We start from the raw sequence: 243,793 nt of genomic DNA, 5'->3' as shown, positions 1-243,793 counted from the left end.
TATTAAAAACGTGGCAACTACAGCACTTGCTTACACTGAACATTTGGAAATGTAACATGTGGAAAGTACGTGCATATAGATGGGTTTTAGGCAGTATTTGGTCTGTTTTGAAAAAAGTGACGTATACGAACTACATTCTTTTTTCATGCAGGGCCTGATCCAAATCCTGATCAAGCTACTAGAAAGACTTCCCCTAACTTCAGTGGGAAATGGTGTAGGCCCTTAATTTACTCCTTCCATCAGTTCTGTTTCTCTCAATTGAAAGTAGGGAGCACTAGCATCCTCTGACCCTCTAGCTTAGGGTGGACCACCCGCAGGTGCTCTGCAAACCTCCACTGCGCATAGTTAGAGAACGTGTTACACTGCATCTAGGGGGCACCTACTCAGCGACACCTGGTAAACGTACTGTACCGATCGGTGTAGGGTGGGCTACACTGGGGGTGTGCACCATGGGGGGTAGTAATGAGCCCCCAAATGCCTTACTAATTAAGGGTGCATCGCTAACTGCATTTCCAGGAGGAACGAAATCTCGACGCTGTGGCTGTGGCGCGTAGGCAGGGCGGGCACGCTACAAGCCGCACCCTATGGAGCCGTACACCGGCCGCGTGCGCACTGCCCCCACCCGGCACATACACCGGGGCGCCCCCAGCGGCCGGCCGGCGCGGCGATCTGCCGGTACAGCAGGCCCAGCATCCCCGTGACCGAGGAGCCAATCAGGGAGCGTGGCAGCTGCCCGCCCGGCCGCCTTTCCCCACTTCCCTCAGTCGCTGCCGCCGCCCGGAGAGGGAGAGCGTGGAGGGGGGGCAGTTCCCGGTCGCCGCCGCGCTCCATGGCGATCCAGGGCTTGTGCAGCGAGGGTGGCTCGGAGCCCTTCTGGGTAAGAGCGGCGCGGGGTCTGCGGCCGCGTGCTCCGGGGCCGGACCCAGCGCCCGGGGCTCTCGCACGCCGCCTGGCGGGGGTCCCCCACAGGGGGGCAGGGTTCGCGCCCTCATGGAAGGGGTGCAGCCTTTCCCCCGGGTCAGGCCCTCTCTGGGAGGGTGCAGCCCCCTCTTCCCTTACAGGAAGGGGGTGCATGGCGGGGTTGCAGGGCCCTTGGTCCAAGAAAGGGGAGAGTCTCCCCCCACCCATCCAGCGGAAGCACAGGGTATCAAGAGCTTGGCCGATGCCTTTTGTTCCCTCGCCCTGTCAAAAGTTATGTAAAGGATTGGGGGGGGGGTAAATGGGGTTGTGTCTGATTAGTGTGGGCGCTGTGCTTTTCTTGACGACATAGGACTGTCTGCTAAACGTATTAACTCATTGCAAGATCTTGATAATTTCACCCAGGCTAAGCCTACTTTCAGTTTAGGTAGCTCCTAGGTGGCTAAGGGCAGCTCTGGCCGCATGAGGTGGTGGTGACTGCCCTTGAATGGTACAGAGCTGCCTGTTCTGTGCTACTGTAATTGTGATATCAGTTAAGAGACAAAAGTGCTATTAATTATTTCCTGTCTCATCGAGATTAGATTGTGTGTGTTAAGTAAGTATATTAGAATGGGTGACTCTTGGTGATATCTCAAAAGTTAGGTAGCAAAGGTTCCTCTATCTTTATTGCTGTTGTTTTCATGCCGCACACTCTGATTCTCCTTCCACATTTCTCTATACTACTGTTTTATGTTGAAATGCACTTTCAGTCTGGATATTTGAGTAATTAGGACATGGGCTACATTCCGGTTCTCCAAATCATTACAGTATGGTTGGTTACATCGTTCTCTGCTATGTATTTTTTTAAATATTAATATTCTGGTAGCAAGTTAGAATCGGGGCTCCATTGTGCTAAATGTACAAACACTTATATGTACATGGTCCCTGCCCTTAAAGCTGCTGTTAATGAATTTTTCTCTGGTTTTGCTTTCATGTGGTTTCTTGATCTAATCAGACATGTACCGTTCACTTGCCTGATGTCACTTTGAATGTAATGTAAACAAAGCAACTTTGGGTGTGAATAGAAGTTTATGGGAATGTTCTCCTTTATACCAGAGATAATAAAGAAAACACTTGCTTTGTGGGTCAAGTGAAGCCCTAATCCTGAACGGGGCTTTCAATTGCTACTGCAAATATAGAATCCTAGGCCATGTCTACATCTAAAATTTTGCAGCGCTGGTTGTTACAGCTGTATTAGTACAGCTGTATAGGGCCAGCGCTGCAGAGTGGCCACACTTACAGCAACCAGCGCTGCAAGTGGTGTTAGATGTGGCCACACTGCAGCGCTGTTGGGCGGCTTCAAGGGAGGTTCCGGGAACGCGAGAGCAAACCGCGGCGAAGCTGGTCTCCTTTCCCGGGTTTGCTCTCTCATTCCCCGAACCCCCGAACAAGCAGGTCTCCTTCCCTGCGGTTTGCTGGGTGGTTCGGGGAACGCGAGAGCAAACCCGGGAAAGGAGACCAGCTTCGCCACGGTTTGCTCTCGCGTTCCCCGAACAAGCAGGTCTCCTTCCCTGCGGTTTGCAGGGTGGTTCCGGGAAACGCGAGAGCAAACCGCGGCGAAGCTGGTCTCCTTTCCTGGTTTGCTCTCGCGTTCCCGGAACCACCCAGCAAACCTCAGGGAAGGAGACCTGCTTGCTCGGGGTTCGGGGAACGCGAGAGCAAACCGCGGCGAAGCTGGTCTCCTTTCCCGGTTTGCTCTCGCGTTCCCGGAACCACCCAGCAAACCTCAGGGAAGGAGACCTGCTTGCTCGGGGTTCGGGGAACGCGAGAGCAAACCGGGGAAGGAGACCAGCTTGATTACCAGAGGCTTCCTCAGGTATGCTGGGATACCTGCTTATTCCACGGAGGTCAAGAAAAGCGCTGGTAAGTGTCTATATTTGATTACCAGCGCTGGATCACCAGCACTGGATCCTCTACACCCGAGACAAAACGGGAGTACGGCCAGCGCTGCAAACAGGGAGTTGCAGCGCTGGTGGTGCCCTGCAGATGTGTACACCTCCTAAGTTGCAGCGCTGTAACTCCCTCACCAGCGCTGCAACTTTCTGATGTAGACAAGCCCCTAGATACTAGTGCAGGGTTTCTCAAACAGGGGTCTCTGCTTGTGTAGGGAAAGCCCCTGACAGGCTCCCACTGGCCCTGGATCGCTGCTCTGGGCCAATGGTAGCAGCTGGAAGCGGGATGGGCTAAGGGACTTACTTGTCGCCATTTTCAGCAGCCCGCATTGGCCCGGAGTGGCGATCTGCGGCCAGTGGGAGCCTTGATCGGCTGGACCTGCGGACCTGGCAGGTAAACAAACTGGCCTGGCCTGCCGGGGGCTTTCCCTTACATAAGCGGTGACCCCTGTTTGAGAAACCCTGTTCTAGTGGCACTTCAATCTATCTTTCTATAATTCCAATTTATGTGGTATGTTGTAAACTCGATAAGTATTCAGGGTACTAGCCACAAAATAGAGTGGTGTGTACATGTTGTCATTGTAATAACTGTTTCCTGCTTTGATCAGATAAATCACAGCTTTGAATTCTCACATGTGATATTCTTCTTACTTCAGTCATATAAATAGATATCTGACATGCTTTTTGTTGAAGGTTTGTAAATAGTTAAGGGTTTACTAGTGTTGGAACTTGTAGTTCATTGGGAGTTTGCAAGTTGGGAACTTGTCTTGCTTACTGAAAAACAGTTCTTGTGCAAGCTGGAGCAGTTGCTAGACCAGCCTGCTTGAAGTGAGAGAGTTCCTGGGAAGATACACCCTTCTGAGGTAGTAATCTGTGTTACTCATCAGGTTATAATGGTAACATTAATAATTGCTGAAAATGTTACCAGTTTGCATTAAGTGCATTAGATTGTTTGTAGATCAGAGAACTTTCTTTGGGCTGACTTGTAGTAGCTATTGAGCGCTTGCTTTATTTCTACTTTTCCTGAAATTTTCAAGAGGTATTAAAATTGTGAGTGGAGCTTAAAAAATCCATTCTCCCATGGCAAATAGGAAGCTTTTCCTGGTGTGTGCCATCAACTTCTGCAGAACATAGGTTTTCATTTAAAAAAAAGTCTCTAGTCTTTATGGTTGTGAAGGTAACTTCCCACATGTGAGCCACTTGTGTACAATGCAGTGTGTAGGTATGGGGCATATCTTGATATATCTGCAGACATACCACTTCAGTGCCTTTTCTGCAGCTTGTAAATTTCCATTGCAGCAGAGAGGGAGCAGTGAGAGGGGTTGAGAAGCAGAGACTCAACACCCATGCCCTTGCAGTAGCTAGGAATCTACCTTTCATATTGGCCTTTGGCTGTTGCCATGCTCTGTTATTGCTATTGCTCTGGCTATTGGGTATCTGGTAAAATTTCCAAGCCCAATGCATGGATTTGGTCAGAAAGGGTGGCAAAGATACTGAAGGGTATAAATTAGAGAAGTGAAGTACAATATATAGAGAATGTGGAAAGGTGGTGCTAGAATGGACAATGTAAGAAAATAAAGAAAGAGAGAAGTGGGAATGCAGGGAGAGAATAGGGAAAGAGGAAAACTGTGAAAGAAATGAAGGAAAATATATTGACTACTAAAGCAAAGAGAAGAAGAGAAATATAACAAAAGCAAGATACATTAGTAAGTAGGGCTAAGTGACTAGAACTAAAATAAAAATCCATTAATTTCATGTATTTGTCAGCTCATGTATCAGCCAAATAGTATTTGAACAGATAATAAGCTGATTGGATACTTCAGGAGAGAATTTTTAAGATAAACTTCATCAGTATTGTTGAATTATTTGTTTGTTCTCTAGTGATGTTTGTCTAGCTCAATAGCTGTTCAAAAACTATTCAGCAAATACATTATCTATCAATATTGGTGATATTCAACAAATATCTTGTTTTGTTGCTCAGCTATCCAAACATTGTTACATTAGAAAAAGTTTGACATTTTTACAGTTAACAATATACATAATAAACAGCACACAACTGTTTTAATTAAATAGCAGGAGATGTTGTTTGGTGGCACAGGAAGGGAGTAGCTTTGGGGGGATATTTATCCCCCCCCATTGTATTTGAGCAAATGGGTACATTTTAGAGTCTGTTGCCTGATTCGGTTAGAAATAGGCACATGCATACAGTGCGTGAACTTTTTCTTTTTCAGGTTTCTAACTACCTGTTGACTTTTCTCATAACTTAAAATATCACAAATGCAAAATGAAAAATTCAGTTATAATGCTTATTTTCAGGATTGACGGGTATGCCTTTGTATCACTTTTTACTAATTAGTTGGGTAACATGAAATCACTTGGAGGATTTCAGACTCCCATGGTTCTTGGATTTGTTCCAAAGCATAAGTACTAGGACAAATTCTTTTTCTGCTTGGTCTTCTAAGCTGTGATCTGGTGGCCTTAATTAAAAAGGTAAAGGTTGCTTGTGATCATATCCTTTTTAGAGTTAATTTGCAGTCCTTTTAAAATTGATTGATTTAATGAATAATAAATTATGAATAGTTAAATATTTTTTCTTTTAGTGAATAAAGGCAGATTTCTTTATTGGTAAACTCTACTGTTGGTATGTTTCTTTGGTGAGAATTCTGTCCATATTGTGAAATCCTTGACTTGAAAAAAATGTGCAGTCATTTCAGTATTTTTCAAAAAATACAATTGCCAATGTGGAAAGGTTGATCGTTAGGGCTGACCATTAAAAAGAATCTTACTGGAATAGAATTTGTGGATCAGATAATTATTAGGGAACCCCCCCCAAAAAGATTATAGGTTACATCCTTTCTGTTTGAAAGCTGTGGTAAAACATGAGCCCTATCTGTGCGCTTGTCTGTTGTGAAACAGTCTGTCACATTTTTTTTCTTCAATTACTTCAGGGGGTGAAAACTGAAATCAACAGGTTAGGTAGCAAAGTGAGTCATGCCCCTTTTTATAAATACATTGCATCACCAAGAAACAAAAGATGTGTAATATATTTTTAAATAACATCTTTGTTCCATGGCTTTATATAAAAAGAAGTATTTTAAAATGTAATCTCTTTCATACAAACAATTAGTGATAGCGATTCTGATTCTAAAGTATTTCAAACTGTATATGGAAGGCCATACAACTTCTCTGAAACATAGCCACTTCTTGGGAAGAAGAGGTTGTAAGTCACTAGTGGGTGCCGCAAGGTACTGGAGGGAAATTTTTGTCCAAGCTGACAGATGCTCTAGAAACTTGAATATAGGTAGCTCATTACTATCTCTTCTTCCTGAGAATTAGAAATCCCTTGCAGTCTTCCTAACTTTGCACCATCCATTTCTGTGCTGCGGTTACCTGCTTTTTGGATTCTTCTCATATAGAAGAACCTAATCATGCAAAGGACTATGTGCCCCCAGCTTCAGTTGACTTCAGTGGCTACTGTGATGGGGTGTCCTCTCCACGCATGCACTGAAAGAATTAAGGCAGGCCAGAGGGGCCAATTAGCCTATTAAGCGGCAAGCTTGGGGGAATTAAGACTCAGAGAAACCTTCGTTAGAAGTAGCTCACATCTGCAGGAGCAGGAAACTGACAACAGAAGGAGCTGCTGGGACAGACTGCAGTCCCTCTCTGGGAAGAGGGAGGAGTATTTGGAGGCTGCACAGACATGTAGCTTGTAGTTGCTCCCTGGGAGGAGGGGGTGCTGAAGCTGGGAGACCCAGAGAAGGAAGGGAGAGCCAAAAGGTTAGGAAAGGGTCAGGGAAATGCAGAAAGGTTCAGGGTGGAACAGACTTGCAGTGGTTCTCAGCCAGAGATCCGGGGGCCATGAACATGTTTCAGAGTGTCCTACAATTGTGGCCAACCTTAGACTCACTGGGGCCCAGGGCAAAAAGCCAAAGCCCCACTGCGCAAGACTGCAGCCCAGGGCCTTGAGGACCAGCACCCAAAGCTGAGTCTGAAGCCTGAGCAACCTAGTTTTGCAATGCCCCCTGTGATGTAGGGCCCTGGGCAATTGCACTGCTTGCTGCCACTTAACACTGGCTGTGGCTTTTGTATGCAGAAAAACAGTTGTTGTGGCACAAGTTTTTGTAGCAGGTTGGGGGCAGTGGGAGAGGAGGGACTCTGAGAAAGAAAAAGGTTGAGACCCTTGTAACCAGAAATAGAGTGCAGGCCTGGGTTCCCCAACCAGGGACTGGGGAAGTGGCACTGGTGGGGCAGTGCATAGGAAGACTGCCTGAGCCTGTTTGGGAGAAGAGACCTCTTCCTCCCTCCGCTCAACTGAAGGGGAAACCATGATAGTGACCTAGCCTGTGGGCTTCGTAATGAAGAGTCCGAAGCAGCTCCTGAAGTGAGAGAGGGCTGCAAACAGAAAGACAGAGATGTAGGGATGGCTTTGACCTGGTGAGCTGTTCCCCAGAATGACCAGAAGGAGGTACCATAACGTGATGAATAGAGCACCAGTCACAGGGAAATTCAGTACCCTTTGCAATAAAGCATATAGAATTTCATTTCATCTCCCTTTTGCACTTATCTTCAGTAGCTATTTTCAGAAAATCTCTCCTCATTGCTACCCACTGACAATAGGGTAGTCACTTGATGGGTATTTTCACTGCTCTGTTTTACTTCATGGTAAAAATGTCTGGACTCTGAATACACTAGTGTTGTCACCCATGAAGCTGAAATGGTGGTACAGTAGTGCAACTCTGGGAAACATCCCAAAAACACTAGTGCAGAGGATTTGTAAGTAACGGTCTCAGTTATTGAGTAAACTGCACCTCTGATCCCTCTTGCTTTCATTGAATACGTCCCTCGTAGGTCTCTCTTCTTTATGATTACATGTGCACAGCATGCATCAGCCTGTGTCAGTGAGTCTCATAGCATGGGTCTACAGGCTCGTGCTTGTGTTGCAGCAATAAAAATAACTGTGTAGACAAGACTCTGAAGCCTACAAAGGGAGGCTGAGCTTTAGATCACAAGCCTTGAACGTCTACACAGCTCCTGAGGACAGCAAGCCTGAATCTATAGACCCAGGCTCCAAGACTTGCTGTCGGGCACATGCTTGCTGGTTAGACGTATCTTAACTGTCACCTGGCTCCAGATGAAATTACAGTTTCTTGCACTCTGACTGTGCCCTGAGTTGCAGTCCCCTGGTACTAACTGTGATTACATCAGCAGGTCAGATTTAGGCTAACACCCGGCAGTTCTGTTCCTTCACAGAGCAATCACAGTGTTAATACAGTCATCAGACAGACTCCTTAAAGAAAGATGTTGTTTATTTATAACAAAAACACTTAACAGACAAGCAGATCTTAAAACAATAAAACATAATGTATTTATATCTAGCTTTTTCCTTAAGGCTGGCCCTGTGCTGGAAATGGGAAGGTCCTACTTGTTTAGACTCACTCTGTCAGTCTCCCTACATAGCGTTTGACAAGAGACCCCTTCTTCTTCTGAGAAGCACTTTTTAAATCTTTAATGTTTGTTTGATCTCCAGGTTGCTAGTTTGACAAACCAAACTTGCATCTTCCTTGGAGACAAGATCCTTGAAGCTAACAGCTTGTCCTGTTGTCTTTCAAGTGTATTGCTGGGGAATCCTTAGCTAGATCCGTTGTGTTGCTTTTCTCTCTCTCCTTCCCAGAGCCCCCTATTAAGTCAGATCAGTAGTCATACAGGAAACTCTAATAACCCACCATTGTTAGACAGTAACTTTACCTCACTGACCAAAGTCATTAAAAAAATACATATCGATATTCATATATTAATACATAGCAATTCACAGCAACCATATTGGGAATATGCATATAACATTTTGTAAATATTCAAATACTGACACTTTAAACTCTAAATTCTAGTTGTTTTTCATTGCTTGACTATACATACTCTCAGCCTGTTCTTAGTTAGAAAATTGGCTTTCTTGCATTTCCGTTGGTAAACTGGGGCCATGTCTACGCTAGCACTTGTGTTGGCAAAGCATTTGTCACTCAGGAGTGTGAAAAAACACCCGCTGAGCGACACAAGTTTTGCCGGCATAAGTGCTCTTGTGCATAGTGCTTTGTCGGCGGGAGATGCTCTCCTTCCGACATAGCTACTGCTGCTCGTTGAGCTGGTTTTATTATGTCAACAGGAGAGCCCTCTTCCATTGGCATAATGCAGCTACATATTGATATAGCTATGCTGCTGTAACCTTGTAAGTTTAGAGGTGGCCTCCCTAAATGGCATAACTAAAGTTCTCCCTAACCGTTGTTTAATTGCAGCTTAAATGGTATTAACATATCCTTTTATCTTAATCAAGTTTATATTTCTGGCTCCTGGGAACCTGAAATCTGACTGTCCTAAGTGAGGTTTGTGGTTCAGTTGTTAGTAAATAACAAGAACTTGAGGGATGATATTACAGAAAATATTATGCATTAATAAATTGTAACTGCATTATTTTCCATGAAAGCCTGAATTGAGTCTATCGGGTTTTTCATCTTATCAGGCAGCCTACATATTCCTTGAAAATGAAATAATAGAATTGCAAAGCTAAAATTTAAAAAATGAACATGGAAAGACAGATAATGGTGTATTGAAAAGATAGCCAGAGTCGCAAGGGTGAAGGATTACTAGAGGGATTTTAAGGTCAGTGCTAGTTGGAAGAAGAATATAGAAATATACTTTTATATGTGGTTGTATCTCCACGCTTGTAACTCTGAAAACACTCTTGAAAATTGCTTTGAATACATTGGATATCTTAATGTTAAACAGTTCAGATAACTTTTTTTTACCAACAAAAAGACAGCAGATCAAGAATCTTTCCCTCTTAAAGACCCTATTTAAGGATCACGTTAACTAACCTGAAGGAATTTTTTTGTTATGTTGGTTTGTCACAACTTTGTCTACTCTCCATTTAAATAGGATTAATGTGTGTGTTACAGGCAGAGCTGGTAGTACTGGATAATAAGGTTATACAACACTTATCATTATGAAGCCATGTGTTTGATTGCTTTGCCAAACTTAAAATGTATGTTGAAATTTTGTACGCTGGATGTCTGCCTCAGGCTGTAGTGTGGTGTGTGTTTTTTGTTTTTGTTTTTGTTTTTTTTTTAATTTTGTGTAGGTCCCAACATTTGCTTTCAGTTTGATCTGAGCAGTCTCTGAAGGCCTTTCAGGTTACAGCAGTCTCTGTAGGGTATGCCTCAATAGTAAAGATGAGAGCAGCTGCAAACAGCTTTATTTTGTGGAAAATTAGTAGCCTGAGAGGAGTACTGTCAAGTTGCTGATGCAGGCTTTATTTCAGCAGTGTTTGCTTCTTTGTTAATAGACGAATTCTGATCTAAATATCTTGGAATTTCTGCACTTTTAAGTAAGCAAGTGTCCTCCTTAATTTGCATGCTAATAATCCTTCTAAATCTTGCCAGATATTTTTCTGTACATTCAAGTAGTGTTTTAAAACAGGATCAGTTTTCAGTTCATGTTCCATCTTTGAAACTTCTCCAGATCATACCTGCTCTTTATCTTCCTGTTTACTCTTTGCCTTTTTGTTGTTTAACTCTTCTTTGTTCAACTACTCAGCATCTTAATTTTGTACTTGTATCTAACTTGGTTTGCAGAACTCAATGTTTTTCTCTCACTTCCCCTCAAACCAAATTCCCTTTTCATAAGGGCACTGTTTCTTCCTCACTCTCTCCTTTAGTCAGCGTTTCAGAGCTCGCAATGAATAATATAAGAAGGCAAGACAACGTTTGCAACAGATAATTTTGCTTCTCATTTTATATAATTCTACACTGGAGTAAAAGGGTTACAGTACATTAAGAACTTAAAACATGTTTGGAGTGTGAATTTAATCTAGTTTCAGCTCAGTGTCATTTTTTGAAGGGTCGTGTTAAACTGAAAATACCATTTGTGATTTGAGATGGTTTTTTCTATAGTGTCATTAATTTATGAATGCAGTTTAATTTTTACTTCATAATGCAAAACAGCAGCTTCCCTTTGCCTTTAGATGTTTAATACCAGCAGTATTATCAAAGCAGATCTAGAAGTTACTGTGCACTGTGTAGCTGCTGACCTAGCTCTGTGTGTATGGTAAGTGGGAGTTGACACAATTGAGACAGCCTCAGTACACTTACATTTTTAAGTAACTACGACACCTCTACCTCATTATAAAGCTGTCCTCAGGAGCAAAAAAATCTTACTGCATTGTAGGTGAAACTGCGTTATATCGCACTTGCTTTGATCCATCGGAATGCGTGGCCTGCTCTCCCCCAGAGCACTCCTTTACCACATTATATTCGAATTCGTGTTGTATCGGGTCGCGTTATATTGAGGTAGAGGTGTATGTTTAATTGCCTCCAACATTGTCTCCAATTTTAGTTTAACACAGTTTAATTTTTCTATACATATTTGTAATCTATCAAATATCATTTGTCAAACTATTTATATTTTAAATCGTCTTGCATTTGGTCTGTGTGTATTGGAAGGGAAGGGTAAAAAAAAAAAATTACCTCTGGCCTTCTCATGCCTGCCTCACGTTAATATTGTTTGAAAAATTATATGGTGGATAAACTGACTGCTAACCTGAGCCTTTCCCCAATATCTCCTCTTCTGCTTTTGCCAGGAACAATGCTGGAGTCTCAACTTATCCATCCTGAGAAGCTTTTCTGTTGGGAGGTAGAATCTGCTAATCTGCTGATTTCCTAGTTGAGTTTAGGAGAGGAAAAAGGAAGCATTGCTTATTTTATGTAAGGACTTCTTAGGTTATTCACAGCCAAAAGTATTGTCTCTCTTTTTTGATTAAAGACAGTAATTATTTCTAATTCTTCTTACTTTGGTGGGAACTTCCTGGAAATACAATATCTTTGAATATAGTGGGTCCTCCACCACAGTTTGTATTTTGAGAACTCAGTCCTGTGCTGAGGACATCAGAAGCATGAAGCCTGCTAAACAGTCATTGGTGCCACTGAATGATCAATGATCAAAGTGCTAAAGAAGCACTAAAAAGACAGCACCATTGTGAAGAAGCTAAGAGAATTCTTTGCATCCATCTTGATGGCAGAGGATGTGAGGGAGATTCCCACACTTGAACTACTCTTATTAGGAAACAGATCTGAGGAACTGTCTCAGATTGAGGTGTCAGTAGAGGAGGTTTTGGAACAAATTGATAAATTAAACAGTGATAAGTCACCAGGATCAGATGGTATTCACCCAAGCATTCTGAAGAAAATCAAATATGAAATTGCAGAACTACTAACTGCTATGTAACCTATTGCTTAAATCAGCTTCTGTATCAGATGACTGGAGGATAGCTAATGGAAAACCAATATTTAAAAAGACTCCAGAGGTGATCCTGGCCATTACAGGCTGATAAACTTAACTTCAGTACCAGGCAAATTGCTTGAAACTATAGCAAAGAACAGAATGATCAGACACCTAGATGAACATGATATGTTGGGGAAGAGTCAAAACACGGCTTTTGTAAAGGGAAATTATGCCTCAGCAATCTACTAGGGGTTCAACAAACATGCGGACAAGGGTGATCCAGTCCATATAAAATACTTGGACTTCCAGAAAGCCTTTGACAGGGCCCCATACCGAAGGCTTATAAACAAAATAAGTATTCCTGGGATAAAAGGGAAGGTCCTCTCATGGATCAGTAACTGGTTAAAAGACAGGAAAAAGGATTGGAGTAAATGATCGGTTTTCAGAATGAAGAGAGGTGAATAGTGGTCTCCCCTGGGTAACTGCTGGGACCATAGTGCTATTCAACATATTCATAAATGATCTGGGAAAAGGGGGTAAATAGTGAGGTGGCAAAGTTTGCAGATCATACAAAGTTAGTCAAGATAGATAATGTCATAGCAGACTGTGAAGAGATACAAAGAAACTCACTAAGTGCGGCACTGGGCAACAAAATGGTCAATAAAATTCAAGGTTGATTAATGCCAAGTAATTCTTATTATAAAACATAATCCCAATTGTATATATAAAATGATTGGGATCTAAATAGGATCTATTGGGATCTATTACCTATCTATTATCTATTACCACTCAAGAAAGGGATCTTGGAGTCATTGTGGTTAGTTGACTGGATGTTTTCCAAGAATATGCAGTGGCAGTCAAAAAAGCTAACAGTGTTAAGAACCATTAGGAAAGGGTTAGGTAATAAGGAAGAAAATATAATGCCATACGAATGGCCATACTTGGTCTGACCAAAGATCCATCTAGCCCAGTATCCTCTCTTCCAACACTGGCCAATGCCAGGTGCCCCAGAGGGAAGTGATCCATCCTCTGTCGTCCATTCTCAGCTTCTGGCAAACAGAGGTGCTATCCCTGTCCATCCTAATAGCTATTGATGGATCTATCCTCCCTGAACTTATCTAATTTTTTTTAACCTTGTTATAGTTTTGGCCTTCACAACATCCTCTGGCAAAGAGTTCCACAGGCTGATTGTGCGTTGTATGAAGAAATACTTACGTTTGTTTGTTTAAACCTACTGCCTATTAATTTCATTTGGTGATCCCTAGCTCTTGTGTTAGGAGGAGTAAATAACACTTCCTTATTTAATTTCTCCACACCAGTCATGATTTTATAGATCTTTATTATATCACCCCTTTGTTGTCTCTTTTCCAAGCTGAGAAGTCCTAGTTTTATTAATTTCTCCACATATGGCAGCTGTTCCATACCCCAGTCACTTTTGTTGCTCTTTTCCAATTCCAGTACATCTTTTTTGAGGTGGGGCAACCACATCTGCACATAGTATTCAAGTTGTGCGCGTACCATGGATTTAAATCAAAGGAATATGATATTTTCTGTCTTATTATCTGTCCCTTTCTTAATGATTCCCAACAGTCTGTTCACTTTTTTTTTGACTGCCGCTGCACATTGTGTGGATGTTTTCAGAGAACTATCCACAATGACTCCAAGATCTTTCTTGGGTGATAACAGCCAATTTAGAGTATGGAATGGGTTTCATGTGAGGATAGGCTAAAAAGTCCAGGACTGTTCATCCTGGAAAAGAGAGGACTAAAGGGAGATATGATAGTCTATAAACTTGACGGGTGTGAAGAAAGTGAATAAGGAAGAGTTATTTACACCTCACATAACATAAGAACCAAGGGTTAGCCAATGAAATTAAGAGGCAGCAAGTTTAAAACAAGCAAAAGGAAGTATTTTTTTAACACAATAGTCAACCTGTGGAACTTATTGCCAGGGAATGTTGTGAAGACCAAAAGTATAACTGGGTTAAAAAAATATTTAGATAAATTTAGTAGCGGATAGGTCCATCAGTGGTTATTAGATAAGATGGTCAGAGTTGGAGCCCCATGCTCTAGGTGTCCCTTAGCCTCTGATTGCCAGAAGCTGGGAGAGGATGACAGGAGTTGGGTGATGTGACAATTTCCCTGTTCTTTTACTTCCTGCTGAAGCACCTGGTATTGGCCAGGTGCTTCAGCAGAGTACTGATCTAGATGTACCACTGGTCTGACTCAGTTTGGCTTCTCTTATGAGTGGGGGCTCTGAGGCCTTGGCTACACTGGCGCTTTACAGCGCTGCAACTTTCTCGCTCGGGGGTGTGAAAAAAACACCCCCTGAGCGCTGCAAGATACAGCACTGTAAAGTGCCAGTGTAAACAGTGCCGCAGCGCTGGGAGCGGCAAGCTAATCCCCACGGGGAGGTGGAGTACGTGCAGCGCTGGGAGAGTTCTCTCCCAGCGCTGGCGCTGCGACCACGCGCTTTGAAGTTTCGAGTGTAGCCAAGCCCTAAGAGTGATTAGTTGAAGTTTGCAAAGCTTCATAATAACTCTGTGAGGTAGATGGATATTGTTCCCATTCTTCATGTAGAGACCACTGGATAAGAGAGGGAAGAAGTTTCCTGATAAATATTGCTGTAAAGGAAAAATGAATATCTTCGGTTTTTGTCGTCTTTAATCAGATTTCATGGTGGATATAAATTGAAAATATTTGTTGTATTTTGTAATCGCTCATTAAACTAAAATATTTATTATGTTCAACACTAGGGTTCCAAGATAAGTGAGCTGCTCTTGGTGCATAGCAATAACCTTGTGTTACTTATAGCAATAGATAATTATCTGCCATATCAGATGATGATGTTTGTATAAGCAGCTATTGCACAGTGAAGCGTGTGGATGCACTCACGATAGTAGGCTGCCAATGTTAGACTTTCAGGCACAAAAACCCCTGTAGTTTAAAACAGCCACAGCAAATGCTGAATTTAAAATAAATAACTAAATGTCCAAAGCAAATGTTTGCACAGTACGTGAAGTACATTTGGCTTTAGTCTTCTAGGAAAAATCAATGTTTATTGTGGAATGGGCCACCCTAGTTCTGTGAGAGAACCTGCTTCAATATGGGGTGGAAGGGGGAAGGGACTGACTGCACACCCCTAGCTGTTACCTACCCACCCTATATGGGAACCTGTATGGGGTATTATCAAAGAATTACAACCTGATGGGGGAGACTTAGTCAATGTGGAGTACATCCTGAAAGAAATCTTATACAAACTTATTCTTTTGACCTTCAGACATCTCCCCAACCTCACCAAGCTCATAGTCAGAAGCAGACTCCCCGGAGACCATTTACACACCAATGCAAAGTGGCACCAGACACTTCCATGACAGATGCAAAACCTGCAGCCGTATCTCCTCTGCTATGATGATCAATACCATCCACAACAGTTCTTTCAAGATCCATTGGTGTTACACATGCCTATCACAACATGTGGTGTACCTCATCCAGTGCATCAAATGCCCCAACAGCTGCTGTGTGGGTGAAACTAGACAATCACTTTGCTCTCAAGTGAACTTTCACAGAAAAATGACAAAAACGCCCTGTTACCTGTGTGAACGTTTTTCACAACATGCTCACTCCATATCTTACCTCTCAGTCCTCGCCTTCCAAGGAAACCTGCACAACACCTTCCAAAGGCGAGCCTGGGAACTTAAATTAATAATTTTGCTAGATACCAAAAATTATGGGCTCAGTATAGATACTGGTTTTGTTTCATTTCAACAATCTGTAACCCATCCAACAATCTTTAAATTCTTTGTCCTATGGCTGCAGGGGTGTTAATTGCCCACTTCATTTTGAATGCAACATGTGTCAACTCCTCATGCCTAAAAATCTCTTCCACCTTGTGTTTAGCTATGATACTGATTACCTTTCCCAGACCTGGTCATCTGGTCCAGTTCCCTGAGGCAGGACTAAATATTGTTTAGACCATCCCTGACAGGTGTTTGTCTAACTTGCTCTTAAAAACCTCCAATAATGGAGATTCCGTAACATCCCTAGGTAATTTGGTCCACTGCTTAACTGCCCTTATTGTTAGGAAGCTTTTCTTAATGTCTAACCTAAATATCCCTCACTGCAGTTTAAGCCCATTACTTATTGTCCTATCTTCAGTGGTTAAAGAGAACAATTTATCACCCTCCTCTTCATAACAATCTTTTATGTACTTGAAGAAATGTCATGTCCCCGTTCAGTCTTCTTTTCTCCAGACTAAACAAACCCAATTTTTTCAATCTTTCCTCATAGGTCATGTTTTCTAGACCTTGAATAATTTTGTTGATCTTCTCTGGGCATATTCCAGTTTGTTCACATTTTTCCCAAAGTGTGGTGCCAAGAATTGGACACACGATTCCACTTGAGGCCTTACAATTGCTGAGTGGAGTAGAAGACTTACATTACATTGTTGACTTAAGTTTAGTTTGTGATCCACTATAACCGCAGATCCTTTTTCCTTGATGTTCTTTCCTAGGCACTAGGCAATGATTTCACATTTTGTATTTGTGCAATTGATTATTCCTTTCTAAGTATAGTACTTTGCATTTGTCCTTATTTGAATTTGAGTCTATTTATTTCAGACCATTTCTCTAGTTTGTCAAGATCATTTTGAATTCTAATCCTGTCCTCCAGAGCTTTAGCAACCGCTCCCAGCTTAGTATTGTTAACAAACTTGACAAGTGTACTCTCTGTGATTATCCAAATCATTTATGAAGATATTGAATAGAAATGGGCCCAGGAGAGATGCCTATGAGACCACACTCAATATGCCCTTCCAGCTTGACTCTGAACCATTGATAATTACTGAGTACAGTTTTCCAACTAGTTGCACACCCACCTTATACTAGTTTCATCTAGGGTGGATATATTTTCTTGGTTTGCTTGAGAAGGTCATGTGAGACAGTATCAGAAGGCTTAATAAAGTTGAGATATACCACATCTACTACTACTACTCCCACCCCCCCCCATCCACAAGGCTTGTTACCCTGTTAAAGAAGATTAAGTGGCTTTGACATGTAGAGTCCTGCAGATCTGCAGATATCCATGGACCGTGTTTGCTGATTGTGAATGGATGCGGATCCAAATATTATATCTAGAGTTCTCAGATTTGCAGGACAGCTGCTTTATACCTGTAGATCATGTTTGTAGATCGGATGTGGATACAAATTTTGTATCCACGCAGGGTCTATTGACATGATTAGTTCTTGACTGTTGACTTCCATGTTGACAGTTACTTATCACCTTATTTTTTTCCAGGTGCTTTCAAATTAATTATTGGTTCCATTATCTTTTGGGGTACCAAGGTTAAGCTGACGGGTCTATAATTCCCTGGGTTGTCTTCATTCCCCTTTTTGTAGATAGGTACTATACGTGTCCTTTTCCAGTCCTCTGGGGTCTCTCCTTGTCTTCCATCAGTTCTCAAAGATAATTGCTAATAGCTCAGAGATCTCTTCAGCTGGCTCCTTAAGTATTCTAGGATGTATTTTGTCAGGCCCTGCTGACTGGAAGACGTCTAACTTGTTAAAAATTACGGTACTTGTTCTTTCCCTATTTTAGCCTCAGATCCTACCCCATTTACCCTGATGTTCCCTATGTTAGTCATCTGACCACTGCTAACCTTTTTGGTTGAAAACTGAACCAAAAAAGGCATTTATCATTCTGGCCATTGCTCTGTTGTTGTCTTTTCCTTAACAATGAATAATAGGCCTATCCTGTCCTTGATGTTCCTTTTCTTGCAATGTATTTGTAAAATGTTTGTCTGTTACCTTTTATGTCCCTAGCTAGTTTAATCTTGTTTTATGCCTTGGCCTTCCTAATTTTGTCGCGGCATGCTTGTGTTAGTTTTTCTTTCTTTTTTTTTCTTTTTTACGTATAACCTGACCCAATTTCTACTTTTCCGGTATGACTCTTGAGTTTCATGCGGTTGAAGATCTCCTGTGTAAGCCTAAGTGGTCTCTAACCATACTTGCTGTCTTTCCTGCTCATTGAGCGCTCTGTGGAGTTTGAAAGTTGGTCTCTTCCACCAATAGAAGTTGGTCCAGTACCTCATCTCTCATATACTGGGACCAACAAAGCTACAACAACTCTACAATAAACTTGTTCAACATACTGGAATGATAAAAGGAGTCCTAAGCAAAAATACTTGTAGATAGTAATCATACCTAGCTCAGTTCATCAGAATCATCTGTGTGCTTTATGCAGAATGTCAGAATCATTATCCTCATTTTATAAATGGAGAAACTGAGGCATAGGTATTGACATTTGACTTGCCAAAGGTAACCCAAGAGGCCATTGGCAGAACTGGGAATAAAACCTACGTATCCAGAGTGCTGGGCTACTTGTGTGTTGTTGTATTGTGGGTTATGAAGGTAGACAAGTATCAAGGCAGAGGAAGAATTAGAGAGTAAAAGAGATGCATAAAGATATGTGAATGGAGAGGTACATGTACCTTTTTATAGACTAATATGTGATAGCTGTAGAGAACTGAAAGTGGAAAAACAATTCACACTGATGTTTTCTTGACAGAATAATTGTATCAACTCATGGAGAAACTTCTTACTCTTATTCACTTGCTTTTTTTTTTTTCTCCCCCTTGCCTACATAAAATTGGATTACAACCTACAGTCTTCAACCAGAAAATTTAGTAACTTGATTTTATTAAACCCTGGCTAATGTAAACAACACTGCAGATCTAGATACCACTAGTTAGTTATTGGAAACAAGAAATCATTTTATGGAATGAATGGAAATGGCTGCTAAAATTTCTTGAGTATGCTAATTTATGCTGGTTTCTTTTGTAATGTTCGATGTAAGAGGACGTAAAGTAATGAGAGCACTTAGAGATTGAGTTGATGTCTCTTGTTTTTATTTGTTTTCACTTGTCTCAGTGATTTTTTTTTTTTGTGTCATTTGGGTTCACACTTGTTTTCAAATGTCAGGGTTCCCTCCCCACTCTAAACTCTAGGGTACAGATGTGGGATCCCGCATGAAAGACCCCCTACGCTTATTTCTACCAGCTTAGGTTAAAAATTTCGCCAGTGCACAAATTCTTCCTTGCCCTTGAACGGTATGCTGCCACCACCAAGTGAGTTAGACAAAGATTCAGGAAAAGGATCACTTGGAGTTCCTGTTTCCCCAAAATATTCCCCCAAGCCCCTTTATCTCCTTTCCTGGGAAGGCTTGAGAGTAACTAAGGTGAGTAGAGACCAGACCCTTGGGTTTTTAGGACACTGAAAACCCCAATCAGATTATTAAAAAACAGTACTTTACTATAAAGAAAAGTAAAAGAAGCACCTCTATAAAATCAGGATGGAAAGTAATTTACAGGGTAATCAGATTCAAAACACAGAGGATTTCACCTCTAGGCAAAACTTTACAGTTAGAAAAACAAGGATAAACCTCCCTCTTAGCACAGGGAAAATTCACAAGCTAAATCAGAAGATAATCTAAAGCATTTCCTTGCTATTATTTACTATTTCTGTAATATTAGATGCTTAGTTCAGATATGGCTTAGGGAGATGTATTTTCCCTGCCCTGGTTCCTTGCTGACCTGGAGAGAACAAAGGAACACAAAAACAAAAACCTTCACCCCCACAGATTTGAAAGTATCTTCTTCCCCTTATTGGTCCTTTTGGTCAGGTGCCAACCAGGTTATCTGATCTTCTTAATCCTTTACAGCTAAAAGAGGGATTAACCCTTTACAAGTAAAGGATGGATTTTATGCTACCCTTAGCTGTATGTTTATGACATGCCCCCCAAATCACAGATGGTGCTGGACAGCCTGCTCCACACTGGCTGTGATTTCTTCCAGGAGCTCTAGGAGGAAACAGAATTAATAAGATACATGCACGTCTAGATATACTACTGAGTATATAAAACCTAACAATATTTTCCACATTTCAAGGACGATTTTAACCAGTTGGTTCTGGGAAACTTTCATGGGAGAGTGCATCAGCCACTTTGTTTGAAGCTCCTGAAATGTGTTGTATTTCAAAATCAAAATCTTGGAGAGCTAAACTCCACCGAAGAAGTTTTTGTTATTGACGGTATGAAGCCACTTCAGCACAGCATGGTCGGTTTGCAGGTGGAAACACCATCCCCAAACATATGGGAGTAGCTTCTCCAGCGCGTATACCATGGTGTAACATTCCTTTTAGTTGATTGACCAGTGACTTTCCCCCTCAGACAGTTTTTTTTGCTGAGAAACACGACAAGATGGAATTCTTGATCCAGTCCTTCCTGCATAAAAACTGCTCCTACACCATACTCGGACGCATCTGTAGTTACTAGGAAAGGTTTGTCAAAGTCTGGGCCCCTTAGCACAGGGTCAGACATGAGTGTTGCTTTAAGTTGGTTAAAGGCCTTCTGACGCTCTTAGGTCCACTGAACTGCATTTGGCTGTTTTTTTGATTAGGTCTGTCAGTGGGGCAGCAATTTGGCTGTAGTGTACTGCTTGCTATGCCCTAACATGGGCCCTGGCTTTTAATCTACTGGATATGCAGAAAAACAGTTGCTGTGGCACAGATGGGTTGTGGAATTTTTATAGTGGGGGCAAGAGCACAGAAAAAAAGGTTGGGAACTCTGCTGTTACACCATTTACTTCAGCTGACCATGGAGGATCAGTTGTGTCCATAACTTGGGACCAAGAACAAATACAGGAAATTTAAAAAAAAAAAAAAGAGAGAGAGAGAAAGGAGACTGGAAGCTTTAAACAGTGTGGGGCTACCTTTAGCATAAATAAGTTTTTATAACTCCATTCTCATGACTCAGTTATTGTTTTTTTTACAGTAATGAAAGCCAGAAGCAGGATAAAATTAGTGTATGAAGGAAACAAATTCAGGTTTAAATGAGGGAAAAGTTGAGAGCTAATCATCACCACACCCGTCTGAACAGCCTCAGCAGAGAAACCAAATATTTGAGTGTGCAAATATCTCTGTCAATCTAGAGGTAGATTACTACCGGACAGAAGTGGGGAAAGTGTAGCTTGATGCCCTTCCTCCATCTGTACTGTTTTAAGTAGAGGAGATCAGTCTTTATGGCCTTCGATTCAAGTGAGCACTTTTAAGCTCACTCCAAAAATGTATAAGGAAAAAACTTGTCCTGGCGCGCATGTGTGGGTTCTCTCTCTCTCTCTCTCTTGCCTGCCCCCCCCACCCCCCCCCCCCCCCCCCCGTGCTGTGTGTGTTTAAAAAGCCTTGCTAATTCTGGCTTGTGTGAAGGTTAATCTAGGTTGCAGTGACGTTGTTCTGGGCCATGTCTCAAAAAAGCTTGCAACAAGGCCTGACCTTTTGCTTACTTTTGATGGGCTTATATTAACATCTGTTGGAAAGAGGAGGGGAAGATAACACTGGTCTGGTAATAGATCATTTTGTCACAAGAAGCTGCAGAAACTTGAAGCCCTTGGTATAGTCTGACCTGAAGACTTGGTATCTTCGCTGTCACTTTAGTTACAACATAGGGAGGCTAACACAAGAGGCTGTCTTAGATGCAAAGTAATGAAGGCACAACTTATTTCCATATATCTTTAATCATCGTTTTAAAATCAAAGAGAGTTTCCCAGAATAATTAAAAGAAAGTCCTTTTGCTTCTAAAAATATGGGTCTTAAATGACACATGAATGACATGTGGCTAAGTGTCTCATCTAGCTGTACCATCAGACAGCAGGATGTGGGGCTGTTAAACTGTCCATAGATGGAGGATAAATATTTATATTTTGAAAGTTTGTCTTTTTTTGTCACAATTTCCCTGAAATTAAAAGCACACAATAAACTGGAGGCTTTTTGATTCTTGGATTACAATGGCTAATTTTAGTGGCATGTAAAATCATGGAAATTTTGCTCTTTCTGGAACTTTTTAGTCATCTACTTCTCATTTTTTTTTCAGTTTGGCTTGTTGCTCTGTTTACATTTAATTATTAGTTACTATTTCAGTGGATGCAATATTTTCTGTCACGGGAACTTTTAAATCCTTATTTCTTTGGCCCTACATCAGGATCAAAGCAGAGTATGAGGAGACCTTAATGTTTGGGATCTTCATGAAAGGAAATATGATCTAGTGGTCAAAGCACAAGACTGGGAGTCAGGAGATGTGTGTTCTATTCTTGGCTGTGCTGCATACTTGCTGTGTTAGCATTATGCAAGTCTGTGCTTTAGAGATCCTTTTGCTGAAAGGAGTTCTAGAAATGTAAACTTACATCTTCATTTATAATCCTCAAAATGCAAGAAGGGAACCCATAAATGTAGAGTCTGTTATAAATCTCCTGTTCCTTGGAGCACTTGTAGTGAAAGTAAACTGTAATAATAGACCAGATGGATTATTTTTTCTATCTCTTGCCAAAACCCATTTTATATTTCTGTTGGAGCATGGCTGATATTTATCTGTTTTCCTTAAGCATTTTAGTTTTATTTTCAAAGATATTAATGATGAGTCTTGTTTCTGTGTTTAGAAACGCTCTGTAGTCATGTCACAATATTCAAAAAGAGTGAAAATAAGCAATAGAAGTCTCTAGACTTTGAGTTCAGAGTAACTCAGGAATGTGGAGGTGGATGGGATGAAGCTCATCTCTCAACAGCTTCCTTCTGTCTGAGGCTACATCTTCACTACCGGCCGTATCGGCGGGCAGCAATCGATTACTCGGGGATCGATATATCGCGTCTAGATGAGACGTGATATATATCGATCCCCGAACACACTTATATCGATTCCGGAACTCCTCCAACCCGAATGGAGTTGCGGAGTCGACATGGGGAGCTGCGGACATCGATCCCGCTCCGTAAAGATGGTGAGTAATTCGATCTTTGATGCTTCGACTTCGGCTACGTTATTCACGTAGCTGAAGTTGCGTATCTGAGATAGATTTTTTTCCCCCATAGTGTAGACCATCCCTGAGGCTCCTGAACAATCGCACCCAACACGCCTCTCAGTGACTTTAAAGAGAATCAGCTGGAGGGCTTGCTCATGAGTAACACAGGCCTTGTTCGCTGACACAAAGTTGGTTTTTGTTTTTGACGGTGAGAAAACTATCACAGATTAGTTGCCTTATTAGTATAAAACACTAAATGGTGACTTAGGTACTTGTCCTGTTTACTACAGGGTAGCTAGGTAAGGCCAACACTGTACCTCCAACCATGGTTGACCTTACCTAGTTTTTCCTCTGGGTAGAACTACAGTGCCTTGTCTCCACTATGTTTTCAGCATGAGATGGCCAAAGTGCATTAGTTATCATGTGGTAAAAACACATCTATTTTTATTTTATTTTTTGGTCTGTGAAGACATGGTCTGAAACTCTCATGGAGGCCTAAACTTGAAACCCCATGTGCCATTAGAGCATCACCCTATTTTTAATTACTTAAAATGAGAAACATTCATGGCAATCTCACTTGTTGGAAGCTGGGGAGTGAACAGGGAGAAGGAAGTTCATCTAGGCAGGCTGTTACCAGCCTGATGGGCTGTTTGATAATTTGGTGGTAGTGTGGCACTCTGCGGGTGAGTGAGCATATGTGCAAGAAGAAACCTGCATATTTAATAAAGAAAGGGGAGCCCTACAAAAAGTCTCTCACCATCAAATCAGCAGCTAATCGGATGGAGTGTTGGTCCACAAGTTTACTGTATGTGATCAGTACTACTGTTCTACATAATTGAACATTAGTAATAGAGTAAACAATACAGACTCTTTTGAAGATCTGGGAGCAAACTAGTGTTTGGGTGAATAGATTTAAACATTACATTGTTCTAATGATTGTTTCTGATATTAACTTGGCAAAGATTTGTAAACCAGTTAAGTCTTTCTTAAATAGTTTTTTAAAAGGCTTTTAAATGTTTACAAAAGCTAGTCATCTGTCATGTTTAGATTGCACATTTTTCCGAGCACCAGATTCTACATCTGGAAAACACAAGCTCATTTTGATTGCTACAATATTCTAGGTACCGTAATAATAAAATAACAGCTCCATAGTTAATTTTTATATACCAGATTTTTACATTCCTCCTTCAGCATTTTCAAGCATTCCCTTAATTCTGATGGTGGTGATTTTTTCTCACTCTGTAAGTCTTTTTAAAATTAAAAATCATGTGTTCAGGTAAGATGAAATGAGACACCAGGTTGCCTTAATTCAAGCTATTGTCTTTAGAAATTTGAACTTCTGTCTGGCATTTTAAGTAAAGCATGCAACAAGATTTTGCATGCATGGCATGATCTAAAAATGGCATCCTCCATGCAGTGTGACCTTGCACACACACTGTGGAAGAAGCAGTTTTGTTGTACATGTGTGTTTGGGGGCTTGATGGAATCAAATCCAGTTGGGCAACACACAGCCAGTGGGGCATCTGTTGTCAAGGGCTTTCCAGCTGCAAGACTGAGACATCCAGATCATGTTTGTTATGGCATTGAGGTCACTGCATTATAAGGTAATGGGAATTTTTGAAAGATCCTAACCGTTAGGTGCCCAACTGACTTGGAATGAGGAACTTGTCTTCATGTGTTAGTACCATGCCTAGCACTGATTCTGGTGCTGGTGGAGGGAACTAGTATAATTGCTTAATACACTTGAAAGATAATAAATCACTTTAAATTTCGTTGTAGTTTTTGTTGAATGTGAGCATTTTTAAGTGTCTGTAATGACAACTGTACAAGAAAACTTGAAGGGGAGGGTGTGGTGGAGAGGGAAGAGCCATGGTAGTCTGTAGTGTGACATGCAGAGATTTGTGCTGCTTATGGGATGAGCGTCTGTTTCTTACACATGAGTACTAGTAATGAAACAGCAGGGCCTTTGTAGGCAGCAGATACGGGTTAGCAAATTTTATGGAGTTTTTTCTCTTCTGTGTCTGGAGTCTTTTCTGTGAAAACATGATTAAATTTAATATCTATCCACCTGTAGCCTCTTATAGTTAACCTAAATAAATAAGCACTTTAGGACAAGAACTTTACTCTAGTTTCTAGCATCTTGCATGATGGGATCCTGATCCCTAAGTGGGACCACTAGGTGATATTGTAATAGAAAGCCAATATTAAACCTCACGTGAATGTTCCAGCACATGGGATGGAAGCTCATGTCTTGGCCTTTCAGTCTCCCTGCTCACTTCCTCTTCTCTCCATTGCTGCTGCTTCCCCTTGAATGCTCATGCTTCCCTGTCCAGTTTACTTATGACCTGTAAGCTCACGTTTTAAACACTTGTGTATAATTTTTGAAAGCGTAAATCATACATCCAAAACAATAGAACACTTAGGCTTAGAGCTAACAAGAAGAAAACTGAATGGGGGATTGAGTAATGAGGGTGCTGAAAACACCTGCCTGAGGCCTGGTCTACACAACAATTACATTGACCTACCTGTATCACTCAGAAATGGGGAGAAATTTTGTGCCCTGCGCATGATGTCGTTAGGTCTGTCTAACCCCCACTATAGACACAACTAGACTGCTGGAAGAATTCTTCCAGTATCGACCTAGCTAGTATGTGTCAGATAGGAAGATTACCTACATCAATGGAAAAACCCCTTCCGTCAACATAGGAAGCATCTGAACTGCAGTGGTACAGCTGCAGCATCGAAGCTGAGCTGCTGTAGCCATGGGTGAAGACTAACCATGGGTGTGTAAAGAAATGGATAATGAACTTAGATAAATGTATATTAAATCTTGAAGTATTCTATATTTAATAATATATGAAAATGTACAAGGAACTTTTCTTGTTGATGCAGATTTCAAAGGTTGTGTTTAAAAAAAAAAACAAAACAAAACCAAAAACTTAAAATTAGTTGGAGTCTTATCTACTGTGGATTCTTGATCTGTGTAGAAAGCCGGGCAAAACAAACAAGACAATATGATTTACTAGCCAGCCGTATATGTCCCTAGAACAGCAGACTAGGGAGGATGGATACTGACTGAACAGAGCTAGCCAACTTGTAACTCCAAGGCCACAAAAAGCAGATAAGTTATAATAAGACAATTGTAAGAAATAATGGAAAAATAGGAAAGCAATGAAAAGACAGCTGGATTGAATGAGGAGGAGGATAGTGAGGGTTAATAAAAGATAGATAAAGAGGTACCAATTAGAGTTTTAGAAGGTATCAGTTAAAGGAGTTTTGGATTAGAGGATGTGTGAGTATATTTAAAATAGAATGTTTTAATAATCTGTGCCTGTAGAGACAAAGTATAAGGGATTTGTGTTTAACAAAGGGAAGGTGAAGCAATGCAGGAACCCCCATCAGATCAGGATAGATTTGTTGCTAGAAACAGCCTACCTGCCCCCCAAGACAGAATCCTTGATCCTGCTCTTTGTTTACTTATGCTTGATGCTTAATTAAGGTGATAAGAAAATTTTAGGACAATATGTTGTTAAAGCTTTAAACTAGTTAAGCTTAGTAGTTGGCGCAGACTCTGAGCTTTACCCGACAGATGTCTGGAGTGGAGTTGTTCAGGAAGCGGGACTAAGGGAAGCTGTACCAACAGTGCCAATATTCTTCAGGCAAAGAGAGCTTTCTCCAGTGTTCAAATTTATGTCTAGCTCTCAAAGCTTTCAGGCTGCAGTGTTCCAGATCTTTGATACTCACTTTCAGTTCAACAATACTATCATCTTCTGTGCATGTGTGGCAGAGTGGAGTACAATGATGGTAGAGGTCTAATGCTTAAATTGGCATGGTGTTGCATAGGAATGTTGCCTTAGTTTAAATGCCCTTTGTTTTTATTGCTCAGAATTAAACTTGAGGTATCAGAACTCATATTTAACAAGTGTGTGTGTGTGTGTGTGTGTGTGTGTGTGTGTGTGTGTGTGTGTGTAAATGTTTGTTTACAAGACACTGCATGTCCAGTTTAAACTGACTTTAAACAGTGGTGGCTTTAGATATTTAAATCTCTATCTGTGTTCATCACAAAGATTTATCCAACATGGAATTTCAGTAGTTTTAAAATGTTTTTTCCATTTAAGGTAGCTCATGAAACACCGCATTGATAATGTACCTTGCAGCCTGCACCTCCAGAGCACTAGCTCACTTTCCAGCCTGCTGTGTGCAAGTTTAATTTTTTCCCCTCTGACAATGAAAATCTTGAACCACAGCGTAGTTTTAAAAGGATTATTGTCATGAGAACAGTAGGCATATGGCTGCTCCTTTAACAGCAGCTATTGCATGCCAGGGATGAAGTCAGCCAGCTACAAAGTCAGACATAGTTTTGAATGTTTGTTCCCAAAATTAGATATTTAGGACGCAACTTTCCTTAATTTTTTTCTCCCATCTGTGGAGGCAGATTAACATTTCATAGGGCTTATCTACACGGGCAAGTTTCTGCGCAGTAAAGGAGCTTTTTGCGCTCACGCTGCAGAAGTGTACACACGGCCAAGCCATTTAGTGCACAGAAACTCCTCTGTTGCAGCGCTGCAAAACAACCACCCTGACAAGAGTAAGGCTTTTTGCACAGAGGCTCCAGCGCTCTCTTGCCAGTGTTGACACTTGATTGCTTTTTGCCCTGTAATTGGCCTCTGGAGCTGTCCAATAATGCCTCAAATGACCGCTCTGCTCATTGTTTTGAACTTGGCTGCCCTGGAGACACACACTCCTCCCCTTTCAAAGCACCATTTTTTATAGCCATTGAGTGCTGTGCTGATCTACTCCGGGACACACATACAGGACACAAACCATTAGTGTGGAATGTTCATGCTGTTGAAAACAGGCAGGTAGGGGTGTGTGTGTGTGAGTGCTCAGGGAAGGAGGCAGGGCTGATGTTGGGGTTTCCCCCACTCCTTCTGCCTCAGGACCGGTTGCTTCCTGCCTCTGTCTGAACTTACAAGATGGCATGCTGACATACTATCCCTCAAAACACAGTCTTGCTTCCCCTCCTCCATGCGCGCGCGCGCACACACACACACACACACACACACACACACACACACCCCTCCCCCCTTCGGTTGAAAAGCAGCTGGCAATGTAGTAGGATGCCCATGGAACAATAGGATTGGGAAATGCTGTGCATGCCCCATGAGGCTTTGCAAACCCTTCCCAAAGCACCCTGCAGGCAGTTGCACAGTGGGATAGCTACCACAATGCACTGCCGTCTTTGCTGTTGCAAGAGCTGCTAATGTAGAAACCGTCACAAGGAGCACAGTGTGGACACGCATCAGCAGTTTAATTCCAACGTTTTAATAAGTGGTATAACTTGTGGCGCAGAAACTTGCTAGAGTAGACATACCCTTAGGGCTTGGCTACACTTGTGAGTTAGTGCTCATTAAAGCAGCCCCAAGCCCACTAGCTCACTCACCGTCCACTCTGGCAAGGCATGTAGAGTGCTCTGACTCCGCAGCTAGAGCGCTCCTGGTACTCCACCTTGGCGAATGGGATAACATTTGCTGTGCCTTGGCTACAACGCCTGGGTGTCAGTGTGGATGAGGGGTTGCATTACTGCGCTCTGATCAGCTTCCAGAAATGTCCTATAATCCCCTTAAGTCAAGTGGCCACTCTTCTTGTTGTTTTGAATCACTGAAGGAATGTGGATATGCCCTTTGAAAGCTCCGCCTGCATATTGTGCTTGGTAACCATAGAACTAAAAATGTAACCTGTTTTAAAACAAATTAAAGCTGAGATTCTGGAGAAATTGGTGGTAGACTTACTAAAAATCGATATATAAGAAATATTTATCTGCTGCTTTGCTGGGACATTGACATTTTATTAAAATAATACAATAAAAACAAAACCAGCAGCCATCTCCAGAAAAACTGCTGCAAAATTCAGTGCCCAGTGCAACCTAAAAAGTGAAGTTCCACACTAGACTTTCTTCTCCTGTGGAAATAGGTCCCTTCCGCTCCAAATTTTTTCCATGGGACAATCATTTCAATTTGCAAACCACTTGCCAACAGCTTCTGTGAGATCACTGCAATCTACGAAGTTGCTGTTTTTATGAAGTAGTAATTCAACATGCATGTGGAGCTCTTTATTTGTTATGCTAACAAGAAATTTTTTTTCACTTGAAAAATAGATGCATCAAGTATCATTAGATGGGGTGGAAAAATAAGAGCTGTTAATCATTGGTGGTACCCGCTTGTGACTTGTTTTTGAGTAGCTACTGCCTCATTGCTTTTCTGAATCCAGCAGTAGAAATGCCATTTTGTCATATTTCACCGTGATTACTAACTTCATTTGTCTTTAACTTCAGTTTATACCACTAAGTTTTCTTTTTCTGCTACACTTTTCCTGACTTCCTTAGAGTCTTGATTTGCACTAAGGATGTGAAACTATGAAACTGACATGGACTGCAGGAGGTATAGATATTTTTTTATTGCCCAACTAACCTAAATGTGTTGATTTAAAAATCAGCTGCTTGCTTCCTTTTCATCCTCTTCCCCACAGTATTAAATTCTCATGCTGTATTGCTCCCGTCCTCACACCCAAGCCTTTAGCTGGCAGTATTGCAGCACTCATTCACACTCAAACCACAGTGATGATCTAGTATTAGTGAGGAAACAGACTAGACTTACTGTCCCAGTTGAACCTCCCAGGGACCAGATGTCCCCAGTGACATTGTGGAGCTTTCCTTTTGCTCAGCTTTTTAAAACTGGCTTCTGTATTAAGGGCTTTCCTGATTTTTGTGTCTGGGAAAAGCCTTCAGGAGTGAAGAAGAAACAAATTGGAGTTTCCTTATTTCACAAATGTAAAGTTTTAAGATTTTCCCATAATCCAGTATTTTCCTATAATCCAGTACGCTTAGTTACACTTGTCTGCTTAGTTCCTCTTTTTCCTGACTTTTCTGTGCCTTTTGCCCTATTTTTTTTCTAAATCTTTTATTTTGCCTGTCTTATATTTTTCTTTCTCAACCAAACTGATTACAAGGGTCTTTTAATAGCCATATCACTGTTGGATAATTCTCTGAAAATACTTTAATTTTCTCCCTCACTGTGGGCATGATGTCAGTGGGAGTCTACAGGCTTTGAATCCAGCCTTGGAAAATGCATTGCTCTTGCAGCTGATAACTTCTAGTAGCAGTCTAGCTTTTTTCTGAACCATCTTGCCTTGTTTACGCCTTTGCTTGACTCTCACTGTATTTATTGTTAAAGTGGTGTTTCCTTGTGAGATGTTCTGGGGATCACCCAACCAGTAAGGGGTTCTGTGTCTGTCTGCCATGTAACTGTAGGTGCCTTTTACTCTGCAGCTTTAGTTCAGAGTCCTGACACCAGTAGCCTGTCAACAAATGCAAATTCTCACGCTGGCTTCCACCAGCTCAGTGACTCCTTGCAGGGTGACACCAACAGTCCCTCCGTTCAGAGTCTCCCCAAATCCGTCTCCCCAGGTTGTTAATTACCAGACAGTTTGAACATTTTCCCGTCTGGTTGTCATCCCCGAAAGCATGAAACCAGCCCCACAGACACCAGCTTACTTTGGCATGCGCACTCTGCTCAGTTTGCACACCAGAGACTGCTTAGGTTATAAATATACAAAAGGTTTATTTAATAGCAAAATCCAATTCAAAGGTAGAATAGTAAGGAAAACAAACATAAAGATGCAACCTTAGGCTTTACATCTCTATACTGGAGAAAATCTCTTTTCTAACTTTTCTACAAGTTACCGATTGCCGTGGAACAGTATTCCAGCATAACCCTCTATCTTACAGGAGATTGAGCGCTTCAGAAGCAGCTCCCACCAAGTGAGTATCTTCAATTTCTGGATGAAGACCTCGGTTTCAAGCTCACTTTTTTTTTTTTTGAAGGGGCTTTTTCCTTTTTTCCCTTTTCTCTCGGGTGGTGATTCGTGCTTATTCAGAGTGGGATATTTTAGCTATCCTGTCTCTCTTTCCACTAACTCTAGCGGCCCATTATTTGTCTACTCCTGGTTTGTAGGATGCTAGGTGCTTCTCGTCTGGCTGGGGAGACAGCCTGCCCTGCTTGACTGCACCACAAGTTTTGAGCACAGTTTTCTGTATACACAAACATATACATTAATAACCAGTGTGTATACATCTCATAATGACATCAAGTTCAGACCATTACAATTTAATAAAAGATCTTACTTGATATATGTTTATAGTAGAATAATGCAGTACACAATCAGTTGGTGTAGTTCAGGGGTTCTCTAATGGGGGTTGGAACCCCGCAGGGGGTCGCAAGGTTATTACATGGGAGGTTTGGGAGCTGTCAGCCTCCACCCCAAACCCTGCTTTGCCGCCAGCATTTATAATGGTGTTAAATATATAAAATAGTGTGTTTTTAATTTATAAGGGGGGTTGCACTCAGAGGCTTGCTATGTGAAAGGGATCACCAGTACAAAAGTTTGAGAACTACTGGTTTAGCTGCTTGCTTTTTGGCAAGTGCACCTCCTGTTCTCCCCTTGGAGTCTCTGGGCTCTGATTGTCATACCTTGTTTCCTTCTGCAAGGTATTTTGAGGTACAGCTATATGAAAGACAAATGAAAATATAAAGGTCAGTTGAATTGAAAATACCCTGAAATCATACATGTAAACCTCCTGCCAGTTTATACAGCAATAATGCGTAGAGCATTTCTCTGTCTGTTCAGTGACATGGCAACAGTGCAATGATTGGCTGCTAAGACACCACTTTCCCGGTATGTTTTGTGGCAGGAGAAAGGTCAGATTTGTACAGATTATACGTTCCTCCTTTTTTTGTCCCTACACGTCATATATTTGAGTATTGGTTTCAGAAATTGTGTTACTGAGGCATGAAGTAGATGTCAATGCCAGTTTTACATACGTAATCCTTAATTATGTAATTCATGTAAATGTAATTTACATACTTAATCCTTAATTAAACATATCCTTAATTAAAGTACATGCACAGAGAGCCCTTCTAGAATTGAAGGGGTTTTCAGTAGAACGTCTGTTTTACTGACTAATTGGGAACTGAAGAGTTCATAAAATGGAACATCTCAGAATTCTTCGAGTGCTGTCCCTGTGGGTGCTCCACTCTAGGTGACGGTGCGTCCCGGCTGTCGATCGGAGATTTTCGGTAGCAGTGCCTGGTTAGGGCGCACGCACCCAGATGGTATCTTCTGTCTAGTTGGAATCTTCCTGAGTGTGTGCGCCCCACACCCTCCTCATTCCTTCTCAAGCGTCCTCGGCTGAAGACGGGACTTGGGGCAGTGCTGCCTTCTCTTCCCTGATCTCTATAGGGAACAGTAACAAAGAACATAGGAATAATTATTAATTACTTTCCAGGTGTTTCCCTTCCTTTAGTATAGTTACATAGTTAGTTACTTAGTTTAAAAAAAAAACCAATGAGACACTCTCCTCGGCCATCTCTAATTCATAATGCCAGGAGTTTCAGGATTCAAAAGACGCATCTCCTGCCAGGACTCCATGCAACGGTCAGATGGGTACTCGCACTGTGTGAAGTGCCTCGGGGACACCCACATCCCCGCGAAGTGCCTCCATTGTGTTAGCCTCAAGTCAAGAGCTCGTTGTGACGGGGATCTGCTGCTCAAAATCATCATGATGGAAAAATCCCTGCAGCCGCTGTTGGAGACGGGAAAGGTTGAACCCGCTCCCACACGCTCCGCCCCCAGATCGGAACTGGTGAGGAGCGTTGCTTCACCCTCCCTGGAGCAGAGGTAAGAAGCTCAACGTTTCACATACGAGACTCTAACAAGGGCAGGGGGTCTCCAGCGAGACCCCTATCCCCTGTGCTGAAAGCAGGAAAGACAGTTGCCTCAGCCTCAGCCTCAGCAATGGCTCTGACAGAGTTCAGAGGCAGGGACCAGACCTCCCGCGCGGGGAAGGCACCTGTTGATTCGGTCCCCTCAGCGCTGCAAAAGACCACGGCGCGGACACCTTACTCCTCTTCGGCACCGCGAACGGCTACAGCATCAGCACCACGTTCCTCCTCGGCACCAGCAACGGCTGCGGTGCCGGCAGCACGTTCGGCACCAACACCGAAAAACAGCTGCGGTACTTACAGCGTGGTCAGCTTCAGCGCCAAAAGCAGCCGCGATCCGCCACCACGCTTTGTCTCAGCAGCGAAAATAGCTGCTGTGCCGACAGCGCAATCGGCCTCGGCATCGAGAAGAGCGTCGGCACCCAGCCACTCTTCTACCCACACACCAGCAGCAGACCCCCTGCAGGGCACCTCTAAGCTCAGTACAGCAGGACACTCTCTGTCACGGTCTCCTACTAATGACCTGGAGCAGAGAGCAGGCTTAGCTCAGCCTAGGGAGCAGGAGCAACAGCTTCTCACTCAGTGACCTTCTAGTGCCACCCGAGCCTCACTCTCCGCTCCTAGGTACAGAGGACTCTTTTCTTGAACCGCCACTTTCTCCACCTGACCTGGCTTTCACTGACGGTGACCTTGAGCTACAGCAGCAAGCGGAGTTCTGCCCTCCTGCTTCTCCTCCACAGGCACCTTTACCACCTCAGGTCATGGCTCAAGCCCAGCAGCCTCAGTTTCCCTACTTTGCCCCCCCATGGGCAGCACCTGGGTTCTCCTACCCTATGCCTTGGCCTCAGTGGTACCCGTGTAAGCATCCTCCTACCAATCATCTTCCCTCAGTGCCTCAGTCTCCTGCTCCATCCACTTCCAGGGGGCCTGAGCTCCCTCCTGAGCCTGGGAGCTACACACCATATCCTGACTCGCCTAACCCTAACTCTCCATTAGCCTCAGATGAAGCCATCCTCCCTCCACCTCCACAGTCCGTGGACGACTGCAAACAATTTCAAGAACTTTTTAGGAGGGTTGCACTCAGTCAGGATATCCCCTTAGAAAGAGGTTCAGGAGATGCAACACAAACTCCTCAAAATCCTTCAACCGTCTGTGCTCTTGAAAATCGCTCTCCCTATAAACGAAGCACTCATGGAGCCAGCCGACACTCTGGCAAACCCCAGCTTCTCTAGTACCAACTTGCAAGAAGGTGGAACGTAAGTACTACATTCCTGCAAAGGACGCAGACTTCCTGTTTTCTCACCCACCACCGAACTCTCTTGTCATCGATGCAGTTGCACAGAGGGCCAAACAGTCACAATATCGACCCACTCCACAAGACAAAGACCTTAGACGCCTTGATGTCCTGGGCCGCAAGGTTTATACTTCCTCTACACTACAATTCAGGATTGCAAACTATTCTGCTCTCCTCCCCAGCTATGATTTTGATAATTACAATAAGCTTTTCGAATTTGCCTCATACATCCCAGAGGACAGAAGAGCAGACTTCAAATCAATCCTGTCTGAGGGACAACTGATCTCCAGAACGGCCCTACAGGTGTCCTTAGACACGTCGGACACAGCAGCCCGTACCACTGCAACTGCTGTGGTTATGCGCAGATCCTCATGGCTCTCTGCGTCAGGCATTCCTAAAGAACTCCAGACCGAAGTGGAGGATCTCCCCTTTGATAAGGACAAACTCTTTTCGGAAAAAACTGATGAACTCCTCCACACCATGAAAGATTTGAGAGCGACGCTGCGCACCCTGGGCATTCAGGAGACAACGATACCAACCCTAGCAAAGGCCACGCACACATCAGTACTATCGCCCTCAATCCAGACCATACGACACAACTAGGAATCGTACTAGACCTCTCAAACGCAGACAAAATCAAAATCAAGCCACCACCTTCTGTCCACCGGGCAATAAACAACAGTTTTGAAACGTTGGTCGAGGGTCTGCACGACCACCGCTTGATTCCACCACTTACTGGAGGCGGTGGCCAAATGGACAAGTATTTCCAACGTGCCTGGCAGTGGGTTACACAGGACCGCTGGGTCCTCGAAATAGTTCAGACCGGTTACTCCATCCCTTTTTATATCCTACTCTGCTACCCTTCCCCGTCCCTCTTCAGAGACCCTTCTCACAAGCAATGACTTCGCACAGAAGTGGCACACCTTCTGCAACTAGGCGCAGTGAAACCTGTGCTGACACAACATCAAGGGACAAGGTTCTACTCCCATTACTTTCTACGCAGAAGAAAACCGGGGGATGGAGGCCTATACTAGATCTACGCTGACTGAACAAATTTGTGAGGACGCAAAGATTCAAGATGGTCACACTGGGCACAATAATACCTGCATTGGATCAAGGGGACTGGTTCACAGCTCTTGACCTACAAGATGCTTACTTCCATATATCAATTCATCCAGCTCACAGACGCTTCCTACGATTCACAATCGGCGGGATCATTTCCAATACAGACTTCTCCCTTTCAGACTTTCCACAGCTCCAAGAGTTTGTTTTTTTTCCCAAGATCCTAGCTGTGGTTGTGGCTCACCTATGCGAACACGTGGTCACACCTTTCCCCTACCTGGACGATTGCCTCATCAGGGGCGACTCCTATGGCGAAACACTTCAAGCCACACTTTTCGCCATATCCCTTTTTCACAGCCTACGCCTCCAAATAAACATCCAGAAATCCACCCTGATACCCACGCAACAGATCGAGTTCATCGGAGTTCATCTCGACTCAACCCAGAGCAGAGCCTCACTCTCATACAACAGATTCCTCGCTATCATGCAGCTCATACGCACGCTCTCTATTCGTCCCAGGAGGCAAGCAAGAATCTGCCTACAGCTCCTTGGTCACATGGCAGCTACCACCTTCGTAGTTCAGCACGCCAGGCTACATATGAGATGCCTCCAGGGCTGGCTCAACTCCAGTTTCAAACCCAGCAGACATCCCTTCGGGATGCTGCTAACTCCTCCATCCACTGTTATAACTTCCCTACAATGGTGGACAAATCCAGAAAACCTCTGCACAGGGGTTTCCTTCCAGCAACGATTCCCAACGCTTATGCTCACCACGGACGCTTCCCTGATTGGTTGGGGAGCGCATCTAGGGGAACATAGGGCACAAGGCCGGTGGTCTGCATCAGAGACACATCTACACATAAATCTCTTAGAGCTCGGAGCAGTGAGGAAAGCATGCCTTCACTTTCTTCCCCTCATAAAGAACGAATACCTGCGAGTCTTAACAGACAACATAGCATGTATGTATTACATAAACAGACAAGGCGGAGCCCGATCACATTCCCTCTGCATGGAAGCCATTCAATATGGAATTTGGTGCATATGACACCAAATACAGATCATCGCTTCCTACCTACCAGGCTGTCACAACACTACTGCTGATGCACTCAGACACTTCTCAACAGAACACGAATGGGAATTGCACCCCGCAATACTCCAACAGCTTTTCTCCCACAGGGACACGCCATCAATAGATCTCTTCACCATGACCCGAAAACAAAAATGCCCCCTGTTTTGCTCCAGGGTGGGACTCGGGACTGCATCCCTAGGGAATGCATTCCTCATCCCATGGAACAACTACCTCCTGTACGCCTTCCCACCTATCCCTCTACTACACAGGGTTCTTTGGAAGATTGTGGACGACAAGGCCCAGATAATCCTTATTGCCCCGGCTTGGCCAAGACAGACGTGGTACCCCTGCCTTCTCCGCATGTCCTCCCGTCACCCATGGGCTCTCCCCAACAGGGCAGACCTCCTTTACCAGGGCAACAGACGAATCCTTCACCCCCAGCTCCAAAAGCTCCACCTCACAGCTTGGTTCCTTCATGAACTAGCCTGTTCCGACCAAGTCCAACATGTCGTCTTGCACAGTAGGAGAGACTCCACTCATAAAACCTACCTTCAGAAGTGGAGGTGTTTCGCTGTTTGGTGTTCACATATACATTTAGCACCCTCCCTGACATTCTAGACTACCTCCTGAAACTAAAACAGGATGAACTTTCGCTCAGCTCCATCAAAGTGCACCTGGTGGTGCTTACCACCTTCCATGAGCTATTGGATGGGTACTCACCTTTTACACACACCACCGTTAAACACTTTCTTTCTGGCCTGCAAAATCTTTACCCTGAAATTCATCCAACAGTGGCTACATGGAATCTTAACCTCTTTCTTCATGCTCTCATGAAACCTCCATTTGAGCTGTTGGCTACCTCCACTCATCTCCACATGTCCATGAAGGTGGCTTTCCTAGTCGCCATAACATCAGCAAGGAGAGTGGGTGAAATGAGTGCCCTCATGGCCCACCCTCCCTACACAATCTTCTCCAAAGATAAAGTCACTTTGAGACCACATCCTAAATTTCTTCCTAAGGTGGTGTCGACCTTCGACCTCAACCAACCTATATACTTACCGACTTTCTATCTCAAACCTCACAAAACTCCGCAGGACGCAACCCTGCATACTCTCGACGTCAGACAAGCAATTGCCTTTTATTTAGAATGGACTAAACCTTTTTGCAAGTCTCCACGACTCTGTTTCCATTGCTCAAAGGGCACGGCTATCTCTAAACGTCTATCCAAGTGGATCTCTGACTGCATCAGATCCTGTTACCATGTGAAGAAACTTCAACCGCCCGACAACATTAGAACTCCGTTCCACTAGAGCCATGTCGACATCCATTGCCTTCTTACACAACATTCCCATTCCTGATATCTGCAAGGTGGCGATATGGTCATCTGAATACACGTTTGCAAAACACTATGCTCTCACGCAAGACACTATGGCAGACGCAATGGTAAGCCATACAGTACTATCTTCAGTACTCCTTACCGCATCTCCAAAGTCCCACCAACCATAGTGGGTATTGCTACACATTCACCTAGAGTGGAGCACCCACAGGGACAGCACTCGAAGAAGAAGTGAAAGTTACTCACCTTGCAGTAACTGAGGTTCTTTGAGATGTGTGTCCCTGTGGGTGCTCCACTCCCCGCCCTCCTGCCCTCTACTTTGGAGTACAGAGATGACTCTCCACGGTAGAGAAGGAACTGAGGAGGGTGTGGGGCGCACGCATTCAGGAAGATTCCAGCTACACGGGAGATACCATCTGGGTGCGTGTGCCCCAACCAGGCACTGCTACCGAAAATCTCCAATCGACAGCGCCGGGACGCACCGTCACCTAGAGTGGAGCACCCACAAGGACACACATCTCGAAGAACCTCAGTTACTGCAAGGTGAGTAACTTTCTCTTACAGAATGCGTAATGTGCAAGTGGTAGTCTTGTGCACTGCATCACTTTATTCTTGTCCTTTGAGCCACTGCAAAGCGACTTCCAATACACAGAAGGCTTGAGAATGTGAAGGGATGTTGACTTGTCGTTCATCGGCATCACGTAATGAAAGTGGTAGGTTTTATTTTTCCCCACTGGGAAGATGATTTGCATAACTGATCACGTGTGAGGCTGATCATAAAATCAGGTATTGCTGTAACTGTATCAGCTGTTATAAGGTTTCTAAATTGCTATCCAGTTTAATGAGAGATATTCTCTTGACTATTGTATGGGGAGCAGCGAAATTGAAATCTTTAAAGCAGGAAACAATTGTGTAGTGATGAAATGTAAGCATGACTAAGCTGAAAATCTTAATGGTCTGTAGTGTAGTTGTAACCATGTCAGTCCCAAGATATCAAAAAGGCAAGACAGGTGAGGTAATACCTCTTACTGGACCAGTCTCTGTTTGTGAGAGAGAAACTTTTTAAGCCACATAGACCTGAAGAGCTCTGTGTGGTTTGAAAGCTTGTCTCTCTCTCACCAACACACATTGTCCAATAAAAGATATAATCCAGATGGGGTCCTTCAGTGATAAGGGAATGTGTAAGCATGCTAGCCCAATGACTTTCACGTATAGCAACTGCATTCTCATTGTAGCTTCTGCAGAATCAGCAAAGGAGATGTTTGACTCGGCGGTGCAGGAAGATTTCTTAACACACATACATACACTGGAAATTATAATTAGGGATTCAGGTTTTCCAGTGTTGAGATTTTACTTATTGTCAAAACAATGAGGAGTCCTTGTGGCACCTTAGAGACTAAAGGTGCCACAAGGACTCCTCGTTGTTTATCTGATACAGACTAACACGGCTACCATTCTGATACTTACTGTCAGTGCCTGTTCTTTTCACTACTTCCTAGGAAAGTCTTTGTTTTGTTTATGTATTTGATCAGAAACTTTTTATTTCACTGCTTACAGGATATAATTTTTTTTTTAAAACTTGTTACTTTTATCCTATAGTCCTGCAGTGTGACAGCCAAACCTATCACTTACTATGTATAACCAAGAACTGAACTCTGGAAAAAAAACAAAATCTTGAAGGCTCTGACTTACAGCAAACAGCATGAAAAGGGTACAAATCTTGTTGAATGTCTTTCTGCCTTCTGCTCGCTCTCTCTCTCCAGCTACATGTTTGTTTTGTTTGTTTTAAACACTAGTTCCTGAAGAATTAGGATAATTGTTCTTGGTTTAAATCGGAATACCTCTATGCTTCATAGGTTGTTTTTTTTTTTCTTTTTCTCTCCCCCCCCCCCCCCCCCCCCCCCGTAGAACACTTCCTGGAGGAGTTGGAAAGTTCATAAAACAGCAATATAATATATGACACGACACTTAAAACGATAGAGACTAGAACACTGTCAACCTGATATCTAGCTAGTCTAAAAAAATTAACTAAAAATATTTCCACGGTTACATCAGCCTCTGTTTTCCTTCTGCCAACTTTTGTGACTGTGCAGCCACGTTTTCTTATCTTTCAGAATGTATTTATAAATTCCTGTCTGTCTGCAAGACACCTGTGTGGATAGGGAAGAATTTCAAGGTGGTAGTATGGGCTGTTGGATAGAGGCCTGGGATTCAGGAGGGCTGAATTCTGTTCCCAGCTTTGCCAGTAGATTGCTTGGTGGCCTTGGGCAGATCACTTCACCTTCCTGTGCCTCAGTTTTTCCATATTTTAGGAAGGAGGTAAAGTGCTTTGAAATCTACAGATCAAATGCTATGTGTTATTGAATGAGACTATAGTTACTTACTTTCTACACAATGCTGTAAAATGTGAAGTCAACAGAAAAAAAGTGTTTTTTCTCTACACTTTAGTTGTAATAATCTTAAGTGTTTAAGTTTATTTCACACATCTGATTTTTTTTTTTTTAAATTGACTGTGGTCCTTATAACTCTGGAGGGCAAGTGTCTTTTACTGTAGCATACTCTGCTTTACTTTTGGTATAAGCATTTTTATCCTGCTGTATCATTCTGTATATGAAAAAAATCAATTTTCTAAACAGGAAGTAACTGATCTCTTCAAATATTTGAAGAGAAACTATTTGCTGCTGAATTACATCCTGTTTTCAGTTTTATAATGCTAATGTAGCTATTTACTATCCCAATACTTGATTTTGATTAAAATTATATTCTTATCTCGGTAGTGATAATCATGTATGATTTCCTGCATTGTAGTCTCTGTTTTCCTTAATTCAAACTAATGAGTTCTCCTGGGATAGGATTTCCTTTGGTAGTGAATGTGTGTCACTGTATATAGCTTTGTGGCCAGTAATGGAAATGGTGACTATACTTCAATTACCATGATGGTCGATATTCTTTTGGCTTCTGTACGTGATAGCTTTAGATTAGACTCGGTTTATGCACTATGTTCAGAGCATAGGAAAAGTAACCTCAAACTGCACAACAGAACTTTTAGCGCACTGTATAGCAGCCACATAGTGTCCACCTGAGACATTACTATGTGGCAAGCTAGCACACTGTCGATTAACTCTCTGGCTTGTGTCCCATGTGGGCAAACTCTTAGGGTACGTCTGCACTACGAAATTAGGCTGGATTTATAGAAGTCAGTTTTTTAGAAATCGTTTTTATACAGTCGATTGTGTGTCCCCACCCAAAATGCTCTAAGTGAATTAAGTCTTCGGACTGCGTCCACAGTACTGAGGCTAGCGTCGACTTCTGGAGTGTTGCACTGTGGGTAGCTATCCCACAGTTCCCACAGTCTCCGCTGCCCATTGGAATTCTAGGTTGAGATCCCAATCCCCAATGGGGCAAAAAAAGTGTCGCGGGTGGTTCTAGGTACATGTTGTCAGGCCCCCTGCTCCCTCCCTCTGTGAAAGCGATGACAGACAATCGTTTCGTGCCTTTTTTCCTGGGTTACCTGAGCAGACACCATACTGTGGCAAGAATGGTTCCCGCTCAGCTCACCATCACCGTACGTCTCCTAGGTGCTGGCAGACGTGGGACTGCATTGCTACACAGCAGCAGCTTATTACCTTTTGGCAGCAGACGATGCATTACGATTGGTAGCCACCGTTGTCGTATTCCTGGATGCTCTTTTACTCGATCTTGGTGAGGTTGGTCAGGGGTGCCTGGGCAGACATGGAGTGACTCAGCCAGGTCGTTCCCATCTTCTGTCGAATACCCAGGAGATGACAATGGCCAGCAATTGTACTGCACCGTCTGCTGCCGGTTTAAGATGTAAAAGATAGATGGAGTGGATCAAAACAAGAAATTGACCCGGCAATGTGCACATCATGCTGTTGAGCTCTGCATGGTCACCTGTGCTGATCAGCTCATCACGCTGTCCAAACAGGAAATGAAATGCAAAAGTTTGCAGGCCTTTTCCTGTCTACCTGACCAGTGCATCTGAGCTGAACGCTGTCCAGAGTAGTCACAATGAAGCACTCTCAGATAGCTCCTGAAGGCCAAAAGCATCGAATTGCATCCTCACTACCCCAAATTTGACCTGGCAAGACTCATTTCAGTGCTAATCCCCTCATCAGAGGTGGAGTAAAGAAATCGATTTAAAGAGCCCTTTAAGTCGAAAAAAGGGCTTCGTTTTGTGGACGGGTCCAGGCTTAAATCAGATTTGCTGCTAAATTTGACCTAAAATCATAGTGTAGACCAGGCATCAGATACATAAAGTTTGATCCTCCTTCTGTTTAGAAGTTGTCAGCTTCATAGCGGGAGCAGGAATCACGCCAAAAGGGAAAGGCTCTTCCGCCTTAGTTGTACAGATCATCTTGGTGAATTCTCAAGGATTGAGAGAATTTTCATGCTATTTAATGATGCCTTGTGAAGCTGGCTTTACAACAGCACTTCCAAGATTTCTTCTTTAATCTTGGATTTTTAATCTTTACATATCTTTTTCACACTAAATATTAAGTAACGTTTCTGAAACAGGTGTAATGGGGACAGGAAACTGCAGCATTTTTCTGCAGAGATACTTTTAAAAATAACTAGTTAGTGAAGTTAAAGATCTCAGTATGCCAGCTGAGTTAGAAGATGGCTGCGGTAGTTGTTGTGAAACCAGCACAGAGAACAATGACTTGGGTTTTTTTTTGTTTTTTTGGTTTGGTTTTGTTTTGTTTTGTTAGGTGGTAAATTTTGCTTTTTCATTCATTACTTATCCATTTTGTTTCCTCAGGATTGGAACCTGACCTGGCACACAGAAAATCCAGATTTCACTAAGTGCTTTCAGAACACCATCCTTGTCTGGGTGCCTTGCATTTACCTGTGGGTTTGCTTCCCAATATACTTCCTGTACCTCCGTCATCATGACAGGGGCTATATCCAAATGTCACATCTCAACAAAACCAAAACAGTAAGTGACTTTTACTTCAGAGTCTGTGCCATGTATTTGGATTTTTTGGTTTTATTTTCAAATACACCTCTACCTTGATATAACGCAACCGGATATAACACTAATTCAGATATAATGTGGTAAAGCAGCGCTTCAGGGGGGCAGGGCTGCACACTCCGGTGAATCAAAGCAAGGTTGATAGAACACGGTTTCACCTATAACACGATAAGATTTTTTGACTCCTGAGGACAGCGGTATATCAAGGTAGAAGTGTATATACTGAACTGACTTTTTGTTTTTAAATAGTTTAACTTCATGAAATGTTTGTATCGGGATGGGGTCCATGCATACCATTCACCTGAATTTAATTTCCAAGTCTTATGCTGTCATGTCAACGGGCTGCCTGAGAATAAGTTTGTCAAGTGTAAAAAAGCACGTATCCTTCAAGGTCCTTGCGTGTGTGCTGATACATGTTACTGGCCCTTTGATACAGCCCCCACAGCGTGCCCTGAAGTTAGGAAGTACAACTTTGTTGGCCAACTTGATCCTGAAGCTTCAACCCTAGAAATGAAAGGATTTTATTAAACTAATCAGGTTTTTGAACATCTCGTAAAGTGTATAAAATAGTCTGTCTTTCTTTTTAGAGTAATTGTATTAATCCTGTTCCATTTCTCTTGAGCAACTGGCATTTAACAATCTTTTAACAGAGTTTATTCCTCTGTAAAACAAGCAAGAGCCTTTGAGAGGAGTTGTGGTACATTAATGTATATTTTTGAGGATTTCTGCCTAGTTTATAAACTTTCAATTTAAGAGTTTCTTCCAGCCTAAGTTGAGATATACGCCAGTCTTTCCTTCATAAAATGTTAGTGTGGGATATGATATTTAGAATAAATCTGAACTACGTAACACAGTAATCTTAAAATTCTCTCTTAATCGGGAACCTAGAGAGAGATTATTTTTTTACCTCATGTACTAGGTATGTTGTATACAGTTGGACTAATTTTAATTGCCTAATAGGACCACACACATAGGGCAATTGCATTGGACTGTGTATGTATTAATTTGTTGTACCAAAAGACATTTTGTTACACGCAGTAAGAGTTCACTTTCAATATTTATTCATACTTCTATATTCCAGGCCTTGGGCTTACTGTTGTGGATAATCTGCTGGGCAGATCTTTTCTACTCTTTCTGGGAAAGAAGTCAAAATGTTTTCCGACCTCCAGTTTTTGTCATTAGCCCTACAGTTTTGGGCATAACAATGGTAAGTATAAATCATTCTACTCAGAGTCCTTCTGTGATGCAAAAACCCGACCACTAATCTACTTTCCGCAACTGTACATATTGCCTCTTTTTGTTTGCTTAGCATTTTCATTCCATTAGGTACAATCATCATTTTACAGATTTCCCTTGCTGCTGAACTGAAAAGCTGATTTTTTTTGATTAATATAAAGCGAACTTTGTGCTGAAAGCTGCATATCAGCATGTTGAGAAGCATACAGGCTAGTTCTAAGACATCTACATTTCTTTGGAGGTTAGAGGTTCCATTTACTCATGCACATGCTTGAGAACTTGATTTTATTCTGTGGACCAGTAACTCTTAATAGAAGCTCTTAAAACCATAAAATAAGTCGAGCGTTGCCAACATTACTGAATTTTAAAAATAAAAATTCAAATTGTTATGTGTATTTGTAAAGACCCTTGAGTTCTCTGGGTCTGAATGAACGACATGTGGTGTTTATGCTCAAACTCTAGACACTGTGATGGAAAGTGTTAAAAGTTAGTTTTCTAGGTGCTAGATGTCCCAGACTGCCTGCCTGCTGGGAAGTGCAGGTACTATCCTGTTAGCTTTTTTAAAAAGCTGAGTACATTGTGCTTCTTCAGGAAAACCTCTCTTCAGTAATCAGCAAGTTGATTTTTTTTTTCCTTCAGCCCAGATTAGAAGTAATACAAACTTAAAACCCAGTTAAAACAACACACTTGAAAAGAATAACCCAGACCCATACCTGACCATAATTTCATGCAAGGTTAATGATATGACTAAAATGGGAACCCCTGGACCCATTGTAAACGTGCTTTATGCCACATGAGGGCTACATGAGTTTCCTAAAGTGTATGAAAGTTCCTCTAAATAGAGGTGGAAATGGAAAAGACAGACAGACATCACATCTGTTAGTGTCACTTTATTTTAACCAGTATGAAAGAGATGATGATTTAAAGATAAACTCTTGCTAAGTCAGCTTTCAAGTGCTTAGCCCTGGGAAATCTCTTGGAAAGGTTAAAAATCTTCATGATTAGACATGGCTGTTTATGTTGATTTGTGACACCCCCCAGCCCCCAGAGGCTTTGAACATATTTTGTCTGGTGCTCTGCTTTTCCCCTCTCCGTATTGTTTTTTTAAACTGATGCCCTTTGGATTAGGAACTAGCTTCCAGTTATTTTTGCACAGGACCGAAGACGTTGAGACATAGTTGGAACTTCTGGGTGATACTGGAATAGAAACACTAAAATATGGTTTGGGATAGACATGGTTGTGCTTCGTATATTGCGCTTGCTTTGCATATCATTTAATTTTTTAACCTTCTATGAACATAACCTGCTTATGCTATCTTTTTATCTGTCTAGTTGCTCGCCACATTTTTAATACAATTTGAGCGAATGAAAGGAGTCCAGTCTTCAGGCGTAATGTTGATTTTCTGGTTCACTGCACTGTTGTGTGCCACAATAATTTTCAGGTCCAAAATACTGCACGCCTTAAAGCTGGTAAGTGATTACTTTTCAACTGAGGTGAGTTAAGTGCTGCAATAGCAGTGGCTACTTGTTTAATGGTTTAATCTGTAGTGCCCATCAGTGCTGCTTAAGACACTGAGCGAGTTGATGATCCATTAAGTGTACCTTCATTCCTGAGCTTTTAAGGGCTATTAAGTCATGCTTGGTTTATTTTTTATTTAGTTTTCCATGTTTGAAACTAATCAAAGGTTTGATGGTCTTATAAATATTAGCAAGGAAGTTTAAAAGCAAAACAGTTTTACTGGAACGTCTAGAAACATTCAAAATGTATTGAATAGAATGAAGGAGTGTACGGTTACATCTGAAACAATGCAGGCTAAAGTTTAGTTCTTTTTCCTGTTGATTATACAGAGGATTTCCTTAAGCACTTGCTTTGATGGTAGCTCTGTTTCATACACCCATTTGGTCAAAGTGTTCCCTTGTATAGTTAGACTATTTTAGATCTCACTGGGGTTGGGTTTTTAATAAAGAAGTTACCCTTGGCTAATTCATTAAATTGTAGCGCTGGCTGAAAATAGAATGTGACTTTCTTGGAAAAAGTTCCTCAACTTTGTGAGGTTTTTGGAATACTTTTGACTGGCTCCTATTAAATTCGTATTGGGTTTAGCAGTGGCCCTGTGCTTTCTTCAGCGTAAATTGTCTCTACTTTCTTTGGGATTGTTGGATTGAGCTGTGCACAAGCATAGGAAGAGGAGGCTGTGGTGTCTGAACACAACATCGTGTGGTGGACTAATTTTTAATCCGGGCTCTGTTACTTTCTTCCTCTGCGGGCATGGCCAAATCACTTACTGCTATGCCATGAAACCCCTTGTGATTTGATCCTAGCTTTAAACTGGAGTGAATTGCACAGGTGCAGGTCATGGCTTAAATACTACATGCGTACTAGGGAATTGTACATGTGGCTACACCCGTGGCTGAAAACTCCAGTGTAGACAAGGCCTTGGAAGAAAAAGAGTGAGAAGCTCAGGAACTCTGTGGTGTCCTCAGATGAACCTGGTGCCAAAAAGCTCCCCTCTTCTCCTCTCTCCTCCACAAAGATGAAACTGTTTCTCCTGTAATGTTTTGCATAGAGGTGGAGAGACAAGGTGGATGAGGTAATATCTTTTATTGGCCCACCTTCTGCTGGGGAGAGAGAGGCAAGCTTTTGAGCTTTACACAGGTCACCTGAAGAAGAGCTCTTTATAAGCTTGAAAGGGTGTGTGTGTGTGTGTGTGTGTGTGTGTGTGTGTGTGTGTGTCTCTCTCTCTCTCTCTCTCTCTCTCTCTCTCTCTCTCTCTCTCTCTCTCTCGCCACCCCCTCTCCCCCCAATCTCCCAACAAAAGTTGGGCCTGTAAAAGATGTTACCTCACCCACCGTGTCCCTCTAATATCCTGGGACCGACATGGCTATAACAAGAAAGCATTGCATAGAGATGGCCAGACATTCTGTTTTATCCATGTGAGTCCTAGAATGTTGTCAGCAATGCATTTAGGCTAGAATGCCCAGTACTCTCCTGAGGAATGCTTGCTGCACAGAACCCACCTTTTGCTTGGTTTATAAGAATATTTACTTCCTCTGATGCTTGGATACTTATTTCCGAATAAAGGCATTTGGTACATGGTCACTTGTTGTACATTAAGCAGTTGCTTTACATCTTCTAACCAGAATATCAAATCTTTTTTTAGGGTCCTGAAGTTGATGTATTTCGTTACGTTACCTTCTACAGCTACTTCGTCTTGGTGCTAATACAGCTTATACTGTCCTGCTTCCCAGAACGACCGCCTCTGTTTTCTGAAACTGTTAATGACTCTGTAAGTGTTCAGTAATGTTTTTACCCAAGAGGAATAGACTGGAATATAAAGTGTCCTACCTGTAATACTGTTTACAGTGAGTCATTGGGCCTGATTTTGGAGGATGTTTAATTCAGTTCCCATTGAATTTAAACTGCAGTAGAAGGCACTTGCTGTTCACTATCGAGTTGATTTGTGAGTGAGGACGTTTGACACCATGCAGGATTAGGTCCACAGCATGCAGAGATTAGATGGATTTTGTAAACAATGTCAACAGTTTGAGACAGGCTGGTGGTGGTGATGGCTAAATGGGAGGAGACTGCTTTAGCTATCCTGGAACATGGATGGTAGAGGTAAAATATTTTTCTGGTAGGCACTGGGTTTGATTCTAAGAAATACTGCATTGACACAGCTGCTGTGGTGTAAAGGTTTATTTACTTTTTATCTTTTGTATGATAAGCCTGCATTCTGCCTACAAGGGATAAATATCCTACAACGATGTGTAAAATGAGGTTGGTGACTATAGGCGATGAATGTATTTGCATCTGTTGCAGCACATAAATTGAAAGATTCCTCAGTTTAAAATGTCACACCTCCATGGAAAGAGTAGATAAATATAGTTGGGGTGGTCTGTACTTTTTTTTAACTCTACCCAGCGCTTGCCTTTTGTTACTTGAACAACAGTTTCACGTATGTTTAACTCTGAGTCTAACGCTACATGTCAGCTCCCCAAAATGGATTTTCAATGATAAAAGAGCATTTTCTTCCTTTTGCTGCCCTGGTTTTGGCAGCACTTTGTGATTACTCTGAAAATATAGGCCTACTTGAGAGAGGGAGGAGGTAGGTTAACAGTGTGGCTCCAGCTACTGGAGACTGTTATGTGTTTGTAAAGTGGAAATACTATGGGCCTCTTCTGTGAATGGAAGTGCTGCAGTCCTTGAGCTGGTAATGGCTGATGTAGTACGTCTGAAATTGGTGAAAGAAGGAGTTGATATCACAGCTTACTGTTTTAGCTGCAAACTACAGCAGTTGCCATCTACCAGGTTACCACAATTACTTTTTATTTTAAATGCAGAGTGTAACTGGTATCTCAGGTACCACCCTTGGCAAGTGCTGACTTCATATGTCTTGATGGGGGACATGCTGCTGATCTTTTGAGGTCTCCTAAGCAGACCAGCTATCCACGTCTTTTAGGCACTGTGACCACTTCAGAAAAAGAAATCAGGGTAGAGTAATACAGGTGGATTAAATGTCTGTTGCCATTAGGCTTTGTAAAAGGATGAAATTGTAGCACTAGATGGTGAGCATGAATTGTGTCTAACTGAAGGACTAAATGTCATAATTTTGTTCTCTTGTCAACTTGAATATCTGACAGACTGTGCCCTGGAATTGTGGAAATGTTGTTTTCTTCTCTGCTTTGGTCACAGTTGTTGTGTATAATGCTTTCAAAATCTTTTCTCATAATCCAAGCTCTTTAAGAATGTACAAGGTAATTAGTGTGCAATAGGTGTTAAACAAAACGTAAGCCTATTTTTAAAGGCGATTCTCTTTTTGAAATACCATAGTGCATTGTGCGTATAAGTAAATCACTTTTATCTTTATACAGTATTTATTTCTAACTGTCCAGCATTCATTGAAGGGAAAGGCTTGTATGTCCATTGAATAATTGACAATTCTGAAATTGGAAGATATCTGTAAGCATGTGTAGTGGTCCCTTGCTCTCAGATGGGGGAGGGAGACCACTCTCCTTCACTACAAGCAGACAGTAAGTCACAGTTTGTAGGGGAAACACAGCCACTCTGGGAGAGGCAGAGCCACCAGCACCCCTTCTGGCTGGTACCAACAGTAATTAACAGTGTCTAAGGGAGCTTCAGCTCCCTGGGCCGGGCACACACTAGACAAAGCAGTCTGAGGTCTGGTGTTCTGGCTCCAGTGGACAGCAGATGAACACACGCCTCTTGAGTCTCAGGTGGGGAGGATGCCACTCCAGGGGTGGCAACGGGTAGGGGGACATGGGCCCACCCAACTCCACCATGTCCCAGCCCAGGACCCTAACAGTGGCAGAGTGTTCCGCCCCGAGTCAGCCTGGATCCACCTGCAACACACTGACTCTCACTCCTCTAGCAGCAGAACCATACCAGATTATGGTCTGCAGTCCAAAGGTCCTCTGTCTCCTTAGGGGTACTCGGCCACCGGCAGTCTCCACAGCTCCTAGGGGCATTTGTCTGACAATGGTCCTGGTAGCTTCTCAGGGCACTCTTCTGTCTCCTCTGGCTGCAGGGCACAATTCCACTCGGGGCCTAGTTCAGGATCCTGTTTGAGCTGTCTGCTCCCTCCGATGCTTCAGCTCCGACCTGAGTGCCGGGACTCTCCTTTTATACTTCCTGTCCTACCTTGTGACTTCCGGTGAGGGGGCAGGGTGGAGTGGATTTAGTTCCGTCTACCAGGGGGAGTGTAGTGGTCCCTCACGCTCCTGCTCGGAGGGAGGCCACTGTGCCTCATTACAGCATGGAGAGCAAAGTTTCTTATAAAATATTTAGCTGGTGAAACATTGGAGTTGATTTTGCTATGTTTGGTCTTACAGAAAAGTCACTCTGCTCACAATTCTGTGTTCGTATAAATATTTGTCATTTGGAAATTATATAAACAGACCTGAAGCTAGCTTTGTTTGGTTTTTTTGTTGGGGTGAGGTGCATATTTATTAGAAAAACTCAGTTAACTACTGAGCATTTTTATATACCTTGTTCTTATCATTGATTTATACCTGTTCGTTCTGTCTGGCGGCAGAAGGCTAATTTTTAAAATTGGATATAATTTAAGACTTCAGAGACACATGTGGCTTTCTCCAGTAGTCTGTGACTAGTTTAGTTTCCTCTCTGCATGTAAATAGTATACAACAGAGCCTTGAGAGTGTGGGCCCATCCTGCAAATTGCTGAGTGTATTAGCTCCCATTGGCCTCAGTGAGAGCAGAGAGCACTGAGCAGTCTGAGGTCCTGGTACTTCATGCACAGAATTGAGCTCTGTGAACAAGCTTGGAATTTGGAGGTGGGGGCGGGGGGGAGGCAAGGGTAGCACATCCAATCACAAATGAACTGTGTGAATCCATTTAACAATTGAAATTTGGTTGTCATGGTGTTTGTATATTATGTAGTACAGTGGCTCTCAAAAGTTGGCAGCCTGAGGACCACCTTTTTGATTGAAAATTTTGCATGGATCCCCAAGAACCCCACTCCACCTCTTCCTGCCCCTGCTCTTCCCTGACTCTTTCTGCCCCCTCCCTCCCAGTGCCTCCTGCATGTCACAGAACAGCTCTTCTGCAGCGTTCAGGAGGCACTGGGAGGCAGGGGGAGAAGTTGATCATCGGGGCTGACAGACACCCTGGAGTAGTTTTGAGAGACCCTGATACAGTAGCACGTTATCCACCCATTGTAACAGTCCCTGGGTTCTATGATTCATAATGCATCATCTGCTCTCATAGCCTAGAATGGTTTTGAATTTAATACTAAATCTGAAAAAATGTTTTAGGGCTACTAATTTCATCAATACTCGAATATTTATGTTGTGTTCTAGATTTCTCTCTACATATCAAGTTCAGCACTTGATAGCAGGAGATCTTGTTAGCTGCCTAATGCAGAACTTCCACTTATAAGTTAGGCTAAGATTTTATCGTGGACATTTTAGTAGAAGTCACAGGTCACGGGCAATAAAGAAAAATTCACAGAAGCTGTGACCTGTCTGTGACTTTTATTAAAAATATCCATGAGAAAATGGGAAGGGACTGGGCATCAGCAGAGTGGCTGGGATGTCTGGAGTCCCCACAACCCCATGTGGGCTCAGAGCTCTGGAGTTCCCCTGCCAGCAGCAGCGAACGGGAGCTGCAGAGTCCCTTTCCCCAGCAGTGGGGGCACTGCTGGAATCCCTCTTGCCTGTGCTCTTCCACCCCCTCCATGCAGCGTCTGGGGGCTGCAGCGGTCCTCCTGAGCACCCTGCGGCCCACTGCCTCAGGTGGTGGGGGAGTCTTACAGCTCCCTGTCACTGTGGGAGGCAGCAGGACCCTGCAGCTGCCAGAGCTGAAGTCACGGTGACTTCTGCGACCTCCATGACAAAACCGTGGTCTGTCTTATAAGTAGACTGCAGAGATACCACAGAAAATCTAATATACTTTCCATATGCTTCCTTGAGTCAGTTTAAAACTGCCCTTTTTCCAGGAAGGCAAAGTGCTACAACTGCTTGCAAGTAGCATTGTTTTTGATCTGGCAAAGTGCTAGAAGTGTTTAATACTTGGGAACTGTCGAGTTCCTTATCCCTCCCCCAAATGCTGTCTGTTTCATACATAAATATGCTATTTGATATTTTTCTGTCTGTGTGCTTCTTAACAGTATTAATTTTTCCTGTGTTAACTTCAATAGATCAACCCCACCACCACCATCGCAAAGGTTAGATGCTCAGTCATTTGAAAGGGAGAAGAAATGCAGTTCTGTTTCATGCTACTTTGTTGTAACATTTTTAGAATTCAGTTTAATGGAAAAGTTAGTGAAACGAACATGAGACAAATATTAATCCTGAAAAAATTCAACTTCCATATTTTTTACATCATCTCTGTAATGGTGACAGATGACTTCGTAGGTGAAAGTGCATGAGCTGCTCTAATTTTATAATACACATAACCATAATTATAAAATTATATTATATTAGTTACGTGTGCCAGAGGAGTGGTTGACTGTGCATTCTTGATATGCTGATGATTATGTGTGTAGAGGAGGAATAGAGGGAGGGGAGTGTATAATCTCCTCTTGAATCTTGCACTGAATCCACAGTATTGCCTTTGAAATTCTTCCAAGATTCCTTTTTAACTTAATCCAATCACTGATTTTTTTATTTTTTTTTTAAACTAGCGAGGGTTAACGTTACACTTAATAGAAACTGATAGAAAACCCAAACTAAGAATCTGGTGCTGACTTTGTGATGAGTCAGAGGGTGGAGACCAGCATAACTCCAATTGTGATATTTCTATTTGAAATTTGCATATGTGGTGTACAAGAAAATGTTCTTCATGGGTAACTTAATTTTCTCTGACCAATTGCCCTCTTTCATTCCTCAGCCTTGGGCTTTTGGGGGGCACAAAACCATGTTCTAATGTGGTTCTCATTCTAAGAAACCAGCTCTTTTTGTTTTCACAGACTTAATGAAAGTCTGCTAGCTACTGGAGGGCCGTGTGTGTATGCAAGTCAGAATAGTTGATTTTAAAATGGCCATCCTCCAGTGGTTGCCTTAGTTTGGAAGGATTTGATGGCTTTCAGACCACATCACCTAAATCACCATCACAAGCTGGATTGAGCAATAATACCCTTGTGGATAGTCTTAGAGACTGAACTCTCAGCCCTCTAAAGGCAAGTGGCTAGATGTCAGGATTCTGTGCTGCTGGCCAGTGCTGTATGTCTTGTTAATAAAGGTCTACAGTCTCTAGGGCAATCAGTTTTGGCACCTTTTGCAAACGCTGCAACTGCTTAAACATACCCTTTCTCCTTGTTTCAATTAAATTTGCCTAATTTTTAAAATGTTGTTTTTTAAAAATGGAATTGTGGTGCTTAAATGCTTCAATCATTCCATTGTAGGTTTCCCCTGCCGCTCCACCCCATAACCAGACAGGCTGCCTAATGCTTAGACAATCTTCTAGTTACTGAGAAATAAAATGTAAGGTTCTGCTTGGTTATCTACAGCAGGGGTTCTCAGCCTTTCTTTCTGAGACCCCCCCCCAACATGCTGTACAAATTCCATGGCCCACTTGTGCTACATTCACTATTTTTCTTCATATAAAAGCCAAGGTTAGCATTAGTGGGTAGCAAGCAGGGCAATTGCCTGGGATCCCATGCCACAGGGGGCCTCGCGAAGCTAAGTTGCTCAGGCTTCAGCTTCAGCATCCGGTCTTGTGCTTCAGCCCCATGTGGTGGGGCTTTGGTTTTCTGCCTTGGGCCCAAGCAAGTCTAATGCCAGCCCTGCTTGGCAGACCCCTAAAATATGCATGCGGCACCCCTGCCAGGGAGCCCCGGATTCCTGGTTGAGAACCACTCGTCTAGAGGTGTGTATTGTGAAGTTCATGTAACTTCTTGATATTGTGCGAGTGTATTTTGCATTTGTCTGCATCACTGAAATAAGGTAATGCTATTGTGCTCCATTCCAGTAAACCATTGGCATCCTTGATGATGTGCTGTACCCTGTGAAAAATAACTTGCTTTAGGAAGGATGTTTAGGTTAAGAAAGAAAGATATAGTGGTGCTGAGGAATTCTTATAATAAAATTGTAAATTTTCATAAGGATAAAAGTAGTATTTTTGTTTAATTGTTTCAATAGGTTTTATTTATATGACTGACATCTTTCTCTCTCCTTTCCTTTAGAATCCCTGCCCAGAGTCTAGTGCTTCCTTCCTTTCCAAAATTACATTCTGGTGGATTACAGGGTAAGAGAATAAGTCATTGTATAATGCAGCTATCAAGTGTCAACCTGTTATGCTTTCAGAAGATACTCAAGGCTCTCCTGACCTGTGGAGAGTTTTACGATTGTTCAGTAGACACTTAACTACAGGAAACTGATAGGTGGATAATTAATTTTATTTTCTAATGACAGGTCTCTTCAATTTCTTGAATTCTGCTGATATTGCACATCTAGCCTCATAAACATGTGTCATTAAATGATGCGTTTTAATGTTTGATGCATATGAGTGGTGGAATGGAAACATACTTATAGTATCTGTGCCATTTGACTGTTGGAATATTATAGACTAATCTTTTAAAAAATTTCTCCTGGTTACACTGCTCTACAGCGAAAATGCTTCTGAAATAAATGTAGTCCAACTTTACTAATTCTGGATCACTGAGAACGAAAATGCTGCTTAAAATTGTTGATTGGCTCTAGTTTTCAAGATATGCTATTGGGTCAGTATATACGACCCTTGACTTGGGAATGGCGGAGGATAAGTGAGTTATAAAGGGAAGGGATCTCAGTTTAAACCAGAAATGACTAAAATACATCTTTGACTGGATCTATGAATAAATCTATGATTGGGTTTGGACAGTACTTGCTTTTGAGGCAAAACAATGAATGATGCAATCTGAAGCTGGTATTGCATCATACATGATATGAATTGCATCATGTTATTCCTAGAAGTCATGGATGATGCAATCATAATGAAGCTTACATCACTCTGCCGAAGAAATTGCCCTATATCAGCTCTAGAAATCATACAGTGTCATGCTCTTATTTGTCAGTGTTTGATTTTGCAAAGGGACACATTTCTGTTTAGCCAAAGTGAGCAGAGATGCCTCATACTTGTGTGAACAGTGCAGATAACTTCTGCTATGTTTGTGGTGAAGTGACTTTTGCATCACAAAAGCGCAGTCTAACCACTATGGTTAAGAAAGCCTATCACCTTTCTTTTGGCTGCAAAATTGGAGATCAGGACAAGAGGTGGGCCCCACACATATGCTACAACACTTGTGCAACAAATCTTCGCTAGTAGTTGAATAGGAAAAGGAAATCTATGCCTTTTGCAGTGCCAATGATTTGGAGAGAGCCAACAGATCGTACCAGCAATTGTTACTTCTGCATGGTGCCTCCAGTTGGGAAAGGTGTGTCAAAGAAGAAAAAGTGGACTGTGCATTATCCAAACATTCCATCAGCTGTACGCCCAGTACCCTACGGAGAAGGACTGCTGGTTCCTGATGCACCAGAATCATTCTCACTTGAATCAGACGAGGAAGAGGATGAAACTTCTGGTCCTGAACCATCAATGTCACAGGACCTACATTTTCTCCCATCCTCCTCCTCTGAACCACACCTCATAACACAAGGTGAACTGAATGATCTTGTCAGGGATTTGGAACTACCCAAGAGTAAGGCAGAGCTGTTGGGCTCCAGACTACAGCAGTGGAATCTCCTGGCAGGCTGTTTGGGCAAATGGAGCCTATCAGTGCTTGCAGACTATTGCTGGACGGTGATAAGAGATGCTCCATTTAATGAATACAAGAGACAAGCCAAGAAGCGCCGAGTAGACACTGAATAGGACTAAACTATATACATAATAGTTTTTTGCCTTTTTGTTTCATAATAAATTTTATTTATAGAACCCTTTTGCTGATTTTTAAAGTGTTACATAAACAGGACAGGTGAGCTATTATCATGTAAAGCAACCATAAACACAGGAAAAGACCTAGGTTTACAATTTATGATTAAACCTCTACTATCTACACAATATACGTAGACATAAAATGTAAAAACTTAAATATCTTAGAAACAGTAGCCAATCAGTTGTTTTAATTGTCATATTTGAATTCAGCACATCAAAATACATAATAAATATCACATTTTATCTCTGAAGCAGATGACTTCTCAAAAATTGTAGACCAGTGTTATCTGTAGTTGCTTCATGTTATCTATCTTCAACTGTGCTTCCTTGTATTGTGATCAAATCTGCTTTCTCAAGCTACATGGTATCACTATTTGGATGGGAGAGCACTAAAAGCATTATAGATGATTAAGCAGGTGGTAACTTCTTTCTTAATCAGGACTTGGCCAGTGTCTCAGCATGGTCTTTAGGTAAAAGTATTGCCCTTCAGGTAAGAGTAAAATGAACTCTATTGCTCAGTTTGAATTTTAATTGCATTGCTAAATTCCAAGTGGGATAATTTCATTCTGCTTCTTAACTTCTCCCTGCAGTCTCACTTAAGCATTATATTGCTATTTATCCTAATTTTTCGTGCATTGTTAAATAAATTACTGCATCTCACTTCACAGCTGACTGCATTTTGGGGATGGATAAACAGTTCTCTGTGTTATGAAATTAAATATACAGGGTATAACTTGCTTTGACACTCTCTAAAGGATGCTGATGGTGATTCTTTCCAATACAGGTTGATGATTCAGGGATATCGGCGACCATTGGAAGCTAAAGACTTGTGGTCATTAAACAAAGATGACACATCTAAGGAGGTAGTGCAAGGTTTGGCTAAGTACTGGGAGAAGGAGTGTGCAGATACAAATAAGTAAGTTCAGTTATGCTAACAGTTATTAATACAAAGTGGTAGCTAATAGAATATAGGAAACTAGGATGGCATTGGTCAAGATCCATTTTAGTCAGGAAACTTTTCTTGAAATTTCATTTATGTCAAAACTGAATATAAAGGGGAAACTGTTTTTTAATTTTATTTGTATGTAAAATAATACATGAGTGAAAATAAAATCATTAACACTGAGAAATAGTAGTGAAGTACAACTAATTGATTACACATTATGCTAGTGTGCTTTTATCCAGTTGGTTAATTCCACTTGTTATGCATATTATTATGAACACGTTCCAGAAGTCCTTGACAATCAAAGTATCATAAAGGACCTAATGAATCCACTTGTCCATTAATGCCTCAAGGATACCAGTGGCTAAAATATGAGATTATTTGGTTCTTACCTAGGCAAATTTCCATAAGCTCATTAGATGCTTTTATTGAATAAGGATCGAGTATGGACCTCAGGATTTGCCCGTAGGTGCGTAGACACCTGAGGAGCAACCTTGTGAGTGTATGTGTGAGAGAAGAGGGTTTTTTGTTTGTGTTTTTGTTTATTTCTCAGCTTGCAAATGGACTACAACCTTTGCAGTATTCTATTTTGAATAATTTTCAACCAATGTTCATTTTGTCTACAAATTTTTCTCATGCCTACATCATCACGGCATACTGAAGTGACTGGCCAGTGAAGGAAAAAACTCTAAATTCATATGGTATTCTCAGTTTAGTTAGGTGTATAACAGGGGTGCTGGAACAGTTTGTATAGTGGTGGTGCTGAGAGCAATTGAACCGAACTGTAAACAGTGGAAACCACTTCAAGCCAGGGGGTGCGACAGCAGCCCTGTTTCCAGCACCCATGGTAGATAGTATACACAGAAACATAGTTTTGCATACAGCCTGTTTTCAAATACTGGGAAACATGGTTTGGCATACACCAGATGCATCAACTTAACCATGGTTTCGTTCTACTCATTAGGGATGATTTAACATAATTATTTCTTAGGTTGTAAACCCTTAAGAACAGGGACTGTGTCTGCTAACTCTGTTTGTACATTGTCTAGCACAGTGGGACCTTAATCTTGACTAGGATCTAGGGCTGCTACAGTAATATAGATAATAAACTCGTGTTTAACTTGGCAACTCACATATAATTTTACACCTGAGTATTCCATAGCTATAGGATGTGGTTTTTAGGAACATTTGTCCCAAGAAAAAAAAAACTAGGCTTCTGAAGTGCTGCTCAGTTAACCAGAGGCTAGTAGCTTCTGATAAACAGATCCCTCCATAACGTTGTGAAACACTGAGTTACCAGTCTCAAAAGTGGCTGGTAAACTACCATCTCTGATGCAGGGACACTTGAAGCTACTGAAAGGAATGATGGCAAATATCATGATGACTGCAAATCCCTGTGGTGGTGAGTATGTAAGGGCTTGTCTGCATTACCCACTGGATCGATGGGCAGTGATCGATTCAGCGAGGGTTGATTTATCTCGTCTAGTTTAGACACGATAAATCGACTGCCAAGCGCTCTCCCGTCGACTCTGATACTCTCCCAGGGTGTAGGCGGAGTCGAGGGGAGATCGTCAGCCATCATCCAACCGCTGAGAAAACACCGCAGTAAGTAGGTCTAAGCACGTCGACCTCAGCTACATTATTCACGTAGCTGAAGTTGTGTAACTTAGATCAGTTCCTCCCTCCCTTCCGCCCTACCCCCACAGTCTGCGCTCATTGTGACATGTAGAGTACATGCACAGTTACATGCTGCAATGGAAAGACTCCAGCTGTGGGGAGCTGCCGGAGCATTTCCCTGCTTACCTTCCTGCCGATGGAGCCTTTCTCTGCTGTCTCCCCTGCTAGAGCCTTTCCCCATTGTTGTTCACTGCGGTGGGAAAGGCTCCAGCAACAGGACATTGCACTGCTAAAAAATAAAATGTTAGACATGGGAGGCATGGCTTGGGCAAATAGATAGTCTGTGTAGGGTATATACCCTGGGATTCAGCTGTGTGGGGCACTGTACTCTTCTGTACCCATTTAAGTTACACCTCACTTAGCACACTGCTATTTAAACCTGCGATAGCTGGGCATGCAGTGTTTGTACTCTGGATGTCGCAGTAAGTGTAGACGTATCCTAAGCTACTTTTTCTTAGCAACTGGAGTAGATTTCTCATTTTAAGACTGCATTCTTATGTTCAATTTTACAGAAGAGTCACCATTGTTAATTTTAAATAGTTGTCAGTGCGATTCAGTAGAATGTCCTAACGATTTAAAGAAATGTTTCTTAATTATTATTGTAGGCAAGCCATAAAAATGGTGTATTCACCCAAAAAGCAAACGAAATCAAGCAACTCAAATGGCGATGTGACAGAAGAAGTTGAAGCTTTGATTGTAAAACCATCTCAAAGGAACTCTGCCCCTTCTCTGTTGAAAGTGTTATATAAAACGTTTGGACCGTACTTCCTCATGAGCTTCCTGTTTAAAGCCTGTCATGATCTTATGATGTTTTCTGGCCCGGAAATCTTAAAGTAAGACTTCCTTTAATGCCTTCTTCTGTTTCTCTGTTTATACAAAATACCTGGGTAGATCTTTGATTCCTTCTCGCTATTATTATCAGGCTACTCTTCCTTTAGCTGCGACAGCTGACAAGTTGCTTCCTTTTGCACTAGTGTTTCCATGCAAATGACTTTGCTTCACTGGTTCCAATTGGGAATCTAGCATTCCAATTCCCTTCTGATGCTCTGAGAGTCACCTTTCTAACACTAGGAAGGTCGGGCAGTGGAAGTTCAGATGCAGCAAGAAACTTGATTCATCTAAGCTAATGTTAATCTGTAACAGTTCATGGGATCACAGAGAAGGTCTAAAGGCTCCTGAAGCAAAAAGTAATCCTTGAAATCAGTAGCTGAAGCAATGGAAGGGTGAGGGGAAAAGGGGTGCTCGTATAACATAAGGGAAGAAGCGGAACACTAAGTGGAAATGATGTACCTTTAGTTTCAATGGTGATGGAAACAATTCTGAGGCAGTAGTTCTGAGTCAGTGCTGTATTCTGCTCATTCTCTTTTTAGATAGCCATGTGCCTTACTAGTGATCACTTCTAATATAGGTCTTCTTGGATGTACTGACAGAAGTTTCTGAGAAAGTTTGGTAATTCAATATTCCAGATTATAGCTAGGGACACTCGGGAATGAGGTCCCCCATCCTGGTGGGATAGGGAGGCGGTGTGAGGTGGGGGAGTTCGGGGGACCTCTCCAGTTACAAAGTCTGGGTAAAAATCTTGTGACTTGACTGAGGCCACACCCTAGTGTTCCTGTGTGTTTGCTATTACCAGTTTGTTGCGTTTTGTTGGGATATCATGTGACCAATATGTCTGGAATAATCTAGTCATTGTTTGGAAATTTGATCAGCTCTGACAGTGTGCATTAACCTTGCTAAATCCTCTCTTTGCAGGTTGTTAATTAACTTTGTGAATGATAAAGATGCCCCAAATTGGCAAGGCTATCTGTACACAGGGCTTCTGTTTGCATGTGCCTGTCTGCAGACTCTGATTCTCCACCAGTACTTCCATATTTGCTTTGTTACTGGAATGAGGCTTAAGACAGCTGTCATTGGTGCAGTGTATCGCAAGGTATGCATGTTTGAAATGTTATATCATCACCAGAGTAACGGTACCTCTGAAAATTGGGGCAGGGGAGCTGCAATAAAATCTTAGTGATGAACTTGAGTAAATTACATAATTTTAACTAGTTGGTACGCTTTGTCCAGGCTGGTATCTAATGCTAAACAGAATGTCAGAGACCTCCTTCTTCAGCCCACGGCTGTAAATTAAAGATACTTTCAGTTAAGAAGCTGCTTTTTATAAACAACAAAATCCCAATCCATTTCACACCTTATCTTGGAATGGGAACTAAACTTCCGTCTGCACAGAAGTGGGACAGACGTCAGTAAAATGAGAGGATTATTAGCAACCAAGCAGGCACCAGTCTGCACAACCTCAGCCTGAAACAACCTAGAACTATTTAAAAAAGCTTTAGACTAGCTGCTCTGCAGGAGGTGAGGCCGGAAAACATATGACAAGAAGCCAGCACTCAACCCCTGGCACTAAAACCAAACAAACCCCAAACAAAAACAACTTGCTCATGTTTTTAACTCTGATTAAAACTGTGTATTCAGTATACAGTGCTTTTTAGGCATGCAGGGGAAAAAAAACCAGTACTGTACATAAGAGAAGCATTGCCTGTGACCACAAATTAAACTCCAGAAAAAGCTGTTCGTGCTGCAGTACGAAATAAAGGCAAATTGTGAAGCTGTTTTGCCTACTATAGTCCAGTATCTTCCTTTTTATCTACACACAGGCATTGGTTATCACAAATTCTGCAAGAAAGACGTCTACTGTTGGGGAGATTGTAAATCTAATGTCTGTGGATGCTCAGAGGTTCATGGACTTGGCTACGTATATAAACATGATTTGGTCTGCACCTCTGCAAGTTATATTAGCATTGTATTTATTATGGCAGGTAATTATGTCATGCTGCTTGTTTTCCTGTTTAATTATGGTAGGTGATTGCAACTAGTGACCACATGTTTTCCTCTGAAGATCAAGGCTATAAATAGCTAATGTCAAACCATTGGAGAGTATAGAACAGGGGAGAGTGAGAGTGCGCTGCTGCATGGAGAACCGGTTAGGGCAGTATGCTGCCACTGTGTTGGAAGAGAGGAAGGCAGAGGGCTCTCAATTGCAAATCTAGCCCAAACCGCCTCAAGTACCATGCTGGGACAAAGGCTTCTCTTACCCATTCCCTGTGTAGAAAGTTGGTGTCCTGTCAACAGCCCTTCCTTCACTCAGCAGTCTTGGCCAGCCAAGCAACCCCATGTGAATTTGGGCAACCTGTGCTTCCAGAGCACCTAGTTAACTGTTGGGATTCTGCTTACCCTGTGTCACTTGGTGGAGAAGTGGGTAGATGAAGGACCTCTTTGTTTGATTCATCATCCCAGCACGCATCATGCTGGGATAATGCCTGCTGTTTCTAGTCCAGGCACTTATCAGAAGGGCAGCCCTGGTTCTGCTTACAACCAGGAAGCTAAGGCAGAATCTTAGAAACTCATCCCCCTATATTCTACTTTGAAAGAATAGCACCAGCAGAAAGTTGAGATGCATATGGGGAAGGACTTTGCATTTTAGCTTTGAAGAAGCAAAGATCATAATTATCTGCTTATGTCCTTAGTCAAAAAAGGAGGGGCGAAAGGGATAGAAAAATTATATATATACATGGGGTTTACGCTACATAGAATGCTTTGATATAAGATCTTTAAAGGTGTATGCTAACATTTTCTAAATAACAAGTGTGTGTTTTTATAAATGGTGGTGGTGGTGTGTTTTTTTTTTTTTTCCTCTTTAGAATTTAGGTCCTTCTGTCCTAGCAGGTGTGGCAGTCATGATCCTTTTGGTTCCAGTAAATGCTGTGATAGCAATGAAGACAAAAACATATCAGGTATGACACTTCATGTTCGTTTGTATGTGTATACGCTTTAAGACATGTTACTATTTTTCTGTTCTGTGTGACCCATTCAATTCATGGAAGTTTATGCTTACTATTCAAATTCTTGTCCTTTGTGCCAGGGTGTTTTTTATAATGGGCATGTGCTGCCTGACAGTAGCCTTCCCATCAGTGACTAGCAAAGCTAATGCACAAAACTCTTCCAAAATAAAAATGCACCAGTGTCCTGCAATGTTGTGTTGCAGTGTGGGTTTTTTAAGTCACATCTATGCCTGAGATAATGGATAAAATGCGTGCTGTTAAGTGTTTAAACTGGCTTTTAGCTGACTCTTCTAAGAAATGTGTACACCAGAGCATTTGGATCAAGTGTATTACTGAATTTGGGACACTTACAAGCATCCCAAAGTTAAGCTTAACAGGATTGCAGTAGACTACTCTTCTTATGTTAATGTCAGTCTGTTAACAAACCTCTTAGAATACCCACAAAACTCCTTGACTCTCTGTTTTGATTTTCAAACTAATCAGGTCAAAGAATACAAATCCATTTGATTATGTATGTTTTGTTTTTTCTGTGAACTGTAGTTTGAAAATTTAAGCCCAGAATACGAAATAGCTGAGATTTCCCAAGTATCAGTCTGGTTACTGTGGGCAAATGTTGACCCTTAATAGGGACCATTGCATTGAATCATATGACCCTTCTATCACCCAAATAAAGTGAAACGCCTTTGAATTTTGCACTTTCATAGTGCCTTCATCCAAGCCTCTTCAAGTGCCCCATTCCACTGATGAAGCTTCCCCACGTTCCTTTGAGGAATAATATCTAGGTATTTTCCCCATTTTATAAAGGTCCTTTGTAATGAAGGTAATACCTGTATAATGTACGTATAAATAAGGCACAGGTGTGATATGTGACTAGCCCAAGGTGACATAGTATGAGTCAGTGGCAGAGCTGAGATTAGAACTCAGAATTCCTGACTGTTTTTTATACTGAATCACACTCCATGCATGCCTAGAACTGTATATCTTTTCAAAGGTTCTTTCCCTTAATTTGGAAAGGCCTCAAGGAGTAAGGAGCCTTCTGGAGTGAACATATAAATGTAGCCTCATGGTGTAGTTGGGAGGAAAATGCTCGGAAGTTTAAGTAACTAGAAGGGAAGGTAGGTTTGTTCCTGCCACTGACTGGAAGACATGAGCTATGAGCCAACAGGAGTCTGAACAGAATAAAAAGTGTGTGGGGTGGCCAAGGGCTAGATACAAATCGTATATCATTGGTGCTCAAGGGTATAATGGGGTTACTTTTTTAAACTGCATTTTGTACATAAACGCATAGACTTTTTAAGGCCAGTAGGGACCATCGAGTCCCTAAATTCTACGAAGATGTCTCCCTTTATTTGTGCGAAATTGTTTTTTGCCTTTCCTCAAAACCACCCCTAATTAATTAGAATGTTTAATTCTGCAGTTCCGTATTTGTTGGTAAGGCAGCACTTTTGTTGTTCGCTTGCATTTGTAAGTGGTCTTTCCCCATAATAATTCACCAACACAAAATATACAGTTAAGAAATTTGTATGGGCTAAATCGGTTTATTCAAACGCTTTTGTAGACATGCCAAATATTGTGCTATGCTAATGACCTGTTTCTTTGTAATGGGATTTTAGGTAGCCCATATGAAGAGCAAAGACAACAGAATTAAGCTGATGAATGAAATTCTCAATGGGATTAAAGTGCTGAAACTTTATGCTTGGGAATTAGCCTTCAAAGAGAAAGTATTGGGGATCAGACAGGAAGAGCTGAAAGTGCTTAAAAAGTCTGCTTACCTTGCAGCAGTGTCTACGTTCACTTGGGTGTGCGCTCCTTTTCTGGTAAGTAAAACAGGTTTGAAGTAGTGCTTTGCTGGGTAGTAGAAGCCCAAAGAAACAGTGAGAGCGAAGTCCTGCTTTCCTTTTAGTTACTGTATTGGTCTTCCACTGTTCAGAGAACTCAGTCTTGTAAACAGAACTGTATCCACAGCAACATGTAGTTTAACTGTCAACTTTTCAGCACTTTTAGAAAAACTATCAGAGGGGTAGCCGTGTTAGTCTGGATCTGTAAAAGCAGCAAAGAATCCTGTGGCACCTTATAGACTAACAGACGTTTTGGAGCATGAGCTTTCGTGGGTGAATACCCACTTCTTCAGATGCATGTGGTGGAAATATCCAGGGGCAGGTATATATATGCTAGCAAGCAAGCTAGAGATAACGAGGTCAGTTCAATCAGGGAGGATGAGGCCCTGTTCTAGGAGCACACCTCAACTGCTAGAACAGGGCCTCATCCTCCCTGATTGAACTGACCTCGTTATCTCTAGCTTGCTTGCTAGCATATATATACCTGCCCCTGGATATTTCCACCACATGCATCTGAAGAAGTGGGTATTCACCCACGAAAGCTCATGCTCCAAAACGTCTGTTAGTCTATAAGGTGCCACAGGATTCTTTGCTGCTTTTAGAAAAACTGTTTCTCTACACTTCTGTCTTTATTTATTTTTTTTAAATATTAACAACCTCCTCCAAGTTAAACATTTCCTGACTTTAAGGTAGTGACTTTGTTAGTTCTTAGGCTTTCATTTTCACCAGTATTACAAATGTTGTTGGAACTTAAAAGGAGTAAATAGTAATTTGGTCACAAACTGGAACAAAATGCCCTCCAGGAGATCATTATTATATAAAGATTACCTAGGAAGCACCTCTTAGGACTTCCCTTTACATTAACATTTATACTTTTGTAATTTTTCTGGGAAAAAAATTACATTTATAGAAGTGCATGCTACACAAATTCTCAAGTGAGAGCATTGATCAAAATGAATATTATGCATTTCCACGCACACCACATACTAGTCCTACATAGTTGTGTGTGGATGCCTCTTTTCTCCCACCCACACTGGTAAAGCTGATTTGGTGGAAGAGAGCAGTTCTGTAGCTTGGGATCATTCTAACTTTTTAAAAGATTTTGTTCCTCATTTAAATATTGTCTCTGACTATTTGTGGCTGGTTTGAATTTGCACGGAAGAGAGGAGACAAATTGTATTAAAATTGCTTGTGGCCCTAATAGAACAAAGCGCAGTTGTTATCGTCATCTGGGAGAAGCAAACAAACCTTGCCTACATTAGGGTAAAATATGTATGTTCCGTTTGAAGGTATTTTTGTTCTTTCCATTCATGGATTCCTTCCCTCCAAGTGCTGTTCATGTTTACATGACATTATAGGTATGAGAAAAGGCAGAAGAAGCAGGATCCTGTGTAGGAAATGTCAGAAGCATTCTTTACTGAATCTTTTTTCTAAAAAAAGGATGAGATGGCTTTTTAAAAAGTTGATTTACTAGATTCCTAAATACAGCTCCTCAGAGGGATTTTCCTTATTTCAGTTTAGCTCTGTTGAAGCCAAGAAGATTAATTTCCGTAGCTAACTCCCTGAACGCCCGTGTGTTATGAATGTTTGTCAGTGGGCCTGCTCGCTTACAAGCTAAAGGGAGAGGCATCTCCAAGCTTCTACAAGAGCAAGATTTGACTCTGAGGGAGGGGATATTTTATAACTTTCTCTTTCCCCAATTTTTATCAGTCAGGATAACTTACAAAACTATAGCAAGCACAAAGGATTTTCAATTTGATTCATTTCTTTCCCATGCACCCTCTTCCTTTTTGCCCGGCTTTGTATTTCTTCTGGCCAGAGCTCCTTATAAAATTGTTCAGTATCTGTTTCATGAAACTGCTCACTTCATTGTACCTTTTTGTGACCGAGTGTGCTGATAGTGTATTTTAGTATAGATTCCAGTAACATAGGAATGTGCAAACTTTCTGCCTTAAAGTTATTGTTTGAACCCTTCTTTGTTTTTCATTCTCCCTACAGGAGGGCTTTTTTCACTGTAGTAATCTATGTGAATAAATGAACATATAAACAAGCTACCTTACCATGCACAGTTGAGTCAGCAAGCGTAAGAAAAACAGTGCATGCCTTCATAGCAGTTAAATAGGCTTTTACATAAGTTTTTAAATAGACCTCATGCAGAACTAAGAACCAATCCATTCACTGTGCGTTAGGTAAATAAAGTGGGGTTTAGTCTTGCCAATAATCTTACATTTAGTTAGAACATTCATGCCTCAAACTGGATAACAGGTGGTGATTTTGCTGGGAAAGCATTATTGGGTCCTGCTGATATACTGAGGCGCATGATTTATTATACCGCCTTGGTACAAGGCATGTGGGAGTGGCTGTTAGGGAGAAGAGGTGCTAAAAGGTGAGCTGAGCCATCTTAAAGGAGGAATTTTAGTAGCAGCCATGCCTGGCTTTGTGCTAGTTTTTATCTCATTGTTTTCTTTGTCGGTACATAATGCCTTAACCACACTGTTTAAATGTAGTTATTGATGACCTAGTCAAGCATATCGTTTCTTTAAGTATGCACACGGGTGCTGGAACAACTGGTATAGTGGGGTGCTGAGAAATGGCAAAACCTGTATATGATGGAAACCGCTTCAAGCCGGAGGGTGCGGCAGCACCCTTAGCACCCCTCGTTCCAGCACCTATGTTTGCACAGTGATTCTTCTCCTGAACTGGGTGGGGTTCTCATAGACTTTTTAAGGTCAGAAGGGACCATTATGAGCATCTGGTCTGACCTCCTGCACAACTCAGGCCACAGAATCTCACCCACCCACTCCTGTAACAAACCCCTAACCTATTTCTGAGTTATTGACGTCCTCAAATCATGGTTTAAAGATCTCAAGATGCAGAGAATCCTCCAGCAAGTGACTTGTGCCCCACGCTGTAGAGGAAAGCGAAAAACCTCCAGGGCCTCTGCCAATCTGCCCTGGAGGAAAATTCCTTCCTGACCCCAAATATGGCGATCAGTTAAACCCTGAGCATGCGGTCAAGACTCACCAGCCAGCACCCAGGAAAGAATTCTCTGTAGTAACTCAGATCCCACCCCATCTGACTGTAGAGTTTTATTTTCTAGTATGCTTAAGAACACATTTCTTGAATGATTCCTCTACCCCCAGTTATGGAAGCTATGCTTGTGAAAACCAGGCTTGTTGGTAGCCTTCTACAAAATGTAATGTGGGCAAGATCTAAGTCGTCTTAGTTACATTAGCTGTGTGCCCACCTTCAGAGCTGTTCAGAAGTGTGGTACAGTGCAGTGGTTGTAACTAGCAGAAGGAAAAGGGATGATTAGAAGGCAGAGGAAGCAAAAAATAAACATGCAAGCTGGTACGCCTGAGTTAATCAGCATATTTGCTTTTTCTGCTTTGCCATGTCTCATCTTTGTTCTGTAAAGAGAGTGAGACACTTTCTCAAAGTTTTCCAGGAGAAGCCAGCAGCTGTTGAGTAACAAAACAGTTAAGACCCAGTATTTGTTTTGCAAAGATTATTTTCTTGTTCTTAAGAATAAGTTTGTTTTTTTTAATTGCCTTTCAGTGTGTAAATGTGGCTCTAGTTATTAGAGAAGACATTGTCTTTGAATTGAAAAGTGTAAGAGTAAAGAATACAGACCATGATAATTCCCTCTTTGTTTTTAGGTTGCTTTATCGACCTTTGCTGTTTATGTACTGGTAGATAAGAACAATGTCTTGGATGCTCAGAAAGCTTTTGTTTCCTTAGCCTTATTCAACATCCTCAGGTTCCCACTGAATATTCTTCCTATGGTCATCAGCAGCATGGTACAGGTAAGATGATAATATAAGTGACTGATTTAACTCCAAGTGATTATTTCTATATATAGTGGCTTTTTTGAGATCTGTGAATGGTTTAAAGCCTTACAGTCCTGTGTGCACATAGAAGTCTCTTTTCTCTACTCACCACTGAAATGCAGTCACCTTAGAAGGTAAAGTTTTTGGGTCTCTTATTTTCCTGTGTGTTTTGGCTTGGTCTACACTTGAAAGTTACATTGACATAGCTAAGTTGGTCAAGGGAGCTGTGCCAACATAATCCCCAGTAGAAGTGTAGCTATGTCGAGGGAAGTGCTTCCATCGAGGTAGCCAATGTTGTTCAAAGAGGGGGTATTACTACACTGACAGAAAACCATCTTCCTAGGTGTAGGATGCATTTTCACTGGAGGCAATGCCAGCGTAGGCATGCTGGTATAACCTCTGTAGCATAGATATACCCTTTGTACAGCACCTAGCACCATCAGACCCCAATCCTAGTTGTGCCCTCTGCATGTTACTGCACTATAAATAAATGTCTGTCTGTTTTTTCCACTCTGAGGAGGGGGTGGGTGAAGTGGCCTGTGGTTGCTATATTGGGAAGAATATACTGGAATTAACATCTAGTTAACAAAGCAAAATGAAACAGTATTTTTTATAAGCTGTGTGTAAAATAGTTTTTCAATTGTTTCATATTTAGGCAAGTGTTTCCTTAAAGCGTCTCAAGTTATTTCTCTCGCATGAAGAGTTAGATCCAGATAGCATAATCAGAGGTTCTATCAAAGATGGTAAGTCCTTATTTTTGCATAGTTTTTTTTATTTGCTTCTAGTTTGTTGTTAATTTCCAGTGCTACAAACTACAAGTATTGGAGCCCAATAGAGCATTTTTTGGGTGAGTTCTAAAGTGTGTCTGTGGGCCTTTGTAATAAATTTTTGCAATTTGTGGCAGTTTATGTATCTGGCAAGAGAAATCTGGGTTTTTCAACTCAATTTTTGTGCAATTTCTAAGATCTTTTTTCCCCCTTTCCTTTTGTCCATAATATAAAATGCTCATATCCAGTGTCAATAAGAAACAAGGAAGATTATTGTAATTTAAATTAATCAGCTTTAAATGGACACAGTGAACACCTTGCAGAAAAGTAATTTTCATGTAGCAGTCAGTGTAGGTCAGAGGATGGCAAAAGCACTCCCATACAGAAAACCCGTAATCGCTTTTGTGGAGAGCATCTAAACCCCACTTCTGAGGCCCAGAAAAAGTCAGGATCTCCCCATCACAGTGACGTATACCTCTCTTCATTTATAGAATTGCATGTAGTCATCCAACTCTGCTTAAATACAAATAATACTACTCCAGTCCCCCATTCTACACAAGGAATGTCATTCATTACATTTGTGCAGTATCTAGCACAGCAGGGCCCTACCTGGTAGTGACCTTTAGGTGCTGCTGCATTATAAATTTATGTCTCTGTGAATTTATCACAGAACTGTAGGGTTTTGTAGAATCTTAATGCCCCATGTTGTAAAATGTGCTGCTCTTACAGCTGGTTTAAACCCTGATAAGTGATTCCCTAGTCATCCTTTTTATAAAGGCAATACAATATCCTCGCTTTCATGCATTTAGGTGGGCTCTCCATTACTAGATCTATTTGGTTTTCCTATCAGCAGAGTTTCTTGCTATGACCATTGTCTGCCACCTTCCTTTTTTTTTTTTTCAATTGAATTGCATGTCCGAATAAAGTCCAGCTTCCTTAACTGGATTCTTTGTTGGCTTTACAGTGGTAAAAGGAGTAAATAGTAAAATCTTCTCCCCCTCCCCCCCCCTCACTCCGCTGGGATCGATAGATATGAAAGTGTGTGCCTCTGAAGCAGTGGTCTCCAACCTTTTTACAACCAGGATCACTTCTTGAATTTAAGAGCAACCCAGGATCGAGCCCCTGCCCGCCCACGTTGGCTTGCTTTCCCCCACTCTTACTCACTTTCACCAGGCTGGGGTAGGAGGGTGGGGCTTGGGAGGGGTTGTGGGCTCTGGGCTGGGGCAAAGGGGTTTGCAGTGTGGCAGGCCGTGCTGGCCACTTCCAGGAGTGGGGCTGGGGCAGACAGGGAGCCTACCTTAGTGGCCCCCAGTGGCACCGCGATAGAGAGTCCTCAGGATCGATCAGTCGATCGTGATTGGCCGGCTGCTGACCACTGCTCTAAAGTCTGAAAATTGAATGTGCAATGTGGCATTGTAGGAAAAGTACCTCTTGTTGATTTTCAGATCAGAATTGCTCTGTTTACAAGTTAGGGCTACTTTTTCTAATATCAGTTTTGTTAACTCAGCCTTCAGTACTTCCTTTGAATCGTAAGTCCGAATAGAATCCAGCTTCCTCAGCTGGATTTTTTGTTGGCTTTACGATGGTAAAATGAGTAAACAGTAAAACCTAATTTGTTGGGAAAGGAAGCAGGTTGACTCCCTGTGTATATTCAAAGTCCTGTCAGTTGCGTATCAAGGTAATATTTTGATACACTTGTTGTTCTTGCCATACCTGTGCCATGGCCAGCAAATGATTGTAACTTGAGAATCCCAGCCCTGTTCGTAGAATCAGTCAAAATGGAGTATGAGCTATTAACGAAAGCAGTGTGCTGGAGTTCCGATACTAAAATAGCATTGGACCTTCCTCTGTGTGTGTGCCTGGATTTACTTCCCATGGCACAGTGCAGTGTGCATCATATCACTCTTTTTTCTTACTGGTCTGCGTCTTAACATAATTTTTCTTCCTTTATTTGCTAGCTGAAGGAAGCATTATTGTGAAGAATGCAACATTTAGTTGGTCAAGAAATGATCCTCCCTCACTGAATGAGTAAGAATTGGTATTCTAATTAGTTCTGGCCTATAATTGCACTAAATCTTTATCACTTTTTTAATTGTTTCTGTGGAGCTTGAAGTGAGTACATCACTGCACAATAAATAAGCTCTGCTAAAATGGTATGTCTGTGCTCCAAAGAGCTAACAACCTTAAAGGAACAGCGATACAAACACATTTCACTTAGTCACAGATAGGATGTTGCATGCTTTATAAGGTGTGTGGGTTTTGTTTTGGCAAGAAGTCGGGGAGAGACTATTGAATGGGAAGGGAGCTTTTGCATCCTCTAATTAGGAGTCTCACTCTTTCAAGCATACAGGTTGGTATGAAAGAAGACAAAGTTATTAGTGGGGTAAGGAGTCAAAAGGAATAGCCAGGAGAAAATCTGATGTAGAGCATATGCAGTGGGCTAGGGTAGAGGAAGAGAATAAGGGAAGATGGAGGTAGGAGCAGAGTTCTCCGGAGGCTCAAAGTGATGAGAATAGCTTGTAGTTAGTAGAAGCTGTGAGCTACACAACTAACCAGCCCCTTTGTTGTTTTATAACTTCGTCCATGGGGTTTCTTACACTTTTGTCCCCTTCCCTGCCATCCTTCCACCCTATTGTCCAAGTCTCCCCCTTAAACATCTTATCTATAGCTCTCTTCGTTCCAGTACTGGGCATGGGTAGAAGAGGAACCTTACAAAATCCTCGGGATGCACACAGTGCTAACCAATCCACCTGCAGGATGTTGCTGCTGAAAGCCTTCCATTCTCCCTATCCTCTCCCTTGTTTTTTATCATATGTTTTCTGGGACACAGACATTGCTTGGTGTTTGTAAAACACCGTGCATATTTATAGTGCTGCATAGACAATACGAGGTAAAGTTGGTGCAAAGAGTTTCAGGAAAGAGTGAGAGTATCAGACTGGTGGGCAAGAAGGATGGTCTTGGCAGCTGCTTTTTGGAGGCCTGATCACATACTGAGACTATATGATTGTTTACGTATAGGCAGAGCTGAGCACGTTCCACATATAGAAGTTTGAATTCTCAAACTCATGTTCTTGTTACAGATGCAATGGACTGTATTGCAATTGTCAGCAGCTATAGAGTGGGTGTTTGGTGTTTCTTTGTATTTGATACTGTAATAAAATGCTCACCATTATTTGTGTGTGGTATTGTATCAAGCAAGGCTGAACTGTATGTGATTTATTTCAGCATTAATTTCACTGTCCCTGAAGGCTCCCTGATTGCCATTGTTGGACAGGTTGGCTGTGGAAAGTCTTCATTGTTGTCTGCCCTTCTAGGAGAGATGGACAAGAGGGAAGGATATGTGGCTGTCAAGGTAGGAAATGTCTGGATAACAGTTCTGTTTGTGGATACGTCTGAGGTAATAACACTTCCATAGCATGGGGGGGGGGGGAGGAGAAGCCTCTCAAATAACAAGTATTTTTTTTTAAATGGGTGAGAATGGGGGTGTAATTGTGCTTGTGGTGCATTATGATGTATATAGAGGCCTTTAAGTGTGCATGGTGTATTAAAATTTTGTTTTTTATCATAAAAATATCAGGAATATAAAACCTTGTTCCTATTTTTGCAGGATTTGTGGAGGACCTAGACAAATGATTTGGAAGCTCGCTCAGCTCTAAATTGAAAGGGAGAGGGCAGGGTTGAATTTCTTATAAAGATTTCTTTTCCAGCTATACATTTGTTCTTAATACAGATTTCAGTCAAAAAATCCAGTGTTCTAAAATTATCTGAAAAGAATCACTTCCCTTCTAAGGAAAAAAAAAAAAAATTGACTTGCATTTTCTTTGTACCTATGATGGAGTTTTATTAATTCTGTCATCCTTGAATCTTCCTGGAAAAACAATGGGCAAGACATGAATTCTCATGTTGCAACCCCCATTCTCCTCTTCTCCCTCCCCCCCCCGCTTTTGTTTTTTAAACAGAAAAAATGTTCAACACAAGCCATCTTTTTCCTTACACCCTGTTGTATGTGACGGGAAATGGGGGAGAAATACTCCAATCTTTCATTTAATCATTCAGCAGTGACACAGGCATTTCTGAAGCATTCTTAGTCAAGATATATGAGTCTGAATGTCTTTTTAGTAGGGCTATTGATTAATCGCAGTTAACTCCTGCCATTAACTCAAAAAAAATTAATTGCGATGAAAAAAATGAAGCGCAGTTAATCATAGTTTTAATCACACTGTAAAACAATAGAATACCAATTGAAATTTGTTAAATATTTTAGATTTTCTACATCTTCATATATATTGTATTCTGTGTTGTAATTGAAATCAAAGTCTATCTTATTTCTTATTACACATTTGCACTGTAAAAATTATGAACAAAAGAAATTGTATTTTTCAGTTCATAGACTCAGAAGATTAAGGTTGAAAGAAACCTTAGGAAGTCATTGAATCTAACTGTCTGCTCAAAGCAGGACCAACCCCAACTAAATCAAAATTCACCTTGGACAAGTACTGTAGTGCAATCTCTGTCATGAAAGTGCAATTTACAAATGTAGATTTTTGTTACATAAACTGCACTCAAAACCAAAACAATGTACACTTCTACCCTGATATAACGCCACCTGATATAACACAAATTTGGCTATAACGCAGTAAAGCAGTGCTCCTGGGGGGCGGGGCTGCGCGCTCTGGCTGATCAAATCAAGTTCACTATAATGCGGTTTCACCTATAACACAATAAGATTTTTTGGCTCCTGAGAACAGCGTTACCTCGAAGTAGAAGTGTAATACTTCAGAGCTACAAACCCCTCCAGTGCTGCTGCTTGTTCAGCCAATCGCTAAGACAGACAAGTTTGTTTACATTTACAGGAGAGAATTCTGCCCTCTTCTTATTTACAGTGGCACCAGAAAGTGAAAACAGGTGTTTGCAAGGCACTTTTTTGGCTGGCATTGCAACATATTTATATGCCAAATATGCTAAACATTCCTATATCCCTTCATGCTTCAGCCACCATTTCAGAGGAAATGCTTCCATGCTGATGACGTTCATTAAAAAAATAATGTGTAAATTAAATTTGTGACTAAACTCCTTGTGGAGAATTGTATGTCCTATGTTTTACCCGCATTCTGCCATATATTTCATCTTATCGCAGACTCGGATGATGACCCAGCACATGTTCTTTGTTAAGAACACTTTCACTGCAGATTTGACAAATGCAATGAAGGTATCAATGTGAGATTTTTAAAGATAGCTACGGCATTTGACCCAAGATTTAAGAATCTGAAGTGCCTTCCAAAATCTGATCGGGACGGGGTGTGGAGCATACTTCCAGAAGTCTTAAAAGAGCAACACTCCGATGTGAAAACTACAGAACCTGAACCACCAAAAAAGAAGATCAGTCTTCTCCTGGTGGCATCTCACTCAGATAATGAAAATGAAAACGCGTCGGTCTGTACTGCTTTGGATTGTCATAGAGCAGAAACCATCAGCAGCACAGACACATGTCCTCTGAAATGCTAGTTGAAGCATGAAGGGACACATGAATCTTTAGAGCATCTGGCACATAAATATCTGGTGACATCGGCTACAACAGTGCCATTAGAATGCCTGTTGTCACTTTCAGGTGACTTTGTAAACAAGAAGTCGGCAGCATTATGTAAACGAACTTGTTTGAGCAATTGGTGGAACAAGAAGTAGGAATGAGTGGACTTGTAGGCTCTAAAATTTTACATTGTTTTATTTTTGAATGCCATTATTTTTATACATAATTCTACATTTTTGTAAGTTCAATTTTCACAAGAGAGATTGCACTACAGCACTTGTACTAGGTGAACTGAAAAGCTATTTTTTATTTTTACAGTGCAAATATTTGTATTAAAATATAAAGTGAGCACTGTATACTTGGTGTTTTGTGTGTAATTGAAATCAATATATATATTTGAAAATGGGGAAAATATCAAAATATTTAAATAAATGGTATTGTTTAACTGATTTTTTTAAGTTAATTTTTTAATTTTTAATTATTTTATCATGCGATGGATTTTTTTGAATCGCATGACAGCCCTACTTTTTAGCATTCACTACTTCTATAGAGCATGTGTGTTTGCATGGAGAATTCAGCAAGCTCGATGTTGGGAGAAGCATGTTCCATTTGAAACCCATTCCCCAAAACATACTTGCAACATGATTGCTGTAGAAGAGAGGGCATGGCTAACCTGAGCTGCCCCAGACACGTGCTGTTTTAGCATGAGAACTAGTGCATCTGTCTGCCTGCACTGGGAACCACGCTCTCAGCTGCACTGTAAAACACACTAGCACTGTTTCCCCAGTTGTATGATGGGCATCGTACATATCTTACAAGGATGTTGAATGTGATTATTGTTTGCATGGTGCTTTGAGGATGTCTGTGAGATGTTATTTAGATAGAGTGAAATACTGAATAGCTAATTTTTGTTTCTTATAGGGCTCAGTTGCCTATGTTCCTCAACAAGCCTGGATACAGAATGCAGCTCTGAAGGACAATATTATCTTTGGGAGGGAGATGAAAGAGAGCCAGTATAAACGTGTGATTGAGGCTTGTGCACTTCTACCTGATATAGAGATTCTTCCTAGTGGAGACAGAACAGAAATAGGAGAAAAGGTATTGAGATACATCCCGTATCATAATGGATGTAGTCATTGGAGTTAAAGATACATACTTTCCATTTTAACTCCCTTTTTAGAATTGTACAGAACTTGAAAATCTTTTGGGTAAAAATCTGTCAGACCAGGTCTCCACCTGAAGGTGAATTTTCTCTTTTTTCTTTTAAATATATATAGTTGAGCAAAAGTGGTGCTTTTTGAATGCTAGGAAAGCTGGGGAAGACAGCCTGTCCCCATTAGTAGATTGATGTAATTAAAAGGATTTTCATTATTATCGTTAAGCAGTCCAAGACCTGAACCTTGATGAGCAGTATAGAAATCACCCTCGTTGCTGAATGTTTAATTTAACTAAGTACTGAAAAATGTGAAGACTTATGAACAGGGACTGAGGTCACTGATGCAATTGGCCTGAACTGACCATAGCTGTGGACTTGCTAAGGAAGACGACTTGATGCTTCACTGGGCAGACTCTTTCCAGCAGCTGCCTCGTTGGCCCCAAAGGCCCCCAGTGCCCGTACAAATCCACTTTCCAACCAAACTAAGTTAAGCTCTCATCCAAGTACAGCCACCCCTCACCTGAAAGGAGCAGGCAGCTAGGTGAATTGGGGAATGGGGAAAACAGGAGGAGAGCCCTTGAAAAGCCATTACCTAAGCCCCTGCACAACATGCAGAGCATACAGGGGTGGAGGGAAGGCGCCTGCATGCTTTGTAAGGTGCACAGAAGGAGCTCCTACACTGGTGCATCCTGGGAGTGTGCAGCGTCTAGGGAGAGTGCCTAGGGCTCACAGTTCTGGTGGGTGCTCTAACCAAATAGTTCCAAATTGTGCAAGATAGCAGAGCCAGACTGCCAGACCACAGAGGAGGAAAGGATTTTTAAACAGGAGTTCTGCACTTCTGTCTCAGAATAAGGCCCTTGCAAAACGTGCTCTGTCTTGGCTTGCTCTCATGATAACTACAGACATGACTTTGCAAATGGGTTATTTTTCAGAGTATATTTATTAAGCATGCAATTTTTCACTCATAATATGAAATAGTTCCTATACATTCAAGAACTCCTCTTTTCACCATGGAAACTAAATGCTTGTTTATCAGTACAACACTGAAGTGGCTTCCCAGCTTAGTAAGAAAACTAAATACAATCATGTTTAAGATGCTTTCCTTACAGTGGGCAAAATGTAGGAGGTGCATTCCATTCACAAAACTCCGACTTTTAATTCATGGAAATCCTGTGAATGTAACGAGTTACAGAACATGCAGTAGAGATTATTGTATTACAGTGGTGCCAAAAGTCCCAATCTGGAACTTCCTCTCCTCTTTCTTGTGGGAGGTACTATAGAAACAAATAGATAGATATGGGACCTGCTCTCTCTCTAGTGTTTCATTAATGTCTAGATTTTTTCCATACATATCAGAAAAGGAGGCATTGGCCCATGATTTTTAGCACTATTAAGATACTGAAATAATGTCTGTTATTTGGTATGTTTATCATGAAGCTGCATCTCCTCTAATGCCTTCACAGAAGCCTCCTATGACTTTTACCCTCCTTCACAAACTGAAACAGCTTATTTTACTGTAAAACCCAGCAGCACTTTATTTTGTCCTTCTCCAGGGTGTGAATCTCTCTGGAGGACAGAAGCAGAGAGTCAGCCTTGCTCGGGCAGTTTACTGTAATACTGATGTCTATTTATTTGATGATCCTTTATCTGCTGTTGATGCCCATGTTGGGAAGCATATTTTTGACAAAGTTATTGGACCAAAGGGAATCCTGAAAAACAAAGTAGGTATTTTTAAATGATACTTCAGATCGGGGTGACTTTTCCATGGAATGATCCTTTCTGTGATTTTTAGCTTGGTTCACAAGGGTCCAAGAACTAGAAAGCTCCTTTGAAACAACTTCATCCATTTTACTTTCCAGTTATCATCATTTTTATTTCTCAATTCTATTTTCAATTGGCTCTGACTTCTTGCATGATCTTGTGAAAGCCACATGAAACATCTGGACCTGACTTTACTCATTTGTAAAATGGAGAAGTGATGTGAAGATGTAGGCCCAAATATTTAAAAGTATTTATTTAAGCGCTACTCGACTCAGCATTGCAATGCCTGTCTTATTTTCACAAGTGACTGAGGTGTGTATGTGCCTAAGTCCCAAGGACTTTCATTGAAACTTAGGTACCTAAGTCACTTTTGAAAATGAGAGACATGCTCCTAAGTCAGTCAGATGTTACGAAGTTGAGCAGAGCCAGAGCTTTAAAAATCTGGACTTAGTGTTTATAAAGTGCTTTGATCACCTCTGATGAAAGGTACAATAGCATCAGGGCACACAGTATTATGAGAGAGTTCAATGACTCCAAAGGCCTAAGATGCAGGTCAGCTGAAGGAAACGACAATTAAAAAACAAGAACTAACTTTTTCTAACAATTACCATGTGCCTGTTGTGTGTGGTGTTATGTACATAATTAAAATCTGGTGTGCGACACTTACTGCAAGTATTTAACACTTAGTTACTGTTCAGAGAGCGCTTTGTACTCAATATATATCTATTTATATTTTTTAACATCTAGACTCGGGTTTTGGTAACCCATGGGGTCAGTTATCTGCCTCTGATGGATAGAATTATAGTGATGACTGATGGTAAAATATCTGAGATGGGCTCTTACCAAGAGCTGCTAAAGCAAGACGGGGCCTTTGCCGAGTTTCTTCGTACATATGCTAATACTGATCAAGATGTGGAGAATGGAGGTAAGCTTACAAAGAAACTCCACTGAGTTAAGATGATGTGCTGCTTGCTAGTGGGTTTGTGGTAGCATGCTTCGAATGCCTTTCCTTCTCCAGGGTAGATCAAAATAGGCAGGGATCCTTGTTTCATGAAGGTATCCGTGATTGGCTAGTAGAATTGAAAACCAGGTATTCAATATTCAGGATAAGAGTGAGGTCTGTTGAGCTGTAGAATAATCTCCTGTGGAAGCACAATCATTAATCCTTTCAGATTGTCCAGTACAGCTCTGCAGTCAGTCTAAGGCTGGGCATCTGTTTATTCTAAAGATTTCTAAAAGTCATGTAATCTCTGACTTCTTATCCACAGGGCTGGTGAGTCTCTCACATAATTGGGACCTTACTTAATCTGAGAGCAGCTGTTCTTTTCCCAGGTCTTCCTGTTACAACACAGTTGCTTCCACACTTAGAGAATGCAGGGAATCTTTGTAACTTTCTAGTCTTCCATGATTTGCAGACAAGATGCAATAAGGTCCAATGCCTCCCAGTCTGATTTTCTTACAAGACCTACTCAAATTGTTTTCTGGTTCTGTTCCCTGCATTAATGCTCAAATACAAGTAGTGTTTTTAGTGTGCTTGGCTGGTGTTATGCTGATATTCCCTCTGTGTGCACATAGGATGTGTTCTTTGGCATGCACCCTCTGCTAATGCACACAAATGGCAGGTTTTGCAGGAAATGGATTACTCCTGCTGATTTTTGCATAATTCACACGTGTCACCTGGAGTGCTGCATGGGTGTTTGGTGCTCGACATTCCATCCTGCCTGAACGTTACCGGTACAACATGAGCAGTGCACTGAACCACAGAATATGAACGAAGCTGTCAGAGGAGCCATAGAGCTGTACTGAATTGCTGTCTGACCTCTCAGCCAGGAGAGAAGTGAGAATAGTATTCTGCCGTCTACCCCAGGCCAGGAGAGGGAAGTGCAGTGCTTGCATCCCCCTTCTAGCAATGGGAGAGGTGAGTGGGAAGGGAATGACAGGTGGAGAGAGGCTGATAAAGAGAGTGACTAGGGAACAGGGTGGAGAGTGAGGCCAGGTGAGAGGGTCTTTAAGGTAGGAAGCAGAGTTGCCCTGTTTAGGCCCTGTCCTTCCCAGGCCATAGAAAGCTATGAGAGTCCTCCTCTGATTATTGGAGAAAGCAGAGCAGAATGTGCCTCCTTGGTGAGAGCATGTATTAATGTGTGTTGTAGAAGAGCTGAGCTTGTCTTCTGAATGTGCTTGTTGAATCTGCTCCACTTAGGTTTGCCAGGTGTCGGTTTTCAACTGGAATGTCCAGTCAAAAAGGGACCCTGGCGGCTCCAGTCAGTTGCTGACCGGGCCATGAAGTCCGGTTGGCGGGGCTGTCAGGCTTCTTACCTGGCTCTGTGTGCCTCCCAGGACTGGCAACATGTCCTTCTGGTTCCCAGGCAGAGGAGCAGCCTGTGGAGCTCTGCACACTGCCCCCACCCTGCATGCCAGCTCCGCAGCTCCCATTGGCTGGGAACCGCAGCCAATGGCAGCTGCGTGGGCGGTGCCTGTGGGCAGAGGCAGTACATACTGTGTGTAGCCACCTGGCCACCCCTAGGCCTAGTAGCTGAGGGACTTGTCACTGCTTCCAGGGAGCTCCCCAAGTTAAACATCGGCCGGAGCCTGCACCCCACTACCCTCCCACACCCCAACCTCTTGCCCTAGCCCTGAGTCCCCTCCTACATCCTGAACCCCTCATTTCTTGCCCAAACCCAGAACCTGCATCTCCAGCCCAGAGCCTGTACCTCATCCCGCACCCCAACTGCATGCCTGAACCCCTTGGGTCCATACCCCAGCCTGGAGCTCCTTCCTGCACCCCAAACCCCTCATCCCCAACCCCCCTGTGCCAGCCCAGAGCACCCTCCTGCATCCTGAACCCCTCTGGCCCCACCCTAGAGCCCACAGCCCCAGCTGGAGCCCTGTCCCAGCCCACTGAAAATGAATGAGTGAGTGAGAGTGGGGGAGAGCGAGCGACAGAAGGAAGGGGGGGATGGAGTGAGTGGGGAAGATGCCTCTGAGAAGGGGTGGGACCTTGAAGAAGGAGTGGGGCAGGGGTGTGGCAAGGGTGTTCACTTTTGTGCTTATTAGAAAGTTGGCAACCCTAGTGCCACTGGACCTTTTGTAGGCACAAGCATTCTGGGAAAGGTATGGTCCTCTGGTTAACTCGCTGAGCTGAGACCCTGAAGATCTGTCTCCTGTCCCTGTCTTAGGCTTCTTTGTATAATCTTGGGCATGTCACTTTAATCTGTCTCAATTCTCATTCTGCAAAATGGAAATATTTTCATATTTCACTGGGAGAGCTGTGGGGCAAAGTAAGGATTGTGAGGTTCTCACCTACCACTGGGACAAGTGCCACAGAAAAGCTGTTACAATAGAAGAAATATGATTAACTTGCACACTGTATGCAATTAAAGAAATAATACTTTGGGTTTGGAAGCAGCTAGGTGTACTCTTATTTGAAGGATATCTGATACAGACTTCGATGTATGAGCAGACTTCAGAGATGTTGAAGAAAAACGGAGTTCTAACTCTCAGGTTGGGTGCAGCAAGTCAGATACTTTATTTTCTCTAGCAATTGCGTGGCGGGAAAGAGCAGAACAGGTCTCTCCCCAGGTAAACACAGCAAGCATTTATACCTTTTGTTACATACAATAATGGTCGACAACTGCATTTTGTTTATACATATGTCCTCCTGATATCTAACACAAGGTCACAACAACTTCTCATACAGTTCTTTCCCACTCGCCTCACACAATCTCCGCTTCTACAAATCTCGCGTTATTAGGGTTACAGCTAGCCTGACTCTTGCTCACACTAAGGGACGTTTGAATATGAAATCCCCTTCAAATCCGTGTCAGTTCTTTCTCTACTTCCACAGAGAGAGGGATTAATCTGCCTTTTTCTTTTATAATCTCAATTAAATTTAATACTTTGCATTTTGAACAGGTATTTATTTCCTGTAAGTTGCCTAGTTCTAGCCTTTGTCAGCTCATCTATGCAGTTTTGTTGGCTTTTTGAAGGCTTTGTACATGTAAACATGCTTGACAAGTATGCCATTGCTTATGTTTGAAAGTCTTTTTTCCCATTGGTGTGCTGGGTATCTTGTTTTGGAAAGAAATCCAGAGTTTTGAGTATGCTGCACTTATTTGCCATGATTGCATATAATTCTTCTTAACTACTGTGACCCAGATGAACACTGGGCACCTTTGTTGTTTACTTATGCAATGTGTTATCCTAGTGTTTGACTACTATTTGCCCTTTAGTTTTGGGCAAATCTCTTTACCTCTGCTTTTATTTTTCCCTAGCCGTAAAATGGGGGTATTTCTCTCTCTACCTAGTTCACATGGACTAATTTAATTTAAAGGGACCATATAAATGAGAAGTCTTGGCTTCTAAAGTCAAATTACTGTGTGTGTCTATATCTATAGTCTCATAAGCAGACTGTATAGTCTATGGAAACTAACAAAAAGGAGTCACCACTATACTAAACAAATGTCCTAAACTCCCCCAGCCTCTGTATGCATCTCATACCTCCAAAGCTCAGTTTGGCTGCCTGTCCTCCCATGTCATCTTAATGCTGTCTCGACCATACGCAGCTTTCTGTCCACCCTCCCACAGCTTTTTTCCAATTTACCTATTTCCTGCTCCTCTGTTGGTGCCGTAATTGGGCTATCCATTAGTCTAACCTCCTCACTTGTTTCTTCCTCCCAACTTGATTTAGAATAGCAGAAAAATCTTGCACTTTCAGCTGAACATATTTATGAAGGGCTCCAGCATTAACTTCTAATTTTTCTTTCTAAGTCTGGAACTACTTTTGGCAGGGGCAGGGGGATGGGGGGCAGTGGTCATAGTAAACTTTTTCATAGCACGTAATCTTTTGATGTATTTTTTTATCCCACACGTTACCATTCTCTTCTTGCTTCCATTAATATACAGCTGCAAAGAAGGGAGAAGGAGGTTTGTCGCACTCTTAACTGATAGTCCTTTTTCATTTGAATTCAATTTTTGTTTCTTTAAACTGTTTCATCACCTTCTTCCCCCTTTCTCTCTCCCTCCGCCACTGCCCCCCTGAATCCTGAACACAGATCCAAAGACAGGAGAAGACAAGGAAGGTTTGTGTTGGTTTGCTCAGGTGCTTTTCTGCATGCAGATAGTGGAAATAGTTGACTGTGATATAAAAGATGTGCATAGTTTTGGAAAAGTCAATGTATACATTTAAACTCAAAATATTCATAACAATTTACCATTCCTCCTTCACTGGCCACAGGTAACTCCTTCTTTTTTGCCACATTGTTTTATACTCTTCGTATTAGGGCAATAGACATGACTGCGTTTTGTTCTCTCATGTGGCTTCATCATTGACAGCTGAAGTTTCACACTACATGAAGAATAGTGTTGGTTAGCTTCTTACTTCATAACAGCAGGGAGAGAGCACATTGCTTTTTAGTACAGTGTGTGAAAATAGTGGCTTAAACTTCAGCATTTGGTAAGCTGGCTTGTCAATAATAGAATTTATGACGACAAATCTTCATCTATAATAATTTTAAGGTTGGACAAAATGTCCAAAAAAGCTGAACACTTTCTCTGTAGCTGCTCAAAATGTAGAGTTTTTATACAATGTAGAAACTTTTTTTTTTTCCTTGTGAAACTAATATTGCTCAGTTACTAAAGTTACTTGTAGAAATTGGAAGCCACAAAAGCAATGTTCATTTTGACACCGAGAGAGGTTTTATTTTCTTAAATATTTTATTTAAAATAACTTTTTATGGCAACTGAAAACTTGCAGAACAGTTGGCTACATTCTATTGTGCAGTAGATTTTTCACAAGATGTGATATTCCATCTCAAACGGGACTGACTGAATTGAGATCTGCCGGTGTGAGATTCAAATTAGTGTTTATTGAGAAACTTGCCAAAAAAAATGTAATGCAAGGAAAAAAAAATTCTGAAAAATTCTCCTGACTAAACCAATTGTCCTGCAGTTTTGGGTCTTCAGTCTTCACCCTTCCAGATGTTAACAGCCCTTCTTGGTCCATTTCACAGTGAGAAAGATTGGTATGTTTCTAGATTTGGTGAGAGTAAACACTAAAGAGTTCTGAAAACTTTTACTGATAGGTTTTTAAGTTTAGTTCAATGCAGCCTAATTTTTTGGCAGGGTGGGAGAATAAATATGAAAGATGGAAATCCTTAATGAATATCCCATTGACAGGGTGAGATGGGTCTTGTCTCTTAAACTTTAAACCTGTCAGAAAGACGACAAATTGAGGGCCCAATCTTGCAGATGCTTATGCATGTGAGTAGTCGCATTGAATTAAACGAGACTACTAACATGCATGAGAGTTTGAAGAGTTGGTGCATTCATGATTCCTTCATTTTCTTTCTCTAATACTTGTTTAGTGTTATAACTGTATGACCTTATGATTTGAAAAGGAATTCTTCAGTGGTGATACTAAGACATGAAATAAGGATAATTTTTAGTGAGTTTGCATCCTCACTGGTATGGTGCCAGGTTAATTATACTTCTGAGAGCTTTCCTTGTTTCTCGAATACTGTATTCAACATGTGCAGAAAGATTTATCACATACAAAATTAAATCTGACTTTGAAGAGCCGTTTGGGAGCTGTGGACTTTTTTTAATGTGGAAAAAGGGTTGCCATTAAATTCGGTGTTTGCAATTGAAGGGAATATTGAATGCTTGAAGTTCTTCATCTGGAAGTTTTCCTAAAGAAATATTATCTGGGTAAAAACCTAAATATAGTTTCTCACTTATTTGTAAATTTCTTAGTTTTAATAGTGTGATGTTTTCATTTATGCTGTTTTATTCATTGTTTGTACTTCACTCATCATGGACAATGAAACGGCACCGATCAGTTTAGCTTTCTGACTCTGCAGCATTAGCATGATGCGTCAGTGTTTCATTTGCAAACGCAGCAGAGAATGCCTTAAGTCAAACAGCTGCAGTTCAGTGGAGTTTGTTGGTGGTGGTTCAGAAAAATAGTTCATGGAAACATTGAACATCTTTATTTTTAACAAACGTTTTTAGGTCTAAACAAATAATTGTCTCCCTGTTAAATGCTATTTTTTTAAAAGATATAAACTGACTATTTTTGGCTGTATTCAGCCTCCTTAAGAATGTTTGTGTGCAGAATTCCTTCTAGGTTAAACACTGAAGAGCTCTGCATACATGGAAACATTATTGCCCAGACTAAGAGAAGGTACTTCTTTAAGGGAAAAAAGTCATTTGTTTTGTGTGTGGAAAACTATGAAATATAAATGTGTCAGGATCTGATAGCGACATTAGACACTGTTTCATAGAGTTTCATTTAAAGTGCCTGGAGAAAAACAAGAAGAATTAAATTCAAAGCTATCTTTACTGTTTCACAAGCTACATAAACTTCAAAGTTTGATTTGGTTTTCTAAGCATTTCAGGTTGACTTGCCTAAATGCAATACTACCTCTTGTTAATCGAATGGATTTATATAGATGTATTAAGAGGGAACGTAACGCCTATTTTTTGCTTAGTTAGATTTATAGAAAGGCCTTTCTAGTTACTCAGCCTCAGTAGCATGTACTTGATTAATCCTTTTGGAAAGTTTGTTGTTGCCTGCTGTGTAGTGTGTGTTTTAGGGTGCTGAAGGAAAGCCAGCATTCTCCAAGTTATTCTGAACGTATCTTCTACCTCTGCACTAAAAATCCAGAAAAGGCTTTTGTGTGGTTTCTGGTTTGCTCTAAAATAAAAATAACTTTTTGCCTTTTTAATGAATAGTCAAGGCATGAATTTTTGAAGAGTAGAAAAAGCTTAGAGCATCCTCTGAATTAGCCATAGCATGTTCTGTGCTGTGGAGTTGATGTGTGCTTCAGTGTCAAACAGTTCTCATAACTCTATTTCAAACTACTAAAATTAGTGTGCATTGAGTAGGGAAAGGAGCATAATATTCTATTGTCTTTGCATTTGCTCAGTAAGATTAAGATTCAAACTAGTGCTAAAAAGTATGGTGGTTGTTGTTGTTGTTGTTAGTAGCTACCAGTGTGGTGCTTTACTTTTATTTGATGGTGATGATAACAGTCGGCTGCGTGTGTGTTCCCTCTTTGTGCTGCCCCAGTTCTGTGCAGATAGCTGACACAGCAGACCCCGAGAGAACCCCAAAGACCACAGACTTTAGTAAGATATGAAGGAACCTGAGCCAGGTTTATTATCAAACAAGGAACAGTAATAGTGTCCCATAGACTTTACAAGACATACTACGAATTTGTGCCCCCTGGCAATGGATTGGCTCAGTCAGTGGCAGGACTTTAAATTGCCCCCTGTGCCAGACAAAGATGTGCACTTCAGGACCTACTTTTATACAGTTATAGGACAGATTACTTATTCCTACTGACATATTGAAGTACAGCCCCTTGGCTTATTAGGGTGCTGTCTCCTCTTTGATCATGTCGGTTCAAAGAAATCTATCCATCATGTTGTTGTCCGTTTGACTTAGTCTTTAATATGCACCTGCCTGTTCCTTGTTATCTCTGTGATGTGTTCTGATGCTATTTGTCACAAGTTCCTCTTATTAGCACTTACGTGTGGATGCACCTGCTTGTAGCAGCCCTCTTCTTGCCAGCTTTTGTGAGTGAGGCCTGCCTCTGGCTCACAGCCCTGCTTTTGCTTAGCAATGCCTGGAAGTACTTTGGTTCAGGCTTCAGGCCTCAGACTGGGCCTCTGACACAAGAGTTTGTTTCAGGGCCCAGAGCCGGCGCTTCCATTAGGTGACCTTAGGCGGTCGCCTAGGGTGCCAGGATTCGAGGGACAGCATTTTGTGCGCTCTCCATGGGGCGCGCGGGAGCTTCCGGTTCTGCTCCTGTCACACTGCCGAAGGACCTTCTGCCGATGTGCCACAGAAAACAGCAGCAGGCAATTGAGCAGCTCAATGACTGCCGTTGTCACCTGTGGCATTTCAGCGGAGGGTCCTTCAGCGGCGCAATGGGAGTGGAACCGGAAGGTCCCGTGCACCCCTGGAGAGTGCACAAAATACCGTTCCCCCGAATTCTGCCTAGGGCGCTAGAAGCTCTGGTGCCGCTCCTGTAAGAGCCTCATCTTACTACAATTGTTAAAACCTATCAGAAGTAATTACCATATAGAGTATTAATTGCTTCATTGTGTTCTCTCCTTTGGGTGCAATTTTAATGTGCGAATATTTGACTGGATTTTGACTATGACTTCTCTAGCTGTGGCCATCTTTGTTCATTTTTGCTTTTCCTGCAGATGCAAACAGCCCAACTGTGAAAGAAGGCAAGCCAATGGAAAATGGTGTTCTCGCGAATGAAACAGGAAAACCGATACTTAGGTGTGTAGTTGTTTCAAAGCAGAGTAGATCAAAGTGCACTAGGGAACTGTTAGTGCACGGTAGTGGGGTCTACACGGGCAGTTACTGCGCAGCACACTAGTATGCTATACATTTACAGCCCAGTGTTCTCTGCACTTTCTCTTCACCTAGACAAGCCCTTAGTCTTTTCCTTGTGCTTTATGCTGGACAGTTTTCAGCCTACTCTTACCATTCAAAGTACAGTATTTCTGCTCCTCATGAGAATGAGTTTCCTTAAATGATTAGAAGTCTTAAATGTCTTTTGACCTGAGCAAAGACTTGGAAAATAGTCTCTCTCCTTCATGCTTCCCAAAGAGAACATCTAAGGCTGTTTTGTAGTTCCATAGTGTAAGCCTTGTGCTAAGGAAGTTCACATGCCAGCAAAAATTGAATATCCCATGAAAATCTGAGCCTGTTCCACTGCATGAGTTTGCATTTTTTGGGGAGGCTTCAGTTCACGATACCCACAAGTCAGTCCATTCCTTCTTTAAACATCATAGAGGTGAATATGCCCATTTCTGGAAGGAAGTTGACTGCAAATTTTGAAGGCTGATGAGCCATGTATTAAATGTATTTGATCTTCCAATCCTGCTGCTGATGGGAATACTCTTGAGTCCCTGCATCTGCTCAATACAAGGGCAGGTTCCCAAAAGGCAGATTTTTATTTATTTATTTTTTTTTTACAAAGGAATCGTTCTTCCTTGAGTTTGATTATTCAATCAAGAACTCCTCTCTGTCTTGGCAGTCCTTTGTTTTCTTACTCTGAAGCATTTGTCTTCAGGTGCTAAGGAAGTGCACTCGGGCAGAGAAGAACGGGTCGTTGGTGAATGCTCACATGCATTCTCCTGTTAGGGAGGTTTCTGTCTAGCTCAGCGAAGCACAGAGTAAAATTGTGTCCAGACTTGTAGATCTGGGTCACAGAAATCCATTTGCCAAGTAAACAACTGGTCCCTGTTCTGATGGCTTGCTTAAAAATGTTTTTTCAGACAACTCAGTAACTCGTCAACTTACAGTGGAGAAACAGGGAAGTCTTTGAACCAGACTAGTACAACAGAGCTTCAGAAGGCACCAGCAGAAAAGAATGCTTGGAAACTCACGGAGGCTGACACAGCAAAGACTGGGAGGGTGAGATTTAATTATTTCATTTCCAAATTTTAGTTCATCAAAATCCCTGTGATTCAGGAGAAAATGGCATTCAAACGTGGGAGCAAAGTGATGTAGTTGCCGGAACTAGCAGTGCTGGGGTGCTGCAGCACCCTCTGGCTTGAGGAGCTTTCCATCATATCCAGGGTTTACAGTTTTTGTTCAGTGGCTCACAGCACCCCTACTATACAAATTGTTCCAGCACCCCTGCAAAGAGCAAGTAACTAATTTGGGGAAGGAAGTGAACACATTTTTGAGTTGACAGACCATGTGTAATTTCATTAATTGATTGTTTCTGGACTCTGTGCTAGTAAACCTGCGTCCCAGGTTTGTTTGTTAGGCGCAGGAAGGGCAGAGAAGGATGAAATGAGAGCTTCGCTTACACTGGTGTGGCTGGCACTATTACCTAGGAAGCTGGAAAAAGAGGTGAAAATTTCAGCTGCTAATTATAGCTCTATTGCGGTCACTTCTTGGAAAAAGGCTACAAGGTTGTGACAAGCTCTGTGACCTGAGCCGCACTCTAGAGGGATTGGAATTGACAACTGGATTAAAACCAAGTTTCCGCTGTCAGCTCCAAGTGCTGAATCCCAGCACACCCAGGGGGGTTTGTAAGAGATCTGTGAGCTAGTACTTGGAGGGGAAAATATTTCTCTGCTGCAGTATAGATGTCAACTATTTCACTTGAATCTTTCTCCAAATGTAACTTATAACTTGAAGTCCCATCCATACATATTGGGCAGTAACCTTGGGCTCAATTTTTCCTTTGGTTGTAGTACCCCCATCTGCCTGTGGGTGGATCCTCCTGTTAAAAGGTGGGAGGATCTTATTTCTAAAGCTCAGAAACAGAAATTCTATTCCTGGCTCTGCCATAAATCTCCTGTGAGCTTGTGAAAGTCGCTTAATCTGTCTCACTTTCTCCATGCGTGTAAAGGCAGCAATGCCTGCCAGCATCCCAGGGCAGTGGAGGGTCACTGAGCTAACCTTTGCAAGGCATTCTGTTAAAATGTGGCACTGGTGCTGCCAGGCATTATCTTTCTGGGACAGGACTAGTAGGCATTTTTTGTGGCCCGCCATAAAGATGTAAACTGTGTAACTGGTATGTTGACTTCACCATCCTGTAGGTGGTGTTTACATATATCAGTGTTCTAGGCCTTACACTTCTGGTGTAAAATGACTGGGTTTTTTTTTTCCTCTTGCATCTTTAGGTAAAGGCGATTGTGTACTGGGAATATATGAAATCCATTGGACTCTTGATCTCTTTTCTGAGCATCTTCCTTTTTATGTGTAACCATATAGCCGCCCTGGCTTCCAACTACTGGCTAAGTTTATGGACAGACGATCCCGTTATTAACGGGACTCAGCAGCACACACACGTCCGGCTAGGAGTGTATGGAGCACTGGGAATGTCTCAAGGTTTGCCTGAAATTATCTGCTAAACTAGTTTAAAACTAACTGACCGGTTCAAAATATTAAGCCAAATGTTAGAAAGATCAGTGACTTGGTGTGTCTGGCACTGTACAAAGGCTTCCTCAGGAGTCTTTTATTGCCATAAATTTTATTTTGCTTTTTATGCGAAGGTTTAAATAATGGCAGTAAACTATTCAGTTAGTGAATTTGGTTTTCTTTTAATGTAAGAAACAAAGCTATGGTGTTTGAATGCATATGGTTATGGGATCTGGAATCTTTAGCCTCTGGGTGTCTGGTTCAGATCCATCCCAGGTCTGTGATGACTGAAAGTTACCGCCATCTGATGGCTCTTTGACCTGTATGAAATGAATTGAGTCTCAATCCAGTTCCCAGTGGTCAGGAGCTGCCACCACATCTTTTGATCTTTTTTGCAGCCTTACTGGCAGTTCTAGAGCAGCAGCCAAGGATTGCCTGAGCCATGTGGCCTACTAAGCTATCCTCTCACTGCTACATGGGTCCTGCCACCTCAGGATTCAGACATGCTGACAGAGTGTCCAGGAGAAGCTTGCACAATTGCTGCCTGTTAGGTCTGTTGTGTGTATAATTAGGGTTTGTCTGACCTGAAATTAAACACACAATATCCCGCTTCTCTTCAGAATTGACACGTCCAGTCTTGCACCAAGAAATAAACAGCTTTTTAAAGTGGAGCAGTGTGTAAGTAGGCCATGTGTGCCAAATACCCTGAAATCACATGTTGAAAGGCTAACACTTCCTTCAGATGAGCGTACCTTTTTCATTGAAGACACTTTTACCACTCAGTCAGACTAGTTCAGATCACCATCTGCCTTCTTCAGTGAGGACTGATTGACTTTGAATTTGTGTTGACTAAATTTACTATGGTTACATTTCATTGTTTGTTCTTTGTTTGTAATCGTAATTAGGAAAAATGTTTCTGCTCAGGGAGGAAAAATTTTGTCAACTCTGTTTTCTCTTTCAGGTATTGCTGTGTTTGGCTACTCAATGGCTGTGTCAATAGGGGGAATATTTGCCTCACGACACCTACACATTGACCTGCTTCACAATGTCCTTAGGTCTCCAATGAGTTTTTTTGAACGAACACCCAGTGGGAACTTAGTGAACCGGTTCTCTAAAGAGATAGACACTATAGACTCTGTGATTCCTCAGATAATCAAAATGTTCATGGGCTCACTGTTTAACGTCATTGGGGCCTGCATCGTCATTCTCTTGGCCACGCCAATAGCTGCCATCGTCATTCCACCGCTGGGACTTGTCTACTTCTTTGTGCAGGTAGGGAATGTTGGCCATTGAGCTCTCACACCAAACTCTCTCTCTCTCTTCTCTCTTTTTGTTACTTCGGTTTTAGATTTTAATGTGATTGTGACTTGAGTCCATGTTTGACTGACCATTTTTGGATACTATATGAAGTGCACTGTGCCTGGCACGCCCGTCAGCTTGCTGGATTTCCAGTAGCTGAGCATTCTCTACTTTGACTATCTGAATAGGACACTGTGTCAAACCATGAATAATTTTTGCTATCATGGATCATTTAATTGTAACTACTACACAGAAGATAATGAGAATATTTTAATATAACTGAACTTAAAGAAAACCTCCTTAGGAATCTAAGGTACATTACACAGAGTATTTTTCATTCAGAGCTCAAATATTGGGGAAAGAAACTCTTATAATTCAAACAATGAGTGTGCTTCGGAGAGGCACAGATGTTGAAAGTGCAGGTGTAGTCAGAAAAGTGATCCTAAAACAGAGAGAGAATAGGATTGACAGCAACCTTTTTATGCTACAGTCCAGCTCCGTGTGTGTATTGTTATGTCTGCTTACTTTAGTGGCTAAAAAAGACTTCACTGCTTTACTCTGGTGATCCCTGCAGAGCCAATACAGCTCTGGGAAAGGGAATTGGCTTCTCTTTTTTGGCTCCTGTATCAATGCGTTCGTTCACCAAGTTCTGGTTGTGGGATCTTTTTTTCCCGGTGGTGGTTCCTGAGCCAAAGAGAACTCAGCTTGACTCTAAGATCTCAGACTGAGCTTTCAGGACCGGCATCTGAGGGGAAAATACATCTTCCTGATGGGAGGAAATGTGATCTTCAGCCTTTTGGAGATCATAAACAGGAGCACCCACAATACTGTCTTTACCATGCTTCTTAAAACACAGTCAGACTAGATAATCATACGGTCTCTTCTGGTTTTAAAATCCATGAATCAATGAATTTTCATAAAAGCAAATTGGATTTCTCTAAGTGATGTGTAGTACTCTTATCCAGAGTAAAAGTCTGAGTGAGAGTTGGCTCCCTTGGCTCCCTGTAGTGTTAATAATAGTTGAAGTTGTGTCCAGGCTGTGCTGCACCTTTGAACTCATAGTATTCTACTCAACTTGATTTCCAGAGATTTTATGTGGCCACCTCTCGCCAGCTGAAACGTCTTGAATCTGTCAGCCGCTCTCCAGTGTATTCTCACTTTAATGAGACCCTCTTGGGTGTCAGTGTCATTCGAGCCTTTGAGGAGCAGACGCGTTTCAAACTGCAGAGCGACTTAAAAGTGGATGAAAATCAGAAAGCGTACTTTCCCAGCATAGTTGCAAACAGGTAGATGGGCGTGAGTGTTGGGTCAGCACATGGAAAGCAGTGGCATAGGGAGGGTGCAGATCTGCAGTCCTCGCTCCATTGCCCAGGTATAACCCATTGATTTCAGAGAAGGTTTTGCTCCTCCTTCACTTTCTCTACACATTGTTCATTTAGCTGAACTGTGGCTGTGTTGGGTACCTGAGAACCAACACGTTCAAGGTTAAAACAGGATTTTCTGCCCCTAACGGTTAGTTTCATGTGCTTCCGCACCCCATGCTTCTGGAAGTGATCAGATTGCTCCAAATGTGTCAGTTCCCATGTCACTGGCAAAGAAGGGGATGAGTAGATGTAAATGCCTCAGTATAACCATATATTTAAAAAAAACAAAACAGATGAGAATTTAAGCATGTTCACCCTGAATTTTTGTTTGTTTAATCAGATATTGCTGGAAAATTGAATCACTTGTCTGTGTCTTACAGGTGGCTGGCTGTCCGGCTGGAATATGTCGGGAACTGCATAGTCCTCTTTGCGGCACTGTTTGCAGTGATTGCTCGCCACAGCCTCAGCCCTGGATTAGTTGGACTCTCAGTGTCCTATTCATTGCAGGTAATATACTTCAGAAATCTTTCTGCACTTTAAGACCACATCCCAGTATCAGGATATAAATCTGTAATGGAATTAGAGTTGAGAATTGATCTGTCAACTATAGTCATAAATAGACTTTGTCACTACAAAGTGACTCCCCAAATACTTCATGAAACTCAACAAGTCTTGGAGAGAGAACTAATTTGCGGAACATGTGATAGGGAAAATGTTTACAGATGAGATTTGAAAAGAGATTTAGAGTGGGGTGGGGTGATAAAGGGCTTTCCTATTTGAGAGGGGCTGTAAGGAGAAATCTTTGGAACCAATGAAATGAAATTGTGATGTGACGCACTGACTAGCAGGACAAATGGGGAGCTGCTTTAGGGGTCACGCTAGTGGCCAAGTTCTGCTCTATACTCACACAGCTCCCACTGCACATGTGTATCTGAGGGTGGAACTTGGTCCCAGTTGTATTTGATAATTGCAGGAGGCGGCTCATCCCATCCTAGGTAAAGCCAAGTGCTGCATTTAATGAGCAGATGGCACTTTGGGTTTTCATCTCGGTATTGCATGCTAAATGTTCTTTGATATGTTGATGTCCATTTGTATTGTAAACGCTACATTTAGGAATTCTTTTTGCAGGTTACAACATACTTAAACTGGCTGGTTCGCATGACATCTGAGCTGGAAACTAACATTGTCGCTGTGGAAAGAGTCCAAGAATACTCTGAAATGGAGAAAGAGGTACATTGTGACTAGTAGGTTCTATACTTCTGTCTAAAGGTCTTCCTTGCTGTTAACCAATGCTGCAGGCTTGCATTGTACAGTCGTTGTCTTTCTAATGGGACAGGAGGGGGACTTTCCTTCAAATCAGTAAAGCTGCCTCCTAACTGGCTAGACTATAGTATTGGTTTCTGAACAAAAGAATGTATGCTAAGGTGTTTTTTGCCATTCCCTAATGGGCTGAATTTGCTTAGCCCTTACTGACAAAGGAATTCAGAGATACTTGTACTTGGAATTTGCTTTTTAAGAGCTAGTTGTTTTCTGCATACTTAATGCTGAGATTGCCCCTTAGTGGCAGAATGTTAACTTTGCAAGTATTTTTCTTCACTTAAAGCAGTGGTTCTTAATCTGTACTGCAGCCTGCACCCCTTTGGTTCTCAAAATATATTCTCGCACCCCTTACCAAAAATCATTGAAGTAGGTCAGTTCTTTAAACCTAGATATATTTTTGTTTGTATATTACAGTAATAGTTAAAAACTGTATAATAATAAAAACATAGATGAAACAAAGTAGTTGTACTTACATGCCTGTGCTTAATTTGTGTTTTCGATGATTTACCTTCTAAAAAATTCTGGCATGTCTGACACCCCCAGAAAGGGCATCTCGCACTCCCAGGGGGTGTGTGTACACCCAAGGTTAAGAACCGTTGACTTAAAGCATTTGTTTCCTCTATCGCTATTTGCACTTAATTTGTGGGAACCCTTTGTCTTCTGTCTAGTCCGTACCAAATTAACAAATGGAGTTATGCAAAATTCATTTTCAGTCTGATGATGACTCATGTAAATGTCTTTTGGTCATATGTTTCTCCTCTTAACCTTCTTTTCCCACGTTATTTTCGGCAGTGTGTTCATAGGAAGCCCAAACCCTCAAATCAAAACCCAGCCCAGCCTGAGTCATGTCTAGGGTGGGGTACAAACCAGTGAGTTCCTCCTCACTCCTTTCTGCTTGTGGTTCCTCCAAACTAAAATCTATTGGAAAATTTCCTAATTTTAAGAGTTGTTTTAATTGGCTCTAGCAATGAACCCACTGGGATCTCTGCTTTAATATAATTGCTGATTAGGGTGAAAACCCTGTTCTGTTTACACACCCACTGAAGTCTGAGTCAGAACTCGTTCTTTTCCACCATGCAAAGTGTTCAGTGTGTTCTGTCTCAGGCAAGCTTCTTATAGTTATAAACCCAGCTCTCTGGGTTGGCATCGCAGTGTGTAACTGTTGCACAACCAGTTTGTCATAATATTTGCTGTTTGTCTTTCTCACATCAACAATTGTAGAGAGACTTATTCGGGCAGGTGAGGCTTGTTTTAGTCAAGACACAATTTTTTCACAACTTTTGAGTCAAATCTTGCCCTTGATTATACCTTGTAACCTCATTGTCTTCAATGCAGCCGAATTTGTCCCTTTTTGATTTTCCAGTACAGCCTTTTTGAAAAAAGACTTCCGCCTCTTCTTCCTTATTCAAGCCCTGCTGGAGCTATTTCTTCGTTTGCTCAGGCAGATAGATCAAAAAGGGTAATAGATCTGTTTAATAATGATCTAGCTGAATGGCTGGGCGATTGTTCTTTCAGGCTCCCTGGTGTATTGAGCAAACTGCTCCACCAAACAACTGGCCTCATGAAGGCCAAGTGGAGTTCAGAGGCTATGGCTTACGTTACCGTGAGGACTTGGATTTAGTTCTGAAAAACATAAACGTTACTATAAACGGAGGAGAGAAGGTAAGTAAGATGGCTCGCTGTTTATACCCGCACTTCATTTTATAAGCTAGCAACTGCATGCTTCAGCTGACAAAGGGGTTTGAGCCCTGAGACTTTCAGCACTAAAAGGATGAGGTTCTACCATCAGAGATAAAAGAATAAGTCCTTTAGTGGCTGGTCTTTAAGAGCCCACTACAGCTGCCAGCTAGAGTGGGACGACCCCTGCTGTGTGTTGTGGGTTACACGTGCTCACTGTTTTCCTGAGCGTTTTGCTCTTTTGGTGTAAAAATACAAACGAGTGTATTGGAGAATATGTGACCTTAACCAATTTCCTTTTTTATTCAACACAAGCAAAATGAAATGGCAAATTTATGGGGGAAGTTCAAATTTCACTTACTGCAAAAAAACACATTTTTCTGACTTGTGCATCCTTTTTTATGTAGGTTAGTATATTATTTTATTTAAAAATAAAATACAAGGCAGTTTATATACATATAACCATACAAGCACAAATACAAAAAAAGCACGTTTTTATAACTTCCTAATCAGACATGCAACTGAGTATTATGTTAATGAGCACAATTGTATCCTAAATTCAGGTGGAAAAACAAGATCAAAACCTATAGCTCCACAATTGTAACTATAAAACACATACAAAAGAAAGGAACAGGTGTGATCTGAACTTTGTCAGCACTTCTCTACTTCACATTTTCACCACAATTCCATTTTCCTGTCCAGAAAAGTCCCAAAGCTTTTCCAGGTGCATTGGAGTTTTGATGTGCTGTTTGAAGGATATTTTCATTTTCTGTTGCTTGTACCAACTTAATTCTTCATTTTCTTAACATAGTTACTTTGCACTGGGTAGATGTATGTATTATGTCTGAAACTCTGTCCACTTCAGGAGATTCTCGGTGACACTTTGACTTTATCCTTTCCCCAGAATTATTAAATGATAACTTCTTTCTGTGTGCCTTCTAATAGGTGGGAATAGTTGGAAGAACAGGTGCTGGAAAATCCTCCCTTACTCTGGGTTTATTTCGAATCAATGAATCAGCGGAGGGAGAGATTATTATTGATGGAGTTAATGTTGCAAAAATAGGGCTCCATGACCTGCGGTTCAAGATCACCATTATTCCCCAGGTAGGTGCAAAGTTCCTGCCAATACCATAACTGATTTCTTATGGCTATTGGGCTTTAATCAGCTGGATGCATGCTTTATTAATATACTTTATTAGGGTCTGATTCAGCATCCAGTGGAGTCAATGGGACTCTTTCCATTGACTTCAGTTGACTTTGGATCAGACTTCTGTGCTGGCTTAGGCATGTTTCCCACTTGGATCTGAATTGGTTGGCTGCCATGGAGGCAGGATCCAGGGCCTTCTGAAATTACAAACTCATTTAGTTAACTCTTTATAATAGATTTTCAGTAGTCACCTAGGTCCTGATGCTGCAAATTACTCAACATGAGTGCAGAGGTCTGACCAGGTAGTGCAGCTGGCATCATGTGGACCTTAGTGGGTTTAGGAGCCTCTAGCTTTTCTGGACCAATAGAGGGCATATATAGACTGCATATTATAGGGTGGAGACGTCTCACTAGAATTACACTAAGACTCAATAAATTTCACTCTGTTTTGACAATAACTTGGCAGATCAAGTCTGGTCTCTGTGGTTCACTTATGTTTAGGAACAGTAAGAAACAACATTAATCATATGGGGATATGGCACAGGGCACTCCAGTTTTGAGAGCTTAAGATCATGTTATTATTTTGGGCTTGATGTCTGTTTATCAAATTGCCACATGACTGAGTCACTTCCTCACCCTAGGCTTGGTGGTCAAATGTCTTTGAATTCAGTTTTCAAAACTATTGGGTTGATAAGTTACTAGTTTTTAGTCTACAAGCTTTTCTGCCTATTTATAGTAATGCAAGAAGGAACTGGGTTTAAATAATTGCAAAAGGTGTTCTGCAATTCATCTCTCTCAGATCTGGGTAATAGGTTTGATGTTGGGATTATATTGCTTTTGCCCTTTTTTGATCATTCCATATTAGATTTCGGCTTCGCTATCACTAATTGCCATAAGAGGAAATGGAATAAGTAGATTGTAGGCATGATGCATTTACTGATACAGCCGGTTTGGACTTTGAATCTTGTGAGAGTGTATTTTAAAGTTTGTTTTTCACATGCCATTTTATTTGAAAAAGATGGTTTGGCATTTAAATTGAAGATGTTTCCATATATTCTTTGGTATTGCAACTAGTCTGAGGCATTTTCCAAGCGAGAAACGAGTCACCTTTTATTTAAAAATAATTAAAATCAAAAGATCTTTTGCTATAATTATTCCTCAGGTTGCTTACAAAATATACCGTTTCCTTTGCCATTTACATGAAATCTCTTTTGAACATTTGCAATATTCTTTGTATGTGGAAGTGTTGAGTGCATGTTATTTTCTGACTAGGATCCAGTATTATTTTCTGGCTCTCTGCGTATGAATCTTGACCCTTTCGATAAATACTCTGATGAAGAAATTTGGACATCTTTGGAATTGGCTCACTTGAAAAATTTTGTTTCATCTCTTCCTGATAAACTTAATCATGAGTGTTCTGAAGGTGGTGAGAATCTAAGGTACAGTAAAATGCCTTATTTTTCAGTTAAAATTTACTGTTGGAGCTAAAACTTTTGACAGCATATGAGAAACATATGCTTGTATGTTCCTCCCACTTTACCTCAGACTACAGGTTCAATATTACTACTTGTGACGTGATTTGGCGCAGTACAGACATGAGAGATCCCTGAACCTTAAAATCCATCTCAGACATCAAAACAGACCTAACAATGTAAATATACGTTGCAGTTTGTATTCACTGCATAAGACCCGGTTATCTTGGGGAAACAGAGAAATTGTAATGTGAAATTGCCAAAAGAGACAATTAGGTGTTTTTGAAAATATTTTAAGCTTTAAGCCATGTAAGTGAAAGTACATACTTAAGAAATAGTAAGTTTTATATTTATTGGCTTGGGCAATCTTAGGGAAATATTTGGTTAATTTCAGGCTGCTGTAGTTGCTTATAATTTGGAGAGAAAATTGTACCTAACAAATGCAGGTTTCATAATGCAGCTGTAATACAAGTGCAATACTAATCCTAAATAAACACATTTAATCTACCGAGTGTAAATTGGCCACCAAACCAGTTCAAATACAAAACTTTGCTGCAGTCTGCACTGTTTAAATGCTATAGTCTGGTGTACTTACATGGAAACCATTTGTAATGTTTATCTTCCTAAAAAGGAAAGCTCTTTAAAAAAATTTGTTACCATTAAGAAGCTGTAGTAAGACACCCTCTGTTTATAGAGAAGAAATCACAGAATTTGAAGTTAATTCCATATCTAAAGCTTGCTAGACTCTTAGCACCTAAAATTCACACAAGATTGTGCAGGTAACAAAATTAGGATGTGAAACAAAATACAAGTTTCTTCTTACAGTTAACTTTTTTGGTTTTTTTTACAAAGTGTTGGACAGCGTCAGCTGGTGTGCCTTGCTCGGGCTCTACTTCGAAAGTCCAAAATCTTGGTTTTAGATGAAGCTACAGCTGCTGTTGATCTTGAAACTGATGACCTTATACAGTCAACAATAAGGACTCAATTTGAAGACTGCACTGTTTTAACTATAGCACATCGTCTAAACACTATTATGGACTATCAAAGGTAAAGTGATGCAACTGTTGCAAAGGGAAAATGGTCTTTAGTGTCCTTATCTTTATCACCAGTGTAAGCATGCTGAGGGTCAAGTTCTGTCCTTGGTTATGGTTGTGCAACCCCATCGTCCACAACATGCTTGCGCAGATGTGGCTGATGGCAGCACTTGTTCTTACAAATGAAACATAGATTCATAATGTTCCCTCTTTCTCTGAGTGGGGGAAGGAATCAAAACTTGATAAGCCCCTGACTCAGGTGTTTTACTCTTCCACTTTTTCTGTGACTCCTGTAATTGGACTTGGGAGTCACACTGTTGATGTGACAAAGCAAGAGAAATGGGCATTATACCCCCAACAAACTTGCAGGGGTTCAGCACTTCTGTTAACAGTCAACCAGTACTAATTCAGGCACTCCAGCCATTCATGCAGCGGAAGCCCCCCCCCATTTAGTTGGTGCTCCCTCTTGGGGGCATTAGCAGTATTTTTCTCCCAGCTGTCGGGGAGTTGGGGTAACATTTCGACTCTGAATGCTGGGTTTCCTGACTTTAGTGCTTGCTTTCATGGCCTTAATGTTACAGTAACACTGTTGCTTTGCTTAGGCAGTCTAAGCACAGAGTAAATTAGTGTATCTGCGATAGGATTAGTGAGGTTGGGGACAAATTTTGCCTTTTATGAAAGCTGTTGCAAATCACCTGCATTATTTCCTGGTGGCTATGAGATATTATGCTAAGATTGCTAAAATTCCAGAAAAGTCAGTATTTTGACCATTTTTTCTTTTCTTGTTTTAGAGTTATAGTCCTTGATAAAGGCGAAATTGTGGAGTGTGATTCCCCAGCCAATCTACTTCAGAAGAAAGGCATTTTCTATAGTATGGCCAAAGATTCTGGCTTGGTATAATACAAGAACTTAGCTTGTACGAGTGGGGAAGAGGGGTGGAAATTGACTGACTATATACATTGAGAGAATTTTGAGAATTCTGACTTCCTTTGTTCTGCTACTCAAACCAAACGCTTCCACCTCAGACCTGGAAAAATCGAAGTTTAACATGAAGAAGATAAAAATTACATAAATGCAATGTCTTTTTTTCCTTAAAGATATATTTTGCAAGAAGTAGAAGTTCTGAATGTACTATGCTAAAGACCAAACTTAGACCTGTTTGATAGATTTGAGGCAAAAGATGAAACTGCAGTCCAAAAATGTTTGTCTTCTGAAAGCAAGAAAAATCCTTTGTTTTGAGTTGCTTATGTTCTGAAGGTCCTTTTGTTTGAAAAATCTTTGTTAAATGCTACCTATTTGTTCAGTTGAGATTTACCATTTTAAGAGCTATCTGCTGTGGGATGCACTCAGGACATTTTATGGAACAGCAATATGAGTCAATGTTTTTATTCCTTAAGAAATACTGTCCTATACCAGGTCTTGTCTTGGCACTTATTGTATGTGGTCAGTACTTTTATGCATCACATTAAAGTTTTCATATGTGTTTATACTTCATAGCAGCAAGTTTGCAGAAATGTCCATCTCATTGATGTGAAAAAGCACAATCATCATCAAAACAGTCACTATAACACCAAACTCTTGCTTGAATGCAAAAATTAATGTATTTCAATGTTAAGTACCCAATTCTGTACTCTATTCACTCAGTGGTTCTTTCTTACGTGAAAAGTACCAATGGGAGAAGGGTTATTCTTCTGAGTAAGGATTTACCTGATTGAAGGCTTCAGAGTCAGTTATCATTTGATTGTAGTATTATTGATTATTGCATTTCACTGTCTCATATTTCATTCAGAAGCCCTGCCACATCCAGGACTGTTAGCCCTACGGAAACAGCGAAACCTTCTTTAGAGGCGGCTGCTGCTACTAATTCTTAACTCTTGTGCAAAATGCTCTTACTGTTCCCCAAAATATACACATTTTTATTACTGTGTGGATGCCAGAGTAGCCTGACAGAGCTTAATTCACTGTGGAGTCTAGTTCCAAGAAACTCAAGTGTTTTTTCTGTTTTTTGCTTAGTAGGAAAAAGAAAAGAAGTTCCATACAGTCTTTTTTTTTTTAAATAGAAAGATTGCTGAATGACTGCAGTTTGAGTTCAGATGGACCCAGATAGCTACCACTCTGGAAATGTGGACTGTTGGGAGTTTTATGTTGCCGACCTTAAAACCAGACAAGTATCTTTTCTTAGAATAAAAGCTATTTATTTTTTTGTAAATTATGATTCTTTAAAACTGAGTAAACTGAAAATTTAATTGGTATTTTTTGTAATGACTATAATGGAAGAACTTGGAGTAAACTTTTTTGTCTGAAAATGATTGTCCCAATTTTTATACTCCTTTGTAATCTTTTAATGACAAAAGTGTTTGCGCCATTATTGACAAAGGGTTTAAGGCCCGGAGAACTGTGGGTGCATCGGAGGTTGATGTTCATGCCTTGAAAACTAAGCCTCTAAAATATCACCACCAGTTAAAGAATTGATAGATGAGAATAATCAGCCTTGTTCTGAGGCCTGTTTTGAGGGGAATATATGGAAGTGTGCGCTTTGGATAAGCAGATCATAGTACTCTGATTACATGGTAACTCTGTTACTATGGCAGTACTATAATGGGAAATAAGCAGAGAGCGTCTCAGAGGTGGCACGTATAAAGGATTGGCTCCCACATGTGGGTGCTAAAGATGCTTTGCAGTGCCCAAGATGCCCAAATGATGTTAGCGCCTCCTGAAAAGAGCAGCAATCTCTGGGTAGCTGTTCCATGAAAATAACATTTTTACATTTGCAAATAAAGGTGGTTCTTCTGGTTACCAAGGGCCAACTTTTAGATTAAGGGATGTGGTTATTGATCACCAGGTGTAGTCTTCAAGGGCTTTCCTGGATATTTACTAGACCTCCCTGCTCCACAGCTGGGGAGCTGCTCTCCTGCATGGTCTGTTGGTGAATTACACTCTAAACACACTCTGAAATCTGTAGTTGTAGCATAACTAGTCATGATGGAGGGACCGCTGGGTCAGACATGAGTGGTGTTGCCACCCCATGTGCAAGGTCACTGCAATATTCGCTCAGATTTGGCCCAGCTTGCCCATCTGTCATGAGGGAGGAATGGCTGTGCCAAATCTAAGTAGAGCTGCGACCCTGTACCATTTGGAAGTAATTTCTGAATCCAGGAAACCCCCAGATTACAACTCTTGAACTTTGAGATATTTGTTGGGTATGAAAGAGGTGAAGTCTGACTGGTGGGAGAGGCCCTTCACCTTAATCTTTCTGGTCCCTGTCTGTAACTTGCTCCTTATCTGCGTGAGTTATAAAATCAGCATATTGCAAGCACTATTCTTTACACCTTTCCCTCTCCAAAGTCAATTCTCTTGTACCTACATCTCAGCAGTACCTAAAGACGTCACACGCTTTAAGACTTCGTTACCTAATGGAGTGTCTTGCACTCCAGACTTGATGTTAATTATGACTAGAAAGGAGTGTTGTAAATGTTGAATCATACAGCACTGATTAAAAATGACTTAAAAATAGCTACATCCCATGTCATATCTAACTTTCTCTTGTTTCCCTTTTTTCGGGTTTGCTGAATGTTTTGTGTGGCATGCACAAGCCTGGCCTGGGTGAAAGATACATTTTCCCACTTCACTGCCTCTTCCTTTTGTTGGTGGTTGGTAAGCAGGCACAGTCCTGGCATGAGGGGGTGAATTAGAGTACCGTTTATTCTGTGCCCTTGATTCTGAACGCCCCCCGCCAACTTTTCTTCCTGTGTAATGCATAGTATGTTTGGTCTCCTCCTATGGGACTGCTGCCTTGTAAAAGTCTCATCAAATCTCAACTCTGTTCTCTCCTGGCAGCATATAAATTCCACTACAGCCACTTCTGTTTGTTGTTTGGATCCTGTGCACGACCTGTTGGCTCCATGGAGGAAGAGACAATCCGATATGCAGTACTTAAAAGGCCCAACCTTCTTGTAAAGCTATTAATGCTAACTTCCTTGGAGGGGGGAAGGTTCTCCATTTCTAATTTTTCCTATTGGTGTGCATTTTGATGGGGCTGGGAGCTCTCAATAATCCCCCCTTTTTGTGGGGAGCAGGGGGAACCATGTTTTGAGGCAGACAAGTCACCATATCAAGAGAAGTGCAGTATCTAGAGGATGAGTTGCCACCTGAACCGGGAGTGTCAGTCGGTATTGTGCAGTGATAAAAGACAAACCAAAAACTGAATAAAACAGAAGTTAATATCTTAGAGGTTGGGATCCATACCTACAAGAGAAGCTCAATAAAAAGACCCATAGATGTTTCTGCACTGGCTGCTCCAAGAGTGAGATGACCCACATAGAAGTAATGTTTACAATATAACCTATTGTTTTGAGTTTCTCTCTCCCAAATTCACAGCACCTGTGCAGTGTAATAAGAAAAAAAAAAATCCAGCTCCATGCTGCCCTGTCAAACCCCTTATAATCTTGCTTCTTAATTCCTTGACTTCTCATACACACAACTGCAGCAGAACATGGTGGCATCTTCTGCAGAGCTGGGATTGGGACACAACATGTGGGGGGTAGCACTTAAATAGAGTGACCAGATGTCGTGATTTTATAGGGACAGTCCTGATTTTTGGGGCTTTTTCTTATATAGGCTCCTATTACCCCCCACCCCCGTCTCTATTTTTCACATTTACTGTCTGGTCACCCTACACTTAAGGCATTTTTTTCTGTGTTATTCATGAATTCTGCATTCAAGTACCCTTCTGAGCTTACACACTCTCATTATAGCATATTAGTACTCTTATCTGTGTTCCACAACCTCAAAGCAGTATTACACACTGTAATCTCTAAAGCCCTATCATCATATTGCTTGCACCCTGGGTTTGAACCACTGTTTATTCGCTGCTTTAACAGCTGAGATCAAATGAGGGTGCTCCTGATTTGAAAGTGGGAGCAGGAGCCTTGTCCTCTGGAACTGGCTTCTCGTACAGCTCCAAGGAGTTTGCATCAGACCTTTTGGGCACGTTTCAGAGATTTGCTAGAAGGGATTGATGGGCTAATGTGTCAGGCGGGAGGTTTTCAGATTGCGTTCTAAAGATCTCTTTTTGGAATGGAACAATCTGTTTAGTACAAGCTCTTGGAACATATTTCTAGGCCTAACTAATTTAATAGAATTTAAAGCCACGAAGGATCAGCAGTTCATCTACTCTGACTTTTTGTAATCTCACAGATCATCCATGCTAGCTGTACGTTCACCTTTAGGATTCCTATCAAACCATCTCCAATGCATCAGTGAAATTTGTAGTTTCACATGCAGTTGATTAAAAAAAATTAAAGGAATACAGTACGTGTTCTATGAACTAAGTACCAATGGCCTCTTAAATGCAAGTTTATAGTAAGAAAACTCTCTTACCTTTCAGACGCACACGATATGTGAATGTATAGGAATGATATGAGATAGGGTCATGTTAATGCAGGCCTTTGCTCTGGCTATTTTTAGAGGTCTTGTTAACTAACAACAAGTAAAGGGCAGATGAAAGCCTGAAATAAGACAAGCTTTAAAAATAAAAATCCTTACAGATCTTGTCTGCACACGAATCCAAAAGCATTTTGCATGTAAGTGAATGGCAATTACTATTCATTATGATGGCTTTGTAGCTTACCCACATTTTTCTCTGAACCATTTGTTAGTTTTGTTTGTATTTAGTGTTGAAAATTTAATTCCATAGTTTGGCAAGTTACTTCAGGCTTTCAACAAGCATTAGGAGTCTGATAAAGTCCCGTTACAGTTTCTTTTGTACTGAATCCTTGCTACAGTTTAACATGCATTGCTAATAGAAATCTTACACATGGTGAGGGTTGACTTTTACTTCATCTATTATGTATGTAGCTCATTCTAGTCCATGTTTCAAAGTTACTTGGATGTGGAATGACTTGCCCTGTTTTCCTTTGTATGTAATCCTTCTGTGTACTTCCGAGTAGAGAAAGCAAAGCAGTCTCAACCCTTCAATATTTTAATTAGGGCTTGTCTACACTGTCCTGTGGACTGGACTGTGGGGGTGTGAATAGAAGTGTGCACCCAAGTGCTAGGCCTTAACTGTGGGTGTAAACTAAAAGGTTCCTAGTTCACATTGTCCTCTTCAGACAGGATTACATTTATGTGAACCTTTTGGTTTGTGCCCTCAGCATCCATGTGGGGGAGTTACTTGGGTTTACGCTGCAATTCGCACCCGCATAGTCCAAACTACGGGGTAGTGTAGACACAGCCTTAGACTGTAAGCTTCTGCCATGGAATGAAGTGCATTGGGACAGAAGGGGGGAAAATTGCATTTGTCTGTGCTAGGCACAGGGGAGTCTGCAGCTCTTGTGGTGAGACCTGGCTGCTCCCATGGTGCTGGCTCCCATCGCTCTTGCACGCTGTCCAACTATCCCACACATGTTCTCCTTTGAAGGTGTCCCCTAGTGAGATGTTTCCTACTTTTGGGTGGGCACTTTCCTATGGCATTTCTCATTAGAACTGGCATTTTACCACTTCCATGTTTCAATGACCTGTCAACATGGGACAATATAAAAAATGAAAGGCCATGCTCTTCGACCCACTGGCCTAACTGGGTTGGGGGAATGTAGCTTTTCAGTGCTAATAGGATGCCAGCCACTACCATTTTAAGAGTCACTGAAGTCATTTTGACTGATTCTTGCCCTACGAGGTTAGAATTGGGGTTAATGGATGGCAGCGAGACCTGTTTTCTGTACTTCCTAAAACACATGCAAGTATTTTGTGTATGTCTTCAGAGTGGTCTTTGATGGTCTGAGGGGATGTTCCAGATAGAACTTGGGTGGAACATTCCACACAGGAGTATAAACAAACTTGGGTTCTGATGGGCCAGTGGTGAAAGCTAATTTCAGGGACCCATGAATACCTTTGTCCTCACATTGCAGTGAGAACACCCTGCCTCCATCCTAGGAACTGTTGGCAAGTGGCTGTCTGCGGATCTCTATTCTCAGGTTGGAGTGATGAGCGAAGAGGTAGTCTGTAGTTCAGCTTTGAAGGGATCCTCTTCTTTGTTTAATTCCCCTGACCAAACAGTAGCCTAGATGAAGTGTCTTACCGCAGAGCAGGAGAAAGAAGCTGGTGAAGCAGATTCCCCAGAAAAGCCAAAGGGTGCAGTTGGGGTCTATTTTCCCTCTTACAGATCCTGTGTAAAGTAGTCAGAGCTCAATACCTGAAGAGCTCGCTATTCATGGCCCTATACGTGTGATCTTGTTTTGCAGCCTGTATTTGAGGATGTAAGTCGTGGAGGTCACAAGAGAAATTCTGTTTTAAGGAAAAGGAAGTAAACAGGTTTTACTTTGAGACTAAGTCAAGTTCTCAAGCTTGGAGACACTGATCACACTTATCTTTTGTGGGGATGAGTGTCAGGTCACGAGGAGCTAGTCCCCACCCTGTGAGGAATTGGAGCCATATTTGTACAATTTATGAAAACTGATATTGTGAAATTGTATTATGAAAAAAGTTGACATATAGGTGTCACATATAAAATATGGATCCACCATGGTTGATAGGACCTCAGCCCAGTTAAATACTATCCCAAAAATGGTACTTAAAAACTGAGTATCTTCTCTAGACTATATTAAGCATAGTGCAGGGATCTGAAATCAGCCCGAGGGCCACATGAGGTACACTGGTCCAAGGGCTGCATCACTGACACTTTTTTTCATACAATGATACAGAAGTATAGTAAAAAATGAAGAGCAATACAGTGTGCTATTAAGTCAATGTATTAACTTTTTAAAAACTGTAATGTGAAGAGGGGTTTTAATAAAATATAAACACTCAGTAATGCACCTCCCTCAAATGACAAAACACACATTTACTTTTAGAATTACTTCAGTTAAAGCTGGCCCCACGCCTGTCCTACCTCTTTCTACCCCTTCCCTGCCCCCATTCCCCAAATCCCTACCCTGGCTCCACCTCCTCTCCTGAGCACACTGCGTCCCCGCTCCTCCCCAGTTCCTCCTGGGAAATCCTAAGCACTGGGAGGGTGGAGGAGGAGTGGGGACATGGTGTGCTCGGGGGAGGGGGACGGGTTATGGGGAGCTTGGCTGCTGGTGGAGTTGGCACCTATGGCGAGCTGCAGGAAATAACTCCGTGGGCCAAATGCAGCCCGAATGCCACATGTTTGAGACCCCTGCCCTAGTGCTTTATCAGCGGCAACTCATATTTTCTTATGGTTAGATCCATTCTTCATAAAAGTCATCTCCCAGGCATAAAACACAAGTCAGTTAACCCCGAAAGAATTTCATTGGTCAGGTTTGTTGGTGTCACCAAGTATAACCCTAGGTAACTCGGGAGGGTGGTAGACCACAAGTGTCAATGAAGCCCTCCTGTGGTAGGTCTCAATGAACCATTGTTCCCTGCTGTAATACACTGGAGCTAAATTAAAGCAAGTTTCAAGGCCGCTTTTAGATACAGCATACGTGTGTCTGCAGCAGAAAGGGGAAGAGGGAGGGGGAAGACAAAAAAAGTGTGTGAGAAAAGAATGCTGCAGCCGGACAGAAGAGGGAGGGGAAAACGGGGGATTGCTAGTCAGTGAGAAAAGTTCTCATGGATATAAAGGAACAGACTGCTTGTTTTAAACGTGCTTGATTTGAGGCGTTAGTCTCCCTACACCGCTTTGAGATCTCAAATAAACTTGGTTTGCTTCTCCACCCTGGTATGTTTATTGGCGCGGCACACCAGGCGACGGACACCCCCCCCCCCCACTGTTGCTTGGCCTCAGGCACTTAGGTGCCAGCAACAGTTCGATTCTGGTATGCTTTGGTCTCACCTGTCACTCCTGTCAGAAAAACTCCTATTTCAGAAATAAGCTGAACAGGTGGAATTCTAGTTGCAGATCAATACTTGGACAGCTCTGCTAGGCTTAATGCAGCCATTTAGCACAGGATTTAAATGGTCCGATAGCTGAGATTGGAATTAATCCATATTCTCTCTGAGTAGAAACCCCCTAGCCAGCTGAAAGATCAACCTCCAAATTTAAACCCCCTACATAGCAATCCCTAAAAACTCAATTCCCATGGAGGCAGGATGACTACATCTGCACCCAAATTAGGCCAACACCACTAGAATCAGCATCTTGAAAAAAGACATTGATTGTCCTCACCTGCTGGAGCATCTATAAGGCACCACAAGAATTCATCAGTTTCTGCACATCAGAGGAGATCAGATTTATAATCTCCCCAGAAAGTGAAATCTTTCTTGCTGCTTTTATAATGACCAAGGATGGCAGGAAAATAACTTGTGAGGTAAAGTTTAAAAAACAAAGCAGCAACCCTAAATGCATTCTTCATACATCAGGCTAATGCTTTTGTGCACAGGCTACATAGCTATCCAGTGGATATCCATGGGTCATTCATTATCCTGAAGGATGAAGAAGTGTCAGCTAGTTATGCCACTGCCAATTGTTTCTCCCTGGCCCCCTTAAGCACTTCATTGGCCAGAGCAAGAGCACAGTGGGCTAAGAAGGCAAAGGCCAAGCTATTACCTCCTGCTGCTGAATTTCTTTCTTTGTGAACACGTTTCTCTTGCTGTGTTTGCAGTGCACGTCTATAGCAGAGAACGGCATATTGGATACAGAAACAGCCTTCGTAACCCTATTGTTTGAGTCCCTCATGCACTTCGCTGCAGTTTACAAAAGTTTTATACATGTACAATGGGTGCTCACAATGCTACGAGTCCGTTTTCTTTTTGAGGTTTCTATAACGTAACCTGCTGGCACAATTCTTTTCCCTCCAAGTCATTTGTCTCCCTGAAGTGTCCGGCTGAATTTTTCTTGCATATGGTGGATAAAGGCTTCGATGTGGACAGTGGGTATCAGAGCTAAATAGGAGGGAAGCTGCTCTGTTTAACTGCTCTCAATGGCCCCAATCCAGCAAAGCATTTGCGCGCCTGCTTAACTTTAAACATATCGACTTTGAGCATGTGAGTAGTTCCACTGAACTTAAGCACATGCTTTGTAACCAAATCTTTGAAAACCTATTTCAGCAGCACAAAAATTTGGGGACAAATATCTGAGAAACAACTGGATAGCACAAAAGGGTGTCTGAATGCCATGTAGTTGACATGGAGGGATGCAGGCTCTTTCAAAAGACACTTTAAAATGGGTGTGATGTCTATTTTTGCATGATGGTAGGATTTTTTTGGAAGAATATACTTTCAACCTAGTGCCCTCGTTAAAAACAAACAAAAGAACTTTCCTTGCCCTGCTTTTGAGCTAATGTTCTGCCGGGCTGCCCTCCCCTTGTTCACCCCAAATCTGGTAGTATGCAATCAATAGGTAATAGTTTGTAAGGGGCTTTGGAATCCTGTGGGGGTAAAAGGCATTGTATGTTAATGTAAAAGCCTATTGTTACTCTAAAAACTCTGTTCTCCATGCTGTGCTTTTATTTTCCCCTTTGACTGTTTTCATTTGAACAGGTGAGATTGCTATAGAAGATGGGACATTCTCTTGGTCTTCACTGGCTTCTCTGTCTCTCAGAAGGTACTGTCACTTAGGGAGATCTCTTTCCCTTAGTTACAGGCAAAGAGCAGCTACTAGCAATCAGGGAAGTTATGCACCTGCATAGAAATGATTTTCAGCCCAGCAACCTGTCAGGCAGATGTCAGACTTTCTTGGTAAGATTAAGAATAATTAAGAGTAATAACTAGGGCCCTACTAAATTCACAGTCCATTTTGGTCAATTTCTTGGTCACAGGATTTTTAAAATACATTTCATTATTTTGGATACTTAAATCTGAAATTTCATGGGTGTTGTAATTGTAAGGGACCTGACCCAAAACAAGGAGTTGTGGGGGGTCATACATTTATTGTAGACGGCAGTGCTGCCCTTACTTCTGCACTGCTGCTTGCAGGACCAAGTACTGGTTTTGCCCCAGATCCATAAATGGCCCCCTCAAGGACTGAACTCACAACCTTGGGTTGAACAGGCCAATGTTCAAACCACTGAACTACCCCTCCTGCCTGTAAACTACTCTGTAATCAGAGGAAATGTAACACTTCAGCCATATCTCCAGAGCAATAAATATTCAGTACAATTGTTTAAGCTGAAATGGTAACTTCAGGTTGTGCTCCCAAAGTATAGTCATAATAACACTGCAAGGCTCTGAAAGAGCTTTATTAACCTGTAAGGAAGATAATGAGTCTAAAATGTCATTATGTTTATTAAATGTTAAGCAAAAATAAGCAATGCATAGAATCCAGATTTTTGTGCTCCTGTTAATTAGGCTGTTCTGGGGTTCAGCACAGGAATACACTAAACCTTTTTATTTCTTTTAAAGAAACATTCCATTTGTGAAATCCTTTTGGTAATTCCTGGGTCACTGAAGCTATTCAAGATAGTGCTCAGCACAGAAATCTGTTCTGTAGCTGGAAAACAAACAAAATAACTCAACTCAGTTTTCAATCTCTAGCTCTCTTAGTTATTTGCCTGAGGCATCTTTCTTAGGTAAACTTTCCTTCCTGCTTTTTTACCCAACCTGCAAGCCACAATCAAATCTCAGTAGTACATAAACTGCTTTATACGCTTTGTTTAACTTTTGTGTTCAACAGATTTGAGTTCCTTATTTATGTCTAGGTAGTGGGGTTTTTTGGTTCAAATTATCAGTGGGGTCATAAAATCAGGCACTTGTATTTATCTAAAAAATGGTGTGTCATCACCATGATCAATCCTTTTCCCAAAGTCCCTTCGTTTTCAGCCTTTCCTTACAACTTACTCTTGAGACCTAGTGGTATTTTGTCCTGCTGCATCGGCCAAACCAGTCAGAATATCTGTTCTGTTTTCAAAAGCCTGGTTGCCTCTGTGATTCACTGGGCTACAAACTTACTTGCACAGATTAAAAAATTACAGTTGTGAAAGATCAGTTTTTATTTCATATGGGAGAGTGTTAGGTGAGCAGCTGAATCCATGGGTAACTATGGACATTTTTAAATGACTAACATATTCATTAAAATGAGCGTGGGATTGAAAACACTTGTATTCATTTGTTACTAATTAAAATGCTATTCACTGTCGATTAGAACATTGCCTGTCTAATATGATTTCTTTGGCATTCCTAGGAATATCCACAGCACTCCCATAAATGTTGCAAGGTGTATTTTACCATTATTTATATTCTAAACAGAGCTGATTGGAAAGCTCAGTTACTTTGCCATAACTGCATAAGATGTGAGTAGGTATTTTTTATCCTTACTCCAGATTTCTAATGGGCTCATCTAATTAACTGGACAGAACTGAGTTTTTGGTATTTCATTTTGAAAATGAAGCCAATTAATTTGGAGCTGCATAAAACTTTATACAGTGGTCATCACTCCATCAAGAGAGTGACCACAAACTCAGTAACTAACATTCAGTTGCAACCATAATTTAATATATTCTAATCACTGAACATGAATACAAGACTCATTCTCCGTAGCCATCATCTCAGCTATAGTATGTGATATACACAGGCATACATGTATCATTTTCCAAATACACCAAGGCAGTTTCCCTTCACATATCCGGTGTAGTTTGAAGCTCAGTTTCAAATAAGTTTTGAATAAGTATCAGGCATTTTCTAGCCAAACCGATGTAGCTGAATTAAGAACAGATCTGTTCTCTCAGATGGTGCTGGTATCTTCCTTGGGTGACAATCAGACACAGCCTGATTCTTCAACCAGTCTGTAGAATAGTCCCTTCTGAGCTATTAATTTCTCTGGAGAATCAAATTCAGCAACCTGACCGTTTTCCAAGACCAAAATCCTGTGAATATTAAAAAAGAAATGTAAGAACTAGGATATACCACAGTCGCACTGAACTCAAACAATATCTAAGCTACTATTATTACAGCCTGCCTCAGTTCAACCCCTCTGAAGAGAGCTACTACTTATGGGATACTCCCTTGGAGAGACTAGGAATGGAGTAAATCTGGTCTTTAATTCTTTGGTTTAACTCCAAACCACTGAGCTGTATCTGAGCAGGGGAGAGGAGCTCCAGTGAGGAGATATTCAGCAGTAATGATTTATCTGTGAGTGGACAAAAAAGGGCTATATAGAGCATGAGATGGACACAGATCTCATTTTCCCTCTGATTAACCAGGATTAATGGTGAGAAGGCCCATTCTAAGGCAGAATCTTGAGTGGGGTAAACAAGAAATAGACAGAAATGAGACCTAAATGGTTCCAAGGAGATGTCACTCTCTAAAATGTTATGGGGTCTGTCCAGTTTATAAAGCCTGCCTCCGTCTTCTGCTGTCCTTGTGAAAATGAATGTGAACAAATACACCAATGAAAGGTTACCTGTCGTAATCTAGGATGGTGTTTATACGGTGAGCTATTGTTAACACGGTCCACTCTTTGAACTGAGTCCTTATGGTTGATTGAATCTGAAGATCAGTTTCCAGATCCACTGCTGCGGTGGCCTCATCTAGCACCAGGATCTGGGCTTTCCGCAGGAGTGCCCTGGCCAAACAAACAAGCTGCTTCTGACCAACACTGAAAGCAAGAAGGGCAGTTGGTGAACAAACAGGCTGTTGCTTTTCCCTGGGTTTAATCATAGAACATTAGGGTTGGAAGAGACTTCTAGGGCAACCCCCTGCTCAAAGCAATGATGAGTCTGAAAGCAGTACAACTGCTGATGGCCTTTCCCCAGTGAGGCAGGAGGCTGGGAATGTTAGGAGTGCACCTAGTCTGTTTCTGGGGACAAGAGCGAGGGGCCAGATGTGCAACACGTGTAGACACCATACTACCAGCATCGTCTGAGAGAACAGATCTGGTCTTAATTCAGCTATCTGGTAGCACTGCAGATAGCAGCATGAAGGGAGCCAAAAAAACTAGGAGATTATTTGTGTTGCAGTAGCATCCAGGAGCCTATGGTGCTAAGTGCTGTACAAACAGAACAGACTGCCCCTACCCCCTAGAGAGTTTATGAGCTAAGCAATTCCACAGTGCTAAGGATTATACTGCTACAGCAAGTTTGCTCTGTGCTGACTATTGCTTTGTGCTTTACTAAATTAGATTTTTCTGTTTAAATTTATTACCCTCATTTAGGAATGTTTACTAATTGTGCACCCTCTGACCCTCAAACACAATGTGCACTGCCTTTCTCTTTCTGCACTTATAGTACCTCAGGTTTTCCCCTTGCTCCAAGCACTCATGGTTCAATTGATTAGGCAGATCCAATACAAAGTTCTTGAGCTGAATGAGTTCCAAAACTGTCCAGATGGCTTCATCTGAGTACTGGTTTAAAGGATCAAGATTCATTCGTAGAGAACCAGCAAACAAAACTGGATCCTGCACAGCACAAAAGATTCCTAAAATGATTGTTACAAAGCAACACAGCTCCTTAACTTCCTTCCAGTGCAGGAATCCCAGGGTGAAATGCTACAGCCAGTGTTATGTGGAAGATCAGACAGTGTGGCTACAGTGGTTATTTTTCCCTTTTAAAAGCAATGAATTTATCTCTCTGTGACTCACTTAAGCAGTGATGAGCTGCCAAAATCTTAACAACCGGTTCCCTATAAAAAGTTCTGATTTAAGGGATGTTCCACAGTAAGTATTTTTTTGTACCTTTCTCCATAAGAAATGGCAATGCATTGAGTCATTGGGAGTCATACTTAAGAATAAAAACAATTTTTTTTACATGTTTATTACAATCACCCCCCCCCCCCCCAATAATTGTGAGGTAGCTGTTGGTGTTTTTCTTACACCCGACAAAACGTTGGCTCGTTGCTGAGCTCCTGCCACTTGACCCGCCAGCTCTGAGCAGGAGGACCTCAGCCCCAGAGACATCCTCGTGGGGCCAGGGGCAAATTGCCCCCCCTCCCCCCCGGGCAGCCCTGGAGCTCACACTCCCCCTCCCCCTTACCTTGCCAGCAGCTGCTCAGAGCGGCAGGACTCAGGAGCTGAGCTGCCCAGCTGCCGGCGGCTCAGCACACTGTGGCTCTGCGGGGCGGAAGGGCCATGGGAGCCTCAGCCTCCCAAGCTGGGACTCCTGGGAGCTCAGGTGGGGGACAGGACATTCCCCCGGACCAGAGTTGTTTGTCCACCCACCCCTTAACAGCCGGTTCTACACCAGCGTCTAATTTCAACAGTGTGTTCTTGCGAACCGGTGGGAACCGGCTCCAGCTCACCACTGCACTTAAGCCTTCCTGCATGTCACGGATCTTAATGGAAATACCCTGCAGAATTGATAAATGCCTTAGAAATTAACTTCATACCTGGGGGATAATAGTTATTTTGGCTCTAAGGTCCTGGAGGCCTCTTTGGGCAATATTCACTCCATCAATTAAGATCTCGCCTTCTGCAGCTTCCATTAATCTCAAAAGACCCATGGCAAGAGTTGATTTCCCAGCTCCTGTTCTTCCAGCGATGCCAATCTAAAAGAATACAATGAAAATTTAGGATGTATGCTTTACACCATTTGGCTCATAGCCATAGTTAAATTTTAGGACCATGGAATTGACAGGTAACAAACCACTGGTTAAATCTGTCCAGCCTTTGACCACATCTGTCAGAGAAAAACACCCCATTAAGCTACAAGCTATTCTCCCTTCATCTGCTGTTCTCCTTGGGCCTCTTTGAAAGCCATCCAATATCTTTCATCAGATTACAAAGTAAAGGTACTATTCCTTTGCGTTAATGGTGGAGAAGACAAGTGGATTTGTGACTGACAAACAGTCTATCCTATGCAGATCTTGGATGCAATATCTGCCGATTTTTCCTATCCCAGGCCAGGGATTTAATTCCTTTCCACTGCAGCCTCATGGAATAGCTGTTGAGAATGGGCATGAATTGGCATCACGTTTGGTTACAGTTTTGGTGGTACACATGATCAGCCACGTGGATTCCAGCATAAATTCGATACATAGTCATTAGGACCGGGACACGTGTGACTTGAAGGGATCTGACCATTTCTCCAAGAACCTTTGGCCTCACATTGTCATAATATTCACCTAACATTCTTAGAGTTGGGTAACAACCCATAGGGAACTTTTAAATTGTTTAATTAGAGAGGGAAATCATTACAAGCCGTAGATCAGGGGTCTTAAACTCAGTTTACCTTAGGGCCAGTGCCAGTCCTCAAAACCTCCCAGCGGGCCGATAATGTCACTGAAGATGGTGTTCAGAAAAGAAAACATTTCTATTGTGTTTTTTATTTTGAATTGCATAGAAATAATAAAACTGTCATACAACTTTATACAGTTCTTCGCCTGCCAGAGAGTTTTTAGCGTTTGTCAGACACCTGGCAACACTTCAGTTCTGTCAGTTTGTTGATGTTTGGCCTCAGTGACTGAGCAGTGGAAACCTTCAGGATTGCAGCAAGGTGTGCATCACAGAGCTGTGTTTGGTAGTTTAACTTGTTTTTATTCATTGTGGAAAAAAGTGATGCTGCCTCCATGGCAGACTCTGCCCAACAACTAATGATGCTGACTCTGCCCAGCGACTAGTGATAGTATCGCGGTCCCTCTTCCTCAGCCAATGGGAGCTGTGCGGGGCAGCAGCGGCAGCAAACATTGCCAACAGTGTGGCTGCATGCGTCTCTCCTCCGCGAGCTGCAGTGGGGAGGTTCTCGGACCGCAGATGGCCAACAGCCAGGACTTTGAGACCCCTGCCTTAATGGAGAAAAACCAGAATAGCTGCCAAATATAAAGGAGCTTTGATGTTACATTAGATTAAAATAAACATCAAATTCCTTTAGAGCTGGTCTGCCAACCTCCTATAAAATAACAGGATCTGACTCACTAGAATTCCAAACACACAGTATCAAAACTGAGAACAAAGTCATATATTAAGAAGGGGTTCCTCAGTGTGCTAGGAGACTGTGAAGGCCAAACGTACTATATGCAGTGTAGCTTTTGTGTCTTCAAACCTTAAACTCTTTGACAGGGATTGTTTTCAGTTCAGCAGCAGCTACCTATTCTAAAGCACTGTTCACAAATGCAGCTCCAAAGAAATAAATGGCGTTGCTTACCTTCTCTTGCCCGTTTATTTTTATATTGATGTTCTTCAGTGCAAACTCTAAATTTGGCCTGTACTGCACACCATAGTTTCTAAATTCAATTGCTCCTTCAGTTGGCCAAGCCTGACTTGCGGAATTACTGCCCAGAGTCCAAGGAGCCTGTGTAAAAGAGAAACAAACAGCACCTTCTTAAGCTGGGTTAAGTCTTCAAGTAATATGGCTATAATCAAAATGGAAAACTTCTCAGAGCATGTGTGCAAAAATTCTTTCTGGATCTCTCTCTTTTTAAAAGCTTCTCTAGAGGCAGCATTTATTCTTCATAAAGGAAATGCTGAAGTTGAAATTAGTTGCTTTATACAGAGATCCAGATTACTTTATTAACTGAAGTTTGGAGATAAGCATTTCTATGCATGTCAGATTAATTACATTATCAGGAAACCATACTGAATGTTCTAACTATTTGCTCTGCCACACTCAGTTCAATCTATAAGTTGATATGATCAACATGAAGAGATAGTACCTGTTCATTTTTAATGTTTATGTAGCATAAAAGAAATAGGTCTCAGTCATTAAAAGGTTAGCAACTGTCAACACTTATAGCTCAGATATGAGATGCCACAATTAGTCCCTATTCTAAACATGGAGAAAACGTTGCAGTGCATTCCATGGGTGTGGTAACGGTTAATAAATTATACTTTTTTAAAAATGACAACTACAGCTTCACTGGTTTAAGAACATAAACTGAGCAGAGGTTATAAAGAACACCTAGTTATTTTAAAATAACCTAACCGGGTCTCTGGGAATTAAAATGAGGAGGTGTTGGTCCTTAGAATAGAAAAATTGCTGATCTGGTTTGTGACAAATTCTAGTTCAAAGGGTAAGAACAATGGTTGGCTAGTTACCTCTTTTGGAGTTTTTGAATACTCTCTCACTCTCTCCACAGAAACAATATTGTTTTCTATTTCTGTCCAGGAGCGCACCATCCAGTTCAAAATGCCCGTTATCTACAAAAGGAAAGAGGACTGGTTAGAAATGAAATACCGACTTTGACTCTGTTCTTACAAAGTACTTGGCACTTTGTCGGATCCGGCCCAATGTTTTCACAAGGGGCCTCCCTGGATAAAGTATTAAGATATTGTCTGTCCGCAAATTGTTTTGCAAGATAAAATAAATCCTGCTGACACCAGGCCTTTCTGGAAAATTTTGCCAGGCCACATTGGAGGAGCCTTGCCAGCTCACCCTGAGGCTACCTCGGTGCGAATTTGCCAAGAATTAGATGTTGCTGCCTATCTTATGATAAATTTCCAGCTCGTAAAAGTGACATGAAAACCGTTCAAGATAATCTGCGACTAGTCACACGAACATGGAAAATAAACACGGAAGAAAACCATTTGGCTGTTAAACTAGAGTGACCATTTAAGCTTAAATCCAAAGGAACAAGATGGATGTTGCATGTATTTGAGACTTGTTCTCTGTAAGGTCCTATATTCTATAAATAACAGTGACAGAGTTACTGAGATTAAAAAATAAGGGAGTCTATAAAAATTAGCTTAACGTCTGGAAAGGAATGAAAATATTTCCAAGCTTTCTTTCAAAAGTCAATGGAAGCATCATGTTTAAAATAATAAATTCCCTTCCAGTATATGCAACTCAAATGTTGCACAATTGTGTGGGTACTTGAGCCCTGGTCTACACTACGAGCTTAGGTCGAATTTAGCAGCATTAGGTCGATTTAACCCTGCACCCATCCACACGACCAAGCTTGTTTTGTCAATTTAAAGGGCTCTTAAAATCGATTTCTGTACTCCCCTCCCCACCAGTCAGGGGTTTAGTGCTAAAATCGACCTTGTTGGGTCAAATTTGGGGTAGTGTGGACACAATTCGATGGTATTGACCTCCAGGAGCTATCCCAGAGTGCTCCATTGTGACTGCTCTGGACAGTACTCTCAACTCAGATGCACTGGCCAGGTAGACGGGAAAAGCCCTGGGAACTTTTGAATTTCATTTCCTGTTTGGCCAGCATAGCGAGCTGATCAGCCACAGATGACCATGCAGAGCTCATCAGCACAGGTGATCATGGAGTCCCAGAAGCACAAAAGTGCTCCAGCATGGACTGAATGGGAGGTACTGGACTGACTGTTAGCTGTCTGGCATTGCAAGCTTCCAGGGGTCTATCGCCTCTCACTTCTCAACTGTGAGGGCTGCTCTCATCTTGGTATTCTTGAGCTTCAGGGCAGGGGAATGCAAATCACAAAGTTCCATGAAAGTGTCCTTAATGCATGTGAAAGTTTCGCAGCCACTGGGCATCATCCCAGACCTGTAACACTATGTGTCCCACCAATCTCTGCTTGTTTCCCAGGCCCAGAATCGGTGTTCTACAGCATGAACATGCCCCATTACCACCATGATGTCCAAATTGCCAGGGACTGTGCTTTGAGAGGGTTCCGTGTCCATGTCCTCATCACTATCGTGATCACGCTATCGTTGCCTCTTTGCCTGCTTTTGCAGGTTCTGCACCTGCTGCAGGATAATGCATGAGGTGTTTACAATGCTCACAGCAGCAGTGGTGAGCTGAGCAGGCTCCCTGCTTGCTGTGGTATGGTGTCTGCAGGAGAGCAGAGTGGCAGCAGAAGTGGTGGAGGATGATGGTTAGCACCGTGCACATTTCCTGAGGAAGAACACATGTAGCCAGGAGCCCATGACAGAAAACATGGAAAAATTTGCTATCGAGGCAATAGCAGCAGAGCAGAGTTGCAGTGGAAGTGGTGTATGATGATGGTTTGCAGACCTACTGCACCATCTGCTGCCAGCAGCACCCAGGACACAACAGCGGCGGTGTCGGTGAGTTAAGCTGAGCAGGCTGCACACTTGCCATGGTATGACATCTGCGTGCAAAAAAGGCATGAAACAATTGTCTGCTGCTGTTTTCATGGAGGGAGGGGAGACTGACGACATGTACCCAAAACCACACGCGACAGTGTTTTTGCCCCATCAAGCACTGGGAGCTTAACCCAGAATTCCAATGGGTGGCAGAGACTGTGGGAACTGTGGGATAGCTACCCACAGTGCACCACTCCGTAAGTTGATGCTAGCCACGGTAGTGAGGACGCACTCCGCCGACTTAATGCGCTTAGTACGCAATCGACTGTATAAAATTGATTTCTAAAAATCGACTTCTATAAAATCGACCTAATTTCGTAGTGTAGACATACCCTGAGAGTTTGCTATTGCCTAGGAAATCTTAAAAATAGGAGGCTGGTTAATCTATTCTCATTGTCCAAGCTGAGAAATGTCCAACATAAACGGCACAACTAGTGGAAAGGAAATTAGAGTCTTTAAAATTCTTCCAGTTTTAATTCTCTAGAGCCTGATGCTCGCAATCTATGTGCTAATCAAATGAGTAAGGGCTGCAGGATTGGATCCAGAGAGTTATTTGTGATACAGGTAAGGATTTTAAAAAATGATCTGTAACCTGATGAGATGGTAAAATCATGCACTGCTGCTTTGAGTTACCTGAAGAGCACACGAAATGGAAAAGCCAACAATCCCTGGACTAAGATGTGCTTTGCGAAGCACAGCGAACAAGGCTGCAAACAACACAATACCATTACCTAGAAACTCCAGGTTTGTAGCAAGCCACCTGCAAGCAGAGAAGAGAGGATTTAGCCCACCTCCATTTTCTTTGTTCTCGTTTCCTCTCAATTTCAAATACTGCCTGCAACTATTTTTGTAAAATGTATTTTGAACCTTCTTGGTGAAGGGTGCTAAATAAGGTCATTGTGATCATGGGGTTGGCTTTTTACATAACTGCTAGCAAGCCTCTGGAATGGACAGCAGTGCTGGTCTGTAAATACTCCATGCACTGTGCCACGGCTCTTCCGCTGTAGCCTGAGTCTATCACAGGGGTAGGCAACCTATGGTACATGTGCCAAAGGCAGTACATGAGCTGATTTTCAGTGGCACTCACACTGCCCGGGTCCTGCCCACCGGTCTGGAGGCTCTGCATTTTAATTTTAAATAAAGCTTCTTAAACATTTTAAAAACCTTATTTACTTTACATACAACAATAGTTTAGTTCTATATTATAGACTTAGAGACCTTCTAAAAACATTAAAATGTATTACTGGCACGCGAAACCTTAAATAAGAGTGAATAAATGAAGATTCGGCACACCACTGCTGAAAGGTTGCTGACCCCTGGTCTATCATTTCCACTAGGTGAGCAGCTTTGGTTCAGAGCCTGAAATTGTTGCTCTGAGCCTGGCACCAGCAATGAATGGCTCTTCCCTCGGTGTTAGTTCTGATGTAAGCTGGGTCTGAAGGAGTTCCCTCCCCTCCTCTCCCCCCCCCCACCCCTGACATCTAGTGATGCACTGCGGGGGTGGGGGGAGGAGGGGAGGGAAGACTTCAGGAGCAGAGCATGTTTGCATAGACATGGCTGCTCTGCCTCGGCGCCCAGCATGATGGAGCTGCTTTGCCAAAATGATCAATTTTGGCTGGTTTGGGTTACAAATCACTGTAGTATTCAAATGCAGGGATAATGAAATGTTGTTATCCTTATTGTATGAGTAAAGGGCAACAGAACTGTGCTTAGCATGCCCTGATTGAGGGGGTCACCCTAAACTGAACCTCTCTTGCTAAGCAGAGGGCTAGGATGCCAAATTCCAGTGATGAGTGGACAAGGACAAGGGTTCCAACTGGTACTGTGGATGCTGCCTTGAGAGTTCTAGACACTTTTTGACCTTCCCCTCTCCAGCTTTTAATGACAGAGCTTAGACTCAATTAAGAGTCCTTGTTTCCAAGTGGTGATTCCTAGACTGAGCAAGTCTAGGCTTAAGCCTTGGACCTTGTGTGGGAACGGGGAATAGCAACACAGAAACTGCCCTGGCAGGGAGGTTCCCTGCTACCTGCTGAAATCACTGAGAGCTGGGTGAAGTGGTAGAACCTCAGAATGTGACATTGCAGAAGCTCAGCGGCACTGAGACGGCAGACAGGGGGAGTGGTGGGACAGGGGAGTGGTGGCAGAGAGACAGCAGTAGCAGTGGGAGGCGACTAGCAGCAACAGAGAGTGGTAAACCCCACTCCCTCATGAATGCACCTCTGAACTTTGGGTCTTCGCTAACCAAAGACCATCAACTATGAGTGGGGCGCTGGGGAGGGAAAGGGAGTGGTGTGTTAAGGGACGTTTGTTTGTTGGACTTTGTGACATTATCTGATTAAAATATGACCATGCAAAATCATGGTTGCTACCACTGTTATATAATTGCAACAGATCTTATACCAAGTGTGACACGTGGCCAGAAAGGATTAAGCAGCTTGCAGGCTAAATGGCCCAAAGTCAACCATTAGAGATGTGTTAAAAAGTATGTGAAAGGTAATTAGGGCCACTACATGCTAGATAGGCTAGAACTTTGAAATGCAAACCTGTATTGTTAGAGAATTGGAAGTGATACCAAATGTATGTGTGTACTTTTTTCTTGTAGGATGTTCCTGTCTGTCACTATAGCTATTGATTCAGAGATCAAAAGGACATATTAACATTTAAACGAGCTGTAAACATAGTAATATCACTGTATTCATCTCTCTTTGAAATGTATAGCAAATTATCTGGGAATGGTGGAAAAATGGGCAATTGCCATATGTTAATCTGTGTACCTAATTACCGGCAATGTTTAAGAACCAGGTCTACTTCAAAATCTCCATGATTGCCTTTTGTTCGCCGAAGGACCCGTCAAAGAAGGCTGGAAACCGTTTAAAGATGCCTTGGGTCCCAATCCTTTGGATCTCAGATCTGCTTGATGCTTCACGCAGGGGAAGTTTAAACCCAAGATTGATATTTCCAGTCTTAATCTGGAATCATTCTGAATATGAACACTGGACTATAACCTACGGACTATTTCTGAAAGAACTCTTCACAACAACAAAGTTCACCATCTCTGCTATGAATTTAATATCAAGAACTGTACTTGTCTGTATGTATACTGATCTTTTAACCACTACTCTCTCTTTTCTTTTAATAAATTTTGGTTTAGTTAATAAGAATTGGCTGTAGCGTGTATATGGGTACGATCCGGAATATTCATTAACCTGGGAGGTAATGTGTCTGATCCTTTGGGATTGATAGAATTTTTTTATATGATGAATAAGGTTTGCAGTAATCCTCGTCGTATTTGATTTGGGGGTCTGGGTGGAGGCCTAAGGCTGGGTTGCTTTAAGGGAAGTGTGTTGTTGGCTTCTGGGTAACCAGCGAGGTACTATAGAAGTTGTTTTGTGCTGGGTTGGTGAATGAAAGCATTGGAATATCCACCAGCTTTGGGGATTGTCTGCCCCATTCTTCTGCTGTTCATCCTAATTGAGTGAACTCAGTTGCCTCCCCTGGGACTCGGGTCACAGACTTGCACACCACAAGGGGAGAAACTGAGGCAAAGGATGCTGCCCAACACACTGTGGGGTGAGTGTTTGTATATGGTCACATGCTTTTGTATTTAGGTTGTGGTGTTTTCCCAGGGTATGGCTACACTTACAGCTGTGCAGCGCTGGGAGTTACAGCTGTCTTCGTACAGCTGTGTAGGGAAAACGCTGCAGTGTGGCCACACTGACAGCTACCAGCGCTGCAGTGTGGCCACATTTGCAGCATTTGCAGCGCTGTTGGGAGTGGTGCATTATGGGCAGCTATCTCAGTGTTCAAGTGGCTGCAACGTGCTTTTCAAAAGAGGGGGGTGGGGTGGAGTGTGACAGGGAGCGTGGGGGAGACAGAGAGTGGATTTTTGGAGCTGACACTGTGTCAGCTCCCTGCCTTGCAAGTTCTAAGGACTGGAAGATACACAGCATCTACCTTCAATCATTTTAAAAGTTTCAACCCCTTCCCCCACCCCTCTCTTATTCACTAAATGCAAATAGCCTTCAGACCAGATAAGCAGCTGCTCCAAAACGGACTCACCCCTCCCTCCCCCGCCGTGTTGCTTCTCTCCTCAAGCAAACTGTGAACATTCCAAAGGAATCCCCCTGCCTGCCTCTGCTCGAGCAAACGAGCTGTGTTTGTTTTTTAGATAAGCAGCTCCGGGAGCCCCGAGTTCACAACAAAACAGCAGAGTGGCTGAACAGGCATTCTGGGATACCACCGAATACCTCGGAGGCCAATTACAGTGCTTTTCGTGGCCACACTTGCGGAGCAGCGCTGCATCACCAGCACTGCAATCCTTATACCCCAGGCAGAGCAGGAGTATAGCCAGCGCTGCAGCCAAGGAGATGCAGCGCTGTATGTGCCTTGCAAGTGTGGACGGTGAGTAAGTTGCAGCGCTGTAAACCCACCACCACTGCTGCAACTCTCCAGTGTAGCCAAGCCCCCAGATTAATGTAGGCCCCTCTTTTTCCCTTTTAATCAAAGTTGTATTTTGTTGTACGGGGACTCAATGCTGGTGAGAAGGGAAGTATTACCACTTAGAGGCACCAACTGGGGGAAGTGTTTAGCTTTCTAGATTACTGACTGGGGACTCAAGCTGGTTCTATTGTCTTTTGTTAAGAGAAACCCTTAGATACTGAACCCAGCCCTTGTTGCTGCCGACTCCACCTGGCAGAAGGGCTGCACTAATCTATGGCTTCATGAGAATAACATGATAGTATCCCCTATATTTGCAGCTCCATACCTGTCAGCAACGACCCCAGGGAAGCATGTTCTCTGGTTCTCATCCACTCTGGAATCATTCTGTAAAATAAATCTCGGTTGCTCCTTGTAAGCACGAATCACGCTGCTCCCTTGGAACGTCTCTGAAATGTGGGAATAGATGGGCGAGCGACTCGCAGCTTCCAGGCGTCTCAGCTGGCAGGAGGTGGCAACATAGAAGTTCTGAGACAGAGGGAAATGGAAAGGGCATGTGACTACCAGTATGTTTCCCCCAGTAGGCTAATTCATCAGAGGAACTGATCATGTTCAGAAAATTAGAAATGATGCAAAAAAAAAATACAGCAGTGCACATTAATCTGATGTTAGAAAACCTAATGTGCGGGTAGTATGTGTTTACTGGGTGAGATACTGTGGCACAGAACTTGTAGCTTGGGTAAGGTATAAGGAGGCCTTTGAGCTCATGGGTACATTGTCTAAATTCTGGACTATGGGCTGCAGCACTACCTGGAATCTCCACAGTGCTACATGCTGCAATCCCATCCCTGGCATGCCCCCATGCCAGGATTTGAGAGAGAGTCCTTGGAGAGCAGCTATAGAGCTATGCTCCACATACCTGCATCGGGGGAATCTCTGGGTCCTAAAAGTCCTTGTTCTGGCTGTTTTAAGTGGGAGTGGGGGTCAGGATCTCACCCATCATTTCTATACTTCCTCCATTTTAAAATCTCTCCTGATCTCTTAAACTTTGCCTCTAGTTCAAGATAGCAGCTTAGCAACCTACAGTTTAGGAGAACCATTCACCTAATACAACAAGCTATGCCCGAGAGCAGGGTGTCTTGCTGCAGACTGAGTGTGCCAGGACAAACAGAGTTCTCAAGAAAGAACAGTCTGTTGAAGTGGTGCATACTGCTGTGACGGACCAGATGATTTCCTGCCCCATTTCATTATGGCCTGTGTGACTGGTACACCGATCAAAGAATTTCACGACGTGAATGGAATTGCAGAGTTGTACTGACTGCTTCAATCCCATCCTTCCGTGCTCAGATGGGATTTCATGAAGAATCCCTTGTTGTTTACCTGCCTTATTCATTAAAGTAGCAAAGCAGACTGATCTTAATTTTCTGTAACAAGTACTGTACTCAAGACTTTTGATATTCCCCTGACCACCCTCCTCCTCTGCCCCTAGTCCTCTGGCAAAGTTGTTTGACATTTCAGAGAACCAGACTGGGAGAATAAATGGGTGCCTTGAAAAACATTTGCCTCTCTGGCATATGTTTTATGTTAAAAGTGGCACAGGGAGACTGGAGAAGAGGAAAAACACTTCGAGCCTTAGTCTGATCGCCTTTACACTGATGTCAATCAGGAATCTCCACAGAAGTTCCACCTAAAACCATCTTGACATCTCAGGCCTTCTAGTAAGGCTTCGGAGGCAGCTACTGAGAGCCTGGATTCTGTGGGAAGACTCTTCTTAAGAATAGACACTGGTGGTTTTGATTCCGGCATGAAATCAGAGGTGAAAAAACACTGACTGAAAATCTCAGCCCCTCAAAAAGGTCTGGTTCAGGTTAGTCTAAACAATGGGAGCAGGTTCCTGTAGCAAAGGGTGTGGTGGGTTCTTAGATCAGCCACATATCTCAAAATCCTACCTGGAACACGGCATATAGTGCTGTCAGTGGCAATATCGCCACCACCGCTATTGGCGTGGCCACTATAACAACTGTGTAGATCTCCAGTAAACTGAACAAGAAGCCCAGCAGGGACTTCAGTTTATCGGGGATAACGGAATCAATGGCATCAGTTTCTTTGGAGAATCGGTTCAGCAAGTTTCCGATGGGCGTCTGCTCAAAGAACAGCATTGGGGATCTGGCAACATTCTCCAGTAACTGCTGAAAGAGCTTGTGTGATGCAATCACTCCTCCTAGCAGGATGGCTGCGGTCGATCCGAATTTGCCAATGGCTGCAATGGAAGGGAAGGGAAGTGTCACAACCTAGATTCAGATTTCTCAGCCGAAAGCATGTTAATGGGAGTTTTTCTTGAATGTGACTTTGGTGCTGGTGAAAGGTGCTGGTCTATTATTATTGCTATTTTTTTTTATTTATATTGAGTTGGTGCCTTGGAGCCCCAGTCATGAACCAGGAATTCATTGTGCTCATCACTGTGCAAATGCAGAACAAAAAGACATTCCTTGCACCAAGTGGTTTACAGTCTAAGGGCTGGTCAACACTGTGTGTGTGTGTGTGGGGAATCGATCTAAGATACGCAACTTCAGCTATGCTATTCGCGTAGCTGAAGAAGTATCTTAGTTGGACTTATCTGGCCGTCCTCACGGCAGCAAGTCGACCACCGCAGCTCCCTCATCGACTCTGCTTACTCCTCCTGCTGAGGTGGAGTATGGGCTCGATTCGGGGATCAATTTATCGCGTCTGGATGAGACATGATACATCGATCCCCGATAGATTGATTACTATCTGCCGATCCAGCAGGTAGTGTAGAAGTGGCCTAGGGTGACCAGATGTCCCGATTTTACAGGGACAGTCCCGATTTTTGGGTCTTTTTCTTACTTAGGCTCGTATTACCCCCCACCTCGTCCCGATTTTTCACATTTGCTGTCTGGTCACCTTAACATGGCCTAACAGTCACTCCAGAGCCCGTAGTATGGCTACTGTATCTGCAGAATAGCCACAGAATGGGCATCAGCACGTGTAAATCTGATTGAACAGTTAGTTCTGTCTCTTACCAAACACCCCTGAAACTAGAAGCCCTCTGTTCTCCAGTGAATGGTGCAAATAACTGGGATTACTCTGAATTAAATTAACTCTCTAGTTGGGTAGACTCCCATGTACCCAGTTAGATTCACTATTACAGCAGGGACTGCGTTATAGTTAAGGTTGCCTAGCAGCTTCTATTCTAATCCCCTGTCTTAACTGGTTCAAAACTTTCACCATTTGGGCTTACAATTTTTCAGATTTTGTTTCTGCCCTAAACGTATTTTTTGTTGTTGAAAGATTCAGCAAAACATTTTAGCTATTTTTGATTAGGAGAAGAGTTAAACAGTGTACACATTTCAAATAATGCACATTTTGGCAGCCTTTTTCTAACAGCTTTTTAGATCCAAAAGGCCTAGGGTGGTAAAAAGATTAAATCTGGCCCTCATTGAGAAGTGAGATTTTAATTTGGCTAAGTTATGATTTGAGTGAAGAGAGGATGGGAAGGGGGTAAAAGGACGAGAGGGGAGGGGGATAAAGAGGGAGTAGTGAATAAAATTGGGAGAGATGGAAAAGTGAAACTGACATCATAATCGCCCCCAACAGGTGAATTTTTCATGGGTACCAGTTCTGACAAAGACAGGCAAGATGGATAAAGGTGGGGGAATGACCCATCATGCTCAGTTGCAATGCACATTAGAGAGAAGAACTCAATGCACACACAGAGTTTTTTGCAGTGACACTGGAAATATTGTTCAGATACCATAACCAACAAAAACCCATCAAAAAAAATCAGTGCACCCTGTGCAAATGTGAGTCAGAACTTTTTTTTTTAGATCCCATGCCAAGCCTTTTAGTTTTGTTGCCAAGAGCCCAGCACCCGTAGGACAAGCCAAAGTTTGTTTGATGGGAAAATTTCCTGGGAATGGAAAAGAGGGAGGCAAATGATATGCAGAAGAATTAGGTGACCGGGTCAAGCAAACCTTGAAGGACTCCAAGAACACCGAAGACTCCAACTCGCAGCTCTGTGTGCTGCTGTGTTCTGTTATGAACAGGGTCATCTGCCCACATGCTGAGCCAGTAACCGCGACAAAACGAGGCAGCTTGCTGACACGCAAACAAGAGCACAATGTACAAACAGATCAGAGGCCCTGTGGTCCTCAGGTAATCCAGATAAATGGAAATATTGACCTAGAGTGAAGCAATGAGGAGGGAAAGAAGGGTCAGGCTTGTTAAGCTGTCTGTTCCTAAGCAAAGGAATGCTGTATGGTGTATGTTCCATGTTACGCATTGCATGCCATGACAGCCTCCTTAATCTCTTTGTCCTATCAATGCAGGATGAATAATTTGAAGCCATGTTGACCAAGCTCAAGGTTTTAACTAGTGATTGCAAACAATGTACAAATGCTTATTGGGTGAAAGTGTCATTATTTGCTGTAATGAATTTTACTATCCCTTTGAGTGATGATATGATCCATTTTATTCCCATTGGTGAGTGATTACTTGACAAGACTCATTAACTACTCATGTGAGTAACTGATCACCAGCAGGAGTGCAGGGATTGCCATCTGGCCCTTAAGATGAAAGCAACGTCTTTTGAATGTGCTTCCCTTGGACACAACTCTCCTTAAACAACTGCCCCCCCCAACCTCTTTGGGACTTAGACCTCCCATTTGCCTCTGTTCTCTGTAACTGGGTTTACTTTACACCTTTGATCCTGACTATTCTTTCCCCTCCCACATCTCCTAAGTCTCCTCATCATCACCCCTCACACAGCCTGGGTACACTGCACTCTGGACTCCACCTCTGCTGAAATCCTCATCCATGCCTGCATCCTTTCACCTGTTAACGCACATCCCTTGTTCTTGACCTCCACAAGCCCCATCTCTGCCTTCACCCGCAGCCATGGAAGAGTAACAACAGCACTTCTAATCATACATTTCAGGACAGGGTTAAGCTGCCCTCCATGAACCTTATCTGACCTTATGTGTCTCCTGTCACTTGTCTCACTTGTCCCTTCACACCACTTCCCCCCAGTTGACTCAAAAGACCTTCCCTCTGCAGCACTAGCCACTTGAAACAGTCTTGTGTCTCTCCACTCATCATAACGGAAAGACTTTCCTCCTCATCTCCACAATTTTCTCTCCCTCTGTTGCTGTTTTATTCAAATTTTCTAGCTACACTTTAGCTCTATAAAGCATTTTTTGGGAACACAGTTGGTATGAAAGATGCTACACAAAATAAGGTTGAATAGGACCAGACCTTCAACTGGTGCAAATTGGTGTCGCTCTGACTTGCACGGTGTTATGCTGATTTATACTAGCTAAGGATCTTAGTGTAAGTTCCTGTTGCTATGACAGGTTTATTTTATATTTCATTATTCTAAAAGGAATTGCTGCAGTTACCCTGCTGGTCCGAACCTTTTCCCCTTCTGTTAATCTTCCCACATCTTTTGGGGCTGTAGCAGCTGTGCAGTCTTGATTTATGGCTTTGGCGCCATCTCTCATAATAGAAGATCTGTCGATTTATAAATGCAAAACAAACACCGTTATTTTTTAATCCAAGACCATGAAGTTTTTAAGCCTTACTTAAAGGGCTGTGGTTTCTGTGGTTCACGGAATTACTCAGAGCATTCCTTGCATTAAGGGCACACCTCCAGCAATGTGAATCCGGAACAGATTGGAGATGAACAAAGCTTCTTAGCATCCAACTGTGGATTGGATGAAATGTTTGGTCTCAGTCTGTTTCCCAGTAGACAGATGTTCACATTCCCCAAACTGGCAACAATTATGGAGTCTCAGCAGAGAGGCCAAGGATTAAATGGGTACAGAGACTGAAATACCCTCTCACGCAGGGAGGTGGCACATTGGCAGACAGAAACTTGCAGTGCTGCTGCTGGTGCTTTTACTGTTCTGAGGATAATCCACAAGACTTCAGCCTTTAATGCTGTCAATCCAGCACCATCCAAAAGCAATGATGATTCTGTTAACTATGTGATGCGCCACACAAGTGAGGGCTAATAACCTTGGTGAATCAAATATTTTAAGCAAACTTTACAAATAACAGTTCACTTGTTAATGGGTCTGAACCTGCCTCCTATGGGAGCTGTCTGTCAGTTACTGTGATTGACAACCCATTATGGCTTCCGTCAAAAATGTCGTCTTGTTTACCTTGCGATCTCTTACTCATTTTCTCTCTGGCCTGACAGGATTACTTACCCCCCTTTAACTGCTACTGGTTGATCTGTGGTTTTAATACAAGAGGAGCAACTCTATCACCCTCATGGTATGGAAGTGCCTAGCATCTGAACTCTGGGGAGGAAACTTACAGCTCCTTGGGAAGTAGAGAGAAAACATTATTAAAAGTACTCATAGATGGTGGTGCCTGTTCACAGCCCTGCATTCCATCCATGGGCACATCCTATTCATTTACAGCCTGGTCCAAACTCCACTGAACTCAGCAGGAATCTCTCCATTGACTTGAATGGGCTTTGGTGTCTGAGGCAGTGGTCTACACTCACCTGCAGAGCTTTCCTGGGGACACAGCATTTCTGGAAGCGATGATGTCCTTGGTGCTTTCTGCAGCTGTGGAATAAATATTCTTGTAATACCTCACATCCTCCTTTGTTCTGTTTAGCCTCTGAGAGAACGAGGGATCATTGGAAAGAACTCCCAATAAAGCTAAGTGTTTGTGAGTCACCTCAGCAAAGCTGCAGTGATGGCACAGGCATTGAATAATGTGTGTTAATAGCATTATCCTTGCCTAATAAGATGGTAGCATTCATGTATCATGCATATATAGCCCCATTTAGTGGGATGCATCACAGTATGGGATCTCATGGGAAAATGCCTGAGATTTCATGAATAGAAAAAAGCTAATGATTATTGATTGGCTCTTCCTGATATGTTCTTTCATTTGCTCTTCCCCTGTGTGAACAGCAGTGGATTCCCACTGAGACAACATTCATTAATCAGAAAACACATGAATCATGAAACCAAAAGGAGAGTTATTCAGTTGGTGTACCTTGTAAATCACAGCCCTCTTTTTCTTCTGTATTGTTATATGAATGGAGAAAGTCTGCAAAAGCCCCGTTTCTCTGCAAAAGTTCTTGGTAGGAGCCAGTTTCGGAAATCTCTCCATCCACCATCAAAACAATATTGTCCACTTGGGGCAAAATGTTGATTGCATGGGTCACCAGAACACGAGTCTACTTTAAATAAATAAATACCAGTTATAATTGCTCCAGCCTTCTGCTGCCCAGCGCAGCCTCTTCTGTCTACTGAAGGGACTGCACAGATGGGCGCCTCTGGCAATGCGATTGATCTAGTCAGTTTTCACCACTGATGTTACCACCAAGGCTGAACCTCTCAACTTGGATGGCATTCCTCGGATTCTAGGTCAGATTTATTGTCACTAACTTGAATGTCTTAGAGCCAAATTCATCCCTTCTGCAACTCCATTAACTTTGGTGAAGTTACACTTGGTACGGAGTTGCCCTTTGATTTGAAATTCCAAGGATATTTCCACACAATTGTATGTGGGAAAAAAGTCAGTAAAGATTTTTCAAAATAAGACGTGAGCATGTCTCTATTTCTAATATACAATCAAACTCTTTGCAAGTGCTGATTAAGTCTACAGTCAGTTCTGTATGTCTCTTTCTGAATTTCAATCTCATAATTACATTGACAGGCTGATAGACAATCTAACTGTGAATACAAATTTGACATCTGTAAGCACTGGTTGCTTGTTTTAATGTAGCCTTTTACTGAACTCTTACCCATACATCTTACACTAACTAGACTAATAATCAGCACTTCCAGAATCCATTCTACTTATGCATTAATGTTGGACTTGAATCTTGGTTTTGTCCGAATGCTCTGCTCCATACTTGTCAATTACAAAAGAGTGCCAGCTAATAAAGCACAGACACTTAGAACTTACATGCTAACAAAACAAAGCCCATGCCATAGCATAGATTGCGAAACTACCATACAGCAGACCAATTCTCCACTCTACTGCACTTAGAGGTGATGCTCAGATTGTTTCCTACAAGAATAAGGACTACAAAGAGCATCGTTCAGGAAGAAGAAAGCAAAGAGAAACACTTGGGATAGATATTAGGACAATTTTTTTTAACACCACAAGGTGCTGTCGCTGCAGATATTCAACAAGGGCAGAGAGCAGACCGATAGGATGTAGTGATTGTTCCTACCAAAGGCAGGCATTGAAAGAGGTTGGACGACCAAAGCCATTTTTTTTGTTTATTATTTATGATGGGGGATATGAATTTGTTTACGTACCCTGTCCTTCAGTAAGCCATTGGGTCCAATGACGTGTTCAAAAATATGCTGTCCAACCTGGGCATCCACGGCTGAAAGAGGGTCATCAAGCAGGTAAACAGCTGCCTTCTTGTACACCGCACGAGCAAGACTCACTCTTTGTTTCTGCCCTCCAGATATGTTTATCCCCTGTTGAAATACAATGATGTATTTCATATGCTCTGGTATGTGTTTTGACCCTCTTCACTATCTTACACTGAAACTTAACGAGTTTAATGGCACTTTATACATTTGCTGTATAAAATTTCATGTAGCACTGTACCCTCTTGATCCCAGAAGTGCTTTCATTACTAAAGGCAGAAGCAGTCAGCTCCGTGTGATCAATTTCTGCAACCGTGCGGGAAGGGACCCTCTGACAGTTTGGAGTTATTGATTTTGGCTCTTTTCACCCATTTCTCCTAGTTTGGGGTGCCTCAACTTTCAGGTGGCCAGTCTGACACCTTTAAATTAGAGTCTGATTTTTCAGCAAGTGCTGAGCACCTGCCCTCTCCCTTTAAGGTGTTTCAAGCTGGACACCCACAGTCACTAGGCACTTATGAAAAGCTTGGCGGGGGATAGTAACTGGTCAAATACCTTCTCTCCTATTTTACTTTTACTTCCTGCAGGGAAGCTCTCCAGGTCTGGCTGCAGTGCGCAAGCATCAATCACTCTGTTATACCAGCTTTCATCCATCTCGTCTCCAAAGATGATATTCTCTTCCACTGAAGCATTTTGTATCCAGTCTTGCTGGGGGACATAAGCTACTGTGCCCTATACAATGGAAATGGGTGAAATCACTAATTCATTTGTCTCTTTCACAAGCCTCTCAGAGGCCATATATATATATATATATTCTATAGAGCAGAAATCTGGTGTTCTACAATCACCTCCCTAGATTTACCTTACTGCCATTCTGTAATGCAAAAATATGAGCCCCCAAGGACTAACAGTAAGTGGCTCTTATAGAGTGCTATTTCCCCATAGATCTCAAAGCACTTCACAAAGTAAGGGAAGCGTCATTAGCCCCATTTTACAGATGGGAACACTGAGACACAGAAAGGCGAAATGACTCGTCCAAGCTGTCACAGACGGTCAGTGCCGGAGCAGAGAATACAACCCAGCCTCCCCTAGTCCCTGGTCATTACCCAAGTGACTGGAGCAAGATGGGAGGCAACCCTGCAGCCAGCCCAGGGCTCCTTGCTCAGCTGCCCCTCCTCCGTCAACATTTGGCAAAAGATGGGTTTTCACCAAATATCAGCGACTCCATGTGCAACTTTGTCAGCATGGTAACTGCTTGTACGTGCTGATCAAAAGCAAACACTCAGGGAGAGCTTTACCTTAATAGCTGCGTAGCCATCCAACTTCTGCAGCTCCCCAAGTAACGCGGACAGCAGGGAGGACTTTCCAGCTCCCACCTGGCCAACCACAACAAGTAGGCAGCCTTGGGGCACGGTTAGATTTATCCTGCAAAAAGAGAAGCCCGCATCTCCCCAGGTTAGTGTTGTCAGTACCTTTTAGATGCAGCATTTGCAAGGGAAACTAGCAACATTTTTGCTATTGTCTCTTGAAGAGAGGAGAAAAAAGTTGCTTCCCTTTCCCTCTGCCAGTTGTCAGGTCCCATTATATGGGACAAATGAACTATCTCCTTCTGCCACACTAACTTTCCATCCCTTTTTTCTGACAGCTCAAAACTCATCCCGTCAAAGCTGTCTCTGGCCAGGATGCCACTGTCCCATTCTGCTCATTGTTGCTTTTTATCATCTAGGGACGGGCTCTTATAAACAAAACCCCAGATCTAACCTGTTTGAGGCTATTTGAAATCTAGATGTAAATGTTGAAACAGGCCCATCTATTTGTATTTGGTCTAAACCAAAGTTGTCGTCATCATCATGTTCCCATTACGCCTCTGGTGTTCAGGGCAGCGATGAAGCTCCTCCACTCCTGTCTGTTTCTGGCAAGTCTTTCAGTGGTTCCCCAGCTGTGCCCCAGCTTTTTCAGTTCAGCCAAAGTACTGGATCTTAATGGCCTTGCACTTTGGCATGCTCAAAATCAGGATTCAGATCCAAATTTGTGACTTGAGCCCATCTCAGGTACTGTCAGCTTTACCCCTCTCTTCCACTGCATACGCTTAACTTTTTGTTATTGCGTTTCATAATATTATCCATTTCTGGAACTGCTGTGCATTGCAAGGTCACAAGAATGGACCTCACGTATGGAATGGCATAAAATGGCTTGCACTGTAAAGGAAAGACATACGACTGTTCCAGTTTTCAAAGGAAGCTATCTTATTAAAGAGACAAGGTAGGTGAGGAAATATCTTTTATTGGACCAACTTTTGTTGGTGAGAGAGAGAAACTTTTGAGCCACATGAAGCTCTTCTTCAGGTCTGGGAAATGTATTCCGAGTTCTGCAGCTAAATGCCAAGTGGAACAGATTGTTTAGCATGTTGTCTTATTAGGACACTCGAAACTCGTGTTTGGGCTGATAACTGCCAGTTTGACATACCCATGTGCCTAGTTGAGAATCCAGCTATAGAGTTGGGACATCCTACTAGTGTGTCCACATTTGGAATGGACACAGGTACAGTAAATGTCTTGCATGGTTTGATTTTGCAATTTAAGGTGAACTATGTTTAGAAAAAAACAAAATGTAGGAAATTTAGCTCAGAAATCCCTCTAACTATCCTGTACTGACCTCGCTGGATTCACTTTGCAGGGCTGCTGATCAGCACTGGTGGTGATCACTGAATCGCTGGAAATATTTATTTGAAACAAAAGCCTGTACCTTTTAATGCAAGGAGAGCTTCCTCTGCACCAGCTGAATGTTCCATTCCTTACGGTGATACCATTCTGTGCTAACATATAGAGAGACATGAAAGGCATATATGGGTATTTAGAGATAGGTACATAAATGTACCTGTTTCTATTTGCATAATTATTTACTGCAATGTAATAAATCATCTATGTTCTCAATAGCTTAAAAAAGTTTCATGCAGTTAATTATCACAAAACTGAGTGCACAAGTAGAATGCCAAGTATCAGAGGGTAGCCGTGTTAGTCTGGATCTGTATACACTAGCAATTAGAGCGGGATCACCAAACCAACAGATAAAGTGACTTTTGGTCAATATCCGCTAGTGGCTAGATTTGTCCTAGTGACTTAGGGACGAGCTTTTGTGGGTCTGGTCCTCAGCTGGCTAGCTATCCTGATTCACACTAGCCGAGGATGTGGCCTGCAGGCCCCTCATCACTTCCTTGAGTTATTCAGTGATCCTTAAGGCCTGCATTCTAGGAAGTTAATTATTACAATTAAGAGCATTAACGCTATCAAATCTTCTCTTGGCCCTCCTCTTAAAAGCTTAATTGACAGCAGCGGATTATTTCTTTTTGGGGGAAGAAAAATACACATAGAGGATAAAAATTGTATCTGTCAAATCATAAATATACCGGAGAGAGAACCGAATGAAACTAGTGGCTATAATGGCGATACAGCCACATGTTACCTGGCACACTCTCCCTGTGCTGTGTGTAACTAATACTAGTGGAAGCGGAGTGCTATGCGCTCCTCACTGAGGGCAATCACCCTAGGGCAATGCTTACAGCGGTCTGAGGTAACTGTGCTCATGTTGTTCGGATCCAGCTCTTCAAGACTAAGAAAGGCAGCTAAACGGCTTAAGGAAACCTTGGCCTGAAATTTAAAAACACACAAACCAGCCAATGGATTTAAAATAGTAAACGGGTTACAATTCAAGTGAATGCCCAACTCAAGTCATTTCCATGGCAATGGTATTGTCTCGGTGTTGGCAGTTTATTTGTGGAAAATTAAACTGACAGTTGAGTGTTCTTGGTGCTTTAGGCAGCAATGGGCATTGGTGTCCTTTCTCCATACCACTTACCTTTGTTCCCATCCAGCTCTGCAATACCCAGTTGTTCCATGTCCTTTCTTCCTCTGGAAGGGTGCACCTCTTTCTGTTCGGAGGTCTGCGGTTGGCCATCATTTCCCAAATATGTCCCAGAATCCTTTTTCACTGGCTCTAATGCTCTTTCAATGAGGTGCAATGACAGTCATCTTGGAGGGCAGGAGAGAACCCAGCTTCCCCACTTCTGCTAGAAGCAGCAGATGTTCCTCCTCATCTCCCTGGCTTGGGTTAGCTGTGCTCACTCACAACTCCCCCTCTTCTCACGGGCTAGTGCTGAGAACCCTTCCCCTTCTGTCTCAGTCTGCTTTAATCACCCCGCTTTGTATAATGGAGCCTGGAGCACGTCCAAGATTTAGTGGTGCCTTCTGCACAGGAATGGGCCAGAAATAAGAAAACATTTCTGAAGCAGGAGTTTGGAGCTCACCCTCTTCCCGACTGCAGAAGAGTGGACTGGAATCGGCCCATTGCTGTGTCTGACCATCACAATGCTATTTTGTCAGACTCTTAGATGTGGCATCCTGGAAGATACGGTCCCATCTTGCTATATGGGATAAGTGGCAGCCTACTTAACCAATCCCTAAGACTGCCCCTGATCTCAATACATCCTTGTTGTTCCATGTGAATGAATATAAACCCAAATCATTAACATTACATTTCATGATGACAGCCAAAACAGAGTGAAAAAACTGCTCTTGCTAACCCTTATGGAACACGGACTGTACAGCAGTACCCAGAAGGCTCCACGCATCTGGATGACTGCATGCCCTCATGCTCCACTCCCTGATTCCCATGGCCTTCCCCACGTGACCTAAGCTAGGAGTGTGCCGCTCCTTAAGAAATCCCTACCTTCACCTCGGACCAGCGATGTGCAAAGGAAAGTAATGACCAAGCAAATGAGAACACAGCCTGCAACTAACCTGTATAGCGGCATTTATGGAATATGGCAGGAAAGAGTGAGCAGTGTTGAGAATGTTGATCAGGGTCAAAGAAACAAAGGCTTTCTGAGCATCTAGGACGTGCTGCTCGTCCACCAGGGTGTAGACCGCAAACATGGTAAATGCAATCTGCAAGGGAGCAAAGGGAAAGCAAACTAGTATTCACAGACCAGCAAAACAGTGATCAAATAGTGCATCATTCTCCCAGGACTCATTTTGTAAAACCCAAGTGGCATCCGCCACACCCATTTACAGTGTCCTGTGAGTTCTAGAAGCAAAGTTTTTATAATCTGGTGACAGTGAAGCCAATCTGATTGTGCCACTTATTGTGCTTTTGAGATCATTGCAGCACTGCAAATACAGTGAGATAGTGACATGAACATTCCCCTCCAGAGAGAAGGCTATCCTAGATAATGTATTTTGCTGGGCTGGGACAGCAGCAAAGGCAACAGTGCATTATAAAATAATACTGAGGCCCTGATCCTGCAGTGAGCTAGGTGTGGGTGGACCCCTGGACTTGCACAGAGCCTCGTGCCCTTGTGGGCCCTATGTGGGTGTAGAGATCTGCCTGCAGGGGGACCCACTGCAGAATCAGGTGAATAGATTATAAATTTCTCTGGGCAGGCATCTGTCTATTGGATTTGTCTATAAAGAGCCATGCACAGCTATGGTGCTAAGGGAATAACAGGCTGTGTGCTGTAAAAGAGAGTGAACTGCTCACCAGGAATGTAGATGAGTGGAAGGAAGAGAGAGACAGCGAGAAGAGGATCTGAGAGCTTTTTAAAGCTTGAAGCTCTTGCTTTCGGATACCGAGTACTTTCTCCATAAAGGCTTTCTCCCAGCCATAGAGTTTGATGATCTTAATGTCACTGAGGATGGCATTCGTGAGTCTGGCTCGGTTATCTTTATGGTTCATCTGGTCCTCCTAAAATAAAGGCCCATTGAGGCTGTTATTAGGAATGCTGAAAATGTCACTATTTCATCTTTGTGAACACCACCTTGAACCTGGCTGTAAATTTGGAATGGATCTCCAGGCAATTAAGTAGCATGTGGGCCCTTTGCTTGTAGCTCTGTAAGGTTGGATATTTACTTTTGTAGCTTCTCACAATTTAATTGTTTAGTAGTAGCAGAAAAACATTAAAATTTTGGTCTATGAACCTGCAAAATATAATCCTATTAGAGAGCTCACATTAAATCTATAAGCAATCTTCAGAGGCTTTGAATGTCTGGGATCCTTTCAAACATCAACGATCAGCATGGACAACAAACACTGAGCTATCACTTAGTCACATCTCAGTGCAATTACAATATATCTACATGTAATCACCTCTGTTTTGTTCCTTATCCTTGGGCTCCATGGGGACCTTACTTGGGTGAGAATGATAGGATTTAATCTGTGATGCAAGGCCTTGAATCTCAGAAATTCACATGCGAATGATAACATTTTGTATTTTTAGGAGGCAAAAAAGTACCTGAAAGTGACTTCTCTTCTTGGTGATCACGAAATTCAGAGGCAAAAGAATTAAAAATACACCAATTGCAGTCAAGGCAGATGGTCCCAGGAGCTGCCAGGAGAGAGGAGGTGAGATTGCCGTAGAAACACAAGAAACATTGGTGAAATATTTGTAGAGATGCTAGTTTTCCTGGTCACCTTGTTCTTTGCCTGTTTTCCCACTTGAGGCTTGTGTCTAACACCCTGTAGTGGGGTGGCTGCCCTACTCTGATAAGCAGGGTTAAAAGCAGCCAAGCTAGGCTGATTGGGGAAGCAGTCACAACTGGGGCCATGCCCCAACCAGGACACAGCTGGCCCTATAAAAAGGCTGTGAGCCAGGAGTTTAGGAGTCTCTCTCTCTCTCCAGCCCTGGAGGAAGAAGGTCTAGCTGCCTGAGAGGAAGGTACCTAACTGGAGCAGTGCTGGGGAATAGGACAAGGGAGCTGGGGAGCCCCAGCCTGGTAAAACCCCAGGCTGCAAGACCTTGTTGAAGGTCTACAGGGGTACTAGGGCTGCAGGTATACAGCCTGGGAATAGGCAAAGGCAGCAGGTCCTAACCCCTTGCCAATGATCAGTGGCCATTGCAGACTGCAGTCTACCCCAGTGAGAGGGAGCTAGATGATGACTGGCAGTAGCCACTGAGGCAAGGTGGGTTTAGAGGGTTGGGAGTTTCCCAGGGAGGGGAGTCCCAGAGCATAGGGGGTACTGCTGGGGCAGAACCCCGAGGTAAAGGGAACCGTGGTCCAGGAGGGACACGGGGCCAGCAGCAGGTCAGACATCGGCCTGCAGAGGGTGTTCTGTATGCTGGAAAAGAGCTAATTCCCAGGACAACCAGCAGGAGGCACCGTGCCAGTGAGTCATGCTTCACTACACACCCCTTTGGGCAAACCTAGAACTTTCCTCCTCCTCCTCTGCCTTCAGGAGTATTTTGATGAAGACGCTGTGACCAATTCATCCTTCTGCCGCCTCAGCCTTCCATGAGAATTCTGGAGTGATCATGGGCCTTACTCAGCTGTGCTGATGCAAAACACCTGAGTACTGAATTCACAGAGGCAAATCCTCTTCTCACATACCCCGGGGTAAGCCTATTGAAGCCAATGATGTGGGTGGAGACTTGGCCCAGTGATTTTATTTTCATAGACTGTCTTATAGGTGGTAATGTTTTTTATTGTAATGAATTATGTTTATTTCCCTGAAGGAACAAAACAAAGTAATCTGTGAGAGAGCAGAAACATGCTTGAGAACCAACACTTCATTGCTATTTCCTCTAGCAGCCTTTGGATGCATTAATGGAGACATCTAGTGACTGGGTTAGGAAAGTCACACGGGCCAATGCTGCAGGGTCTGGCTGGATTTAAATCAGCTAGCAAAGTGCAGCAGCAATGTTTTATTACACTAGCTTTGGACCATTGAATATATGGGTGCAAATTTGACGTGAATGGTAAATTATAAATATTTGGCTCTCTTAGCGTAGTCTCTGCTCCCTTTCCAGCACACTGAGGTGATTTGTAGAGGCCAGCACTGGAATAATCACAGTGATGCATGCCTGGGGCAGAGGTATGGTAGTAGAATTGGCACTATGCCAGTTTGCATTACTCCTGGCTCTCGCTGATTATACGAGTCTCTGATGTTCATGTGAGCACTAATTACTCCCAAATGAAGAGATGGACCAACATCTCTATATCTGTTACCTGCAAGTAACCCCCAAATACTCTCCCTGTTCCCCCCGACAATTAGCAACACCATCTCCAGAAAGGTGGTGATGCTCAACATGACATACAGCAGCTGCTAATTCACTTTCTGGTGCTGTAATGCTCTTCCAGGTGCTAACAAGAGCATGGGCCATCCTAGTCAGAAAAGCGGAGTAATGCAAGCCTCTCAGGACCCCAGTCTTCAAAGCTGCCTGATTTTACAAACATGATCATCCCACCCCACAGGGTACACGATTTCACTGGCAAAGAACCAAACAGGCTGAAACAGAAATGCTCGTGATTCAAAACTGGGGGTTTTATTCTGCAGAAATATAATACACTCCTCATTAAATGTAAGGATGGAAAGGTCACTAGCATTATCTAGCTCATCTCAGTCTTGCACTAATGCAGGATCATTTATATCCTAACATTGGCACATAGTACATCTAGTTTATCCAGTAAGCCTACAACAAACATTTCTCATAACAGTATCACAATGATCTCTCTCATCAAATTGCCTCATTGTCTCACTGACTTCATGGGAATCAGCCTTTAGGATAAAGTGTAAGAAAGTTCACATTGCAGGTCATACTCATTGTTAAGTTTTAAGGCTGTGCCAAATAACTGAACACCAGAACCCTGAAAGTCAGAGAGCTGAAAACAGTTATAGTATTGATTGTGAAAGGACAACATATTTTTCTTCTAAATGGCACCACCAGAAGGAGAGCCGATGCTAAAAGACCCCTTTTTTCCATGAGTTGGTTGTAAGAACAGTCGCATTCACTGTTTTTATCTAGGAGATCAGACTGAACACTGGAATCCAAAAAATTAAGCCAAAAACTGTGTGTTGTGTGGGTGGAAGGATGAATCAAAGCAAGGCATCCAGTGAAGAATAACAAACAACAATGAAAAGACACATTTAAATGTGTGTGGAAACTCATTTTTCCTTCTAATGAGTTTGTGTTTGCTTTATACCATTGAGCTCAAGGATGGATGGGAAAAGAGACAGATGGAAATATCAGGTTGTTCTGGGCAGCAAACTTCACACCTGACTCTTGACAACTTCTCTTTACCCTTGATTTCATGAACAGGAACAGATAGATGTGACCATCTCTTACCTGCCACAGGAAGACAAAGCAGATGATGATCCGAATGGGAGCAAGCCAGGTCCCATTAAAATATATAATGAGATCCATTAACCTTTGCACATCGACACATACCAGATTGACAATTTCTCCTACAGTTGCTCCTCTCCTTGCTGCATTTGACATGACCAAGATCTGGGGGTGGGATGGGGTGGGGATTGAAGAAGCAAGAGCACAAACAGTCAAAAATCAGCTTCTGTTCAGAAAATAAATAACCAACATTCATGCTGAGGTCAAAGGGAAGAAGGAACAGGCTCATAAAGAGGCCAAGTCCTAGTCATTGTAATATCAAGAATGAAAACATCATTCAGAGTCATGTGACTTCACCCTACAGATGAGTCTATTCACTGCCCAACAAGAAACGAAATAATGTCTAGCTTGCTCGGCAAAGCACAGCTTTCACCCCCTGCTCTTCAGTCCTTCTTATTAGATATAAGAGCTACTCCATGAACCTCACAACAGCAAACGGGTCAATGCTTTCCCCAGATCTCATGGAAATTTATGCAGCTGCCCTTCATTTGCAGTGTAACCACGGAATTATTTGCTAAAAATGGCTTTTAACTATTATTCATATTTGGGGTAGCAGTTATTAAATACCATCGCATCAAAAACATTAGTGGTTGATAAGAAAAACAACTCCCAAAGGGAAAAGCTGGCTTACCTTCCTATACACTAGGCCTGTGACTGCAGTCTTCAGCCTCATTCCCAGTACAAGACACACGTACATATAACGTTGTTCAAACAGAGTCTGGAGACAAGCTAATAGGAACAGTAACGTTGCATAGAAATAACCTTTCCAATTTGGAGCTTCTGGGTCGGTGATGAACTCCAGGAAAAGGCTGCAAAAGAACGTTGAGCGGATGGATACAAACTGAGATGACAAAATACAAGGCCCTTACAGCAGGCAGTATTTTTAGAAAGGCCTAATGTTGTATCAACCAGGCAAGGTACTAACAAACTTCAACAAGACTTTATTTTTACAGTGGAAACCTCTTTACTAATCTGCTGCTGCACCCTGTGTAACTCTCACTCAGCCTCCTCAACTCCTCCTTCCTGCTTCCCATCCTTTCAGACAGTCAGTGCTCCCAGTTCTAATTAATACAAGCAGCATCTAAACACCACACCTAAATAGTGGGGATTTTTTGTCTTGTCTTTAGCAAGGCTACAGGCTCTGTAACCCTCACTGGCTGATTTGTGAATAAAACAACAGAAGGCTGGGCAAACAGCTTAGCATCCAAAGTATGTAAAATGGCAGCACCCAACCTAGTTTTTGTTTTACTTTACTGCAGCGCTGAACATTCAACTGCTCCTCCTCATGCTGGAGCAGAGATGTCCTAACTTAACACTTTCCCAGCATGGTATGGTGCAACTGCAGTGTAAAATGATCTACTGCGTTTAGGGCTGTTGATTAATCGCCGTTAACTCATGCGATTAACTCACAAAAGTTAATTGTGATTAAAAAAATTAATTGCCATTAATCACAGTTTTAATCACACTGTTAAACAATAGAATCCTAATTGAAATGTATTAAATACTTTTGGATGTTTTTCGACATTTTCAAATATATTGACTTCAGTTACAAAACAGAACACAAAGTGTATAGTGCTCACTTTATATCATTTTTTATTACAAATATTTGCACTGTAAAAATGATAAACAAAAGAAACTGCATTTTTAATTCACCTCATACAAGTACTGAAGTGCAATCTCATTATCATGAAAGTGAAACTTACAAATGTAGATTTTTTTTTGTTATATAACTATACTCAAAACCAAAACAGTGTAACTCTTTAGAGCCTACAAGTCCACCCAGTCCTACTTCTTGTTCAGCCAACCGCTAAGACAAACAAGTTTGTTTACATTTACAGGAGATAATGCTGCCAGCTTCCTATTTACAATGTCACCTGAAAGTGAGAACAGGTATTCGCATGGCACTTTTGTAGCTGGCATTGCAAGGTATTTATGTGCTGGATATGCTAAACATTCGTATGACCCTTGCTTCAGCCACCATTCCAGAGGACATTCTATGCTGATGATGCTTGTTAAAAATACAATGCATTAATTTTGTGACTGAACTCCTTGGGGGAGAACTGTATGCCCCCTGTTCAGTTTTACTTGTATTCTGCCATATATTTCATGTTATAGCAACAAAGAGTCTATAAGGTGCCACAGGACTAACAGACGTATTGGAGCATGAGCTTTCGTGGGTGAATACCCACTTCGTCATATATATTCACCCATGAAAGCTCATGCTCCAATACGTCTGTTAGTCTATAAGGTGCCACAGGACTCTTTGTTGAGTTTACAGATCCAGACTAACACGGCTACCCCTCTGATACATGTTATAGCAGTCTCAGATGATGACCCAGCATATGTTGTTCATTTTAAGAACACTTTCACTGCAGATTTGACAAAAAGCAAAGAAGGTACTAATGTGAGTTTTTTAAGGAAAGATACAGCACTCAATTCCAGGTTTAAGAATCTGAAGTGCCTTCCAAAATCTGAGAGGGACAAAGTGTGCAGCATGCTTTCAGAAGTCCTAAAAGAGCAACAGTCTGATGTGGAAACTACAGAACTCAAACCACCAAAAAAGAAAATCAACCTTCTGCTGGTGGCATCTGACTCAGATGATGAAAATGAACATGCATTGGTCTGCACTGCTTTGAATCTCTATCAGGCAGAACCTGTCATAGGCATGGATGCAAATACTCTGGAACGGCACTTGAAGCATGAAAGGATAAATGAATTTTTACCGGATCTGCACGTAAATATCTTGCGACGCCGGCTACAGTAGTGCCATGCGAACACCTCTTCTCACTTTCAGGTGATGTAAACAAGAAGCAGGCAGCATTATCTGCAGCAAATGTAAATGTTATCTTCGGCAAATGTAAAAATGTTGTTCGTCTGAGTGACTAGCTGAACAAGAAGTAGGACTGAGTGGATTTATAGGCGCTAAAGTTTTACATTGTTTTATTTTTGAATGCAGGTTTTTTTGTACATAATTCTACATGTGTAAGTTCAACTTTCATGATAGAGATTGCACTACAGTACTTGTAATGGAGGAATTGAAAAATACTATTTCTTTTGGTTTTCTACAGTACAAATATTTTCAGTAAGAAAAAAATATAAAGTGAGCACTGTACATTTTGCATTGTGTTGTAATTGAAATCAATATATTTGAAAATGTAGAAAACATCCAAGAATATTTAAATAAATGGTATTCTATTATTCAACAGTGCAATTAATCGCACGATTAATCACAATACATTTTTTTAATCGCTTGACAACCCTAACTGCATTTCTTTTTGGGTTGCATGAGTTGATTGGAAATATCAGCAAAATCAATGGCCACATTGATTTCTCTGATATTTATATATCAATATCATTTATACCAGCAATGAATGTGGCCATTGATTTCTCTGATATTTCCAATCAACTCATGAAACCCAAAAAGAATGAATATAATTGGTATAAATGCCACTCTGCTGCAGTCAATAGTGTTTCAGGCTCTTATTCCACCTGTGAATTGGGTTTGACTTGTCTGAAGTGATACTATAATGCATTTTGGTGCTGAACCAATACTGTTCATACAACAGAAAAAGACTTACCTGAAGAAGTATTTTTTAAAGAACTGTAGGGAGGCATTATTCTACTGTTTATAATTTATCATCGGATACAGTCTTTCAATTCTACAGTTACAAGTGCATTGTCTGCTCTCACAGTTTTATATGGAGTCTCATGATACCTGATGTGTTCCTTAAAGCCCCAGCTCCTGGAGTCATGCAATTAAGAGCCTCAGCTTTCATTTTAAAAACAAGTAGTAAGTTTCTAGTCCTCTAGTTACAGAGAGAAGCTTGAAAACATGACCCAGGTACACTGCACACTAAACGCTCAAATCCCAAAAGAACCCCAAAGATATTAAACAAAATTTGGATGACAATTTCCTGAAATTTAGGAGACTGACTCATGATATTTAAAGACTTGGATTTGGCAATGCTGCAACAGTTTAAGTCTTGTTCCCAACAGTGTTGATGAAAAGTCACGGCCATCTGCTGGCTGTTTGGCAGCCTGTGAGAAATGACTTTTGTGATGTGTATGTACTATACTGAGACCATTATACTGGCCTAACTGCCACCTTTGGTAACAGAGACCAACTATTTTCAGGACTTGGAGGTTTAAGTCCCTCTCTGTATGACAGAGATTGGAACACCGTTGCTAAGAAGAGCAAGGAACCTTGTGTTATGTGGCCAGTACCACATTTGCTCAGCGAATAAACAGAGGATTTGGCAATCCAAGAATGCCAAATCTGACACCTTTCATCAGTACAAAAAATTAACGTAAGGAAAAAGTAGCCAATGTAACAGTATGTACAGCATTTCTTTCTAGACAGTCATTCCTGAATGCGCATGTACCTCAGTATCTTTGGAATAGAAAACAAGAAGACATCACAGATGACTAAGCTGAGGGTACCAAGAAGGAAATAGGTTCCAAACATGTTCCAAAATGCTTTCAGCAGTGGCTGACTCTGCCTCTGTTCTGGCTGCAGCAGAACCTGGGTCTCTTCTGTCTTGACCAAACCAGCTCCACTTTGTTGATCCATCTTGTATTTGATGGATTCTGTGTTTCTAAAGAAATAAACACAAAGAAAATTGGCTGCAATCCAAAGAAGGCCTGAAGTGTTTGACTTGGGCTGTCAACAGCATTATAAACACCCCACACTTGGAATCGGGGCTTCCCAAGTGGCCTGAATAGTGAGTTATTTATTTGTATTGTGGCAGCACTTAACAGCTCCAGTCATGGAACAGGACACCTGTAAAAACACAGAACAAAAAGATGGTCCCTGGCCCAAAGCAGTTCTGGATATTTGGACATTAAAGGATGTTCCCCAATGAATTTCAACATAGTTAAGGTCGGATGTAGGATCTAAATGATAACTGGCCAAAAGATCACCTGGTAGTGGAAAGAGTCCAAGGGAAGGGAAATGCCACGAAGTTCTCCTTGCCGAATATTCCATCCACAGCAGCTTCCTTCCCCCTTCTACTAGTTGAATGAGTTGAGGATTCAATGGCAGTGACTCCATTGCCCATTCTCTTGTGCAAATAGGGAGTACAATGGCCCTGGGGCTGCCTCATTTCCAAAGCTGCAGAAACAGCTGCAATGCAGCTTCCTTGGCACTCTACCACACTCAGCCCCCACGGTGATCTCCAGCACACAATCCCTCACATGGGCTGAGCCCTGATGTCCAGGATTTGGCCCTATCAGCATAAACCCCATGATCTAGTCTTTAGCGAGAACTAGATGGTGTCAAACAGGGCTCTGAGGTGGTGTGTTAGCACCTGGGATGCTGAACATGCGAGCTCTGCACTAGCTAGAGGAGAAACTCCCACTCTCTGGAACAAGTACTTACTGCTTGGCTCTGTTACAGTACTTTTTCCATTCTCTTTCAAACTGGGAAACAATTTCCTCTGAGGAGTTTTCTTTCATCAGTGACCATAAGTCATCTACTTGTAATGGCTGCCGATAGCCTTTCCAGACTAGCCTGTAAAATAAATGGTTAATACCCAAGCTAGGATGACCAGACAGCAAATGTGAAAAATCAGGATGGGGTAGGGGGGTAATAGGAGCCTATATCGGGACTGTCCCTATAAAATCAGGACATCTAGTCACCCTAACCCAAGCACAGAGGGATGTGTGTCCAAGAAATATGTTCAGTGGATTGGCCTTAAATTAGTCCTACATATTGAGCCTAATTCTCAGTTACTCCGTTCTTGAGCTTGGGGCAGGAACAGAAAGGTGAGAACAAAGGTGGCTTTAAGCCCACTTTGCAACCTCCATGTTCCTGGGGCCATTCAGTGGCCTTGTCCCCCCTCCCGCATAAATTAGATCAGCCCTGAAGTTGTTCAAACTTGCATTCTGCTTCTCATGACTCCTGTGAAACAGAGACAGGGCCTTTGGCATAACTGAGAGTGGGCCCATTGTATGTGTGCATCTGGCACTGTCCTTTCATTCTACATGGTTGCTGGCTGCCCCACTCCCTAAACAAGCCAAATGTTAACATTTACAAGAATATTTGAAGTATTCTCAAAAATTTCAGGAACCACTTTGCTCATGAAAGCTAAGCAGCAGGATGGTGCAACTTCATGATCTCTAGTACCCTGGGGCCCTGTAGAGATTGAAAGAGGCTCTCCTGGCAGAAAGCTGGGATGTTAGCAGAGTTGCAGTGATCATTTTGAAGGGTAGCTGGATTTTTCCAAGTCACAAAGTTACCTGGGCAAATTCTACACTCAAGTCTCCTTCCAACCCAGGGGTGAAAAAGCCTCTAGTGTGCTAGCATAACTCAGAGCACAGTTTGAGCCATGGGGAGTAACACATAGGTGTCTGAGGAAAGAATTAGTCTTGTTGCAAGGAGCTCTGAGCTTGTCAGCTTTGCCACTGTCCCTTAAACCTCAGCCCAGATCCACAAAGGTATTTAGGCTACTATCTCTCATTTAATTGAAATGGAGCTAGGTTCCTAAAAACCCGTAAAGATCTGGGCCATTCTGCCTTAAGATGATGGAGCTTATCTGATATTTTAGAGTAAAGGTCTCTTGTCACTTGTTTTCTTACCCAGAGAACCACCAGAAAGTGATTTTGGAAACAAAAGAGGCACTAAGTTCTGGACACAGATTCTGTGAGAGGAAAAACAGACAAGTTTCATATGTAGAAATAGCCAAGCTCCCCACTCCCCGGCTTCTTCCCCCAGTGTGCTGCCTTCCTTTGCCACCTCCTCTCCTTCCCTGCTCCGATCAGCTGATTACCCTTGGGAGCGGGAGGGGGAGCGGAGCCGCAGCCTGTTCGCTGCTCTGGGGAGGAGGCAGAGAAGAAGTGGGGATCAACGGGGCCCTTGGGAAAGGAGTGGAATCGGGCATATCCCCTCCAGCCACTGCAGGGGGCTGGGAGCACCCCCATGAGCTGATCACCTCAGCCGTCTGCCCTGACCCATGAACCCCTCCCCACACCAGCCCTCTGCCCTGACCCCTGAACCCCTCCACACCCAGCCCTGACTTCTGCACCCCCCCACATACCCAGCCATTCCACACCCTGACTCCCGCACCCCCTCACACACCTCCAGCTCCTGTTTTGACTCCTGCACCCCCTACACATACCTAGCCCCCCCATAACCCATGCCCTGACTCTTGCACCCCCCCACACACCTCACCCCCACCCTGAGCACCAAACAGGAGCTCCTGCACCCTGCCCCCCCCATTCCCACCTGCACCCCTGGTCTGGGGTCCCAGCTACCGGCCCTGCTCAGCCCACTGCCAGTCTGGGATCCCAACTGCTGGTGCCTTGCCAGCCAGGGTCCTGCAGGCCCCGCTCAGTCTGTTGCTGGCCTAGGTGAACAGAACTCTGGGCCGGCAGCAGGCTGAGTGGGCCGGAGGCATAAGATCAGCATTTTAGTTTAATTTTATATTAAGCTTCTTAATCATTTTGAAAACCTTGTTCACTTTACATACAACAATAGTTTAGTTATATAATATAGACTTGTAGAGAGAGACCCTGTAAAAAATGTTAAAATGTATTACTGGCATGCGAAACCTTAAGTTAAAGTGAGTAAGTGAAGACTCGGCACAGCACTTCTGACCCCTGATCTACAAACACTAATTCATGCAGGAGTTGGGCTATGCCTTGTTTATAAAAGATCAGGTAGGGAGATGCAATGCTGGCTGCACGGGGAAGGCATGTAGCAAATGTCAGCACGGTATGGTAACAGCACTGAAAATGGAAGTGAGGGGTGTGGCTAGGGATAGGTCACTAGTTTTTCAGAATGTACATATGAAGCATCAGTATGCCAGGTTCAGCACAGGCAGAGACATGGTCCTGTGGCACTGGTTATATATTCTGTCTGGTCATTTGCACTGTAAACCCTTTTCTCCAATTTGTCCTGTGCAGAGCAAAACGGAAGCATGTTAAAAAAAATACACTTGATTCTCAGGATCAATTATTTCTGGGAGTGACTTTCCATAATCTCCCTTTGGAGAGATCCACTTACATCTCTCCCTGTCATCTCAGACCTTCCTGAGCAAGGCAGTGAAAATAACATGGAATGCACCTCAATTTGCCATCAAGATCTAATTCTGCACTTTTAGTAAGAGCTGTTGTTTCTAGATAATTGCCTCTATTCCAATACATTAACCTCATATGTGGGACTACGGATCGTATTGGTTAAAACCACTTTGTTTTGGCTGTCAGACACAAAATGGAATCCTTAGTCATTCTCTGTGTGTACAGTACAGAACATATGATGCTAGTAGGAATAACACTTCGTATTTATATTAATGCAGGCTGACATGGGACCTTCTTACATCAAATAATTTGTTTTAAATTGCCTCACTGGCCAGTTCTGTTGTTGTTGTTGTTTGTAATATTTTATTACAGAACTACTTAGGAATTTCATGCAAGTATCAGGGCCCAGACCCAGGGCAGAAGTATAAAACCACAATCCTCACCCCAGTCAGTTCACAACGTGGGTGCCAGTCAGGATGCAATAGGTGGGAAAAACAGACAAAAGAAGGGTTGATGAATCAATAAAATAAAGAGCATTTAGCATATATTTTAGACTTATGTTTTCAACCATGTCCCCTGCCTTAGACTGCCTCTGTCTTTGGTACCAAACTGAGATAGCTCGGGCCTATGTCTCAGAGCTGCAGAGCACCTGCAACTCCAGTTGAAGTCAATCGGAACTAGAGGTGCTCAGTAAGATCCAAGGGCTGCAAGTTCAAGATAGACAAATTTAGACTAGATATAAGGTGGAAATTTGTAACGGAGAGGTTAATTAACCAGTGGGAGAAATTACCAAGGGTGGTGGTGGATTCTCCATCATTGGAAATTTTAAAATGAAAATTGGATGTTTTTCTAAAAGACACATTCTTGTTCAAACAGGTATTAATTCAGGGAGGTCCTATGCTCAGGGCATTACAGGAGGTTAGATTAGATGATCATAAATCCCTTCTGGTCTTCTAATCTATGAAACCTCTGAAAATCAAGCTGGGGACCCAGAAACCCTGGCATGCCAAGTTACTAGCTTTTTAAAAAAATACTGGTCTATATGTAGGCTGCCATGTTTTCATCTCAGACATTCATCTGAACTGCCCATTTCCAATGGGTTTTAGACAAGGGACTGATGAGCTTTGAAGAAGCCAAATATACTTACAGAGTCATTGACAGTTTTTGAGAAGAAGGGAGGCCAATCGGTAAAGAAGAACAGTATGACCTCTACTAGCAGCAGGATAAAATAAATGTAAGAGGTGACATGACGGAAAGGGTCCTCTGGGAAGCCCTATGAAAAAGAGAATTGCTGAGGTTGAGGTAAAATACTTAATGTGAAATCACTAAAGAAAGGTGGAGTCACACACTGTATAAGCCATAAGCTCTGAGTGTTGCTGTGGATGTGCGCCATGTGTATTTCTTGCACCAGTTTCTTATAGAGTGTGCTATATAAGAGGTAAATTACTAACAAAGAGTCCTGTGGCACCTTATAGACTAACAGAGGTATTGGAGCATAAGCTTTCATGGGTGAATACCCACTTCGTCAGATGCATGTAGTGGAAATTTCCAGAGGCAGGTATAAGTATGCAGGTGAGAATCAGTCAGGAGATAACGAGGTTAGTTCAATCAGGGAGAGTGAGGCCCTCTTCTAGCAGTTGAAGTGTGAGAATCAAGGGAGGAGAAACTGCTTTTGTAGTTGGCTAAGCATTCACAGTCTTCGTTTAATCCTGAGTGATGGTGTCAAATTTGCAAATGAACTGAAGTTCCGCAGTTTCTCTTTGAAGTCTGGTCCTGAAGTTTTTTCCCTGTAGGATGGCTACCTTTAAATCTGCTATTGTGCGGCCAGGAAGGTTGAAATGTTCTCCTCCTACAGGTTTTTGTATATTGCCATTCCTAATATATGACTCATTATCTCCAGACTGATTCTCGCCTGCATACTTACACCTGCCTCTGGAAATTTCCATTACATGTGTCTGATGAAGTGGGTATTCACCCACGAAAGCTTGTGCTCCAATACATCTGTTAATCTATAAGGTGCCACAGGACTCTTTTTTGCTTTTTACAGATCCAGACTAACACGGCTGCCCCTCTGATACTTGACACCATGCAAGTTAAATTACTGTTATTGATACTGAAAACTCATGCAATTTGAAAATCACAAACACATGCACTAACAAACCACTAGGGGAGCTGGAGTGTAACTACAGTTTAGACCTGAGTAAAGGTTTCAGTTTGGGGTTTTCCAAGGAGCCTAAAAGAGCTAGATGCTGAAATCCCACTGTAATTTGGGGGATTTGGGTGCTGAACTCCCTTAGCCGGCTTTGAAAATGGCAGTGTCAGGCTTTGACCAGGCAGATGTTTATGTAAATGTTTATGGCTGCTTAATTTAAACTAATGCAAGGGGTTGAGTTCTGTGAGGGTATAAATTCCCCATTCACCTAAAGCTTTGAGTATACTTCAAAATGGAAAAAGGCTATTCCCTGGTTTTATTCTAAATAGTGTGTACTGGAGCTGTTTGGGGAACCTCCCATTGGGCTTCATAATCAGCTCTGTGTCTGAGACAGGCAAGCAGTGTGGAAGAATGACGAGAGTGGGAAATTATATCATGGCAATAAAAAGAAGATGGCAATGTCAAATGCCTAGCATGTCCCTAGAGTGTGGGACTAATTCACATTAATTAATTCAATCAATATTAATTGAATACAACAGTGAGTTCCCACCATCCTCATCTTGTGGGAGTGTATCATTCTTCTATCCGTCAGTGAAATATAGGTGCTGATTTGAACTTCTGATCTTTCCCTGTTATCACAGAAAGATTCACCTGTGGGGTTTATCACTTAGAAGAATGACCAGTACTGATAAATATCAGATCTATAAATCGATATAGTGAATTTTAACATATAGACGCTCATCCTAATGAAACCAAAACAGCTGGAATTAAAGATCTACAGCAGAAGTGGCTCTCTGAAATCAAGTTGATCTGCCTGATCTTGTCTATATGCACATGTTGTACCTCTTTAATGATACCAGTATAGTTAATGCAGTACAGCTCCGTAGTGTGAACACTGGTATAAATGTGTTTATACAGGTATAGCTATTCCCAGATGGGAAAGGGAATAAACGTTAATAGTATAAGGCACCTTTATACTAGTAAAACTGTATCCACCCTAGAGCCTGTACTGGACTTACTATGCTGGTAAAAATCCACCTGCCCTAACTGACACAGTTCTACCAGTACAAAATCTACGTGTAGACCAGTAACAGCACTAAAATTCAAACAGCATTTTTCCTTTGATTTGTATGTGAATTGGGTGCTCAGAAAAGCTGTGGGGCCTGGAGATTAAAGTACTCCTTTCACCCATAGAACAGATGCAGTCTGGGTAGTGGCAGTGCTCATTTCTTTCAAACTACCTGGCCAATGCTCCCCAAGCATAATTCAGTGTGGCTACTTGGAGAGAGCAATTCGATCTACTGGCCTCTTTAGTTCTTGGCTGAATGACAAAGTCAACAAACAAGAGGGCCAAATGGAGCCATGCTGTTGTTAAGGCTATGTCTACACTGCACTTTTGTTGGTAAAACATTTGTCAGTCGGGGTGTGAAAAAACACACCCCTGACTGACAAAAGTTTTACCGATGAAAAGCACAGGTGTGGACAGTGCTTTTGTCAGCGGGATATGCTCTCCAGCTAACTGCCTCTCATTGGGATGGTTTTATTTTGCTGGCAGGAGAGCTCTCTTCTGCTGGCAAAGAGCAGCTACACGGGAGACCTTACCAGAGGCGCACGCTAAAACTAGAAAGTTCTGCTTACCCCTTCCAGGATCTGTTGAATTTTAGAACTAACAGTCACAGTAGCAGCCAGGAATGACAGCAGCCAATAAATCAACAAGATGCCTGAAGACTGAACACCCTTCAGCCTCTCAAACTGGGTGAGGAACACTGCAGGGATCTGGGAAGAAGAGAGAAACAATGAACAGTTTCAAGTTAATGGTCAATAGAGGTTATTGTCTGCTGGTGTCAGATCAGTTCAATGTTAATGGGCTGAACTATTGCTCCCATTATGGTAACATTTAATTCTACCACATGCTGTGGGAAATGGAATCCTCTCTCCTGTTTGCCTGGGGCCACTCTGCAGTCGCTACTGCAACCTCAAGGATGCCATAGCCTCTGCTGCATCAGCTCCCACATGGTGTTTTGGGTCAGTGGAGCCATACAAGTGCAGACTAAGGGACCACGCCCCTGTGCCAACCCTGGCCTGCCACCATTTCATGTAGCACCACATTGCATAGGTTTTTGCAGACAGCTCACCTATAAAACCCCATCACTCCTGCTGTTGATTGGGTCTTCTGCACCCAGAGATGGTGAGGGGGAAGAGGGCCAAGACCAGCTTTGCCCTATAATAGTTAAATTGAAACTTACGTTTAAAAGAAAAAATTACCATTGTGATCCCCAGAACTGCTGGGCTAATGAAGAACACTGGAGCTCGTAGGGTTCCTTGATTTATTTCCCAAAGGGTATAGAATAGGTTTGAAAAACACAGTAACATCAATATGAATCCAAGTACCTGGGATAGGGAAACAAACATGTTGGCATGGACTGTAAAAGGACAAGTATGATAACCGTAGTCTGTGTACTGTACGGTATCTGAGTGTTAAAGGGGCGGTTTGGGGTACACTGTGACTGGAAGCAGTTTGGGAAGTGGGGGCAGGCTAAGAGGGAGAGTGCTACAATGATTGTTATTCCATTTGAGGCCAGATCCTGAAATTCTTACTCACTCACTTCTCGGCTCAGGAGTGAGTTTACCTGATTAGGAAGAGAGTAAAAACTAAGTAAGGCTTTCTGGATCTGGCACTTATATGGGAGATCCACAATCAGACAAAGACAATGTAACCTACATAGTCATACGAACCACCAAGCAGGAAGAGGACTGGGAGATTCAAAGGAGATTATCAAGACAATTTTAATCATTTAGAACAGGAGTGGGCAAACTACGGACTGCGGGACCATCCTGCCCGGCCTCTGAGCTCCTGGCCTGGGAGGCTCCCCCCCGGCCCCTTCCCTGCTGTCCCTCATCCCCTGCAGCCTCAGCTCGCTCGTTCCGCTTCTGGCGCAATGCTCTGGGCGATGGGACTGTGAGCTCCTGGGGCAGCGCGGTTGCAGACCCCGGCCTGACCCAGTGCTCTGTGCTGCGCGGTGGCGATGGTGTGGCTGGCTCCAGCCAAGTGGTGTGGCTGTAGCTCCGCCAGCCACCAGTGCTCCAGACAGCGCAGTAAGGAGGCAGGAAGCAGGGTGGGTTGGATAGAGGGCAGGGGAGTTCGGAGTTGTGGTTAGGGGGGAAAGGGGTTGAATGGGAGCAGGGGTACCAGAGGGCAGTCAGGAAGGAGGGGGGGGGTTGGATGGGGCGGCAGAGGGCAGTCAGGACAGGGAGAAGGGGTGGTTGGATGGGGCAAGGGTCCTGGAGGGAACTGTCAGGAATGAGAGGAGGAGTTGGATGGGGCGGCAGGAGTCTGGGGGCAGTCAGGAGACAGGGAGCAGTGGGGTGTGGATGGGGCAGGGGTCCCAGAGGGGCTGTCAGGGAACAGGGGGGGTTGGATGGGGCAGGAGTCCCGGGGTGGTGCCATGACCCCCTCCCTTAACTGTCCCTCCATACAATTTACGAAACCCGATGCGGCCCTCAGGCCAAAAAGTTTGCCCGCCCTTGATTTGGAAAAATAAAGTCACAATAAACTTAGCATTAAATACCCAGCCTCTAATGCTAGCTAGTGTGACCCTAGAGGAGCAAGCACCAGACAGCAGTTCAGGAGATCTGCCTCTGCACTGGCCTACTTAGTGACCTGGGTCAAGTTCCTTTACCACTCTGTGCCTCAGTTTCTCCATCTGTAAAATGGGAATAATGATATTGAACTCCTTTGCAAAGTGTTTTGAGATCTACATATGAAAAGTGCTATGTCATAGCTAGGTATTATTTTTATGATTATTACCATTTTAATTTTGAAGAGGTGCGACATTCTGATATATCCTCTGCTGTGGTGCTCAAGAAACAGGTAATAGAATGGAAAACAGATCCAAAGATAGGCACAGGGAATCCAAACAATGACTGTATTCTGAAAGCACTGGGTAAAGCTTGGGTTATCTGTATACCACGTCTGATTCCAGTCCTGCAACAACACACACAGAGAAATGGTTTAACACAGTCATAGCCTGCTATCAACCTTACCCCTACCTTGGACTGTATGGAAAAACAGAGAGAAGGGACCAGATCATCAGCTGGAGTAAATCACTATAGGTTGGTTGAGGAATACGCCAATTTACACCAGCTGAAGAGCTGTTTTTAAACATTTACAGTTTAAAAGGAGTTTGAACAACAGAGAGATTTAAGGGAGTTGTGTGGGAATGATATGGTTAAAGAGATGGGAGAGAGACGTAGATTTAGCACTTTGGATAAACTGGACGTGGGAGGGCGAGATGAGGGGAGGCTAGAAAGGAGAAATTGGTAAAACTGTGACTTTTCAGCTTGGAAAAGGGACGACTAAGGAGGATATAATAGAGGTCTATAAAATCATGACTAGTGTGGAGAAAGTAAATAAGGAAGAAGTATTTACTTCTCATAACACAAGAACTAGGGGTCACCAAATAAAATTAATAGGCAGCAGATTTAAAACAAACAAAAGGAAGTATTTCTTCACATAACGCACGTGAAGGCCAAGACTATAACAGAGTTCAAAAAAGAACTAGATAAGTTCATGGAGGATAGGTCCATCAATGACCATTAGCTAGGATGGACAGGGATGGTGTCCTTAGCCTCTGTTTGCCAGAAGCTGGGAATGGGTGATGGGATGGATCACTTGATTACCTGTTCTGATCATTCCCTCTGGGGCACCTGACGTTAGCCACTGTTGGAAGACAGGATAGTGGGCTAGATGGACCTTTGGTCTGACCCAGTATGGCCATTCTTATGTTTTTGAGAAAGCTCCAGAAAGCAGAGTAAGAAAAAAGCAGGGAATGGCCAGGGATTTTAGCAGTAGAGATAATAAAGAAAGGACAGGCTATGGAAAAACTAGAGAGGAAAAACTGAGAGGATTAAGGAAGTAACTGGATGTGGAGGAGAAAGAGAGATTAGAGTCAAAGATTACTCCAAGGTTGTGGACTAGGGAGACAGGAAGGCTAGTGGAAAGTTGTCAATTGAGTAAGATAAAATAGGCTAAGGAGAGGGTTTAGATAAGAGATAAAGTCTGTTAAATTCAGTATATAAACTGCACTCCGTTACTTCCTTTCCCCCCACCTCCTGAAATCTTTAATGTATAATCTCATGGAATGTATTTTAAAAAATGCCATGATCATATAGTTGGATGTAGGGTGTTAGCATAATGAAACTGACAGTACAATGATTTTGTTTATATTTTAAAAATGTTAAGTAAGTATGTGAATTAGAGAATAACAGCAAAGGTTCCTTCCCACGGGGATCTACAGGGGGAAATAACTACCAGGCACATTGGGGACAAGTCTGAGCATGTGGTATCTGAAAGGGGTATTCAGCAGGTAACTGCTATGCTAGTCAGATGGTTACAGCGAATGACGCTTTGGTCCTTACTTTCATGGGCCCTGGTGTTTGTACAGAAATTGGGCCTGAAGGTGGGAGGAAGACTTTACACAGAGAAGTAAAACCAAAACCTTCAAACCTCAGTGACTGAAGTGAGGCTCTCAAATCTGTATTTAGGCACCCAAATAAAAGTGGCCTGATTTTCAAAGTGCCGAACAGCTGCAGTTTAAGGTTGCCAATTTTGGTTGGATGTATTCCTGGATGATCTTTAATTCAAGATTAATCTTTAATTCCTGGAGATTTCAGGACGATCCTGGAGGCTTGGCAACCCTACTGCAGCTCCCATTGACATCTGAGAGATTTGTGGGTGTTCAGCACTTCTGAGAATTAGGCCCCTTTTATTAAGATGTCTAAAGATGCATTTAGGAGCCTAATTTTAGACAGCCATGTTTGAAAATCTTGGCCCACATTTCTTGAACTCTTTCTTGTGGTTATCACCAGGGTAGAACAGATAGGATTGGGTGGATATTTTGGTTCTCCTGGAGCTTTTAGGAGGTAATGAATAGGAGGAGAGAGAGTTATGGGAAATTCCAGGCTGGTGTGCAAGTGACCGAAGGATTTAATCTTGAAGCTTTTGCTGCCAGATATGTCTCTGGAATTGATAACCCAGCACTCACCTGCATTGCTCATATTCAAGGGATTGGTTTCAGGTTGCTGCCTCTATGATTCCCTAAGCCACTGAATGGTCTTGGGTCCTGATCCTGTATTGTGATGTGCCCAGCTGGATGGCCATGCCTGCGCAGAACCCCACTGACTTGACTGGGATTCCATGTGAGTCCAACAATTTGTTCATGTAGGTCACAGTGAAAAATTGGGGCACTGGCTATTAAGAGCAGCCACCTGCACTGGTTGGACCTGTGCTTGGGTTACTTTCCGAAGACCAGTGCTAGGATCATTTTCACAGGATTAGAGAGACAGATGTGGATATAGCTGGGAAATCACATAAATTTGTTTTAGCTGCATGTAAGTGGAGTCTGTTATCTTTCCTTTAGCAGCTTGCTAGGGTGGTATCAGTGCTCTCAGCAGTTAGGGGGCTACTGACACCTGATGTGCATCTTCCTATTCAGTATGCTGATAGGCAAAGCTGAGAAGAAAGCAATCACTTGATGAGGAGAGAAAGTGCATGATGGTTTGCTAATTACTATGAGGCTTTATCAATTTTGAGCAAGGAGACTAAAGTGTCCCCCTTTAGGCTTCTATTCACCATAGCCCTTTTAAAAGCATTTATCTTATGAATATATAACATTACAGGTGTATACTGAAGTAAAGTTTACATAAGGAGGGCTAAGGCCATTTTAATATCCTTCCATCATGGACTCCATGGGCCAAGTTCTACTCTAGTTAAGCCCCACTGAATGCTTAGTGCAATTCAGAAAATAATTTGGCCCATTATATATTGAGAGTGAAATCCTGCCCTGTTGAAGTCAACTTCAAAAGTCCCCTTGACTTCAGTGGGAAAGGGTTTCATCCTTAATGTTTTAATACTGCTTTTTGTAATATGAATATGTTTATTTCCAACCACCATTATTTCTTGCTCAGACACATAGTGTCAGTTTGAGGAGCTTCTTTCCCACATAAAAATGATTGCGTACCTGTAATGGCTCCAGCTAACAGGAGTTTTAGTGTCTTGGGCCACTACACAGTTAGGTCAATGTAAACTGCCTTGCATCAACCTAGCTGTGGAAGTGTCTTCACTTACATTTGGCTCCCACCCATGCAAGTGCCTCTCTACACCGACTTAATAACATCACCTCCTCAAATGGTACAGTCACGGTCAATGTAATTAGGTCAAAGCAGTGTCAGTGTTGACACTGCGTTACTTACACTGACTGTTACTGGCTTTTCAGGAGCTGTTCCGTAATGCCCAAGGCTGACAATACAAGCAGGGGAGCTGAGAGCCATTGAACCAAACTGTAAGCCTGGTATATAATAGAAATCACTTCAAGCTAGCGGCTGTAGCAGCAGCCCCAGCACTCCTAGTTCCAGCACCTATGAATACAAGTGAGCCTGGTGTCAGCTCACCGCTGACCTAAGGAGCCTAGTGTGTCCACTCTCAACTGATTTAATAACTGCAGTGGCTGTATGCCAACGTAAGTTAAGTTGACAATTTTGTGGTGTAGACATGGCCTTATACATTAGAAGGATTGCAAAGATTTTTGCCACTGGTAATAGATGGAAACAATGTGTGATGCAAAAGTATCCCAACCAGCATAGCAATTTATTACAGATTTTGACTGCTTTTCACCTATGTGCATGTAGCTTATATTTTCAAATATTAAAGTCCAGGGTGGTGTATTAGCTTTGGGCTGTGCTAAAAGATAAGGGTTCATGGGAAAGGGTTTCAACTTCCACATGAGTCCAAAGTATCTTGAAGTATCAAAGGTCACTGAAGCAGAGAAGTGCTATCTATGAATGCGGGAGCTCTATAACACTGCTGGGCAGGGCTTTCCTTCACTCTGGGCTCTAGTTCATCTCCTACCCCTGCCACCAGTTGGTCTCCCCCCCCCCCCATCCAACAAGGGGTGACGAACCATTTGGCTACAATGACTGAGAGGAGAAGTGGCTGGAGAGGGGCAAAGCTCCCAAAGGTCTGGACTCTGCAGGTGGAGCTAAAGTGCCCTGTCATACAACACTGCAAACAGGAAAACCCGAGAGAGAGAAGCCCGCGGGCACTGTGCAGCTGGGAAGTTGCTGCAGTTATTGCGTGGCTAGGAAGAGGGAACGGTCCCCTTCTCCAGGCACTAGGCGGCGTTTAAGTGCCCCCCTCCCCGCTGCACAGACCCCAGCGTTGGGCTATGTACAGGCACTGCAACCGGGGTACCAGATCCGAATCGTGCCCAGCTGCAGCGCGGGGCAGGGAGCAGCCGGTGCGATGCCCCGCTGCAGCGAGATCGGCTGCCGCCCGGGGGCGAGAGGGGTGGTGAAAACGCCCCACAGCCGGGGACGCGGGCAGCTCACTCACCCAGAGGCCAGCGAAGCCCTCCCGGGAGCCGCACAACCAGCCGCCCCCAGCCATGGTGCGAGCTCCGGAGCGCGGCGGGGGCTGCGGCTGGCCTGGGCCCCGTGCGCTGGCTCCAGCCGCCCGCCCCCTCCGCGTGTGTGGCTTCCTGGCCAGGGTGGTTAATGTGTGACGTTCCCGGGGCGGGGAAGGGGTCCGGGGGAGCTGCCCAGAACCTGGGCCTGTCTGCCTAGCAAATGGCCTTTGGGGTTGGGCCTGGACGGACCGGCCCCGAACCTGGGGAGACTTTGGAGCAGAGGCCGCACCCCGATGGGAACGTCCCAGCGAGTCAAAGCGCAGATACAAGCGTCCAGCTCAGATTGGGAGGGTTGGGAGTCAGACCCCATTCCCTGCTCCATTACCCCACCCATGTATCTCTGCTGACTGCTGGGGAGTGAGATCCCCAAACTGCCTAGGATTGGCCCCCAGGTCAGATTTCCAAGAGTTTAGCTCACCTTGCAGCCCAGAGAAAGTTGCATCAATTTAACTAATTAACACTAATGATCTCTTTTAGGCCTGGGGTACACTGGAAAGCAATAGCAGCATAGGCATGTGGGTCAGGGCCGGGGGTGTGGAAATACTGCACCCCTGAATGACTTTGCTATGCTGCATTAACCCCTTGTGTAGATGCAACTATGTCAATGAAAGGGGGCTTCTGGCTACTAGCTAACTTCATTCAGCAACCTGGTGTTGCTACACCAACACCCCCTTCTGTTGTGGCTATGCAGGTATAATCTCTGTAGTGTAGACATACCCTTAATTAACTCAGGAGGAATCAAACTAAATTGTTATAATGCACTGTTAATCCGAAATCCATGGAGGTTGCACTGATTAAACTAAATCAGTTATTAAGGGATTGTCTACTACAGTTAATATGCTACAGCTGTGCACTGTAGTGCTCAGTGCAGACATTGCTATGCTGATGGGAAGTATTCTCCCGTCAGCACAGGTAATCCATCTCCCTGAGAGGTAGTATCTAGGCTGAAGGAAGAATTCTTTTGTTGATTTAGTTCTGTCTACATGGGGACTTGGATTGGCCTAACTATGCCGCTCAGGGGTGTGGATTTTTCACACACCTGACCGATGTAGTTAAACCAGCCTACCTTTCTAGTGTAGATCAGCCCTAAGCAAGTTTAGTTAAATATGTACAATTTTCTTGTGTAGACAAGGGCTGAGACACCTGCATGAACTGACCAGATTTTCAAAAATACTCAGGGAGAACAATGAGAGCTACTAGGTGCAGAGCTCTTGAAAATCTGTCCCTTAATGTAAACCACAGAAAATATCTATATAGGAGCTGGAGAGGGAAATGCATTCCCTAGCTGGAAAGTTACTGAGGGCCTGCAGCCCTAACTGATGCCTTGGCTACACTGGCGCTTTACAGCGCTGTAACTTTCTCACTCAGGGGTGTGAAAAAACACCCCCCTGAGCTCTGCAAGATACAGCGCTGTAAAGCGCCAGTGTAAACAGTGCCTCAGCGCTGGGAGCACAGCTCCCAGCGCTGCAAACTAATCCCCACAGGGAGGTGGAGCACGTGCAGCGCTGGCGCTGTGACCACACTCACACTTCAAAGCGCTGCTGCGGCAGCGCTTTGGAGTTTCGAGTGTAGCCAAGCCCTAAGCTCACTGGGAAGGGTAGAAGCTCCGCACCAAAGAAAATTAGGCCTTCAGTATTGTTATTAATAATAATTATTAATTTGTATTACAATAGTTCATAGGAGCTAATGGATCATGGTTCTATTGAGCTAAGCACTATACCAACACATGAAGAAAGATGGTCCCTGCCTGATGAGTTTACATGCTAAGTAATGTCTAAGTCAGGGGTCGGCAACCTTTCAGGAGTGGTGTGCCGAGTCTTCATTTATTCATTCTAATTTAAGGTTTCACATGCCAGTAATACATTTTAATGTTTTTAGAAAGTCTCTTTCTATAAGTCTATAATATATAACTAAACTATTGTTGTATGTAAAGTAAAGAAGGTTTTAAAAATGTTTAAAAAGCGTCATTTAAACATAAATTAAAATGCAGAGCCCCTGGTGGGCAGGACCCGGGCAGTGTGAGTGCCACTGAAAATCAGCTTATATGCCACTTTTGGCACACATGCCATAGGTTGCCTACCCTGGTCTGAGTGCTTAAAGCCAGTGAACAGATTGTTTGAGATGGATTCTCTAGGCTTCCCCTTATAGCAAATCCCTGGCTTCTGTACATCTTTTCATGCCTTGTTTTAGCTGGAAGTAGGGTGACCAGACAGCAAGTGTGAAAAATCGGGACAGGAGGTGGGGGGTAATAGGAGCCTATATAAGAAAAAGACCCAAAAATTGGGACTGTCCCTATAAAATCAGGACATCTGGTCACCCTAGCTGGAAGATTTTCACAGTATCAGTGGCACCATCTAAAACATTCTGTCCCTGCTTTGGCATTGGGTTGCATGAGGTTATCCAGAGCAAAGTACAATAGAGCTCAAACATCAGCTTTTTTTTAAACAAAATTACTATAAATAACCTGGGCTGGTAAATTATTTTTCTAGGTGATTATGTTGATAACAGGCAGAGAGAGCACAAAGTTAGTGTGGACATAGGAAATAAGCGGGGTTTAAAATGGTCTTAGAGAAGTGCTGTGTGTTTCATTGCCCAGTATTTGAATTTCATTAGTTTGTAGCAAATTTTAGGGCTTGTACCACTTGCTTAGATGCAGTTATATGACAAAACCTTACGATGGGAACTGGGGGTGGAGAGGAAATGGAGCAGAATATAGGAACTGAGGGTATAGGAGCCTGGAGTGGAGAGGGGTGGGGTAGCTTTTAGGAGTATGGGGGGAAGGGCCTGGGGCAAGGCACGGCATTGGGGATGGGGCGGGGGCGGGTATGGATGGTCATGGGGAGATGGGGCATGGTTTGGGGGGGACGGGATTGAGGGATGGGGCCGAGCCTGGGCTCTCAGGTGTGGGAATCCTCCAGGCCAGCAGATGGCAGGAGGCTGCGGTTTCAGCTCCTACTCCGCGGCCCTTCGGGCCCTCTCCGCGAGCCGCCTGTCGCCGGGCAGGCAGAGCCGGGCTGCGGTGGCCCAGCCGCGGAGCGTGACTCAGCGCCTGCTCCTGTCCCGCGTGGGCAGCCGGGCGGGATGCGGCGGGGCTGGGCGGCCGCGTTCTGCTGGGCTCTGTGCTGGGCCCTGGCGCGGGGCTCCGAGGACATCGTGGTGGGGTGCGGGGGCTTCGTCAAGTCCGACGTGGAGATCGGCTACTCCCTGATCGAGGTGAGCGGCCCGGGTCCCCGCAGAGACCCCGCCTCCGGGGCGCCCCCTGGGGCTGGGGCCTTCCCTGTGCCCCGTGCTTCCCTGCGGGGGATTCCTCCGCCACAGCCCCGGTTCTCCTCAGTCCCTGGGTCCCGCTGCTCAGGCCCCGGCTCCGAGAGCGGCTGGCACGTGCCCTCCCTCTTGTCCCACAGGGGCAGCCGGGCCCCCCCTGATTTGTGCGTGTCACGCTGGCGAGCCTGTATCTGACCTCGCCCAGAGTTGGAGGGTATCTGGTTCAGGCCCCTTGGTGGTTTGAATGGTGGATTTTATCTGCCCGTCCAGGTTTTTTTTTTTTTTTTACAAGGTCACCCATCGCTCCTGTGTGTCAGCGCCTTCCATGGGAAATAGTCCCCAAACTATCCCTCTCCCAAGTTAGTGTTAAGGTGTTTTTTAAAATTGGAGGATGCTGATGTGTTTGAAAGGAGTGTTACTATTATTTTTTTTAAACTGGTTTTGTTGTCTTTAAACCCCATGTGTTTCTGCTGTCTTTAAGGTCCATCTTATGTTGCAGAGGATTGTGGGGGTTTTAAATGCCCTTTTAAAGGGAGGCTGTCAACTTAAAAAATCAAACTTTGCCTGAATGTTTTTGCCTACAAGAGTTAGCAAGATCTAATCTTATTTGAATTGGCAGACTACAGAGAGAATCTTTTTTCCATTTTGTGCATTTGACAGCTTTTTGTGTTTAGCAAGGTTCATTGTTTTTACCAGACTAGCCAGTCACTTAATTTCCATTTTGTTTGTCAGTTTTGTATGGCAACAGGAGAGGGAGAGAGAACAATTTAAAAAAACAAAAACAAAAAAACACCCTTAGGAAAATGTGATTGTAAAACCACAAAAGAGATTGCGTGAGCATTTGGGAATTTGTGTGAAACCACTTTAACTATTTTTTTATGTTGACTGGATTTCAAGTTGACAGTATTTCTTTAACGTATTTTGCTCTTAAGTTGCATTCTTTTAAAAACATTCATCCATGTTTTCCCAAGTTTGAGATTCACCTTTTTGTGTGATTCTTCTCCTTCTCTCCTTCCCCACCCCCCATAAATTTCCCCTCTCTTATCCCCATGGAACTGTGTGATGGTTTTGAGGTGCAAAATTCACTGGGAATTCCTCTTTCAGACTTCACTTACATGTGAGTTTTTCAGAGACAACTTTTCATCTTTTTCTCTTTCTTGTAGATAAAATTATATACAAAGCATGGGACTCTGAAATACCAAACAGATTGTGCCCCAAATAATGGCTACTTCATGATTCCGTTGTATGATAAGGTAAGAAGCCAAAGCTGTTGTGGTCTCTCTACCATGCAGTAACATAATGGGCTAATTGAATTTTCAGTCTTGTTTGTAGATGAAATGTCTTTTTAAAGTTTGGTGCAAAGTTACACTGGGAAAGCTGATGCTTACATTGGAAAAAAAAATGGAAATAGCTTCAAATGTTCTAATAAGAGCTTTTTTTTTTTTTTTTCCAAAATTGGTTAATTAAATTATGCTCCTCATAACTTGGAGGCTTTCAGACTTCCAGTGCTTAGGCCCCAGTCCTACAACGAGCACTGCACAGGCGGATCCCTGAGTGCCTATGGTACCTTGTAGACTTCAGTGGGATTCTGCATGGAGCTAGTGGCAGGACTGGGGCCTTAGTATCTTCCACAGGCCTCCTGGGGATATCATCATTGAAATGGAAGTCCCTGTTGAGAGAGGTCTCTGACCTAGTTCCTTAATGGAGATACTCAAGTAGTCACAGGGATTTGAAAATAACGCTTTGGATGTTTTTAATGTGTTCTTATGTACAGTCTAAAACATTGAAACTCTGCACTGAATGTTTTTCTTTAAGCTGGATGATTCCATTTAAATAAACAGATCCTCATTATGCTCTTTTTCTAGGGGGATTTTGTTCTTAAGATTGAGCCTCCTCTTGGGTGGAGCTTTGGTGAGTATTTGATCTATTGTATAAGTGGTGCAATTATATATGCAGCCGTTCCATTGCCTCCTTTAGACTGGCTTTGATTTGTAGGCAGGAAAAAACAATTGTTTCAAATGAGATAAGCTCTAAATGTACCTCTCTTTGAAAATTAGTTTGGTTTCATCCCAATCCTTATTGTGCACATAACAAAAACCACTAACTGGACAGTCTGGTCACCTGTATAGGCTATACTGCTTGAAGAGAGTGGGGGTTCTGGACGGAAATGAGAATGGTCCGCGGAATAGGATATTTTTAAGTTTGACTTTTTTGTGGTTTGCCTTTGCTAAGGGTTAGGCTGCTGGATTTATTATATTTTGCACTGGTTGAAATGCGTGGACTGTATAGGCCTGACTTTCAGAAATGCTATGAGTGCCCATCAATTAACTGAAGTCAATAGGAGCCGTGGCTGCTCTGTACCTTTGAAAATCAGACCGTGTCTGTTTTAAAGATGTCACCAATGTCCAGTGGTTAGGATAGGAGCTTCTTATTTGTATATAAATAAATTGTAATAGGGCAATTGTGAATGCATTTGTAGAAATAGTGACCATTTTAGAGTATTGGTGGCATCTTGAATGTGTTCAGTGTGTCCTGAAACTTTTTTTTTAAAGCTTAACTGTAGAAAGCGGGAACTAAAGAACAGCAACACATACTGTGTTTCTTTAGTTCTAGTTTATAAAGATGTTACTCTTCCTGCTTCTGGGAAGAAAAATTTCCCAGAAGACACCAAGATCTTCAATTTTATAGAATTAAGGTGCATGGAGTTTTGGAGCTTGTAATAGAGGGGAAGGGGCTCATGAGGCTCTTACTGTGGGCCATGCTTTGGGGTGGTTACTGCTATGGACTCCTTCAAATGTGGAAAATGGCTGCTGGAGTATTGGCACTCCAGTGAAACACTGAATTGTAGGTTGAAGAATGAACATAGAAACTAGCATTAAGGATTTTCAGTAAACAAAATAAGTTTTGTTTTCCTAATTAAATATCTTTCTATCTAAAATGAACTCCCAGACTAAATCACCAGCCACAAGACTTTCCCCTTTTACCATGTTATCAGAAAAAGTGCACGTTGACTTTAACTGTATTTCATTGAAGAAACTTAAGTCGCTAGATGGGAGAGGGAAGAAGACCTACTAGCTTGACTCTAATGTGTCTGTGAGGTGGATAGTTTCAAGGCAACTTTAAGTGGTTGACAGTTGCGGGTCTTTATATTCCAGGACCTCCCTAATGAGAACATTTTATGACTTCATTATTCAGTCACTTGTTTCTGATTTTAAATGATTTGCTTTTTAAAGATGCTTAAAACATTTCAGTAAATGCAATCAAACACTAAAAATAGTGTACAAAATAATGAGGCTATTCTCTCATTTGCCTGGGGAAAGTAACTTTTTGATAGGTGAGTTAAACATCAGTAGTCCCTTCATATGGTAAGGGTTGGCAAGCTGTTACTGTGCTTGGGCTAGTAAATTTCCATGGCGATTCTGCAAAGCTGCAGTAAAATAGACCCTCTAATGTAGTTTGCAATTTCTTTTTTTTCCCCCAGAGCCAACTAGTGTGGACATCCATGTGGATGGTGTTAATGACATTTGCACAAAAGGAGGCGATATTAACTTTGTGTTTACAGGGTTTTCTGTGACTGGAAAGGTTAGACTTCTTTTATGTTCTTTTGCCACATATCACTTTAACATGCATGTCTATTTCTTAGGAGCAGTATGCTGCTGCTAGGTAAGTTAGAGTAACTCCTCACTTAAAGTCGTCCTGCTTAACCTTGTTTTGTAGTTATGTTGCTGATCACTTAGGGAACATGCTCGTTTAAAGTTATGTGATGCTCCCTTCTAACATCGTTTGGCAGCTGCTTGCTTTGTGTACTGTTTGCAGGAAGAGCAGCCCGTTGCAGCTGGCTGGTGGGGGCTTGGAACCAGGGTGGACCCCTAAGTTCCCTGTGCAGCAGCTGCCTGCAGTTCAGCTGTGTCCCTCCCCCCATTGCCATTTGCTACTCCTACCCTCTGCCTTGGAGCTACTCCCTGAGACTCCTGCTTGCTGGGGGTGGGAGGGAAGGAAGAGGGGGGCTAATGTCAAGGTGTCCCCTTCCCCCCTGCACCCTGATTACCCCATCTTCCATAGAGCAGGGGGGACAGACCAGGATTTAGGATGGAGGGAGCTTGCAGCCTCTCAGCAAGCTGATCTAATTAACAAGGCAGTGTACTAAAGGGAAATGCGCATATCTCCCTTCATTCCTGCTGCCTTGTGTAGAGAGAGAGAGAGAGTTAACCCTTGAGGGCTCAGCCAATTGCTGGTTCATCATTTAGCAGTAATGGAAATATCCCACCCTCTGACTCTTCCACCTCAACCCAAGTTTCACAATCATCATCACTGTGTACCAGTATTAAATTGTTTAAAACTTATACCGTGTGTGTGTGTATAGTCTTCTGTCTGGTGAAAAAAAATTCCCTGGAACCTAACCCCCTCATTTACATGAATTTTTGTGGGGAAATTGGATTCGCTTAACATTGGTTCATTTAAAGTCGCATTTTTCAGGAACATAACTACAATGTTAAGTAAGGAGTTATTGTACTTTTTGTTCATCTTGACAGGTTCTCAGCAAAGGTCAAACCTTAGGTCCTGCAGGAGTCCAGGTTGTACTGAGAAATCCTGGTACTGAAGTAAACATACAAGCTACTGTGACCCAAGCTGGAGGAAAGTGAGTTTTATGTGTGCAAGTGATTGATTGGTTGATTTATTAAGTTTATACTGTATTAGTAGATTTGGGAAGAAAATGTTTTAAATTATTTGGGATTATTGCTAATTTTTTTTTTTTTTTTGCTTAAATATTTTTTCTGATGTGTACCGCTATCTGTTTGTTCTATGAATATGCTGGAAATGCTGAGAAAAATAACACATTTCATATTGCACAGGTTTGCTTTTTTCAAAGTGCTTCCCGGAGAATATGAAATCTTTGCATCTCATCCTACCTGGATGTTGAAAGAGGTTAGTGCCCAGAAAGCATTGGTAAAAAGGAGGTGACTTTCTGTTTGTTGTGAGTGTATATTGATTAGTGCACTCTGTTTTAAGTAATTAGGAATGAACATGAGAGAAGATTTGAATCAGTGAAACAAGTTTAGATCAATTTTTTTTGTAAATTTCAGTTGGGAGGTGGGAAACTGCCTTGTCAGTCTGGGCTTTAAAGGTACGGGGCTAGCAGGCTGAATGACTGTACATCATCAAAAATGCATGTACAGAGCCTGCACCTTCCTACTTGTATTTGTAAACAGAAAGTTTGCAGTCCAGTCTTATGTTGAGATGGCCAGTGGGTGACCAGGCCTTAGTAGTAGTGACACTTACTTCCTATGGACTTCTGTCCATCCCAATCTCCTGTTAAAGCAACTTAATCGTAGTTTTTCAGCGGGGTCTTCTGTCTGACACATTGCTTGTTGCTGTGTTGAATCACCCTCACCCTGAATAATGATGCTGTGGATTGTAAATCCTTTTTGAATATTATGTATGTAGTTGCATTGTTTAGCTGTCTTGCTTTTGTTTAACGGTATAAAAGGCATCCTATTATTATTTTTGATTGAAATGTATTGGCTTCTACGTTTCAGGCGAACACAGTGGTGCGAGTGACCAATTCTAATGCCTATGCCGCTGGCCCTCTAGTTGTTGCTGGCTACAATGTTTCAGGCTCTGTGCGGAGTGATGGGGAACCCATGAAAGGAGTCATGTTTCTTCTTTTCTCCTCCTCAGTCACCAAAGAGGTATTGACAGATCAGACACATTTTATTAGTAATAAGGATGTAAGTAGAGAACATTTTGTAGTTTGATAATGAATAATGGTGTTCCTTTAATTATTCTTTTACAAAAAGGCCCTGATTTTATGATACGTCTGCTTGTGTTTAACTTTACTCACATGAGCTCAGTGAGATTAAGTATGTGTGTGAGCTCTAAGGTTGCAGTACATGTAAAACTAAGTGTTCATGTTTACGTCAGAGTCATACGATTTTTGTTGGGAGGGCGAGAAGGGGGATTTAATCCCCTACATTTTTTTAAAGTCGTATTTGTCCAGTTACCTGTCCCTGCATGCTAACCTCTGGGTCACAAATCTTGGGTTTCTCCAGCAATGCACAAGCGCCACAGGGGTCAGGGAAGAACTTCTGGCGGAGCATTGTGCAGCACTAGGGTTTTCATCTTCCTGTGAAGCATCCGACTCTGGCCTCAGTTGGAGGCAGCATACCACACCTGATGGACCTTGATCTCCTTTGGTATGGCAACTCCAGCCACCACCTGCTGTAGCACAGGACTAGGAAAATTACTGTTCTGGTTCAGAAAGCATTTGTTCTTAAGTGTTTATTTTCAAGTGCTTATCACTCTTTGGGGGGGAAAACCAAAACACACCTCTAGCCTAAAATATTAATCCTGTCCACAGGATTACAAATAGTACTGTACAGACATGCAGTGCAGCTGTTAGATGTTGAATTTATTGATTCTTGTACCTTTAAACTTGCTACCATAACATTTCATTCATGTTGTTTTCTCTGGTGTGTACACACTTTCAAACTCTGCCCCTGAAGGCACACACAAGTCTTGTTCCACATCTAAACATTTGCTACCCCCCCACCACAAAAAAAGTGTGCTCAAGAACTCATGGGTGCAAATTTGAAGATTTAATTTTAGAGGCTGCTTTTGAAAATCTGTCCCTCTTTGTGAAGCATAACTGTTTTTCTCCACTCAGGAGGAGACAGAACATATGGGAGAAAGAAGCAGGACCACCTGGGGGGGGAGGCAAGAGGGGCAATTTGCCTCAGACCCCCACGAGGGTTTTTCGGGGCCGCTGGAGCAGGGTCCTTCACTCGCTCTGGGGCCCCTGGAAAACTCTGTGGGTCCCGGCCCCTGGAGTTTCTTCCGCTCCTGGTCTTTGCCAGCGGGAGGTCCTTCCGCTCCAGGGTGGACGGATCCCCCGCTAGCGAATTACCACCGAAGCGGGACCCGCCACCGAGTCTTCGGCGGTAATTCAGAGGCCGGGGCCCTTCCGTTCCGGGACCCGCTGCCGAAGTGCCAAAGACCCAGCTGCACTTCGGCAGCAGGTCCCGCTTTGGCGGTTATTCACCAGCGAGGGCTTCCCGCCGCAGGTCTTTGGGGCACGTCGGTGGCGGGTCCCGGAATGGAAGGACCCCACGCCATTGAATTACCGCCAAAGCAGGGCCCCCTGCCTCCTAAGACCCCAGGCCCCCGGAATCCTCTGGGCGGCCCTGGAAGGAAGTAATATTGCTTTTTATTTGCACAGGACATTATAGGCTGCAACATTTCTCCAGTTGATGGGTTCCAAGCAAGAGACGAGTCTCTTTCCTATCTGTGCAACGTTATATCAAAAGAGGATGGATCTTTCACCTTCCTGTCTTTACCGAGTGGGGAATACACTGTGGTAGGTAACTAGAAAGTTCATCCCTTCTTTGTATACTAGATTGCTGTTGGGTTTCTTATTTTTTCTAAACCAGAATTCATAATTTTCTAGCTGCCAAAACAGCATTAATGGAAGCTTTCTGTATTGGATGAAATAGCTGGAAAACAGTTGTGCAGTGTAAAAAGATGGGCGCTGAAGTAAGTTGGGGTGGAAGAACTGTGTGGTGTGGTTTCTGAGGCAGTGCTTATGAAGCAAATCAGGTTCTCATCTGGATAGCTCAGCCAGTCACAGACCTCCCCTGGGGCTTGTACTAGACTGGAAAGCTGCAGATAGCTGCTGCTGGATTGTATCCTTAAAGATCTCTTCTTTCGCCACCCGGCTTTAGTTCACTCACAATTCCTAATAAATATATCCACTGTCAGCAAGGGAGGAAAAGACCTTGTAAGTCTTCTAATTAGGTCTCATGCGAGGGCCTGGTATAGAGCATTTTGGCATTGCAACCTGTAGAATGGTTGGAATGCACCATGCATCCATTCCCTTGGCTTTATCTAGTGACGTAGAGGCACCCGCAGCTATGATTGCACTAACATTGTACCTTCCTGTCAGTACATATAAGTGAGGCAGCTGCATCAGTGCATTTGATCCTCCCATTGAAATCCCAAAGCTGCCCACTGATCAGAGATTGTTCTGACCAGCATCTGTCATCTGGCAACGCTCTCCCCCTCGGCATAGATGGGTGAACTAAGCCCTGGTCTACACTATGAGTTTGGGTCAAATTTAGCAGTGTTAGATCGATTTAACTCTGCACGTATCCACACGATGAAGCCATTTTTGTCAACTTAAAGGGCTCTTAAAATCGATTTCTGTACTCCTCCCCGATGAGGGGATTAGCGCTGATATCAACGTCACTGGGTCGAATTTGGGGTAGTGTGGATGCAATTCGACAATATTGGCCTCCAGGAGCTATCTCAGCGTGCTCCATTGTGACCGCTCTGGACAGCACTTTGAACTCAGATGCACTAGGCAAGTACATAGGAAAAGCGGGAACTTTTGAATTTCATTTCCTGTTTGGCCAGCGTGGCAAATGCAGCAGCACTCAGCAGCACAGGTGACCATGCAGTCCCCCTAGAATGTGTGTACGCTCCCCCTATCATCTCCATCCCTGAGGTTATTGCAGATTAGGAGGTGAAAAAATGCACTTGCTATGACATGTTTTCCGAGCTCATGCAGTCCTCCTGCACTGCTAGGGCACAGCATAATGCATGGAGGCATTCAGCGGCAGAGGCCAGGAAAGCATTGCTGTGTTTACTTAACGGCGAAAGTACCATGCCTTGCTAGTGATCCTGCTTGAGGCAGGTCGCTGTCTCACATGCACTCCACACTGTGTCAGCCTTGGATGGGGCCATGACCGCTTTGTGAGCAGGAAGGCCTTAGATATAGACATTGCATTAGGTAGCTTCTGTAGCTAGAGAAAACATTCCTGTGCATTCGGCAAAGTCTGTGGCAAAAAAAGGGAAGCCCGTAGTGTAGTGGTTACCACGTTCAGCTAACACATCAAAGCCCCGTAGTGTAGTGGTGATCACGTTCACCTAACACACAAAACGTCCCCGGTTCAAAACCGTGCGGAAACAGGTCCCTGTTCCTTTTTCTGACTCCCCTCCTGAATTTTTAGTCTTAGAACAGACCGTGCTGTGAAATTTTACTTTGAATTATATCAATTATGTGTTAAATAATATGGAAGCTCTCTCTCAGTTTTAGTCCTGGGTTCCTTACCCTTTCATCTGCTCTGATAAATTAACATTTTTGTTAGGGGTGGGGGAAAATTTCATGCAGCCTTTTCTAGGGACTAAATGCTATCTAGGCCTCTGAAATAATCTTAATGTGACCCATAGCATGCAATCCTTCGTTCTGGATTTGTCATTCCACAAGTCAAACTGCTCCTTGCTACTGTCCAGGCTTCATGAGCCATGGGAGCAAGGGGCAGGCTAGGGTAGGTGCGACTGCGCGGTGCTGATGGCTGGGAGAGCAGCCTGAGGCAGAAGCCTCCAGCTCGCATGATATTCCAGGCAGATGAAACTTAAAGAAGAGAACGACCTGGAGTCTCTGGCTCCCATTCGGTGCTCTAAGAGGAGGATAGCCACGTCTGTCCAGGCACCCTTGATCGACCTCGCCGAGGTCTGCCAGCTGAGTGGGACCTCGGCTGGCAGGAGCTGGAGGATGGAGCCCTCTGCCAGGCTTGGGCTCTGTCCGCCGGCCCGCTCAGCCTACTGCCTGCCTGGGGTTCCATCATCCAGGCAGGCAGTGGACTGAGCAAGTGTGATGGACGGAACCCCGGAAAAAAGGCATGAAATGGTTGTCTGCCGTTGCTTTCATGGAAAGGGGCGGGGGGGCTGACGACATATACTCAGAACCAAAGTTTTTGCCCCATCAGGCATTAGGAGGTTAACCCAGTATTCCAATGGGCAGCAGAGACTGTGGGAACTGTGGGATAGCTACCCATAGTGCACCGCTCTGTAAGTCAATGCTAGCCGCGGTCGCGAGGACGCACTCCACCAACTTAATTAGCTTGGTGTGGACATACGCAATAGACTGTATAAAATCAAATTCTAAAAAATCGACTTCTATAAAATCAACTTAATTTCATAGTGTAGACATACCCTAAGACATGAGCAGTCAAGTGACTTGGGTGAGGTATACAGGGAGTCAGTGACAGAGTTGAAAAATAGGATGCAGAAGTCCTGGCTGTTTTCCTCCTTTCACCACTAGAAATTGTGTAAATCCATTCTTTGTATAAAACCTGGGAAATCTTCAGTGCGTGTTTCATTGTTATTCACCAGATAACATCTTGAAAATATGTAGGGCTGAGTACTAGGGTAAGACCCATCTTAACTTGAGGGTAAACAGTGAGGAAATGTATTTCCTCTTTACAGTGGCTGCTTGCTTTGTAGCTGGGTGTGTTAGCAGGAAACTGCAAGCAGTTGCAATGAGGCAATCTTCTCAGTGTGTGCTATAAATCCTCCTCTGCACTAGATGCCAGGACTGCTAGTGAAAATATTTTGGCTTGAATGCCAGCTTTTAAATGCCTAAAAAGAGAGTATAGCATTTATATAACCGTTTATATTTGCTGTTCTTGATTGTGTGGACAACACTTACTAATTCCCTGCTGTGTGTGTTTGCATGTGACTTACAATGGAGCTTGGGTTGCCTAATATAATTTCTCCTCTATTATGCTTAAATGTAAGTCTGCCAGGCCAGAACATTTCTGAAAGGTTAACTCGTTCCATTCCTCCATCCTTCTGAATTATTTTTCCAGCAAGTTTTCAACTCCATTTCAGTAAGGCAACCAAGGGGTGCCAGATTTGTGCAGCATCACTTTGTCTAATGTGCCACATAGGACACAATGCCTTGATTATACCACAGCTGCTTAGGACTCAAAGAAATGCATCTTCTTCCAGATACCATTCTACAGGGGAGAGAGAATTACCTTTGATGTTGCTCCATCTAGACTGGATTTCTTGGTAGAACATGACAGCTTGAAAATCGAGGTAAGGGGTTAAATGCAGATATTTACAGAGAAAAACTTCCCTGTAAATTTATACCTGTAACAACTGCATTTGTTTTAGTAGGAAACAGATTTGTTCCAACAGAGTTTTCTTCCTAATGATCAGTGTTAAGCAAATTCCTAATCCATGTTTGGGTATGAAGCAAGCTGTAGAGCATGTAAGCTGATAAGAGGGGAAGATCTGAACGCTGTGACATGGTGCTTTGACACTTGAGCCTGGTTTTAAAGCAAAATTAGGAAAATAGTCCTCCAGATCAGTGAACTTGTTCTCTCCTTGTTGCAAATGCATAGTAACCTTTTAAATTGGTTATGTGAGCTCCTTTGATGGTAAATTCTTTGGGCGGGGACTGTCATTTTGTTTAGTATTTGTACAGAGCCTAGCACAGTGGGTCCTGCTCATGATTTAGAGGCAATACAGTAATACAAAGAATGAGCTGAAAGCTATTCTGCTTCTGCAGCTGTTGATATAAGCTGCCTTTGATTTTGATCTTGATCTGAATTTATGTAGCAAACACATCAGAGAGATTTAGTCCTGAAAGTGAAAAGAAATTGTTTTTAAACACAGGAAATTTATAAAGAAAAATCTGTTCTATGTGCCCTAACTGCAAGTGTACAGCCAAACACTGTTTAACATTTGTATCCAACATATAACAATTTTTTTTTCCTCCCCAACAGCCTGTTTTCCATGTAATGGGCTTCTCGGTCACAGGCAGGGTGTTGAATGGCCCTGAAGGAGAAGGTGTTGCTGATGCTACTGTGACACTGAATGACCAAATTAAAGGTGCACAGTAATCTTGACCTATGGTGCTAAGGGAAAGTCTAAAGTAAGACTGAACTAGGGGAATAGGGCCTGAGATTGAACTAAAGACTAGAGGGCAATAAGACACTTTCATTGTGGTTTATTTGGCAAGTTTAAGGGATTTTCAGTCACTGGATTAATTTTCCATTTTCAGTCTGTTGTTATGAGAACAATAGTGCTGTAATCGTATTGTTTTACTTTTCTAAAGCTTTGTCACAATTTCTCTTTCTAAAACTTGCCAAATCAAGGACAGAGCTGTAAGAAACAGAAACAAAAGCTGTGTTAGTAAAAAAAAACAAAAAAAAACAAAAAAACCCTTTAACTATATCTTGCCACACAATGCTCGCTAAAAGTAACCTGGAGCTTTGAAGGCCATCTGAGAATTTTTTTCTTAACTCTGACAAGAAAATGCACTTTACACACCTTTTCCTCACTGTCCTGTCTTTTTGTTATAGTAAAGACAAAAGCTGATGGCTCTTTCCGCCTTGAAAACATAACAACAGGCACGTACACCATTCATGCACAGAAAGAGCACCTCTTCTTTGATACCATTACAGTGAAAATTGCACCGAACACACCTCAGCTGCCTGACATCATAGCAACAGGGTGAGTACGATGTTAAGGATAGAAATGTGAATTGATTAAAAAACCAACCTTCAATAGACAGGTTTAGATTTTCAAAGTTTTGAGTGCATGATCTGTAGTACCAGAGGCATAGATACTACTTAACATTGTGCTAACAATGAGCTGTTGTAGCTAAAGAGAAATGTGTTCAGTGTTTAGTTTTGGGAAACACTTAGCTTATTATGGGATGGTGTAGGTCAATTTAAAACATACATGTTGGGCAGTAACTGCATGATAACTCCATTAATCAACTTTATTCTTATACATTAACTTGCATAAATTCTACTGGATTCTCTTGTGGTAACTAAGAGGCATGCACTGCGCTGAATATCTCTCTCTCCAACTTAGTAATATTTCTTTTTAAATGGTGCTTGAATGCACATACTTTACATGGGATCTGTGTATTCTGGCTAATGGATGGCAATCTCATTTGTAGATTCAGTGTGTGTGGTCAGATCTCAGTAACTCGCTTCCCTGACACAGTCAAACAGTTCAATAAATACAAGGTTATCATGATGCCACAAGACAAGGACAAAGCATCTTTGGTTACAACAGAGACTGACCCTCATGGAATATTTTGTTTTAAGGCAAAATCGGGCACATACAACATCCAGGTAAGACCAAGCTTCAGTTTCTTCTTCTCCAGTGAAAAGCTGAGTAATTTTCTAGACACTCAAGAAAACTAATATTTTAATGTTTTACTTTGTGTTTAAGAATCTGAAAAGGTGTCTTCCCCAGTATTTTATCCCCTTTACACTGGGTAAAACAATGTTTGCTGTATTCTAATGGAGTTAAAGTTCCTATGCTCCTTTCTGCTTACAGCTGGCAAAAATAGGAGACCAGGCTACACAGGATGAATGTTAAGTATCAGAGGGGTAGCCGTGTTAGTCTGGATCTGTAAAAGCAACAAAGAATCCTGTGTCACCTTATAGACTAACTAACGTATGAAGGATGAGTGGTGTTTTTCATCTGTGTCTTTGGTTTGAAATCCTGTGTGCCGTTCCATCTTGTCCTATTATATTGCCGTGTGAGTAAGACGTGTTAGACAACTTGTTGCAGTCTGCCTGTTCCTGCTCTCTATGGGTTTGTCAGTGCTGGTGATGGTGTGCAGGGTATGTATAGCTACATGCAGCAGTGAAAGACTGGCAGCAGGGAGGCAGTGGGGAAAGGCTCCAGCAGCTCCCTGCTTTTACTTTGGCAGGGAAAGGCTTCAGCAGCGGGACGCTACACTGATAAAATAGCAGTATAGCTTTGAGAGGCACTGCTTGGGTGTGCAGAGAGCTGTGTAGGGTACATACCCTAAGGTTCTAACATGGCTTTATTTGCCTAAACAGTACCTCACTGTCTACACTGCTATTTATACCTGTACTGGGGGAGAGCAGTGTATATATACCACACACTAGCGTAAGTGTAGACATAGCCTAAGTGTCTGTTTGAGATACAAGGCGCGACTAAGGCTGACACACATGATGATCCCCTTCCAGCTGAGAGCTCGGGAACTTGCAGTTGTTTCCCACTGGAAAAGGATTAGGAAGCATGCTTTTAGGAGATGGTTGACGACTCGTAGATACAGGCTGCCCTGGCCCTCAGAGAGCTGACATTACCAAAGTGGTGGTTCCTATCAGTTGCCACTTGTGGGATTGGCAGGTCATCATGACTAAACTGTTGAGTGGCTTCCTGGTGCACAGGTTTCTCAGCAGCTTTTAGGAGGAAGCTAGACTGGATAGTGTAAGAAAGAGGAAGTTTACTTCCATCCATTTTTCCCAGGGTGTGGCCTCCCTCTCTCACACCTGTGTCTCTGTAGAACTATATTTTTGCAGTAGTGACCAGATAATCTTGAAAAGCAAATGCACCGAAGGGCAAGTTCTGTTTTCTCTAAGATATACAGTAAATTTCCAGCCACTAATCCCTGATAAATTGTGTGCAGTACAATTATTGTAGCATTTAAATAAAAGCTTCTGGTGATGTGGTGTACCCTACAGGTAATCGTTCCAGAGGCTGAAAGCAGAGCAGGACTTACTTTGAAACCAAAAACGTTCCCTGTTACTGTTGCAGACAGGCCAGTGATGGATGTGACCTTTTCTCAGTTTCTAGCATCAGTTTCGGGGAAAATCTCCTGTTTGGGTAAGACCTGCCTTGAAAGTAAAAGCGCGGGTGGTGACTTCTTAGTAGCGTACATGGTCAGTGTGATATCCCTGCGCCTATGCACAACGTGAGCACTGTTATGATCAGTACTAGTTACCAATCTGCAGGCAGGGCTAACCCAGGTAAATGCCAACTTCTTACTCTGTGGTGGCAGAGGGTGCTTTATGTTATGCAAAACGCCAACAGAGAGAACCTCTGCTCTGAAGACCTTACAGTCCAATAAGACTTCTCTTTGTCGGGGCCATTGGGGTGTCTTGCATTAGTAAAACTATGTATCTACTTAAGTGTGTGCAGGATCAGAGGCTCTTTGTGTGTCCTGTACTGCACTGAACACACTTCCAGCACACACTAACTACTTTATCTTTTACAACTGTAACCCACCAGCTGATAGATAATAGGTTTTGATTGCAAGTGTGTATCTTTCTGGTGCAGGGATAGTGTATTTAATGTAAAGGCTGCCACAAGAACAAACTTCACAAATAGTTACTTGTGCACATGAGTGTTTGTAGGCTCAAGGCCTAAACCACCAACAAGCATACTCACAGAGTACACTTGTTTGACTATGTCCCTGTTCCTCCCAGCGGGTTTCACAAGCTGCACATGGTGTCCTGAGGTTCCCCTTGCCCCCCACCCACCCTCACCCCCAACTGTCTGCCAACTCCAGCAGAAAGGACTGGGGTCAGAATTCTGTGGAATTAGTCATAGTTGCACCTAAATTGTTCCCCTTGCGCCTTCTCCAGGGACTGAGTATTCTCTCTCGGCAGTGTTTCCAGGCCCTGCAACTTGTGTGTAGAGGATTAACCCAGGAGTCTAATCTGGGCCTCTGGTTGTCAGCTCCCAGTAGATCACCAGCTGGTCCCCAAGAATATATTGTGGTTTAATGAACTAAAACTCGCTAAAAAAATACAGCAAAGCTCTGGTAAATGAGTGCCTAAGAAATAATCCCCTTAAAAGATTAATTTCCTGTAGTCATAGAGCTCAGGATGTGAAAAACGGGTTTGGTTTGCAAACTAGAAGTCGTTGTAATTCCTTTGTCTGTCTCGCTTGTTTTTACAGACTCCTGTGGTGATCTGATGGTGGCTCTGCAGTCTGTGAGCCGCCAGGGAGAGAAGCGCAACCTCCAGCTTTCAGCAAAGATGGACTCTGTGGCTTTCACATTTGAGAATGTGCTACCTGGCAAATATAAAAGTAGGGATTAGAGAGAATTTCTCAATATGCTAGTTCAGTAACTAAATTTGTAACTGTAATCTGCTTCCTTTCCTTAAACTGGCTGTAGTCCTGCTGTACTCCAGTACTTGCCTCACAAGTTGGATACACGATGTTTGAGAGTAGTTGGAAAATATTACAAATGAATATCCTCAACTTTTCTTGCCCTTTGTATCCAGCCCTGAAATCAATCTACAATCAAAGACCCATAGGCTCTGGGAATTGTACATGCAGGCCTGGATCTTTAGCTGGTGTAAATCAAAGGGCCATTTACGTAAAAGTAGTTATGCCAAAACTGATAGCATTGATCAGGCTCTAATTCTTCCACCTGTCATTCTCCCAACTCCTATAGTAATTGAGTGACTACCATTAACAGTGTTTTAGAAACCCTTACCAGGCCACTGTAAAGTGTTCGGTCCCTGAGATTTCCCTCTTAAACCTGGCAGCAAAACATAGTCTTATAAGGAGAGATTTTCAAAGGATCGCAACTCCTCTAGGCACCTTTCACAGTGTCACACCCACAATGAGATCAGGAAATGGGAACAGCTTGAAGGTTTTGCTGTTCAGCTTTTCAGTTGCAAAATGCGCTTGGATTAGCAGTGATGCTGCATGGCTACGTGATGCTGGTTAGGCCTCCCCAAACCTGTTGCCACATCTGTATTCAATGGGTTTTAAATTGTTGAGAGCTGGGATGGGCAAATGTTTGTTGGGGAGCAATCAGAGTCATATGAGACATCCATGCAACAAGGACAACTTTTGTTCCCACCATTATAAATCACAGCGTTTCTCTGTCCTGCATGTTTTCTAGTAAGCATTGTACATGAAGACTGGTGCTGGAAGAATAAGTCTTTGGAGCTGGAAGTTCTGGAGGAAGATGTGTCTGGTATAGAATTCAGGCAGACTGGGTATATGCTGAGGTGTTCTCTTTCCCATGCAATTACACTGGTATGTACGTGACATGTTCTCATGTTTTCTTACAAGCACAGTTTAACACAGTCCGACGTGTACACAGTTTGGAATCTCTGCAGTTATGCTCCTGGTTGAAAGCTCTGCCCAACACATTTCAGAGGTGATAAGAGTATTACATAGACTTGTGTGAGGGTCACTGTGGAAAATGGAAGCTCCTTGCTCTTTGCAAATGCAGCAGCTCAGGTCTGCATGAACCCATTCTCTTTTGATCACCCATCTGCAAGCACACTATTAGAGAGCCTGGGTTTGCAATGGAGAGTGAACTGATCAAGGCTTTTGCAAAGTGAGTGGTAAAGTTTTCCCAAAGTACACCATGGTCCTATGGCTAGAGCAGCCACATTTCGGGGAGTGCTAGGAACTCTGGGATATGGTTACTTTGACTCGGGTCTGTGCACTTGAGTGGATGCCAGATCCCTAGGTTTGAGCATGAGTTAGAAAAGGCTTAACGTAGGGTTAAAATACAAAGTAGGCGATGCTCAAATCCAGGGTTCCCTAACCATGGGTCCCCTGACTTGAGTCCCACTAACCTTGGGTTTACTTTGTAGTGTAGACATACCCATAGTTGCAGCATGGGAATGGGAGTCAGGAGATCTGAGTTCTGTTCCCAGCTGTACTACTGATGTCATATGTGACAATTACAAACGATCTCTCTGCCTGCCACTGCCCCTCTCCCCTGGATTGTAAAATAAGGACAGTATTTAATTCACAAGAGTATTTAGGCTTAGAGCTCTTTGAGATTTGCCTCACAACATTTGTAAAGGGCTTAGAGATCTTTGGTTGGAAACTGCTATAGAAGTGCTGTAATTAGTGTTTGCCATGTAAATACTGTTTGTTGGTACCTGCTGATAATCTTTTGTATTGGGGTCCCTCATTCAGGAATTTTACCAAGATGGAAATGGACCAGAGAATGTTGGTGTTTATAACCTGTCCAAAGGAGTTAACCGATTCTGTCTTTCAAAGCCAGGTAGCTTCTTTATAATGTTGATTTAAAACATTGCTGGAAGTTTAATATTTTTTAAAGTAACTGATCTTCTGGGGTCCCTTAAATCTCTGAATGGTGTATACTATAGTCCTGTTCATATAGAAATACCTTGTAAGGCTTATGCAGTCTCCCATAGTATTTAGTTCTTCTGTTAGAGGTAATGTATTCCTCACAAACTAATTGAGGTAAGAAACTTTCATTGAATTGGATCAAAGGCACTGATCTTTGACCATTTAAATTTAGCAGGCTAAAGGTTCATATATTTTGTTCATAACTGGGCTTTCCCTTTCTAGATGTGACATCACAAATCCCATAGGTCTGATTGCAGTCCAGGGTTCCTTCTGGAATAGGTTTGAAATAGAAGATAACAAAGATTTTTCAAAGCAGAAGAAGGAACTTCAGAAAGTTTGGTTTAAAACTTTTCTGTGCTGAATGCCTCTGATAGCCTGCTTAGTAGGAAAATCAACACACAACTCTGGGTTTAACTTAGTGTTAGGCCTTGATCTTCAGTTGATTGTTAAAGTCAATTGTCTTATTGATACTGCAGTGGTTAGTAACCAGTTGGAGACTGGTCACCTTAATGGGTTACAAGTAACCCTGTTCAGTTTGTGTCCACACAAGTATCACAACAGACTATGCATGTCCCCACCTGCCCTGCTGCCTAATTTTGTTTGTATCAGTGTGGTTTGGGAAAATCTGGGGACTAGCCCATAGTGCCTCTCTAGTATTCTCTCTGGTATTCAAGTGAGGTAAAACAACTTGTTAGTGCCCACAGAAGGGGTTGCACTGATTTAATTAAACTGCTTTAAATGGCGCAAATTTTGGCCATATTCTGTCGTTAGAATTCTGCTGAATGTTAACACAGAAAACTTCAATCTTTTCAGTGCTTCTGTCTTTGACTCTTCAGGTGTGTATGAAGTGACCCCACGTTCCTGTCACCAGTTTGAGCATAAGTACTACATTTATGACACGTAAGAACAAATGTTACCCAATGTATTTGACATGTATCTTCCGTAATACCCTTTCAAGATGCTTTCCTCACCTGAGACTTTCATCAAATCAAGCTTAAAATATTGACAGTGAGCCATTTTAACCAGTAGAGGGAATCCTTATCACAACAATGTTAGAAAGAGGAGAGAGACTTTCATGTTCATTAGATATGGCCAAAAACTTGTCTCATCCATATTTTAAAACTAGTAAGCTTTCAAAATGCGTTTGTTATTTTAAATTGATATTTTTGACAGCTTTGTTTCTCTGAATAATGATTTTCTTTCTTTGTAGAAAACATCAAAATGGCTTTTTACATAGACCATCGATCACTTGTCAGGATTGGCATGCAAAAGACTTGTAACAAAGTGCACAAAGATGAATTGCACTGTGTAACTACCCATAGTGTTGTGTCTAAATTCCAGCCCTGGTAGTTACATTCTACCTGCCTTGCTTTTGCCTGCTGTCTTTATTGAATAAAGTATTCCCCTTAAACTGCTGTTGTGCAGTGGTGAGCTACCTGAGCTGGTTGTGCCTGGCTTGGTGGGTGGAGTAGTCTCACTCTTGTATGCCACTCGCACCCAGAGATACTAACCAAGAGTAACACTCCATTGTGCGAATGCATAGCGGGAGACCTTGGGCCCAAGAGCATACAGTTGAAATAGACAAGACGGGCAAAGATTGGGAGGAGGAGCAGAGGCCCAGAGTAAGGCAGTGACTTGCCCAAGGGTATAGAACAGGTCAGTGACAGCCCTATGAATAGACTTCCAGTGCAGTGTCCTATTAGCTAGCCCACACTGCCTTCCCCATATAACGTGTATTTCCAAGTTTGTAAAGTGCATGGGACTCTTGGGGGCAAATTCAGCTAAATGAGATGCTTTTGTTTCAATTTTTTTAAAAGGAGATACTTAGTTCACCTCTTTGCTGCTCTGATTTTCAGATCTTCTCCCAGTATCCTGACACTCACTGCAGTTCGACACCATGTCCTGGGAACAATAACAACAGATAAACTGATGGAGGTGACTGTTACGATTAAGTAAGAACAAAGAAATCTTGTGGTTAAAAAAAAAGAAAAGGACATTATTGCATAAAGCTTTATTCAGTTTTTTAATACTGCAGTCTGTAGCACAGCTGTATGACTGCTTCTTGAGTGATCCCACTTTTAGCCACAGCATTCTTTGAGTGGCAGGTCATGCTGTGTGCTTGGGACTCTCTATGGATGTTTAAGGGTTTCTTGATGATTGTTTTGAACGTTGTCTCCTGATTCCCATTTAGCCCTTTTATATTTTATTTGTACCAGGGTTAAAAAAACAAACAACCCCGGATTATGGTTTTCCAAGAATTCATATTTTTTTAGTGACTTGCCCCTTAGCTGGAATCTAAAGGGGGAATCGACATATTAGCCTGTTCTGAATTCTCTAATCCTGGGATCTGTTTTTTCTTTTAGTACTTCAAAGAGAGAGTCTTCTGTTTTAGAGGCCTGTTACTGATGTAAAGAAGCTATAAAAAGAGAACCATGCAGAGTGATTACACACTAATGTGCCCGTTTATGTTCAGCTAAACACACAGCGCACAAGGGAGCACTGATTTGTGAGCACTGTAGTTGTTGGAGGTGCCGTATCTGTCTGGATGAGGCTGATGATGATTAGAGCTTTACTAGAGCTTTGCTCATATTCACATTTTCTAGTCTGGGCTTTCTTACGGTATGGAAATCATCTTAAAAGAGAGTGCTTTTCCCTGCAGGGCCCCACCTCTCTTAGCATAACAAACCTGTGGCAGCTACAGCAACTACTAACTTGGAAAAGTAACAGCAATGAATTGTTAGCTTTATTAAATACAGTTCTTAGCAGCCACAAACAAGGAGATACAATACCATGCAACCAACCAGCTCTCCACAGACCACCAGCAAGTGCTCTGCAGACTACTGCTGGTCCACAGAACACATCTGCTCTAGTCTGTTTCAAGCTTTTTAGAGAAAGTGCCTTTTATGAAACGAAGGAAAACATGTCCCAGATCTTAAGGGACAGTTCTTATGTTAAAAACTATCTATTTGTTTTTAAAATTCCTACTTCCAAGGATCTGAAGCATGAGCAAGACTATTATAATGGAACTAAATGTAAAAGAAGGAATTGACTTTTCACAGTTATGGTTTGCTTTTTCCTATGTACATTTTCTTCATCTTGGAAAATAAAAGTAGACTCGCCAAGTCAGCTTTCAGTTCTAGCTCATTTTCCCCAAGAGAATGATCATATGTATGTGTATAGTCCTAATGCACCACCATATGCACCTAGAATGCTGTATAAATGTTAATGCTACAGTATTTGGGATTCAGGTGCTGCAGGGAAATGTTTTGTTATTTCAATATATAGTGCACGAATATATTGTCTAAATTGAAATGTTTCTATTGATCTTAATTTCTGTCAAGTTTGTTTTCACAACTTGAACTGGGGTCCAAACCTGACTTGAGACATTTTGTTTGTTTATGAAGACTGGTGACTTGAAGTTATTGTCCTTCAGCGTCAGCACTTGGTCCCCTTGATTTTATTTTTTATAGCTGTTTTGGCCATGCACACTTTGCACCTCTAAGCAGGGATCTCGCTGAGGTCTTTAAAGTTTCAGACCACTGGCAAATGAAATATGAGCTCTCACGGGCTTGCATTTGTTTTGTGTAACTGAGCTGCTGTGGTCAAGTAGCTTCAAAATGTGAAGCTTTAATCTTTCCCCATTCTAGAGTAAACCAGGCAATTTTCCTCTAGGCTAAGTTGATGGTAGGCTTTCTGTGTCTTCTGTGAACATGCGTTTCTGGGACTAGATGGCTGGTATGCAGGAGGGAAGTTGGTTCTGCTTTTGAAGTTGCTTTAGTTTTGTTTGCACTTGGAATAGGTAGTGGCATGAGAGGAGGATGGATAAAGAAAATGAGGAAACCAGAGAGATTTGAGCAATGTGGAACAAAGAGAGAGGCTTGTGTCATTGCAGACGTAATGAGCACGTAGCCTCAATTCCAAAGAGACTGTTTCGTTTTCTCATTTCCACTTTCAGGTCTTCAATTGACAGTGAACCTGCCTTAGTTCTAGGACCCCTGAAGTCACTGCAAGAGTTGCGCAGAGAGCAACAGCTGGCAGAAATTGAGGCTCGCAGACAGGAGAGGGAAAAGAAGAGTCAGGAAGAGGAAGGAACAAAGCCACCAGTACAAGAAATGGTGGAAGAACTTCAAGGGCCATTCTCATATGAATTTTCATATTGGGCAAGGTACTATGGCACAGAGATACGCAGCACCATTTTCTTGGTGCTGTTGTCTAATGTTATCCAACTTGCATCCTCCCACACTGTGTGGCACCACTGTCATCTGGGTGGAATGTGTCCAAGCTACTTTAGTGCCTGTGGTAATGTTCTGTAGCTGCAGCCTAAAAAGAAAATTGTACTACATAGTGTCAGTGTTTAATAGCTTACTGTTAGTTGATTTTTTAAAGTCTTTTTATGGGCATTATAATCACTAGGCAGTGTTATGAGAGCTGCTAATCTTGGTCTTGTTTGAGTTATCTAGGTCTGGAGAGAAAATCACTGTGACACCTTCATCAAAAGAGCTGCTTTTCTACCCACCCTCTGTGGAAACAATTGTCAGTGGAGGTAAATATGTGTAAGATAGTAAACGTACAGTGTAAAGCCAAGTCACATTCCCACAGATCAATTCATAAAGTGGTGTTCTAGGGTTGTTCTGGCATTATGTAGACCCTTTCAATTGCAGCACAGTTTCTGTGTGGCCTAATTTCACTTATTAAACATTGAAAATGTAGTGTTTGAGCTGCAGGATAATAAAGAGAGATGTTTCCCTCAGAAGTCCTTGTTCATACCCAGTAGGCACTATAACAATATCAATAACGATAAATTGAAATTTTTTTGTGCAAGACGTGTTGTAAGGTAGGGTTACTAAAGCTATAGCTGAATGGTCAAGTCTTTTCTTTCATTATACAGGTGAAGAGAGTACATCTATAGTGGAACAGACTTGAGCTTTTGATTGTGATTAGCTCTATCAATTAGCTATTGGGATAGATTTCTATTTTTGTATTTTTTTGTTCATCTTACAGTTCATCTGGCAAATCTAGGTTTCTGTTTCCAGAGATTTTTTTGTAACGAAGTAATAAAAAATAGTCCGCATGAAACAAATTAGTTTATAATATCTTTGCCATCTACGGATAGTTTGCAGTACAGTTACAAATTCTTTGCCTATGCCCAATATGCCATTGGTTCTTAGGTGAATGCCTTCTGATATTTGATACCTCCAAGAAAGTGTTGGACTGCTTGTGTGTCTCATACACATTTGAATACTGTCCCAGGCTGTATTGTTTTTGATTCTTGCACACAAATGGTTTTATGCTTTTTTTTTTCCCTCTCGGGTAATGTCATTAATGTGGCACAAGGTGTCTCCCTCCCTCACGCTGCCTCCTCCCTCGTCCCCCTCCCCCCCCAGCTTTGAAATACTAAAGTCAGTTGTGGGTATATTATGGCCTTTTGATTCCTCTCCAAGCATGTATAATACACAGTGCTTTATCTGAGAGTTAATCTAGTAAATCTAGTTTGACCTCCTGCATAACTCAGGCCAAAGAACCTCAGTCAGTGACTTCTGATGATGCTGAGATGTTGCTGTAGAGCACAGGGTGAGTGTATTGTTACTGTCTGTTTTCTTTCCTTTCCAAGAAAGCTGCCCTGGGAAGCTGATAGAGATTCTTGGAAAGGCAGGCTTATTTCTGGAAGGGCAGATTCATCCTGAGTTGGAGGGCGTTGAGATTATCATTGGCGAAAAGGGAGTGACTTCACCACTCATCACAGTTTTCACTGATGACAAAGGTGCCTATAGGTAAATTGCACAATTGTCCATCTTTTTGGTTGCCCTAGTTTGAATGCTGTGAGGACTATAAACTTGAAACTGTGTGTGTGTACTGTCTGAATGCTTCTTGGTAGATTTTTTTTTTCTTTCTTTTTAACTGATTCTTGTTTCCTTTTATTTGCAGCGTTGGCCCTCTCCACAGTGATTTGGAATATACTGTTACTGCACAGAAAGAAGGGTTTGTTTTAACTGAAGTAGAGGGAACAGTTGGGGACTTCAAAGCTTTTGCTCTTGCTGGAGTGACTTTTGAGGTAATGTTCTTCACACTTCAAGTTCCTCACAAGAGAGTATGCAGTCAAAGCCTCAAGAGCAAAAAACCCAAATGCAGAGAAATAATTGTGGGATATGGGGAGATTTTGCCCTGGAATGATTTTGGTGTCACTAATTAGTGGAACAAATCTCCCTGGTGGACCGTGACTTGCTATGCAGAAATTATCTTGCATGTATTACAGTGAAGGTGTTAGAATCGCTTACAAAATACTGGTTTTGTGTGTGTGTTCCTAATTTAGACCATTGTTTTCATAACTACTTTGAGACTGTCAGTAATTTTCCGAGGATGTTAATGCCTTATAAAGTAAATTGCAGAGTTCAGTAGCATTGCTAGTGTTCATTGATCATTGCTCCTTTTTAAAAACAGATTAAAGCTGAAGATGACCAGCCTCTTGCTGGAGTTCTCTTATCCCTTAGTGGAGGGATGTTCCGGTCTAACCTCCTTACCCAGGACAATGGCATGCTGACCTTTTCCAACCTGGTAATGTTCACGCAGTTACGATTTTCTCTGTTCTGGAAGTGTATACGTATATCTATGTTCAATCACACCTTGCCCTCCAAAATGGAGATGTTAGCAATACTCCTCAGTACTGGGAGCCCATATTCTCTCCCCACTTATCTTACCCATTCCTGATAGACATGAGTCCCCCAGCAAGTGTTGTGTTAGTTTTATAAGCAGCAACCTAATTTTAATGAGTGGAAATGGGAGAAAACTAATCAGGAAAAACTGTGCTTCTTGACTCCTGCTCTGACCCTCCACACATAGCAGGCAGACTAGGCTGGCCTGCAGTTCTAGATGCAGCTTGTAAACACAAAGCAAACACATTAGTTTGTAATACTCTTGGATTCTTTGAGGATGGAATCCAGTTAGAGTATTGTTCACACCAGTATTTACACACATGAGCCATGTTTCCTCCCATGAATCTCTTGTTTCCTGATCACTCACCTGTTGTTGAGGTCTTGTAATAAAGGTAACACTGCAGTTCCCTTGCCCTTTGTATTTCACGCTCTTTCCCAGCAGAGCTGTGTTAGTTTATGGTCCCATATGTTCCCTGTTCTTCTCAAGTGCTTCTCGCATTTTTCTTTTTTTATTCTGAAAGACAGCATGGCATGTGGCTGTTGGGGGGAAACCTTAGCCCATATAGCATGGAACTCTTTAGGAAATGCAATTGGTAGGAGACAGGTGATTTATTATGCGTATATTGATGGCAATTTAACTGAAATTGCTTGATGCCTCTTTGCAGAGCCCAGGGCAGTATTACTTTAAACCCATGATGAAAGAGTTCCGCTTTGAACCATCATCTCAAATGATCGAAGTGCAGGAGGGACAGAATCTTAAAATCACAATAACCGGTCACAGAACAGCTTACAGGTGAGTAGAGCTGAGATACTTCACTGTCCTGCTTAGTTTATGTACCCAAAACTACCCCCTGGTCTGCATGGATGGGCATTAAGCCAAACTTTCACATTTTTTCCTGACATACCTCTATACCAGTTGTTTATGGCGGCTTTTCAGGGTAAAACTTAACTTCCTCACACTGTGCATCATAAAAGCAGTCTTCATTTAAAAATGCATACTCCGTGGACGTGGTTTTATGATTGAATGAGCATTGATTGAAGAGCTTTGGCAACTACAATGAGTTGGGTTTGCACCACAGCCAGTGGGAGACAGAGATTTGTCTGTTAAACCATTTCCTTTAAGGTGTGATTCCCATCAAGAAGTTTGGGACCAGCCAAAGTAAATGATACACTATTTCCTTTGGATCTTTGTATCTGTTGTAATAGTGGCGTGTCTTAATGTGTGTGTCAGCAGCAGCCACATAGATGTAGTAATGGATCCATCTTTTCCACCCCTAGCTGCTATGGTACAGTTTCTTCTTTAAATGGGGAACCTGAACAAGGAGTTTCAGTAGAAGCTGTGGGGCAGAAAGAGTGTAATATCTATGGAGAAGACACAGTAACAGACGAAGAGGGTAAATTCAGACTTCGTGGACTTCTGGTAAGGATTGTAATGCATCCAGCGTTGTTTGCTTTTATAGTGTTATGTGTGTTAACGGAACTATAAAATGCATTTTATAGTTAGTCACAGCTTAGTATTTTCTCATCACAGTTGCCTGATCAGACTCCCTTTGGTCTGGCTGTGGTGGGAGACATTGAGGAATAGTAATTGTTAACTCCAGTAAAAGAGAAACATTCATTAGTGTACATCCTACAGAACTTTCTGTCAGTATCCTGTGGAGGCCTTGGGAGAATCCTTTTGCACTTCACTTGTTCAGCTAGAATAACACACAGTAAGTGTGATATATCTAATGGGTATGAATATATACATGAATAGTACTAGTATCCTAGGCAAAGAGGACTTTGGACAGTGTTTACTGTCTTGTGTGAAATTATTACCACAGTAACATATCTGTCTTATCAGGCAGTTGTGCATGCATATTTTAGATACAGTAAACAGTTCTGGATGAAGACCTGAAGCAGAAGTTTTGGACTAGCATGTCTAGGATCAACTATAGAATACTGGATCGTAAACAGAGCCCTTGCTTTCTGCATTTTGTAATGCTTTGCACAGCTATGGTTTCCTGCCTCAAGATGTGCTGTCCTTACTTCATTGATGGCAGCATAAATTAACCTGACATAATTACGCTTTTCAAAAGTCCAAATTGCAGAGTGTTTATTGAATATAGAAGGGGACTATTTGATCTGTTTTTAAACCTTGTTTAATGCATTTTCTGTGTAAGTAAAACGTTGCATAGCAGACCGTTCCTTCTGATAAACCAATGGAAGTACAGTCCTGGCCCTTTAAAACTTCTCTTGTCTCTGCAGGAAGGGAGCCTCTCTTTTTAGATAGTGTTATTCAGTGACATTTTCGTTGCATGGCAAGAGAAACTTTCAGTGAATAGGGCTGCGTCCATTTATGGTGGTGAATTATGAACTGAATTGTGCTCAGCTTTTTAAAGCCTTTTGAGTATCTCGGTTCTGTTAATGATAAAGGTTCTAACATAACTGAACAATGGGATTTGTCTGAATTTTGTTTTTTAGCCTGGTTGTGTTTATCACATCCAGCTCAAAGCTGAAGGCAATGATCATATTGAAAGAGCCTTACCACAGCATCGTGCAGTTCAGGTAATTTCTTCTGGCATCTTTTTAAACCTGAACCTTATATTAAAAGGCATCAGAGTTGCTGGTTGTCTCTGCTAGGTTTCATTTAACGTTGGATATTTCAATGGGAGCTAGAGTTCAACCCTGCTTAGACGCATTTGAAAATACCAGTAGGACCTATCTACATCTTTAGACACCTCATTAACTTTAAAATTCTGGCCCTAGACCTAAATTTTAAGATGTCACATTGACTCAAACGGAGGCAGTCAGCAGGGGATTATATTCAAGGGAATATGGTTTATAACCAGAAAAAAAACAGGGTAACGTAAATACAAATAGTACCTGAAGACTCTTCCATCCCTGAAGTTAAATGCACCCCTATGACTTTGGATGTGGAGCCCAGCCTTCCCAAAGGACCCCTCTCCCCTCTGAATCCATTGTAACCAACTATAGTCCTTCCCTTCCCCTGAGCATCTGCATAAGAAAATAAACAAAAGGTTTATCTTGGCTCATTGAGGATGAGGTAGTCACTATGCTAGGTCATATCAGAATAACAGCAGTGCTGGGAGAATTGTTTGATAGCTCTGCACACTGATCTGGAATCCTGGGTCTGTCCTTGCTTTCACTTTAAGAAAGTTCAGATCTCTATATGAGTTGTACACATCTTGAGTCTGTTTTGGTATTTGGCATATCCTCCATCAGAGGAGTAGCTGACTGAATTCTGTTTTGAACCAGAAGGTTCAAACAAGGTACCTTCACAAAATCCATGTCTTCATGCTGGATATTAGCTTAAACTAAATGAAGCCCCAATAGGAACCAAGTTTGAAATAAGTGATTTTCAGTCACCAAGTATCTGAGTCTAGGGAATTAAGACAGGACACTGTTTCTGGATTTCCCTTAACACAGACAATGAAACATTAGCTAGCAACTCTGAAGGATTTTGTTTCTTAGCATGTGCAAGTCTTTCAATTATTTATAGTATACTTATATTTTACACTTAATTACACATGGTAGATATCTTTTCTGTTGTTTTTGTTTATATGGTCCTGATCATGAAGTCCTCCTGCAGGCAAAATTACTGGTTCAGCTCTGTTAGGGTGACCAGACAGCAAGTGTGAAAAATCGGGCCAGGGAGTGGGGGGTAATAGGAGCCTATACAAGAAAAAGAGCCCAAAATTGGGACTGTCCCTATAAAATCGAACACCTTGTCACCCTAAGCTCTGTAGATCTTCATAAAATTTAATAAAAAGCTCCTGAACTTAAAACTTATCAGATTTCATGAATATTCCTCAATCGTTAGAGATTCTGTTTAGTTGCCTCTCATTTATCTCTCGACATCCAGCAGAGGTTAATTAGCCTGCCATTAGTTGTTTAAAATCTTTCTGTGGAGATGGTCATTACTCAAGATAAAATGGATGCCTGACCAGACTTTCCTTCACTGCAGCAAAAGAAAGGAGCAGAATTTCTTCAAGCATTTGCACTCTTCATGCTAATTATTCCTGCTGCTTAGGTGGGAGGGAAGAGGCCACCCAAGTTACAGAAAACAAATCAGTGCCAGTGTGCTGTGAATGATAGCCTATGTACATCAATTTGTCCTACTCTCCTCTTAGCCAGCATGCTATTTCCTTCCAGCTGGAGAGAGGTTCTGGGTTCTTTGTCTTGCAAATGTATAAGACCCTCCAGATTCAGCCTACTCATGATATAGCTATTTTTGAGGTCTACCACTGCTTGACCAGTGTCCCTTTTTAATACAGAAAACCAAGAAGCACCCGTTTCAGCCACAACCACTTTTTTAATGAGGTTATTTAGAAAAATATTCTTGTCTGACATCAGTCAGAATCTGGTGTTTAAATACTATGTGCTTTTAATTTTAACTCTGCTGGAAAGGCCTGGTGGAGAGGTCATGTCAGGTCTTGCTTTGCTGCTCCTCTCCCCTCTTTCTCCCCACAAAGAGGTTAGACTGTTTCAAGGATGATGGTCTTACAATTTAGCCTACATGTTCTATACTTCTCAAATGTCTATGAAGGTCCTAGCCTAGTAAGACAGTGCTTGTCACCGTTGCACCAGGAAGCCTTATGCTGATACAGTATTTACAAATGAGCATGCTCATTATTTACAAATGAGCAAGCAATGGAGAAAAACCAATTGTGATTGGGAACAGATTTCAAGTTTTCATGGGACTATGATAGTAGGAAAACCAATGTTTGTTTAAAATTCTGAGCAGTATCTGTGTTCTGTTAATTTTCCCTCCTAGCAATGTAAATGTTCCTGTGCTTGAATATTGTAGGTTGGGAACAGTGACATCGATGATGTGAATATTATTGCATTCCGACAAATTAACCAATTTGATTTAAGTGGAAACGTGATCACATCTTCAGAGTATCTCTCTACGTTATGGGTAAGTGTAAAGCCAGCCCTTTAATCCTACTCCAGAGTATTTTCCTTCAACTCCAAGATACTATGTCTTAGGTTGCTGGCAGTTGATCAGTAGCCAGACTATAAATTATATTCAGATTAGTAGTGACTCTCTAACTACTTACTAAAGCTGAATTTGCATTCTAATTAGAGTTGAGATTTCAGTGAAAGTAAAGTGTTCTCAATGGAACGGTCCAGAGCTAAGAAGTAGTGATCTCTTTTGGACTGGCTCTCTCATCTAATGGTTTGCTCTCCCATTGGGAGAGCCTCTCTGGATCAGAGAACTGGATTTGAGCCTAAAACAGCTTTGCTGCTAGAAGTCTTGACACATGGTTTTATTAGGGAAAAGAGATCCCATGAATGAAAACTTATCATAAAAATATGCCCAGATAAGAATACCGTTGCTTATGGCAGTATAGGAAATGAGTAGCATGGCTGAAATTTTTAAACTCGAGTGCCTGAAGTTAGGAGTTAAAATAATTTGGTCTCATTTTTAGAGGAGGAGCTGAGCCACTCACATTCACATTGGCTTCAGTGGGTGATGGGAGTGCTGAAGGCATCTGAAAATCAGGCCAAATTGTTTCAGGACCTGAGTATAGGATTTAATGCTGTGTTCCCCAGCTTCAAACAGTTGCTTTATTTGGACTGTTAATGTGTTAATGGCAATAAGGAAAATATTAAAGTCAAGGTATAGGGTTACAAATAGATTGTCTCCTTCTCCCCTCAGTTACCAAGACCTTAGTTCCAGGTCGTTGGCTTTTACAGGAAACCTCAGAAGCACCAAATGCACAGAACAGGAGTAAAGGAAAAATGCCTTGCTCTAGGGCTGTGTGTGTGAATGATTCTCTGCTCTTTCAGGGGAATTCATAACCTACAAGTTAGCCTGGGTGACTAAAGCAGCTTATTCTAGAATGAAATATATTTTCAATTTTTTAAGCCTGCACATATGTTCTGTTATTAATTTTGATCTTACACACCCTTTGATTCTTGTATGCATCCTGCAGGTGTGGGTGAGCTCTTGTCTTTTAATGCGGAGAGAGATGCATTCAGGACTGGCATAAATATTTAGTGAGAGGTTTTGTTACCTCAGTTTAGCCTGTTGTGGATGCATAAGCTGACAGAACAGCTGGCAATCGCTGTTCTGGTTGGAGCCGAAATCTCAGAGATACAGGGCAGAACTGATGAGAATTAGCTGTCCTGCATCTGAAAGGACTGTATGTGGCCCTACCAACTGCCTGGTCAATGGAAAAGGAAGAGGTTATGTTTGAGCATGCAAAATTCATTAAATTGTAAGGGGAGATAGAGAAAACAAATTACTGTGAAGTTGCTGAAGTAGTTTTATAAAATATATAAAAATCCAAAGCCCTGGTAGGTACTTGGTAGCAGATGAGTTTTTACCAGCCCAGAGATCTCAGGTTACAAGATCCCAAGCCAGTCTGTGGGATTTTAAACGTCTGTAGTTTGACAGTGCCAGCTGTTCTAAATTGCCAGGTTGATTTCAGCATTTTCTTTTAACATTTGTGCACTGTACTTTGAAATGCTGTTCTCCCTTATATAGGCAACGTCTACAATATTTATTACAGTACATCCTCGTAACTGTCCTTCTCTTGTGCGTTTTCCCCCTCTCCCAGGTGAAGCTTTACAAAAGTGAAAATCTTGACAACCCAATTCAAACAGTCTCCTTAGGCCAGTCCCTATTTTTCCATTTCCCACCACTGCTCCGGGATGGAGAGGTAATATTAATGATTAATTATTGGTTTCATTCATTTCAATATTTTTTTTTAAAGATGTTAGCGTTATTTCCCGAGTGCTTGTGGCAGAAACGTGATCTGTATTTGTGCTGGAGCAACAGGTGTCTCGGAAAGCTTGGTGCTTGTTAAACTAACTATTACATTTGAATCTTTTCCTCTCTACGAACCTGATATTTTCTACTGGAGCTGGCAATTGATTTTATTTTTTACACCCAGAATTACGTGGTGCTCTTGGACTCCACACTGTCCAAATCCCAGTATGATTACACCGTACCGCAAGTTTCGTTCACTGCCACTGGATACCACAAACACATCACTTTGGTCTTCAGTCCCACTGTAAGTATCTAGTGTTCTAACTTGTTTATTTTCAAAGTTGAACTTGAGGTATTGTGCCTGGTATTGTCACATGTATGCTTCTCTAGACTTCCATTGAAGCCTATGGCAAGACTTCCATTAACTTCGTTGTCTCCCGTGGAAGTCTTGCCATTGATTTCAGTGCAAGTTGGATCTGGTGCACAGAGGAACATGCATACATATGAGGCCTCAAACAACAAATGACCTAATCCTTGTCATATAAGCTGCCATACCTAGCTCCTGTGGAGTAAGTGATGGCAGTGGCATGAAAGAGTTGCAGCCATGACACTGTAATTCAGATCTGCTAATGGCTAAAATGTGTTGGTTTAAAAGGGAAAGAGGTTGCCATAGTAATTCCACAATGACTCTCCTAGTCAGGTAAGGAGTGTCACTTAGGAGAGTCCTTAGTTACCACTGGTAAAGAATGAGACTTGGAACCAATACTGTCAGTTAAAGCAGGGGGATTCTCCAAACTAACATGGAGTAAAACTTCCACCTCTCCTGTGAGAGAGATCTTAAAATGTGTGATCATGCTCTGCCTCTGCCAGTGTAGCCATGTTTTTTGTGTGTGGCACTTAAATGGATGGTTTCTTTTCTGCTTCAGTGCACATCTAGACCCTAGTGGAATAGGAGGGAAACATGAAATGGCAGTTTTGGGTGAAGGATGCAGGTGTGCCTGTATGCTCCTCTAGTAGTCCATGCGACTAGCGATATTTAGGTATCATGTCAAGTGCATCACAATTACCTTGTTAAAAGCAGTGTAGTGACTTGTCTTAATGCATGAACTTTAAAAACAAACTCCCCAGCTAACAGATGAGCTGAGCTGAATGAAGATTGCTTCTACGATGGAGGACGTAGTCCTCCTACAATGTCACTTGAGCAGGAATTGGTCACATAGTAAGTGGTGAACATGCCACACAACTCTATTGTCAATCAGTTTTTAGTCATTTAAAGTTGAGAGATTTTAATAGGTAAAACAGCAGAAACGTTCTGAAAACCAATGGCCATTGTTGTTTGCAGAGAAAGTTGCCTGAACAAGATATTCCCCAAGGATCCTACATCGCATTGCCTCTGACACTGCTCCTGCTGTTAGCTGGTTACAATCATGATAAGGTAGTAGAAGTTCTATTTTACTATTCTAATACTCCCCATAACATTTTGTACTGTGTTGCATAAAATGAGGGTACTACCAATGTGGATGTCTAGATAGAAGTAAGAAAACAGGGTTAAATGTCAGTCAACAAAAGAAACAAAATGCTGTAGAGTTTCTTAAATACCTGCATATTTAATTTTAGTGTTAGTGTTTTAGTCCCTATGCTGCTTCTGTGTTTTGGTCAGCTGGTCTGATGATGGTCCTGGAAAGAACAATGCCAGATAACCAATCACAGCTGTCATTGATGTAAGTGTATTTAACTTCTTCCATAGTGACCCAAACCTCTCTTCTCTTTGGGATCATAACACCAATGCCATTACATGTTTTGCTTGCTGGAATTCAGAGTAGGCATTAATTATTTAATTTCAACCAGACAGAAACAATATTTGAGCATTTAAGATTTCCAGGAGGTTTGGATTAGACCATTTCCCATTTAGAATTTACCATGGTCCAGTCTTTGAACCTGTTGCACAAAGGGCATGTCTACGATCTGTTTTTAAAAATGCTTGGCTGAGAATTACTATAGAGTGTTATAATTCTAAATGCATATACCATCATAATAATATCCTGCTTCCCCTTTCTTTCCCAGCTTATTCCCTTGCTGTTACAGCTGACAAGTCGACTGCAAGGAGTGCGGGCGCTTGGACAGACAGGTTCAGATGTGGGTGGCCCAGAGGATGCAAAGAGACAAGCGAAAAAACAGAAAACAAGACGGACGTGAGATGAAAGGAAAGATTGCGTGAAGTGACACTTCTGTCAGGTTGGAGCCCAAGGAGTTTTAGAAGACAGGCCACTAAACCATATTTTTGATGAATCTGTGGACTTTATTGACTTGAAATTTTTATTATACTATGTGAGCCCTTTGTCAGAGTGACTACATATTGGTTGTAAATTTTCTATGACATCTACAGATTGTCTTGTTTTAAAATAGTGAATTGAATGGCTCTGTTGTCACTCTAAACAGCTCTTCCATGCCGAAGACAATATTTGTCTCATTATTGGAAGCCTCCTATTGGTCTAAAAATGTAACACGTTCATCTTCACAGATAACTTTGCAGGGACAGTTCTAATAAAAATGGTTTTGATTTACCTCTCAGCCTTTATTATTGGGGGAGGGGGAGGTGTCTGCTTCCTTATCTTTCCAACTATCCACTTAATTCTATTAGGTCAGCCATCAGGGAGTTCTGTTAAATCAATAGGTCCATGAAATATGAAGTTTATATGGATCTGTATGAACTGGAGAACTATATCTTGGATGTGTAAATAGTTCAAAAACTCAATTTTAGGTTAGCTGTTGTTTGCACAGCAATGTAATCAATGCTTGCCTAGTGAGTAAATTATCTTTAGTTAAATGTCAAATATTTGCCTGACAAAGATGAAGACCGTCCTTGGCTTGATGACTAGTGTTAATGTCTGATATATATGCCCATGTTCCCACTGCAAAAGTTGTGTAAATCTCAAGTTTATGTACATAATGTGAACTCTGTAGACCTCCAGTTTTCACAAAGTGGATGCAGCAAGTTATACCTTCCTTCCTGAAGTTAAAATGCATCATAACTGCAATATACATGGCCTATGGTCCTGCCTCTTCTGGAACTCTCATGCCACCTGTGACCATTTTGCCCTCTAGAGGGCTGCCTTTAAGTTGTTGTAATTTGTTTAATTTATTTCTTTGTTTTAATTAGCAGAAATTTGAACTGTTGGAATTCTCAGACAAATGCAGTCCTAGTAAAACAGAGCACAATAATTAACCCTACTCCTTGATGACTGTCTCTTCTGATTCTTGTTTGAGGTGGGCAGTTAGGCATATAGAGTTTAAATGTTGATGGGGCTTTTTATTGACAGGTACCATAAAGGTTTAGAGCTTTTGAAAGATGCACATAAACATTTCTGAATTGTGCACTGACACTGATGTTGCCAGTGAGTGGCAATGTTCCTCTTTACAAGATCTGAAAGAAAGTTAGGTTACATTAAACATTTAAACCCAAAAGACATTACCATTGTCAGAAGAAGAGATCTGGATGCTAAAGGTTTCATGATAGTTTTGTTAATACTTCTTACATTAGTGTGGGCCTAAATAATTAAAGTTCAGTACATTCAGTGAACATTTTCCGTCAGCAGCTGTCATTGCAGCACACACACAACCTCTCCTTTGGAGAGAACCTTTGTTAAGAATATAAAAATGAAGAATGTTGGGAATGCAACGGGAAAGTGTTCACAGTGTTGGAAGTTTAGGGATGCATTTGCAATAAATTATGCTTTATTTATTGACCTCTTAATTTATATTGCCATGATGAAATACAGATATCTTTTGTTTTCCTATATAATTTATTCTAAAAGCAAGCTTGAATTGTTAACATTTTGATTTTGTTTTTAGTGCAGTAAACGTTGACCTATGAAAGGCTGGTTTGGGGAGGACAAAGATGCAGATTTTAAAAATACTCGAGGGAAGTTTAAATGTTCTAATTTTGGTCTTGTGAAATTTACTGGTGGATTGACATTTGAATTAGTATCCACTTGCCTCAGCAAATAGCTCCTATTGTAGGGTAAATCTGCACATGTGATTGTAGCACAGATAGGCACCCCCATCCTAGCTTTTACCTAGTTAGCATGGGTAGCAACAGTAGTGTAGGTGGGGTGGCACAGGCTTACGCGTGGGTTAGCAAGCCAAGTATGTACCGAAATTCCCTGCATACTTGTATATCTGCAGCTAGCCCATGCACCATGTCTTCACTACTGTTGTGACCCATGCGAGGCACATTGAAGCTGGCACAAGTGTAACGACCCATGCTAGAATCACGTCTTTACTTGTAGTCTAGACATAGCCTTAGGCTCAACTCTGGCAAAGGACTTTCATTCAAGGTTCTAGGATGCCATGAGGAAGGCCATGTGAGTGCAGTATTTGGATCTGTGTCTACACTCTACAAGCCTCTTCCCAGGATTGGGCCCACACTAAGTGTATACGTAGATCAATGTGTATCTTTCATTGTTGGGAACTGTAAGAAAAATCTGAATGATACTAGTGTTCTCCTATTATATGAACACATCTTAGAAGGGCAAACCTGAGGTTGAGAATACAAGACTGATGAAAATTTCAGCTTCAAATCCAAAGAGGCGTCATTCCTTTAAATGTATTCTGTTGGGGGGGCGGGGTGTCTTTCAAGTAACTCCTCAGAGAGGAGCTGTCTGTTCTGTGTAGATACTGTGCATCATCAGGCAAGAAGGGATATGCCTCAGTGTCTGTGACCAAAATTCCCTCTCCTCTTCCCTTCTTATAGCAAGCACATCAGCAGCCTATTCAGTTTAAAGTGCTTTGAAATGAAGGGTGCAGCACAAGTGTGAAAAATTCATTCTAATGATGATCTAGCTCACTCTTCAGGTTGGCAGAAAAGTCAGAATATATTTGCAGAATAGGGCAGAGTAAAGCATGTTCTAAGAGCTAAGACTATTTTCAGAAGTTCACCTGACACACTAAAAGCAAGGTACTGGTGCCCTCGGTCATTGCCTCCAATTCCACTCGGAAAACCTGCCATCAGATTCTTCAACCCAAGAAGAAGACTGTTTTCAGTTGAGTGTTGGTCAGGGCCCTTTGCTTATTGACTCTCTGCATCTCTCTCATTTACACTGTATGTGCACATATTATAAGGCTTTTCAGAAATTCACAATTCAAATGCAGAAACCAGTGCTTCAGTTTAGGAATATACTTTGCATCTGAGTGATTAAATAGATTTCCATGGTACCAGGTCTGCCTCTTTCTGTAGACTTAAATATGGGTTGGACTGGACCTTTGCCCTTACCATTTATTGAAAATGCCAGTGTTGCACATGGGTGTAAGCTCCCAAGTGGGTGCCTGTTTGTCAGTTTGCGTGTAGCACAAGTGCATCAGTTTGCTGGCAACTGTCAGATTGACAGGTGGGTCATGTACTTAATCAGCAGTAGGATGTTTGAGCATATTTCACTTAGGAGGTATATCTTACTAGGAAAAAAGTCATCTGTTTTTCTCAGGTATCCAATAATCTAAGACCTCGCTAATTTATTCAGTCTGGTTACTTGAAATATGGCAAATGTCTGAGTCCTAGTGGCAATGGGATTTAGAATTAGAGGTGGTCATCAATTTTGTGTTTTTCATAATTTTTTTCAAATGCAACATTGCTTCCTTTATATTATTTGTGTGATTCTTCAGCGGCGTAGCGCATGTGCTTAAAATTCCGTTGTTTAAAAATGAAATGGATCATTGAGATTGAATGTTTACAGTGTATTATCTCAATGATTCAGTTTAAATCACAATGCAGCCTTTTTATTACAGATGACAAATCAAGGCATATTCCAAAAAATACTGTTTCAAAAATAGCTAATGTTGATTAGTAACACCTGTGCAGTTGTGACCAATAAGGAGATTTCCTGTAATATCCTTGGAAGACTTTATTTCATATAATTTATGTATTATGTGGGCCAGGATTGTGTGTAACTACTCTAGGGAGGACATGTGACACCTGGGAGTTGAAAAGACTATATTGAAAATGTGCCAGACAAGTATGGACTTTGGGGATAATAAGTGTTAAGTGGATTTCCTTAAGGAGGTTAAAATACCCCAACTTGGATTATGCAAAAATCCAGCCCTTTGAAGGCTGAGGACAGAGTAATTGGCTGCTGATTACCTGTTACAGAAGACGAAGATCAAAGACTTGAGCTTTATACAGAAATGGCTGATCTGCCCAGCCTTGGTTCTGGTTCTGGGTCTAAGAGGGATAACCATAGGGAAAACTCAGTTGTGGGGTTTGAAGGACTAAAACCCACCAGAGCCATAGGTTAGAGTTAAGGGTGACTGTTGATAAGTGTTTTTTAGCATGCACGTAGGTTCTTTTTTTGTCCTTAATATTGTCTCTGTAATGCTTTTTACCTTTAGAATAAATATGCTTAGAAGGAGCTATGTGGTAAAATCACTGGGGGCAACACACACTGGTCATAACCCTCAGAGAGAAAGCAAAGCACAGGCGCTGGCTTTTTAGGCAGTCTGGTTCGCTGGGGGATATGACAGGATCGGGCAGGAGCTGTGCAGCTTTAAAACTCCCAGTCAGACCGTAGTGAGACACAGGTCTCCGCCCAAGACAGGAGACTGGAAACCAGTGAGTGCCCATGAGGAAGCACCAAGAGGGAATACAGGTGCAGTTACCCTGAAACTGTGATCAATAACTGCTATCGTTATTTATAAAACAAAAGCATTTTAAAAGCAAATCAATGAATAGTTAAAAGATGTCAAGTCTTGTAATGTCCACGAAATAAGCATACATTTTAATCACCTGTAAAGAAATACGTATTTCTTAATAGTCCAGTAACCTTAACTCCAACCTAAGGACTTAAAATGTACTTTCTTGATCTGGAGTTCAATATCAGAATGTTTTCTAAATGAGTTCTCATTGACTAGGAGAGAAATACATTTTTCAAATGACTACAATTTTTGGATAGCAATTTCTTGAATTTTATATATGTAGGTTAGGAGGAAAAGTAAAATTATTGATTTATGCTCAAATTCAGTAACATTCTGAAATGTAGGGTAAAGAGCTGGCTATAGTGATTGATATGCAATGGGACATCCCAGCTTTACCCAGACTAGGAGATCCCGCAGCTGGAAATGAGGGATCCATGCAAACCTGCCAAAACGAGAGAAAAATAAGGTAAGAAATGTGAGGCCAGCTCCAGTTGACCACAAATGCCATATGTGACATGGATAGCCAGCGTTGTCCTTAGATGTTTTGATTTCTGCTGGTATTATGTGAACAGGGTGGCTTGCTGTGTTAGTGCAACACCCTCTCCATTTATCTGAGACTCCCATTTGAATCCTGCTGTACTACTCTTCTTTCATTCCACAGATCATATGCTCTGCATAGTCTTAAGTGTAGCTAGAAAACTGCATATATTAATTTGAGAAATTAAAAAGCCCCCTCCCCAGCTCCAACCTGCTGAATTCAGGACTAGATCCCATACTACTGGTGTTATAGATTCTGTAGAATTTCTTCGAAATCAGTGAGAGTTAGGTACCTAGACAGTTTTGAAAATTCCCCTAGGCACCTATTGGCATATTTAGGTGCCTAAATACCTTTAAAAATCTGAGTTTGAGAGATTTACTCAAGATCAGTGAGAGTCTGGGGCAGAACGGGGAATGAAACCCAGACTAGCCACCTAACTACTGAACCATCCTCCCTCCACAGTGTGGGAGTGTTCCCTCCAGTGCGTTTTGCCTGTACTTTTTCAACCTTTAAGTAATATTATGAGCTGGATGAAATTTTGTCATTTCAGGAGGTCGGTTTAGATGATCTGGTGGTCCCTTCTGGCCTTAACCTCTATAATTTGTTGAAGTTGATAGATGTGAGCTCATATTTCTGTTAACCTAACCGTAGGGATAAGCCCACACATAGGACATAAGTGTGTGAACCTGCCCAGGAGTTTTTGCTGCGTATTGGGGTATGTGTGTGTAATTCCTGTGTATGCATAATGTGTTTATCGCCTAGCTCCTTTGGCTTCCATTATCATTTTTAACTCTGTTTTTACTGGAATCAATATGGCTGTATTATTGCCCTCTGCTCTTTTATATAATCTTCCATTTTCTTGCCCCTCAGTAGTGTGTGGCTTTTGAGCATTTGAGCCTAAGAATTTCATATCACTTGACAATTGTCTCAAGCCTTCCCCCTCCCCCAATAGTTCATATTTTATGTTCCTTTTATAGCCTAAAACTGTTTACTTGAAACCCAGTGATATATTATGATAAAACATCAAATTCTCACCAGAGGTTATAGAATTTATCATATCCAGACGCTCACTAAACTGAAAGATAAACCTGTTTTTTATTGCCTCCAGGAGCAGGCCCCATGTCTCTTTCTTTACTACTTATTCTTGTCAACACCAGTGTAATTAAATCCCCGCCACCAAGACTCTAGTTCCTTTGCTTACCACTGTGAGTTTAGTCACTTAGAATTTATAAAAAAATGTTTTTTGTAAACCATAAACCATTTAACTCCCTCCAAAAGCTACCCTAACATCTGGCAGGGGGAAAAATCACAGGCATTTTTATTTAAAAAGGCAATTATTTTGGTTTTATGGTCTCTAGTTTTTTCTACATTATAGAATATCCTGCAGATCCTAAGATTGCAAGTAAAGAAAGTTAAGATTCCCCCCAGTTCCACAGTGGGAGGCATGGGGGTGAACTCTTTTAGAGGGTCTCAACAGGGCTTCACCTAGGCACAAGGATCGGCCTCTGCACATCTCCTTGCAGGATTAGGGCCTGGATTTCTTTCTGCTGTGAAGATATGCCTGCCAAATGTAAACCACCAGCCAACTGGCTCCAGCCATACTAGTGCAACAGGACTGTCATTAAGTGAAGTGGGACTATTTACATGCAGACTTTATTAAGCAAAGGCAATTTCTCCTTTTAAGAAACAAGGAAATCAAATACAAAAAAAAAAAGTCAGAAAAAGTGTTTGCATTCTGCCCACAGCTACTGCTGTGCACCCCATTAACCTTCAACGGGCCTTGGATTGGATTGTATGATAGTAAATAAGGGCAAAATGTAGCCTGTAGAATCTTTGTTACTGGTGATGATGAATGGGAAGGAAAAAAAACTGGCTTGAGTATTAAGCCTCAGTCCTGCAATGAGCTGCATGTGACGCCTACTGATATTAAATAGGCTCTGTGTAGACACAGGTCCACCCACGTATGGCTCATGGCAGAATAAGGGTCTTAGAATCTAGGAGGACTTTGCTGTCACTTTCCAAGTGGAGAGGATGGCTTCTCAAATGGAGACAAACCGTGTGTCAGTGACACACAATAAAACTGGAACTTTGTGATGCCACTTCACAGAGGAGAACCACACTTTAAATGTTGTAGTTATGTCTTTTTTTCACATTATATATAAAATCTGTGAGGGCGTGGCTCCGTCTATATTTTTCCTTCACCAGCTGTCTGCTGATTATTTCTTTTGTGCTTCCATAACAATTACCTGCCTGCAGACTCCCTTAGAAGTGGGTGAGTCATTTCAGGGCCCCACTCCATCTGCTAGTTAGAAACATTACAGCTGTGCATTGTTTAGGGCTTGGTATAGTTTCATCTTTTCTATAGATGAAGTCCAATCCTCCATCATCTGTGTGCTGTACCTCTGTGTAGCTGGGTATCTCCACCTTTCACATCTTCCATCATGCCTCATCCACAGTAAGGGTACGTCCAGACTACCTGCCGTATCGGCGGGTAGCGATCAATTTTTTGGGGATCGATATATTGCATCTCATCTAGACGCGATATATCGATACCCAAACGCACTCCCGTCGACTCCAGAACTCCACTGGAGCGAGCGGCGGTAGCGGAGTCAACATGGGGAGCCGTGTACATTGATCCCGCGCAGTGAGGACCCAAGGTAAATCGATCTAAGATACTTCGACTTCAGCTACGCTATTCACATAGCTGAAGTTGCGTATCTTAGATCAATTGCCACCCCCCAGTGTAGACCAGCCCTAACTTGTCATTCATCTCTGCAGCCCTGTTGAACAGTTTGAGCCTCCACTTATGTCTGTCAGTAATTCTAAATGTAGCACTTCATTCTTTTATATTTAGATACTGAAATTTATCTTTAGTTTATGGAAGTGATGGTATGATGGGACTGCCCACAATGGCATGTAGCCAATCTAAGGCTGCTAGGAGCAAATATCTCCAATGGCTGGTGATGGGACACTAGATGAGGAGAGCTCTGAGTTACTACAGAGAATCCTTTCCCAGGTGTCTGGCTGGTGGGTCTTGCCCAGATGCTCAGGATCCAACTGATCACAATTGAGGGTTGGGAAAGAATTTTTCTCCAGGTCAGATTGGCAGAGAACCTTTTGGAGGTTTGTCTTCCTCTGCAGCATGGGGCCTGGGTCACTTGCAGGTTTATATTAGTGTAAGTGGAGGATTCTCTGTAACTTGAATCGTGATTTGAGGACTTCAGTAACTCAGCCAGCGGTTATGGGTCTATTAAAGGGGTGGGTAGGCGAGGGTTCTGTGGCCTGCAGTATGCAGGAGGTCAGACTAGATAATCATGACAGTCCCTTCTGACCCTTAAGTCTCTGAGAAGTTGCTGCTCATTTGCATTTCTTTCTATGTGTGCCAACAAACTGAGTGGTCTCGTCATTTTGAATTAACATGGTTATCCTTTTCCCGATGTACTTTACCTTTCCAGCCAATAATTGGCAAAGCAGATTGGCTGCAAGGAGTAGCAGAGACTCTACAATTGCTACGTTCCCTGGCTCTCTCTATTGGTAGCCTTTTAACTCTCTATTATTTCTATTCTACCTGAGACATTTACCTTTATCTGCCCCCCTCCCGATCACCTTGTCTGTCATCACATCTATGGCATACAGCACTGCTTTTTTTTCAGTGAGCCTCAAGCTGCTCTAAAATGCTTTTGTTTCTGATAAGAGCCAAGTGCCTGAGTGGACAAGAAACTGTCTATGCAACAGGATCATTAAATTTATCAAAAGAGGGACACAAATAAAGTGTCAGCAGGGTAAGAACAAATGTACTAAAGGTGGCCACAAAGAAGTGTATGGCTCCAGTCCCTGAAAGAAACGTCTCCTAAAAATGCTCAGAGATGGTCTCTGATTAAAGCCATTCTCTGTTGACCTTGCTTATATGATAAGGCCATGTTTCAGCAAGGTACTTAAGCATGTGTGTGATGTTAAGCATGGGAGTAGGCTTACTGAAATCAATAGGATTATTCACATTAAAGTTAGGCATGTCTTACAACATTACTGACTCTGGGCTTAGTAAGGAGGCGGCTGCTATTTTTGCAGGACTGCACATGCTTTGCTATAGGAAATGGCACCTATTTGGTGAGGACACAAGGAAATACCTGTCAAATTAGTTTGATAAACTTTTTGAGGCTAGACTGCTGAAGTTAAAGGATGGGATTCTCAACAGAACCCAAATGATTTATGAACACCAGTCCCGTTGGCTTTCAATAATGCTTGTGCATCCGAGTCACCTAGGTGCTTATGAAAATGTCATCCTAACCCATTAAATTAATAGGATTCAGACTCTAGTGGGGGTACTGAGAGCTTTTGGGCAGTGTCTTGATTGTTTAGAAGGGTGGATACTGGCTGTTGGATTGAAAAAAGAGTGTGAACTTTATTTTTATTGGTTGTAGGACCTGAGGAAGAGACAGTGTGTCTTTCCACGCATACCCTTGCTTCTCTGTAAACTCCAGTGTAAAGAGAGCCAAAGTTCAGCTGGTAGACACTATTTGTGCTTTGGAAATAATGTCTTTATATTTATCTGTGTTATTTCTGAACTATACAGTTTCCAGAGTATGAGTCCATGAGCTTACTACACTGATTGGAGGGTGGCATATGAAAACCAGTTTTCAGGATTGGGTCCCATGTTTAAAAAAGATCAAGGTATAGCAAGGAAGAAAAAGAAATTCTACCCACTCGCTTCCACATCAACATTTCAAAGAGGAGCAGTGACAATGAATAAATTTATAATAATATGTAAATAATATGTGAAACAATAATATGCACCAGTAATTGTCAAAGTATAATAGGGTTATATTTTCAATGACTCATCACTGAATGTGATTTGCATGCACATATGAAAGAATCTAGCTTAATAAGAGCCAAAGGGATTGTTCCTGTGCTTCTCCAAAATGATAGTTTCTTACAATTTTAACCATTTAGTCTGTGATTTTCAAAGGTGTCTAAGGGAGATAGAGCCCAGCTAGCACTGAATTTCAGTGGGAATCAGGCACTTGGCTTCTTTTGGTTCTTCTGAGAATCCCAACCTTATTTGTCCAGATTTCCCTCCCCTGCCCCCTTCTCCATCATGAAAAAGGAGAGGCTCTTTGAGGAGCTGGCTAGCCAGCTAGCTGGATGCTGTGCTATCACACGCTGGTGCTTTATTAGCCTGGCGCTTTATTTAAAACCAGAACAAAGAGTAGGCTCTTAACTTTTACTATAGCAAGACTTCTTGGAGCATTGAAGGCCAGATTTTTAAAGGGATTTAGGCATCTAAAAATGCAGCTAGGGCCTTAGTGAGATTTTCACAAGAGCTTAAACAGGTTAGGAATGGGAATAACTCCCATTATTAATAATGCTTAGCTCTTATAAGTCTTGATCCTGTGCCATTGCAATGGGAGTTTTGTCATTGACCGCAGCAGGAGCAGGAGCACTTATTGGTGATAAGTCTCAAAGCAATTTAGAAAGTGATGGCGTTAAGCTCATTTCACAGATGGGGTAAGTGAGGCACAGACACTTACCTAAGATGACAGAGCAAATCCATGGCAGAGTCAGGTTCCCTAAGAACAGCATCACTTTTCAGTGGCAGCATTAGGCGCATGCAGTCGCTGGGGGCCTGAGGGAGCCCCTTGATATGGTGACTCAGTTACTTGTCCCGGGTGACAAAGAGTTGTAGTGGAGCCAGAATGTGCCCTACCTGGGAGGAGGAGACCATTTTGCTCTCTATTTTCCTCCCCATAGATAGGGACCCCAGAATTGAGCTGCAGAGGGCCCCCAAAGGCCACCACTGACACTCCCTCGAAAGGAGGGAACAAGAAACGTATATGTGGAGTACTATAAGATAAAAATAGGATCCTCAACGTGGCATAAAAATCTCCTCAGTGGTCCTTGAAGCTCCGGCTGGCTTCCCTGGTCTACCATTTTATTTCACACCCATTTATTACCTTTCTGGACAGGAGGACCAGATGTGGCTACCTTTGGACCTAGTCCTGAATCAACCAGAAGTTTTTTCAGTGCTTTCATCCCTCATGGAACAGCCTAAGGGCTTCACTCTATTTAAAATAATGCAGCAGCACTGCTGTAGCGCTTCAGTGAAGACACTCCCTATATGCTGACAGGAGGAGTTCTCCCATTGCTGTCAGTACTCCATCTCCCCAAGAAGAGGTTCTCCCTTTGCCTTGTGTCTACGTAACACCAACAGACCCTGGTCATTGGCGGACGGGCTTGAAGTTTGGACCTCTGGAGCTTAGTGCATGAGCTAAAAGCCAACTGGCTATTAGCAAACCTGTTCATCTCTCATTTTCTAAGTGATCTTGATGCCACTAGAGGAGACAGACCACCACACCCAGGAGGTGTGTTGGTTACATACTTCCCCTAGCTGAGGAAGTGTGTCCCAGGCTTCAGAGACTTCCCTGTTGAAATCATGGCCAAACCCTCACTTGTAACACTGACAGTCCTCGGTCCTCAGTGGGGGTGGGGAGTGGGCGGGGATCAAATCTGGGACCTCTGGAACTAAATGAGCCTCTACTGCATGAGCTCAACCTGCTCTAGGGCAGACTCCTTGTTTGTCCGTCTGTTGTCCTTCCCTCTCCTCCCATGGGACGGAACACCACACCCAGGAGGTGTGTGTGGGTTACATCTATACCAGGGGTTAGGTCGGTTTAAATGCATCACTTAGGGGCGTGGATTTTTCACACCCTGAGCAACACAGTTATGCCGACCTAACTTTGTAGTGTAGACCGGGCCTGAGAGTAAAAATTTCCAATAGAACCTTACCCTCCTCACTGTAAATCTCCCTCATGTCAGTGGGAGCGCTTCTGGTTCTAAACTCATATTGCCTGGATGCTGGCACAACATCTCCAGATCACTCAGGGCTTGTCTACACGGAAACATCCAGGAGAGTTTATCCATCTGAACTAAAGGTGTGAATTTGAAGTGGATTAGTTGAACAAGTGGCTCGCAACCTTTCCAGAATACTGTACCTCTTTCGGGAGTCTGATTGGTCTTGCATGCCCCAAGCTTCACCTAACTTAAAAACTACTTGCTTACAAAATCAGACATAAAAATACAAGTGCCACACTTCCTCATTTTTACCATAAAATTATAAGATAAATCAGTTGGGATATAAATACTGTACTTCCATTTCAGTGTATAGTATTCAGAGCAGTATTAACAAGTCATTGTATGAAATTTTTGTTTGTACTAACTTTGCTTGTTTTTTTTATGTAGCCTGTTGTAAAACTATCAAATACCTAGATTAGCTGATATACCCAAGGAAGACTTCTGCATCTCCCAGGGGTACACACTGAGAGCCAGTGAGTTAACCACAATCTCATTCAAAATTAAAGGGCTATTAATTTGGTTTAGTTTAATTCCAAAGTGAATTCAATTTAATTTAATTAAGGCCACTTTAATTTTGAATACCCACCTCCACACAGGGATTTAATGCGGTTTAACTCATCCACTTCAAAATCACACCTTTTGTTAATTTGGATTAATTTTCCTGGATGGCTCTGTGTAGAGAAGCCCTGAGGTTCTGATCCAGCACTTAAGCTCAAGCTTTAAACTTGTGTTTAAGTGTTTTGCTGCACTGCAGGGCCAGCTATGGCCATTTGTGGCTAATTAGGATGTCAATCCCCAAGGTTATCTGGTTGGTACCTTTTGTCAGCACATAGACAGCTCTTCTACTACAGAAAATACAAACACTTCATGCAGCCCAGTCTTTCTGTAAACTGAGGCTGGACTATGCAACCAGAAGCTTTCCCCCTTGGTTTGCTGTCTTCGTTCGTTCAAGCACTGAGCAAATAAATGGAGAAGAGAAGTGACATGCAAGTTAGAAAGGCAGAAAAGACAGAAATGCTCTTGCTTATTAATTTTTATTCCATATTGTACCATGTAACATTTTTCTTCTCTGTCAAACTGATTAGCAAGAAACTTCATCCATAGAAAGTGCCTGAGCTTTTTGCTAGGTCACTGAGTACATGTTCTTTCTGGTAGCAAATGCTGTCTGTGATTATTGTGTTCATTAATTTTAATAATAGAAATAATACCCATGTGTTGGTATATATTAGCACGTCAATTTCTGTCCCAAATAGAACTTCCTCCATGTCCTTTGTCAGTGCTGGGCAGCCACAGCAGCTAATGCAATGTCAAATCAACCTTTAAAATGCAATTTTATTTTAACTGAACAATAATTTAGTGTCTGTTGGGATATGCAGGCTGAACTAGGGTAATAATGGTGCACTGTTATGTTTTTGTTGTGATTTTTAGGGCACATAAAACATTTAAAAAAATCAGAAAAATTGTTAGGCTCTGAAAGCAAGATATTGAATACGTAGCCTTGTAACTTTGGTTTATGTCTATATACCTGGGTTCTGTTCCATCAGCTTAAAATGCATTATTATATTTTTGTCTTATATGTCAGCCACACATGTTTTGGTAGCACCAAACATTGTAGATTCTTCCAAGAGACTGCTTCAGTGTTAGGGATTAAACTCCATGATTTGTTTGTTTTAGTGCCTATCACCCTGTAATGAAAATAGTGCTGGTTCCGAGAGAACAGCCCACTCTGCCGGTAGAAGGGTAAAGCATAGGGGATCCAAAACAGTCTTGTAAAATCATCTGACCCAAGTAGAACAGCCAAACCAGATGAACTAAGCCTTGATGATGACATCTGCGCCAAGGAGAGGGTTGCTGCAGCAACGGGGCTTTCCTGGAAGCAAACTGAGCAACTACTGTACAAGCTACAATACTACTGGGCCTACTCCGCTCCCATGAAGCACCACTGCAAGAGGAATCTAGCTGCATAGGCCCTTGAATTTGTGTGTCCTGAGGGATGAAAGGACCTGTGGGCAGAGAGGAGGGAAGAGGAACTGGAGAAGAATTGAGTAGTGCAGAGCAGGTGTAGCAAGGACAGGAGGAGCTGGGAAAGGATTAAAGGTGCTTCATTACCTGATTTCATTCCCATGGCGTTCTAGTTACCACAGGACTTGTCCATTTTTCCACACTCGCCTGCATCAGAGAAATCTTGCTATAAACAGTCCCCCTCCCCCTAAATCCTACAGCATGCTCTCTGCTCAAGAGTGAAAGGTAACTCAGTTTGTGACCATGCTAGGAGTGGGATGCAAATCATATCACAATGAGTAGCAGATGTGGTTTAAGAGCCTTCTTGCTATTGCAGTCCTTTAGACAGCAATGGGACCAGGTTCATTTTGCTTTCCAGCCATTAGAGACTCTGAACTATAAACTGCAAACTATGACTTCCTCAGCTCTGATACGGATCTGCTTAGGAGATGCTCTTCCATCCTCTTTGTGTATTTGTCTTTAATTGTTTAAACCTGGGATTGACTTAATCCTACAGCTAGCAAGACTCCTCCTGCTGGTTCTGGTGAGCTGAATCTAGATCTGCAGCTGAAATCATTTTTTGCTTAACAAAGCTCATTAGGTAAATTAGAAATTATTGTGCCATATTAATCTTATTAGTTTGAATAATTTCTCCAATAATTATATTGTGTCAAAGTCAAAATTCTACGTCCAGTAAATTAAAATGGTTTTGCATATTCTACATGCCCTGAGAATCATCTGCATTCATTTGCCTGGTATCCTCCTATCTTTAAGGGATAACATTGTCAGGGGCAATGGAAAGGCTACTTAAGAAGGATCTTTTGACATCACATTTCAGGATGAGGTCTAGTCATCCTCGGGAGGGAGTAGGAGCAGTGACCTTTGCTTTTTAGATATGGTCTTTTGAAAGACCTAGGCCCAGATTTTTTAAAGGTATTTAGGTTTTGCTGTGCTCAACGTTGTGACATCTAACTGATCTAGGAGCCTCTATCATTTTCAAAAGGCATTTAGGAGCCAAACAGCCTATTGAGAGGATTTAAACTCCTAGGTGCCTAAATCCTTTTTGAAAATGAAATATAGGTTTCTAAATCAGTTGGGCATTGCAAAGCTGAGCACAGCAGTGCCTAAATACCTTAAACATTGGGATTTATTAAACATTAGATTTGTTTCTTGAAAATATTGGTTTGCATTTAATTAAGCTAGCAGGGAGCTGAGAACCGTGCCATAAATACTGTTTCATTATTATTGTTATTTAGTATTTGCAGTGGCCCCTAACAGCCCCAACCGTGATGGAGACCCATTGTGCTAGTCTGAAACTGAGGCCCATGGGTGGTTTGTTAATCTGTATCAACAAATCTCTTCAGGCCTGGCAAACTCATTACACCCATCATACTGTTTTCAAAGTGTTTATCCAAAAATGTGTCTTGTAAGGTATATAATGAAAGCTGGCAGCACATTGGTCATTAATATCCCTGTGCAGTGTATGCATTACCACTATATGAGGAATTATGCACACCTATTAACATTATACTTTGAAGTCTGTAACAGGGCAGAGTGTGCAAACAGGTCTTCTGCCAGACAAAAGCTTGTCTATGCAACTATCTCTGTCTATGTAAATTAAGCACTGTGAGCCAAAGACAAGGAGAGTTGCATTTGCAAGTGATGTAAACAGGAAAAATGAGTTAACATGAGGACATGAAGGTAGCAGGGCACCAACACACTGCAGAAAAAGTGACCGGGAAGAAGAGTCTTTCTTGGTGATACGCTTCAAAAGGAGACATTTCAAAGGTTTACTGGACTATAAGAAGAAGGAAAAAGAACCCCTTTGTTACTCATTTACTGAAGAAACCCCTTGTAGTGTAGAGTGGAATCATGAAATCTGGATCCTGGTCTGACTGAAAACCAGCCAGCTCTGCAGGAAAGCTTTGGTGAGAGACAGTTTTAGGCAAAAGATTGTACAGTAGCTTGTTAAGGTTTAGTCTCTCCAAAGTGCATTATACTTCTGTTTTATCTGTAACCTGTTGCTCTCATTATTCTTGCTCACTACATCTTGGATTCTCTGATCTTTGTCACTAAACTTATTCTCTTTTTATTATAAACAAGGATGCTGGAACAATTTTTATAGTGGGAGGTGCAGTGAGCCATTGCACCAAACTGTAAATCCTGTGTATAATGGAAACCACTTCAAGTCAGGGGGTGCTGCAGCACCCCCTAGTTCCAGCACTATGATTATAAATTTATCTCTCTGCTGTGGTATTAAGTAAAACGGGCATCTCAGTTGAATCCAGCAATCTGGTGTGTACACTGTCTCTCAAGAGACAGTGGCCTTGGTAATTACTGTGGGTGCCCAGTGGCTGGACTCTACAGCGAAACACTTCTGAAGTGTTTGGGAACTGGAGTTGTTATCTGGGGTTATCTGAACCCACAGCTGCGGTAATTAGGCTCTGTTTTCTCAGCGGTGTCAGCATATAAATCAGTGGGGGACACAACAACGTCAACTGATAAATGATCGGTGCACACAAGGGAGCTTCCACCCAAAAATCCTTATTTTCACTGAATACAAAGTACACATCTAAAATAGCAGTTGGGCTACAACGCCCCAAAGAAACTTAGTTACCCAAAGTCTGAGGTGGTGTTGAATGACAGCAACAGGGTTCCAGTGGCCAGCCTTCCACCTAGCTCCTGTGGAGTTTTTATGGCAGTGACTCCTTGCTCATAGAAAATCCAAACTTTTCCAAAGCACAATTTCTAACTAAACTCCTGATGTGCTTTGTCCGCAGAAAACTTATAACTCATAATAGCCCCAACAGGCTAACAATTTCCTTTGCAACAGCCAATAATAATTCATTATTCTACTTAGCAGCAAAGCAGCTTCAGCCCAAAAAACAAAAACAAATAAAAAACACCACCACCACCCCACACTTGAAAACACAGACAATCAGAATCAAGGAAAGTTTTCTACCTTTCTCATGGACCTGTGCTTTCACTCTATCTATCCCAGTCAGTAAAACTGCAGCTTGCAGCTGTTTGTATTCTGTCTAGCCCTGGCCAGATTATTCCTATGTGCCTAGATGCTGAAACTGGGGGTGCTCCCACACCCCCTGGCTTGAAGTAGTAATATTCCAAATATGTGGTTTCCAACTTCAGCACCCACACCATAAAAATTGTTCCAGCACCACTGCCTAAAAGGTGTTCCTGCTTCCAGCCCATGGGGGTTAAGTGCACAAATTGGCTGTGAGTTGTGTCAAATCCAGTTTTCTCACAACAGGGTACACCAAGTGTTACCTGCAAGGTGGAGTAATGGCTGGCAGGGCTTCTGAGGAGATTGTTTGGGTGGCTAACAGACTGGGGTGAGGGGAAGCTGACACCAAATTTAACCCCAGCAAGTCTCACTCGCTGAGGCAGGGGGTTATCAAATTGACTCTTAGGCCTGGCACCCCAAGAAAATGTCAGAGCTAGGCATGCTACATACACATTATAAGACAAAATCCCTGCTCCAAAGATCTTACAGTCTATTCACAGAATCTGAATATTGTCCCCATGGTACAGCTGGGGAACTGAGGTATAACAAGATTAAGTATCTTGCCCAAGGTCACACAGGGAGGCTGTAGCAGAGCTAAAAACTGAACCCAAATTTCCTGAGTCAGAGTCCACAGCTTTAATCACAGATCCATCCTTCTTGTTCTGTAAAGGATTGTTGCCTAGTGGGTAGAGCAATTAAATGGAAATCAATTTTTTTCCCTCATTTTGCTACTGATTGATCATATGCCTTTGGCCAAATGCCTTAATCCACTATTTTCAGACATGGCCTGTGACTTTGGCTGCCTGATCTGAAACACGCTGGGCTTGAATTTTAGAGGTGTTGAGCTCCCCAAATTCCAACTGATGTCACTGGGAATTGCAGGATCAAAGTGCCTTTGAAAATGAGATGCAAGTTGGCGTCTCAAAAAACGGATGCATCAAAAATCAGGGTCCAGTTTTAAAAATGTGGCTTATACCTCTTTGTACCTCAATTTCCCTTTAACAAAGGATGTGATGATTCTTAATTCTGCCTCAGCTAATGTGTGTGCAACTCTGAGTGAAACCAGGGGGATTTGTGTGTGCAGATTGGAAGGCTGTACTTGGCCTTTTATGCAACTCTATGAGATTCTCAGTTGACAGGTGCTAGGTAAGTTCAAAGTGTTGTTGTAATTATAAACAACACATTAATGTCCTAATCACCTAGCTAAGGTAGCTCTGACCACTATAAACGATGTTTAGAATGAAACCAATTTACAATGAATTACCCCGTGATGGAAAAAGTAAAGAAAAGAATGCAGGAAGGACACTAACAAGATGTGGAAATACAATTTGATTTATATTAAAAATTGTGCTGAGGAAAGTCCTTCAGATAATAAATATTTAGGGCCTGATGTGGAGTGGGGCAGGGCAGCTGTATGTCTCACTGACTTCAATGGAAGTCATGGGTTCTTAGAAAATCAAGACCTTAATATTAAAAAAAAAATCCACTTCATCATCTAGAAATTTGCCCCCAATACCAATGTTATAGGCACTTGTAAAACACAATCTACTGTGAAATGAGAAGGTGCTAAGAACTAGGCTGTTCTTAGTCTTGTGTGCCTCACTGCATTTACTCGGCATGACAGAAGTGCTGTGGCTGGCTCCTTAACTCACACAGAGCCTGATCATCAGCTTGTTTTCCTAAAGCAGAATCTTAAATATTTCCCTTCCTATTAGCCCCGTCCCTTTTCAGTTGTGTTGACTTCATCCTTCACATCACAAGAGGAGAACAGAACAGATGGATATCCTGCAATTCTGCCTTTCCATTCTCCTCACGGTCTTTTCCTATCTCTTGCCAGGGGGCTGTTTGCTAGTTTCTGGTTTCTTCTAATTTCCCTCTGTTTGACAGTAAAGGGTATAATACGAAGGGCCATCTGCACATCTGTACTTCTCTGCTGAGGATTATTTGGGTTGTGGGAAGCTCAACGGAATTCTGAAGAATCAAATCTGTTTTTCATTGTAGGGAATGGGCTTACATTTCTGATTTAAAAATCCAACTAGAAACCAAAATCTATCCAGTGTGCTCAAATGCTTGCCGATCCCTGGAAAAAATGCATTTCTTTGATCTACTGGTCCTCTTGTCATTTATAAAATAGACCCCAAAATAATGGCTTTATGATTAAAACTGAAGGGAAAGAGTCCAGCTGAATCATCAATGTGTTCTCCAGCAGGTGTTAATATAATGTTTGTTAAGATGCCTCTGTTGAGAAAGGTTACTTCCATTTATACTTTAGATGAAAATATTTCCTAGCTTTATAGCGTGTAATCACCAGCCTACACAAGTTAACCCTTCAGGTTTTCAGGTTTACAGCTGTTTGGCATATTTGACCTAATGAGGATGGAATGTTCTGCTGTTTTCTTTCAAAACTATTTTTTTGTTTCCAAATGAATTTGATGATATAAATTATGATCTAAAACAAAAATTGAAATTTGAACAAAACATTTAGATTTTATCAAGATGGGGCATTGTGGCTGATCCAAAAATTTTTTTTAACAAATTTTGTTTCGCAGGAAATTTCAAAAGTTTTTGGTTTTGTCCCAACAAACTTTGAAATGTTAGAATTTCCCACAGAACAGACATTCCAAATCTTAACCAACTCTGAAAAAGAGTTGAGGATTGTGGTCGGTAAGCAACTGAGCTCCCAGTGTGATACCGTGCCCAAAAGAGCTAGTGCCGTCTTGAGATGCATAAACAGGGGAATCGGGAGTAGGAGTAGAGAAGTTATTTTACCTTCCTATTTGGCACTGGTTACACTACTGCTGGAATACTCTGTCCAGTTCTGGTGCCCATAATTCAAGAAGAATGTTGAAAAAGTGGAGAGGGTTTAGAGAAGAGCCATGAGAATGATTAAAGGATTATAAACCATGCCTTATAGTGATAGACTCGAGGAGCTCAATGTATTTAGCATAACAAAGAGAAGTTTAAGGGATTTAATAATGGGCTCTTTAATGTAGCAGAGAAAGGTAGAACACAATCCAATGGGTGGAAGCTGCAGCTAGATGATTTCAAATGGGAAATAAGGTGTAAATTTTTAACGATGAGAGTAATTAATCACTGGAACAATTTACCAAGTGTCATGGGGATTCTTGCAATTTTAAAATCATGATTAGAAGTTTTTTTAAAAGATTGGTACTGGAATTATTTTGGGGAAAGTCTATGGCCTGTGTGATATAGAAGGTCACAGTAGATTATCATAATGTCCCTTCTGACTTAGAATCTACAAATCTATGAAAACAATCAGAGCATGCAGACCATATACTAGCAGCCCAAAACTTTTATCCGAACCTTATTGTTATGAAGGACAGCCCTAAAAGCTGAGAAATTCAGCTGGCTATATGATATATTTGGGACACGTGGCCTTCATTGGTAGGTGATGGATTCCCTTAAATATCCCTTTCACCATTATTATAAACAAATAAACTTCACTGCCTGTACAGGCCTAAGGCCTCACTCTCAACCAGAGTGGGGAAACAGGGGGAAGAGGATAAAGCAGACCAGCTGCAGCCATCTCAAGGCAAGCCAAGCCGAACCCAGGGCTTGCCAGAGCTGAGCCCTAGTGCTTCTAGGCTTGGCAATTCATAGCCCTGATACCTTCAGGCTTGCCACATCAGTTATGAAAGTAAAAAATTGCTTGAGCCCCGGCTTTTCTTTCATTACAAATTAAGCACTGGACTTCCTATTTAGAAAACAGGTGAATTGGCTGAGCACTCTGCTTACCAGACATGTGGAGGGGAGGCACTGTAGGAAAACACTTCAGGGAGTTTTGCTTCTGACAGATTCACCGAAAGCTCCAAATTTGAATGGCCCTCTTGAACCATTCTCAATTTTCAGGCAATTTGGCAAAAGCAGGAAAGCTGCTTTTTTGAAAAGGCCATGTTACAAACTGAAATCTGATTAGTTTCACATAGTTCTGGGCTCTCAAACTCTGTGTCGTTGTGTGAGTTGGACTGACATGGTGCTTCTCTAGCTTCAAATCCTTGACGCAGAGGAGTAACTTACCATGCAGCCTACTTACTCTAGCTCTGGAGGGGGACTTCAAAGGCTTGGGTTCTATTCCCACATATGCCATGGTCTCCTGGATGACATTGGGCAAGTTACTTCTCTCTCTTCCTCAACTTTTCCATCTGTAAAAGGGGAATGATACTGACCTCCTTTGGAAAGTGCTTTGGTATTTACTGATGAAAAATGCTATGTAAGAGCTAGGTATTACTATTAATATACTCTCCTGGGCCTGTGTAGTGGGAGTTACGCACACACACTGGGTCACATTCTGTAATCTTGGAAATGAATAAGCATTTATGACAAAGAATTGAAGCGTTGTGCACATTATTTCCCCCTTTTCTCAAAGACTTTAGACTTTAAGGTCAGAAGGGACCATTTTGATCGTCTAGTCTGACCTGCACAATGCAGGCCACAGAATCTCACCCACCCACTCCTATATCAAACCCCTAACCTATGTCTGATCTACTGAAGGTGCAGAGAATCCTCCAGCAAGTGACCCTTGCCCCACGCTGCAGAGGAAGGTGAAAATCTCCCAGGGCCTCTGCCAATCTGCCCTGGAAGAAAATTCCTTCCTGGCCCCAAATATGGCGATCAGCTAAACCCTGAGCATGTGGGCAAGACTCACCAGCCAGCACTCAGGAAAGAATTCTCTGTAGTAACTCAGATCCCAACGCCTCTAACATCCCATCACAGGCCATTGGGCATGTTTACTGCTAATAGTCAAAGACCAATTAATTGCCAAAATTAGGCTATCCCATCATACCATCCCCTCTATAAACTTATCAAGCTTAGTCTTGAAGCCAGATATGTCTTTTGCCCCCACTGCTCCCCTTGGAAGGCTGTTCCAGAACTTCACTCCTCTGTGTGAAACCTTCATCTAATTTCAAGTCTAAACTTCCTGATGGCCAGTTTAAATTCATTTGTTCTTGTTTCCACACTAGTACTGAGCTTAAATAATTCCTCTCTCCCTTCCTGGTATTTATCCCTCTGATATATTTATAAAGAGCAATCATATCTCCCCGCAGCCTTCTTTTGGTTAGGCTAAACAAGCGAAGCTCTTTGAGTCTCCTTTCATAAGACAGGTTTTCCATTCCTCAGATCATCCTAGTAGCCCTTCTCTGTACCTGTCCCAGTTTGAATTCATCCTTCTTAAACATGCGAGACCAGAACTGCACACAGTATTCCAGATGAGGTCTCACCAGTGCCTTGTATAACGGTACTAACACCTCCTTATCTCTACTGGAAATACCTCGCCTGATGCACCCCAAGACTGCATTAGCTTTTTTCACAGCCAGATCACATTGGCAGCTCATAGTCATCCTGTGATCAACCAATATGCCAAGGTCCTTTTCCTCCTCTGTTACTTCCAACTGATGCGTCCCTAGCTTATAACAAAAATTATTGTTATTAATCCCTAAATGCATGATCTTGCACTTTTCACTATTAAATCTCATCCTATTACTATTACTCCAGTTTACAAGGTCATCCAGATCTTCCTGTATGATATCCTGGTCCTTCTCTGTATTGGCGATACCTCCCAGCTTTCTGTCATCCACAAACTTTATTAGCACATTTCCACTTTTTGTGCCAAGGTCAATAATAAAAAGGTTAAATAAGATTGATCCCAAAACCGATCCCTGAGGAATTCCATCTTTTTTTTGTTCTTGTCTAGTTTCCTGTCACAGCCTTAAATCTTTTAAAAGTAGTTTCCTTAACTGAGGGGAATCTTTTTGACTAAGCTCATGGTATCATTAGGGTTCCCCACCCCGTCCCAGAGGCCATGCCCCTATTCTGCCCCATCTCAGAGGCCCCGCCCCTACTCACTCCATTCCCCCTCCCACCGTCGCTTGTTCTTCTCCACCCTCACTCACTCGTTCATTTTCACTGGACTAGGGCAAGAGGTTGGGGTGTGGAAGGGGGTGAGGGCTCCAGCTGGGGGTGTTGGCTCTGGGGCCATAAATGAGGGGTTTAGGATGTGGGAGGGGTTCTGGACTTGGGCAGGGGCTTGGAGTGAGGGAGTGGGTGCAGGGTGTGGGCTCTGGGAAGGAGTTAGGGTGCAGGAAAGGGGTCAGGACTGGGGCAGAGAGTTAGGGTGTGGGAGGGGGTCTGGGCTCTGGGCAGCACTTACCTGAGGCAGCTCCCAGAAACGGCCGGCATGTCCCTTGGGCTCCTAAGTTGAGGGGCAGCCAGGTGGTGCCACCTCTACAGCTCCCATTGGTGGCGGTTCCTGGCCAATGGGAGCTGCAGAGCTGGTTCATCTGGCAGGAGTAGCACGCGGAGCCCCCTTGGGCACCTCTGTGCCTAGGAGCTAGAGGGACATGCCAGCCGCTTCCAGAAGTTGCATGGAGCCGGACAGGCAGCCTGCCAGTCCCACACCAACCGGATTTTTAATGGTCAAAAACCAGATGCCTGGCAACCCTAGGTATCATAAGTTCTGCAAAAGTTTGTAATGATAATATCTCAAGCGTGTTTTTTTTTAAGTAAGGATCCATAAAGTAGAAGTCTTTTAATGGTCCAGCCTGATAGGACCATGGGGATATTTAATCAGGAACCAAAATAAAGAGCCAGATCGATCTATAACAGCTCACAATGTGTAAAGTACCAACGAGGATTTTACTCAGCGCATGTGTGCCAGGAGTCTTCTGATAAATCACAATGCATCACCTGTGCTGCATTCTGTACTAGTGAGATTATTTTACCTGCAATGTATGCATTGCAGACAGATTGGGACAGAGCCTCTTGCCACTTCATATAATATTTTCCTTACACCATAAGCAGACTTACTGAATTCACAAAAAAAGAAATATCCCTTATAGTTCCCCACCTTGCCCCCAGATCAGCAGTAAACGTGAGGCTCAATTTACATGTTCTATGTGAAAGTCTTGTGCAAAATAATAGCATACATGTGCATGGAAGTAATATATTTTATATGCTCATAAAATTGCCGCCATAACAAACAAAATTATTTCAGACAGGTGAAGAGGCATCTCCTTCCTCCTCATTTTTAATGTCTCACTTGCACAATTCTATTACCTGAATTTAGACCACTGAAATTTTGCTCCTACAGTATTTAGTGCCTTTCCTCATATCTCAGATTACATTATCACAGGGATGTGCTGCCCCTTTAAAATGGCTGGCTTGTCCCAGGGCTATACAGGCCCTTTTTGGTGTAGGCATTCTGGGAATTGTAGTTCCCAAAGGGGTCAGGTGACTGTGGGAAAAGGGGGTAGGCTATAAAAAGGCTGTTTGTGGTTGAAAATAAAGTGAGTTATGGTGTCTCTTTAGGATGAGTGGAGGAAGGAGCCTGGGTTGAGGCTGTAGCTAGAAGCTGGATAAAAGGCCAAGAAGAGGCCTAGAGAATCTTGAGGATGGAACCTGAGCTGGCCTGTCTGAAGGATGCCTAAGGAGAGCTGGTAAGCCTTTCAGCTTTTAACTCTAATCAGTCACTCTGAACTTTTCAAACTCTAAGTAACTGCACCTTGTTCAAATTACTACAAATAACCACCATTTTGTTGGAAAACTAGATCATAGACTGGGGACATGATTATTGTGGAACTAAGTTTTACTTACAAAACTGCAAGCTTTTTACTGTGGAATCATTTGAAGACTAAATATGTTCTCAAGTGCATTGCATATTATGTGTTTTTTGCATTTAAGTTTGAAACACCTGTGTAGTATTTTTTTCAGCTGTCTTTTTGTTGTTCATTTTTTATTCCTCACCCCCTGATCCCTGGGAGGTATGAACAGTAGATTGGTTTAGTTTGAGGGGAAAATCGCAACAATCCTACTATTTACACACTTCCATGGCCTACTGTGATTTGGTGGAGTACTTGCTCTAGCAGGTGGTATTGCCACATGTGGCTGAACATATATTGTACTGTCATGTCATTCTCAGAATTAGCAGTGATGTCCCTTTTCTATCCTACTTCTCACCCAATGTTCTAGTGCTTTGCAAATAACTAACACTCACAACAATCCTGTGATGTAAATAGAGGATATATGGGGGACACCACTGAAATGCACCTTCTTCCAGTTTCCCCCATCTAGTAGCTGGCACAGAGGAGATGTTTTAATAGGGGACAGCAGCAGTACAGGCCAGGAAGAGAAGAAAGCCAGGGGCAGTTAAAACTATAAGGGAATGTAGGTAGAATGTAATTAAACTCAGCTGGAATTTGCTCAGAAAAGTAGGGTTAAAATTTCCAAAAAGTGCACCGGGTAAGTTAATGACTATAAAAGTGGCCAGAAACCCTTGGTGTTTCATCTCACCAGAGACTAAGAGGTGCCATCTTCAAGAGCATAGTATCCCATTATATTGTTTGTGGGCATTGACCCAGTGTAACTCAGAGGAAGGAGTACCATCTGTTCACCCAGCACAACTCCTTGTGCTTTGAATGCCTCTGATCTGCGCACAGACCCAGGTAGGCCTTGCTCAGCTTGTGACTCTAACAGGATCTCAGTCTGAGATGGCATGATTATAAGTGCTTTCAGGAAGGGTACATGGAAAAACAAGCTCATATCAACAACTGGAGCCTCAAGTATCTGAATCCTTACATTATATGCACAGCTTTTCTGTAGTGGTGGGAGGAATCTGGCCAATATCTAAATGCATCCATTGTGGAGCAATGTTGGAATTGTAGAGCGCTGCCACCCTATATCAGAAAAACAGATCACTCTCTGCTGACCCTTTGCCTTTTTAAACTGGCAAGCTGTGAAGAATTTTGGAGATCCCTTCTTCTGTGTGCATGTCCTGGGGCCTGGCCAAAGATTTTTCTCTGACTCAGTTCTCTGTGAAAACACCAAGAAAATTTGTACAAATCAGAATTAGACAGTGGAAATATCACTGTTCTGGTGGCTCACTTAGTTATGAATATGATAAACCTTAAACTACAGCAGCTTCAATATGAAGTAAATTATCTGTGTGTAGCAAATTAAAATTAAACACATTCTCAAGGCTGGGAATTTATCCAGATAGAGAATGAAATTTGCTTCCTATCAAAGTGCAGTTCTACTCTCCGGGGTTTAGAATTGGCTCCCCTCAGTTCTGGAGAGGCATTGATTTGACAACCATGGAAAAGCATTGAATTCTCATTCCGTAGTCCAGCTGCAGAGCAGTTTTGCTGAAGCGAGAGCAATTGAGAAGACCCTTGTTCCATTAGTTAAAATGTCGGGTGAAATCCTCACCCCACTGAAGTTGATGGGGAGGGGAATTTTTCCATTGCCTTCAGTGGGGTCAGGATTTCACCTATTTGACATAAATCTGTAGCCGTTCATACAAATGGTGCATTTAAAACAAACTTGCATTGCAGGAAGTCTGAGATGTTTGTTTCTCCACTTCCTTTTAATAGCGAAACCAAGTAAGAGTAGGAACAGCTGAAGCAGAAAGCATAAGTGAAACCAACGGGCTTACATTTAAAAAGAAGAGACCCTGCCCCTTTCAGCAGGATGTGTGTATGTATCCAAAACGATAGGTTGTTTTGCTGGTTTCCAGAAGTAATGGCTTTATCTATAATCTATGGAACAAGACTCGGTAGAAGAGGGAGGCAGTCTAAAGCACTGGACTGTGAATTGAGACCTCGGTTCTTGTCCTTAACCTGCTCTTTGACCTTGTGCTTCTGTTTCCCTTCCTACTCTTTGCCTGTATTGTGCATCTAGATCAGAGGTCGGCAACCTCTGGCACGCAGCTCACCAGGGTAAGCACCTTGGCAGGCTGGGCCAGTTTTTTTACCTGCCGCGTCAGCAGGTTTGGCTGACCATGTTTCCCACTGGCCGTGGTTCGCCGTCCCTGCCAGTGAGGGTGGCAGGAAGCTGCGGCCAGCACATCCCTCACCCATGCCGCTTCCCACCGCCCCCATTGGCCTGGGATGGCAAACCACGGCCAGTGGGAGCCGCGATTGGCTGAACCTGCCAACGCAGCAGGTAAAAAAGCTGGCCCGGCCCTCCAAGGTGCTTACCCTGGCGAGCTGTGTGCCAGAGGTTGCCGACCCCTGATGTAGACTGTAAGCTTTTTGAAGCAGGAGCTATCATCTTACTGCGTTAATAAAGTGCTTGGCGTTATGAGGTCTGGTCTTGGTCGCGGGATGGATGTATCCAGATGCTACTAGAAAATAAATCACCATAGCATGCTTCAGCCATTAGTGTATCGAAAGATACACTGTGAAAACAGGAGATATCCATTTTAATGATAATGGAAACTGATACAAGAAGCCTGCAAACTGGGATTGGTTTTTCTTATTGTATTTCTGTGGGATTTTTGTCCTTCCAGATCATACTCTTCAGGAAATAATGTATGAATTATTCAAGGAGTAAAAGGTTTTACCACATACTGTGGGGATCAAATCCCCCTGAGGTTTACTCTCTGTCTCTTATAAATGCATTTGTGTTTCCAATGGCTTTGACAGAATATTCAGAAGTTGCCAGAACTTCCAGCTTCAACTCTTGAGTCCAGAGGGAAGAATTTTGAGCCCATAATGCAGTAGGTAGCGCTTAAGTTACTTTCTGATACTGCCCAATTATTTTACATCCTACCTAGCCACTGGTCTTGATACTGTCAATAGAAAGTATATCAGAATGAATCTGATGGCATATGAGTCTCCCTTTATTTTTTTGCAGTGCTTCTTTCCTCTTGGCAAATTTGGGAGACGAAGGAGATGTAGGAGAGGAAGGTCTGAAAGATTACGTCAAATGAAGCATTCTGTTCTGAAAGAAAGAACGGGAGTTCTATATTTCTTGTGCCCCAGGATCAGCCTCACACTGTTACATTTATTGTGGCCTGGATTGTGTCTTTAGGCACAATCCTACCAACAGGTGCTGTCAAAGCTCCCTTCCCTTAGTGGTAGCTCTGGAAAGCATTGTATCTCAGCCATCTTTGAAGTACAATGCTGGCTTGGCTCTCCCCTTGCTCCAGGGTCATGATTTGCTGCCTGCTTATACCTTTGAATGCCAGAACCAACTCTCCACCTATTCCTTGCTCTCCATGTCCCTGGCTGGCTCTGGTGGGCAGTAAGTGAACTTAGTCCTGTGTACTTGAACTCGAGGTGGTCCTGGCAGCATCCGCAGGGCTGTAAGGGGGTCCTTATGTACATGTGTTGTCCAAGTCATCATCTATCCTGCTAACACACACAAGATTTCCAAAGCCATGACCGCCTCCCTTCACAGTCTGCTTTTACAAATGAGAAAACTTACTTGGGTCTTGATTCAGCAAGGTCCCCACTTCACTTGGTCTTTGCTCTTTGTCAAAAGGTTGCAGTTAAATAGGTGGTAACAAAACCAAACATCACAAAACATTTTAAAGAGTCAGTGGGGCTGTGGGCAGCCCCCACAATCTACCTGCATATGTGCAGTTGCAGGATTGGGGCCCAAGTTATTCTTAACTGGATAAGAACCATCCCTCCTCAGTGTGGCTTTCTCTTAAATAACTGTGGTGCCTATGAATGAGCAGTTCTTCTCAGGCTTTAGCTCTGTTCATTTGTAATGAATGCATGTCGTACTATATTTTCACTTCAGCAGAAAGGGAGAGAATATAGTAATACAGCACAGTTCTGTAGGGGTGTCCCCCCTCTCTTACATGGTTTCCAGGGGCCAAGGATGGATATAGGACATATGCTTATAGGCCGCTTTTAGACCACTCTTGGGGCTTAAGTAGATCTACATTTCTCATGGGAAAGATATTATAATGCAACCATAGCTTTCCTGGCCCCTGGTCCCATGCAGGTATTTTTTTCAGCAATCAGCTATATATCTTTAAAGAGGCTTTTCTGCTTCATATCATTTCCAAGCTCAATTCAGAGGCACCTCCTCATTCTAGAGTTTTATAGGGGAAAAAATGCCCAAGTGATCTGCTTAACTTAGAACTGAAGCCAGCTGTTAGGTCAGTGAGGCATTTGCTTACCCCCAGTGAGTAATTGGAAAGCTAGTACTTGACTTGTTTAATGGCAAGATGGGAAGATAGTAAATCTTTGAAGTAGGATCTGTGACAGGACTTGATATCCTGTCACTCAAATCCCCACCAATGTGGGTTAGGTGGTTGGAAATAGAGGCTCAATTAACAAGTAGAGCCACAGCTGAAGGGCTAATTAGAGGGAGAAGCAACCCCAGCAAGTGGGAGCAGATAAACAGAGAGGAAGGAAGCCCAGGTAGAGGTAGGGAGTGGAGAGGGAGAGGGAGAGCCTGGTACTAGCAGAAGCCGTAGCTAGTTTTGCCTTCTATTTGTCCTGCCTCCTTCCTCCCCAAAAGTGGTCAAGGTGGCTTGGAGGAGTGTTGTGTGTACCTAAGGTGAGAGACACTCACAGGGGGCCACCCCATGGTACATCTCAATGACTCTAGGAGGGCAGTAATTATTTTAATCTAAAGGAAACACAATTGTGCAATCCAAAGATTATGCTACTATCCTAAGTATTTCAGGTCTCAGGCTGCCCTATTCCAGTGTCAGATATGCAGGTGCATCTTGAAAAATCTGATATTGCATGTCTATGGGTCTAAGAATGAAACTGCTATGTAAGTGAAACAGAAAGGCTGGGAAAGATAGTTACCTGCAGCTGTTCCCACTCAGAGTGAAATCCTTGCTGAATTGGGGTAATTCAGTTCTGTGCAATGGAAGCGTGGTGACTGAGAAGATAAAATTCATCCTCCATCTTGGAGCATCCACTATTTATTGAAATAGCCACTATGGCTCCTTCATGCCATGTTTGTTGAAAATGAAGTTTTTCATTCTCCTATGTTGTCTTGTGATGAAGCCTTTCAAGAAAACAGATGAAGTTGCATTCTTTTTGCGTGCCTACCAATAGGAGACTTGTGATACTTGCTGTGCCATTACAGCAGTAAAAGTTGTGTCAAATTAGCAAGTTGCTTGAGGGTGGCCTTTAAAGTGTGTCCTGTGAAGGTGACACTTAGCCTATGACAGCTAAGAATTCTTTTATAATTTTTGAGTTCCTATTTTGTCTCCCAGACTGCAGCTTTTCTCCTATCCAATAGCTGTGATGACAGTTTATTCTTTGCACTTCGGAGATGTCAAAGGAATTGTTGCTCCCTAGAAGAAAACTTAGAATTGTCACTGTTCGTAAAGTGTTCAAGGGAGATAAATACGCTGTTCTTTCAAAACCCCCAGCACCTTGGTGCACGAGTGTTGAAGTTAAGCATTTAAGTCAGGCAATGACAAAGTTAAGTTTGTACATACAACCTTGTGCATTATGTCCCCATCCTTAATTACATGATAATAGAAATGTCAATTTTTCTATGATTACTACATATCCACAGTTAACGGTTCTTACGCAGTAGACTACAGACTAAATATGACAGTACATCCTGTAAACACTTACAGCGTGTGTAACTCTACCCACATTGATCTCAGTGGGACTGCTCACTTGAGTAAATACTTGGAAGGATGAGTCCCCCATTACCTTTATAGGGGCCCTTAAACTGCGTCTGAGAGGCTATGCTGCTGGTTGGAGAAAAGTGTTATGTACATGATAGATGACTAAAGGCAGATCCCTGTGCCTATACAGATTCCCAGTGATGCCTATGGCTCTATGCAAAGCATGCTGCCTGCAGTCCTAAGTTGATCAAAGCGAAGCCAAGTCTCACCACAATACTCACGAGAACTAGGTAGTCACAGTCCTTGCAGAGCTTTGCAGGGATGTAAGGAAGAAAGTGATTGCTGGAGTAAGGGTAGCCAAGATTGTGGCAGCTGGCACTACTTGCCTAATTCCCACCCCCATGCACAAGTAGGCAGGGAGGAATGGGGAGTAGGAGCTCTGGCATTGTCCCTCCCCCACTTGCTGATTGGATTAGCTGTCTGGCCATATAGATGGGAGTAATTTGCTGACCAGAAGGAGTGAAGTAATTTCTTCCTCTCGCAGGGCATGAGAGACGCTGGGGTGAAATTATAACTTGGAGTCACTGTTTCTTCTTTGGTCCTCTCCTAGGGTGGTGCAGTTACATGCTGACTTCCATTCAAGGTAGACTGGGATGTTAGTTTAGCTATTGGCAATGGCTGTGTCCTTGACACATTTCAATTTCCCACCTTGTCCTTTGTGTTCTAATGCTATATTTAAAAACAAACACAAAAAAACAGCCAACACCCCACCCCCAGACAAATGGTTGATCCTCCCACATGAGTTCTCAAACTTTCTAGAAAGTTGTCTTCAGAAAGAGACCACGCACAGAAAATTTCATTCTAAATGGTGAAAGTTTGAGAAGCATCTTAATATAGGGACTTAAAATGGGAACACTCATGCAACCTTTGCTATTGGAACACTCTTTGGTATCTTCAGTTGGTTGAAACAATGCTGTTTAACTGCAGAGTTATTTATGAACAAACCTATTATTCTGTCATGTATTAAGGAAACATACTTGAATCATTAGCTGTCTTGTATTCATAAAAGGATTTCTTTGTTCACTTTCTTGCTTTATAAGTTCTTGGGTTTTAAGAAGGTGTTTAGAAGTATAGCAGGGACACAGTCAACCTGTAAATCAAGTCTTGGGCTGGCAGGGAACCTTTGTTAAGTAGCAATCTCTCACTGGTGGTGGGGGTGGGAAAGTATTATAGAGAGTCTAGCAAAGCTCTTATTCTTCTCGAAGCAGTCTTGCCAGTCAGCAACAACCGTGGGCAGAGACAGAAACCTGGCTGTTCTAAAAACTAAAGACTCTGGCACTGCTCCCTGACAGCTACAGTTATTAAAAATATGCTGAAGTAGCACCATCCAGCAGCTTGAAATATTTCAGACAGCGTGATGATAACCCATCCACACCTATCCTCCTCATAGAACGGCAGAAATGAAAAAAACCCACGGTGTTCTGAGGAAAATGTGGAAAAGTTTCTTATTACCTTGCACCAAAATCAATATTGTCTGTTGGGGGCCAGGGAGCTTTTGAAAAACTTTTGCTGCATATCTGAGGGTTGAACGCCCAGCAAGCTTCTGAGACGGAGATCTGATAGAAATGAAACACTAGCCTTTCCAGAGTTAGAAATGTCATGGAGGCATGCTGTAGCCATGGGGAGGAAAATGAGAGACTTTAAAATTTAAATTGTTTCAAATGCAGTAAACTCGTTGTCTTTGCTCTAGATAAAGTTACCCCTGGGAACTGGCATAACTGCTATTTAGAAATGGGAAAACTAATTCTGCAAACTTATGCATATGCATTACTCATGTAAGTAGTCCTACTCTACTCCTCATGACTTCTCATGTGTAACTTTACCCAGGTGTTTAAGGCCTTGTCAACATGCACAGGTTGTACTGCACTGGTATCGGTAAACAGTACATCTCTTTCCCTGGTGTGGCTACAGTTCTTCTTCGAGTGATTGCTCACATCCATTCCAGTTAGGTGTGCGCGCCGCGCGTGCACGTTCGTCGGAAACTTTTTACCCTAGCAACTCCAGTGGGCCGGCAGGTCGCCCCCTGGAGTGGCGCCGCCATGGCGCCCAATATATATCCCTGCCGGCCCACCCGCTCCTCAGTTCCTTCTTACCGCCGTGTCGGTCGTTGGAACTGTGGAGCGCGGCATAGCTGTCCTCCACGTCCCTAGCTCTCCTTGTTTTTCTATCGTTATCTCTATTGTAGTTGTTAATTAGACTGTTAAGTTAGATAGTAGTAGTTAAGTGTTAAGTAGTTGTAAATAGTTTTTCGCCGGGGGCTTAGCCCTTCCCGGCACCCGGCACCGGGCTCATGCCTGGTTCGCCGGGCTTCAAGCAGTGTGCGGCCTGCAAGAAGCCTATGCCCACCAGCGACCCCCACGACGCGTGCCTGAAGTGCCTGGGGGAATCGCATAGATCCGACAAGTGCCGCATCTGCAAGGCTTTTAAGCCAAGGACTAAGAAGGAGAGGGATCAAAGGCTCCGGACTCTCCTCATGGAGGCGGCACTTGACCCGACGGCTTCGCAGGCCGTGATCTCGGCGCCGGCACCGGATCGCACCGGCACCGAGAAGACTCCCCGGCACCGACCTTTTCCGGCACCGGGGACAGAGCCTAGGCCGTCGAAGTCCATTACTCCGGCCAGGCACACCCGAGTGGAGCGCCCGGCCTCAGCATCGGCCGCGGCGCCGCCGGCACCGTCGACTCCGGGCCCGGCGGGTCCGTCGAGTCCGGTGCCGCCAAGCTCCCCCATGACATCTGGGGTCGAGATAGTGGTGCCATCTACACCAGAGACCTTCGCCTCGGCACGGGACCTCATAGCCATGACCGAGCCCACTCAGCTACCACCCCCGGTACCTCCGGTGCGGGTCGTGTCCAGAGGCAAGCCTATGATGTCGGCACCGTCCCGGGACTCTCGTTCTCGCTCCAGGTCCCGACGTCACGGTCGCTCCAGATCCCGCCGCCGCTCGCAGTCCCGGCGCCGCTCCCCTCAGCGGTACCGGTCGCACTCGCGGCGCTGGTCGACACCGAGACGATCGCGGTCAGACTCCAGCCGTCGTTACCGGCACCGCGAGTCCAGGAGCCGATCCAGACGTTCGCCGCACCGGTCGACCTCCCGGCGCCGAGCTGGTGGCAGGTCCCGGTCCCGGTCGACCTCCCGGTACCGAACCGGTGGCAGGTCCCGATCCCGGCACCGAAGCGGCGCCCGGTACCGATCCAGATCCCGGCACCGTGGCAGAACTCGGTCCCGCTCCCGGCACCGTTACGACTCCCGGCACCGGTCCCCGGCACCGAGAAGATCGCCCGTGCCGGCCCGCGCGGACCCTTACCATCCAGGGTCCGCCCCGCCATGGCCCTCTAGGCAGCCGTCCGTGTCTTCGCTGGCGGACAGTGGGTACGCGCTGGGCACCGACCGGCAGGCGGCGCTGTTCAGCGAGCCTCCACAGCAGGACCCAGCCCCGCAGCAATGGGGTTTCTGGACACCCTGGGCATATCATCAGGCCCAGGGCCCCCAACAGCTCCCTGCTAGGCCGGCGACTGCGGAGCGCAGGGCACCTGAGGCCTCGTTGTCTCGCCCCCCTCCCTCCCCGGATGGGGAGGAAGGATCCAAGCACCAGGACTCCACTTTGGCTCCTGAGGCAGAGGCGAGGGCCGAGGGAGACCCCCCTTTAGACACCCTCTTGCCGGGGGTCTCCTCATCTTCTTCCCCTGATGAAGCGGTGGCTGGGACCTCCTCCAACAGCCCCCCCCCGCTGGACCTCAGGGCGCACCAGGACCTCCTCCGGCGAGTAGCCCAAAACCTGAGTCTACAAGCCGAGGAGGTCTCGGAGGTAGAGGACCCTATTGTCACCATCCTCTCGGCAGACGCTCCCACCAGGGTCGCCCTGCCGTTCATACGGACCATCCAGGCCAACGCCAACACCATCTGGCAGTCTCCGGCCTCCATTCCTCCCACTGCGAAGGGCGTCGAGAGGAAGTACATGGCTCCTTCTAAGGGCTACGAGTACCTCCACGTACACCCGACTCCGTGTTCCCTGGTGGTCCAATCCGTCAATGATAAAGAGCGTCATGGTCAGGAAGCTCCAGCCCCCAAATCCAGGGAGGCCAGGCGGATGGATCTCCTCGGCCGTAAGGTGTACTCGGCAGGGGCGCTGCAACTCAGGGTCTCCAACCAACAGGCCCTGTTAAGCAGATACGCCTTTAACTCCTGGGTGGCAGCAGACAAATTCAAGGAGCTGTTGCCACAAGATGCTCGTCAGGAGTTTGCGGCCATCTTAGAGGAAGGCAAGAAGGTCACACGCACGTCCTTGCAAGCCTCTCTGGACGCTGCGGATTCGGCTGCCCGTACCCTCGCGTCGGGTGTAACAATGCGTCGCCTCTCCTGGCTGCAGGTTTCCGGCCTTCCGCCGGAGCTCCAGCACACAATACAGGACCTTCCTTTTGAAGGCCAAGGGCTGTTCTCGGATAAGACAGACCCTAGACTCAAGAGTCTAAAAGACAACCGAGTCATCATGAGGTCACTGGGGATGCACACTCCAGTGACGCAACGCAGACCCTTCCGGCCGCAGCAACAGCAACAACAGCGCAGGCCGTATCTCCAGTTCCGCCAGCGGCAGGACCTTAACAGGCGCCGCGGCAGGAACGGAAGGCGCAGGCACTCGGGGAACCAAGGGGGCCAAAACCAAGGCTCCTCTAAGCCCCCGCCTGGTCCCAAGCCTTCATTTTGAAGGTGCGCCCGAGGGCGCAGTAACAGTTTCCCCATTGGATCCTTTCCCCCCGTTTTCCAACCGCCTTTCTTTTTTCCTCCCGGCGTGGTCCCTAATAACATCAGACCGCTGGGTCTTACGCACGGTGCAGTCGGGATACCGCCTGCAGTTTGTTTCATTTCCTCCTCCCCGCCCCCCTTCCTCGTCCCTCTTCAGGGACCCCTCTCACGAGCAATTCCTTCGGCAGGAGGTGCAGACGCTCCTCGGCAAAGGAGCTATAGAGGCGGTGCCGGAGAACGAGAAAGGCAAGGGGTTTTATTCCCGCTACTTTCTGATCCCCAAGGCCAAGGGAGGCCTCAGGCCCATCCTCGACCTGCGAGAGCTCAACAAGTACCTGGTGAAGTTGAAGTTCCGCATGGTTTCCTTGGGGACCATTATCCCATCCCTGGATCCGGGAGACTGGTACGCCGCCCTCGACATGCAGGACGCGTATTTTCACATTGCTATCTGGCCACCCCACAGACGTTTCCTTCGCTTCCTTGTGGGGTCTCTGCATTACCAATTTGCAGTCCTCCCATTTGGCTTGTCCACGGCCCCGAGAGTGTTTACGAAATGCATGGCAGTTGTTGTGGCGCAGCTTCGGCGCAGTCGTATCCACGTGTTCCCGTATCTGGACGATTGGTTGATTCGAGGCACGTCGCACCAACAAGTCTGCAGCCATGTCCGTGTGATCACCGACATGTTCGCCGCTCTGGGCCTCTTGGTGAACACAGACAAGTCCACCCTGGCCCCCACACAAAGGGTGGAATTCATCGGGGCCGTCCTGGACGCCACTGTGGGCAGGGCCTTGCTGCCATTGCAGCGGTTCCAGGCCTTGTCGGCCATCGTGCAACGGCTACAGACAGCCCCCTTGACGTCAGTGAGGACGTGTCTAACCCTGTTAGGCCACATGGCGGCCTGTACTTTCGTGACCAATTACGCTCGGCTCCGCATGAGGCCACTCCAGCTGTGGCTCATCGGTCATTACAGGCCGACAAGACAGCCACTAGATATGTTAATCACGATCCCCCAGGGGGTCTTAGATTCTCTCGACTGGTGGCTGGACCAGTCAGTGTTGTGTGCGGGTCTCCCCTTCCACCCATCTCAGCCCTCGGTGTCCCTAACAACAGATGCCTCAGATCTCGGCTGGGGGGCCCACGCAGGGACCCTGAGGACGCAGGGCCTGTGGTCCCAGGAGGAGGTGCGGCTACACATCAACATGCGGGAGTTGAGAGCGGTCCGTCTTGCTTGTCAAACGTTCTGTCATCAGCTCCAGGGTCGTTGTGTCGCGGTGTTCACCGACAACACGACGACCATGTATTATATCAACAAGCAGGGCGGCACCAGATCCTCCTCCCTGTGCCACGAGGCGATACGACTCTGGGACTTTTGTGTAGCCCACTCCATTCACCTCATGGCTTCCTTCCTCCCCGGAGTACGGAACACGCTGGCGGATCGATTGAGCAGATCCTTCCTGTCACACGAGTGGTCCCTCCGCCCAGACGTCGCCCTCTCCATCTTCCGGAGGTGGGGTTATCCCCGGGTGGACCTCTTCGCGTCCAAAGGGAACAGGAAGTGCCAAGCGTTCTGCTCCTTTCAGGGCAGGGAGCCCGGGTCGATAGCGGATGCCTTTCTCATCCAGTGGTCGACCCACCTGTACTATGCGTTTCCCCCATTCCCGTTGGTCCACAGGGTCCTTCTGAAGGTGCGCAGGGACAGGGCTCACGTGATCATGGTAGCCCCGGCATGGCCCAGACAGCACTGGTACCCCATGCTGCTGGACCTGACCATAGCCGACCCAGTTCCCCTGCCCCTTCATCCGGACCTGATTACCCAGGAGCACGGGACCCTCTGTCACCCGGACCTGCAGTCGCTGCACCTAGCGGCGTGGCTCCTGCGTGGCTGACTGGCTCTGAGCTGCGCTGTTCCACGCCGGTGAGGGAGGTGCTCTTGGGCAGCAGGAAGCCGTCCACAAGAGCGACATATTTGGCCAAATGGAAGCGCTTCTCCTTTTGGTGCGTGGAGAAAAATCTCCGCCCTATGGAAGTTTCAGTAGCCGACATCTTAGACTACATTTGGTCCCTCAAAGGGCAAGGTCTGGCCATATCGTCGTTACGAGTCCACCTAGCAGCTATCTCCACCTTTCACCCGGGTGCGGATGGTCGCTCTGTTTTTTCCCACCCGACGGTGTCTAGATTCCTTAAGGGGCTGGAACGTTTATACCCTAACGTCCGTCCCCCTGCTCCAACCTGGGATCTTAACCTGGTGTTGTCCCGGCTCATGGGGCCCCCCTTTGAGCCGTTAGCTACTTGCTCCCTGCTTTACCTCTCTTGGAAGACGGCCTTTCTAGTAGCTATCACCTCAGCTAGACGGGTGTCGGAACTCCGGGCTCTTGTGGTAGACCCCCCATATACGGTCTTCCACAAGGACAAGGTGCAGCTGAGACCACACCCTGCTTTTCTCCCCAAGGTGGTCTCAGCCTTCCACGTCAACCAAGAGATATTCCTCCCGGTTTTTTTCCCGAAACCTCACTCCTCAGGCAGGGAGCAGCAGCTCCACTCGCTTGATGTCCGTAGGGCTCTCGCGTTCTACGTGGAGAGGACTAAGCCCTTCCGCAAATCCCCCCAGCTTTTCGTGGCAGTAGCGGACCGCATGAAAGGGCTTCCTATCTCCTCCCAGAGGTTATCCTCTTGGGTAACGTCCTGCATCAGGACCTGCTATGACTTGGCCCACGTCCCTACGGGCCGTGTGACTGCGCATTCTACCAGGGCGCAGGCGTCGTCGCTGGCTTTCCTTGCCCGTGTGCCCATCCAGGAAATCTGTCGGGCAGCGACCTGGTCATCGGTCCACACCTTTGCTTCCCACTACGCCCTGGTCCAGCAGTCTAGAGAGGATGCGGCCTTCGGATCTGCTGTGCTCCATGCCGCGACTTCTCGCTCCGACCCCACCGCCTAGGTATGGCTTGGGATTCACCTAACTGGAATGGATGTGAGCAATCACTCGAAGAAGAAAAGACGGTTACTCACCTTTGTAACTGTTGTTCTTCGAGATGTGTTGCTCACATCCATTCCACACCCGCCCTCCTTCCCCACTGTCGGAGTCGCCGGCAAGAAGGAACTGAGGAGCGGGTGGGCCGGCAGGGATATATATTGGGCGCCATGGCGGCGCCACTCCAGGGGGCGACCTGCCGGCCCACTGGAGTTGCTAGGGTAAAAAGTTTCCGACGAACGTGCACGCGCGGCGCGCACACCTAACTGGAATGGATGTGAGCAACACATCTCGAAGAACAACAGTTACAAAGGTGAGTAACCGTCTTTTCAGGGCCGGCTCTAGGCACCAACGCTCCAAGCATGTGCTTGGTGTGGCACTTTCCAAGGGGCAGCACTCCAGTGCCTTTTTTTGCTTGGGGTGCAAAAAGCCAGGAGCTGGCCCTGAGTGGAGGTGAGTTGCGGCGGTGCGGGGTGCAGGGAGGGCCACAGGAAGTAACCGGGGGGGGGAGGTGGGGGGAGAGAAGAACCACTCCTCTCCACCCGCTCACCTCTGCCTCCTTCCCCAAGTGTGCTGCCGCTCTGCTTCTCCCCTACTCCCTCCCAGGCTTGCCTGGAAGGGAGGGGTAGAAGGGAAAATGCGGCGTGCCTGGGGGAAGAAATGGGGCTGGGGATTTGGGGAAAGGGTTAGAATGGGGAGGGGGTGGAGTTGGGGTGGGGCCAGGGAAGGGGCAAGGGAAATTTTTTTTCAGCCCCACGCAAAAAAGAACCTTGGAGCTGACCCTGCCACAGTTGCACTGATATAATGATGGCCTTGTATACACTGAAAGGGTTTACCAGTATAGCTATGCTAGCAAATCTTCCTAGTGGAGATACATCTTATACCAGCAAAAGTTCTTTTATACCAGTTCCCTGAATGAAATAAGCTAAGGGAATTTTTGCCAGTATTACTGCATCTACACTAGGGCTTTTGCTGGCTTAGCTATGCTGGCCAGGGGTATGACTTTTTTTTTTTTCACACTCCTAACAGATGTAGCTATGCCAGTAAAACTTAAGTGTAGATGAGGCCTAAGCTGCTTGGGAGAGGGACTGTCTTTTTGTTCTGTGGCTGTCCAGTCCCTAGCATAATTGTGTTTAGTCCATGACTGGGTGCTGTGGAAATACAAGCGATGATTGCTTACATCAATGGTTGTACTGCTATCACTGCTTTGGTAAAAAATCACACCCCTGACCAGCATAGTTATACCATGTCTACTATGTGTAGACCAGGCTTAAGCCTTCTCAGAATTGGAATCAAAAGCAGCTTTGACCAGCTGCCAGTCATTAATTAAAGCCCCATGTAAACATTATGGTTTCATTATCTGTGTAGTAGTGTAGGCGAAGTAAATCATTAACTTAATTATGACACTTTTACTTGAAACTTTATAATTACTGGCTTTACAATTAACACACACTGCTATAACTGGAGAAAAAAGTTCTCCTTCTTTCTGCTGAACTTTACATTGTGAATTTGGCAGTGCTTGGTCTCAGTTTGTTAGTGAGTGCTAGCAGATGAATTGGAGTAACACATGATGTCCAGTTAAGCTGGTCTGTGACTGTAAGATTCCTGTCCACATAAGCAGGCAATATAGATAAGTGATATCCACCTAAGTGAAGACTACTATATGCAGATGCATGCATTGCAGGAGGCACTAACAGACACATGGATGGACCTGTTTTTTTTTTTGTTTTTTGTTTTTTTTTTTTTTCAGAGCTGCTAAGCATGAACAACACTTTTTGACTTCTCCAGAAGTTGTGGATGCATAGCACCTCTTAAAACTGGGCCAGAAGAATCTCTCTGAATCCTTGCTGAAGGCCAAAAAAACCCAACATCAAACTGGTACTTACTTCTCATGAGAGAAATCCATTTAAATCTATCTCTGAAGTGAGTCAACCGATTCCCTCTTGTGTTGGAGCTTGTGAAATTGTTGCAAGGTGCAGTAGTGGTTGACAATTCCTCACATACTTGACAACTGGTCAGAGAACCTGCGCTTCTGCTGTTTGATCCTACAGCCACAGACACCAAATCTGTTGTAGGGTGTAGGATTATTATTTAAACCAGTGTATTGCCATGAACAAGCTAGTGTTTTAGAACAGACATAAGAGGTACTTTAGTCTGTCTTTGATATCCTGTTCTGCTGGCATCTGAGAGCAGCAGCTTTACCAAGTGTCCAAATGGATTCTTCTGTTCAGCCAATTAGCCGTCTTCTGGAAGGAAGGTATGCCAAAATAAGAGCTACAACAGGAGCTGCTTGCTGAAGAAAATGCCAAACTCCTCTCTGGAGCATTTTGTCTGTGGATAAACACTAATGTGTTTAGAGCTTAAACAAAAAATTGGTGAAATCCTATTATAGGTTTAATGATGCAAGGAAGAGACATGCATCAAAAAGCTTCCTGTAAAGTCTGCAGAGCCTGCCAGTGGATAATCCCCATTACAATGTGCTGTCAAACTGGTCAGGTGTAATGTGCATTAGCAAAGCTGCTGCATAGGGAGAAGGTTGCCCATCCACAGCAGAAACGGATCAATACCAAAACCTTGGATTTCAAACCCCTCCTTTAAGAGCAACAGGTAATCCTAGTTCTGGAACCAAATTCTGTATGAAGGTCCGTACCCTGCAGTTCATAATACCATAGTTTCTCCTTCACTGTTACCCAAAACAATGACACTTAAGATAGTTTCCCTATGTATGGAGCAACAGCATAACAGTACAATCTGAGCATTAAAACAATGCTAAATATGAACATGATAGATGCTAACAATTGATTGACCTCTTGCAACTAATATTATTAACACTCATAATCTTTATCACCAACAAAGTATAGTTATTTGGGTAAAGATTTTTTTCCTGATGACAATTGTCAGATACTTTTGCAGGGAGTTTTTAGACTCAGAAATTAAGTGCAGAAGAGATCTTCTAGTCTGACAGCCTGCACACTGCAGGCCACGGAACCTCGCTCACCCACTCCTGCAATAGACCCATAACTGCTGGCTGAGTTACTGAAGTCCTCCAAATCATTATTTAAAGACTTCAAGTTAGAGAATCCACTAATTTAAACTTGTAAATGCCCCGTGCTGCAGAAGAAGGCAAAAAGCCACCAGGGTCTCTGCCAATCTGACCTGGAGGAAAATTTCTTCCCAACCCCAAAGTTGGGTCCTGTGAATTTTGGCAATAGCCAGACACCAGGAAAGAATTCTCTGTAGTAACTCAGCGCGTTCCCCATCTAGTGTCCCATCACTGGTCATTGGGGAATGTTTGCTACTAACAGTCACAGATAGGATTGGCTATATACTGTTGTAGGCAATCAGACCATTTTCTCAATAAACTTATCAAATTCAGTCTTGAAGCCAGTTAGGTGTTTTTTGCTCCTACAGCTCCCCTTGGAAGGCTGTTTCAGAACTTTACTCCTCTGATGGTTAGAAACCTTCATCTAATTTCAAGCTTAAATTTGTTGATGGCCAGTTTGTTCCTGTGTCAACAAAGGCACAACATTTTAATTCTATTGAAAAGACTCAAAGGTAGTTGGACTACTCTAACTTCAAATTAAGCCTCTAATACACATCCACAGATGCAAGGAGGCTGATACCTTCTCACCCAATGTGCCTCAGTGGGCGTATTGTGTGGTTATGGGACAGCGGGTATGATCACCATGCATTGCTATGTGCAGTCTAAAGGCTGTGAGTTAGAGAAGGAACCTGAGGGTTTCAAAGGTGGTCAAGGAAGTTGGGCTTTCAGTGGAATTCTAGAGGAGCTGAGCACCAAACTTCCTTAGGCTCCTTAGAAAATCCCAGATGGAACATCTGTTTGGTAAGGTTTTAGTCAGCCCCCTGCTGGTATGGGAGCATGCTTTCTGTGGCTTGAGTATGATATGCACTGTGGAATGAATGAATGATTAGCTGCATGATGAAAACAATTCATATCTAAGGCTGTGGTTATGGGACAGTGCAAGTTGAGGTGCTGTAGTATATGAGCCCTTTTGACTGAATTATGTTGTCAAATGATTACGCACTCCCTTCTGCAACCCGGAAAAGGATGGATGAAAAGTTTCAGAGTGCTTTATTGGCCAACTAACAGTGGTGGTTGATAATACTGCTATGTACTTGTGGTGAGGATAACAGCTGCGAAGAAAAAAGGAGCAAAGAAGGTAATTACTCTTGCAAGGACAAGGACAAAATATACAAATCATACTGGAGATAAAGAAAAGCTCAGGCTTATGATGGCACTGTGTTTGGGGTACATGATGCTATCACAAGATACAGTAGCTCATTTATCTTGCTGTGAAATGCGCAGACACGTCAGTGTTGGAAACAATTCTGAACCACAAGAGCTAGGGAAAATAACTTTGCAATGTACTTAGTTCTGCTAATGAACTAAGATAGTGAAGACCGAAACACTGAGAAATGAATGCACTATATGTGCAGTCTATTGGCGCATTAACCTTGAATCTTCCTCATTTATGGTTGATGCAGAGGGAGAATTATGTTGTGACACAAGTACGGAACTGGTGATACAGGCCAGATTCTCAACTGATGTAAATTTGCTGTAACTTCATTGAAGTCAATAGTACTACACCAACTTATACCAGCTAAGAATCTGGCCTAAAAGTTTGTTTTATGTCAAGTTAGACTAGTTCACGTTTGTTGATGGATCATGATCTGAATAGAGTGGCAAAGAGGTAGTGTGTAGGTAACTTTGTTTAGAGGTTTTGTGGTGGTCACACAGTATGTTGAGGATAAACCACAAACCTCATAAAGTCACACTTTTTTTTTAATCTAGGGTTCAAAAGGTTACAATTTATACATGACACCATTACACTCTAGTGCACTCAATGTACTACATGGATTTAAAGATGCATATCTGTTCATCTCCAGGTGTGCATGTAACTCCTTTAATTGTTCATACAAGTTACACAGTAACTGCATTAACTCTGATTCTGGAACCATTTCCTGGTAATCTAAAGGTGGAGAGGGCAGTAGAGAGGGTTAAAGCTAGAAGCAAAATTTAACTTAATGGGGGGACAAAACACTTCCATTAAAAAGTTTAATTCTGTAGACAAATAGTTGGTTTTTCACCCTACAAAATGTGTTAAACTTTCTAATAGCTCTATGAAAAATACCCTATTCCTATGAATAATACTTCTGATTTTTAGATTGACTATGTTGAGAATATTTGCCAAAGAAATGAATTGAATTGTATTATTCATATCTTGATTTTTCTTAAAACTGGAATTGCTGAAGCCTATCCCCCATTACTGTATCATAGTTTTTGTAAACCCGTAATTAAGAGGCCTGACATTTTATTTGTTCTAAAGTTGAAAAAAACCCTCATTTTGTTAATATTCACAGTGTAATTTCCCTACTCACCTTTTTCAGTGAAAAATGTTTACAACAAATAGTGTTATGTATGTAGCAGAAAAGTTAAAAATTGAATTCTGTCCTCAAGTGTGTTGTTAGCATGCTCTTCTTGAATACATTAGTTGGCTGATCTATTAGATGTACAAGGTGTTGTACTCAGTTATTTCTTGCTTAAATTACTCCATAATGAAAACTAAGCTTTGTGCAGAAGATTAATCAGTTAGGTTTTGAGGACACTGAGGCTGGCGTGGGGAGGGGAAATTTCATATTCCTACCTCAGTATGACTCCTTGAATGAAAGGGAGGCTCCTTCTTTTCTGTGTTTTTTTTTCTTTTTTTTTTTTTTTCCTTTGAAACTCTCGCTATTGCTGGCTATAGTCCTGCTGCAACTTTTATATAGCGGCCTAGTCTCCAGGGACAATATTGTGAATGTTTGAAACGAATATACACTACCATTTACTTCTGTAAAGGACCTGTTTTAAATAACATAGTGGCTCCAGGACTGGATTTGGGTAGAGTCTAATGGAGCAGAAACAATCACTTGAATTCCAGTATATAGGCTTCAGTGGCCTCACAAGTATTCTGGATCAGGTTTCAACCGCAGACTGAAATGAGGGGCCCACACAAAGCAGTGACAGTGGGGAGAGCAGGATGAACCTCTCAGATAAGAGGAAAGCTGTATCACAGGGAGCTGGAGGAATGTTGCTTCTGGCTAAATACCAAATAGACATAATGTGCAAATAAAACTTCATTTCATGTGTAGATTTTAAAATTCATAAGAAAGTAAGATCATCAGGGTTAAGACTTCTCTGTTTTGAAAGAGTTTATTTGGTTAAAGAGTTGGGATCAGCTACTTTACATCTGGGTTTGATCTACTGGGTCTATGATTCACAAAGGTTATTTTTACTTGCAACTGTGGTCAGAGGCAGATTAGGGGTTTCTGAAGCCCTGGGCCAGAGCAACCGAGGGACCCCCTCCACCTCTTCCACCAGCAGTCCCCCCAGCTCCTCCCAGCACTCCTGCCAGGGAAATGGGGCTTGCCTCGCTCCGCCCACCTGGCGCTCCTGCTGGGGAGTATATTACATCAATGTTGTTCCTTTAACTATACTTACTATCTCATTTAAAAAAATAAATCCAGTTAATTTGACAGGATTTATTTTCCATAAACCTGTGTTGATTTGCATTAATTACATTACTTGCTCCTTTACTTCTTTCTTTATTAATAGAGTCCCAGATCAGCAGCACAATTATCCTTCACATGATCTAAGCCTGGCTGATAGGCCTGTAAATATCCACATCATCTTATGTAACTTTTTAAAAATTTTTTTTGGCATATTAGCTTTCTTACAGTCTTCTGGAACTTCCCCAGTACTTCAAGAACGTATTGAAAATGAACATTAATGGTCCAGAAAGCTCCTCAAACAGCTCTTTTTTAAAACTCTTAGATACAAGTTTATTGGGGCTGCTCTTTATAAAATGTTTAACTTTTGTAGCTTGTTTAACATTCCCCAGAGATATAAGTGGAATGGGAAGAGTGTTATCACCATATGATGAGACAGTATCATTTGTTTTTATCTCAGATATAGAATAGAAATATTTATTCAACACTTCTGCTTTTTCTGCATTCTTATTTATAATTCTACTGTTTCTATCAAGTAATGGACTAATACAATTGTCAGAATTCTTTTTATTCCTAATATATTTAAACGACTCCTGCTCATTGTTCTTAACTCTGCTAGTCATAGATTTCTCCTTGTGTACTTTTTGCTTTCCTTATCAATTTTCTACACTTCTTAACTTCTGATTTATATTCATTATCAACTTCCCTTTTTTCCATCTGTTCTAAATATTTAATTTTTATAGCTACCCTCACTTCCCCTTTAAACAAAGCAAGTTTTTTTAACCAGCATAGCCTTCTACCTTGATTGTGGCTTTTTGGACATCTACTAAGGTGTTCTTAAATTATCTCCATTCTTATTCACATTTTTTTTCTGACTAAATTCTTCGTCCTAGCTGATGAAACAATTATGAGACAGCTTTGTGAAAATGGCCCTGGAAACAGGTAATGCTGTGTTTTTTTTTGTTTTTTGTTTTTTTGACAGAGTGACGCTTCCTCTCCCTTCTTGCTCACTTGATCCTTCCTAAATAGGTTATAATTATTGGCTTTTTTAAATCATGCAAATCATCCTACCAGGTTTCAGTAATACCAACTAGATTGAATTAATGCTCATAAATGAGCAATTCCAATTCCTTTTGTTTACCTCCTAGCGTTGGTGTAGAGGCAATTCAAGAACTACTACTTCTCTTCAGGTCCTTTGGCTCTTGATTTAATTTTGTTCTCAACATCTCAGTTTTGTGCTAAGTGCCTTTGCAAATCATCCCTCTTTATACCTTCCCCTTTTGTTATTAGTTTAACATCCTCCTGACTACTCTAGCCAGCTTGTCCACAGAAGGTTGGTCTGCCTTCTACTGAGGTGGAGGCCATCCAAACAATACAGCCCCATCTCCTTTTAGAAGTTGGACCAGTGTTCCACAAAGCCAAATCTCTCTACCCTAAATCACTTACTAGCCAGCAGTTCACTTCCAGAATCATCTTTGGTGTCTTCCTTTGTTCCTGGGACATGATGGATCTCGAACATCACTTGGATATTCTTCTTCAACATGCTTTTGAGTTCCCTGAAACCATCTACACTCTGCAAGATATCCCGTAACTCAGTGTCGTTACTACTGGTCTGACGCATGAACTTGGCTGTCCATTAAAGGTCTTTGCCTTGTGTAAGTCATGACTGGGAAAGAAACATGTTATACATATGCCGATGCAGCTTAATATCCATGGACATGTAAGTGCATTCCTGGAGATGTGACAAACTATTTATGCTTGCATGTTTGTAGAGCTAGATCCCCAGCTGGTGTAAATCAGCGTAGCTTCACTGAAATTACACCCGCTGAGGATCTTGCCCCATACTCTCTTACTGAGCTAACTGAATTGGGGATCTCTAACAGGGTCAAAAAAGATCAAGTGCACAACATTCAAATAAGCCAAATTGCTAGAAAGGCACAACTCAAGCTGAAGAGCTAAAAAAAAAAAAAACTGTCTCCATATTGCTGAGTAGTATTAAAGATGTTGCATATCTGAACAGCTGTGAAGGATTAGTAGCAGTAAAAATAAATTATATGTAAAATCAAAAGGGAGCTTATATATTGCTTCCACCAAGCGGACATAGAGTAAAATAAAACCCATAAGATGTATCAATAGAATAATAATATAATTATAATATTGCCTGGCAGTAGGTTGTATTTTAGATAAAATTGGTCTCACAACCTTAAAATGTCAGATAATAAACATCTTCATACACTAGAGGCTCATCTCACTTAACTCAGAAATATTAGACATCTGTCTAATCATAGTACTTTAACATACAGTGAAAAGACCCATGTGGAAACCAGAATAGTATGTTTGTTCTATTCATCCTATTGAATTATAATACTGGTGTCTCTCACCAAATTTTGCATTTTTAATCTTATCTATAACTGTAAATTTTATTGAAACAAGAATATAAAATAGATGAAAGTAGTGCGATATGTCTTAGTACAGTGATGAAAGTAAAGGCCATTCATATGGCACGACAGGTGCAAGTCAATAACAAGGGTGGGTAAGCACAGACCTGCTCTATGCTTAACTGATAGTGACCCTCTCTTGGATGGTGTGTAGGGGAGCCAAATGGCATTAAGTGGATGTTGGACACAAGACTCAATGAAGGGGAAATAAAACTATGTGTGGAATGTCATCACTGGCCCCTCTGTACAAGCCCATGTGGCACTCTGGCTATGTACTTGTGTTGTCAGCCCATGTCACCACGTCTTCACAGTTGTTTTTAGCCATGCTAGCTAGATTAAAGCAAGTGCAGGTATGCCTACCCGAGCTGCAATCACGGTTTTGATTACAGTGACAACATAGATCACTGAGGCCCACAGTCAGCTCCAGGGATAAAGACACGCCTGTAGCTCAGCATTAAACACTCTTTCTTTCATTTTAAAGACCTTTTGTGTTCTTGCCTCGCTTACCTGGATAGCCTGATGCCACCCCCCATACCACCTTGGCTGCACTGTTATTTTTAGTGTGCCAGCTCAAACTGACCTAGTGTGTGTCTATCTGCCCATGCTGGGAAGCACACTTCTAGCTGCAGTGCAGATAGTCTTACTAAGAGTATTCGCCCCAGTACTGCCTTCCGTATGTGTTCTGGTAACAGATCAAACGAGAGAGACAGAGAGAGAGGGAGAAAAGGTTTCATGGGCTAAGGTTGGTACCTGATAAATCTGTGCCTTTCAGAAAGCAGTCCATTCCATTCAGTACATAAACGCTTCAATCTGGAAACAAATGCAATATTGCCTATCTCAGTTATGGGTTACCCCAGCAGAAGTTTCTGCCATGACTTAAAATGAGAGCTGTGAATGCAGAGGAGGGCGGCTGTTAAGAGAAGTAATTAACATCATTGAAAATAGATCTTGTTCCTGTGAGGTGGGAGTGCTGATTGAGCACATGAGCGCCATTTACATTTTGTTGTGAAATAGATTTTAATAACACCACCGGCAAATTGTGAGGGAAGAGAACAAATCACCAGAGTGGAGAAGCTTTTTTAAAAAATCTTTTATTTATAGCAGTTTAATGAGGGTGCAGAGTGGGTTCTGTATGAAGTATCAGATTTGAAGTAAAATCAAGAAGTTATTGAAGAAAAGCTCCAAATTCCCTTAACAATGTGTCCATGTGATGCTGGCTATTTGAAAAGAGTGACACTTTACATTTAAAGTAAGTTTAAACTCCAACATCTGAACTTGCCTTTTTCTAACTGACAACTGAAATCCTTACTTTAAATTTTAAGAAAAATATTCTCAATTTAAGAAACTTTTCTGAACCCTGGATACTCAGAGGGCATTTGAAGATCACTCGGATAGTTTGCTCTAAGCTTAATATATACGGCACATACTAGCGTTTATACATGAAATACTATAGTCCTGACTTATAAATCATTGTAATAGAAGGCTGGTTAATATTAAACTTTTGGCAGTGTAAACGTTACCGATTCCTGAACTGTGTAGTGTTCTCTGGGTAACCCATTCCTGAAAATACACTTATACTCTCAAAAGCAACTGAGTTAAAAAGATGGCATCTTGGTATCCCACATTTTTGTTCCTCGGTGATTTACGTATCAAATTTGCTCTTTCTGGTTAAATGTTTCTTAACTCTTAATGCTATGAAGTTACCCTTGGATCTGAAACTCAAGCTGTAATCTTTCTTATATGCAACAGCAGAACTATTCCACTGCTAAAAGTTAGCAATTCCGATCGCTGGTACGTGAACAGGAAGAGGCCAGTTTGCTTTCTCAGATGTGTTGATGCTGCATTTCTAGCTTATCGTAACACACTTGTATCACTACAGTAAGCAGGTAACTGAGTACTTGCAGAGAGCATGTCTGGAGTAATAATATGCCATTTTTAATAGTTGCTTCCTTGACCATAAATACACTTTAATTCAATCTCTAGGGAATGTTCTCATCTCTTTTTATTTATAACTCTTTGAATTTCACAGACAAGATAAGTTTGCTGCTGCTGCTTACACAAGATGTGGCAGGTTGGCATGAACCTGTCCATAATTCATATTTGATTCCAAGCAGAATTAATGGTAAGGATGAATTATAAATACCCTGTATCTCTCAAAGCTTTTTAGCAATAAAACAAAATCCTTCACTTGTCT

The 243,793-nt window shown here is 42.7% G+C and overlaps 3 protein-coding genes across 6 annotated transcripts; 2 read left to right on the top strand and 1 right to left on the bottom strand.

The window, feature by feature from the left end:
- The first annotated feature begins 715 nt into the window (after positions 1-715).
- LOC127058148 (multidrug resistance-associated protein 1) lies at positions 716-99,158 on the top strand. 4 transcript variants are annotated; one of them, XM_050967683.1, is made up of 32 exons: positions 716-877; positions 42,276-42,452; positions 43,570-43,695; positions 45,057-45,194; positions 46,886-47,011; positions 53,387-53,448; positions 55,898-56,029; positions 58,339-58,566; positions 59,486-59,663; positions 60,391-60,552; positions 61,435-61,527; positions 63,189-63,392; positions 67,073-67,219; positions 67,899-67,986; positions 69,969-70,038; positions 71,236-71,362; positions 74,459-74,635; positions 76,247-76,414; positions 77,202-77,379; positions 81,506-81,532; positions 85,668-85,749; positions 86,754-86,892; positions 88,116-88,323; positions 89,315-89,625; positions 90,739-90,938; positions 91,397-91,523; positions 92,145-92,246; positions 93,852-93,998; positions 94,959-95,117; positions 96,433-96,599; positions 97,485-97,679; positions 98,458-99,158. In XM_050967683.1, exons 1-32 carry the CDS (start codon positions 830-832, stop codon positions 98,564-98,566), a joined length of 4,602 nt encoding a protein of 1,533 aa, XP_050823640.1. In that variant the 5' UTR covers positions 716-829; the 3' UTR covers positions 98,567-99,158. The 4 variants fall into 4 exon arrangements, with proteins under 4 accessions (XP_050823640.1, XP_050823641.1, XP_050823642.1 ...); XM_050967684.1 differs by lacking the exon at positions 81,506-81,532 and having other exon boundaries at positions 717-877; XM_050967685.1 differs by lacking the exons at positions 716-877; positions 42,276-42,452; positions 43,570-43,695; ... (2 more) ...; positions 53,387-53,448; positions 55,898-56,029 and adding an exon at positions 57,400-57,458.
- A 9,674-nt stretch (positions 99,159-108,832) lies between these two features.
- ABCC6 (ATP binding cassette subfamily C member 6) lies at positions 108,833-158,125 on the bottom strand. The gene is made up of 31 exons (XM_050967687.1): positions 158,037-158,125; positions 153,456-153,632; positions 151,913-152,038; positions 151,286-151,423; positions 148,643-148,768; positions 146,056-146,117; positions 144,857-144,988; positions 143,862-144,074; positions 140,111-140,288; positions 139,423-139,584; positions 136,594-136,686; positions 135,843-136,046; positions 135,104-135,250; positions 133,867-133,954; positions 133,053-133,122; positions 131,606-131,732; positions 130,863-131,039; positions 130,251-130,418; positions 128,974-129,157; positions 128,471-128,534; positions 127,356-127,467; positions 125,934-126,141; positions 123,891-124,201; positions 122,270-122,469; positions 118,138-118,264; positions 115,527-115,628; positions 114,637-114,783; positions 112,883-113,041; positions 111,790-111,956; positions 110,964-111,158; positions 108,833-110,427 (listed from the first exon to the last, which is right to left on the bottom strand). The coding sequence occupies exons 1-31, from the start codon at positions 158,088-158,090 to the stop codon at positions 110,319-110,321; spliced, it is 4,527 nt and encodes a 1,508-aa protein (XP_050823644.1). The 5' UTR covers positions 158,091-158,125; the 3' UTR covers positions 108,833-110,318.
- Positions 158,126-161,175: 3,050 nt separating this feature from the next.
- LOC127058150 (nodal modulator 1) lies at positions 161,176-194,999 on the top strand. The gene is made up of 31 exons (XM_050967688.1): positions 161,176-161,322; positions 162,537-162,626; positions 163,239-163,284; positions 164,855-164,955; positions 165,906-166,012; positions 166,227-166,299; positions 166,911-167,063; positions 168,590-168,727; positions 172,162-172,251; positions 172,944-173,049; positions 173,523-173,673; positions 174,128-174,305; positions 175,674-175,815; positions 176,893-177,024; positions 177,851-177,987; positions 178,888-178,975; positions 179,901-179,964; positions 180,921-181,016; positions 183,020-183,229; positions 183,525-183,607; positions 184,676-184,835; positions 184,990-185,116; positions 185,503-185,616; positions 186,380-186,507; positions 186,993-187,134; positions 188,178-188,261; positions 190,525-190,635; positions 192,284-192,385; positions 192,620-192,739; positions 193,778-193,870; positions 194,500-194,999. Exons 1-31 carry the CDS (start codon positions 161,191-161,193, stop codon positions 194,629-194,631), a joined length of 3,630 nt encoding a protein of 1,209 aa, XP_050823645.1. The 5' UTR covers positions 161,176-161,190; the 3' UTR covers positions 194,632-194,999.
- The last annotated feature ends 48,794 nt before the right edge of the window (positions 195,000-243,793 follow it).

Source organism: Gopherus flavomarginatus, chromosome 9, assembly GCF_025201925.1.
Source record: "Gopherus flavomarginatus isolate rGopFla2 chromosome 9, rGopFla2.mat.asm, whole genome shotgun sequence".
In the NCBI taxonomy this organism is placed as follows: domain Eukaryota; kingdom Metazoa; phylum Chordata; order Testudines; family Testudinidae; genus Gopherus; species Gopherus flavomarginatus.
Note: the sequence above shows the minus strand (reverse complement) of the source record. Positions and strands in the feature narration are given on the sequence as shown.

Bases quoted from the DNA above. Each gene is read 5' to 3' on its own strand.
- LOC127058148 (XM_050967683.1), top strand. From the start codon at position 830: ATGGCGATCCAGGGCTTGTGCAGCGAGGGTGGCTCGGAGCCCTTCTGG. The intron at 85,750-86,753 runs GTGTGTAGTTGT...ATGTTTTTTCAG, and splicing joins ACAGGAAAACCGATACTTAG to ACAACTCAGTAACTCGTCAA. The intron at 90,939-91,396 runs GTAGATGGGCGT...TGTGTCTTACAG, and splicing joins CCCAGCATAGTTGCAAACAG to GTGGCTGGCTGTCCGGCTGG.
- ABCC6 (XM_050967687.1), bottom strand. From the start codon at position 158,090: ATGGCTGGGGGCGGCTGGTTGTGCGGCTCCCGGGAGGGCTTCGCTGGC. The intron at 118,265-122,269 runs GTATGGAGCTGC...CTCTGCTTGCAG, and splicing joins CCTGGGGTCGTTGCTGACAG to GTGGCTTGCTACAAACCTGG. The intron at 114,784-115,526 runs GTAACTAGCCAA...TCTTTTACACAG, and splicing joins ATTCAAAAACTCCAAAAGAG to GCTCCTTGGACTCTGGGCAG.
- LOC127058150 (XM_050967688.1), top strand. From the start codon at position 161,191: ATGCGGCGGGGCTGGGCGGCCGCGTTCTGCTGGGCTCTGTGCTGGGCC. The intron at 163,285-164,854 runs GTGAGTATTTGA...TTTTTCCCCCAG, and splicing joins TCCTCTTGGGTGGAGCTTTG to AGCCAACTAGTGTGGACATC. The intron at 177,025-177,850 runs GTAGGGATTAGA...CATGTTTTCTAG, and splicing joins GCTACCTGGCAAATATAAAA to TAAGCATTGTACATGAAGAC.